Source organism: Myxine glutinosa, chromosome 10, assembly GCF_964187855.1.
Source record: "Myxine glutinosa chromosome 10, kmMyxGlut1.1, whole genome shotgun sequence".
NCBI lineage: Eukaryota > Metazoa > Chordata > Myxini > Myxiniformes > Myxinidae > Myxine > Myxine glutinosa.
In genome coordinates, this window is record NC_136270.1 from 55,766,804 (window position 1) to 56,029,565 (window position 262,762).

Consider the following 262,762-nt stretch of genomic DNA (forward strand, 5'->3'; position numbering starts at 1 on the left):
GTTCAGCACTTTCCATGGAAATGGCGGTGTCTATGGCATTTTGATGTCAGTCTTCTCTCAGCAAGCAGGCGTCTACGAGTGCGGTCATCGGACATGCCAACCACCAGCAAATCACGGAGAATGTCGTCAATCATGTCCCCAAACTCACACAGATGTGACAGTTTTTTTTAGGTGTGCAATGAAGTCTGCGATCGACTGACCTTGATGCTGTCTGTACATGTAAAAATTAAACCGACACAGGATGACTGAAGGAGATGGATTACAATGTTCCTTCAAAGCGGCCTTGAGCTCTGCATACGTGAGCTCCTGGATTGTCTGAGGACGAATCAGGTTTTTAACAAGTGTGAACGTCTCACCTCCGCAAACGGACAGGAAGACGGCCTTCATCAGGGTTTCGGACAGGAAGACGGCCTTCAACCGGGTTTCAGACAGGAAGACGGCCTTCATCAGGGCTTCCGTCGCGATGTCGTTCGCCTCGAAGTAGAAAGACAACCGCTCAGAATACGTGTCAAAATCTCCCTCATAAGGGTCGAATTCATCGATATGGCCGAAAGAAGTCATGGTCTATGTTGTGATTGGTACTACGTACAGCGTAGTGACGTCTGGGGGCGTGGCTTCAGTGGTTAATGGCGGCTCGTCATGATGGCCGTGTGCTATGTGAGAGCTTGGTATCGTCTTTAATGAACCACTTGATTAAAGGAGATTCCTGAACTTACTACATGGTGGCAGCGCGGGATCGTGAAGATCAACAAGCAGTTTGACGTTTGGTCTTGTTTTCTTTGCGGATTACCACGGCAGCACGTTCCGTGTTTTTTTCAACATGGCGAAGTTCCCGACAATGGACTGGTCCAGCTCGGACCTGGCGGAGACCTTCAAGTTATTCAAGCAACGAATGAACTTGGTGCTGTCGGACGAGGGCATCGATACTAAAGCCAGGCAGGCCATCAAGATTCAGATTGCTGTGGGAGACGAAGGACTGAGGCGGATCAATGCATCGACTCTGAGTGAGGATGATAAAAAGGATTCGGATAAATTATATAAATTATTCGAGGATCAGTTGGACATTCATGTAAACTTTCGGATTCACCGGCTGGAAATAATGAGATTTTGGCAGCAAGCAGGAGAGTCCATTGATGATTTCGTCAACCGATGCTGACGGAAGGGAAGGTTGTGCAATTTCTCCGAAGCAGAACTCTCGGAACGGATTATCGAGTTGATTGTTGCGAGCACCCCACATGATGATTTTCAAAAGCATCTGCTCGACCAGGAGGTCGGGTACGACATGGACCTGGTTTAAAGTGAGGGACGCAAGTACGAAGCAATGGTAATCAGAAAGCAGGCCATCCAGAAGAAGGAAGGGCCTTCATCGTCTGTGAATGCCATGACACATCGACAAAAGTGCAAAAGGTGTGGACTATCACATCCACCACGGAACTGCCCAGCATACAATGATTATTGTAAGTATTGTGGTGAACTGGGACACTGGGCCCGTTGTTGTGAAAATCCCAAATGAAGCACGAGATATGCTGATGGATACGAGTGGAGCCGCCGTCCTGCAATGGGTGGAAGAGGCCGTCGAGTCAGCAGAAGCAAGTTGAGAGGTATGCGTCGGGGAAGTAACAATAATGGGACCTCGGTGAATGAAGTGTCGGGGTATTGTACTGAAAGCGATGAAGACAGTTACGAAAGTGACACAGAGGCATATGAACACACCAAGCCGTTTCACGTGATCAAGGTATCCGCACTGTGTATGAAGGAGACGAGGGATGAAGTGTACACATTGTTGAACATTGTATGCCCTGACATGAAAGGTGTATACAAACTGCAGTTGAAAGTGGATACAGGTGCATCAGGGAATACTTTGCCAACGCGTATTGTGAAGGACATGTATGGAAAAAAAATGGATGTCAGAACTGACTCCGCCAAAACTGACTGATAAGGAAGACTTGAGCCAATTAATTGGACTGATGAGCTATCTGTCACCACATATTCCCCACTTTGCGGATAAAGTGGCACTCCTCCGAGATTTACTGAAGAATGGAGTGCCATTCATGTGGCAGGAAGACCATCAGTTTGCATTTGAGCAACTGAAACAGAGTGTTGATGCAGACACCTGTCTAACATACTATCATCATGACAAAGAGACAGTTTTGGAAGTAGATGCGTCACAGAAGGGACTGGGTGCATGCCTTTTGCAGGATGACGAGCCTGTTGCTTTTGCGTCACGTACTCTGACACCCACTCAGTCTGCATATTCAAATATTGAACGAGAAACCTTGGCCCTTGTTACTGGCATACAGAAGTTCCATACTTATGTGTTTGGGAAACGCTTCAAGGTATACACAGACCACAAACCATTGGTCATGATCATCAGCAATCCGCTTACAAGCGACCCTCCACGGCTCCAGCGCCTTCTTGTGAAAATCCAAGGCTACGATTTTGATCTGGAGTATAAGGCCGGCCGTGAGATGATGCTATCAGACACGCTGTCGAGGCTACCGAACCCAGAGAATAATCAGGAACTGCAGTTGGACACACGTGTAGATGGTATTGAGCTTGATGATGTGGATGATCATCATCGCTTTGACCTCATTGATTTCAGCTCAAGGAAACAGGACCAACTCGGAGAGTGTGGAAAGGCTGATAGAACCTTTCGAGCATTGCAGCAGGTTGTACATCGAGGGTGGCCTGCTAGGATTACAGAGCTGCCTGTGGACCTACGTCCGTACTGGCCATACCGTGATGAAATTGGTATTTGTGACGGTGTTCTCTTCAAAGGTCGACAGGTACTAATTCCAGAGCAGCTACGGAAGGATATCCTCGACCAGCTCCATGACGCACACATGGGGATCGAAAAGACAAAAGGTCTAGCACGCGAATGTGTTTACTGGCCAAGTATATATCTGGACATTGAGAGAGCTGTCAGAACATGTAAGGCATGTCAAGAGAACCAACCAGAACAAAGGCGTGAGGCTATGATAGCTCATGAGATACCAGCGGTACCATGGACAAAGGTAGCCAGTGATATGTGTGAGCTACACGGGCAGACCTACCTCTTGGTGATGGATTATTACACCAAGTACCCAGTTGTGAAGAGAATGGAATACACGACGAGCAGTGCAGTAGCCAAGGTCACATCTGAATGTTTCAGTATGTTCGGCCCACCTCTGGAGATCATATCAGACAATGGACCTCAATATGTGGGTAAGCCGTACCGTGATATGTGTACCAAATGGAATGTAAAACACACGACAACATCGCCGAGGTATCCACGCAGTAATGGATTGGTTGAGAGACAAGTTCAAACAGTGAAGAACATGATCAAAAAGTGTATTAGATCAGGGAGTGACATAGATATTGCACTACAACACCTGAGGTGCACACCTGTAGATTCCCACCTCCCAAGTCCAAGCGAAATGCTGTTGAACCGGCCCATACGCACCAACCTACCAAGTCGTCTGTTGGTTCCTGCACAACAAAGGCATCAGGAAATTCAGGAACGATTGAAGGAACGTGGAGACCGGATGGCGAAGCAATACAACAGAACGGCTGGGCCGGAGCTGCCTGAATTGGCTATTGGACATCGGGTTCGGATTCTGAACAAGGACACGCACCAATGGTACCCCGGGAAAGTTGTGGCTCGCTGTAATGAACCCCGCTCGTATAGAGTACAGACGCCTAACGGGACGCGTCTTCGAGGAACCAGGGCACACTTGCGTGAACTTCATCCACCCGATTGTGGCGCCAAGTGGAAGGACGAACCGACCCAACCAACACATCAAAGTCTACCGACTGCTCGACACGTACATTTCAACAACGACGCTTCAGCAATGGAAACTAATGGCGCGTCGCCATGTAAGGTATCTCGACAAACTACGATCGATTGTAGCACACGTTTATTGACTGCCGATGCGGGCCCGATGAACTGCAGCGCGATCCGAGCTGGGGCGTAGGGATACAATGCGGTCCCGGTGTAGGGATACAACGGTGAATATTTGCAGATTCATACATGACAACTCATTTCTTCCTCGATGTAAAACATATATTTTGGAGGTATATTCTGTACTCTATTATGAGCGAGGCTGGTTTCCACCTTTTATTTTGACATTTTGTATTATTATTATTATTATTATTATTATTGATTAATCTGTCGGCTTAAAGTTCCGTATCACGTTCTGTCGTACAGGTTTGTGTTTGTTTTCAGCGATTATTATCACTTTTCCTTCCAGTCAACATTATGAGTGCGTCGTATCGTCCCTTCCTGTCCGAATGGGGAAGTCGTCAAGTCGTGCTTACATGGACGAACGGACTGCGATGGTGGTGAAGTTACACGTGCCTCCGCTCGCAGAGTGTTTGTGAGCTTGTGACTTCATTTGTGGAGAATCTGTGCGAGTGGAGCACGATCGGTGACATTCTGACCGTGCACGTTTATCCACCATGATGTTCGGACGGGAGAGCACGGGTTCGCCCATTGGCATTACACCTTTACAACAGATCGTCGCTTCGTGCTCCGGAGCCTTGATCACTTCACTCTTCAGTACGATTTGGACCGGTTTACAGGGCGGCCTCACCTAGCCTTGATGATGTTACCTGCTATAACTCGTACATGCACTATGCCGCCTCACCTAGCCTTGATGTTACCTGCTATAACTCGTACATGCACTATGCCGCCTCACCTAGCCTTAATGATGTTCTCTGCTATAACTCGTACATGCACTATGCCGCCTCACCTAGCCTTGATGATGTTACCTGCTATAACTCGTACATGCACTATGCCGCCTCACCTAGCCTTGATGATGTTACCTGCTATAACTCGTACATGCACTATGCGGCCTCACCTAGCCTTGATGATGTTACCTGCTATAACGAGTACATGCACTTTGTGTCCTCCCCGAGCCTTGATAATGTTACCTGCTATAACTTGTACATGCACTATGCATCCTCACCTAGCCTTGATATTTAAATGTTACCTGCTATAAGATTACTATAACGCGTACATGCACTGTGGCCCCACCAAGCCTTGATAATGTTACCTGCTATAACTCGTACATGCACTATGTGGCCTCCCCCAGCCTTGATAATGTTACCTGATTTAACGAGTACATGCACTTTGTGTCCTCCCCGAGCCTTGATAATGTTACCTGCCATAACTCGTACATACACTATGCGGCCTCACCTAGCCTTGATAATGTTACCTGCTATAATTCGTACATGCACTATGCGGCCTCACCTAGCCTTGATAATGTTACCTGCTATAACTCGTACATGCACTATGCGGCCTCACCGAGCCTTGATAATGTTACCTGATATGACGCGTACATGCACTATGTGGCCTCCCATAGCCTTGATAATGTTACCTGCTATAACTCGTACATGCACTATGCGGCCTCACCTAGCCTTGATGATGTTACCTGATATAACGAGTACATGCACTTTGTGTCCTCCCCGAGCCTTGATAATGTTACCTGCTATAACTCGTACATGCACTATGCGGCCTCACCTAGCCTTGATAATGTTACCTGCTATAACTCGTACATGCACTATGCGGCCTCACCTAGCCTTGATAATGTTACCTGCTATAACTCGTACATGCACTATGCGGCCTCACCGAGCCTTGATAATGTTACCTGATATAACGCGTACATGCACTATGTGGCCTCCCATAGCCTTGATAATGTTACCTGCTATAACTCGTACATGCACTATGCGGCCTCACCTAGCCTTGATGATGTTACCTGATATAACGAGTACATGCACTTTGTGTCCTCCCCGAGCCTTGATAATGTTACCTGCTATAACTCGTACATGCACTATGCGGCCTCACCTAGCCTTGATGATGTTACCTGATATAACGAGTACATGCACTTTGTGTCCTCCCCGAGCCTTGATAATGTTACCTGCTATAAGTATAACTTGTACAAGCACTATGCGGCCTCTCCTCGCCTTGATAATGTTACCTGCTATAACGCGTTCATGCACTCTGCAGCCTCCCCTAGCCTTGATAATGTTACCTGCTATAAGTATAACTTGTACAAGCATTATGCGGCCTCTCCTCGCCTTGATAATGTTACCTGCTACTATGTGGTGTCCTCCGCGTTCATGCACTATGTGGCCTCATCTAGCCTTGATAATGTTACCTGCTATAACGCGTTCATGCACTATGTGGCCTCCCCAAGCCTTGATAATGTTACTTGCTATAACGCGTACATGCACTATGCGGCCTCTCCTAGCCTTGATAATGTTACCTGCTATAACTCGTACATGCACTATGCGGCCTCTCCTGGATAATGTTACCTGTTATAACTCGTACATGCACTATGCGGCCTCCCCTAGCCGAGATAATGTTACCTGCTATAACTCCTGCTATAACTCGTACATGCACTATGTGGTCTCCCCTAGCCTGCTATAACGTTACCTGCTATAACGCGTACATGCACTATGTGGCCTCTCCTCGCCTTGATAATGTAACCTGCTATAACTCGTACATGCACTATGTGGCCTCCCATCGCCTTGATGATGTTACCTGCTATAACTCGCACATGCACTATGCAGCCTCCCCTGGCCTTGATAATGTTACCTGCTACAACCCGTACATGCACTATGCGGCCTCACCTTGCCTTTATAATGTTACCTGCTATAACTCGTACATGCACTATGTGGCCTCCCATCGCCTTGATGATGTTACCTGCTATAACGCGTACATGCACTATGTGGCCTCCCCTAGCCTTGATAATGTTACCTGCTATAACTCGGACATGCACTATGCGGCCTCACCTAGCCTTGATGATGTTACCTGATATAACACGTACATGCACTATGTGGCCTCCCCTAGCCTTGATAATGTTACCTGCTATAACTCGTACATGCACTATGCGGCCTCAACTAGCCTTGATAATGTTACCTGCTATAACGCGTACATGCACTATGCAGCCTCACCTGGCCTTGATAATGTTACCTACTATAACTCTTCCTTACACTACGCGGCCTCCCCTCGCCTTGATTATGTTACCTGCTATAACTCGTACATGCACTACGCGGCCTCCCCTCGCCTTGATTATGTTACCTGCTATAACTCGTACATGCACTATGCGGCCTCCCCTAGCCTTGATAATGTTACCTGCTATAACTCGTACATGCACTATGCAGCCTCCCCTGGCCTTGATAATGTTACCTGCTACAACTCGTACATGCACTATGCGTCCTCCCCGAGCCTTGATAATGTTACCTGCTATAACGCGTTCATGCACTATGTGGCCTCATCTAGCCTTGATAATGTTACCTGCTATAACTCGCACATGCACTATGCAGCCTCCCCTGGCCTTGATAATGTTACCTGCTATAACTCGTACATGCCCGATGCGTCCTCCAGTTGGCACTATGCAGCCTCCCCTGGCCTTGATAATGTTACCTGCTACAACTCATACATGCACTATGCCTCCTCCCCGAGCCTTGATAATGTTACCTGCGACAACTCGTACGTGCATGCACGATGCGGCCTCACCTTGCCTTTATAATGTTACCTGCTATAACTCGGACATGCACTATGCGGCCTCCCCTAGCCTTGATAATGTTACCTGCTATAACGCGTTCATGCACTCTGCAGCCTCCCCTAGCCTTGATAAATGTTACCTGCTATAGCTTGTACATGCACTATGCGGCCTCTCCTCGCCTTGATAATGTTACCTGCTATGACGCGTTCATGCACTATGTGGCTTCATCTTGCCTTGATAATGTTACCTGCTATAACGCGTTCATGCACTATGTGGCCTCCCCGAGCCTTGATAATGTTACCTGCTATAACGCGTACATGCACTATGCGGCCTCTCCGAGCTTTGATAATGTTACCTGCTATAACTCGTACATGCACTATGCGGCCTCTCCTGGATAATGTTACCTGTTATAACTCGTACATGCACTATGCGGCCTCCCCTAGCCGAGATAATGTTACCTGCTATAACTCCTGCTATAACTCGTACATGCACTATGTGGTCTCCCCTAGCCTTGATAATGTTACCTGCTATAACGCGTACATGCACTATGTGGCCTCTCCTTGCCTTGATAATGTAACCTGCTATAACTCGTACATGCACTATGTGGCCTCCCATCGCCTTGATGATGTTACCTGCTATAACTCGCACATGCACTATGCAGCCTCCCCTGGCCTTGATAATGTTACCTGCTACAACTCGTACATGCACTATGCCTCCTCCCCGAGCCTTTATAATGTTACCTGCTATAACTCGTACATGCACTATGCGTCCTCACCTAGCCATGATAATGTTACCTGCTATAACTCGGACATGCACTATGCGGCCTCCCCTAGCCTTGATAATGTTACCTGCTACAACTCGTACATGCACTATGCGTCCTCACCTAGCCATTATAATGTTACCTGCTATAACTCGTACATGCACTATGCGGCCTCCCCTAGCCTTGATAATGTTACCTGCTATAACTCGTACATGCACTATGCGTCCTCCCCTAGCCTTGATAATGTTACCTGCTACAACCCGTACATGCACTATGCGGCCTCACCTTGCCTTTATAATGTTACCTGCTATAACTCGTGCATGCACTATGCGGCCTCTCCTGGATAATGTTACCTGCTATTACACGTACATGCACTATGCGGCCTCCCCGAGCCTTGATAATGTTGCCTGCTATAACTCGTACATGCACTACGTGGTCTCCCCAAGCCTTGATAATGTTACCTGCTATAACTCGTACATGCACTATGCGACCTCACCTTGATAATGGTACCTGCTATAACTTGTACATGCACGATGCGGCCTCCCCTAGCCTTGATAATGTTGCCTGCTATAACTCGTACATGCACTATGCATCCTCACCTAACCTTGATAATGTTACCTGCTATAACTCGTGCATGCACTCTGCGTCCTCACCGAGCCTTGATAATGTTACCTGCTATAACTCGTACATGCACGATGCGTCCTCCCCTCGCCTTGATAATGTTACCTGCTATAACTCGTACATACACTATGCGTCCTCACCTAGCCTTGATAATGTTACCTGCTATAACTCGTACATGCACCATGTGGCCTCCCCTAGCCTTGATAATGTTACCTGCTATAACTCGTACATGCACTATGCATCCTCACCTAGCCTTGATAATGTTACCTGCGATAACACGTACATGCACTATGCAGCCTCCCCTAGCCTTGATAATGTTACCTGCTATAACGTGTACATGCACTGTGGCCTCACCAAGCCTTGATAATGTTACCTGCTATAACTCGTACATGCACTATGTGGCCTCCCCCAGCCTTGATAATGTTACCTGCTATAACGCGTTCATGCACTATGTGGTCTCCTCGAGCCTTGATAATGTAACCTGCTATAATGCGTACATGCACGATGCGGCCTCTCCTAGCCTTGATAATGTTACCTGCTATAACTCGTACATGCACTATGCAGCCTCTTCTGGATAATGTTACCTGTTATAACTCGTACATGCACTATGCGGCCTCCCCTAGCCGAGATAATGTTACCTGCTATAACTCCTGCATGCACTATGTGGTCTCCCCTAGCCTTGATAATGTAACCTTCGATAACTCGTACATGCACTATGTGGCCTCCCATCGCCTTGATGATGTTACCTGCTATAACTCGCACATGCACTATGCAGCCTCCCCTGGCCTTGATAATGTTACCTGCTATAACTCGTACATGCACTATGCGTCCTCCAGTTGGCACTATGCAGCCTCCCCTGGCCTTGATAATGTTACCTGCTACAACTCGTACATGCACTATGCCTCCTCCCCGAGCCTTGATAATGTTACCTGCTATATATAACTCGTACATGCACTATGCGGCCTCTCCTGGATAATGTTACCTGCTATTACTCGTACATGCACTATGCGGCCTCCCCGAGCCTTGATAATGTTACCTGCTATAACTCGTACATGCACTACGTGGTCTCCCCAAGCCTTGATAATGTTACGTGCTATAACTCGTACATGCACTATGCGGCCTCACCTCACCTTGATAATGGTACCTGCTATAACTCGTACATGCACGATGCGGCCTCCCCGAGCCTTGATAATGTTACCTGCTATAACTTGTACATGCACGATGCGGCCTCCCCTAGCCTTGATAATGTTACCTGCTATAACTCGTACATGCACTATGCGTCCTCACCTAACCTTGATAATGTTACCTGGTATCAGTCGGACATGCACTATGCGTCCTCACCTCGCCTTGATTATGTTACCTGCTATAACTCGTACATGCACTATGTGGCCCTGCCTTGCCTTGATAATGTTACCTGCTTTCACTCGTACATGCACGATGTGGCCTCTCCTAGATAATGTTACCTGCTTTAATTCGTACATGCACTATGCGTCCTCACCTAGCCTTGATAATGTTACCTGCTATAACGCGTACATGCACTATGTGGCCTCTCCTAGCCTTGATAATGTTACCTGCTATAACTCGTACATGCACTATGTCACCTCTCCTCGATAATGTTACCTGCTATAACTCGTACATGCACTATGCGGCCTCACCTAACCTTGATAATGTTACCTGCTATAATTCGTACATGCACTATGTGGCCTCTCCTAGCCTTGATAATGTTACCTGCTATAACTCGTGCATGCACTATGCGTCCTCACCAAGCCTTGATAATGTTACCTGCTATAACGCATACATGCACTATGTGGCCTCTCCTAGCCTTGATAATGTTACCTGCTATAACTCGTGCATGCACTATGTGGCCTCTCCTAGCCTCGATAATGTTACCTGCTATAATTCGTGCATGCACTATGCGTCCTCACCAAGCCTTGATGATGTTACCTGCTATAACTCGTACATGCATTATGCGTCCTCACCTTGCCTTGATAATGTTACCTGCTCTAACTCGTGCATGCACTATGCGTCCTCACGAAGCCTTGATAATGTTACCTGCTATAACGCGTACATGCACTATGTGGCCTCTACTCGCCTTGATAATGTTACCTGGTATAACTCGTGCATGCACTATGTGGCCTCTCCTAGCCTTGATAATGTTACCTGCTATAACTCGTGCATGAACTATGCGTCCTCACCAAGCCTTGATGATGTTACCTGCTATAACGTGTACATGCACTATGTGGCCTCTCCTAGCCTTGATAATGTTACCTGCTATAACTCGTGCATGCACTATGCGTCCTCACCAAGCCTTGATAATGTTACCTGCTATAACTCGTGCATGCACTATGCGGCCTCACCTAGCCTTGATGATGTTACCTGATATAACGCGTACATGCACTATGTGGCCTCTCCTCGATAATGTTACCTGCTATAACTCGTAGATGCACTATGCGTTCTCACCACCCTTGATAATGTTACCTGCTATAACGCGTCCATGCACTATGTGGCCTCTCCTAGCCTTGATAATGTTACCTGCTATAACTCGTACATGCACTATGCGGCCTCACCTCTTATCATCATTTTCTGCAGTTTAAGTTTTGAAAATCTCTTCAGATTAAGAGTTTGTAGTGTGTATCGCATTTTAGTTTTTAAACGTTGTTCGGAAATGAAATAATGGTATTGGTAAATAATGGTAAATAATGGAAATGAAATAATGATATTGGTAAATTATAATGGTAAATAATGGAAATGAAATAATGGTATTGGTAAATAATGGTAAATAATGGAAATGAAATAATGGTATTGGTAAATAATGGTAAATAATGGAAATGAAATAATGGTATTGGTAAATTATAATGGTAAATAATGGAAATGAAATAATGGTATTGGTAAATAATGGTAAATAATGGTAATGAAATAATTGTATTGGTAAATAATGGTAAATAATGGAAATGAAATAATGGTATTGGTAAATAATGGTAAATAATGGAAATGAAATAATGGTATTGGTAAATTATAATGGTAAATAATGGAAATGAAATAATGGTATTGGTAAATAATGGTAATGAAATAATGGTATTGGTAAATTATAATGGTAAATAATGGAAATGAAATAATGGTATTGGTAAATAATGGTAAATAATGGAAATGAAATAATTGTATTGGTAAATAATGGTAAATAATGGAAATGAAATAATGGTATTGGTAAATAATGGTAAATAATGGTAATGAAATAATGGTATTGGTAAATAATGGTAAATAATGGAAATGAAATAATTGTATTGGTAAATAATGGTAAATAATGGAAATGAAATAATGGTATTGGTAAATAATGGTAAATAATGGAAATGAAATAATGGTATTGGTAAATAATGGAAATGAAATAATGGTATTGGTAAATAATGGAAATGAAATAATTAAATTAATGAACACCGCAATGTCGGGACTCTATGTCCAGGAACCCCACCCCCCCCCCCCCCCCCCCACCACTCCACCCCCACACAACTCTCCCTTAATCCCTCCTACCCTTCCCACTCCACCCTCATGCAACTCTCCGAACTTCATCTGGCGTTGTTCGTACCTTTATTTCATTTCCACACACGGTTATAATGGGCAGGATCTCCTGGTTTGCTATGCAGTGGAGTGACACCCTATCCCATGGAAGTATGAATTTAGTTTAAAATAATCATATTCAAAAAGGGTGTTATGACACACACCTAAACTTCCCCGGCCTCATGACTAATTAATTAAGAGCCCTCGCGAAGTGGCTTAAGCACTCCAGCAAGCACTCCAACGAAATGGGTGATAACGATAAGGAACGGCTGGCTTTGCAAGCGATAGCAAGCTGATTGCTTCTGGTTAAAATGGCCGAGAAATTTTAAAAACAGATCCCAGGTACAATGGAGTGACACCCTGTCCCATGGAAGTATGAATTAAGTTAAAAATTATTATTAAGTTAAATAAATAAATAAACTAACCTCAGAATGAGAATTACAGCCTCACTTAAATAAATGAATATATACACTCAGCTATGAAAATCGCTAGATATGGTAAATTTTGTCAGATTTCACTCTATATTTGAACATTATTTAGTCTGAAGTATCTAATCCTCATCTCCACATCCATATTTTGAGGATATGCTTGAGAATTATGTGATGATAAATCGATCGTGTTTCCAAGGCAACACACGATTGAATAAGCCAAAACAAAATGGCGGCTTAAGAACCCAGCAAGTGGCAGTGGGCTGATCAAGATTGTGGGCCGCCATATTGCTAACGCTTTTTCGGGTTTTTTATTTTGGGCACCTCGTTAATCATCTTCAAAAAGTTTGTTATGACGCACCCAAACACCCAGTTTTCATCCTTGCAATCTGTTAGAGATCCAGGTGTATGTATGCAAAGTTTGGGGCCGTTAGGTTTCATGGTATTGGAGTTATGGAGGAGACAGACGGACGGACACTCTTTTTATTTTATATCTATATACACATACTGCATGACCAAAAGTATGCAGTCACCCGAACATCACACATCTCATTCCAAAATCATGGTCATTAATATGGAGTTGGTCCCCCCTTTGTTGCTATAACAGCCTCCACTCTTCTGGGAAGGCTTTCCACGAGATGTTTCCACGAGACATTGCTGTGGGGATTTGCTTCCATTCAGCCACAAGAGCATTAGTGAGGTCGGGCACTGATGTTGGGCGATTAGGCCAGGCTCGCAGTCGGCGTTCCAACTCATCCCAAAGGTGTTCGATGGGGTTGAGGTCAGATCTCTGTGCAGGCCAGTCAAGTTCTTCCACACCGATCTAGACAAACCATTTCTGTATGGACCTCGCTTTGTGCATTGTCATTGTCATTGTCATATTTCTGTGTAGGCATTGTCATGCTAAAACAGGAAAGGGCCTTCCCCAAACTGTTGCCACAAAGTTGGAAGCACACAATCGTCTAGGATGTCATTGTATGCTGTAGCGTTAAGATTTACCTTCACTGAAACTAAGGGGCCTATCCCGAACCATGAAAAACAGCCCCAGACCATTATTCCTCCTCCACCAAACTTTACAGTTGGCACTGTGCATTAGGGCAGGTAGCGTTCTCCTGGCATCCGCCCAACTCAGTTTCGTCAGTCGGACTGCCAGATGGTGAAGCGTGATTCATCACTCCAGAGAACGCGTGACAGATCTCGTGCGAATATCTCGCGGGATATCCCATACGAGATGTTTCCGTTAGGTTTCATGGTTTTGTGGTATAAGACATTGATTTGCAGGATATCCCACCATTCACACTGTGAATAGCTTCGCGGGATATTCCAACAGCTACATAACACATCATCCCCGCATGTTACTGTACTGAAAGAAAACACTCCACACTCTTTTAGTGCAATTAGCTGTCTCCTTTTTTGTCCCCCATCGCTCAGCGGAGCGAAAGGGGGACTATGGCTTTCCCGTCCGTCCGTCCGTCCGTCCGTGCGTGCGTGGGTGCGTGCATGCGTGCGTAAGCGAAGGACCGCATTCGAATTTAGTGTGTGGGTGCAACCCACGTCAAAATCCAAGATGGCCGCCGCCATGTATGTCTGATGCCATGTATGTCAACCTTGTCAGCGGAATATCTTGAAAAATAAGCGAAGTACCAACTTCTAATTTGGCGTGTGGGTGTATCTCGGCATAAGGACGAACGCTATTGTAAATTGGGTCGCCACGTCAAAATCCAAGATGGCCGCCACCATATATATGTCTGAAACCTGTGAGCGAAATATCTCGAAAAATAAGCGAAGTGCCAACGTCTAATCTGGTGTGTGGGTGTATCTAGGCACAAGGAAGAACGCTGTTTAAAATCGGGTCACCATGTCAAAATCCAAGATGGCCGCCACCATATATATGTCTGACCCTTGTGAGCCAAATATCTTGAAAAATAAGCGAAGTACCAACTTCTAATCTGGTGTGTGTGTGTATCTAGGCATAAGGAAGGACGCTATTGAAAATTGGGTCGCCATGGCAAAATCAAGATGGCCGCCGCCATGTATGTCCGAACCTTGTGAGCAAAATATCTCGAAAAATAAGCGAAGTACCAACTTCTAATCTGGTGTGTGGGTGTATCTAGGCACACGGAAGAACGCTGTTTAAAATTGGGTCGCCACGTCAAAATCCAAGATGGTCGCTGCCATGTATGTCTGAATCTTGTGAGAAGAATATCTTGAAAGATAAGCGAAGTACCAACTTCTAATTTGGTGTGTGGGTGTATCTCGGCATAAGGAAGACCGCTATTGTAAAGTGGGTCGCCACGTCAAAATCCAGGATGGCCGCCACCATATATATGTCTGAACCTTGTGAGCGAAATATCTTGAAAAATAAGCGAAGTACCTTCTGGTGTGTGGGTGCATCTAGGCATAAGGAAGAACGCTATTGAAAATTGGGTCGCCACGTCAAAATCCAAGATGGCCGCCTCCATGTTTGTCTGACCCTTGTGAGCGAAATATCATATCATAGCATGTTTTCTGCGTGTTCCACTTTGTAAACTCACATCACTTCCCCGACGGGGGACCTAGGCGTAACGCTTGTCCCCATTGAAACAATGGCAGTTTTGCATTCGTGGATTTTCATCGACATTCATGGATTTTCGACGACGCTCGCGGGGTTGTCGTCGACACTCGCGGGGTTGTCGTCGACACTCGCGGGGTTGTCGTCGACACTCGCGGGGTTGTCGTCGACACTCGCGGGGTTGTCGTCGCCACTCGCGGGGTTGTCGTCGACACTCGCGGGGTTGTCGTCGACACTCGCGGGGTTGTCGTCGACACTCGCGGGGTTGTCGTCGACACTCGCGGGGTTGTCGTCGACACTCGCGGGGTTGTCGTCGACACTCGCGGGGTTGTCGTCGCCACTCGCGGGGTTGTCGTCGCCACTCGCGGGGTTGTCGTCGCCACTCGCGGGGTTGTCGTCGCCACTCGCGGGGTTGTCGTCGCCACTCGCGGGGTTGTCGTCGCCACTCGCGGGGTTGTCGTCGCCACTCGCGGGGTTGTCGTCGCCACTCGCGGGGTTGTCGTCGCCACTCGCGGGGTTGTCGTCGCCACTCGCGGGGTTGTCGTCGCCACTCGCGGGGTTGTCGTCGCCACTCGCGGGGTTGTCGTCGCCACTCGCGGGGTTGTCGTCGCCACTCGCGGGGTTGTCGTCGCCACTCGCGGGGTTGTCGTCGCCACTCGCGGGGTTGTCGTCGCCACTCGCGGGGTTGTCGTCGCCACTCGCGGGGTTGTCGTCGCCACTCGCGGGGTTGTCGTCGCCACTCGCGGGGTTGTCGTCGCCACTCGCGGGGTTGTCGTCGCCACTCGCGGGGTTGTCGTCGCCACTCGCGGGGTTGTCGTCGCCACTCGCGGGGTTGTCGTCGACACTCGCGGGGTTGTCGTCGACACTCGCGGATTTTTCTTCACTTGTGACGTCTTCTCATTTGCAGATTCATACAGACATACCCAAGAAGAATCAAAACTGTAATTGCTGCCAATGGCGCGTCTTCGAGGTATTTACTCGGGCTTGAATACTTATGTAAATTAAATATTTCTGCATTTCATTTTTAATTATTTTGTAAAAATTTCTAATATAAAGATTACACTTTGACATGTGATATTATGTGCAGATCACAGTGACAAACAACAAAGCAACCAGAGATTGCAAAGCCTCGCCAGTTCTCCAGGGTATTTTGGCTCTTGGGCCTTTTGCGTGGTTTTTTTTTTTTTTTTTTTTTTTTTTTTTTTTTGTATACTGAATCGAGGCTCATGAAAGAGCTGACATTTACTTCACAAACAAATCAACCAGACAAACAAAATATATAAAAAGAGGGAGCGGAAGACAAGAGAAGGGAAAGCACACAAACACTTGAGAGCACAACATTTAAGAGCAGGGAGATGTGTGGGAGGGAGAGGGCTTGGGGGGAGGTGGCGTGGGAAGGGGGGGGGGGGGGGGAGGAGAAGTCTAAAACACAAGGACACCAAGGACTTCCAGGACAGAAGTTGGTATTTCAAAAAAAGTGTAATTGGGGTGAAATTAGCGGGGATAGAAAAGATCAAGGTTTTGGATGGGGGAAGATAAGAGATGGTGGTGAACAGCTGTTTTAAAGACCTGGAGGGTGGAGTGGGATTGAAGAGAGTGAGGGAGTTTGTTCCAGAGGCGGGAGAAAAGAGGAATGAAGGAGTGAAGGTGAAAAGAGAGTCTTGATTTTGGCAGTTTGACCATAAGAGGGTTGCAGGCAGATCTTGTGCGACCTGTAGGAATATTTGCGGGACAGAGCACAGAGAGAGCTGGGGGGGCAAGGCCAGAGAGGAGTCGGTAGAAGACGGAAAGACCACCAACCTGCCTGCTGTGAGTGAGTGAGAGGCCCTTGGAGTTAGCTTCATCGTGGGAGATTCCAATGATTCTGAATGCTTTAGTTTCAACAGCGTGAAGACGAGCTAGGTGTGAGGCAGGAGCACCAGCCCAGAGGGGAGAGCAGTATTTCATTGAGCTGTGGATGAAAGCCTTGTATGTGGTGAGGAGCTCAGGTGTGCCAAGGAAGGGCTTCGCACGACGGAGGATGCCCAGTCGGCGACTGGCTTTGGAGGCCAGATTTGAAATGTGGTTTTCCCAGGAAAGATCATGGCAGATAGTGAGACCCAAAAGCTTGAATGACAGAACTTCTTGGAGAGGATTATTCAGAAAGTGGATGGGAGGGTTGTCCAGTCGGTCTTTTCGGAGAGACATCGTAAGAGTGTGAGATTTGTCAGGATTGAAAGACATGTTCCACTTGTTTGCCCAGTCTGTGATTTTGTCCAGGTCTGCAGAGAGTGAGGAGGCCGCAGACTGCCGATCTGAGGGATGAGGAATGGAGCGGCAGAGAGTGGAGTCATCAGCAAAGAGATAGAGAGAATTTTCCAGAGAGCCGGAGAGATCATTAATGAACATCAGAAAAAGCACAGGGCCCAGAACACTGCCTTGGGGAACTCCAGCCTGAACAGGAAGAGGAGATGAGAGAAACCCATTCAGGGCCACACGTTGACTACGACTCGAGAGGAAGTCCGCCAGCCATGCGTGGAGATTTCCACGGATACCAACAGAGGAGAGTTTGGTGAGCAGAGCGGGGTGCCAGACCGTATCGAAGGCACGTGATATGTCAAGGGAGACAGCTCTAATTTCCTGTTTGGCATTGAGGACCTCCATCCATTGTTGAGAAAGCAGAAGCAGCATGTCCAGAGTAGAGTGACCAGGTCTGAAACCAAATTGATGATCAGAGATCAAGCCATTGGAGAAGAGGAAAGATTTCATATCTGAAGCAATGATGGATTCCATGACTTTGCTGATAATTGGGAGAAGGCTGATTGGTCTGTAGTTGCTGGGATCTGTTTTTGCACCTTTTTTGTGCAAAGCAGTGATGTTGGCAGATTTCCAAGCAGATGGCAGATGACCTTGAGCAAAAGAGAGGGTGAAGAGAACAGAGAGAGGGAGTGAAAGACGGAAGAACAAGATTTTAGGACCCGCCGTGGGCTGATGCCGTCAGGTCCAGTTGCAGAATCAGAGTCGATGGTTGACAGAAACTTTTCCACCTTGTCAGGAGGAAAGGACACAGAGTCCAGGAGCAGCTGGGTACGACTGGGTACGGTGGGTACAGAGAGGGATGGGTTTGGGACACAAGATTTAGAGGCAAACACAGAGTTGAGGCATTCAGCTTTTTCACGTGCAAAGTCAGCCGTGTGGCCGTTTGAGGTGAGGGAGGGGATGGAGGGGGAACAAACACCAGAAACAGGGTTGACCAGACGCCACCAGGATTTGGAAGAGGGAGACAGATAAGAGAGTTCTGTCGTGAGAACGGAGAGATATTGTTTCCTGGCTCTCCTGAGGGTGGACACACACTTGTTTCGGGCTTTGTGAAAAGAAATGAGATTTCCTTCTGTTGGATTTGCTTTCCAGGAGACGAAAGCAAGTTGTTTCTGGGCAATAGCCTCACCACAAGATTCTGTGTACCATGGACGGGAGGAAGTGTATGACAACTGAAGACGAGATGGGATAAATCTGTGCATGAGAGAGAGAGCAATTTACTTTGGACGAATTCCCAGTATGAGTTGATGTCAGAGGCGGTAGAGATGGGAGACCAGTCCAGATGATGGATGGCTGCTTGAAGACCGTGCCAGTTGGCCTGAGTGAAATGCCAGACTCGTCGACGCTGAGGAGGCTCTCTGAGAATGGTCACAGAGATGTCAACTTTAACAAGCACATGATCAGATGAGCCGATTGGAGCAGAAGAAGAGCAGCAGACATTTTCAGGGAAGTTAGTCATAACCAAGTCCAGAAGAGAAGATGCTCCGTTGACTGAGATCCGGGTCGGCAAATTGACAGATTGTGTCAGTCCCAGTGAGTCACAGAAGTCCTTTGCTGAAGAGCCATGGCTGGTGAGAGAGGTACCCACACCCAGCCAACTGGCATGGTGACAATTGAAATCACCACATATGTGGAAGAGAGAGTTGGGATGGGTAGATAGAAGTTGGTCCATGTTATCAGACAGCGAGATGTCGATGGAGTCATCACTGTTTGCTGGACGGTACAACACACATTGAACAAAAGGTGGGAGCGAAGGGGAAGCCGTAGCCAAAGGTATTCCTGGGGGTGAGGTGGAGAGAGGGCAGTGCAGGGTGAGTGAGGAAGAGAGTTTTCTATAAAGATAGCAACCCCCCTTCCAGGACGAGGCTCAGGTCTATCATACCGGAGGAGGGACTAACCTGGGAGAGATACCAAGGAATCAGAGACATCATGAAGGAGGAAAGTTTCTGTTAAGCAGATCACGTCTGGTTTGTCATAAGCAACCTGTATGGAGAGATCAGTCAAGTTTGAGCAAAGGCCCCGGATGTTTGAGGTCCATACTGTTAAAGAAGAGGAAGGGGGAGCATCGGATACAGAACCGGGGGGGGGGGGGGGAGCGGTAGGGTAAGATGTGGAAGAGGAGGAAGAGGTAGGGAGAGCTGTTGAAGGTGTGTCAGAGATTTCAGAATAGCTTGGCGAAAGGGAAGAATGGGGCGGACAAAAGGTTTGATGGTGATTGGGTGAGGCGCAGTGAGGTGTTATTTGAGGAGGGGGAAGAGTGAGGCAGAAGGTTGAGGGAGATGAAGGTGAAAGTTGGAAGGGGGAAGAAGCGGGGAGGACGCTTTGAGGAGGAGGGGTTAGAGGGGAGTCTAGGAGGGGAGGAGTGAGGGAGGGTCTTGGAGGGGAGGGGTGTGGGGGGAGTTTAGGAGGGAAGGGGCAAGGGGGGAGATCTTAAAGGGATGGGTGATGGGGAAGATTTGGAGGGGAGGGCAAGGGGGAAGATTTGAAAGGGATGGGTGATGGGGAAGATTTGGAGGGGAGGGGCAAGGGGGTGGATTTGGAGGGGAGGGGTGATGGGCAAGTTTTGAAGGGGAGGGGTGATGGGGAAGTTTTTGAGGGATGGGGTGATGGGGAAGTTTTGGAGGGAAGGGGTGATGGGGATGATTTGGAGGGGAGGGGTGAGATTGGATTTTGAAAAATGTACGATTAATGGGAAACGAACATTTATTGCAAAATGAGTTGAGTCTTCAGGGCCTTTTGGGTCTCCAGGGCCTTTTGGTTTTTCTGTCTTTGTTGTATTTTAGGTCCTCTGAGTCTTTTGGGTCCTCTGGGTCTTTAAGGGTCCTTGGTGATCTTTTGGGTATTCAGGGTCTTTTGGGTCTTCAGAGTCTCTGAGGTCCTCTGGGTGTTTTGGGTCATCAGAGTATTTTGGGTCATCTGGGTCTTCGGGGTCTTTCTGGGTCATTGGAATCTTTTGGGTCCTCTGAGTCTTTTGGATCCTCTGAGTCTGTTGGATCCTCTGAGTCTGTTGGATCCTCTGAGTCTTTTGGATCCTCTGAGTCTTTTGGATCCTCTGAGTCTTTTGGATCCTCTGAGTCTTTTGGATCCTCTGAGTCTTTTGGATCCTCTGAGTCTGTTGGATCCTCTGAGTCTGTTGGACCCTCTGAGTCTGTTGGATACTCTGAGTCTGTTGGATCCTCTGAGTCTGTTGGATCCTCTGAGTCTGTTGGATCCTCTGAGTCTGTTGGATCCTCTGAGTCTGTTGGAGCCTCTGAGTCTGTTGGATCCTCTGAGTCTGTTGGATCCTCTGGGTCTTTTGGATGATCTGAGTCTTTTGGATGATCTGAGTCTTTTGGATCCTCTGAGTCTTTTGGATGATCTGAGTCTTTTGGATCCTCTGAGTCTTTTGGATCCTCTGAGTCTTTTGGATCCTCTGAGTCTTTTGGATCCTCTGAGTCTTTTGGATGATCTGAGTCTTTTGGATGATCTGAGTCTTTTGGATGATCTGAGTCTTTTGGATGATCTGAGTCTTTTGGATGATCTGAGTCTTTTGGATGATCTGAGTCTTTTGGATGATCTGAGTCTTTTGGATGATCTGAGTCTTTTGGATGATCTGAGTCTTTTGGATGATCTGAGTCTTTTGGATGATCTGAGTCTTTTGGATGATCTGAGTCTTTTGGATGATCTGAGTCTTTTGGATGATCTGAGTCTTTTGGATGATCTGAGTCTTTTGGATGATCTGAGTCTTTTGGATGATCTGAGTCTTTTGGATGATCTGAGTCTTTTGGATGATCTGGGTCTTTTGGGTCTTCAGTGTATTTAATGGACTTTGGGGGTATTTAAAGGACTTTGGTGTATTTTTAGGACTTCAGTCAGTGTCTTTTGTGTCTTCAGTGTATTTTGTTTTCTTCGGGGTATCTTTGGGTGTTTTGGATTTTTGGGGTATTTTTGGGTTGTTGTGGTATTAAGAACCCTGTGACCCTTTAAGGGTCTTATCTATCTATAATTCCAGCAATCTCTGTGTGTCTGTCTGTGTGTCTGTGTGTCTGTGTGTCTGTGTGTCTGTGTGTCTGTGTGTCTGTGTGTCTGTGACCGCTGTTTCTCGACAACCACGGGTCCGATATACTTGAAACTTGCCAGGTATATTGCTGGGGACCCGAGGATGTGCCTTTTCAAGGTTTCATATTAATCGGACAATTACTTACCGAGATATGTCCAAAAAACGCTTCAACCAATCAGAGAGCAGCGAGCTATCACGTGTGCCGAACGTGGCGATCAGACTCTGCCTCGGACGGCACATTTGACAGCGTATTCATTTATTTCACGTTGGAAAACTATGTTGCCGTTAAACTATGTTTTAAAACGAATTCAAACTGCGATTAAATTAAAACGATTCATCCTAACTGCGATTTGCGAACTTCCGGACAGTGACGACTGTCCGGCAGCACGCTTTCCGGCATCCAATCACAGAACGCTTTGTTGCGTAGGCGTGGCCGATGTGAGACGAGCGGAGCTGAGCGCGTTACGAGCTGACCGCCATTACGGTACGTAATTCGATTTCTTATGCGCATTATTTCTCCCAATTCATTCATCTCCCAATTTCTCCCAATTCAATTCGTATCACTAATAAAAACGAATTTGCGATTCATTCGCTTTCCTGCGCGTTTGTGCACGCGATGGCGATTGCTTTACCAAACTCCGGAAGCCGTTCGCTTTGGACCAAACCATTGCATGAGGGGGGGGTTCTGTGGTCGTTGCGAATGGACCAAACCATTCATGTAAATAGAGGGGGGGGATTGTCACTGTACTCGCAAGCCGTTCGCCGTTCGCTTTGGCGTTGCGAATGAACCAAACCATTTCATGTAAATAGAGGGGGGGGGGGGGATATAATTTTAGATAGATATATAGTACGGGCATATATATAGTACGGGCATGCCCTAGTGTAATTAATACACATACATTTTGTGTGGACAAACAAACAAACAAAAAAACAAGAAATATGTCGTACATAGCATGATACTTGCGAAATCCCTAAAATAAGTTGTTGCCTATGATGTCCTCAAAATAATTGGTTCTTGAATTCAGTGACCTGGTGCGCAAATCCTCTTAAAATTTCAAGTGACACTTTTGAATGACACCTTTGAGTCAATCAGATGAAAATTGAGGATTTTAGAAATTTGGCCTATGTTAATCTTTTGGCCTATGTTGACTTCAAAAATTGTTTTTGAATTGAGTGACCAGATATGCAAATCCTCTTAATATTTCGTAAATTGGATGAAAATTGAGTATTTTAGAAATTTGACAAAGTTGGTGACCTTTGTCCCATGTTGACCTATTGACCTTTTGACCCCAAAAACGATAGGCTTCTTGTTTATGTCCAACTCTACCATTTGGTGAAGTTTCATGAAGTTCGGTTGAAAATTGTGACCTGTAGGCAACTGACATAGACAGACAGATAGACAAAACAAGAAGACGTCATGCGGAGCACGATACTTGCAAAATCCACCCCCCCCCCCCCACCCCCCAAGAAAAAAATTCCATTGATACAGCAAATTGTCCATTTCATCAAGATTAAAACTGACAATCTTGATTAAAGCTCGGGTCAATAGGAAGAAAAATGATGATTTTGGAAGGTTGACCTTGAGTTGATCTTTGACCTTTTGACCTCAAAAATAGTTTGTTTCCCTATTTAGTGACTCAATATGCAAATGCTCTCAGAATTTCAAGTCAATTGGATGAAAACTGATGATTTTAGAAATTTGGCCTATATTGACCTTTTGGCCTCTGTTCACCTAAAATATAATTTGTTGTTGAATTCAGTTCCTGGTGTGTACCCCGGTTTAGAATAGGTACACCATATCCCTGCGTGTCGTAAGAGGCGACTAAAAGGGTTGGCGTCAGGAAGCGAAGGGCATCCGGCCATAAAAACATTGCCTCAAAAAGGGAACCATGACAATTACAACTACCTATGGGCAGGGTACAGCCCGAAGTACCCCGTGGGGGACCCCACTCCCTCTCGTCAAAACTCAAGGTGGGGAACCCGATCGAAGCAAGGGTGGAAATCACTCCATTTATGACGACGAAACGTCTGATGCCTGACGTGGAGATCGGTTTCTGAGGTTTGGGACATGGAATGTAGGGACAATGACAGGGAGATCAGGAGAAGTGGTGGAAGGAGACGAGATGGAAGGAAAGTGGTGTGAGAATGATGAAGGGTAGGCAGGGACAGAAATACAAGTTTGTGTGGCAAGGGTGCCCAGAAGGCATGCATGGTGTTGGTGTCCTGTTTTCTGAGGAGTTTGTAGACAGTGTGGTGAGTGTGACTAGAGTGAGTGAAAGGTTGATGATTGTGAAAATGATGATTGGAAAGCTCTTGGTGAATGTCATCTCGGGATATGCTCCGCAGCTTGGTCGGAGCGATGAAGAGAAGGACAAGTTCTGGTGTGCAATAGAGAAGCTGATGGAAAACGTGAAAGATGAGGAAGTTGTTGTGGTAGGAGGAGACCTAAATGGACATGTGAGAAGGAGTCGAGACGGTTTTAAGGGAGTTCATGGGGGTTACGGATATGGTGTGAGAAATGGAAATGGAGAAGGTGAAAGGATTTTGGAGTTTGCTGATGGAGCTGATTTGTTGATTTGCAATACTCAGTTCCAGAAAGAGGATAATAAGCTTGTTACATACACGTCAGGTGGGTCGATGACAACCGTTGACTACCTGATGGTGCGTAGGTGAGATAGGGGGCACCTCCGGGACACAAAGGTGATCCCGGGAGAGGAGGCTGTTTCACAGCACCATTTGGTTGTCTGCGACATGAGGGTGAAAGGTGCGAGGAGAGTTCGGCGGGTGAAGTACCAACCGAGAATGAAGGTGTGGAGGTTGAAAGAGGTGACAGTGAGGGAGGCATTAAAATAGAGGCTGAGTATGGTAGAGGATGATGTGGTTGAGCTTGAAAGTGGTTGGATGTCAATGAAAGATAGTCTGTTGGGAGCCGTTGGTGAGGTACGTGGATGGACAAAAGGACCACCGAGGCACTCGGAAACATGGTGGTGGGATGATGAAATTGGAAAGAGGATTGACGAGAAGAGGAAGAAGTTCAAGGAGTGGCAGAAGGCGAAGGGTATGGGGCAGAAAAGGCAGAGCATGAAAGGTATAAGGCAGCCAAGAGGGCTGCAAAGAAAGAGGTAGCAAAGGCGCAGGAGGCATGAAGGAAAATGTTCGGAGAACGCTTGGATTCAGAAGAGGGTCAGAGAGCAGTATTCAGGATTGCAAAGCAGATAGCGAAAGAGAGGTGCGATGTGATTGGGGTGAGTTGCTTGAAGGATGAAGTGGGACAAATCGTTGTGGACCCAGATGGAAATAAAGGAAGATGGAAGAGATATACGGAAATGCTGTTGAATACAGAGAATGAATGGGATGGAAACATAGAGAGTAACCCAGTTTTAGGACCGACAGAGAAGATGACTGAGAAGGAAGTTGAGGAAGCGATAAAAGCAATGAAGAGTAGAAAAGCAGGAGGGCCGACGACAGTTGTGGGAGATGTGTTGAAGGCAGCAGGAAGTTGGGGGTGTGAAGAGAATGACAGAGATCTGTAATCTGGTGGTGAAAGAAGGCCGCATTCCAGTGGATTGGGAACTGAGTACCCTCATCTATATATATAAACACTGTGTGTGTGTGTGTGTGTGTGTGTGTGTGTGTGTGTGTGTGTGTGTGTGTGTGTGTGTGTGTGTGTGTGTGTGTGTGTGTGTGTGTGTGTGTGTGTGTGTGTGTGTGTGTGTGTATGTGTGTGTGTGTGTGTGTGTGTGTGTGAGTGATGTTACCGATAGACTCCGAAACGGAGAGGCTCACGTGCTTGATATTTGGCATGAACATGGCCGAAACAATATTTGACGAGATCCATATTTTTTACTCATATTTACCTCAGCGCATTTCAGCGAAGTACCCGCTAATCTCAGCCAGTGCGAGCAGCTCGCTGATTCGCTCAGACCGATCACGAGATGTTCCATCCCGTCACACGTTTGCACGTAATTCAGGGCGAAAAGCCATTGCGTTTTTTCACCTTTATGCGACCGTGTTTTGTGTCGATTTTGTGCGATATGAATTAAATTTTAATTCATATTTCGTGTTTACGAATTCGAATACGAAGGATTTCCCCTTTCGATTTCGAATACGAATCGAATACGAGCTTGAGTCGAGAGGGCGAATGTATGGGTTGGGAATGTGTGGGTCTCCCTTCCCCCGCCCGGCAACGCTGGTACTTGGAGGACTTGGGTCACAGGATCGGTGAGTCTCTAAAAGCCGCTTCGTGCTCTTTCGAAGATGCAGGACGATGTCGCGATTGTTGTGCTGCTCTCCGACCATGAGAACTGCAACGTCATTGTTGACTGGCCCTCCCCCTCCCCCCTCCCCCTTCCCCCTCCCCCGTCCGTACTCCCCCTCCGTCCTCCCCCTCCCTCCCCCCTACCCCTTCTCCCCTCCCCTCACCCTCCCCCTCCCATCCCTCACCCTCCGCCTCCCATCCCTCACCCTCCCCCCTCCCATCCCATCCCTCCCCCTCCCCCTGTCCCCATCCCCCTCCCCCTGTCCCCATCCCCCTCCCCCCTCCCATCCCTCACCCCTCCCATCCCTCACCCCCCCTCCCATCCCTCACCCTCCCCCCTCCCATCCCCTCCCCCTCGCCCCTCCCCCTCCCCCTCTTCTCCCCTCCCCCTCCCCTCTTCTCCCCCTCCCCTCCCCCCTCCCCCTCACCTTCCCCCTCCCATCCCTCACCCCCTCCCATCCCTCACCCTCCCATCCCTCACCCTCCCCCCCTCCCCATCCCCCCTCTTCTCCCCTCCCCCCTCCCCCTCTTCTCCACCTCTCCTCCTCCCCCCCTCCCCCTCTTCTCCCCCTCCCCCCTCTTCTCCCCTCCCATCCCCCCTCTTCTCCCCTCCCCTCCCCCCTCTTATCCCCTCCCCTCCCCCCACCCCCCGCCCGCCCCCAGCCCCCCTCCGACCCCCTCACCCTCCCATCCCTCACCCTCCCATCCCTCACCCTCCCCTCCCTCACCCTCCCCTCCCCCGCCCTCCCTTCCCCTCCCCCTCCCATCCCTCACCCTCCCCCCCTCCCCCCTCCCATCCCTCACCCTCCCCCTCCCATCCCTCACCCTCCCTCCTCATCCCTCACCCTCCCCCCTCCCCCCTCCCATCCCTCACCCTCCCCCTCCCCCCATACCCTCCCCCCTCCCCCCTCCCCCCTCACCCCTCCCCCCTCACCCCTCCCCCCCCTCACCCCCTCCCTCCCATCCCTCCCCCTCCCCCTCCCCCATCCCCCCTCTTCTCCCCTCTCCCCCTCCCCCTCTTCTCCACCTCTCCCCTCCCCCTCTTCTCCCCTCCCCCCCTCTTCTCCCCTCCCCTCCCCTCCCCGCCCGGCAATGCCGGGTACTTCTGCAAGTCCCTCTATACAAGGGGAAAGGTGACCCTCTGGACTGTGGCTCGTATCAAGCGATAAAGTTATTGGGGCATGGAATGAAGGTATTGGAAAGGGTGTTGGAGAGGAGGATAAGGAAGAAAGTGAAGGTCGACGAAATGCAGTTTGGATTTATGCCAGGAAGAGGAACGACAGACGCGCTCTTTATTGTAAGGCAGTTGCAGGTGAAGTACATGGAGAAGAGGAAGCAGTTGTTTCTTGGGTTTGTTGATCTGGAGAAAGCATTCGACAGGGTTCCACGCAAAGTAGTGACATGGGCATTGAGGAAGTTAGGAGTGGAGGAATGGTTGATCAGAGTAGTGATGGCAATGTACGAAAGAGCACGCACAGCTATAAGGACGAAGGACGGGAACAGTGGTGAGTTTGAGGTGAAAGTGGGAGTGCATCAGGGGTCGGTACTAAGTCCACTACTATTTGTAGCTGTGATGGAGGTGCTGGCTCAGAACGTAAAGGAGGGTTTACCGTTGGAGTTGTTGTATGCAGATGATCTGGTGTTGATTGCAGAAAGTATGGATGGACTGAAGGAGAAGATGAACAAGACACCCTCCCCCCTCCCCATCCCCCCTCTTCTCCCCCTCTCCCCCTACCCCTCCCCCTCCCCCCTCCCCCGCTTTTCCTTTCACAAAGCCCGAAACAAGTGTGTGTCCACCCTCAGGAGAGCCAGGAAACAATATCTATCCGTTCTCAGGACAGAACTCTCTTATCTGTCTCCCTCTTCCAAATCCTGGTGGCATCTGGTAAAATCTGTTTCTGGTGTTTGTTCCCCCTCCATCCCCTCCCTCACCTCAAACGGCCACACGGCTGACTCCGCGTGTGAAAATCTGAATGCCTCAACTCTGTGTTTGCCTCTAAATCTTGTGTCCCAAACCCATCCCTCTCTGTACCCACCGTACCCAGTCGTACCCAGCTGCTCCTGGACTCTGTGTCCTTTCCTCCTGACAAGGTGGAAAAGTTTCTGTCAACCCTCGACTCTGATTCTGCAACTGGACCTGACGGCATCAGCCCACGGGTCCTAAAATCTTGTTCTTCCGCTCTTTCACTCCCTCTCTCTGTTCTCTTCACACTCTCTTTTGCTCAAGGTCATCTGCCATCTGCTTGGAAATCTGCCAACATCACCGCTTTGCACAAAAAAGGTGCAAAAACAGATCCTAGCAACTACAGACCAATCAGCCTTCTCTCAATTATCAGTAAAGTCATGGAATCCATCATTGCCTCAGATATGAAATCTTTCCTCTTCTCCAATGGCTTGATCTCTGATCATCAATTTGGTTTCAGACCTGGTCACTCTACTCTGGACATGCTGCTTCTGCTTTCTCAGCAATGGATGGAGGTCCTCAATGCCAAACAGGAAATTCGAGCTGTCTCCCTTGACATATCACGTGCCTTCGATACGGTCTGGCACCCCGCCCTGCTCACCAAACTCTCCTCTGTTGGTATCCATGGAAATCTCCACGCATGGCTGGCGGACTTCCTCTCTAGTCGTAGTCAACGTGTGGCGCTGAATGGGTTTCTCTCATCTCCTCTTCCTGTTCAGGCTGGAGTTCCCCAAGGCAGTGTTCTGGGCCCTGTGCTTTTTCTGGTCTTCATCAATGATCTCCCCGACTCTCTTGAAAATCCTCTCTATCTCTTTGCTGATGACTCTACTCTCTGTCGTTCCATTCTTCATCCCTCAGATCGACAGTCTGCAGCCTCCTCACTCTCTGCAGACCTGGACAAAATCACAGACTGGGCAAACAAGTGGAACATGTCTTTCAATCCTGACAAATCTCACACTCTTACAATGTCTCTCCGAAAAGACCGACTGGACAACCCTCCCATCTACTTTCTGAATAATCCTCTCCAAGAAGTTCTGTCACTCAAACTTTTGGGTCTCACTATCTGCCATGATCTTTCCTGGGAAAACCACATTTAAAATCTGGCCTCCAAAGCCAGTCGCCGACTGGGCATCCTCCGTCGTGCGAAGTCCTTCCTTGGCACGCCTGAGCTCCTCACCACGTACAAGGCTTTCATCCGCAGCTCAATGGAATACTGCTCTCCCCTCTGGGCTGGTGCTCCTGCCTCACACCTAGCTCGTCTTCACGCTGTTGAAAGCAAAGCATTCAGAATCATTGGAATCTCCCGCGATGAAGCTAACTCCAAGGGCCTTTCACTCACTCACCGCAGGCAGGTTGGTGGTCTTTCCGTCTTCTACCGACTCCTCTCTGGCCTTGCCCCCCCAGCTCTCTCTGGGCTCTGTCCCGCAAATATTCCTACAGGTCGCACAAGATCTGCCTGCAACCCTCTTATGGTTAAACTGCCAAAATCAAGACTCTCTGCTCACCTTTGCTCCTTCATTCCTCTTTTCTCCCGCCTCTGGAACAAACTCCCTCACTCTCCTCAATCCCACTCCACCCTCCAGGTCTTTAAAACAGCTGTTCACCACCATCTCTTATCTTCCCCCATCCAAAACCTTGATCTTTTCTATCCCCGATAATTTCACCCCAATTCCACTTTTTGAAATACCAACTTCTGACCTGGAAGTCCTTGGTGTCCTTGTGTTTTATACTTCTCCCACCCCCCACCCCCCCCACCCCTTCCCACGCCTCCTCCCCCCGAGCCCTCTCCCTCCCACACATCTCCCTGCTCTCAAATGTTGTGTGCTCTCAAGTGTTTGTGTGCTTCCCATTTTCTTGTCTTCCGCTCCCTCTTTTTATATATTTTGTTTGGCTGGTTGTTTTGTTTGTGAAGTAAATGTCAGCTCTTTCACGAGCCTCGATTCAGTATACAAAAAAAAAAAAAAAGTGGAAGAAATGTATGGAGACAAAAGGTCTGAAGGTGAATATCGGAAAAACGAAGGTGATGGCAAGTGGTAAAGCATGTGGTGAGGTGGAAAGAACTGGGAAGTGGCCGTGTGCTGTGTGCAGGAAGGGTGTCGGAGTGAACTACATTCAATGTACAATGTGCGCTGTGTGGGTTCATCAAAAATGTAGTGGTTTGAGAGAGTCATTAACCAATGTGGCAGCTACTTTCAAGTGTAAGGTGTGCACAGAGGGAGCTGCAGATGGAGGAAATGTTGAGTTTGATCTTGGAGACGGCGTGAAGCTGGAAGGTGTGAAAGCATTTTGCTACCTAGGAGACATGCTGAATAGAGAAGATGGATCAGACTCGGCAACGGTTGCTCGAGTGAGATGTGCATGGAAGAAGTTTCGGGAACTGAGTGGAGTGCTGACGAGGAGGGGAGTGTCGTTGCAGCTGAAGGGAAAGGTGTGTGCTGCATGTGTGAGAAGTGTTATGATTTATGGGAGCGAGACATGGCTAATGAACGTCGAGCAGCAACTAAGGCTGGAAAGGGTGGAAATGCGAATGGTTCTGTGGATGTGTGGAGTATCATTGAGAGAGAGGAAGACAAATGATGAATTGTGGAAGATGATGGGAATAGAGCCTGTGATTGATGCTGTGAAGAGGAACAGGTTGTGATGGTTTGGTCATGTGTTGAGGAAGGATGAAAGTGACTGGTTGAGAGGAGTGATGGAAATGAATGTGGAAGGAAGTAGAGGACGAGGAAGACCGAGAAAGACTTGGCTAAAGATGGTGGAAGAAGAAATGCGGGCACGGGGGTTAACGAGGGGAGATGCAGAAAATAGGGCAAAATGGAGAAGATTGTCATGGGGCCCGCAAGGCTAACCCCCGCTCTAGCAGGGAAAATGGCCTTAAAATGTCTGTTGTTTTTTTTGTTGTTGTTGAATTCAGTGACCAGAAATGCAAATGCTCTTCACATTTCCAGTCAATCGGATGAAAATTGAGGATTTTAGAAATTTGGCCGATGTTGACCTCAAAAATACTTAGTGGTAGAATTCAGTGACCAGATATGCAAGTCCTCTTTAGATTTCAAGTCAATCAGGTGAAAATTGTGGATTTTAGAAATTTGGCAAAGTTGGTGACCTTTGGCCTATGTTGACCTTTTGACCCCGAAAACAATAGGCTTCTTGCTTATGACCAACTCTACCATTTGGTGAAGTTTCGTGACGATCGGTTTAAAATTGTGACCTGTAGGCCGGTGACAAAAAGACAAACAGACAAACAGACAGAACCACAAACGCAACCGACCAATATACTTGAAAAATCTTTGATTTTTGCAAATAATAAACTGACGCAAATGCCATACCCTCTCCTCTGGCGAGGTTAACTCGTAAACTGTTCTGGAAAATAAGGTTTTTGAAGGTTTTCATTTTCAATCCAATATGGCTGCTGAACCACTTGACCACTGTAATTCTCCCATACAATTTTTGTGTACATCATGCTCAGGAAATTTCATACTGATCGAATCAAGCATTCTACTTGTCCAATTATGACTTGATGAAGGCACCGATGACCTCATGATGAATATGTTTTCCCCTTTCTCCACAAAACTCCCTCGCACTTCCTGAACATTCGGTGATGCAGCCGGAAGACTAGAACGGCACTCGGTAGAGAGCCAGGCTGAACAGCTTGTTAGCCGCGTCGCAGACGCTGCTCATAGAGTGCCCTCTGCTGTTGTTGTTGTTGTTCTTCTTCTTGTTCTTGCAGAGAAGACAAAACCTCAAAGCTCCACCCATTCTGGGAACCATAGCTCCACCCATTCTGGGAGAGCCTTCATATAAACAAATATCCACCATTTTATTAACTCGCATAGCTTTGAGGCCTATTTTGTAGGCCCGTGGTGTCTTCCTCTCACACAGTTTTATTTCAAATCAAATTCGATATATCATTTCATTTTTCACAGTCGCTAACATAGTTTTAGACTCGGTTGAAAAAAAACTGGAAGAAAATCAGATGAAAGTTGCCCTTTATGAGGGCAACTTTCATCAGACGAAATGAAATGAATGAATGAAATGAACAGACGAAATGAATTCTCAAAGGCCTGTAACTTCAAGTCCATTGAGATATATTTTTTTTAAATCGCGGCATGGTCAGTCATACACCGCCCGAAATAAGAGACGGGAAAATGCCGAGATATATTAAAAATTCGTCCATTTGATGACAATCGTCACGATGAAATATTTAATTTATACGTCGTCACAATAATGTGGAGAGGAGCATAGCTTCGTTCACGTGTCGCCACACACGGGAAATTGCCGAGATTTTTTTTTTTTAAATCGCGGCATGGTCAGTCATACACCGCCTGAAATAACAGACGGGAAAATGCCGAGATATATTAAAAATTCGTCGTCACACACGGGAAATTGCCGAGATATATTTTCACTTTGCACAAAAATAACATCAAGTAATCGAATCAATAGGAATGTCCTGTGCCTATAACATCGACGTTATAGGCACAGCTGCATATAGGCATTGTGTAACATCGACGCGGCTTTTGTTTTAATTAAAACTTTTTGTACTTGTTTTTATACCACTGATAGGCTGGATCTGGTTCACATCTGAACGACAATCTAATCAGCTTGTTCTTGTCGCCTATCCGTCCAACCCATTCACTTAGTTTTGTCATAACTCATCTACAACTTTTTGAAAAATCATGCAATATATCGTTTTTGACCCCATATTTTTGGTAAAGAATGACTTTTAAAAAATTCAATACTTCTCTAATCCGGATCCAAATTCGAATCTTCACCAAAATTGAATCGATTCTTCCTTGTCGCACACCCAACATGTCCACCAAGTTTCTTCCGAATCCATCCACAACTTTTTGAGATGGCGTGCTATATGTCGTTTTTATCCATATATCTCAATGATCAAGAATCACTTTTTAAAAATTCAATACTTCTCTGATCCGAACTTCACCAAAATCTAATAATTTCATCCATGTCACATACCCAATCTCTGTACCAAATTTCGTCTGAATCCGTCCACAACTTTTTGATATATCCTGTTCATAAACAGACGAACAAACACATAGCCAGACTGACAGACAACAAGGTGTCAGGTGGTGGCCTCGAGAAAATCGAGAGAACATTGACCTTTGAACATGGTCATGTTGAGGACATCTTTCCCATTATCCATTTGTAGGTCATGTTTTTCCCACTCATTTGTGTTAAGTTTGACATCACGTAAGGCAAAGACTTTTGGTCATATCTGTTTTATGCAAATGGTATTACTGTCACCTCGACCTTTGACAAGTGTTCGCGACTTATCGCACTCACAGACAAACATACAAAAAATGAGACACACCGACATATGGTTCTGTGGATGGGTGAAACAAACAGACATGACATGGGTGAAAACAAAACCTCCATGCACCTTTGGTGGTGGAGGTAATTCGGTGTAATGTAATGGAGCCGCTAATTGCTCAGGAAGTTGCTCGTGATATTTTTGTAAACAAAAAGAACGTTGGTCTAAGACCATCTGTAAAACGAGCTCCATTATGAGCCTTAGACCATCTGTAAAACGAGCTCCATTATGAGCCTTAGACCATCTGTTAAACGAGCTCCATTGTGAGCCTTAGACCATCTGTAAAACGAGCTCCATTGTGAGCCTTAGACCATCTGTAAAACGAGCTCCATTATGAGCCTTAGACCATCTGTAAAACGAGCTCCATTGTGAGCCTTAGACCATCTGTAAAACGAGCTCCATTGTGAGCCTTAGACCATCTGTAAAACGAGCTCCATTGTGAGCCTTAGACCATCTGTAAAACGAGCTCCATTGTGAGCCTTAGACCATCTGTAAAACGAGCTCCATTATGAGCCTTAGACCATCTGTAAAACGAGCTCCATTGTGAGCCTTAGACCATCTGTAAAACGAGCTCCATTATGAGCCTTAGACCATCTGTAAAACGAGCTCCATTATGAGCCTTAGACCATCTGTAAAACTAGCTCCATTATGAGCCTTAGACCATCTGTAAAACGAGCTCCATTATGAGCCTTAGACCATCTGTAAAACGAGCTCCATTGTGAGCCTTAGACCATCTGTAAAACTAGCTCCATTATGAGCCTTAGACCATCTGTAAAACGAGCTCCATTATGAGCCTTAGACCATCTGTAAAACGAGCTCCATTGTGAGCCTTAGACCATCTGTAAAACGAGCTCCATTATGAGCCTTAGACCATCTGTAAAACGAGCTCCATTGTGAGCCTTAGACCATCTGTAAAACGAGCTCCATTATGAGCCTTAGACCATCTGTAAAACTAGCTCCATTGTGAGCCTTAGACCATCTGTAAAACGAGCTCCATTATGAGCCTTAGACCATCTGTAAAACGAGCTCCATTATGAGCCTTAGACCATCTGTAAAACGAGCTCCATTGTGAGCCTTAGACCATCTGTTAAACGAGCTCCATTATGAGCCTTAGACCATCTGTAAAACGAGCTCCATTATGAGCCTTAGACCATCTGTAAAACGAGCTCCATTATGAGCCTTAGACCATCTGTTAAACGAGCTCCATTGTGAGCCTTAGACCATCTGTAAAACGAGCTCCATTATGAGCCTTAGACCATCTGTAAAACGAGCTCCATTGTGAGCCTTAGACCATCTGTAAAACGAGCTCCATTGTGAGCCTTAGACCATCTGTAAAACGAGCTCCATTATGAGCCTTAGACCATCTGTAAAACGAGCTCCATTGTGAGCCTTAGACCATCTGTAAAACGAGCTCCATTATGAGCCTTAGACCATCTGTAAAACTAGCTCCATTATGAGCCTTAGACCATCTGTAAAACGAGCTCCATTGTGAGCCTTAGACCATCTGTAAAACGAGCTCCATTATGAGCCTTAGACCATCTGTAAAACGAGCTCCATTGTGAGCCTTAGACCATCTGTAAAACGAGCTCCATTGTGAGCCTTAGACCATCTGTAAAACGAGCTCCATTATGAGCCTTAGACCATCTGTAAAACGAGCTCCATTGTGAGCCTTAGACCATCTGTAAAACGAGCTCCATTGTGAGCCTTAGACCATCTGTAAAACGAGCTCCATTATGAGCCTTAGACCATCTGTAAAACGAGCTCCATTATGAGCCTTAGACCATCTGTAAAACGAGCTCCATTGTGAGCCTTAGACCATCTGTAAAACGAGCTCCATTGTGAGCCTTAGACCATCTGTAAAACGAGCTCCATTGTGAGCCTTAGACCATCTGTAAAACGAGCTCCATTGTGAGCCTTAGACCATCTGTAAAACGAGCTCCATTGTGAGCCTTAGACCATCTGTAAAACGAGCTCCATTATGAGCCTTAGACCATCTGTAAAACTAGCTCCATTATGAGCCTGCGACCATCTGTAAAACGAGCTCCATTATGAGCCTTCCGAGGTCAGTAAAATGAGTACCAGATAACTGGTTAAAGAAATGAGTACCAGATAACTGGTTATAGAGATGAGTACCAGATAACTGGTTATAGAGATGAGTACCAGATAACTGGTTATAGAGATGAGTACCAGATAACTGGTTATAGAAATGAGTACCAGATAACTGGTTATAGAGATGAGTACCAGATAACTGGTTATAGAAATGAGTACCAGATAACTGGTTATAGAGATGAGTACCAGATAACTGGTTAAAGAAATGAGTACCAGATAACTGGTTATAGAGATGAGTACCAGATAACTGGTTATAGAAATGAGTACCAGATAACTGGTTATAGAGATGAGTACCAGATAACTGGTTATAGAAATGAGTACCAGATAACTGGTTATAGAGATGAGTACCAGATAACTGGTTAAAGAAATGAGTACCAGATAACTGGTTATAGAAATGAGTACCAGATAACTGGTTATAGAGATGAGTACCAGATAACTGGTTATAGAGATGAGTACCAGATAACTGGTTAAAGAAATGAGTACCAGATAACTGGTTAAAGAAATGAGTACCAGATAACTGGTTATAGAGATGAGTACCAGATAACTGGTTATAGAGATGAGTACCAGATAACTGGTTAAAGAAATGAGTACCAGATAACTGGTTATAGAGATGAGTACCAGATAACTGGTTATAGAAATGAGTACCAGATAACTGGTTATAGAGATGAGTACCAGATAACTGGTTATAGAGATGAGTACCAGATAACTGGTTATAGAAATGAGTACCAGATAACTGGTTATAGAGATGAGTACCAGATAACTGGTTATAGAGATGAGTACCAGATAACTGGTTATAGAAATGAGTACCAGATAACTGGTTATAGAGATGAGTACCAGATAACTGGTTATAGAGATGAGTACCAGATAACTGGTTAAAGAAATGAGTACCAGATAACTGGTTATAGAGATGAGTACCAGATAACTGGTTATAGAAATGAATACCAGATAACTGGTTATAGAAATGAATACCAGATAACTGGTTATAGAGATGAGTACCAGATAACTGGTTAAATAAATGAGTACCAGATAACTGGTTATAGAGATGAGTACCAGATAACTGGTTATAGAAATGAGTACCAGATAACTGGTTATAGAGATGAGTACCAGATAACTGGTTATAGAGATGAGTACCAGATAACTGGTTATAGAGATGAGTACCAGATAACTGGTTATAGAAATGAGTACCAGATAACTGGTTATAGAGATGAGTACCAGATAACTGGTTATAGAGATGAGTACCAGATAACTGGTTATAGAAATGAGTACCAGATAACTGGTTATAGAGATGAGTACCAGATAACTGGTTATAGAGATGAGTACCAGATAACTGGTTATAGAGATGAGTACCAGATAACTGGTTATAGAGATGAGTACCAGATAACTGGTTAAAGAAATGAGTACCAGATAACTGGTTATAGAGATGAGTACCAGATAACTGCTTATAGAAATGAGTACCAGATAACTGGTTAAAGAAATGAGTACCAGATAGCTGGTTATAGAGATGAGTACCAGATAACTGGTTATAGAAATGAGTACCAGATAACTGGTTAAAGAAATGAGTACCAGATAACTGCTTATAGAGATGAGTACCAGATAACTGGTTATAGAAATGAGTACCAGATAACTGGTTAAAGAAATGAGTACCAGATAACTGGTTAAAGAAATGAGTACCAGATAACTGGTTATAGAGATGAGTACCAGATAACTGGTTATAGAGATGAGTACCAGATAACTGGTTAAAGAAATGAGTACCAGATAACTGGTTAAAGAAATGAGTACCAGATAACTGGTTATAGAGATGAGTACTAGATAACTGGTTATAGAGATGAGTACCAGATAACTGGTTAAAGAAATGAGTACGAGATAACTGGTTATAGAAATGAGTACCAGATAACTGGTTATAGAGATGAGTACCAGATAACTGGTTATAGAGATGAGTACCAGATAACTGGTTATAGAGATGAGTACCAGATAACTGGTTATAGAGATGAGTACCAGATAACTGGTTAAAGAAATGAGTACCAGATAACTGGTTATAGAGATGAGTACCAGATAACTGGTTATAGAAATGAATACCAGATAACTGGTTATAGAAATGAATACCAGATAACTGGTTATAGAGATGAGTACCAGATAACTGGTTAAAGAAATGAGTACCAGATAACTGGTTATAGAGATGAGTACCAGATAACTGGTTATAGAGATGAGTACCAGATAACTGGTTAAAGAAATGAGTACCAGATAACTGGTTATAGAGATGAGTACCAGATAACTGGTTATAGAGATGAGTACCAGATAACTGGTTATAGAAATGAATACCAGATAACTGGTTATAGAGATGAGTACCAGATAACTGGTTATAGAAATGAGTACTAGATAACTGGTTATAGAGATGAGTACCAGATAACTGGTTATAGAGATGAGTACCAGATAACTGGTTAAAGAAATGAGTACCAGATAACTGGTTATAGAGATGAGTACCAGATAACTGGTTAAAGAAATGAGTACCAGATAACTGGTTATAGAGATGAGTACCAGATAACTGGTTATAGCGAGGCATTGCATCAGCGACAGATGCGCCCACAGAAAAATGATGCAACCAGCAGCCGAGTGTCTGCACACGAACCACCCATCCACTATCGCTTGTCCTTAATTCACCCTTTCCTCACCTTGTCTAAGCCTGTACATTTATTTATTTTTACTGATAGTTCTGGCAAACTGATTAATCATTGTCTGCAAAGCCTCTTCAGCATACTTGTATTTTGTCATTTTCCGCCTCCCTCGCAGTGACCCCGTTGGATGTAGTAAAGATTCGCCTGCAGGCTCAGAAAACTCCATTTGCTAAAGGTTGGTGTCTTTTCTTTATTATGATTACAAATATAAAAGCCCGTCAAAAATGCCAGGTTGGAGGTATTATGTTCAAAGTATTCAAGGAGACTGGAACATATGATGTTCCGTAGAAAGAAAGAAACGTTACTTTAAAGCATTTACAAATGTTTTGGGATCTTTTGGGTCTTCAGGACCTTTTTGGTCTATTTTGGTTTATATTTTGGGTTCAAATGGTCAAAATACTATGGTCATTGGTCATGCAGCCTCCAATTGAAAGTCTGTTACCAAGATAACATGTGAACCACAGATTATATTTCAACCAAACTTGGCACGAGTATGGACTGTAATACAAAGATGAATGGATTCAATTTTGGATTTAACAGTTTTTTTTGAAGGAGGGAAGGGCAATGGAGGGGAGAGGTCATGTGCCCTTTGAAAACCATTTTGCAGACCACATCTGATGTTTATTCTACTTTTCTCTCTTCTTTCTGCATCCTGTCATGTGACAAATTGCGAAAAAACGTAAGTGTGTTGATATCTACAGTTGGCAGAGACGTGTGTCTGAAGTGGGTGGACCTCTTTTGATGCATTCACGTCAAATTCTATGTTCTCGTTTTTATATCCCTCGATGAAACACGGTGTTTAGTATTCATATGAGGTGAACTGGAAAAGAAAGTCGTTTTTGTCCCCCGTCGCACCACGGAGCGAAAGGGGGACTATGGTTTTCCCGTGCGAACGTGTGTGCGTGCGTCCGTGCATGCGTAAGCGAAGGATCGAATTCTAATTTGGTGTGTGGGTGCAACCCACGCCAAAATCCAAGATGGCCACCGCCATGTATGTCTGATGCCATGTATGTCTGAACCTTGTCAGCGGAATATCTTGAAAAATAAGCGAAGTCCCAACTTCTAATCTGGTGTGTGGGTGTATCTAAGCATAAGGAAGAACGCTATTGAAAATTGGGTCGCCACGTCAAAATCCAATATGGCCGCCTTGCGTCTTCCACTTTGTCAACTCACATCACTTCACCGACGGGGGACCTCGGCGTAACGCTTGTTTAAGCTGTGTATTCATTCCTCTTTGAAAAAAGCCATTACTTTCCAGTACACGTAATACATGTGCCTCTTTCTATAATGTTTAGGTCATCTCATCTCAACCTCGAAGAGATGACCTTATAAAATGGGTCGGGATGTCCGAACGTCCATCCGTCCAGTCGTCTGTTAACTTTTTGCTACTCCTCCCTTATCTCCTGGATGATTGTTTTGAAACTTGACGCAAGCATACAAGACAGTAGCTCGAACAGTCACTCGTGTTTCGATTTATTCCATTTCGGATCATGGGGGATCCCAGGGAGTGGGGGATGGGGGTTACCCCCTGAAACTTCGGATCCCTACTCGTCCTTTATTTACCAACGGATTACTCTGAAACCTGATGGAGCCCTTCTGCTCGAGGGCCCGCACAATCACACGGTCTTAGATTTTTCGATTTCAGATTAGGGGGAAGATTTTCGATTCAGCAGATGTCTGAACTACAACCTCCATCAGCCCACTTGGGGCTATTGGTTCACGAGTTATCAAACAGAGTGACCACTATATTCGTCATGGGTGTGTGTTTGTCTGTCTGTCCGCAGCATAACTACCCGATGTCATCCAGTCTTGATGAAACTTGGGTGGGAGGTTGTTATCATGATCTAGTTGTGTCCTGCCTAGAGTGGGCGTATTGCGCCCATTGTGGGCGGAGCGACGCCCGAAAAAGATGTCTTTTTACGGGTAATCGAGTTCAAGCTACATCTTCTCCGAGGGAGTTGGTGGAATTTGACAGGGGTTTCGGTATTTGGTTAGGCCAATGTCATGTGTCCAGCCCCACGGAGCTCGATTTTTCATTTTCGCCCCAAGGTCAAGGTCACAAGGTCACGAAATTTAGAAAAGTCGATTTTTGATGGTTTTATTACATTGTTCGCTTCCTGATAGGGTGAAATATCGTACATGATCTTATATTATCACATACATCATGAATTACAAGTTTTCCAACAAATTTCAGAATCTTTGACCTTCGACCTTTGAAGGTCACAAAGTTCAAATTTGTCGGAATCGAACCGAATTTTCGGTATTGTTGAGCTAACTAACCTCATAACTGATTATACATTATTTTCTATCTCATTTCAAGGTCAGTAACCTTCGTTTTGACATTTCAAGGTCACAAAGGTCAAATTTTCAAAGTTGTCGGAATCTAACCGAATTTTCGGTATTGTGTAGCTAACTAGTCTCATAACAGATAATAACGCTCACTCGTGAACCATCATCGTCTTCTGACTTGTTAATTTATTTAGTATTTTGGGCTTCTGCATCACGTCCACAGAACTTGTTGAACACCCCTTGTATTTTTGAGGTGCTGTTTGCTTTGCAGATTGTGGAGCTTGAAAATCTAAAATAAAAAAACAACAAATCTGGCAGCACAACTTGACTACCATCCAAACAAACGATGTAACAATTGTAAATCTTCTTGTTATCCACCATCAAAATAAATTATATAACTATTGTAAATCTTCTTGTTATGCACCATCAAAATAAATTATATAACTATTGTAAATCTTCTTGTTATCCACCATCAAAATAAATTATATAACTATTGTAAATCTTGTTATCCACCATCAAAATAAATTATATAACTATTGTAAATCTGCTTCCAATCCACCATCAAAATAAATTATATAACTATTGTAAATCTTCTTGTTATCCACCATCAAAATAAATCATATAACTATTGTAAATGTTCTTGTTATCCACCATCAAAATAAATTATATAACTATTGTAAATCTTGTTATCCACCATCAAAATAAATTATATAACTATTGTAAATCTGCTTCTAATCCACCATCAAAATAAATTATATAACTATTGTAAATCTTCTTGTTATCCACCATCAAAATAAATTATATAACGATTGCAAATCTTCTTGTTATTCACCATCAAAATAAATTATATAACTATTGCAAATCTTCTTGTTATTCACCATCAAAATAAATTATATAACTATTGCAAATCTTCTTGTTATTCACCATCAAAATAAATTACATAACTATTGTAAATCTTCTTGTTATCCACCATCAAAATAAATTATATAACTATTGTAAATCTTCTTGTTATCCACCATCAAAATAAATTATATAACTATTGTAAATGTTCTTGTTATCCACCATCAAAATAAATTATATAACTATTGTAAATCTTGTTATCCACCATCAAAATAAATTATATAACTATTGTAAATCTGCTTCTAATCCACCATCAAAATAAATTATCTAACTATTGTAAATCTTCTTGTTATCCACCATCAAAATAAATTATATAACTATTGTAAATCTGCTTCTAATCCACCATCAAAATAAATTATATAACTATTGTAAATCTTCTTGTTATCCACCATGAAAATAAACTATATAGCTATTGTAAATCTTCTTGTTATCCACCATCAAAATAAATTATATAACTATTGTAAATCTTCTTGTTATCCACCATCAAAATAAATTATATAACTATTGTAAATCTTCTAATCCACCATCAAAATAAATTATATAACAATTGTAAATCTTCTTGTTATCCACCATCAAAATAAATAATATAACTATTGTAAATCTTCTTGTTATCCACCATCAAAATAAATTATATAACTATTGTAAATCTTGTTATCCACCATCAAAATAAATTGTATAACTATTGTAAATCTTCTTCTAATCCACCATCAAAATAAATTATATAACTATTGTAAATCTTCTTGTTATCCACCATCAAAATAAATTATATAACTATTGTAAATCTTCTAATCCACCATCAAAATAAATTATAGAACTATTGTAAATCTTCTTCTAATCCACCATCAAAATAAACTATATAACTATTGTAAATCTTCTTGTTATCCACCATCAAAATAAATTATATAACGATTGTAAATCTTCTAATCCACCATCAAAATAAATTATATAACTATTGTAAATCTTCTTGTTATCCACCATCAAAATAAATTATATAACGATTGTAGATCTTCTAATCCACCATCAAAATAAATTATATAACTATTGTAAATCTTCTTGTTATCCACCATCAAAATAAATTATATAACTATTGTAAATCTTCTTGTTATCCACCATCAAAATAAATTATATAACTATTGTAAATCTTCTTGTTATCCACCATCAAAATAAATTATATAACTATTGCAAATCTTCTTGTTATTCACCATCAAAATAAATTATATAACTATTGTAAATCTTCTTGTTATCCACCATCAAAATAAATTATATAACTATTGTAAATCTTCTAATCCACCATCAAAATAAATTATATAACTATTGTAAATCTTCTTGTTATTCACCATCAAAATAAATTATATAACTGTTGTAAATCTTCTTGTTATCCAACATCAAAATAAATTATATAACATTGTAAATCTTCTTGTTATCCACCATCAAAATAAATTATATAACTATTGTAAATCTTCTAATCCACCATCAAAATAAATTATATAACTATTGCAAATCTTCTTGTTATTCACCATCAAAATAAATTATATAACTATTGTAAATCTTCTTGTTATCCACCATCAAAATAAATTATATAACTATTGTAAATCTTCTAATCCACCATCAAAATAAATTATATAACTATTGTAAATCTTCTTGTTGTCCACCATCAAAATAAATTATATAACTATTGTAAATCTTCTAATCCACCATAAAAATAAATTATATAACTATTGTAAATCTTCTAATCCACCATCAAAATAAACTATATAACTATTGTAAATCTTCTTATAACTATTGTAAATTTTCTTCTAATCCACCATCAAAATAAACTATATAACTATTGTAAATCTTCTTGTTATCCACCATCAAAATAAACTATATAACTATTGTAAATCTTCTAATCCACCATCAAAATAAATTATATAACTATTGTAAATCTTCTTGTTATCCACCATCAAAATAAACTATATAACTATTGCAAATCTTCTTGTTATTCACCATCAGAATAAACTATATAACTATTGTAAATCTTCTTGTTATCCACCATCAAAATAAACTATATAACTATTGTAAATCTTCTTGTTATCCACCATCAAAATAAATTATATAACTATTGTAAATCTTCTTGTTATCCACCATCAAAATAAACTATATAACTATTGCAAATCTTCTTGTTATCCACCATCTATCTATAATTCCACTAATCTCTGTCTGTGTGTGTGTGTGTGTGTGTATGCGACCGCTGTTTCTCGACAACTACCGGTCCGATATACTTGAAACTTGCCAGGTATATTGCTGGGGACCCGAGGATGTGCCTTTTCAAGGTTTCATATTAATCGGACAATTACTTACCGAGCTATGTCCAAAAAACGATTCAACCAATCAGAGAGCAGCGAGCTATCGCGTGTGCCGAACGTGGCGAACACACTCTGCCTCGGATGGCACATTTGAGAGCGTATTCATTTATTTCCCGTCGGCAAACTATGTTGGCGCTATGTTGGCATTAAACTATGTTTTTAAACTAATTTGCGATTCATTCGCTTTCCTGCGCATTTGTGCACGCGATGGCGATTTCTTTACCAAACTCCGCGTCCGCAAGCCGTTAGCTTTGGACCAAACCATTTCATGTAAATAGAGGGGGGGGATTGTCACCGTACTCGCAAGCCGTTCGCTTTGGACCAAACCATTTCATGTAAATAGAGGGGGGGGGGGGGGGGGGATTGTCACCGTACTCGCAAGCCGTTCGCTTTGGACCAAACCATTTCATGTAAATAGAGGGGGGGGATTGTCACCGTACTCGCAAGCCGTTCGCTTTGGACCAAACCATTGCATGTAAATAGAGGGGGGGGGGATATACTTTTAGATATATATATAGTACGGGCATGCCCTAGTCAAAATAAATTATATAACTATTGTAAATCTGCTTCTAATCCACCATCAAAATAAATTATACAACTATTGTAAATCTTCTTGTTATCCACCATCAAAATAAATTATATAACTATTGCAAATCTTCTTGTTATCCACCATCAAAATAAATTATATAACTATTGTAAATCTTCTTGTTATCCACCATCAAAATAAACTATATAACTATTGTAAATCTGCTTCTAATCCACCATCAAAATAAATTATATAACTATTGTAAATCTTCTTGTTATCCACCATCAAAATAAATTATATAACTATTGCAAATCTTCTTGTTATCCACCATCAAAATAAACTATATAACTATTGTAAATCTTCTTGTTATCCACCATCAAAATAAATTATATAACTATTGCAAATCTTCTTGTTATTCACCATCAAAATAAATTATATAACTATTGTAAATCTTCTTGTTATCCACCATCAAAATAAATTATATAACTATTGTAAATCTTCTAATCCACCATCAAAATAAATTATATAACTATTGTAAATCTTCTTCTAATCCACCATCATAATAAACTATATAACTATTGTAAATCTTCTTGTTATCCACCATCAAAATAAATTATATAACTATTGTAAATCTTCTAATCCACCATCAAAATAAATTATATAACTATTGCAAATCTTCTTGTTATTCACCATCAAAATAAATTATATAACTATTGCAAATCTTCTTGTTATCCACCATCAAAATAAATTATATAACTATTGTAAATCTTCTTGTTATCCACCATCAAAATAAATTATATAACTATTGTAAATCTTCTAATCCACCATCAAAATAAATTATATAACTATTGTAAATCTTCTAATCCACCATCAAAATAAACTATATTTATATTGTAAATCTTCTTATAACTATTGTAAATTTTCTTCTAATCCACCATCAAAATAAACTATATAACTATTGCAAATCTTCTTGTTATCCACCATCAAAATAAACTATATAACTATTGTAAATCTTCTTGTTATCCACCATCAAAATAAATTATATAACTATTGCAAATCTTCTTGTTATCCACCATCAAAATAAGCTCTATAACTATTGCAAATCTTCTTGTTATTCACCATCAAAATAAATTATATAACTATTGTAAATCTTCTTGTTATCCACCATCAAAATAAATTATATAACTATTGTAAATCTTCTAATCCACCATCAAAATAAATTATATAACTATTGTAAATCTTCTTCTAATCCACCATCATAATAAACTATATAACTATTGTAAATCTTCTTGTTATCCACCATCAAAATAAATTATATAACTATTGTAAATCTTCTAATCCACCATCAAAATAAATTATATAACTATTGCAAATCTTCTTGTTATTCACCATCAAAATAAATTATATAACTATTACAAATCTTCTTGTTATCCACCATCAAAATAAATTATATAACTATTGTAAATCTTCTTGTTATCCACCATCAAAATAAACTATATAACTATTGTAAATCTGCTTCTAATCCACCATCAAAATAAATTATATAACTATTGTAAATCTTCTTGTTATCCACCATCAAAATAAATTATATAACTATTGCAAATCTTCTTGTTATCCACCATCAAAATAAACTATATAACTATTGTAAATCTTCTTGTTATCCACCATCAAAATAAATTATATAACTAATGCAAATCTTCTTGTTATTCACCATCAAAATAAATTATATAACTATTGTAAATCTTCTTGTTATCCACCATCAAAATAAATTATATAACTATTGTAAATCTTCTAATCCACCATCAAAATAAATTATATAACTATTGTAAATCTTCTTCTAATCCACCATCATAATAAACTATATAACTATTGTAAATCTTCTTGTTATCCACCATCAAAATAAATTATATAACTATTGTAAATCTTCTAATCCACCATCAAAATAAATTATATAACTATTGCAAATCTTCTTGTTATTCACCATCAAAATAAATTATATAACTATTGCAAATCTTCTTGTTATCCACCATCAAAATAAATTATATAACTATTGTAAATCTTCTTGTTATCCACCATCAAAATAAATTATACAACTATTGTAAATCTTCTAATCCACCATCAAAATAAATTATATAACTATTGTAAATCTTCTAATCCACCATCAAAATAAACTATATTTATATTGTAAATCTTCTTATAAATATTGTAAATTTTCTTCTAATCCACCATCAAAATAAACTATATAACTATTGCAAATCTTCTTGTTATCCACCATCAAAATAAACTATATAACTATTGTAAATCTTCTTGTTATCCACCATCAAAATAAATTATATAACTATTGCAAATCTTCTTGTTATCCACCATCAAAATAAGCTCTATAACTATTGCAAATCTTCTTGTTATTCACCATCAAAATAAATTATATAACTATTGTAAATCTTCTTGTTATCCACCATCAAAATAAATTATATAACTATTGTAAATCTTCTTATCCACCATCAAAATAAATTATATAACTATTGTAAATCTTCTTCTAATCCACCATCATAATAAACTATATAACTATTGTAAATCTTCTTGTTATCCACCATCAAAATAAATTATATAACTATTGTAAATCTTCTAATCCACCATCAAAATAAATTATATAACTATTGCAAATCTTCTTGTTATTCACCATCAAAATAAATTATATAACTATTGCAAATCTTCTTGTTATCCACCATCAAAATAAATTATATAACTATTGTAAATCTTCTTGTTATCCACCATCAAAATAAATTATATAACTATTGTAAATCTTCTAATCCACCATCAAAATAAATTATATAACTATTGCAAATCTTCTTGTTATTCACCATCAAAATAAATTATATAACTATTGCAAATCTTCTTGTTATCCACCATCAAAATAAATTATATAACTATTGTAAATCTTCTAATCCACCATCAAAATAAATTATATAACTATTGTAAATCTTCTAATCCACCATCAAAATAAACTATATAACTATTGTAAATCTTCTTATAACTATTGTAAATTTTCTTCTAATCCACCATCAAAATAAACTATATAACTATTGTAAATCTTCTTGTTATCCACCATCAAAATAAACTATATAACTATTGTAAATCTTCTTGTTATCCACCATCAAAATAAATTATATAACTATTGTAAATCTTCTAATCCACCATCAAAATAAACGATATAACTATTGTATATATTGTTATCCATCATCGAAACAAACGATATAACTATTGTATATATTGTTATCCATCATCAAAATAAACTATACAACTATTGTAAGTCTTGTTATACATCATCAAAATAAACGATATAACTATTGTATATATTGTTATCCATCATCGAAACAAACGATATAACTATTGTATATATTGTTATCCATCATCAAAATAAACTATATATCTATTGTATATCTTGTTATCCACCATTAAAATAAACGATATAACTATTGTATATCTTGTTATCCACCTTCAAAATAAACTATATAACTATTGTATATCTTGTTATCCACCTTCAAAATAAACGATATAACTATTATATATCTTGTTCTCCATCATCTAAACAAACTACATAACTATTGTATATATTGTTATCCACCATCAAAATAAATTATATAACTATTGTAAATCTTCTTCTAATCCACCATCAAAATAAATTATATAACTATTGTAAATCTTCTAATCCACCATCAAAATAAACTATATAACTATTGCAAATCTTCTTGTTATCCACCATCAAAATAAATTATATAACTATTGTAAATCTGCTTCTAATCCACCATCAAAATAAATTATACAACTATTGTAAATCTTCTTGTTATCCACCATCAAAATAAATTATATAACTATTGCAAATCTTCTTGTTATCCACCATCAAAATAAACTATATAACTATTGTAAATCTTCTTGTTATCCACCATCAAAATAAATTATATAACTATTGCAAATCTTCTTGTTATCCACCATCAAAATAAACTATATAACTATTGCAAATCTTCTTGTTATTCACCATCAAAATAAATTATATAACTATTGTAAATCTTCTTGTTATCCACCATCAAAATAAATTATATAACTATTGTAAATCTTCTAATCCACCATCAAAATAAATTATATAACTATTGTAAATCTTCTTCTAATCCACCATCATAATAAACTATATAACTATTGTAAATCTTCTTGTTATCCACCATCAAAATAAACTATATAACTATTGTAAATCTTCTAATCCACCATCAAAATAAATTATATAACTATTGCAAATCTTCTTGTTATCCACCATCAAAATAAATTATATAACTATTGTAAATCTTCTAATCCACCATCAAAATAAATTATATAACTATTCCAAATCTTCTTGTTATTCACCATCAAAATAAATTATATAACTATTGTAAATCTTCTTGTTATCCACCATCAAAATAAATTATATAACGATTGTAAATCTTCTAATCCACCATCAAAATAAATTATATAACTATTGTAAATCTTCTTGTTATCCACCATCAAAATAAATTATATAACTATTGTAAATCTTCTTGTTATCCACCATCAAAATAAATTATATAACTATTGTAAATCTTCTTGTTATCCACCATCAAAATAAATTATATAACTATTGCAAATCTTCTTGTTATTCACCATCAAAATAAATTATATAACTATTGTAAATCTTCTTGTTATCCACCATCAAAATAAATTATATAACTATTGTAAATCTTCTAATCCACCATCAAAATAAATTATATAACTATTGTAAATCTTCTTGTTATTCACCATCAAAATAAATTATATAACTGTTGTAAATCTTCTTGTTATCCAACATCAAAATAAATTATATAACATTGTAAATCTTCTTGTTATCCACCATCAAAATAAATTATATAACTATTGTAAATCTTCTAATCCACCATCAAAATAAATTATATAACTATTGCAAATCTTCTTGTTATTCACCATCAAAATAAATTATATAACTATTGTAAATCTTCTTGTTATCCACCATCAAAATAAATTATATAACTATTGTAAATCTTCTAATCCACCATCAAAATAAATTATATAACTATTGTAAATCTTCTTGTTGTCCACCATCAAAATAAATTATATAACTATTGTAAATCTTCTAATCCACCATAAAAATAAATTATATAACTATTGTAAATCTTCTAATCCACCATCAAAATAAACTATATAACTATTGTAAATCTTCTTATAACTATTGTAAATTTTCTTCTAATCCACCATCAAAATAAACTATGTAACTATTGTAAATCTTCTTGTTATCCACCATCAAAATAAACTATATAACTATTGTAAATCTTCTAATCCACCATCAAAATAAATTATATAACTATTGTAAATCTTCTTGTTATCCACCATCAAAATAAACTATATAACTATTGCAAATCTTCTTGTTATTCACCATCAGAATAAACTATATAACTATTGTAAATCTTCTTGTTATCCACCATCAAAATAAATTATATAACTATTGCAAATCTTCTTGTTATCCACCATCAAAATAAACTATATAACTATTGCAAATCTTCTTGTTATCCACCATCAAAATAAATTATATAACTATTGTAAATCTGCTTCTAATCCACCATCAAAATAAATTATACAACTATTGTAAATCTTCTTGTTATCCACCATCAAAATAAATTATATAACTATTGCAAATCTTCTTGTTATCCACCATCAAAATAAATTATATAACTATTGTAAATCTTCTTGTTATCCACCATCAAAATAAACTATATAACTATTGTAAATCTTCTTGTTATCCACCATCAAAATAAATTATATAACTATTGTAAATCTTCTTGTTATCCACCATCAAAATAAACTATATAACTATTGCAAATCTTTTTGTTATCCACCATCAAAATAAATTATATAACTATTGTAAATCTGCTTCTAATCCACCATCAAAATAAATTATACAACTATTGTAAATCTTCTTGTTATCCACCATCAAAATAAATTATATAACTATTGCAAATCTTCTTGTTATCCACCATCAAAATAAATTATATAACTATTGTAAATCTTCTTGTTATCCACCATCAAAATAAACTATATAACTATTGTAAATCTGCTTCTAATCCACCATCAAAATAAATTATATAACTATTGTAAATCTTCTTGTTATCCACCATCAAAATAAATTATATAACTATTGCAAATCTTCTTGTTATCCACCATCAAAATAAACTATATAACTATTGTAAATCTTCTTGTTATCCACCATCAAAATAAATTATATAACTATTGCAAATCTTCTTGTTATTCACCATCAAAATAAATTATATAACTATTGTAAATCTTCTTGTTATCCACCATCAAAATAAATTATATAACTATTGTAAATCTTCTAATCCACCATCAAAATAAATTATATAACTATTGTAAATCTTCTTCTAATCCACCATCATAATAAACTATATAACTATTGTAAATCTTCTTGTTATCCACCATCAAAATAAATTATATAACTATTGTAAATCTTCTAATCCACCATCAAAATAAATTATATAACTATTGCAAATCTTCTTGTTATTCACCATCAAAATAAATTATATAACTATTGCAAATCTTCTTGTTATCCACCATCAAAATAAATTATATAACTATTGTAAATCTTCTTGTTATCCACCATCAAAATAAATTATATAACTATTGTAAATCTTCTAATCCACCATCAAAATAAATTATATAACTATTGTAAATCTTCTAATCCACCATCAAAATAAACTATATTTATATTGTAAATCTTCTTATAACTATTGTAAATTTTCTTCTAATCCACCATCAAAATAAACTATATAACTATTGCAAATCTTCTTGTTATCCACCATCAAAATAAACTATATAACTATTGTAAATCTTCTTGTTATCCACCATCAAAATAAATTATATAACTATTGCAAATCTTCTTGTTATCCACCATCAAAATAAGCTCTATAACTATTGCAAATCTTCTTGTTATTCACCATCAAAATAAATTATATAACTATTGTAAATCTTCTTGTTATCCACCATCAAAATAAATTATATAACTATTGTAAATCTTCTAATCCACCATCAAAATAAATTATATAACTATTGTAAATCTTCTTCTAATCCACCATCATAATAAACTATATAACTATTGTAAATCTTCTTGTTATCCACCATCAAAATAAATTATATAACTATTGTAAATCTTCTAATCCACCATCAAAATAAATTATATAACTATTGCAAATCTTCTTGTTATTCACCATCAAAATAAATTATATAACTATTGCAAATCTTCTTGTTATCCACCATCAAAATAAATTATATAACTATTGTAAATCTTCTTGTTATCCACCATCAAAATAAATTATATAACTATTGTAAATCTTCTAATCCACCATCAAAATAAATTATATAACTATTGCAAATCTTCTTGTTATTCACCATCAAAATAAATTATATAACTATTGCAAATCTTCTTGTTATCCACCATCAAAATAAATTATATAACTATTGTAAATCTTCTTGTTATCCACCATCAAAATAAATTATATAACTATTGTAAATCTTCTAATCCACCATCAAAATAAATTATATAACTATTGTAAATCTTCTAATCCACCATCAAAATAAACTATATAGCTATTGTAAATCTTCTTATAACTATTGTAAATTTTCTTCTAATCCACCATCAAAATAAACTATATAACTATTGTAAATCTTCTTGTTATCCACCATCAAAATAAACTATATAACTATTGTAAATCTTCTTGTTATCCACCATCAAAATAAATTATATAACTATTGTAAATCTTCTAATCCACCATCAAAATAAACGATATAACTATTGTATATATTGTTATCCATCATCGAAACAAACGATATAACTATTGTATATATTGTTATCCATCATCAAAATAAACTATACAACTATTGTAAGTCTTGTTATCCATCATCAAAATAAACGATATAACTATTGTATATATTGTTATCCATCATCGAAACAAACGATATAACTATTGTATATATTGTTATCCATCATCAAAATAAACTATATATCTATTGTATATCTTGTTATCCACCATTAAAATAAACGATATAACTATTGTATATCTTGTTATCCACCTTCAAAATAAACTATATAACTATTGTATATCTTGTTATCCACCTTCAAAATAAACGATATAACTATTATATATCTTGTTCACCATCATCTAAACAAACTACATAACTATTGTATATATTGTTATCCACCATCAAAATAAATTATATAACTATTGTAAATCTTCTTCTAATCCACCATCAAAATAAATTATATAACTATTGTAAATCTTCTAATCCACCATCAAAATAAACTATATAACTATTGCAAATCTTCTTGTTATCCACCATCAAAATAAATTATATAACTATTGTAAATCTGCTTCTAATCCACCATCAAAATAAATTATACAACTATTGTAAATCTTCTTGTTATCCACCATCAAAATAAATTATATAACTATTGCAAATCTTCTTGTTATCCACCATCAAAATAAACTATATAACTATTGTAAATCTTCTAATCCACCATCAAAATAAACTATATTTATATTGTAAATCTTCTTATAACTATTGTAAATTTTCTTCTAATCCACCATCAAAATAAACTATATAACTATTGCAAATCTTCTTGTTATCCACCATCAAAATAAACTATATAACTATTGTAAATCTTCTTGTTATCCACCATCAAAATAAATTATATAACTATTGCAAATCTTCTTGTTATTCACCATCAAAATAAATTATATAACTATTGTAAATCTGCTTCCAATCCACCATCAAAATAAACTATATAACTATTGTAAATCTTCTTGTTATCCACCATCAAAATAAATTATATAACTATTGCAAATCTTCTTGTTATCCACCATCAAAATAAACGATATAACTATTGCAAATCTTCTTGTTATTCACCATCAAAATTAATTATATAACTATTGTAAATCTTCTTGTTATCCACCATCAAAATAAATTATATAACTATTGTAAATCTTCTAATCCACCATCAAAATAAATTATATAACTATTGCAAATCTTCTTGTTATCCACCATCAAAATAAATTATATAACTGTTGTAAATCTTCTAATCCACCATCAAAATAAATTATATAACTATTGCAAATCTTCTTGTTATTCACCATCAAAATAAATTATATAACTATTGCAAATCTTCTTGTTATCCACCATCAAAATAAATTATATAACTATTGCAAATCTTCTTGTTATTCACCATCAAAATAAATTATATAACTATTGTAAATCTGCTTCCAATCCACCATCAAAATAAATTATACAACTATTGTAAATCTTCTTGTTATCCACCATCAAAATAAATTATATAACTATTGCAAATCTTCTTGTTATCCACCATCAAAATAAACTATATAACTATTGTAAATCTTCTTGTTATCCACCATCAAAATAAATTATATAACTATTGCAAATCTTCTTGTTATCCACCATCAAAATAAACGATATAACTATTGCAAATCTTCTTGTTATTCACCATCAAAATTAATTATATAACTATTGTAAATCTTCTTGTTATCCACCATCAAAATAAATTATATAACTATTGTAAATCTTCTAATCCACCATCAAAATAAATTATATAACTATTGTAAATCTTCTTCTAATCCACCATCATAATAAACTATATAACTATTGTAAATCTTCTTGTTATCCCCCATCAAAATAAATTATATAACTATTGTAAATCTTCTAATCCACCATCAAAATAAATTATATAACTATTGCAAATCTTCTTGTTATTCACCATCAAAATAAATTATATAACTATTGTAATTCTTCTTGTTATCCACCATCAAAATAAATTATATAACTATTGTAAATCTTCTAATCCACCATCAAAATAAATTATATAACTATTGTAAATCTTCTAATCCACCATCAAAATAAACTATATAACTATTGTAAATCTTCTTATAACTATTGTAAATTTTCTTCTAATCCACCATTAAAATAAACTATATAACTATTGTAAATCTTCTTGTTATCCACCATCAAAATAAACTATATAACTATTGTAAATCTTCTTGTTATCCACCATCAAAATAAATTATATAACTATTGTAAATCTTCTAATCCACCATCAAAAGAAACGATATAACTATTGTATATATTGTTATCCATCATCGAAACAAACGATATAACTATTGTATATATTGTTATCCATCATCAAAATAAACTATACAACTATTGTAAGTCTTGTTATCCATCATCAAAATAAACGATATAACTATTGTATATATTGTTATCCATCATCAAAATAAACTATATATCTATTGTATATCTTGTTATCCACCATTAAAATAAACGATATAACTATTGTATATCTTGTTATCCACCTTCAAAATAAACGATATAACTATTATATATCTTGTTCTCCATCATCTAAACAAAGTACATAACTATTGTATATATTGTTATCCACCATCAAAATAAATTATATAACTATTGTAAATCTTCTTCTAATCCACCATCAAAATAAATTATATAACTATTGTAAATCTTCTAATCCACCATCAAAATAAACTATATAACTATTGTAAATATTCTTGTTATCCACCATCAAAATAAATTATATAACTATTGTAAATCTTCTAATCCACCATCAAAATAAACTATACAACTATTGTAAGTCTTGTTGTCCACCATCAAAATAAACTATATGACTATTGTATATCTTGTTATACATCATCTAAACAAACTACATAACTATTGTATATATTGTTATCCGCCATCAAAATAAACGATATAACTATTGTATATCTTGTTGTCCATCATCTAAACAAACTATATACAACAACAACAACATGCATTTTAAGGCCATTTTCCCTGCTAGAGCGGGGGTTAGCCTTGCGGTCTCCATGACAATCTTCTCCATTTTGCCCTATTTTCTGCATCTCTCCTTGTTAACCCCCTTGCCCGCATTTCTTCTTCCACCATCTTTAGCCAAGTCTTTCTCGGTCTTCCCCGTCCTCTACTTCCTTCTACATTCATTTCCATCACTCTTCTCAACCAGTCACTTTCATCCTTCCTCAACACATGACCAAACCATCTCAACCTGTTCCTCTTCACAGCATCAATCACAGGCTCTATTCCCATCATCTTTCGCAATTCATCATTTGTCTTCCTCTCTCTCTCTCAACGATACTCCGCACATCCATCGAACCATTCACATTTCCACCCTTTCCAGCCTTCGTTGCTGCTCTACGTTCATTACCCATGTCTCGCTCCCATAAATCACAACACTTCTCACACATGCAGCATACACCTTTCCCTTCAGCTGCAACGACACTCCCCTCCTCATCAGCACGCCACTCAGTTCCCAAAACTTCTTCCATGCACATCTCACTCTAGCAACCGTTGCCGAGTCTGATCCACCTTCTCCATTCAGCATGTCTCCTAGGTAGCAAAATGTTTTCACACCTTCCAGCTTCACGCCATCTCCAAGATCCAACTCAACATTTCCTCCATCTGCAGTTCCCTCTGTGCACACCTTACATTACTATATAACTAAATAACTATATGTAACAACTATATATATATATATATATATATATATATATATATATATATATATATATATATATTTATATATATATATATATATATATATATATATATATATATATATATATACATATATATATACACAAAGAATTAAGTTAAGCACCCCCCCCGTTTTTTTACAACCTCGCACATTACAAGTTTGTTGTCGTCAAAACAGTGTAATATACCCATGATATTGCTATATTTTCTGGAGAAGTGATATTATGGTCACATAAAAACATAACAATCATGCCGTTTTCAATATTTTATTCTGAATAATTTAAGGTGAAATTTTTTGGGAATTTTAGGCATATTTTCACCTCAATTTAAGTATGGAGCTATAGGTCCATCACGGACAGTGTGGATGACGTTTATGTTTTCTAACGTACAGTCATTGTTCTGAGAAGACCTCTAGCGATCTTTGCGTCAATAACGTGTGTAGGACCCACGTGATCGGATCACTGACTCAACCCTACGTCTCATAGACCCTGTAAGCCGTCGTATGCGTTGCTGTGGCAGGTTGTTCCATTCCCGATGTAATGCACGTTCCAATTCATCCAGATTGGCTATTGGAGGGACCATCTTCGCAATTTGTCGTCCCAACATGTCCCAAACGTGCTCGAGGGGGTTCAACCTGCCACAGCAACGCATACGACGGCTTACAGGGTCTATGAGACGTAGGGTTGAGTCAGTGATCCGATCACGTGGGTCCTACACACGTTATTGACGCAAAGATCGCTAGAGGTCTTCTCAGAACAATGACTGTACGTTAGAAAACATAAACGTCATCCACACTGTCCGTGATGGACCTATAGCTCCATACTTAAATTGAGGTGAAAATATGCCTAAAATTCCCAAAAAATTTCACCTTAAATTATTCAGAATAAAATATTGAAAACGGCATGATTGTTATGTTTTTATGTGACCATAATATCACTTCTCCAGAAAATATAGCAATATCATGGGTATATTACACTGTTTTGACGACAACAAACTTGTAATGTGCGAGGTTGTAAAAAAACGGGGGGGGGGTGCTTAACTTAATTCTTTGTGTATATATATAACACAAACTACATAACTATTGGAAATCTTCTTGTTATCCATCATCTAAACAAACTATATGACTATTGTCTCCACGCTTGTTTTTCACAAGCTCTTTCACGAGCCTCGATTCAGTATACAAAAAAAAAAAAAAAAAAGCTTGGCTTGCGGACTTCCTCTCTGGTCGCAGTCAACGTGGGGCCCTGAATGGGTTTCTCTCATCTCCTCTTCCTGTTCAGGCTGGAGTTCCCCAAGGCAGTGTTCTGGGCCCTGTGCTTTTTCTGATGTTCATTAATGATCTCTCCGGCTCTCTGGAACATCCTCTCTATCTCTTTGCTGATGACTCCACTCTCTGCCGCTCCGTTCCTCATCCCTCAGATCGGCAACAGCAGCCTCCTCACTCTCTGCAGACCTGGACAAAATCACAGACTGGTCAAACAAGTGGAACATGTCTTTCAATCATGACAAATCTCACACTCTTACTATGTCTCTCCGAATAGACCGACTGGACAACCCTCCCATCTACTTTCTGAACAATCCTCTCCAAGAAGTTCTGTCACTCAAGCTTTTGGGTCTGACTATCTGCCATGATCTTTCTTGGGAAAATCGCATTTCCAAGCTGGCCTCTAAAGCCAGTCGCCGACTGGGCATCCTCCGTCGTGCGATGTCCTTCCTTGGCACACCTGAGCTCCTCACCACATACGAAGCTTTCATCCGCAGCTTGATGGAATACTGCTCTCCCCTCTGGGCTGGTGCTCCTGCCTCACACCTAGCTCGTCTTCACGCTGTTGAAACCAAAGCTTTCAGGATCATTGGAATCTCCCGTGAAGAAGCTGATTCTGAGGGCCTTTCTCTCGCTCACCGCAGGCAGGTTGGTGGTCTTTCTGTCTTATACTGACTCCTCTCTGGCCTTGCTCCACCTGCTCTGTCTGTGCTCTGTTCCTCAAATATTGCTGCAGGACACACAAGATCTGCCAGCAACCCTCTTCTTGTGAAACTGCCAAAATCAAGACTCTCTGCTCACCTTCACTCTTTCATTCGTCTTTTTCCCACCTCTGGAACAAACTCACTCACTCTCTTCAATCCCACTCCTTCCTCCAGGTCTTTAAAACAGCTGTTCACCACCATCTCTTATCTTACCCCATCCAAAACCTTTATCTTTTCTACCCCCGTTAATACACCGCAAATCCACCTCTTTCAAATTCTCTCATTTCTTTCCTGAAATCCCCTGTCGTGTCCATCTTGTTTATCCCATGTATCCCACCCCAGCCCTCCCCCTTCTACAGATCTCCCGATGTCCCTGTTCTTTGCTGTTGATGTGCTTCTTTATCTCTCCCCCTCTTGTCTTCGCTCCCTTTATTACATGTTCAATGTGTTAGCTCTTTCACGAGCTTTGACGTAGTATACCAAAAATAAATATATATTCAATAAATATTAAGAATACAAAAGTAATCTGTGACTGTGTCACGACTCGCTCCTTCTGATATAACCAATTGGCCCGTCACTGGATTTTGTCACAGGTTGTGACCACAGTGCAGTCATTCTTGTTTTAAATTAACTCGTACCTGGCGTCCAGTTGGTGGATGCTGGGGAACTTGGGGGACACACTCTGCAGGTGTTGCGCTCATTTCTTTTTAATGTGGTAAGTGGCATTTTGGTACCCATTCTAAAATTAATTATTTGATCAATCAATTTCTGATATGGTGCTTGTCATTTTGATTTCATCATAAATTTTCCTGAAAGGCAGGTAAAAAGTACACAACAGTTAGAGACCTGAAATAGTTTTCTCTCACGTTGATTTGAACCCACGACCTGACTGAGCCACAGTTCATTTATCTTTGCTGCCATTGCATCAGCACGTCGATAGGTAAGAGCCCCTGTGGAATTGAACTACAGTATTTGGCGGGTTCATATGCAGCCTTTGTCTGCTTGGCTGCATCATTTTTTGGGGGTGCGGCTGTGCAGCTGATGCAATGCCCCCCATTCATTACCAGTCAGCTGGTACTCAGTTTTCCCACCTTGGAAGTATGACAGGCTGAGTCAACCCACCTGGTGTTGATTCAATGGCATGACAGGGGGTCAAACGCAGCGCCTAAGATCAAAAGCCATATTTCAGCTAAATACACTTTTATCTAACAATCTTAAAAATATATATTATATTTGTTTTGCAGGAAATTGCTTTGTCTACTGCAATGGGTTGATGGACCATCTGTGCGTATGTCTAAATGGCAACGGGAAGGCGTGGTACAAAAGATCCCCAGCAAACCTAACGGGCACCAGGGTAAGTTGTGTTGTTCTTTAGAACATGAAGTAATGACAATTGTTCGTTATGGAGCGGGATTGGGCATGATCTCGTTCCGAGTCCAAGTAGCCATAATGACATCAATCGTGTCACGATGGCCGCTGCACCAATGATGATTGTGAATAAATGAATTCGCTGGATAGGATAGCCGAGAGGTACGCACACTCGCTCCTGAAGCTGTCTAGCCTGGGTCTGTATCCAGGAATTACCTGGGCAGGATAGCCGAGAGGTACGCACACTCACCCCTGAGCTGTCTAGCCTGGGTCTGTATCCCGGAATTAGCTGGGCAGGATGGCCGAGAGCTACGCACACTCACGACTGCACTGTCTATCCTGGAATTAGCTGGGCAGGATGGCCAAGAGGTACGCACACTTACCCCTGAGCTGTCTAGTCTGGGCTCGTATCCAGGAATTAGCTGGGCAGGATGGCCGAGAGGTACGCACACTCACCCCTGAGCTGTCTAGTCTGGGTTCGATTCCAGGAATTGGCTGGGCAGGATGGCCGAGAGGTATGCACACTCACCCCCGAGCTGTCTAGTCTGGGTTCGATTCCAGGAATTGGCTGGGCAGGATGGCCGAGAGGTACGCACACTCACGTCTGAGCTGTCTAGCCTAGGTCCGTATCCAGGAATTGGCTGGGCAGGATGGCCGAGAGGTACGCACACTCACGTCTGAGCTGTCTAGCCTGGTTCTGTATCCCGGAATTAGCTGGGCAGGATGGCCGAGAGGTACGCACACTCACGTCTGAGCTGTCTAGCCTGGGTCCGTATCCCGACACATTTGTAAAATGTCATCTGGTGTTTCTCAGGCAGTGGTTTGTCAATGTGTGTGCTGTCCCTTGAATGGACGTTAAGCTGGATGTCCCATTTGCTGGTATTAGTTATCATTGATTATTATTAGTTAGTGGTTAGGGTGTTGGCTTAGCGGTTAGGGTGCCAGCTTAGGATCCTAGGATCCTGGGTTCGAATCCCGGTCGATCGCTGAATTAACGCCAGGGGGGTTGACTCGGCCTGTCATCCTTCCGAGGTCGGCTAATTGAGGACCAGTTCACTGGTAATTCCCTGTTTGTCATTAAAGGCGGAAAAAAGGGTTGGCGTCAGGAAGGGCATCCGGCCGTAAAACATTGCTTCAAAAAGGGGACCGAAAAACAACAACAACCACGGTTCCCGAAAAAGGCCAACCCCCGCTTGCGGGGAAAAATGGCCTCTAAAGGTGGTTATTTATTTTTATATATATTTATAAGAAGAGAGGCTGTGGTGTTGTACAATGATGATACAAGGTGTAAGATTCTTCAACTGAACAATATTAAACTTTAATTTGTAAAATGACTCAACTTGGCACCCTGTTTGAGCATATTCTGAAATGTGGAAGGGTGAAAATGTGTCACCAGGAAACTTCTCTCCTCCATCCTTTCCCATGTGTACAGCGTATGCTTCGTTACCCTCTAATCTCAGTTGTATTATTTGCAGGATGCGTTTATAAAAATCGTTCAACATGAAGGGGCAAAGTCATTGTGGAGTGGTCTTCCTCCAACTCTGTGAGTTTGTTCTCACGTACTGTGATCTGCCTTTTGAATACGACGAGTTCCCAAATCGGATTATAGATTGAAATTTTATCATGTTCTTTATGTGTTGAATGCCAATTGCAATTGTCATATCCTTGCTGGGCCAATCCCATACCCGATACGAGTATTATGGGTTTTGAAATATCACCAGCGCATTCTGATGATGATTTTGAATTCTTGTCAGGATCATGGCCGTCCCTACCACTGTGATTTACTTCACCACCTATGAATGGCTGAAAGATGGACTGATGTGGCAGCTCGATTCACGACACCCGTCGATTTGTATGTTGGCGGGGGCCATGGCGAGAGGTCTGTGTGTACAATGGCATATTTTGTCCTACACAATCTGATGTACACTGGTATTTTATTTTCCTCTTCTGTTCCCCGTGTTGTATTTAATGTAAAAGTTAAGAGGCATGAAGAGATTTAATTTTTATGCCAAAGTCGTTGGAGGCGTACGTTTTCGGGTTGTTCGTCCATGATAGGTTTTCGTTACCGCGATAACTTAAGAACAACTGAAGGGAACTAAGTCAAACTTGATGCAAGTATATATTATGATGAAAAGATGAACTGATTCGATTATGGGGTCAAGAGGTCAAAGGTCAGAAGTCAGAGGTTCTCGAAGTAAGAAATTCTGTTCCTGCGCTAACTTTTGAACCAGTGATGGTAATTTGACCAAACTTGGTATAAGTATATATTATGATGCAAAGATGAACTGATTAGATTTCAGCATCAAAGGTCAGAGGTCATACAACAACAACAACACAACATGCATTTTAAGGCCATTTTCCCTGCTAGAGCGGGGGTTAGCCTTGCGGTCCCCATGACGATCTTCTCCATCTTGCCCTATTTTCTGCATCTCTCCTTGTTAACCCCCTTGCCTGCATTTCGTCTTCCACCATCTTCAGCCAAGTCTTTCTCGGTCTTCCCCGTCCTCTACTTCCTTCTACATTCATTTCCATCACTCTTCTCAACCAGTCACTTTCATCCTTCCTCAACACATGACCAAACCATCTCAACCTGTTCCTCTTCACAGTATCAATCACAGGCTCTCTTCCCATCATTTTTCGCAATTCATCATTTGTCTTCCTCTCTCTCAACGATACTCCGCACATCCATTGAACCATTCGCATTTTCTTTTCACCCTTTCCAACCTTCGTTGCTGCTCTACGTTCATTACCTATGTCTCGCTCCCATAAATCATAACACTTCTCACACATGCAGCATACACCTTTCCCTTCAGCTTCAACGACCCTCCCCTCCTCATCAGCACGCCATTCAGTTCCCGAAACTTCTTCCATGCACATCTCACTCTAGCAACCGTTGCCGAGTCTGATCCACCTTCTCCATTCAGCATGTCTCCGAGGTAGCAAAAAAATTTCACACCTTCCAGCTTCACGCCGTCTCCAAGATCCAACTCAACATTTCCTCCATCTGCAGCTCCCTCTGTGCACACCTTACATTTGAATGTAGCTGCCACACTGGTTAATGACCCTCTCAGACCACGACATTTTTGATGAACCCACTCAGCGCACATTGTACATTGAATGGAGTTCACTCCGACACCCTTCCTGCACACAGCACATGGCCACTTCCTAGTTCTTTCCACCTCACCACATGCTTTACCACTTGCCATCACCTTCGTCTTTCCGATATTCACCTTCAGACCTTTTGTCTCCATACATTCCTTCCACTTGTTCATCTTTTCCTTCAGTCCATCCATACTTTCCGCAATCAACACCAGATCATCTGCATACAACAACGCCCACGGTAAACCCTCCTTTACGTTCTGAGCCAGCACCTCCATCACAGCTTCAAATAGTGGTGGACTTAGTACCGACCCCTGATGCACTCCCATCTTCACCTCAAACTCACCACTGTTCGCGTCCTTCATCCTTACAGCTGTGCGTGCTCTTTTGTACATTGCCATCACTACTCTGATCAACCTCCACTCCTAACTTCCTCATTGCCCATGTCAATACTTTGCGTGGAACCCTATCGAATGCTTTCTCTAGATCAACAAACCCAAGAAACAACTTCTTCCTCTTCTCCATGTACTTCTCCTGCAACTGCCTCGCAATGAAAAGCGCGTCTGTCGTTCCTCTTCCTGGCATAAATCCAAACTGCATTTCGTCGATCTTCACTTTCTTCCTTATCCTCCTCTCCAACACCCTTTCCAATACCTTCATTCCATGCTCCAATAACTTTATCGCTCGGTCCGAGCCACACTCCAGAGGGTCACCTTTCCCCTTGTATAGAGGGACGAGGGTACTCAGTTCCCAATCCACTGGAATGCGGCCTTCTTTCACCGCCAGATTACAGATCTCTGTCATCCTCTTCACACCCCAACTTCCTGCTGCCTTCAACATATCTCCCACAACTCCCGTCGGCCCTCCCGCTTTTCTACCCTTCATTGCTTTTATCACTTCCTCAACTTCCTTCTCAGTTATCTTCTCTGCCGGTCCTAAAACTGGGTTACTCTCTATGTTGCCATCCCATTCATTCTCTGTATTTAACAGCATTTCCATACATCTTTTCCATCTTCCTTTAATTCCATCTCAGTCCACAACGATTTGTCCCACTTCATCCTTCAAACAACTCACCCCCATCACATCACACCTCATCACACCTCTCTTTCGCTATCTGCTTTGCAATCCTGAATACTGCTCTCTGACCCTCTTCCGAATCCAAGCGTTCTCCGAACATTTTCCGACATGCCTCCTGTGCCTTTGCCACCTCTTTCTTTGCAGCCTTCTTGGCTGCCTTATAACTTTCATGCTCTGCTGTTTCTGCTCCTGTACCCTTCGCCTTCTGCCACTCCTTGAACTTCTTCCTCTTCTCGTCAATCTTCTTTCCAACTTCATCATCCCACCACCATGTTTCCGAGTGCCTCGGTGGTCCTTTTGTCCATCCACATACCTCACCAACGGCTCCCAACAGACTATCTTTCATTGACATCCAACCACTTTCAAGCTCAACCACATCATCCTCGACCCTGCTCAGCCTCTCTCTTAATGCCTCCCTTACTGTTTGGAATGATTATCAATTTTGTTTCACTGGCGGACAGTAAAAGTGTGATGTCACTCCCCTCTGCGACTTGTGCTCACCTTGACCGATCTTCCTGTGTGTAGTTGGCGCTGTGACTGTAATCTCTCCACTGGAGTTGATCCGCACAAAGATGCAGTCCCAGCAGCTCACGTACAAGCAGCTCGGTGCGTGCGTGAAGCAAGCGGTCGCCCAAGGAGGCTGGCGATCGTTTTGGCAAGGCTGGTCACCTACGATGTTCAGGGATGTGCCTTTCTCTGGTAAGCAATGAAGGTGTGTGTGTGTGTGTGTGTGTGTGTGTGTGTGTGTGTGTGTGTGTGTGTGTGTGTCGGTCGGACAGCTGACAGTGTTTCCGCTCCACAAGGTTGGTGTAATGACGGCATCTCTTGGCAATGTCCTGCCCATGGCTTTCGCCAATAATTATAAGCAAAGATTTGCGGTTGGGAGTAAATCCAAATGACTCCATGGTAAGATCTCCAACCTTTAATTGAACAATGACTCAATGTTTCGATTAACAACATGTGATAAAGCCACACGCCTCCGTTAATCTTCCTCAAGAGTGATAAAATCATCTCAACATCCCCTTATATGCAAAGTGGGCAGGTATATTTTTGCTTTAATATATTTACAGTTTTAATTTAATTTACAATTTAATTATTTACAAGTTTAACTTTTATTTAAATGTAATGATTGTTCCTGATTTTCTAAACACTTGAGTTATAATCCAGCATTGCTTACAGGATTATTTTGAGCCGTTAATATGCGGTTGATTTTTGAATTTGGTCAGTAACGTCTCCGTTCACGAAAGCGGTGTGATACGGTTTCATTGGCTGTCCAGCTTTGCCCACCGCACTTTGCATATACCCCGCCCACTTTGCATATAAGGGCATGTTGAGATGATTTTATCACTCTTGAGGAAGATTAACGGAGGCGTGTGGCTTTGTCACATGTTGTTAATGGAAATGTTGTCATTGTTTGTTCAATTAAAGGTTGGAGATCTTACCATGGAGTCATATAGTCAGGGGGCTGCAAAAGTAGGTATACAGTAATGAAAAACAAAACGTGCGCACAAAACGTATTTTATTGATTATACAAGCATATCAATAATAACATATCAATAATAAACATATCAATAATAAACATTAATCCCTCAAATGTTCAAACTGTTTGCCCCCGGCATTCACACACTCCACTAGTCGAGTGTGGACACCCATGCACACTCTGGCACAAAGGTCTTTATCAGCATCAATTTCCTGGCAAGCCTCCCATATGAACTGAATCATGGCATCAACAGAACGTGGCTTGCATGCGAAAACCCTGTCTTTTACACATCCCCAGAAAAAGAAGTCCATAGGGGTGAGATCCGGCGAACGTGGTGGCCAGTCAACGGCTCCCTGACGTCCAATCCACCTGTTGGGAAATTCTTTGTCAAGTAGCGCACGCACAGTGAGTGCGAAGTGCGGTGGCGCCCCATCCTGCTGAAAGTAGAAGTCGTCCTGCTGCTGTTGTTCGCGTACCTGTGGTATGATTGTATCCGTCAGCATGTTCAGATACACGTGTTGATCGACAGTCCTGTGCAGAATGATAGGTCCAACGACACCTTTGCAGGACAGGCCAGCCCACACTGTCACCCCAGGTTGATTGAGCTGTTGCTCAATCGTGACTTTAGGGTTTTCAGTTGCGTAGTACACACAATTGTGCCGATTAACGGCACCCGATAGCTTAAAGTTTGCTTCATCGGACCACACGATTTTGCGCAGAATGCTGTCACCCTCTCGTTCCTCGTTCAGGATGGCTTCGCAAAATTGTAAACGCCGATCCGAGTCATCCTCTAATAAACCATGTATCAATCGTGGCACGTACATTTTCAGTCCTGCACGGTGCATCAAACGACCCAACGACCCAACGATCTGCGTTCAATACCCAATTCAGATGACGCCCTGTTTTTCGATTTCTGAGGGCTCTGGGTAAATGCCAGGGCGACTTACATTGCATTCTCTGGCGTTGTCACGGTGACTGGTCGACCACTCTTCGGCGAGTTGTGGATAGACCCCGTCCTCTCAAATTTGTCACGTCTCCGGTAAATCGTGAGCCTCGTTGGTGGAGGCGATGCAAATGTTTCTCGCCACTGCTCTCGCACACGTTCACTGTTCTCTGTCTTCCAGTACTGTTTCAAAATCCATTTGCGCTCCTCGTCCATTGAATTACCAGCCATCGTTAAATTTCCACTTCACCTGCAAATAATAGATGTATTATAGAAAAAATTAGGAAAATAAAAATATTAAAAATGGTAAAAATGATTTTAATGAATTAAATGAATTCTAGTATTAAATGAATCCTAGCACCACTATTATAATACTGGTAATACTGCTATAATCCTTACTGTATACCTACTTTTGCAGCCCCCTATATATATATACAGTCAAGTGAAAAAGTAAGTACACCCTTGACTCTAATAGGTGGTATTGCCCCCTTTGGCAGAAACAACCTCAAGTCGGCGTTTCTTATAACTGTCTACCAGTCTCTGACATCGACTGGGAGAAAAATTTGCCCACTCCTCCATGCAGAATTCTTTCAGCTGTGCGATGTTTGAGGGGTTTCTTGCATCCACAGCTCGTTTCAAATCCCCCCACAACATCTCGATGGGATTTAGATCCGGGCTTTGACTTGGCCATTCCAGAACCGTCCATTTCTTTCTTTTCAGCCATTCCTTGGTGGATTTACTGGTATGTTTGGGGTCATTGTGATGTTGCAAGGTCCACCTTCGGTTGAGCTTCAACTTTCCGACAGATGGCCTCACATTATCCTCAAGCACCCTCTGGTACAATGAAGAATTCATAGTGGATTCTATGATGGTGAGCTGCCCAGGCCCTGATGCAGCAAAGCTGCCCCAAACCATAATATTTCCACCACCATGCTTTACAATTGGTATCAGGTTCTTGTGGTCAAATGCTGTCTTTGGTTTTCGCCAAACATGTCTTCTGGTACTGTGGCCAAATAGCTCTACCTTTGACTCATCTGTCCAGAGCACATTGTTCCAGAAGTGCTGGTCTTTGCCGAGGTGTTCATTGGCAAACTTTAGTCTTGCCCTGATGTTCTTTCTGGACAGCAAAGGTTTCCTCCTGGCACACCTCCCATGTAGATCAAATTTGTGCAGCCTCTTTCTCATGGTAGACTCGTGCACTTTGACATCAACAGTGGCAAGAGCTAACTGTAGGTCCCGTGATGACATTCTGGGGTTCTTAGAGACTTCTTTCAGCATCTTGCGGTCTGCTCTCGAACTGAACTAGCTGGGGCGGCCTGGCCTGAACAAGTTGGCAGTTGTTTGGAATCTTCTCCACTTGTAGATGATCTTCCGGACAGTCGAATGATTGATTTCAAATTGTTTGGAGATCTTTTTAAATCCCTTCCCAGACTCGTAGGCCTCATTAACCTTCTTTCTGAAGGCCTCAGAGAGCTCTTTTGATCTTGGCATGGTGATGCCGCACACTTCAACAACAAAGAGCAAAGCAAACGAAATGTCTGAGGTTTAAATAAGACAGGTTCCTCCAAGATCCTCTCTAACGATGTTCTAATCATTTGCACCTGAGCTGGTGCACCTGATTCTAATTTTTGGTATTTGAAGTAGTGATAAATGTCGGGGTGTACTTACTTTTTCCACATGCAAAATTTGCATTTATGTTTATTTAAATTATACAATGGACTACAAAATGTAAATGTTTCATGATATTTGTTATATTATATCACCTTTAACTATCAATATTGTTGAAATGAAGATCAAATAGCTGTATGTTGAAATATGTTGAAAAAGTCAAAACTTTACATGGGGTGTACTTACTTTTTCACGTGACTGTATATATATAAAAAATAAGTGGGGGGGTGGGGGGGGGGGGTGGGAGGGTGGGGGGGAAATCCGGACGGTTGAACTGGTTGAAGGGGGAAACAACAGAAAAAAAGTTGGGAACCACTGCACTAGTAGGCCTGTTAGGCCAAATTTATCATTGGTCTTCACGGCATTGTCGAAACTTCCGTATGGGTTGTTACAAAAATACGGAGTTCTGTGCTATACGGAGGGAGTTTCGTCCATGAATATTGGGCCGTCAAAAGTACATAACGCTGTTGGTTTAAGGAAGGCAGGTACCGAGGGCTTGACGTAAACCTTACGAATTATTTTTATTCGGCATATGATTCAATTTTTCGGGGTCCCTCATTTTGAGTAACACTCGACCCAAACGAAGCCAATGGAAATCCCTAATGCAACAAACCCGGGCGGTGTATTTTATCAGAGGCCGACAGGCCTGATCTGATGTCTTTGACCCACCAGAAAACCAAGATGGCGTCCATATTATTTGGTCTGGATGCCAAGGTGGGTGGAGTCGAGCAACAAATGTGGGTGGAGTCGAGCGACAAATGTGGGTGGTCGAGCGACAAATGTGGGTGGAGTCGAGCGACAAATGTGGGTGGAGTCGAGCGACAAATGTGGGTGGAGTCGAGCGACAAATGTGGGTGGAGTCGAGCGACAAATGTGGGTGGAGTCGAGCGACAAATGTGGGTGGAGTCGAGCGACAAATGTGGGTGGAGTCGAGCGACAAATGTGGGTGGGGTCGAGCGACAAATGTGGGTGGGGTCGAGCGACAAATGTGGGTGGGGTCGAGCGACAAATGTGGGTGGGGTCGAGCGACAAATGTGGGTGGGGTCGAGCGACAAATGTGGGTGGGGTCGAGCGACAAATGTGGGTGGGGTCGAGCGACAAATGTGGGTGGGGTCGAGCGACAAATGTGGGTGGGGTCGAGCGACAAATGTGGGTGGGGTCGAGCGACAAATGTGGGTGGGGTCGAGCGACAAATGTGGGTGGGGTCGAGCGACAAATGTGGGTGGGGTCGAGCGACAAATGTGGGTGGGGTCGAGCGACAAATGTGGGTGGGGCCTGGCACATTTCAAAAATCGACCCCCTAACAAGAACCATAACAACACTAGCAACAACAACAACCATGCGGAGCTCTTGTCACGCTGTGCCATGTCGCAGGTAAAAATGGTTCTGTTGGAAAGGTAATAATCGATTTCCTTGAAACAAAAATTAGTGTGTTTAATCACAAAGATCCTTGTTTGAATCAAAAGTCTCTTTCTGAGATTTAGGGAGAAGATATGGGAATGGGAGCTTCATGCTGCGGTTGCATTGGTAATATTTATTATTCTGTGACAGCGGAAACACTTTATAAGGACATGGAATGAGCTCACATACGACAACCACGGTAACGTCAACAACAACTATGTCTGTCTGGTCCTCTGTCTGTCCGTTAACTTTATGCTATTTTTTGCTACTCCTTCTTTTGTCCCAGCTGATTGTTCTGAAACTTTACACGTGAATACAAGACAATATCCCACACAATCGCTCGGGCTTCGATTTCGGACAGTGGGGGTTAACCCCCAATTTTGGATCCCTACTCTTCCCTTATTTACCAACCGATTGCTCTGAAGCTCGATACAGCCCTTCTACATGATGGCCTGCACGATCGCTCAGGCCGAGTTTTTTTTGGGGGGGATCATGGGGGCTCCCAAGGGGGGGGGGGGGGATTACCCCGTGAATCTTTAGATCCCTACTTGTCCTTTGTTTACCAATCGATTGCCCTAAAACCTGATGCAGCTCTTATCGATGGTCCACAAAATTGCTCAGTCTTAGATTTTTCGATTTCCAATCGGGGGGCTTCCAGGCAAGGTCCCCCCAAATCAGCAGAGGTCTGATCTACAACCTCGAGAGATCTACAACCTTCAGCCCATTCGGGGCTATTTGTTTTGTTATTGCAGTGAACCTTCGTTTTTGTGTGACCAGGTATTTACTGGATGAATCTCGAACTGATCAAGCGCTGGATTGTGAAGCATTACGCGGTGCGTGAACAAGCCTTCTTTGTCAATTTCACTGCTGGAGCCATTTCTGGAATGGTACGTAGTACATGGCTTTTCATGGATGGTTTACCTGGAGAGTACCTGGAGAGTTTAGTAAATACCATACCCCGCCCAGTTACTTCATACGGACGAGTCCCTGAACGTTGTTGATGGCACCGCCATGTTTTGTGCTATTTGGACACGTTGTGGAGGTTATTCGTTGTATGGTTGTGCCTGTTCTCAGCTTGCTGCGACTCTGACGCTTCCATTTGACGTGGTGAAAACACAAAGGCAGGTTGCGCTTGGAAAGGTGGTGATCGGAGCAGGTAATATACAAATCCACCTTTGAAGAAAGCACGACACGTTGCTATCATAATGTCGTTGCCTTTTTAATTACATTTTTATTTGCTCTTTAAAAATAACTGATTTGACATCATCAACATTGTGCTTCTTAATGTACCTTTGCTTGAGGATACTCCTCTTTTTTTTTGTCCAGCGACCCCCAATCATGAATCCACCTGGAGCGTAATGCGTGACATCTACAGACGTGCTGGTCCATCTGGTCTTTTTGCGGGTGGGTTAAAAAACAACAACAGCATCTTGCATCTCTTTGGGGTCTTTCTTTACCTCACCCCATTCCCACTTTAACCTCACCCCACCATCGCCTCACCTGCTCTACCCCACAATCCCCTCACCTCCTCTGCCCCACCATCACCTCACCTCCTCTGCCCCACCATCGCCTCACCTCCTCTGCCCCACCATCGCCTCACCTCCTCTGCCCCACCATCGCCTCACCTCGTCTGCCCCACCATCGCCTCACCTCGTCTGCCCCACCATCGCCTCACCTCCTCTGCCCCACCATCGCCTCACCTCCTCTGCCCCACCATCGCCTCACCTCCTCTGCCCCACCATCGCCTCACCTCCTCTTCCCCACCATCGCCTCACCTCCTCTGCCCCATCTCCTCACCTCCTCTGCCCCGCGATCTCATCTCCTCTGCCCCACCATCGCCTCACCTCCCCCCAACCCACCTGACTTCACCTCTCCCCACCACACCATCTCCTCACCTCCCCCCAACCCAGCTGACTTCACCTCCCCCCACCACACCATCTCCTCACCTCCCCCCAACCCACCATCTCCTCACCTCCCCCCAACCCACCTGACTTCACCTCTCCCCACCACACCATCTCCTCACCTCCCCCCAACCCACCTGACTTCACCTCTCCCCACCACACCATCTCCTCACCTCCCCCCAACCCACCTGACTTCACCTCCCCCTACCACACCATCTCCTCACCTCCCCCCAACCCAGCTGACTTCACCTCCCCCCACCACACCATCTCCTCACCTCCCCCCAACCCACCATCTCCTCACCTCCCCCCAACCCACCTGACTTCACCTCTCCCCACCACACCATCTCCTCACCTCCCCCCAACCCACCTGACTTCACCTCTCCCCACCACACCATCTCCTCACCTCCCCACAACCCACCTGACTTCACCTCTCCCCACCACACCATCTCCTCACCTCCCCCCAACCCACCTGACTTCACCTCCCCCCACCACACCATCTCCTCACCTCCCCCCAACCCACCTGACTTCACCTCTCCCCACCACACCATCTCCTCACCTCCCCCCACCACACCATCTCCTCACCTCCCCCCAACCCACCTGACTTCACCTCTCCCCACCACACCATCTCCTCACCTCCCCCCAACCCACCTGACTTCACCTCTCCCCACCACACCATCTCCTCACCTCCCCCCAACCCACCTCACTTCACCTCCCCCTACCACACCATCTCCTCACCTCCCCCCAACGCACCACACCATCGCCTCACCTCCCCCACCCACCCAACCCCCTCACCCCCCACCCCCCTCCCAACGCTTATCCTTTCCTCTCCCTGCAGGGTTTCTTCCCCGTGTGGCGAAAGTAGCTCCGGCCTGTGCTATCATGATCGGATGCTACGAATGTGTGAAGGATTTTTTTCGCCAGCTGAACCATCAGAAGATGCTCGCTCTTCCTCGAATGGATGGGTGAAAGGTTCAACCGTGGTCTGCGAGCGGCCGTACACCGACTACGAACGTTGATCCACCGCACTTCATGACGATGACGATGGCGGTCCGGTCCAGTCCTCCGCGGACGTTGGTTCTGAATACGAATCCATTCCGCTGCAGAACCGACCGTCAATGTTGATTTGGCACTTGGAAAATGCTCGGCCCCAAATGGGTCCGAATGGGTCCACTCGTGTCTCGCCGAATGGACCATTGTTGGCATCCAACCAGGAAGCTGCCATTTCGCAACTGTTGGTGCAAAGTACTTTATCACTTGTCATTTTGAAATCCTTTCTTTTTAAAACTGTTTTTTGTTATTGAAAAGTGAAATCTATTTTTTTCCAATTGTAGAAAACGTTGATTATAAGTTTTATGTTTTCCAATTGCAACAAAGCAGGAATGGTACAAATGGTGCAAGATAAGAACCGTACCGGCGTGTCATGTATGACATCATGAGCAGATTTGTCCAGACAAACCGGTATCCCATCGACTGCTAAATTCTGTCCCATGATCCGGTCTTGTACTCCAGACAAACCGGTATCCCATCGACCGCTGAATTCTGTCCCATGATCCGGTCTTGTACTCCAGACAAACCGGTATCCCATCGACCGCTAAATTCTGTCCCATGATCCAGTCTTGTACTCCAGACAAACCGGTATCCCAATGACTGCTAAATTATGTCCCATGATCTGTTCATGTACTCCAGACAAACCAGTATCCCATCGACCGCTAAATTCTGTCCCATGATCCAGTCTTGTACTCCAGACAAACCGGTATCCCATCGACCGCTAAATTCTGTCCCATGATCTGTTCATGTACTCCAGACAAACCAGTATCCCATCGACCGCTAAATTCTGTCCCATGATCAGGTCTTGTACTACAGACAAACCGGTATCCCATCGACCGCTAAATTCTGTCCCATGATCCGGTCTTGTACTCCAGACAAACCAGTATCCCATCGACCGCTAAATTCTGTCCCATGATCAGGTCTTGTACTACAGACAAACAGGTATCCCATCGACCGCTGAATTCTGTCCCATGATCCGGTCTTGTACTCCAGACAAACAGGTATCCCATCGACCGCTAAATTCTGTCCCATGATCCAGTCTTGTACTCCAGACAAACCGGTATCCCAATGACCGCTAAATTCTGTCCCATGATCCGGTCTTGTACTCCAGACAAACCGGTATCCCATCGACCGCTAAATTCTGTCCCATGATCCGTTCATGTACTCCAGACAAACTGCTCTCCCAATGACCACTAAATGCCGTCCTGTAGTCTGTGCTTGTACATGAGAATGAGATTCCTCTGAAATCCCATTAAATTTTATATGTGTATAAAACCATCAAGATTCCTTTTTCCATCCATTGCCCAAACTTGTTTTTGCTTCATTCTGTCCTACACCAACAAGCGCCATCCTTGGATCTTTCCCAAAATATTGATTCCCACAACTAATAAGCTCGCCCTTCACATCATGTCCTTATTCGTCACCAAAACGTTCATTTTGTTTATGGAGCAAAATTCTCTTTTTCCGCAGCGACGAACATCTCTCCTATAATTCTCTCCCATTGAAAATACATGAAACATTGACATGACCTCTCTGTCGACCCCTCCCCATGATCACATGACCTCACCTGTCACCTGTCTCACATCACCTCCACCTGACCCTCAGGTTGCTTATTGCCGCCTCCGTTGGTTCCCTAAGCGCATTCCCATGAAAATATTTTATTACCATTCCATTTAGACCAGTGGTTCTCAAACCTTTTTGGACTACCGCCCCCTTGTGCCCTCTTGGGCCGGCCCAACGCCCCCCTTGTCCTATCGTTCGTGGTCGGACACCCAGAATCTATGTAGATAGGAAGCCAAGCTTTTATTTTGCACGACCTACAATGTTTCAGCAGAACAGGTCCGGGTGAGGCAAACTGGGAATCTGTTATCACAGGCCCAAATACCGTTAGTGTGAAGGGTGGGCCTGGTGACTCGCTGCGGGATTACGAACGTCTGGCTCCATCTCGGTGAGGTAGAGACGCAGATCGCCCCTCTCGGTAATGTCGAGGCGGTTTCGATACTTGGTCGGCAGCACCGTCACGGCGCTGAACCTTCTTTCGACGAGGTATGATGTGGGGAACGCCATCGGCAGCGGTTCTGCCTCCGCACACATCGCGGGGTATTCGCCCCGCTCCAGAATCCAGAATTTGCCATATTCATGCTGCGAGAATCTTGCCTTCGCCTCATCGTCATCGTGGAGGTTGATAATTTCGTCCTGTAATTCGCGCTTCACATCTTGAACGTCACATTTGAATGGGTCGATCACCCATGCTGGTACCGACGGTTCTAGCATGTCTCGAAACGCTGTTCCATATCTCCACGAATCTTCTCGAGGTGATTGCAATAAACGAGCAGCTCATCAGAAACAGCAGTTTCCTTTGCCAACCGGGGAAAGTGGTGCTCGCTCAGTCGCGATGGTTTCATTGCTTCATCGGACAGCGTGATACCCCACCAGAAACACATCGGTAACTTTGTTCATCGGAGATGGAATGAATCCATACTTGATGATTTAAACGGAATACCGACGACACTTTTTCTTTGAGGCCGACATCTTGAAGCCGACCGGACGTGAAGCTTTTTTGAATAACGAAATCAACACGCCAAAATGCCGAAAGACTAACACCGGCGCTAACACCGACCGTTCGGTGTTCATACCTTGCCCGATGTCTGTGCTGGCAAGGCCAGGCTGTAAAGTTGAACCGGGCACGTCGAATAGTCCAGCAGGAATAGTGTATTATATCCCGCATAAAAAGATTCTTGCAAGCCGATTGGTTGAAATGGCACCACGTGACAAAAATTAGTGTTGTGCTATTGGCCGCCAATTTCGCCCTATCATGTTTGTTGCACGAGCATGTATGGACAAGAAAATACCTACACGACATCAGCGAATATGTGATCATAAAAACCATGCGAAGGGGGAAAGAAGGTGGTCGTCGATTGGATGGCCAATTTGCCGAATGGCGCCGGGTAACCTGCTCAGAATGCAGGAAACCCAATGAGCGCTCCAAATCGCCGCTGCTCCTCGAAATCGCCAGTGCCCCCCAAATCATTGCCAGCGCCCCCCTACCGCCCATGGACTCTCGAGCGCCCCCCTGAAAGTTCCCAGCGCCCACTGGGGGGCGGTAGGGACCACTTTGACGACCTATAATTTAAATTATAACTTTTGTTGTCATGGTCAATCCTCCGACTGTTGGCTATGAATTCCGAGGGTGTTATTGAAAAATATTTGTTTTCCAAAAAGATCTATTCTTTTTATAGTGCAATCATGGGACGTTTATGTGAGCGGAGATGCTATTATTATTCTCCAAAACAGGTAAATATATTCCAATGAAACAAAGTAGTCCATACATTCGTTTTTTTCCCCCACTGCTTTGAAGTTTCATGATTCTGACAGAAGATGTCCTGGCACTACGTTCTTCAACATGGCAGAACGACGTCATCGGTGCTGTGAAATTATTGGGTTGGGATGACTGACTGGAGATGAGGGTTGGGATGACTGACTGGAGATGAGGGTTGGGATGACTGACTGGAGATGAGGGGTGGGGAGACTTACTGGAGATGAGGTGTGGAATGACTGACCGGAGATGAGGGTTGGGATGGCTGACTGCAGATGAGGGGTGGGGTGACTTACTGGAGATGAGGGTTGGGATGACTTACTGGAGATGAGGATTGGGATGACTGGGGATGAGGGTTGGGATGACTGACTGGAGATGAGGGGTGGGGAGACTTACTGGAGATGAGGTGTGGAATGACTGACCGGAGATGAGGGTTGGGATGACTGACTGGAGATGAGGGGTGGGATGACTGACTGGAGATGAGGGTTGGGATGACTGACTGGAGATGAGGGTTGGGATGACTGACTGGAGATGAGGGGTGGGGAGACTTACTGGAGATGAGGTGTGGAATGACTGACCGGAGATGAGGGTTGGGATGGCTGACTGCAGATGAGGGGTGGGGTGACTTACTGGAGATGAGGGGTGGGATGACTGATTGGAGATGAGGATTGGGATGACTGACTGGAGATGAGGATTGGGATGACTGACTGGAGATGAGGATTGGGATGACTGACTGGAGATGAGGGGTGGGGAGACTTACTGGAGATGAGGGGTGGGATGACTGACTGGAGATGAGGGGTGGGATGACTGACTGGAGATGAGGGTTGGGATGACTGACTGGAGATGAGGGTTGGGATGACTGGAGATGAGGGGTGGGATGACTGACTGGAGATGAGGGTTGGGACGACTGACTGGAGATGAGGGTTGGGATGACTGGGGATGAGGGTGGGGATGAGAAGCCTGGGGATGAGGGTTGGGAGGACTGACTGGAGATGAGATGCCAGGAGATGAGGTATGCGTGCACCATTACAATCCTGAGAGTAAGATGGTCAACGGAGTACGGTCACAAGGGATCACCAGCCCTGATTTAACTCCGTCAGATTTTCATTTCTTCCCCAAACTTAAGGACCACCTTCGTGGAGAACATATTCCTTACGACGATGAGGTCCAATCCGCTTTGAGAAGCTGGTTAAGCTGGCAGGATGCACAGTTCTATCGTGACGTCATCACAAAACTACTTCGACGTTGGCAGAAATTGTGAGCGGAGTGATGATTATGTTGAGAAATAAATATGCACCTTGGTAGAATAAAGATCGATTTTAGCACCTGTGTTTGTTTTCATGGAAATATCTTTACTGCTTTTGGAGAAAAAGAAGAAGAGGGATTATTTTCAACGTGCACTCGCATATTTAGTTACCTACCAGGTGTTTTCCTATGATGGAGTCTGTTGATCAGTTCCCATCGATATTCCTCGTTGCTGGAAAACGGGAACCCAACTCGAGAGGAAGCTCACCTTGGAGACGACTCGTCTGGAATGTGATGGAATTAAAAACTGCCAACCTTCGGAGGCTTTTGTTAAACCACTCGTCGCTCACCACCTGTGTAAGGTAAATAGATTCTCCTATATTTTGCCATAAACGTTTGGCCCGTTACCTAATCATAATTACCTGCGCCACCAAAGGTGGGCTGAAGATATGTTTTCATCCGTTTGACCGTCTGTGAACAAGACATGACAAGGCTGTGGACGGATTCGGATGATATTTGGTGGAGATGGAGAGGTTGGATGTGTGACACGGAGGAGATGATTCGATTTTGGTGAAGATCCGGATCTGGTTCTGGATTCGAGAATATTTAAATTCATGTGCTTCTTCACCATTGAGTGATTGGGCCAAAACGATATAGCATGATATCTCAAACGGTGATGGACGGATTATGACAATAAATGGTGGATGAGTCGCTTTGGCGATTAGAAGAAGCCGATTCCATTTTGTTTCAGGTCCGAATCCAGATCCGGCCTAGCAGTGGACATATATATATATTTTGTATACTGGATCGAGGCTCGTGAAAGAACTAACATTGAACACAAAAAATCAAACACACACACAAAGTATATAATAAAGGGAGCGGCAGACAAGATGGGGAGAGAAGGGGAAGCACAAACACAACATTTGAGAGCAGGGACATCGGGAGATCTGTGGGAGGGAGAGGGCTTGGGGGAAGGATGCGTGGGAAGGGGGGTGGGGGGGGGGGAGAGGTATAAAACACAAGGACACCAAGGACTTCCAGGAAAGAAGTTGGTATCTCAAAAAAGTGGATCTGGGGTGAAATTAGCGGGGGTAGAAAAGATCAAGGTTTTGGATGGGGGAAGATAAGAGATGGTGGTGAACAGCTGTTTTAAAGACCTGGAGGGAGGAGTGGGATTGAAGAGAGTGTGGGAGTTTGTTCCAGAGGCGGGAGAAAAGAGGAATGAAGGAGTGAAGGTGAGCAGAGAGCCTAGATTTTGGCAGTTTAACCATAAGAGGGTTGCTGATAGATCTTGTGCGACCTGTAGGAATATTTGGGGGACAGAGCCCGGAGAGAGCTGGGGGGGCAAGGCCGGGAAGGAGTCGGTAGAAGACGGAAAGACCACCAACCTGCCTGCGGTGAGGGAGTGAAAGGCCCTCAGAATCAGCTTCATCGCGGGAGATTCCAATGATTCTGAACGCTTTGGTTTCAACATCGTGAAGCCGAGCTAGGTGTGAGGCAGGAGCACCAGCCCGGAGGGGAGAGCAGTAGTGTGGAGAGCAAACTCCCATCCACGGGGTCGCACGTGGCGGATAGCGACACGGCCTCCAGATATGGAGGTTAGCTGCGAATGGCGGATAGCGACACAGCCTCCAGATATGGAGGTTAGCTGCGAATACACAATAAGCAGTCCCCGACCAAACACGGGTTGCCCTTTGGCAAGGCATAGTACTCGGATGCCACCCGAACCAGGGTCACGGTGAAGACATTGGAGGCAGGATGGTGGATGAAGCAAATTCGAACAGTCTTGGTTCATTCCACTTCGTGGCAAGGCGATACGAACAGTTACTGCTGATTGTTTCGGTGAGGCACAAATGCCCTGAAATAGGGTGCTGCTCGCACTCGTATGGACTGGCGACCGCGAGTGTAAATACTAGCTACCGAAAGCAAAACATGACACGAACAATTTCAAAGCATTCATCCCGCATCGCTCGACGCGCAAACAAGGAGCGCGTCCTGCTAGTGAGGCTCAGGTTGCAGTCGAAAAATCAGCTACTGAGCTTTACACCACACTAAATACAAAAAACAAATCAAGACTGATGGAAGGAATGAAAGACGTATATATTGCTGCCTTAAATGTGCAAACACTTTTAAAAGTATCAAAAACACCAGAACTAATATCCTCAGCTGAAGCAACAAAACAAGACATCATCTGCCTACAAGAACATCGATTTATACATGATGATTGATGACATGCTGATAAAAGAAGAACATGTTGGCAAAAATTGGACACTAATAACCTCTTCTGCCTGGAAAAATAGCGTAAATGCATCTATTGGTGGAGTAGGTATGCTTGTTAGTCCCCACGCATACAAAGCTCTCAATAAAGTCGAAAAGATATCATCGAGAATTATGATAGCTACTTTTAATGGAAACCCTCAAACAACAGTAATTAGTTGTTATAGTCCCAGAAATGTACACGATGAAGAAGTTGAGAGATTCTATCAAGACCTATCATCAGTAACCAGACAGGTACCGAAACATCACATGTTAACTGTTGGAGGGGATTTTAATGCACAACTCGGATCATCAGAAGGCTTTAAATTTTCACATCATGTTCGCACTAACAGAAATGGCACAATGTTGAAAAACTTCTTAAAAGAGAATAACTTTTTATGCGCAAATACCACTTTCCAGAAGAGACCAGGACAGCTATGGACACATTCAGCACCAAATGGAACAAAAGCACAACTTGACTTCATTATTGTTAATCGGAAATGGAAAAACAGTGTCAGAAATTGCAGAGCGTTCAACTCTTTTATAAGCGTAGGATCAGACCATCGCATTGTATCTGCAAGGATCCGCTTGAGCCTTCGAGCAAATAAAATGAAATCAAAAAGTAAACCACTTTATGACTGGTCTTGTCTCAAAAAGAACACACAGATTAGTGTCGCCTTTTCACTTTGTTTGAAAAATAGATTTGCTGCTCTTCAAGAACAAAATACAACAAACTCGCCGAATAAAACATTTGCCAATTTTGAGACAGCCTGCAGAGAGTCTGCTTCTGGTACCATTCCTTTGGAACCAAAGAGGAAAAGTCGGATCCCATGGGAAACGGAGGAAATATGCCAGAAACGCAAAGAGCTACACAAAATGTCAGAAATTAAAAACTCTGCACCTTCAATGGAAAACATCAGGATTTACAACGAAGCACGAAGTGTACTTACCGATTCTTATGAGAGAGAACAGATTGACTATCTCCAGAGAAAAATTGATATGATAAATAATGCTACGAGTAACGAGCAATCTGCTGTGGCCTGGAAAACTGTAAACGAGATAAGCGGACGGAAATGCGGAAACAAATCCAAAGTAAAAGCATCCAGCCAAGAAGAACGATTGAAACTCTGGCAAGAGCATTCCCAAAGCTTATTAGGGAAGCCACCTACAATCAAGGATGAAGTAATAACTCCTGTGATTTCAGATGAACTCGACATCAAAAAAGGTCCCTTCACCATAGATGAAGTCCATAAAGCTCTTAAAAACATTCAAAACGGGAAAGCCTGTGGTCTAGATGACATTCCAGCCGAGATTTGGAAACTAGGTGAATTCGATGAGATTTTACTGAATTTATGTAATGCTGTATACCATCAAAATCCAATAGATAGATGGACAGAAGGATGTATATTGCCTTTCCAGAAAAAGGTGACCTAGGGCTTACAAAAACTATCGAGGAATCACTCTAACATCAATAGCGGCCAAAATATACAACCTGATGTTATTAAACAGAATCAGACCGCGTATAGAACCAGTTCTGCGAAAAAATCAAAATGGCTTTCGTACTAGTAGATCGACCTCCGGGCAAATCCTTACTATTAGACGTCTTCTTGAAGGCGTTAAAGCTAAAAAATCTTCCTGCTATTTGTTGATTTCTCGAAAGCTTTCGACTCCATCCATCGAGGTAAGATGAAGGAGATACTGCTAGCATTCGGGATACCTCAGGAGACAGTTAATGCCATCATGATGCTGTATAAGAACTCGCCTGCAATAGTCCGATCACCTGACGGCGATACAGACTGTTTTGACATCATGGCAGGAGTTTTACAGGGTGATACCCTCGCTCCCTACTTATTCATAATATGTCTCGAGTATGTGCTACGCAAAGCAATAGACACCAACAATGAAATTGGATTTACCCTAAGTAAACGGAAAAGTCGGCGATACCCATCCAAGATTACAGATGCAGATTATGCAGATGATGCAGATGATCTTGCGGTTCTAGCACACTATAACAAGGATGCAGCGACACTACTACACAAGATTGAAGAAGTAGCCAGCCAAATTGGTCTCTACATAAATGCCTCGAAGACAGAGTACATCAGTCTTAATCAAGATCAAGTTGTAGACATAAAATCACTCACTGGTGAAAACATCAAAAAGTTTGACGAATTCACATACCTGGGAAGCAACATCACCTGCACAAAAAGAGATGTCGACATCAGACTTGGAAAGGCTTGGGGAGCTTTAAACAGTCTAGGCAAGATTTGGAAATCTGCACTTCCAATAGAGCTGAAACGAAACTTCTTTAGAGCAGCTGTTGAATCAGTTCTTGTAAATGGGGCAATTACATGGACCTTGACATCATCACTAGAAAAGGCCCTGGATGGTGCATACACTCGCATGCTCAGAGCAGCCCTTAACATCTCATGGAAAGAGCACCCCACAAAATATGAATTGTATGCAAAAATCCCACCAATCAGTGTAACCATACGTCAACATAGATTAAGATTTGCTGGGCACTGCTGGAGAAACAAAGATGAGCTCACAAGCGATGTTTTACTTTGGTTACCAACTCACGGCAAACAGGCACCAGGGAGACCTGCGAAAACATATATCGATCAGCTTACAAATGATACTGAGTGTCTGGTTAACGAACTACCTAATGCCATGAGTGACAGAGATGAATGGAAGAAACGTGTCATGGAATGCCGAGCTAGCTCGACGCAGTAGTAGTAGTAGTAGTAAAAACCTAGCAAAAACAGCGAAGGAAGGAACAAACTTCGACGGGGGAAGCCTGAGGCAAGGCCGCACACGCGCGGCAAACAGAAACGATTAATTTATGAAAGATAAACACCGATAAACTTCCAAGGGGCACACTATAGGTTCCCACACCGAAAGATAAATACAGTTTCTACAAAATACAATTGTGAACAATGACAACTTTGAAAACGTGGAGACCGTGTAGAGCTTCGAAAATCCGTGACATCGTCTCCAAAATCTCGCGAGATCCGTGACGTCTTCCACATGGGTCTTTCATTCCCTTTCTAACAAATCTAATCTAAAAATGGGAGGTTATATTTCTTATCGGCAAAGAAACAATTTTCAGGATCAGGAGACAGCGGTCTGTTGCCTACACAACACATAGGTTCCTTCCCAGCCAGCATGTGCAGCTGGGGCCCAGCTGGGAAATAGGTGGTTTTGATAGGCTAAGGTGGGATTGGCTTCTGGGAGTGTTTTTTAACTGGATTCCACATGGGTCTCATCTGGGCTGCCGATGTCATTGTACAACTAGAACGACACTCTTTGACATCATATCCCACCTTACAAAGCTAGCTGGGCTCCACATAAGTAGTAGGAGAATGGGGGTTCTAAACATACCTCATTTGACATGTAAGTGAATGGGAAAAGTGCATTGGAACTTATGGACCACCCACCGAAAAACCCCAAAACATCCGTCTCTTTCTCCCTTTCCCATCTAAGCCATTAACAAAGGTTAAATCCTCAATAGACCCCCATATTTTCTTTGAACTCGTATAGAGAGCCAATGAATATTTGTTTATGTTTTATTTTGGGAAATCATTTAATTTTCTTGTAACACTCATCACCATCAAGAATATTAACAAACAATATGTTGGAACTTGGTTCTTGGTACACGTATCTTTGTTGAGCAGAGATGAAATGATAGACCTCTCTTCATGTCCTTGTTTGAGCACCTCCTGAGCCACATATCATATTAAGGTTGTAGTAAATTATTTTCCCATTGATTTCTTGGCAACCATCAAAATTTTCTGTCCATTCAAGGATGTTGACTCCTCTGGGAGGACCCTCAAACTTATTTGTACTTGAATGTATTCGCTTATTTGTTTTATTTACTTTTCTTTTGGTTATTTCTTCAATAAGACATATTTGATATTTTTCACATTCGTTATGGTTTCCATTTAAGTACCAAGGCTGCGTTTTTCTCCACTCTTTGGTTTGGTTATTGCTTGGTTCTATCATTTATATATCAGTAAAAAAGGCTTAATTTGTTTTCTCTCCAAGGAACATTTCTGTTTCAAGGTAGGACAGCCAGACACAGCATTAGCCGATCGAATGTTTCGGGCCTATAAGAATAAGTCGATGCGCAGTTAAAGTGGAATTGGATAATTTTCCCATTTTTCTTTCCTACATTCATAGATAAGTCGATTTAGAGTACAAGACAAAGCAAAATCAACTAGAGTAGTTAGCAAAACTATCAGTGAGAACACTGGAGGTGTTACTTCCTCCCCGACACACAACTCATCAATATCTGCACTACTTCCTGGGTCATGAATGATGAGCTGTTTTGTGCATATTATTTAACTTACTTTGTGGGACGACCAACAACAACAACAACAGCATGCATTTTAAGGCCATTTTCCCTGCTAGAGCGGGGGTTAGCCTTGCGGTCCCCATGACAATCTTCTCCATTTTGCCCTATTTTCTGCATCTCTCCTTGTTAACCCCCTTGCCCGCATTTCTTCTTCCACCATCTTTAGCCAAGTCTTTCTCGGTCTTCCCCGTCCTCTAATTCCTTCTACATTAATTTCTATCACTCTTCTCAACCAGTCACTTTCATTCTTCCTCAACACATGACCAAACCATCTCAACCTGTTCCTCTTCACAGCATCAATCACAGGCAATATTCCCATCATCTTTTGCAATTCATCATTTGTCTTCCTCTCTCTCAACGATACTCCGCACATCCATCGAACCATTCGCATTTCCACCCTTTCCAGCCTTCGTTGCTGCTCTACGTTCATTACCCATGTCTCGCTCCCATAAATCATAACACTTCTCAGACATGCAGCATACACCTTTCCCTTCAGCTTCAGCGACACTCTCCTCCTCATCAGCACGCCACTCAGTTCCTGAAACTTCTTCCATGCACATCTCACTCGAGCAACCGTTGCCGAGTCTGATCCACCTTCTCCATTCAGCATGTCTCCGAGATAGCAAAATGTTTTCACACCTTCCAGCTTCACTCCGTCTCCAAGATCCAACTCAACATTTCCTCCATCTGCAGCTTCCTCTGTGCACACCTTACATTTGAATGTAGCTGCCACACTGGTAAATGACCCTCTCAGACCACTACATTTTTGATGAACCCACTCAGAGCACATTGTACATTGAATGGAGTTCACTCCGACACCCTTCCTGCACACAGCACACGGCCACTTCCCAGTTCTTTCCACCTCACCACATGCTTTACCACTTGCCATCACCTTTGTCTTTCCGATATTCACCTTCAGACCTTTTGTCTCCATACATTCCTTCCACTTGTTCATCTTTTCCTTCAGTCCATCCATACTTTCCGCAATCAACACCAGATCATCTGCATACAACAACTCCCATGGTAAACCCTCCTTTACGTTCGGAGCCAGCACCTCCATCACAGCTACAAATAGTAGTGGACTTAGTACCGACCCCTGATGCACTCCCACCTTCACCTCAAACTCACCACTGTTCCCATCCTTCGTCCTTACAGCTGTGCGCACTCTTTTGTACATTGCCATCACTACTTTGATCAACCATTCCTCCACTCCTAACTTCCTCAATGTCCATGTCAATACTTTGCGTGGAACCATATCGAATGCTTTCTCCAGATCAACAAACCCAAAAAACAACTTCTTCCTCTTCTCCAGCAACTGCCTCACAATGAAAAGCGCATCTGTCGTTCCTCTTCCTGGCATAAATCCAAACTGCATTTCATCGATCTTCACTTTCTTCCTTATCCTCCTCTCCAACACCCTTTCCAATACCTTCATTCCATGCTCCAATAACTTTATCGCTCGGTACGAGCCACACTCCAGAGGGTCACCTTTCCCCTTGTATAGAGGGACGAGGGTACTCAGTTCCCAGTCGACTGGAATGCGGCCTTCTTTCACCACCAGATTACAGATCTCTGTCATTCTCTTCACACCCCAACTTCCTGCTGCCTTCAACATATCTCCCACAACTCCCGTCGGCCCTCCCGCTTTTCCACTCTTCATTGCTTTTCTCGCTTCCTCAACTTCCTTCTCAGTTATCGTCTCTGCCGGTCCTAAAACTGGGTTACTCTCTATGTTGCCATCCCATTCATTCTCTGTATTCAACAGCATTTCCATATATCTTTTCCATCTTCCTTTAATTCCCTCTGGGTCGACAATGATTTGTCCCACTTCATCCTTCAAGCAACTCACCCCCATCACATCACACCTCTCTTTCGCTATGTGCTTTGCAATCCTGAATACTGCTTTCTGACCCTCTTCCGAATCCAAGCGTTCTCCGAACATTTTCCTACATGCCTCCTGCGCCTTTGCTACCTCTTTCTTTGCAGCCTTCCAACTTTCATGCTCTGCTGTTTCTGCTCCTGTACCCTTCGCCTTCTGCCACTCCTTGAACTTCTTCCTCTTCTCGTCAATCCTCTTTCCAACTTCCTCATCCCACCACCATGTTTCCGAGTGCCTCGGTGGTCCTTTTGTCCATCCACATACCTCACCAACGGCTCCCAACAGACTAGCTTTCATTGACATCCAACCACTTTCAAGCTCAACCACATCATCCTCTACCCTACTCAGCCTCTCTTTTAATGCCTCCCTTACTGTCACCTCTTTCAACCTCCACACCTTCATTCTCGGTTGGTACTTCACCCGCCGAGCTCTCCTCGCACCTTTCACCCTTATGTCGCAGACAACCAAGTGGTGCTGTGAAACAGCCTCCTCCCCCGGGATCACCTTTGTGTCTCGGAGGTGCCCCCTATCTCGCCTACGCACCATCAGGTAGTCAACGGTTGTCGTCGACCCACCTGACGTGTATGTAACAAGCTTATTATCCTCTTTCTGGAACTGAGTATTACAAATCAACAAATTAGGTCCATCAGCAAACTACAAAATCCTTTCACCTTCTCCATTTCTCACACCATATCCGTAACACCCATGAACTCCCTCAAAACCATCCATACTCCTTCCCACATGTCCATTCAGGTCTCCTCCCACCACAACAACTTCCTCATCTTTCACGTTTTCCATCAGCTTCTCTATCGCACACCAGAACTTGTCCTTCTCTTCATCGCTCCAACCAACCTGCGGGGCATATCCCGAGATGACGTTCACCAAGAGCTTTCCAATCATCATTTTCACCATCATCAACCTATCACTCACTCTAGTCACACTCACCACACTGTCTACAAACTCCTCAGAAAACAGGACACCAACACCATTCACGCCCTCCGGGCACCCTTGCCACACAAACTTGTATTTCTGTCCCTGCCTACCCTCCACCATTCTCACACCACTTCCCTTCCATCTCGTCTCTTGCACACAACATATGTCCACTCTTCTTCTGACCAATACTTCCACCACTTCTCCTGATCTCCCTGTCATTGTCCCTACATTCCATGTCCCAAACCTCAGAAACCGATCTCCACTTCGGGCTGCACCCTGCCAATATGTAGTTGTAATTGTCATGGTTCTCTTTTTGAGGCAATGCTTTTTATGGGCGGATGCCCTTCCTGACGCCAACCCTCTTAGTCGTCTCTTACGACACGCAGGGATACGGCGTACCTATTCTGACCAGGGTACACACTGGGAAACGTTTAAAACATGGAAATTCGGGGGGGGGGGGGGGGGCGTCAGCATCACGGCTGCGGTTTAAACATATTCCAACAATATCCAAACAGAACCATGAAAACCATGAAAACCAATCTGGGAAAAGTCTCCAAGCGAGAACATGGATTTGAGAAAGAAGGAGCAAAGGCGGAAGAGAAATGAGATACAGGGGGCGGGGCACAAGCCGAGACGAGGAGGAGAGCGAACAAGCACGTGTCCGGGAGGAGAGAAAGAATCAATATAGAATTCTTTGTCTAGGGAGGTGAGGTGAGGGGGAGAAAATAAAATAAAAGAAACGAGCAATACAGCGAAGGAAAGAACCCAAATCGACAAAACACCGACGGGGGGAGGGAAGCCCCAAGTTACCAGGCCGCGCACGAGGTACGACCCAGAAAACGATTAATTACACACAAGTTTGTACGAATTACAAACCAATACCAACCAGAAACACACAATAACACGTACACAGCAAAATAACCAGTGGAAATTTGACAAAGACAAGAATGGGAAAACACTTAAACTTCGATGCCGTGGAGAGCTCGAAGTACGCTTCACTCGCCCGAGGAACCGGAAGTTTCCCTTCGTGGGCCATGGAACGACCATTCGGCTAAATTATGAATGTAAATGTGTTTGTTATCATATAGAGATGCAGTATTTAAAACAAGCTACAGAATCATTATCCGCACTGGCTCATGGTACATTTTATCACATTTCACTTCCTTAATAAACATGGACACCTGACACATCACAAGCACTCAATGTTTGTCCACATCGATTTGCCTTCATTTTCTCAACACATTTGTCTTCATACAAATACAGTATTCGTATCTCCCCGGTGCTCTGATCACACCATGTTTATATGACGACTTCTCCACTCCGGATTCGCACATCTCTCACCCCGACAAGTAATCTAGGCCCGACATTTTGTCTACCCGTTACTGTTCACTCAATCGTTCATTCACGTTCTTTGATTGGTTTATTTTTCTCTAATGATGTCGTTAAGTGAGGTTAAAGTTATTAGGGTAACCAAAAATGTGCCCTGGGACCACAGCCAGCCCCTCATTATAACATTATGTCCATGGAATACCTCGTCTGCTTGACGTCGTTGGGAATACCTCATCTGCTTAACGTCGTTGGTAATACCTCGTCTGCTTAACGTCGTTGGTAATACCTCGTCTGCTTAACGTCGTTGGGAATATCTCATCTGCTTAACGTCGTTGGGAATACCTCGTCTGCTTAACGTCGTTGGGAATATCTCATCTGCTTAACGTCGTTGGGAATACCTCGTCTGCTTAACGTCGTTGGGAATACCTCGTCTGCTTAACGTCGTTGGGAATATCTCGTCTGCTTAACGTCGTTGGGAATACCTCCTCTGCTTAACGTCGTTGGGAATATCTCGTCTGCTTAACGTCATTGGGAATACCTCCTCTGCTTAACGTTGTTGGGAATATCTCGTCTGCTTAATGTCGTTGGGAATACCTCGTCTGCTTAACGTCGTTGGGAATACCTCCTCTGCTTAACGTCGTTGGGAATACCTCCTCTGCTTAACGTCGTTGGGAATATCTCGTCTGCTTAACGTCGTTGGGAACACCTCGTCTGCTTAACGTCGTTGGGAACACCTCCTCTGCTTAACGTCGTTGGGAATACCTCCTCTGCTTAACGTCATTGGGAATACCTCCTCTGCTTAACGTCGTTGGGAATACCTCCTCTGCTTAACATCGTTGGGAATACCTCCTCTGCTTAACGTCGTTGGGAATACCTCCTCTGCTGAACGTCGTTGGGAATACCTCGTCTGCTTAACGTCGTTGGGAATATCTCGTCTGCTTTTACGTCATTGGGAATATCTCATCTGCTTAACATCGTTGGGAATACCTCGTCTGCTTGACGTCATTGGGAATATCTCATCTGCTTAATGTCATTGGGAATACCTCCTCTGCTTAACGTCGTTGGGAATACCTCGTCTGCTTTTACGTCGTTGGGAATATCTCGTCTGCTTAACGTCGTTGGGAATATCTCGTCTGCTTAACGTCGTTGGGAATACCTCGTCTGCTTAACGTCATTGGGAATACCTCGTCTGATTAACGTCGTTGGGAATACCTCCTCTGCTTAATGTCATTGGGAATATCTCATCTGCTTAACGTCATTGGGAATATCTCGTCTGCTTAACGTCGTTGGGAATATCTCATCTGCTTAACGTCATTGGGAATACCTCGTCTGATTAACGTCGTTGGGAATATCTTGGTGTTGTGTTTGAAATGAACAATTAGTTAAGAAAATAACAAACTTTGCAATTTTTTTAAATTTCTACAATTCATCGTCTTAAATCGAAGCATGGACTTCCTGGGAAAGAAAGTATCGACTTGTACACCAAAAAATACGGTACATCATGATAACACCTTTTATTTATCAAAATGTGCCAACATGACAATAAAAAAGTTCATTTTCCAGGTGGCCAGAGAGTCCTGCCCAGTACTGAATGTACAAGCATTTTCTGGATTAGCGGCACATGAACAAGTTTTGCACAAATTTGGGATGAATAAGAATTGCTGTTTGGTCACGTGTGATACTTGCTTCTCTCCTGCCCAGTGTGGGTTCCATTCCGACGGCTGGTCTTCGGTACTTGGCGAGCATGGTCTGTACGTCGAGTCGACTTGGGTTGACGGAGGCCTCCGTATCGCAGTGGACCACAATAGGGTAGTTTTTGGGGACGGCGGACTTGTGCTCTGAGTCAAGGTGCATCCATGATCATCCAACGAAATTGTTTTTAACCCCGAGTGTACTCTGTATGATCCCCAAGCGACACCCTGATCATGTGGAATTGTGCGGACATTGTGGCACTGCCCTCTTGTAGACAATGCGGACATGAAAGAGGAAACCAAATCTTGACCCCTAACATCCGCAGCAGAGTGAACCTTGATCCTGGTTCCGCGGCGCAGCGGGACACTCGACACATCCGGGTTTTGTTCATCCAAATACTCTGAACATCAGTCAATTTTGTCCAACACGCTCGGTAGGCAGACGAGGTTGATGTTTTTACCCATGTGGCAGGCGATGGTACTGTTGCCCACCACCAGAATCTGATGTACCAACTCGTACTCTTCTGCTCTACTCAGGTAAACCGTCTGGACGAGCCTCCCATAACTCATCTCCCAGAGGTTCAGGCAGCCGAGTCCGCAGGTGACCAGGAGCGAGTCCGACACGACCCCGAAGCTGGGGCTGCAGCCCGGTTCCTGTAGGCATGGAAACAAATTTCATGGACGTCACATAAAAGGTCACGCTGGAGTGTCATTTCAAATTTGCTGCACATCTAAAGTTTACTTATGGGATTTACATTTTAACAATTTACAGGAAAAATAAACAGAGACAGGATTTCCAAAACGTGCCGAACAAGACTCTTGGCACGTGTCACATGAAGTACATCTCAAACGGAGAGAGGGATCAACTGCAGTTTAAACTCAAATCGATGATTCACACGCATGAGCCTCGACTTTGTATACAAAAAAAAAAATAACAAAAGTGCAACATCATCGAGAACACTGTCCAGCATGGACATAAAGCTGGTTGTCCCCTCTGCGAGCATTTGTGGATGTTAAAGGGACACAATCATGGAAGCTTTTGAAGAGATATCATTTAGAGGACGATAACCCTGACACATCAGCACAAAAATAAAAAATAATTGGGAATTAATAAGCCGGATAATCGCGTTTTAAAATCGGACTATTTCACTTCCGTTATGCAAATGAGCTACTTCCGTCGATTCGCGTGACATCATGGCTGTGCCCCGGGGGGGGGGGGGTCGGCACCACTCATTGATGGACATGAACATCTACGTTTCATCATTAGTTAGCTTTTAATTATTGGAATCATCGAGAAATTTGCCCAAATAACTTAGAAATAGTTTTTCTGCATCCCTGAACCACTAAAAGATCGTCACTGATCGTGTGCTTTGTTGTTGAAAAACCAAATTCTACATCAAAATGTATCTGTTCAAAATGTCGTGTTGTTTGCGTAGATCACTTTGAGCCATCAGCGTTCGTATTTGACCAGGAGGCGATGACTACCTGGGAAACAAGCCTCGGAAATTGGTGAAACACGATGCCGTACCGACACGAGTTACCTGGTGATTTGAAGCCAGGTCCATGTGAGTCAAGCTCAGAGCTACTGCTCAAGTAGTTATCTATATTACTACAATACTAGCAGAGCCTACCTGTCGCTTCACTGATGCACCAATTAGTCGTCCTGTTCACCAAAATTGCTGTATTGGTTCACGGTGTCTGTATCGAGTCCGTAGATCACGATAAACTCGACCAGCATTTGGGATATTTAATCAGTTTGTTGAAGTGCCCTCAGGTCTATTTATTGGTCTGTTCATTGTGATCTGTTTGGCATATGCCTCGAGGGCACTTTGCATTTTCGAAACATAGCCGATCGATCTCGCAGAAATGAGACAGAGATCCTGCACCGCACAATCTTCTATAATGTTTTTGTTCTGCACAAACTGACCCGCAGCACGGACACAGCCAACGGATCCTGCAGGAGCACCCTGTGAACGCACCGCTGCGGCCTAGCCTCCAAGTCCAGCTGCTTCACAGCCTCAACTGATCGTTTTTTTGTTTGTTTTTTTTTTGTTGTTTTTTTTGCATACAAGATTGAGGCTCGTGAAAGAGCGAACATTAATCACACAGAAAGACAAACAGACACATACAACAAATAACATCGGGAGCGGTAGACAAGATGGGGAGAGAGGGGGAAGGACACAAACAAAACATTTGAGAGCAGGGACCGAGAGACATGGAGACATCGAGAGATCTGTGAGAGGGAGAGGGCTTTGGGGGGGAGGCATGTGAAGGGGGGGGGGGGGGGGGGTGGGTGGGAGAGGTATAAACATATAGACACTGCCAGGACTTCCAGGAAGGAAGTTGGAATTTCAAACAAGGAATTTCAAACAACTTCCTCCCGTCCATGGTACACGGAATCTTGTGGTGAGGCTGTTGCCCAGAAACAACTTGCCTTCGTCTCCTGGAAAGCAAATCCAACGGAAGGAAATCTCATTTCCTTTCACAAAGCCCGAAACAAGTGTGTGTCCACCCTCAGGAGAGCCAGGAAACAATATCTCTCCGTTCTCAAGACCGAACTCTCTTATCTGTCTCCCTCTTCCAAATCCTGGTGGCGTCTGGTCAAATCCGTTTCTGGTGTTTGTTCCCCCTCCATCCCCTCCCTTACCTCAAACGGCTACACAGCTGACTCCGCATGTGAAAAAGCTGAATGCCTCAACTCTGTGTTTGCCTCTAAATCTTGTGTCCCAAACCCATCCCTCTCTGTACCCACCATACCCAGTCGTACCCTGCTGCTCCTGGACTCCGTGTCCTTTCCTCCTGACAAGGTGGAAAAGTTTCTGTCAACCCTCGACTCTGATTCTGCAACTGGACCCGACGGCATCAGCCCACGGGTCCTAAAATCCTGCTCTGCTGCTCTATCTCACCCTCTCTCTGTTCTCTTCACCCTCTCTTTTGCTCAAGGTCAACTGCCATCTGCTTGGAAATCAGCCAACATCACCGCTTTGCACAAAAAAGGTGCAAAAACAGATCCTAGCAACTACAGACCAATCAGCCTTCTCCCAATTATCAGCAAAGTCATGGAATCCATCATTGCTTCTGATATGAAATCTTTCCTCTTCTCCAATGGCTTGATCTCTGATCATCAATTTGGTTTCAGACCAGGTCACTCTACTCTGGACATGCTGCTTCTGCTGTCTCAACAATGGATGGAGGTCCTCAATGCCAAACAGGAAATTAGAGCTGTCTCCCTCGACATATTACGTGCCTTCGACACGGTCTGGCACCCCGCTCTGCTCACCAAACTCTCCTCCTTTGGTATCCATGGAAATCTCCACGCATGGCTGGCGGACTTCCTCTCTAGTCGTCGTCAACGTGTGGCCCTGAATGGGTTTCTCTCATCTCCTCTTCCTGTTCAGGCTGGAGTTCCCCAAGGCAGTGTTCTGGGCCCCGTGCTTTTTCTGGTCTTCATCAATGATCTCTCTGACTCTCTCGAAAATCCTCTCTATCTCTTTGCTGATGACTCCACTCTCTGCCGCTCCATTCCTCTTCCCTCAGATCGGCAGTCTGCTGCCTCCTCACTCTCTGAAGACCTGGACAAAATCACAGACTGGTCAAACAAGTGGAACATGTCTTTCAATCCTGACAAATCTCACACTCTTACTATGTCTCTCTGAAAAGATCGACTGGACAACCCTCCCATCTACTTTCTCAACAATCCTCTCCAAGAAGTTCTGTCGCTCAAGATTTTGGGTCTCACTATCTGCCATGATCTTTCTTGGGAAAACCACATTTCCAAGCTGGCCTCCAAAGCCAGTCGCCGACTGGGCATCCTCCGTCGTGCGAAGTCCTTCCTCGGCACACCTGAGCTCCTCACCACATACAAGGCTTTCATCCGCAGTTCAATGGAATACTGTTCTCCCCTATGGGCCGGTGCTCCTGCCTCACACCTAGCTCGGCTTCACGCTGTTGAAACCAAAGCTTTCAGAATTATTGGAATCTCCCGCGATGAAGCTATCTCTGAGGGCCTTTCACTCACTCACCGCAGGCAGGTAGGTGGTCTTTCTGTCTTCTACCGACTCCTCTCCGGCCTTGCACCCCCAGCTCTCTCTGTGCTCTGTCCCCCAAATATTCCTACAGGTCGCACAAGATCTGCCAGCAACCCTCTGATGGTTAAACTGCCGAAATCTCGGCTCTCCGCTCACCTTCACTCTTTCATTCCTCTTTTCTCCCGCCTCTGGAACAAACTCCCTCACTCCCTTCAATCCCACTCCTCCCTCCAGGTCTTTAAAACAGCTGTTCACCACCATCTCTTATCTTCCCCCATCCAAAACCTTGATCTTTTCTACCCCCGCTAATTCACCCCAGATCCACCTTGTTTGAAATTCCAACTTCTTTCCTGGAAGTCCTGGCAGTGTCCATATGTTTTATACCTCTCCCACTGCCCCCTTCCCACGCCCCCCCCCCCCCCCCAAAGCCCTCGCCCTCTCTCAGATCTCTCGATGTCTCCATGTCTCTCGGTCCCTGCTCTCAAATGTTGTGTTTGTGTCCTTCCCCCTCTCTCCCCATCTTGTCTACCGCTCCCTATGTTATATGTTTTATGTGTCGGTTTGTCTTTCTGTGTGATTAATGTTCGCTCTTTCACGAGCCTCGATATTGTATACAACAACAACAACAACAAAAAAAAAAAAAAAAAAAAAAAAAAAAGGTGGATCTGGGGTGAATTAGTGGGGGTAGAAAAGATCAAGGTTTTGGATGGGGGAAGATAAGAGATGGTGGTGAACAGCTGTTTTAAAGATCTGGAGGGAGGAGTGGGATTGAAGGGAGTGTGGGAGTTTGTTCCAGAGGCGGGAGAAAAGAGGAATGAAAGAGTGAAGGTGAGCAGAGAGCCGAGATTTCGGCAGTTTAACCATCAGAGGGTTGCTGGCAGATCTTGTGCGACCTGTAGGAATATTTGGGGAGAGAGGAGAGAGCACAGAGATTTTTGGGGAGAGCACAGAGAGAGCTGGGGGAGCAAGGCCGGAGAGGAGTCGGTAGAAGACAGAAAGACCACCTACCTGCCTGCGGTGAGTGAGTGAAAGGCCCTCAGAGATAGCTTCATCGCGGGAGATTCCAATGATTTTGAAAGCTTTGGATTCAACAGCGTGAAGCCGAGCAAGGTGTGAGGCAGGAGCACCAGCCCATAGGGGAGAACAGTATTCCATTGAGCTGCGGATGAAAGCCTTGTATGTGGTGAGGAGCTCAGGTGTGCCGAGGAAGGACTTCGCACGACGGAGGATGCCCAGTCGGCGACTGGCTTTGGAAACCAGCTTGGAAATGTGGTTTTCCAAGAAAGATCATGGCAGATAGTGAGACCCAAAAGCTTGAGCGACAGAACTTCTTGGAGAGGATTGTTGAGAAAGTAGATGGGAGGGTTGTCCAGTCGATCTTTTCGGAGAGACATAGTAAGAGAGTGAGATTTGTCAGGATTGAAAGACATGTTCCACTTGTTTGACCAGTCTGTGATTTTGTCCAGGTCTTCAGAGAGTGAGGAGGCTGCAGACTGCCGATCTGAGGGAAGAGGAATGGAGCGGCAGAGAGTGGAGTCATCAGCAAAGAGATAGAGAGGATTTTCCAGAGAATCAGAGAGATCATTGATAAAGACCAGAAAAAGCACAGGGCCCAGAACACTGCCTTGGGGAACTCCAGCCCTGAACAGGAAGGGGAGATGAGAGAAATCCATTCAGGGCCACACGTTGACTACGACCAGAGAGGAAGTCCGCAAGCCATGCATGGAGATTTCCGTGGATACCATAGGAGGAGAGTTTGGTGAGCAGAGCTGGGTGCCAGACCGTATCGAAGGCATGTGATATGTCAAGGGAGACAGCTCTGATTTCCTGTTTGGCATTGAGGACCTCCATCCATTGTTGGGACAGCAGAAGCAGCATGTCCAGAGTAGAGTGACCTGGTCTGAAACCAAATTGATGATCAGAGATCAAGCCATTGGAGAAGAGGAAAGATTTCATATCCGAAGCAATGATGGATTCCATGACTTTGCTGATAATTGGGAGCAGGCTGATTGGTCTGTAGTTGCATGGATCTGTTTTTGCACCTTTTTTGTGTAAAGCGGTAATGTTAGCTGATTTCCAGGATGCTGGCAGATGACCTTGAGCAAAAGATAGGGTGAAAAGAACAGAGAGAGGGTGAGACAGAGCGGCAGCGCAGGATTTTAGGACCCGTGGGCTGATGCCGTCTGGTCCAGTTGCAGAATCAGAGTCGAGGTTTGACAAAAACTCCTCCACCTTGTCGGGAGAGAAGGACACAGAGTCCAGGAGCAGTTGGGTTCGACTGGGAAAGGTGGGAACAGAGAGAGATGGGTTTGGGACTAAGGATTTTGAGGCAAACACAGAGTTGAGGCATTCGGCTTTGTCACGTGCGATGTCAACTGTGTGGCCATTTGAGGTAAGGGAGGGGATGGAGGGGGAACAAACACCAGAAACGGATTTGACCAGACGCCACCAGGATTTGGAGGAAGGAGACAGGTTTGAGAGTTCAGTCTTGAGTGAGGAGAGATAGTGCTTCCTGGCACTCCTGAGGGTAGACACACACTTGTTCCGAGCTTGGTGGAAGGAACTGAGATTGCCTTCAGTTGGATTAGCCTTCCAAGAGGCAAAGGCAAGTTGTTTCAGGGCAACTGCCTCACCACAAGATTCAGTGTACCATGGACGGGAGGAAGGGTAAGACAACTGAAGGCGAGATGGGATAAATCTGTGCATGAGAGAGATCAGTTTGCTTTGGAAGAATTCCCAGGAAGAATTGATGTCAGAGGCAGTGGAGATGGGAGACCAATCCAGACGATTGATGGCTGCTTGAAGACCGTCCCAGTCGGCCTGAGTGAAATGCCAGACTCGTCGACGCTGAGGAGGCTCTCTGAGAATGGCCAGAGAGATGTCCACTTTGACAAGCACATGATCAGAAGAACCGATTGGAGCAGAAGAAGAGCAGCAGACATTAGCAGGGAAGTTTGTCATAACCAAGTCTAGAAGAGAAGATACTCCATTGGCTGAGATCCGGGTCGGGAAATTGACAGATTGTGTCAATCCCAGTGAGTCACAGAAGTCCTTTGCTGAGGTGCCATGACTGGTGAGAGAGGAACCCACACCCAACCAGGTGGCATGATGACAGTTGAAGTCACCACATATGAGGAAGAGAGAGTTGGGATGAGTGGATAGAAGTTGGTCCATGTTGTCAGACAGTGAAATGTTGATGGAGTCATCACTGTTTGGGGGACGGTACAGAACACATATGAACAAAAGGTGGGAGCGGAGAGGAAGCCGTAGCCAGAGGTACTCCTGGGGTGAGGAGGAAAGAGGGCAGTGCAAGGAGAGTGAGGAAGAGAGTTTTTGATAAAGATAGCCACCCCACCACCAGGCCGAGGCTCAGGTCTATCATACCGGAGGAGGGAGTAACCAGGAAGAGATATTAAGGAATCAGAGACATCTTGAAGGAGGAAAGTCTCTGTTAAGTAGATCAAGTCTGGATTGTCAGAAGCAACCTGTATGGAGAGATCAGTCAGGTTTGAGCGAAGGCCCCGGATGTTTGAGGTCCATACCGTTAATGAAGAGAGAGGGGGAGCATCGGGTACAGGACAGGGGAGGGGAGGAGTAGGGTAAGATGAAGGATGAGAGGGGGAGGTAGGGAGAGCAGTTGATAGTGTGTCAGATATTGCAGAAGAGTTCCAAGAAAGGGAAGGATGAGGAGGATGAAAGGTTTGATGGTGAAGGGATGAGGCACAGTGAGGGGTTGTTTGAGGGGGGGCAGAGGAAAGTAGAAGGTTTGGGGGGGTGGAGGTATGAGATAGAAGGGAGACGAAGTGGGGAGGAGGCAGCTTGGAGGAGGAGGGGGGAGGAGGGAGAATTGGAGAGGAATGGTATGGGGGGAGAATTGAATGGGAGGGGTTGGGGGGGAGTTTTGAAGGGGAGGAGTGAGGGGGGAGTTTAGGAGGGGAGGGGCAAGGGGGGAGTTTTGGAGGGAAGGGGCAAGGGGGAAGTTTAGAAGTGGAGGGGCAAGGGGGGAGTTTAGGAGTGTAGGGGCAAGGGGGGGGATTTGGAGGGGAGGGGCAAGGGGGGAGTTTATGAGGGGAAGGGCAAGGGGGGAGTTCAGGAGTGGAGGGGCAAGGGGGGGGATTTGGAGGGGAGGGGCAAGGGGGGAGTTTAGGAGGGGAAGGGCAAGGGGGGAGTTCAGGAGTTGAGGGGCAAGGGGGGAGTTTAAGAGTGGAGGGGCAAGGGGGGAGTTTAGGAGTGGAGGGGCAAGGGGGGGGATTTGGAGGGGAGGGGCAAGGGGGGAGTTTAGGAGGGGAAGGGCAAGGGGGGAGTTCAGGAGTTGAGGGGCAAGGGGGGAGTTTAAGAGTGGAGGGGCAAGGGGGGAGTTTAGGAGTGTAGGTGCAAGGGGGGGGATTTGGATGGGAGGGGCAAGAGGGGAGTTTAGAAAGTGGATGATTAATGAAAGACGAACATTGCTAACAAATTGGGTTTGTTGTGATTTTCAAGTTAGCAATCCGATTCAGAACGATGGAGGAGGGATGGAATGAATGTGAATTTAGACCATGTAGTGAGGGAGACGTATAAGATATTGAATTTCTTTTTTTTGAAGTGGAATGTGTTGGAGAGGAAATTGAGAAAAGCCTGTTAAATAGGAAGAACAACAGCGTGTTGTAATATACCACTGAGTAAAACACTGAAGGGGAAAGGTTAAACATATTTCAATAATATTTAAACAGAACTGTGAACAATCTTATATGCACAAAATACCAACGGGCGGAGAGCCGAGAGGGACCACCACGAGTCACGTGAACAGGGCAAACGGTGGATGGCAAGGAGATAATGGGGGCGGGGCGAACAGCACACCTGGACAGAAAATACAGGATGAGACAACAGTACACGTGGAGAAAGGAAAATAAATGTTTTTGGTTTTTTTTTTTGGATGTTTTTTTTTTTTGGGGGGGGGGGGGGGGGGTGGGGATTTAGAACGTTAGACAGAGTATTATGTTCGGGGTAGAAGGGAAAAACATAGAGCCAAGCAAAACACGCTTAAGTTAACAAAACACCGACGGGGGTACAACTACAAGGCCACACACGAGGAGCAGAACACGATTAATTAATTACGAGTTACAGGAAATTCAAACCAAAACTAACTATAATCAAACAATATCGCATGGACGATAAAATAACGAGTTGAAATTTGACAATCTATCTGGGGAAATGGGGGAGAAACACGTGGTCGAAGAACGAACGAACGAATAAGAATGAATAAACGAATGAGCACAGAGAAGGTAGTCTTTTTTTTTCTTTTTCTTTTTTTTGAGTTGAGATTTACATAAGGAAGTAGGCTATGGGGTGAAAAGACTGGGAAAACAGAGAACGAAAGTTATTGGATCACAAATGACAGACCGCTGAGAGAAAAACAAAGCCTCAAGGTTGTACAGTGTACACTGTACAAGGCCTCAAGACACGACACGAATTAACACGATTTTCAATACAGGTATGAAAGATTTGCACCGAAAATCTTCGTCGGGACAATATACGTACATACACCATAAAAGAAATACAGTTATAACGAAAATACAAATGGGAACAATTACTTAACTTCGATTTCGATGGAGAGCGTGTAGAGCTGCGAATAAACGAACCCTCGCCAGCAAGACCGGAAACGGAAGTCGTAGTTTATAGTTTATAGTCATTGTCTTATAGTTTAGATTTACACACCTAATTTTTACTACTTCACCACTGTGGTCCAGCTATTCGACCTGTTGCTCCGTGCAGGTTGTAACACATTTCTCATTTCGATTCCAATCCTGCCCATCGCTTCGCCCACCGCTGTGGTCCAACTATTCGACCTGTTGCTCCGTGCAGGTTGTAACACATTTCTCATTTCGATTCCAATCCTGCCCATTGCTTCGCCCACGGATTAAATCAAAAGAAACAGAGACATTGCTATTTCCCAACCCACCCTCCCACTACAACCCCTTCTCCACCCCCCACCACCCGTTCACCACAACCTGTTCACCACAATGCCCCGTCCACCACGACTCACCCCAACGCACCCTCCACCCCCCACCACCCGTTCGTTTTCTGACTTGGTAAAAGTTGTTGGCTTTTAGTTGTGGCACGAGAGAGCATCGGCCCATGCCACAAACCAGCAACCAGGTGTTATAGATGTAAGACATGAGAGAACATCGGCCCAAGCCACAAACCAGCAACCAGGTGTTGCAGATGTAAGACATGAGACAGCATCGGCCCAGGCTACAAACCAGCAACCAGGTGTTGCAGATGTAAGACACAAGACAGCATCGGCCCAAGCCACAAACCAGCAACCAGGTGTTACAGATGCAAGACATGAGACAGCATCGGCCCAAGCCACAAACCAGCAACCAGGTGTTGCAGATGTAAGACATGAGAGAGCATCAGCCCAAGCCACAAACCAGCAACCAGGTGTTACACATGCAAGAAATGAGACAACATTGGCCCAAGCCACAAACCAGCAACCAGGTGTTACAGATGTAAGACATGAGACAGCATCGGCCCATGCCACATACCAGCAACCAGGTGTTACAGATGTAAGACATGAGACAGCATCGGCCCAAGCCACAAACCAGCAACTAGGTGTTGCAGATATAAGACATGGGAGAGCATCGGCACAAGCCACAAACCAGCAACCAGGTGTTATAGAGATAAGACATGAGAGAGCATCGGCCCAAGCCACAAACCAGCATCCAGGTGTTACAGATGTAAGAAATGAGACAGCATCGGCCCAAGCCACAAACCAGCAACCAGGTGTTACAGATGCAAGACATGAGACAGCATCGGCCCATGCCACAAACCAGCAACCAGGTGTTACACATGTAAGACATGAGAGAGCATCGGCCCATGCCACAAACCAGCAACCAGGTGTTACAGATGTAAGACATGAGACAGCATCGGCCCAAGCCACAAACCAGCAACCAGGTGTTACACATGTAAGACATGAGAGAGCATCGGCCCATGCCACAAACCAGCAACCAGGTGTTACAGATGTAAGACATGAGACAGCATCGGCCCAAGCCACAAACCCGGCAACCAGGTGTTGCAGATGTAAGACATGAGAGAGCATTGGCCCAAGCCACAAACCAGCAACCAGGTGTTATAGATGTAAGACATGAGACAGCATCGGCCCATGCCACAAACCAGCAACCAGGTGTTACAGATGTAAGACATGAGACAGCATCGGCCCAAGCCACAAACCAGCAACCAGGTGTTACATATGTAAGACATGAGACAGCATCGGCCCAAGCCACAAACCAGCAACCAGGTGTTACAGATGTAAGACATGAGAGAGCATCGGCCCAAGCCACAAACCAGCAACCAGGTGTTGCAGATGTAAGACATGAGAGAACATCGGCCCAAGCCACAAACCAGCAACCAGGTGTTGCAGATGTAAGACATGAGACAGCATCGGCCCATGCCACAAACCAGCAACCAGGTGTTGCAGATGTAAGACATGAGACAGCATCGGCCCAAGCCACAAACCAGCAACCAGGTGTTGCAGATGTAAGACATGAGACAGCATCGGCCCATGCCACAAACCAGCAACCAGGTGTTGCAGATGTAAGACATGAGACAGCATCGGCCCATGACACAAACCAGCAACCAGGTGTTACAGATGTAAGACATGATACAGCATCGGCCCAAGCCACAAACCAGCAACCAGGTGTTACAGATGTAAGACATGAGACAGCATCGGCCCAGGCCACAAACCAGCAACCAGGTGTTACAGATGTAAGACATGAGACAGCATCAGCGCATGCCACAAACCAGCAACCAGGTGTTATAGATGTAAGACATGAGAGAGCATCGGCCCAAGCCACAAACCAGCAACCAGGTGTTACAGATGTAAGACATGTGTTACGGGGTCCTCCCCTATTTTCCTGGTCTCGGTGACCCCCGAACCTCGAGCGGAGCCCCGGCAGAAAAATATGTTATCCTTGGGTGAAACCAATCAGATCATTAAGGAGACCACACCAAGTGTTATGAACGAACAAGGATATTTTCACAATCACAAACACATCAAGGGTGAATACATCAATTCACGATTACAATCACAATATTTCAGATGGTCCCACCTTATATATCCCTCTAACCCAACTCACGGCACTTCCCCCAATGTCTCTGTACTCCCCCAAGGTGACGTCGAGTCGCTCCGGCGATCGTCGGATCAATGGCCGCTCAAAGTCAATTGAGGCTTGGTCGAGTGAAACAACCCCGAGATCACGTGATCCAGTTCCCGCATAATGGCGGTGGTATGGGTGCTTTCCAAAGACGCTCCAAACATGCACATACACCGTGCAGCCGAAAACCGCACTGTCTCCTTCAAAGGCCGCTGGCGCGCACACGCGTCCTCGGCAACCCACCGAGGAAGGCGAAACCAGCAGACGCGGCAACCTTGTTCTGCGAACGTCGCGTAACGCGCACGAGTCCCACTGGCGGCGGGCTTGTACTTGAGGCGAACTTATGCGACGAGGGTTCATCTGAATCCGACGTCGATCGGACACGCAGATGTGAACAGTCCCAGCGATCACAACGCTGAAGGCAGGACTTCCTTTCTAGGCTCAAAAGTTCCCTCGCGACGTTCCTTCGACAATGCTCGCTACGGAGCTTCAACCACCACGTCTCCTTACGATCTCCTCCCACCTCCTTTTCTTCGCTCCACCTCTTCCGGTCTCGATCCGGATTTCCGGCCACATTTTACCAAGAGCGCTTTTAAATCTTTTACTCACAACAACCCTTTCCCTTAAGTCACAATAAGCATAATATCTAGAATGCTTCGAACCAGCAACAATACTCATAACCACAATCATTAAGGCCGAGTCAGTAACACTTCCCCCCCTTCAGGAAAGAAAGTTTGACCACCGCGAAAACTTTCTTTGCAGGCCAACTTGTCAACAAACCACCTATTGCCTCCTGTTAGCACTTTTTCCCTGGGAGGCCGAGCTGAGTATTCCCTACATGGACGCCTTTAGGAACGTGAAGTTCACGGTTAGTCCGTGCAGGAACGTTTACTACATGGACGCCTTTAGGAACGTGGCATTCACGGTTAATCCGTGTAGGAAAGTTCACTACCTGGACGCCTTTAGGAACGTGGCGTTCACGGTTGATCCGTGTAGGAATTTTGGCTCGGCTGCTCCGCAGCATTCAGTGCTTCACCTCTTTCTAACTTCCCTAAGATTCATGGTTGGACCACCTGTCACTGTAGTCACGTGAATAACGGTCTCCTTCTTGGCCGCTACCCTGATAGTCGTCCTTTCGGGAGCTGCCGTAACTCTGGGAGCCTCCATAGCAATATTGGCTGCGGCCACCACCAACACAACCACCAAGTTGTCCTCTTATGTAGCCCCCTCGACGCTGCCGAAATGCCTTCCCTACTGTTATGGTCCGACCCTCCAACTCCTGGTTATTCAGATCCTTTTCTGCATTTCTGGCGTCCTTCGAGTTTTCAAATGTGACAAAGCCAAACCCTCTTGACTTTTGGTTCTCCCTGTCTTTTATCAGCAGCACTTCCAGAAGCGGTCCATATTGGTTGAAGGTAGACTCCAGAACCTCTTCCTTTGTTTTGAAGTTCAGTCCACCTACAAAAAGCTTGCCAACTTTGCCTCCATCCCTGACTGGTGTGGTGTTATTTCCCATATCGGACTTTTTCACAACCATCAGGTTACTAGAAACTTGACCCCCAGCCAAATCATTCCCAACCACAACTGATACTCCCTCTACAGGAAGAGTGGCTTGTAACCCCACGGTGACCGGTCCTGACACCAAATCAGACTCTAGATTGATGACATGAAGGTGAGCGCTAACCCAGCCACCGATCCCTTGTAACCGAACACTATCACCAGTTGCTGTACTCTCCGACAATGGCAAAATGCCTTCAAGCATTATAGTCCAAGCCATTTAGCCCAAATATGGGGCCAGATAGGAAAAAAACTGCAACACTACATATCAGTGCGAAATTGTATGCAGTAATATATACCAGATAACATATCAAAAGTCTAAAGCTCTAAAAATATGGGGTGTCTGTCAAAATCACTGGTACATGGACCCCCCTTTTCATCCTTTTGCGGTACGATTTGTTCACATTTTGCGATACATTCCAAGCACATGGTATATAATTATACTTTTAATATCAGGAATTACAGCATGTTACAGCCCCAGTACGCCCCGTACGGAACAAAAATGGTACCTGGTTCAAGTTTAGACCAGATAGCATCTCCGAGTATGGACTTCTGGGCTTCACGTAGCATCAGCTTTTCATCAAACAGCGCAGGTGGATGAGGGCATAACTCAAAGTGAAACATCTCTTCCTTATCTTCAGCAGATTTTGAGATGATGATGAGACGCTGGAATAGCAGTTCTGGGTCTATCTGTACCTGGTCTTTACCAACTCGCACAGATGATCTGGCCTTCAGAAATGTGGTGGTTTGGTCTTTGCGCTTGAACGTGTTGTGGACAACTGACTGATTTGTCATGGAGTGCATGATCTTGTCTCCAATGAGCTTGGCATTGTCGACATCAACCTTACTGCCAGCGTTGACACCAGTCATTATGTTCCTGAGGGATGGATGACACTTGAAAGGATTTCTGTCAACTAGAGCGACCTGTAGTGTACTTGTATCTTGTATGTCGCGATGCTGCCTGGTTTTGCCCATCTCTTTGTTCTGTTCACCTGTGCTGTACTTCACTCCAGTGAGCTCTTGCATCGATCTGTTCGTCTCCGAACAAGCCGGCATGGACAAAAGCCACGTTAACCGTTGTTGCTCTGTCATTCCTCTTCCTCTTGTTAACCCCCCGCTGGTCTTCATACTTCTCATGAGTGCTTGCTCAATCATCAGGTCTGAGGAAATTCCAGCCCAAGCTCTACTACTTCTTCGGGCGACATGGAAGCCCTGAGTAAACTTACGGTGCACATCTGGATAGTCCTGTTCTAAGCTGTGCATTATTTGCAGGTAAATCCTGGCAGACTTAGCATAGAGTGAATGACCTGAGGCTGCTACATATGGTAACATATCAGATACAGCTTCGAGGTGCAGGGACCAGTTTCCCATACGCTCGGCTTTGATGAATTTTCTTAAGATCTTCACCATATCCATATACTGTAACCACAGTTTCGCTGTTCGGTCTTTGGTCAATGATTCTGTCTGTGTTTGAAAGACTTTGCTGATCTTGTCAAGGATTGGATCACTTGCTACATCGTTGGAAGATCGTGTGCCTTTCATCAACGCATCATACAGGGTCCTTGCTTTACTCACATCTGGATGAATCACATCATCGGCCAAGCCACTCATTGCATCTTCATCCCGAACTGGCAAGTCTTCTGCAGTTCTGTATTGTGTTCCTCTAAGAGGATCAGACAGGAGGAGTGCATTCAGGACAGCATCCAGGAGGATGTGTGCCCGTACAGCCCTGGAAATTGCTTTTCCTGTTAGGATGTGATCCACTGCATTTGGTGCGTATATGAGTTCTAGCAGCTCCTTCAACCCAGAACCACCCATGAGGTGCCCTATGCTGCCAAGGAAGCTCATTTCCATATGAAAGGCACCTAGCCTTACCACAATACGTCGCATGGGGCTTCCATCTGGCTCCGAGAGAATGATCGACAATGCCTTCCACCATAGTGGCTGATCAAAGGTGATGATGGTAGGTACATCATGTTGTTTAGCATGTTGCGCAATGTAGTTGAGAGTGGAGTAGATGCATGTAGTGTCGCTCGAGCTCAAATCAATCATTGGGAGAAACAGGACAGACGATTTTGAATGCTGGACACCACGATGTAAGAGTTGCATCATCCCGGACCATGCAGGTCTTGGTATCTTGAACAGCAGTGACGTCTTCCACAGTACATCAAGGTTGGCTGTGGGATCATGGGCTCTCATGATAGGCACGCTCCCATAAGTCAAGGTTGCAAGTGCCTGGTCGTCAGCTCTATGGTACTGTATCTGGATTCTTCCAGTTGTTTCTATGTCGCTGGCAGTGACCTGAGCTCTAGGAATCGGATGTCCTTGTGTTGTTCCAGGGGTAATCATGGCTATTATCCCCATGCCAATGGAAGGTGTTGTGTCCGTTTAAGGTTCTAAATGTTGTGGTCGACATTGTCAGCTGCATATTGAACAAATTCTCCCTTGTGGTTGGGTATGTCCATACCCTGGTATACAGCTGCATTTTGGTTGAAACGTGTGACTTCCTTGTATGAGCTGCAGTACCCATGTGCATGCAGTGAATCAATAAGGAAACGAGAGGCGAAATGGTGCTGCAGCTGCACCCCTAGTGCAATTTGCAGTGGAGCAATCAGGACACGTGGTCGTGCAGCTTGCATTATAGCCTGACCAATTGAAGCTATCTTCAGCTCGACATCTTTTGCCTTCAAGATCTTTCCAAGAAAAATCTTCAGAGTATCAGGAAGAAAGTTGAGGCTGGCGTCTTTGAACTCAAAGTCTTCCGATGTTGGGTATGTTTCATTCCCTGTTTCCACTTGCTTTATGTCATCCAGTATGAATTTAGCGGCAGCTTCCAGGATTATTTTCTTCTGAATCATAGGATCCTTAGACTGGTTTGCATGAAACTCCAAAAGTACACTGTCAGCTGTTTGCCTCATCGTTGCAACATTCGATTTGCCATTAACTGTTGTGACAATGACTCTGTCGCCAAAGTGTTCAATCAGTCTGTCTTTCATATATCTTTGAGAATAGGACTCGGCATTTGAGTCAGCATGATACTCGGCCATTTTGTCCACCAGATCAGAGATTGTGTTTTGTTCGTCGTCATTTTCCTCAAGGAATTCAGTCACCTTTATAAATGCCTGACATCTGTCATCCAGAGCAGGACGACCGCCTTCGTGTGGTGATTTGTATCGTCTACCCAATTTCTGTTTCTTCTGTACTGTTTCATTATGTACAAAATTCAGAGGGATCAGTTTCCCTGTCCGGAAATTTGAACTGCATACCTGGTGATACACGGCATCTGCCGCTGGAAGGTCACACACAATGAGCAGTCGAGCCCGAACAGTATCGGCCCATGCATCGTTCCTTGTTGAGCACTTTTGCAGAAGACTATCTTTACATTCTGTAAATGTGATAGAGTGGACATCTCCTTGTTGTTTCCTGTTATCAAAGTTCACCTTTGTACCACAGAAGAGGCAATCTGCTTTGAAGTTGAAGGCTTCCTCTGCTGATCGGAGTGATACACTTGGGCCTGGTCTGTGTGTATCTCTGATACTCTGTGCTACCTTTATTGGATTGCAGTATACACGTCGGCATTCTTGATGAACAACTTGACCTGGAACATTCTGTATTGGGTCACTGCGCTGGTCACTAACAACATTAATAGTCCGACTTCCCTTTTCACGAAGTGTCACTACTGGATTATCGTTGTTGGTGGATTCATTGCAGAACACACACGAATTGGCCGCCATTCTTCAGGGTTGGATTACCTGCAAATATAGAAAAGTTGAATATACTATTACTGTATGTTATTGCCAATGGACCTAAACATACTAAATACATGTCATTGATGGGATTAAAAACTAAGATATATATGGTTCACAAACAAATAATGATGTACCGTCGCTTGCTGTGGAGTGAGCAGTCTTTGTAAAACGGGGTGTGGTTAAATAAGACACTAAAACAGTAAAAACTTCACTTATATATACAATATTGTACAGTATGATATCCTTCATTTATTATATCGTGCTAGTGATTAGGTCCAGTGTATAAAATAAGCAATAGAAGTTCAGAGAGCGACAATAATCATAGCATGCGGCATATGTACGTCTTTTAACATGGGGCTAAATGGAGAAAACTTGATTGCATTATTTGAGAGTCACCCCATATTTTTAGACCTTTATACTTTTAGTATGTTATAAAGGTACCTTGAGGGTAATCAATACTAATGAGATCGGTAGTGTTGCAGTTTTTTCCCCGTCAAATGCTAAATGGCTTGGACTATTAAGGATTGATGTGCTCCTGTGTCCCTCAATACCCTAACAGGTCTTGGGTTAGTCGAGTCTCCATCCAGTGAGACAAACCCCTCATAAATAAATGGTTGGTAACTCTTCTGCGGGCGATTTCTCACGTTTGCCATCGCATTCGGAGTTGTACTAGTCGGACTCCGCTCTTGATTTTCCTTTCCCAAAGCATGACAGTGGGACATCAAGTGTCCTGGTTTATGGCAAAAAGCGCAAGTAGGCCCGGAGGAGAACCTCGTGGTCTGCCTCGAGGCCCACAGAGGATACGTCTGCCTTGAAACCGTTGACGTCTGACCTCTAGAAGTCGTGATATCAGAGTGGTCTTCCTCTCGAGGCCGCCCCCATGAATTTTCGTTCTCCGCCCCTGCCGTACCATAGCTCCCCTGGCTAAGTCTAGGCGAGAAGTTGGGGTTGCGGGACCTCATCTTGTGGGTTAAGGCATAGTCATCTGCCATGGTCGCTGCCTCATACAACTTTGGTACTTTCCTTTCCTCCAGGTGTATTTTAATGTCCTCGTGGACACACTGTTGGAATTCCTCCACCAGGATCAATTGTCGCAATAGTTCGTAGTCTTTCCCAACTCCTTTCGAATCGCACCACCTATCAAACATGGTTTCTTTCAATCTGGCAAACTCCACGTGGGTCTCACTCTACCTCCTCCTGGCATTCCGGAATTTCTGCCGGTAAGCTTCCGGGACCAATTCATAGGCTTTGAGAAGGTGTTTCATCAATACCTCATAATCTGCACACTGGTCAATCGGTAAAGCCAAATAAATCTCTTGAGCTTTACCCACCAGAACACTTTGCACTAGTATGGACCAGTACTCCTCAGGCCAGTTTAACTGTCGAGCCACTTTCTCAAAGTGTGGGAAAAAACTTGGCTACCCCCTTCTCATTGAAGGGTGGGACCAGCCTCACATGTCTACCAACATCCCAGGTGTTCTAACTAGGTGTCGAACCAGTCAGCAGGGATGGTACCTCTCCCCGTTCTCTTATTAACTCCAGCTCCTTGATTTTAATTTCCTGCTGACGCGCCAATTCACGGTCCTTTAACTCCCTTTCGGCTCTTCTCTCCTCTGCTTCGAGTTCTCTTGCAGCTCTCCTTTCCTCTGTTTTTTTGTCTTCTAACCTTTACTGGAGTTCTCTTTCCTGTGCTTTTAACCTTTCCTGGAGTTCTCTTTCCTGTGCTTTTAACCTTTCCTGGAGTTCTCGTTCCTGTGCCTTTTCCCTTTCCTGGCTCCGTAATTGCATCTCCAGTTTCCGGAGCTCCACATTTTCTTGTTCTTCTGGTAACCAATCCCAGGCTACCTCTTCCCATGCTTTTAATCCCACCACAGATTGTATCACCACTATCTGCAACTCTGCCTTCTTCATATTAGTTCGGACCTCCAAGCTAAAATGTTTGGCCAATTTCCAGAGGTCCGATTTTACTAACGCTCTGAACTGTGCTTCAATCGGGGTCACCGTAAACTTCTCTGCGTCAAACGCCATAGTGACTACTGGTAACACCTGTTAACCTTCACACAAGAAATTTTTAACAAACAAAAACAAAAGTATTATTTTTATTTTTTTTGTCGTTGTTGGTTTTTGGAAAAAATCTGGGAATTTTGGAAAAAGTTCCAAACTTGGGAATTCCTTCCCGGACTAAATTTAGGAATTTTTTTAGATCCCGGACGCAGACCCAATTGGGAGTCCACGAATATCAATTGGACGAGCCCCCAATTTCTGTTACGGGGTCCTCCCCTATTTACCTGGTCTCGGTGACCCCCGAACCTCGAGAGGAGCCCCGGCAGAAAAATATGTTATCCTTGGGTGAAACCAATCAGATCATTAAGGAGACCACACCAAGGGTTATGAACGAACAAGGATATTTTCACAATCACAAACACATCAAGGGTGAATACATCAATTCACGATTACAATCACAATATTTAAGATGGTACCACCTGATATATCCCTCTAACCCAACTCACGGCACTTCCCCCCAATGTCTCTGTACTCCTCCAAGGCGACGTCGAGTCGCTCCGGCGATCGTCGGATCAATGGCTGCTCAGTCAATTGAGGCTTGGTCGAGTGGAACAACCCCGAGATCACGTGATCCAGTTCCCGCACAATGGCGGTGGTATGGGCGCTTTCCAAAGACGCTCCAAACATGCACGTACACCGTGTAGCCGCAAACCGCACCGTCTTCTTCAAAGGCTGCTGGCGCGCACATGCATCCTCGGCAACCCACCGAGGAAGGCGAAACCAGCAGACACGGCAACCTTATTCTGCAAACGTCGCGCAACGCGCACAAGTCCCAATGGCGGCGGGCTTGTACTTGAGGCGAACTTATGCGACGAGGGTTCATCCGAATCCGACGTCGATCGGACACGCAGATGTGAACAGTCCCAGCGATCACAACGCTGAAGGCAGGACTTCCTTTATAGGCTCAAAAGTTCCCTCGCGACGTTCCTTCGACAATGCTCGCTACGGAGCTTCAACCACCACGTCTCCTTACGATCTCCTCCCACCTCCTTTTCTTCGCTCCACCTCTTCCGGTCTCGATCCGGATTTCCGGCCACATTTTACCAAGAGCGCTTTTAAATCTTTTACTCACAACAACCCTTTCCCTTAAGTCACAATAAGCATAATATCTAGAATGCTTCGAACCAGCAACAATACTCAAAACCACAATCATTAAGGCCGAGTCCGTAACACATGATACAGCATCGGCCCAAGCCACAAACCAGCAACCAGGTGTTACAGATGTAAGACATGAGACAGCATCGGCCCAACCCACAAACCAGCAAACAGGTGTTGCAGATGTAAGACATGAGACAGCATCAGCCCATGCCACAAACCAGCAACCAGGTGTTACAGATGTAAGACATGAGAGAGCATCGGCCCAAGCCACAAGCCAGCAACCAGGTGTTACAGATGTAAGACATGAGACAGCATCGGCACAAGCCACAAACCAGCAACCAGGTGTTATAGAGATAAGACATGAGACAGCATCGGCCCAAGCCACAAACCAGCAACCAGACGTTACAGATTTAGGACATGAGAGAGCATCGGCCCAAGCCACAAACCAGCAACCAGGTGTTACAGATGTAAGACAGGAGAGAGCATCGGCCCAAGCCACAAACCAGCAACCAGGTGTTACAGATGTAAGACATGAGACAGCATCGGCCCAAGCCACAAACCACCAACCAGGTGTTACAGATGTAAGACATGAGACAGCATCAGCCCAAGCCACAAACCAGCAACCAGGTGTTACAGATGTAAGACATGAGACAGCATCGGCCCAAGCCACAAACCAGCAACCAGGTGTTACAGATGTAAGACATGAGAGAGCATCGGCCCAAGCCACAAACCAGCAACCAGGTGTTGCAGATGTAAGACATGAGAGAGCATCGGCCCAAGCCACAAACCAGCAACCAGGTGTTGCAGATGTAAGACATGAGACAGCATCGGCCCATGCCACAAACCAGCAACCAGGTGTTACAGATGTAAGACATGAGACAGCATCGGCCCATGACACAAACCAGCAACCAGGTGTTACAGATGTAAGACATGAGAGAGCATCGGCCCAAGCCACAAACCGGCAACCAGGTGTTACAGATGTAAGACATGAGAGAGCATCGGCCCATGCCACAAACCAGCAACCAGGTGTTATAGATGTAAGACATGGGAGAGCATCGTCACAAGCCACAAACCAGCAACCAGGTGTTATAGAGATAAGACATGAGAGAGCATCGGCCCAAGCCACAAACCAGCAACCAGGTGTTACAGATGTAAGACATGAGAGGGCATCGGCCCAAGCCACAAACCAGGAACCAGGTGTTCCAGATGTAAGACAGGAGAGAGCATCGGCCCAAGCCACAAACCAGCAACCAGGTGTTACAGATGTAAGACATGAGAGAGCATCGGCCCAAGCCACAAACCAGCAACCAGGTGTTGCAGATGTAAGACATGAGAGAGCATCGGCCCATGCCACAAACCAGCAACCAGGTGTTACAGATGTAAGACATGAGACAGCATCGGCCCAAGCCACAAGCCAGCAACCAGGTGTTGCAGATGTAAGACATGAGAGAGCATCGGCCCATGCCACAAACCAGCAACCAGGTGTTACAGATGTAAGACATGAGACAGCATCGGCCCAAGCCACAAACCAGCAACCAGGTGTTACAGATGTAAGACATGAGAGAGCATCGGCCCAAGCCACAAACCAGCAACCAGGTGTTACAGATGTAAGACATGAGAGAGCATCGGCCCAAGCCACAAGCCAGTAGCTATAATTAAATGGAAAGACACACCAGTGATGGCAGCCATTGCACGGATAGTGAAGTTTGCAAATTTCGGTCATTTTGGTTCTCAGAAGGTGAACAGGTAAATGGCATGCAAAATTAATTTATTAACTCTAGGTTGTGTAGATGCACGGCTTTACCTGAGGGATAGAATAGAGCAGGAGCGCTGTTTGCCTGTCCCAAATGCAGGTTTTGTAGTCTGTACCGGCACTCACAACGTAGTTCGGTGTGCAGGTGATGGATAGGATGGACGAATGATGGCCACGCATGTGGTTTACCTTGCTGCCCGTAAGAGCGTCCCATAGAAAGATTATTCCATCCCTCCCTCCACTGGCCAATGTCATGCTCTGAAAATGCATCACAAAAAGTTTGTCTGTCGTTAAAAAGGCTTTCATGACAACGCTCATCATGCCGAGCCACAATCATGACAACGCTCATCATGCCGAGCCACAATCATGACGCCAACTCATCATGCCGAGCCACAATCATGATACCAACTCATCATGCCGAGCCACAATCATGATACCAACTCATCATGCCGAGCCACAATCATGATACCAACTCATCATGCCAAGCCACAATCATGATACCAACTCATCATGCCGAGCCACAATCATGACACCAACTCATCATGCCGAGCCATAATCATGATACCAACTCATCATGCCGAGCCACAATCATGATACCAACTCATCATGCCGAGCCACAATCATGACAACGCTCATCATGCCGAGCCACAATCATGACGCCAACTCATCATGCCGAGCCACAATCATGACACCAACTCATCATGCCGAGCCACAATCATGATACCAACTCATCATGCCGAGCCACAATCATGATACCAACTCATCATGCCGAGCCACAATCATGATACCAACTCATCATGCCGAGCCACAATCATGATACCAACTCATCATACCGAGCCACAATCATGACACCAACTCATCATGCCGAGCCACAATCATGACACCAACTCATCATGCCGAGCCACAATCATGACACCAACTCATCATGCCGAGCCACAATCATGATACCAACTCATCATGCCGAGCCACAATCATGATACAAACTCATCATGCCGAGCCACAATCATGATACCAACTCATCATGCCGAGCCACAATCATGATACCAACTCATCATGCCGAGCCACAATCATGACAACGCTCATCATGCCGAGCCACAATCCTGACAACGCTCATCATGCCGAGCCACAATCCTGACAACGCTCATCATGCCGAGCCACAATCATGACAACGCTCATCATGCCAAGCCACAATCATGACAACGCTCATCATGCCGAGCCACAATCATGACAACGCTCATCATGCCGAGCCACAATCATGACGCCGCTCATCGTGCCGAGCCACAATCATGATACCAACAATCAAGCACACACATAATATATACGTATATATACGTATATATACATATATATATATATATTTATATATATATATATATATATATATATATATATATATATATATATATATATATATATATATATATATATATATATATATATGTATGTATATATATATATATGTACGCTGTTCACCTGGTGGAGGTGTGCTCTTTACCAAGTGCCGTTCTAGTTGGAGTGCTGTTGGCGACGATCATGGCCTGTGTCATTGTTCAACAATGTGCATTGTTTGTTCATACATGTCAGCATGTGAGTCAGCATGTGGACATGGTCAGTGATTGGATTCAAATGTATTACATTCTAGTTTATTTGTAAGGTTGATGTTTATTTGCCAAAATGGTGGAAAAATACCACATTTTCGTACCTCATACTGGAAATATTCAGCATTAAAAATATTCAGTTAAGACTCCTCTGTGTTTAAGACAAACATACCTGGTCCATGTACGCTGTAGTAACACCTGCTTGATGGCCACGCAGTGTGAAGAGACAGCATGAGTCCTCAAGCTTGAATATCTAGAGATAAAGAGAATAACTTGAGTGTTGACGTTTAAGTAAATGCTATAAAGTATGATGGAGGCTTGGTTTCGTGCTTTGGACCAACATATTGTCGTGTCCCCTGGTTTAAGACCCCAAGAGGACGAATGGCCAAAATGAGCTTTATTTCCGAGACATATACCCAACTTGGCGGTAGCGACATGCGCGGGAAGCTTTGAGGTCTTACCTGATCGGGAACACACGCAGGGGTTATCCGATCCCCACAGACACAGAGACGAGACATCACAATCCACAATACAAGGAAAGTAATATTCGACAAATAATTTGATTTAATGAAAATAAATGCAAGAGTAATACAAACGAAACAAGCATTCTGAGTATTGCACTGCAATACATGTCCCCTACCGGCAGTCTGTCGTCCGGAAAACTGTGTGAATTATATAATTACCAACTCACGGTCTAAGGTAACTCGGCTAAAAATGATCCGATTTGCACCAAATGAAGTTTATGAATGGTTGCACAGACCCCTATGTCTCACTTAAAGTGGAAACAGAATATAAATCGGAGTTAAAATAAGCCCGCAAGGTCGCTCCGTGGAACAGCCTGCACATATTGCACTGTGTGAATTATATAACTACCAACTCACGGTCTGAGGTAACTCGGCTAAAAATTATCCAATTTGCACCAAATAAAGTTTATGAATGGTTGCACAGACCCTTACTTCTCACTAAAAGTGGAAACAGAATGCAAATTTGAGTTAAAATAAGCCCGCCAGGTCACTCCTTGGAGCGGCCTGCACGTATTGCACTATGTGTGAATTATATAATTACCAACTCACGGTCTGAGGTAACTCAGCTAAAAATTATCCAATTTGCACCAAATAAAGTTTATGAATGGTTGCACAGACCCCTACTTCTCACTAAAAGTGGAAACAGAATGTAAATTGGAGTTAAAACAAGGAATATTAACAGCTTTGTCTTACCGCACTCCAAATTATAGTCCGGAAAACTGTTGGGGAAATTACCAAAGTTCAAAGTGCCATAACTTTGTCAAAAATGATCGAAACGTCGTGAAGTTCGAACTTGATCTGTAACTTATCATGAGGAAACCATGTACAAAGTTTGAAATCATTAGCATTAAGAGTTTAGAAAAAAGGTCCGGAAAACTGTGCTTTGCGTGACGGACTGACAGCCCGACAGACAGAAGGACGGAGTGCCAACCTATAGTCCCCTCCGGTGTACACCGGTAGGGGACTAATAAGAGAGAAACAGAATTGTGAGGAACAGAGATGAAAAAACGGGATGTGCCTGTGTGTGTGTGTGTGTGTGTGTGTGTGTGTGTGTGTGTGTATGCGTATGTGTGTGTGTGTATGTGTATATGTGTGTGTTTATGTGTATATGTGTGTGTGTGTGTGTGTGTGTGTATATTTAGATATGTGTGTGTGTGTGTGTGTGTATATGTGTATATGTGTGTGTGTATATTTATATATGTGTGTGCGTTTATATCTGTGTGTGTGTGTGTGTGTGTGCGTGCGTGTGTGTTTATATATGTGTGTGCGTGTGTGTATGCGTGTATGTCTGTGTTAATGTGTGTGTGCGTGTATATGTGTGTGTATGTGTGTCTGTAGTGTGTGTGTGTGTGTGTGTGTGTGTATGTGTGTGTGTGTGTGTGTGTGTGTGTGTGTGTGTGTATACTTATATATGTGTGTGTGTGTGTGTGTGTGTGTGTGTGTGTGTGTGTATATACGTGTGTATGTGTGTGTATATTTATATATGTGTGTGTGTGTGTGTGTGTGTGTGTGTGTGTGTGTGTGTGTGCGCCCATGCGCATGTGTTTAAAAAATGTGTGTGCGTGTGTGTATGCGTGTATGTCTGTGTTAATGTGTGTGTGCGTGTATATGTGTGTGTATGTGTGTCTGTAGTGTGTGTGTGTGTGTGTGTGTGTGTATATATATGTGTCTGTAGTGTGTGTGTGTGTGTGTGTGTGTGTGTGTGTTCGTCAGTGGCATGTATGTGTGTGTGTGTGTGTGTGTGTGTGTGTGTGTCTGTAGCGTGTGTGTGTGTGTGTGCATTGATTTGGGCTTGAAAAACAACAACCTTCAGCTTTAACGAGAAAAAAATCAGGTTAGTAAGGTAGAAATGTTTTACCTGTGAGCTCTAACGTTACCGCTAATGCTGCTGCTGGCACTTTAAATCGGCTGCTGTACTGCTGCTCCATTCTCAATTTGAAGAAATTAGTAACTTTTTGTGAACTATCATGTAATTTCTTCTGTGATTTAATCTTTTTTCGTTTTTCTACCCCAGTCGGATAATTTTGTTTCATTTCTTCTGGGTAACTTTGCCTTCAGTAAAAAAGACTCCATTGTGGCGGACACGATGGCTCGCTGGCGCAATGACATCATTCCGCGCACCAGGAGGGTGTCGGCCACGCCCGAGGGGTAGGCGTGGCCTCGGGATATACACGAGGCGCGCAGCCCCGAGCACGTCAGTGCTATAGTTTGATCCTTGGAATAAAGACGCTTTTGATTACATACGTTGTTGCTTCCTTTATTGGCAAGACAAGTCGTGCGCATAGCACCGCACTACATTGGTGACCTCCGACTAGTTCAGCCGACTCTGACCTACAGAACGCGCCATGACAAGCAGCAACGCGGTAGCGGTGAAACTCCCTGAGTTTTGGGAAGCTCAGGCGGAGATATGGTTCATGCAGGCCGAAGCCCAGTTTCAGCTTCGTGGCATAACGGCGGACGAGACGCGCTATTTCCACGTCATCGCCGCCCTCGGGCCCGGCACAGCCGCCCGAGTCGTGTCCGTCCTGCGGAACCCACCGGCCGACCACAGGTACGAGGCGCTCAAGCGTCGCCTCATCGCCACGTTCGGCCTCACAGAGGACGAACGGGCCGACCGTCTCCTGGACCTTCCCGACCTCGGCGACACGCGACCATCGGTCCGAATGGACCACATGCTGTCGCTACTGGGGGACAAAGCACTGGATTTTTTATTCCGGGCGCTCTTTTTACGCCAGCTACCGGCCCAGGTACGCCTCGCGTTGGCCGGTTCCAAGATAAAGGAACCCCGCGCGCTGGCCGTCGAGGCCGACAAGTTTTTCACGGCGTGTGACACGCGGGCGAGCTTCGGTGCGGCCGTCGCGGATCCCGGGGCTGACGCAGATGCTGATGCACCACACCTCGGGGTTCCCGAGGCTGATGCACACCGCGTGGCCGCCGCCACGCCCCGCCCACCACCACCGCGAAAACCGCGGCCTCCGCCTTCGCCGCAAACCTGGTGCCATTTCCACGCCAGGTTTGGCCACAAGGCGAGGAGTTGTCGCCCGCCGTGCTCGTTCGGCAAGTCGGGAAACTGCCAAGCTGGTGCTCGGTAGCGACCCTGAGCGTCGGCCATTCCGGCAGCCTTCTTTTTATAACGGACACCTTGTCCGGGCGCCGCTTCCTATGCGACGCAGGTGCACAGGTGAGCGTTATCCCTGCCTCTACGTCCGACAAGCGAAACGTGGGCCGCGGCCCCGCGTTGCTTGCAGCCAACGGAACACCCATACGCACGTTCGGTAAGCGCTACCTCTCCCTGCGGTTCGGAGGGCAACGCTTCAAGTGGTCGTTCGTAACCGCCGGAGTGCCCATGGCATTGCTCGGTGTGGACTTCCTCTGTGCAAACGGGTTGTTGGTAGACGTGAAGAACAGACGCCTCGTCCAGGCCGAAACGTTCAGCTCGCTTGCTTGCGCGCTGAGCAGCTCGTTGAGCGGCTCACTGAGCGGTACGGTCCCGGCGAGGTTGGTTTGTATGCTTCCGGCAGCGGACGAGTTCACCCGCCTCCTCGCCAGTTTCCCGGCCCTCACGCGGCCCACCTTCTCGGCGGTGGCCGTAAAGCACGGTGTGGAACATCACATACCCACCGTCGGGCCACCGGTCTACGCCCGGGCCCGCCGCGTCGAACCGACGAAGCTCGCGGTGGCGAGAGCGGAGTTCGCTACGCTGGAGCGGCTGGGCAACGTGCGGCGCTCCAAGAGTGCTTGGGCGTCGCCGCTACACATCGTGCCGAAGCCTGGCGGGGGATGGCGGCCGTGCGGGGACGACCGCCGCCTCAACGATGCCACCACCCCCGACCGTTACCCGGTCCCCCACACACAAAACTTTTCCGCCCGGTTGGCGAACATGTCCTGCTTCTCTAAGGTGGACCTCATACGCGGCTACCACCAGGTCCCCGTCAGGCTGGAGGACATCCGGAAGACGGCCGTCATTACGCCATTCGGCCTCTTTGAGTTCCTTCGGATGCCCTTCGGTTTGAAGAATGCGGCTCAGGCATTCCAACGTCTGATGGACAGCGTCTTGCGCGACCTGGATTTCGTCTATGTCTACCTGGACGACATCCTCGTCGCAAGCGCGTCCCGTGAAGAGCACCTCCGCCATCTCCGCATGCTCTTCGAACGCCTGGGCCAGCATGGCCTGATCGTGAACCCTGCCAAGTGCCGGTTCGGCGTCGCCGAGATCGACTTTTTGGGGCACCGCGTCACCAGGCACGGGGCCATCCCCTTACCAGCAAAGGTGGGGGCGGTCAAGTGGTTTCCGTGCCCCCGCACGATCAGGGGGCTCCAGGAGTTCCTGGGCATGGTGAACCTTTACCACCGTTTCCTGCCCCGCATCGCTCAGCTCCTGCACCCCCTGCACGAGGCCCTCCGGGGGAAGCCGGGCAAAGGTGACGTCGTTTGGACCGAGCAGATGGACGCGGCGTTCGCAGGCGCGAAGCTCGCCCTGGTTAACGCCACCATGCTCGCGCACCCGGCGCCCGATGCACCGATCGCCCTCACCACCGATGCGTCGGACTACGCGGTGGGCGCGGTGCATGAGCAATGGGTGCGTGGAGCTTGGCAACCACTGGCGTTTTTCAGCCGGAAGCTTTGCCCGCATGAACGCCGGTACAGTACCTTCGACCGCGAGTTGCTCAGGCTTCACCTGGCGGTCAGGCACTTTCGCCATCTGCTCGAGGGCCGTTCGTTCACGGCCTTCGTCGACCACAAGCCCCTGGTCTTCGCGATGGCCAAGGTCGCCGAGCCGTGGTCGGCCCGGCAGCAGCGTCACCTCTCGGCCATGTCCGAATACACAATGGACATCCGGCACGTCGCGGGGAAGGACAACCCAGTGGCGGATTGCCTTTCCCGGTCCGTCGCCCACGCGGTCCACCCCGGCATTGACTATGCCCGGATGGCGGCGGACCAGACCACCGACCCCGACGTCCAGGCCTTGCGGACCGCCGTCACGGGCCTCCGCATCACCGAGGTGCCGTTCGGCGGCGCGGGCACGGCCATCTTGTGCGACGTCTCCCTCGGGCGGCCTCGCCCCATCGTGCCCGCGGGCTGGCAGTGCCGGGTTTTTGACGCCATCCACGGCCTGTCCCACCCAGGCACGAAGGCCTCCCATAGGCTGGTCGCCGACAAGTTCGTCTGGCATGGCCTCCGGAAGGTCGTCCGTGATTGGACCAGGATGTGCCTCGCATGCCAGCGCGCGAAGGTGCACCGCCACACCCAGGCCCCGTTGGCCCCGTTTACGGTGCCCGAACGTCGGTTCGACCACGTTCACGTGGACTTGGTGGGACCCCTGCCCCCCTCGCGGGGTTTCACCCACGTCCTCACAATGGTGGACCGCACCACCCGGTGGCCGGAGGCCGTGCCTTTGGCGGCGACGACGGCGGCGGACGTCGCGCAGGCGTTCATCGCCACCTGGGTTGCCCAGTTCGGCGCCCCCTCGGACATCTCGTCCGACCGCGGCCCCCAGTTCACCTCAGAGCTCTGGGGGGCGGTCGCGCGGGGGCTCAGTGTCCAGCTGCACCGTACCACGGCCTATCATTCCCAGGCCAACGGCCTGTGCCAGCGTTTCCACCGCTCCTTAAAGGCCGCGCTCCGGGCCACCCTCCGCGACGGCGGCTGGGTCGACAGGCTCCACTGGGTCCTGCTGGGCCTCCGGACGGCGCCCAAGGACGACCTGCGCGCATCCGCGGCGTTGTTGGTCTTCGGACAACCGCTGCGGGTGCCGGGCGAGTTCCTCCCCGACTCCACGGCACTATGGTCCGCGGTGCAGCAGCGCTCCGCGCTGCAGGAGACCGCCCTGAGGTTCGCCCCGGTGCCGACGGCGCACCACGGGCGCCCGCCAATGCACGTCGCCCCGGAGCTTCACACGGCGGAGTACGTGTTCGTCCGACACGACGCCCACCAGACACCGCTGCGGCTGCCATACGACGGGCCCTTCCGCGTGCTGGAGACCGGGGCGAAGCACTTCACCCTGGACATCGGCGGTGCTCCTGACCGCGTGTCCGTGGACCGCCTCAAACCGGCCCACCTCGACGTGGACCACCCCCCGCCAGTGGCTCAGCCCCCTCGTCGGGGCCGCCCCCCGGCGGGCGGACCCCCGGCACCGCCCAACCCCGCCGGCACGCCACCCCCCGGTCCCGCAACCATCCCAGGGGCAGCCGGTGGCATCCCGGCATCCCAGATGCCACCAGCCGCCAGAGGGCGCTTCGGCCGGGTCATCCGTTTGCCCCGCAAACTGACCCTTCAGGTGCGCGGGAATTCTGGGGGGGGGGGGGGGGGGGGGCGCGTGTGGCGGACACGATGGCTCGCTGGCGCGATGACATCATTCCGCGCACCAGGAGGGTGTCGGCCATGCCCGAGGGGTAGGCGTGGCCTCGGGATATACACAGGGCTCACAGCCCCGAGCACGGCAGTGCTATAGTTTGATCCTTGGAGTAAAGACGCTTTTGATTACATACGTTGTTGCTTCCTTTATTGGCAAGACAAGTCGTGCGCATAGCACCGCACTACACCATCACCCATCACAGGATATGTACACACAGCAGTGGTGATCGACTGCAGTCATAACCAGTTGAAAGCACAAAATGTCACTACGAAAAGTGGATGCCTACAGAAGAAGAAGAAGAGGAAGCAGAAGAAGAAGAGGAAGAAGAAGAGGAAGAGTAAGAAAACGAAGACGAATAACTTTGCCATGGTAAGCCATTAAATAACGTCAGTTCGATTGATGACGTGTTTGCATCATTTTTGAAAAAAATTACGACCGACGAATATCGCTAGCTGGATCGATTACATGTGGACGTGCGGGCATCAATAAAAAAACACAACCTATGAACGCGAGTGCAATAGTTCATTTGTGAAGGGAAACCAAACACCTGGAATTAGTTGTTGGAATTATTTGCTATCAGAGAAAATATAACTACAGTGGATGAAAAGACGATCAGGTTGTTACACTATCGCTATGAGATACACTAGGTGATGTAATTGATGGATTCTTCAGTAGGTCATATTGTACAGTGAGAGCCCTCTACAAGTATTGGAATAGTGAAATCAAATTTGTTATTATTGCTTTGTAGGCCTACTCAAGAAATTTGGATTTGAGATCAAAAGATGAATTTGAGGCAAAAGAACAGAAGGTCAGCTTTTATTTCTTCGTATTTTTATGGAAACATGTTTTACTATTGTAGAACAATCGCACGTTTTATGTTCAGTTTCCCCCATTTTATGTAAACATATGTATTGGAACAGATTAACTTAAAATAAATTTAAGTTGTGTAATAGTTAGTATTTAGTTACATATGCCTTCCATGCAGTAACTGCATCGATCATGTGACCCGTTGACATCTCCAAACTCTTGGTATCTTCCTTTGAGACCATTTTCAGTTGTTGTTTGTTTTGGGGGTTTGTTTCTGACTTTAGTCTCCTCTTCAGGAAGTGAAATGCTCCATTGGATTTAAATCAGGAGATTGACTTGTCCAATATAAAACCTTCCATGTTTTTTCCCCAATGAACTCCTTGGTTGCGTTGGCAGTGTGTTTGGGTCACGGTCTTCCTGTATGGTGAAACACCGCCCAATGAGTTTGGAGACATTTTCTTGTACATAGGCAGACAAAATGTTTCTGTACACTTCTGAATTCATTCTGCTGCCATATTTAGTTACATCATCAATAAAGATGAGCGAGTCAGTTCCAGAGGCGGCCGTGCAAGCCCGAGCCATGACACGTCCTCCACCATGCTGCACAGATGAGGTAGTGTGCTTTGGATCATCGCAGTTCCTTCCTTTCTCCACACTTCCACCTTTCCATCACTTTAGTAAAGGTTTATCTTGGTCTTACCTGTCCATAAAACTTTGTTCCAGAACTTGACTAACTCACCTCTGTACTTCTTTGCAAATTCTAATCAGGCCTTTCTACTTTTGGTGCTGATGAGAGGTTTTCATCTTGCGGTGTAGCCTTTGTAATTCTGCTGTTGAAGTTTTCTGTGAACGGTAGATTGTGATACTTTCACACCTGCACTTTGGAGGTTGTTGATGATGTCACCGAGGTGTTTTAGGGTTTTTCTTCACAGCTCTGATGATTTTCCTGTCATCAACTGAAGTTGTTTCCCTTGGCCGACCTGGCCGTTTCTTTTTTTATTTTTATGTTGAAACATCCAGTCACATACCATATCGTTCTCATCGAGGCCAGGCCTTAAATAAAAGAGCTGATGAAAAGTGTATGATGTTTGTTTGCGAGAAAGAGAGATTGAAGCTCGCCCGGTAGCTCCAGTTTGATTGAGACAGAAAGTAAGACCAGCAATCCTGACACGGAGAGTGTAAGATGGTTCTGTGCACCAATTTGACATTCCTAAGTCAGAACGGTAGTACTACCCTGAGCGGTTGCTGCCTACAATCTACTAGTGACAAACCGGTCCAACCTGATGGGTGTTTTTTTAGGAGGCACCATCTCCTTACTGGATGGCCGTTGCCTCCAGAAGGGAGCTCACCTGCCCTTTAACAGGTATTGTTTTTAGTCCTGCAGGTGTCACAGTCACCCTCCCCACTGTCAAGCCAGAGAGGGTGGTCGGTTTAGTCACCGACTACCCGACCATGCGGCAGGCATCACTGGGTTACAAGTTACCAGTGGCAGTCAATAAAGAGACTGACCTGACTGAAAAGTATACAAGTATTGCTAAGTATATGAGTGGTTTCTTTTTATTTTTCAAGATATTCCAAAATCGTTGTAGTTCTCTGGTCTCTACTATCAAGTCTACCATCTTATGTTTATGTAAACAATAGTTTATAACAATAGTAAACAAACAATAGTAAACAATAGTAAACAAACAATAAGTAAATTAGTAACAATAAGTAAATAAGTAAATAGTAAACAATAGTAAACAAACAAACAATAGTAAACAAACAATAGTAAACAATAGTTTATGACTACTGACTCCAAAAACAACAACTCCCAAAGCATAAGCAAAGGCCTAAAAAAAGACTAGACATTCACAGCTCTTTTATGTGTGAATATAATCAATGCAACAAGAAACACCTGCCAGTCATCTGTTCCAATACAGTACCTTCAGAAAGGAATTCACACCGCTTGACTTTTTTCACATTATGTTGTTACAGTCTGAATTAAAAATGGATTAAATTGAGATTTTTTTGTCACTGATTTACACATAATACCCTGTAATGTCAAAGTATAATTTCTTTTAGAATTCTTCACAAACTAATTAAAAATAAAAAGCTGAAATGTCTCGAGTCAATAAGTATTCAACCCAATTCAGTATAATATGACACTCCAAATTGAGCTCAGGTGCATCAATTTCCTTTGATCATCCTTGAGATGTCTCTACAACATGACTGGAGTCGACCTGTGGTCAATTCAATTGATTAGACATGATGTAGAGAGAAACACCTTTCCATATAAGGTCCCACAGTACACAGTGCATGTCAGAGCAGAACCCCACCAGGAAGTCCAAGGAACTGTCCGTATAACTCTGAGATTGAATTGTGAGGTGGAAAAGATATTAAAATAATTTATAGAGTGTTGAAAGTTCCCACGAGCCCAGTGAGCTCCGTCTTTAGAAAATGGAAAGAACATGGAACAATACAGACTCTTCCTAGAGCTGGCCGTCCGACCAAACTAAGCAACCGGGCAAGAAGGACCTTGGTCAGAAAGGTGACGAAGAACCAAATGACCACTCAGAGAACTAAAGAGACCCTTGGCTGAGATGAGAGAACCTGCCGGAGGGACAATAGTCTCTGCAGCTCTTCACAAATCTAGGCTTTATGGGAGAGTGGCCAGACGGAAGCCACTCCTGAGAAAAAGGCATATGACAGCATGCCTGGAGTTTGCAAAATAGCACGTGAAAAACTCTGAGAGCATGAGGAAAAATATTCTGTGGTCTGATGAGATCTGAAAATTGAACTCTTTGGCCTGAATGCAAAGCGCTACGTTTGACAGAAACAGAGAACAGACAGAAACACACAACACCATCCCTATCGTGAAGCATGGTGGCAGCCGCATCATGATATGGGGATGCTTTTCAGCATCAGGGACTTGTAAGGATAGAAGGAACAACGAATGGAGCGAAATGCAGGCAAATCCTTGAGGAGAACTTGCTTCAGAGTGAAAAAGACCTTCGACTGCGGCGAAGATTTACGTTCCAACAGGACAATGACCCCACGCATACAGCCATTTCAGGTCAGGTCAGTCTCTTAACTGCCACTGGTAACATGTAACCGAATGCTACCTGCCACATAGTCGGGTAGTCGGTGACTAAACTGACTACCCTCACTGACTTGCCAGTGGGGAGGGTGACTGTGACACCCTGCAGGACTAGAAACAATACCTGACAAAGAGCGGCTTTTTTTTTTTTTTTTTTTTTTTTTATTTTTTTTTTTTATTTTTTTTTTTTTATTTTTTTTTTTTTTTTTTTTTTTTTGTATACAAGATCGAGGCTCGTGAAAGAGCGAACATTAATCACACGGAAAGACAAACAGACACATAAAACAAATAACATCGGGAGCGGTAGACAAGATGGGGAGAGAGGGGGAAGGACACAAACACAACATTTGAGAGACATGGAGACATCGAGAGATCTGTGGGAGGGAGAGGGCTTTGGGGGGGAGGCATGTGAAGGGGGGGAGGCATGTGAAGGGGGGGAGGGGATGAGCTCCCTTCGGGAGCCAAGGGCCATTCAGTCAGGAGATGGCGTCTCCTAAACACCCATTTGGTTGGACTGGTGTTTTAGGTAGTAGACAGCAACTGCCCAGGGTACCGTTCTGACTAAGGAGCGTTAAAGTGGAGACTGGAACCATCTTACACTCTCCGTGACAGAATTGCTGGTCTTACTTTCTGTCTCACTCAAACTGGAGCTACCGGGCTAGCTTCATCCTCTCTTTCTCGCAAACAAACATCATAAACATTTCTTCTCTTTTATTTAAGGCCTGGTCTCGATGAGGGCTATATAGTCCGTGCCTGGAGCCTTCAACATAAAAAAAAATCCAAAGCAACACTGGAATGTCTTCAGAACAAGAACGTGAAAGCCCTTGAGGGGCCCAGCCAAAGCCCAGACTTGAATCCCATTGATAATTTGTGGAAAAACTTGAAGATTGCTGTTCACCGACGCTCCCCATCCTACTTGATAGAGCTTGAGCTAATCTGCAAGGAAGAATTGGAGAAACTCCCCAAATCCAGATGTGCAAAGTTGATACAGAGATACCCAAGAAGACTCGAAGCTGTAATCGCTGCCAAAGGCACTTCTACAAAGAATTGACTCAGGGGTTTGAATACTTATGTAAATTCGATATTTCTGTATTTCTTTTTTTTTTATTTTGTAAAAGTTTCCAAAAAACAAATTCCACTTCGACATTATGGGGTATTATGTGTAGATCAGTGACAAAAATCTCAATTTAATCCATTTTAAATTCAGGCTGTAACAACAAAATGTGAAACAAGTCAAGGGGTTTGAAAACCTTCAGAAGGCATTGTACTTATGCTTACCTAAAATGGGGGGGACTGAACATACAAAGCGATATTTTTCTACAATAGTAAAACATATATTCATGGAAATACCAAAATATAAAAGCTGACCATCTGTACTCTTGCCTCAATTCAATCTTTTAATCTCAAATCTAAATTTCTTGAGTGAATAGCAATAATAACAGATTTGACTTCAGTGTTTCAATATTTATGGAGGGCACTGTATATCAACCACACCGGCCGTCAGGCCCTGGGCAATTGCCCAGGCTTGCCCCATAGGTAAGACCACCCCCGTACATACACAGGCGACTCCAAATACCCTTAATAGTTGTGGCTACACCCTGAACATATTACAAATTCCTGCCCTGATCTACAGTGGGCACAGTTGCACTCCCAGCAATGGTGCAACCAGCACCCACAGGCTGCATCCACAATGAATGAATGAATGAGCAGTGGAAACCTCACCAAACAATGTTGGCCTGTTTTGCATTCCCTTCTGAGCACGAGTTGAAATGCTGGGATCTCAGGTGCAAATTGCACGTACAGTATTTTACTCACTGTGTCGTAATGTCTTTGTATCAAGACTAGGGCATGCCCGTACGTGGGTGCCCGTTCCTTGCCAAAAAAAAAAAAAAACGCTACCCGTACGCTCTACCCCGCCCGTACGCCCGTAAACAAAAAAAACAACGCTCTTCGCTTCCGCCCTTCGCTCTGACTGAATTGGGAGAAATAATGCGCATAAGAAATCGAGAAATTATTATTTTCTCCGGAAGAAATCGAATTACGAACCGTAATGGCGCACGCGCTCGGCTCGCTCTCACATCGGCCACGCCTACGCAATAACGCGTTCTGTGATTGGCTGCCGGAAGTGCAGTCTTCACTGTCCGGAAGGTCGCAAATCGCAGTTACGATGAATCGCAAATTAGTTTTAATTAGTTTTAAAACATAGTTTAACGGCAACATAGTTTTCCAACGTGAAATAAATGAATACGCTCTCAAATGTGCCGTCCGAGGCAGAGTCTGTTCGCCACGTTCGGCACACGTGATAGCTCGCTGCTCTCTGATTGGTTGAATCGTTTTTTGGACATAGCTCGGTAACTACTTGTCCGATTAATATGAAACCTTGAAAAGGCACATCCTCGGGTCCCCAGCAATATACCTGGCAAGTTTCAAGTATATCGGACCCGTGGTTGTCGAGAAACAGCGGTCACAGACAAACACACAGACACACACACAGACACACAGACACACAGAGATTACTGGAATTATAGATAGATGAAAATACACTGATGTCTCTTAATACTGTCCTGCATGTGATGCACATGCACAAGCTCCTCCATGAGCCTTAAACATTATAGGGAAAAAGAGGAAGAAGATTCTAATATCGCACGTCGAGTGTTACTTTGAGAGTGTGATCTTCGCTTGCCGTAACGACACGGCCAGCAGCGACGCGCAGTGCAGTGATAGGCTTGCGATGAGCAGGGCACACAGAATGCATCAGACGGAGGGAAATATCAGTAGATGGACGAACGCTCCCCATATCTGCAGAACATGCAAGCCAATGAATGAATGATCAAGAGTGTTCCTCGTGCATGAGCCTCAACACCTGTATACAGAGGAGGAGTAAAAACGAGCGCACTAAAATAATCAACATCAAAACTGGCTTCCTTCGATTAAGCTTTTTAGACAAGGTTTTACATCATTTATTTGGCTTTTTCATCAAAGTACTTTCATGAAGATTAATTACTTAAAAGTGAGCCCTCAGAAATCGCAATTTCAAAAACAAAGTAAAAATCTAAGTCAGACTTAATCGACTCGGGTTTTCATGCTCGTTCCAATGGTGCAACTCTCCGTCCATACTCACCGCATTGCCGAGCTATCGAGGTTTCTCTGGAAGACTAAATCCTGGAAAAAGTCAACTTCCAGTCAAAGAGAGGGTGCACTGTGGTCACCTTCTCGTTGACTGGAAACAAGACACGTCATATTGGGGGAATTGTCAGTACCTTGGGAAGATAACACGCAGGAGGTGCACGAGAGGAAGAGAGGAAAGTACAGTGAGCTGGAGGCAGAGTGTCAGGAGAAGGGTTGGCGAGTTTCCTGTCAGCCATTTGAGGTGGGTGTAGACTGTAGAGGATATATTGGCAATTCCTTTTCTGCATTTCTTGCTCGGCTTGAAGTGTGTGCGACAGAAAGAAGGAGGATGTCAGAGAGAGCGTGGCCCAGGTTGCGTTGAAAGGCTCACTTTGGATTGGAGGAGGCTTATGGAGGCACGTCGAACGGTGTAGGTTGAGGTTGAATGCATGGTGGTTCTTTCAGCCCCAAAAGGGGTACGGCAGTGAGAATGGAAGAGCAATGGAGGTGTGTGCTTATGGCTGTTGTTTTGAGCAGTGTATGTTATGAGGTTAGTTGGATGGTTGTGTGTGTGTGTGTGTGTGTGTGTGTGTGTGTCTGTGTGTGTGTGTGTGTGTGTGTGTGTGTGTGTGTGTGTGTGTGTGTGTGTGTGTGTGTGTGTGTGTGTGTGTGCGCGCGCTGTTGGTTTTTATCTCCATTTCCGGGTTTCAGAAGGTGGAACAGTCCTCCCAGGACCCAAAGTATCCACTTCCACTACAGTAAGGGATAACGGTTCATGGACCAAGCTGTTCAACTTTTTCATTGTTTTGGTCCAAGTTCTCTTTTCAGGATCGTCACCAAACCCTGATTGCCTCCATTTGTAGTTCATTTGTGGTAATATTCCCAGGGATGGTTTTTAAAATCTGAGTGAGGTTTTTTTTCATCATTCCCATTGCTCCAATAATCACTGGCACAATTCCGATGCTCTTCAGCTTCCAATATATCTTAAACTCATTTTTGAGGTCCTGATATTTGGTCATTTTCTTGATTTCTGCGTTGTTTAGCCCAAAATCTCTGGGTACTGATATCTCAATCATCAATTCTGTCTTTTCATTTTTGTTCCCGAGTACAATGTCCGGACGCAATGCTTTGTTTTCTGTGTTCACGCTTGATGGAATCATCAGGTCGTACGTGAGCATGACGTCCTTATTTTCAATGATTGTCCTTGGTTTGTGTTTCCATAAGTTTCCTGGTTATGGCATGTTAAATTTTTTGCAGATATGCCAATGAATCACTTTGCATACTTCGTTTTACAGAGGTATTCTTTGGTGATTGTTTTGTGCATTTGTTTGTGACGTATTTGGTGGCCCAAATTTCGTTTGTCTTTCTCTTGTGGTGGCCCACGTTTGTCTTTCTCTCGATATCTGCTTTTCCCTCGATGTTCACTGCACTGGCATAGGCTTCGAAACCACCTGAGGTCCCGGTGGTCGTGCCGGTAATTTGGTTCGCCTCACAACTTTGCTCATAGGCCGCTAGCCAAGGCCGATTCATAGGCCGCAATTCATAGGCCGGAGACCGGTTTCAGCTCTGCGATCCCTCTCGGGCGCACGCTCCACGACTCGTGCTCGTGTTCGTACTCACGCATCCCCCCTCAACGATTCTCTCATCTGTCGCCACCACCGAACTCCACAGATATCCTTCAGAAGTTGTGCGTGGGGAAACCGACGAGAGAGCTGGTGAGGTAAGCTGCTCGCGTTTCGATGCCATCTTGTGTGTGTGTGTTTTGCATGTGTGTGTGTTTTGCATGTGTTTTGCTGTTGAGTGGTGTATGTTGTAAGGTTGAGTGGTTGGTTTGTTGTGTGGTTGGGTATGTGTGTGTGTGTGTGTGTGTGTGTGTTTTGTGTGTGATTGTGTGAGTGTGCATGTTCTTGTGTGTGATTGTGTGAGTGTGCATGTTCTTGTGTGTGTTTTGTTGTTGAGTGGTGAAGGTTATAAGGGTGGGTGGTTGGTTGGGTGCTCCATCATGTCTGCTTTTTTTCAGTGCTGTGGATTCTGGGAGTGGAAGCTGTTGTTTTGTTGCTGTAGTTTGTGTTCTCACTGATTGGTGGTGGGGGTATGTACGCATACAAGTGTAGTTGCTGCATGAGGAGGCATATGTGCCTCTGCTCCCTTGACGCGTCACCCTGCTTGACACGTCACGCTGATTGACGCGCCACCCTGCTTGACACGTCACGCTGATTGACGTGGCACGCTGCTTTGGTTCTGTACCACATAATGAACCATATTGTCGTTCATTGTTATTCTTGAATAAGTCATAGCAGAGAAGGCAAATAAATAAATAAAGGTAACCAAAAATAACAAAAAGAAAATCCGAAGAAAGCATACCTCCTCTCCAAGTTTGGTTCTGCAGGTTGCTATTTTCTAGGAGGAAGAAGTCCACCATCCCATCTATCCGAGCAGCCACGATGCTGGAATAGCAATAAAAAATATTTACTCAAGCTCTCAAATAAACCACAGTGTCATCAGAAATCATATTGACACCATTCGAGTCACATTTGTGTTGTACATGTGATATTGGAGTGAACATGTTATTTTACTCAACCGCGTGCCCCCTCTCATAGCCCCCATGCAATTATTTGGGTTGGAATAATGGGAAGGCAGAGGTGGGAGTGAGAGATGGGGGCCAAAATCACATTCCTGCTCCAACACAATTGTTTTTAAGTTTTAAAAAGGAGCAAAATGCCTGTTGTGCATTCAAGTTCACAAGGGGCGTCATACACGTGGTAAGCGTTCCGAGATGTACATGATAACACGTAAAGCAGGGTGACGCATCAAGCAGGGTGACGCATCAATCTTCGTGACGCGTCAAGCAGGGTGACGCGTCAAGCAGGGTGACGCGTCAAGCAGGGTGACGCGTCAAGCAGGGTGACGCGTCAAGCAGGGTGACGCGTCAAGCAGGGTGACGCGTCAAGCAGGGTGACGCGTCAAGCAGGGTGACGCGTCAAGTAGGGTGACGCGTCAAGCAGGGTGACGCGTCAAGCAGGGTGACGCGTAAAGCTACGTGACGCGTCAAGCAGCATGACGCGTCAAGTAGGGTGACCCGTCAAGCAGGGTGACGCGTCAATCAGCACGGCGTGTCAAGCAGGGCGGCGCGTCAAGCAGGGTGGTGTGTCAAGCAGGGCGGCGCATCAAGCAGGGTGATGCGTCAAGCAGGGCGGTGCGTCAATCAGCACGGCGCGTCAAGCAGGGCGGCGCGTCAAGCAGGGCGGCGCGTCAAGCAGGGCGGCGCGTCAAGCAGGGTGGCGCGTCAAGCAGGGCGGTGCGTCAATCAGCACGGCGTGTCAAGCAGGGTGACGCGTCAGGCAGGGTGGCACGTCAAGCAGTGCAGCGCATCAAGCAGGGTGATGCGTCAAGCAGGGCGGCGCATCAAGCAGGGTGATGCGTCAAGCAGGGCGGCGCATCAAGCAGGGTGATGCGTCAAGCAGGGCGGTGCGTCAATCAGCACGGCGTGTCAAGCAGGGCAGTGCGTCAATCAGCACGGCGTGTCAAGCAGGGTGACGCGTCAGGCAGGGTGGCACGTCAAGCAGGGTGGCGCGTCAATCAGCATGGCGTGTCAAGCAGGGCGGCGCGTCAAGCAGGGCGGCGCATCAAGCAGGGTGATGCGTCAAGCAGGGCGGTGCGTCAAGCAGGGCGGCGCATCAAGCAGGGCGGCGCGTCAAGTAGGGGGGCGCATCAAGCAGGGCGGCGCATCAAGCAGGGCGGCGCATCAAGCAGGGTGATGCGTCAAGCAGGGCGGTGCGTCAAGCAGGGCGGCGCATCAAGCAGGGTGATGCGTCAAGAAGGGCGGTGCGTCAAGCAGGGGGGCGCATAAAGCAGGGCGGCGCGTCAAGCAGGGCGGCGCGTCAAGCAGGGGGGCGCATAAAGCAGGGCGGCGCGTCAAGCAGGGGGGCACATAAAGCAGGGTCCGATTATTATTGTACCCAACTCTGCAGAACATTAGCACAAACAACCACCGAATATGTGTTAAAAAACAAACAAATAATTAGCTGGCACACAACTTTCCTTTCGAAAACCCCTGGGTATTACAAGGCCGCAGCCTTTCAAAAGCTGCAATTAAAACATGCAAATAGAAAGTGCAGGAACTTCACGAGAAAACGATTCAAAATTTTCAACCTCATGAAGAGTTGTTTGAGAGAAATCAAATGATATCACAATGAGTATTTATAGGCCCAAGACTCGAAGGAAGTACCTTTTCTGATGGCACACCAGGTGGATTATTCCCGCAGACGATTCCTGATGTTTGCAATGCAAACCATCGACTGCAGCGTCCCAAACCTACATAAAATGGAACGAAGGTATGTAACGAGAACATTTACCTCATCGGATACCTTTCGATCGCTGATAAGGCAGCAACACGATGCAGGTGAATTGACGAAATGTTGAAAACGAGAAAAAAATATTTTGCTTTTGGTGTTCATGCGAGATACCTCCAACTGTCCATTTCCACAGCCGAGTGCGATTATGTTTTCCTTCATGGCTAAGCACCATGCCACTCCGGCTTCAAATGCTTCCGTTCCCGAGGGGCTAGGTGAGCCTGGAACGGCCCTCGTCCCGAGGAAATTCAGCGAGTCACCAGACGGGGATCTGCACCGCCTCCGATGCGTGAGAGACGTCCTTTGCGAGGAAAAGCTGGCATCACTCAAATTATTTGCGGCGGCAGAAGCAAAGTTCTGATGCCGAAGGTCACCCACGGTCGTGCCAACGCTGAACGTGAAATTAAATGGTAAGTGTGGAGAAACATGTGGTGAATCGACGTTCAAAGGAGATTCCGCAAAATCAAAATCCGTGAGTATCTCGGTCTCTCCGTGGCAAAATTCTTGCACAGACTCCGATTCCACGGACTCCCTTTGACCTCTCTCCGTTGTGTCGCTCTCCGACAGCCATGTCGATTCTCCTGCCCGACAACTATAAAACAAAAACACATCACCCGGAAGTCCAGACCTGTCAATCTCAGAACGAAGACATTGTACCCGTTTCTTAGCTTTTGTGCCTTTTGTCATGATATTGGTTTTACTGTTGAAGTGAAGTAAGGCTCATAGACAAATGACCTTGTACACATCACACATGACAAAGACATGAGAGGACAATAGATAAAACAGTATATCGAGGATTTGAAGATAGGACCCCAGTGTAGCGAGCTCTGTCCTCAAAATACGAGACTTTTCAATTCCGGCGATCGCACTACTACTACTACTACTAGTAATACACCTACTACTACTACTACGACTACTAGTAATACACCTACTACTACTACCACTACTACTACTACTACATGTATTACGACTATAACTACTACTACTGCATGTACTACTACCATAACTACTATTACATGTACTACTAATATAACTACGACTAATATTACACCTACTACGACTATCACAACTAAAAAGCATAAATTAAGCAACTTTTGGGTCCCGTCAGTCACATGGCTTTTGGGTTGGACCAATGAAGATGACTTGCATTCACATATGATGGTCTCAGAAAAATGCACTGGAGGATGCGAGCTGTGTCTTAGCCCTCAACAATCTCTTTCTCCATTACAGTACAGCAATGTACAAATGGCGTTCACTCACGTCTGGCGAGGAAAAACCGAGAGGAGCTCTCCTGTAAGGGCATCCCAGAGCATTACACTCCCCGACAAGCAGCAGGTCACCAACATCGAACCATTGGCAGCAACACATTCAATGTCCTTCAGGAAAGGTGGTCCATCAACACAGAGAATTCATTATAATAACAATACATAATGCAAATAAACAATGCATACTCATACACCTTCTCTTTGGAATATGCAATATGCACAAATGATGATGTCATTCGTAGGATATTTTTCACTAACCAGAGGATGTCCGGACATAAGTACGATGGGTAGGGTTTCACTGATGGCTGGAGCAAAGCCATAATCATCGCATGGCAGCTCTGGTCGGAAACGGTGCAAATGACCTGCCTGCCCGTAATCCTTAGGACAAAGCAGCTTGTACAAAGCACAAGTGAGGCCAACGAGTACCGCTCCGAGGATAAAGCCAAGGCCTGCAGCCCTGTTAGAAATACACACGATATCAGAGAGTTTCATGTGCCACAACACACGGAACACCCAAATCAAACCCAAAATGCTTGTTCACAAAGGTATTGTGATGTGGAAGGGCTTTGGGGAGGAACCATAGCTAGATTGTGTTAACAATTGTATGGACCATGAGTTCAAGTAGCTTGGATTTATGCCTGGAACCGATTTATGCCTGAAATTTTCAGAGGTAAGTCGTATGTAATATGCGCACTGAGAAGGGGGTTACGTTGCAGCACGTACCGAGTGCATGCTCAGTAGCATTGGCAGCAGGAAGATACAAGTGGCGGCATGATCAGGTGCTGGCGGTGGTAGTGCAGATGGTGCAACAAGAGGCGCTGAGATCGAGAGAGAGAAGAGTGGAGAAGGAGACTGATGGGGGAGAGGTGTTGTTTGTCAAAGAGGGCCAAGTGGAAAGAAAAGAGGTGGAAAGAGGAGGAGGTGAAAAGCAAGAGGACAGTCAGATGGTTGTGATTGGCAGGTGGTGGCAGACCTAAAGCCACAATTGGTATTCCCAGAGGAGATCTGTGTGACAAGGTTGTGGCCTGACATTGTCATCTGGTCAGGTGCATCAAGACAGGTCATCTTAGGGGAATTGTCTGTAACTTGGGAAGAGAACATGGAGGAGGCACGAGAGGAAAGCACAGTGAGCTGGAGGCAGAGTGTCGGGAGAAGGGTTGGCGAGTTTATCAGCCATTTGAGGTGGGATGTAGAGGGTATATTGGCAATTCCTTTTCTGCATTTCTTGCTCGGCTTGGAGTGTGTGGTACAGAAAAAAGGAGTATGTGTGACAAAGTGGCCCAGGTTGCCTTGAAAGGCTCACTTTGGATATGGAGGAAGTTTATGGAGGCACGTCGAACGGTGTAGGTTGAGGTTGTGGGTGGTGGTTCATTTCAGCCGAAAGGGGTAGTGACTGAGCGTGGAATAGAAATGGAGATGTGTGAATGGTGTGTGTGAATGGTGTGTGTGTGTGTGTGTGTGTGTGTGTGTGTTTGTGTGTGTGTGTGTGTGTGTGTGTGTGTGTGTGTGTGTGTGTGTGTGTGTGTGTGTGTGTGCACACGTGTGTGTTGCAGGAGTGGGTGGGTGTGTTGTATGAATGTGTTTTGTTTGAGTGGTGCATGTTGTAAGGGTAGGTGGTCGGTTGGTTAAGTGGTTTTTTTGATGTGTGAGTGAGTGGGTGAGGGGCTGTGGATTCTGTGAGTGGAGGTGGTTTTGTTGTTGTAATCTGTGTTCTCACTGGCTGAGGTGGGGGTATGTACGCATCCAGGTGTAGCTGCTGCATGTGGAGGCGTATGTGCCCCTGCTGGCCCACCTTAGCTGACCATATCGTCAAGCAATTCGCGACCGTTCAGCTGACCTGACCGTTTTTTAATATTCATGGCTGTGTTCCGCGAAATCACGGGTTTTTTTTCCCCCTATTCACAGCCGTGTTCAATGAATTCAATTCCGTGTTCAATGAATTTGCGGTTTTTCAGGTGCGCAAAAGAAAATTCACGACCTGCAAGCTTGACACATTTATAAAACCCATCTTTCACCAGCCATGCATAAAACAAGTGGGCATACACAAAAAAAAACATCTTCTACGAGCCGCGAGCATGACCTGCTTCTTCTACATTCACTGCTGTGTGCTTTGCATTTTCATGGCTTTTGCGGCAGCGAATTTTAGCCACACTATAATCGAGCTTCGTTTGGATGTTCCAGCAGCTGCATAACACGTCATTCCCGCGAGTTACTGCACAGAATAAAAACACTCCACGTTATCTCTTAGTGCAATTGGCTGTCTCCCATTTCCCCATTGAAACTGGCATGGCATGCATTCACCGATATTCATCGACATTCACGGGATTTGCCTCGCCATTTCCGGGATTATCGCCGACATTCGCGGGATTTGCCTCGCCATTTCCGGGATTATCGCCGACATTCGTGGGATTTGCCTCGCCATTTCTGGGATTATCGACGACATTCGTGGGATTTACCTCGCCATATCTGGGATTATCGCCAACATTTGCGGGATTTGTCTCGCCATTTCCGGGATTATCGCCGACATTCGCGAGATTTGCCTCACCATTTCTGGGATTATCGCCGACATTTGTGGGATTTGCCTCGCCATTTCCGGGATTATCACCGACATTCGCGGGATTTACGTCGCCATTTCTGGGATTATCGCCAACATTTGCGGGATTTGCCTCGCCATTTCCGGGATTATCATCGACATTGATGGGATTTGCCTCGCCATTTCCGGGATTATCGCCGACATTCGCGGGATTTGTCTCGCCATGTCCGGGATTATCGCCGACATTCGTGGGATTTACCTCACTATTTCTGGGATTATCACCGACATTCGCGGGATTTGCCTCGCCATTTCTGGGATTATCGCCAACATTTGCGGGACTTGCGTAGCCATTTCCGGGATTATCGCCAACATTCGTGGGATTTACCTCACCATTTCCGGGATTATCGCCGACATTCATGGGATTTGCCTCGCCATTTCCAGGATTGTCGCCGACATTCGCGGATTACCGTCGACATTCTCGGGATTTGCCTCACCATTCGTGGATTTTCGCGATTCGGGAACCTATGCCCCCTTTTTCCATTGAAACAATGCCCCGCTATTCGCAGTTTCGCAATTCGTGGTGTTTTCCAGGAACGTATCCCCCGTGAATAGCGGGGTCCCACGGTGTGTGTATATATAATATATATATACGTACAGTGCATTCAGAAAGTATTCAGACCCCTTCACTTTTTTTACATTTTGTTATGTTGCAGCCTTATGCTGAAATCGTTTAAATTCATTTTTCCCTCATCAATCCACACTCAATACCCCATAATGACAAAGAGAAAACTGGATTTTAGAAAGTTTTGCAAATTTATTAAAAAGAAAAAACTGAAATATCACATTTACATAACTATTCAGACCCTTTGCTATGACACTTGAAATCCCATTTTTCTTGATCATCTTTGAGATGTTTCTACACCTTGATTGGAGTCCACCTGTGGTAAATTCAATTGATTGGACATGATTTGGAAAGGCATACACCTGTCTATATAAGGTCTCACAGCTGACAATGCATATCAGAGCAAAAACCAAGCCATGAGGTTGAAGGAATTGCCTGCAGAGCTCAGAGACAGGATTGTGTTGAGGCACAGATCTGGGGAAGTCCACAAAAAAAATTCTGCTGCATTGAAGGTTCCCAAGAGCACAGTGGCCTCCATAATTCTTAAATGGAAGAAGTTTGGAACAACCAGGACTCTTCCTCCAGCTGGCCGCCCGGCCAAACTGAGCAATCGGGGGAGAAGGGCCTTGGTAAGAGAGGTGACCAAGAACCCGATGGTCACTCTGGCTGAGCTCCAGAGATCCTGTGTGGAGATGGGAGAAACTTCCAGAAGGACAACCATCACTGCAAAACTCCACCGATCTGGGCTTTATGGCAGAGTGGCCAGACGGAAGCCTCTCCTCAGTGAAAGACACATGAAAGCCCGCTTGGAGTTTGCAAAAAAGCACATAATGGACTCTCAGACTGTGAGAAACAAGATTCTGTGGGCTTTCATGTGTGTTTCATGTTGAAAATGATCAAGAGAAATGGGAGGCACCTGAGCTAAATTTCAAGTGTCATAGCAAAGGGTCTGAATACTTATGTCAATGCGATATTTCAGTTTTTTCTTTTTAATAAATTTGCAAAACTTTCTAAAATCCTGTTTTCTCTTTGTCATTATGGGGTATTGAGTGTGGATTGAGGAGGGAAAAAATGAATTTAAACGATTTCAGCATAAGGCTGCAACATAACAAAATGTGAAAAAAGTGAAGGGGTCTGAATACTTTCTGAATGCACTGTGTATATAATTAAACCGTGAATACGCATGGCGTGAATATTGAAGCAGGTGACGTGTTATGAACCATGAATGTCGAGGTCCAACTTTAAATTATATATGTACATATACATAAATATATTTCAGGATAGAATAAAATCGATCACTGGGACGAAAGTTTTTAAAGTCGAACATTTCAAGCTTTCACTGGAGACCATCATCGGAGTCTGGATAAAAAAACACATGCAGATGCTATTTATAAACAACGTTGAGAGAGTGTTAGCACCCGGGTTAACATCACCTTACCAATTAACTAATTTGGGTTAACTCACGATTAACCCCCCTATTGCTTATTTGATGTGGAGCATTCTGCGAGGATGTTCGTGATGAACAATGTTCAGTGTGTTTGCAGGTATAATTTTGACAATACCATTATAATTCGGTTTGTTAAGATTGTTCCTTGATACACGCCGGCACTGCACCTGTAATGGCCATGGGTTGGCGGGTGCTGTGTTTTCCCACAAGCCGGCTCTGCCTCAGTGATGTTGCTCTGCTCATGCAAAATGCTCATCTTGTGCTGCTCAACTTCGTTCGGATGTTGCAGAGAGCGTGCAAAGTCTGCAGAGAGCGTCACTAACAAGGGAATCGATGGAAGAATGCTAATGTACCTGGAAACAAAAACAAGGAGGTTCATCACAATTTGTAACAAATCATTTCACCTTGTAAGCCCTGGGTGGGTGTCATTGGAAGGTGCGTCTGTGCTTACTTGCTTGCCAAGCTGACGTTGTAATAACTGAATAAAGTTGGCCAATGGCGGAAAGAGAGGCGTCTCCAAATTGCATCATCATTTTTATCCCACAAGATTTCCTTGGGAAGATCACGCTCGGCGTGCACTTTCAGACTCCCCCGAGAGCGCTTGGCACCGGATGCGGCGGTTATCTCCGCTCGTCTATCTGGACCTCGCATGTACGGAGAATCGGGCCTACTGCTGCCCGCGGCGTCCCTGCCAAACCCTTCCCAACGATCCCGAGTTTCAACCACATCTGGAAGTGGAGGAGTAAAATTATGAGCATCGTTTGATCTAACTATTTCTTGAGGGTTAATATCAGTATCCAGTTGGAAGATATTATTGGTGGTTGGGAATGCAGTCTCTTGCTTTACACCTGCGACATCAGTCTGTTCAGCATAGAAACCCGCCAGAGCCATGTTGGAGAAGTCACCATCCTCGATGTGACCTCGCTGAGAGACACGCTCCGCTATGTACGCTCTCAACCCTGTTGGGTCCGTGTACACCAGCAGGCCGATCCAAATGACTGTTCCAATCTACACAACAACAAGAAACGCAATGACAACAAATTTGCAAGAAATACATTTCCAGGACTTTTTAATGAAATTTTACGAATTTTATTAATGAAAACAAATTTTCATTATGAAAACGGTTTTTGGGGTTTTCAATGAAATAATATTATTATTAATTTTTTTTTTCTTAAAGAAATAAAGGTTTGGGGAAGCATTAACAAAGCAGAGCAGGTTTGATAATTAAAACTAAACAGCAGCTTTATGCATAAACATTCACTGGCATATTAATAATATACAAGTTATTATTGAAATATGTCCATTCATCTGAAAACCAGTGACTTTAAACCAAACTTAACAAACAAATCACACAAAGAGAGCCTCCGGTTCCGTCGATCTAATTCTCATTCCTGCCTACAACTAAGAAACTCCTTAAACCTGGACCCTCCCCATTGAAGAACCAAATGGTATAAAAACTCTACCATTCCCCAAACTAAGAAACTCCTCACAACTGGACCTTCCCTGCTGTAGAACACAAAGGTATAAAAACTCTACCATTCCCCAAACTAAAGAACTCCTCACAACTGGACCTTCCCTGCTGTAGAACACAACGGTATAAAAACTCTACCATTCCCCAAACTAAAGAACTCCTCACAACTGGACCTTCCCTGCTGTAGAACACAACGGTATAAAAACTCTACCATTCCCCAAACTAAGAAACTCCTCACAACTGGACCTTCCCTGCTGTAGAACACAACGGTATAATAACTCTACCATTCCCCAAACTAAGAAACTCCTCACAACTGGACCTTCCCTGCTGTAGAACACAACGGTATAATAACTCTACCATTCCCCCTCACAGCTTTGTTGAACTCATTTATCATCAGTACATGAATTTTTGTTCATCCTGCGTGTTTCGTCACTATTTTCCCAGCGCACATTTGCTGCTTTTTTATATCCTGGTTTTTTAAATCTGAAATGGTTATGTTATTATTGACTTAGTACAATCTTTTTTTATTATTATTGTTTTTGTTTTTATCTTGATACAATGCAGATGTAATTATTGTTATTCTATTGTTATTTTACGGTTATTTTATTGAACACTGTTATTTTTTATTTTACAAAGTAAACCACAGAAATTTCAGTCTTCCGACTGCCTTGTTTGGTGTTTTAATAATGCACCGAAGTAGTATTATTATTATAAAGAGTAAAATTAACCCAGTGTACACAGGACAGAAATACTTGCTAGATAAGAAAAAAAAAATTTCAACAATTTTGAACAAAACAGGACAAGCATAAACAAGAACGAGAATTGCTCTGCAATACCTGTCCCCCTACCAATGTGATATTTCCAAAAAAGAGCACGGCATTTTGAAAAAATGACTAAACGCCCTGGAACTCGAACTTGTTCTGTAACTTATCATAATAAAGTGATGTACCGAGTTTCAGTTTAATATGTTAGAGGGTATGGGAAAAAAGTGAAAAACGACAGGTGGTACGGACGGACAGATGGACAAACAGACAGACAGGTGGAGAACAAACCTGTAGTTCCCTCCAGTGAAACCGGTAGGGGACTAATGAGCAAAAACCTAGCAGCTTGAAGAAAGTCTTACCATTATGATCCTTTGCGCCAAACGCGTACGTGCGAGGAAATAGACGACACGGAGACGGCGAGGAAGGCGGAGGGTACGGAGAGAGGAAGAGGCCAGTGGGATGTTGCAAGGGAAGGTCATGAATCCATCACGGTTCCAAACGGACTTGCTTCGTGTACGTGTCCTCAATCCGTAAAGGTTTTCCGACGTTTCTCTTAAAGGGCGGCGAGCAAGATCAGACAACTGTCAACGGCAAACCAAAAATCAATGGGTTCCCTTACTAAAAGTCGAAGAAAAAAAATTCCCAAATTTTTACACCAGCAAGGATAATGGAAAAGCAAGATATACGTAACAACCAGTACAGCTCAAAAGCACCGTAACAACCAGTACAGCTCAAAAGCACCGTAACAACCTGTACAGCTCAAAAGCACCACTACTAAATATGGAATTGCGAAATTAAGGATAAATTAGAGGTTTAACCCCTTCCATGCCATAGGGGAGAAATTGAATCAAAAGTACATGTCAGACAAAAGTATCTATACAAAGTAAAAATATGAACCAAAGAAAAATTAGGCAGATTATCTGGAAAAACTTGTCATGGAATTGAGCAGGGCTGCCTAGCCTGAGTTTGAATCTCGGCCAGGTATGACACGTCAACCTGGTGTTTCACAGGTAGGGCGAGGCATCAATGTGTGTGTCGTCCTTCACATCGATGATAAACTGGGCGTCGTCCTGTCTGCTGGCATTAGTTGGTGAAGATTAAGCCCCAGTCACACCGGGTCTGCGACCAGGTTACGACCCAGCTGCGACCAAAAATTTTGTGAATCGCGGGCAAATCGTAGAAAGAGCGCGCGACTGGTCGCAGAGGTCGTGGGTGATCGCCAAAGCAAAATCAGTTGCAGCAAGGTCGATGGTCATGTTCAAAACTTCTGACCTGCGATTCCAAATCGTAAGAGGTTGCAGACAGGTCTTACATGGTCGTACCACCAGTCGCGCATGGACGCACCACCAGTCATGCATGATCGCGGGTCAAGTAGTCACACGATTGGTCGTGCTACTGGTCCTGCCACTTGACGATTGGTGGTGCCACCTGCCGTTCAACCTCACGATCGGTAGTGCGAGCGTTCGCAGGTCGCCACGATTGATTGTCCAAGCGGTCGCAAGTCGCCACGATTGACCGTACGATTGATCTTGCGATCGATCTTCTCCAATTGTTGCTGATCGCACAACCACGCGTACCACCAATCGTACGATGACCCCTAAGACCAATCGCTGTTTGCGATCGCAAATGGAGAGCGCAGCAAACATTGACGATTGGTCATACCTCGGCCAGATTGCCATCAATCGCACGATCCAGAAATCGTACGATCCAGTGTGACCGAGGCCTTATAAATCCCAGGTGAGTGATCGCAGGCACACCCTCAGGTAAAATTGGGCATTTTTACTTTTTACAATAAACAATAACTCCAAAAACATGGGTCAGTGTAACACCAATGAAGCTGCGCTTTTGAATCTTATCGAGTTCGAAATTTACTGCTTTCCTAAGTAACGATGAATTTTCCATACATGAGGTTTTAATGTTCGTTGATCAAATGTCTTTCAATGTCTTTCGCCTGTTTATGAGACAAATAGAAACACTTCACTGACATGAAAATGCATGACATCAAAATGTCTAGTTCAATGTCCAGCAATACAGTACATCACATTGACATGACAATGCATGACATCACAATGTCCAGTTCAATGTCCAGCAACACAGTAAGTCACATTGACATGACAATGCATGACATCACAATGTCCAGTTCAATGTCCAGCAATACAGTACGTCACATTGACATGACAATGCATGACATCACAATGTCCAGTTCAATGTCCAGCAATACAGTACATCACATTGACATGACAATGCATGACATCACAATGTCCAGTTCAATGTCCAGCAACACAGTAAGTCACATTGACATGACAATGCATGACATCACAATGTCCAGTTCAATTTCCAGCAATACAGTACGTCACATTGACATGACAATGCATGACATCACAATGTCCAGTTCAATGTCCAGCAATACAGTACGTCACATTGACATGACAATGCATGACATCACAATGTCCAGTTCAATGTCCAGCAATACAGTATGTCACATGACATTGCGTCAAGATGACATCAAGAGACGTTTAAATGTCCCAGCCTGAACACACTGGAGTCCTCGTGATGAGCCAATCAGTGCTCTCAACGACTCAGTCACGTCAAGTTGAACTTGACAAATCAAACCGCATACGGCCAAGCAGCACTCGGCTATTGGTTCATGTACTTCCCACTCTGCAATCGTCCCGACTTTCCTGCTCACCTGCATTGCGTTGTGATTTACAATTCCAGGCCGACAATCGTGTTATCCTGAGGTTCAGGAGACGTTTACCGATAGATTGGCAAGTTTTCTTTTTAAACAAATCCCCTTTCACCTATTTTACAAAGTGCAAGTCTATCCATAGTAACAACTAGAGAATGACACTTTCAAAAGCACCTGAACTTAACGATGTCAGGTAATTGAAGGAAAAACTTTTCGTTATAAAAAACAAGCTCACCTCCATTCGTCTGATGTCTACTGCGAGCACAGTTGTGAAAAAGAACATTTGCAGAAAGAAATCAGATACAATGCCAACCACAGCAAAAAGGCAAAATTCCTAGGAGAGGGTTAAAAGTCATTATTATTATTATTATTATATTACATTTTCCAACGAATCATCCAATCATATTGTTGCAAATTGAAACAAACATTTGCATTTCTTGGACGCCGGAGCATCGCGGTCCGAGAGCGTTGTCAATGCTCCTCGTTTTTATGTTTTCATGGAAACTAACAAGTTTTGTCGAGAACACAAATGATATGTTTTGTTTTGTTTGTATTTGTGTGTGTTTGTACGTTTATATGTTATTCTTTCACAGACGAACCATAGTACCTGTGGGCCCAAGGAGTTTGGGTGTAGGTACTTCAGAATCTAGGCTCGTACACATTGGCCTACTTGACCGTTTTGAGGCCGAACGCACTATAGAGTGTATATTGGGACGTGGGGTCAGGCAGTGCCGCCGCCAGGCCACAGGTAAAAAAGTAACCGACACAAGGCCAATAACTCCGTAGCTTTGCAATGTCCAACACATCCCGAAAAGATCACCGAGCGCTGGGTATCCCTGCTAGTAATTAAATAAAACAAATCACCAGCGACAGCGCTATATTTTCTTTTGAACAAAATAACAACCATAGCTGCCTTCTTAGACATCTAATTGGACAATCCCACATGTTTGAAGGCAGGTTTAGGGTTTACCTGGATAGCAGGTACCATGGTGAAATAACCAATCAGAACAATGACCAGCTCACTCGCCATGGTTTTAACAATGGACCAACTCTCGTTGCTGAGCCCTGGGGAAAATGGGGAGAAAAAACCCCCCACATTATTTATACATCTACATATTGAATACCTTTACGGGAATGGTGATAGGGAATAACAGGTGTAAAACAGACTATTTATGCCATGAATAAACGTTGAACATAAGTGTCTGGTTTATGTGTAACATAACAGGTTATACGTGAGGTCAGGAGCCGATAAACGTGACCCCTCCCTTCCGTAATATGTCTAAAAGGCTCCTACCGTCGCCAGCGCCCCCCCGCCCCCCGAATCAATCTCCCTTCATAATCTGTCTATGTGTTGCTTTGACAAATGGTTTTGCCAGTTCCACAAGCCACCGCACCCCCCCCCCCCCCCCATCTCACACCCCCCGCCCACATGAGAAAGGCGCAAAGAAAACCTTGAAACTGTACATAAGATAGGAGCCACACTGAGACGACCGTCTCAAGGACTCAAAGCCTTGGCAATCACTGGAAGTGCCGGGAATCATTGGAATCACTGGAAGCTGAGCAGTGAGCCAATGGGCATGTAGGGGCACAAGGTCACGGTTATCAAAGGCTGAGGGGGCTGAGAGAAACAGAGAGTTGACAATTGTGCCCAACGAGACAGTAGAGTTGAGAGGGTTGAATCATCAACCCACGAGCGAGCCAGTGGAGAGTTGGGTCAGGCTGAGAGCGGCATGAGATAGTTCTGTTTGCCAGCTCCACAGTACGAGTACGGTTCTGGTGCCATGACGTGAACAGAATGGTGGAGACTTTGGAAAACTACATTCCAAGCAATGGGCACGGAGAAGCCTGTGTAGTTCCAAGTGTTGGTTCCAAGCCACATGCACCTTAGCCAGCCAACCAGTCTCACTCTCTTTCTCTCTCTCGCTGAGACTACCACGCAAAATTTTATCATCCAACACAATCATCTCGGGGGGAGCAGGTTTTCAGTCTTGTGACCTCTCTCCATGTCTTACTCTTCATGGTGTGAGTAGTTAAGGTACTGCTTTAAGCAGGTGGGGTTCATTCACCTTGGTAAGCAGCTCATCTGGAAGGAAACTTTGAATCCAAAAACGTAACGACTCTTTTCACTACGAGACACGATGCTGCACCGGCTAATCCTGGGCGATGCCCATCAGCTGCCATTGTCATCACTGCGCTTCCTGAATTCGACCACTCACACGGTAAACATTGCTTTGCGGGATTTTCCATCATTCGCACGGTACACATTGCTTCACTTGATTTTCCATCATTCACACGGTACACATTCCTTCACGGGATTTTCCATCATTGCTTAAAGGGATTTTCCATCATTCACATGGTACACATTGCTTCACGGGATTTTCCATCATTGCTTAAAGGGATTTTCCATCATTCACACGGTACACATTGCTTCACGGGATTTTCCATCATTGCTTAAAGGGATTTTCCATCATTCACACGGTACACATTGCTTCACAGGATTTTCCATCATTGCTTAAAGGGATTTTCCATCATTCGCACGGTACACATTGCTTCACGGGATTTTCCATCATTGCTTAAAGGGATTTTCCATCATTCGCACGGTACACATTGCTTCACGGGATTTTCCATCATTGCTTCACGGAATTTTCCATCATTCACATGGTACGCATTGCTTAACGGGATTTTCCATCATTCACATGGTACACATTGCTTCACGGGATTTTCCATCATTCACATGGTACACATTGCTTAACGGGATTTTCCATCATTCACACGGTAAACATTGTTTCACGGGATTTTCCACCATTCACACGGTACACATTATTTCACGGGATTTTCCATCATTCACACGGTAAACATTGCTTCACGGGATTTTCCATCATTCACATGGTACACATTGCTTCACGGGATTTTCCATCATTCACATGGTACACATTGCTTCACGGGATTTTCCATCATTCACACGGTAAACATTGTTTCACGGGATTTTCCACCATTCACACGGTACACATTGCTTCACGGGATTTTCCACCATTCACACGGTAAACATTGCTTCACGGGATTTTCCATCATTCACATGGTACACATTGCTTCACAGGATTTTCCATCATTCACACGGTAAACATTGCTTCACGGGATTTTCCATCATTGCTTCACGGGATTTTCCATCATTCACACGGTAAACATTGCTTCACGGGATTTTCCATCATTGCTTCACATGATTTTCCATCATTCACACGGTACACATTGCTTCATGGGATTTTCCATCATTCACACGGTACACATTGCTTCACAGGATTTTCCACCATTCACACGGTACACATTGCTTCACGGGATTTTCCATCATTCACACGGTACACATTGCTTCACGGGATTTTCCACCATTCACACGGTACACATTGCTTGACGGGATTTTCCATCATTGCTTCACGGGATTTTCCGTCATTCACACGGTACACATTGCTTCACGGGATTTTCCATCATTCACACGGTACACATTGCTTAACGGGATTTTCCATCATTGCTTCACGGGATTTTCCATCATTCACACGGTACACATTGCTTCACGGGATTTTCCATCATTCACGCGGTACACATTGCTTAACGGGATGTTCCATCATTGCTTCACGGGATTTTCCATCATTCACACGGTAAACATTGCTTCACGGGATTTTCCATCATTGCTTAACGGGATTTTCCATCATTCACACGGTAAACATTGCTTCACGGGATTTTCCATCATTGCTTCAAGGGATTTTCTATCATTCACACGGTACACATTGCTTCACGGGATTTTCCATCATTCACAAGGTACACATTGCTTCACGGGATTTTCCATCATTGCTTCAAGGGATTTTCTATCATTCACACGGTACACATTGCTTCACGGGATTTTCCATCATTGCTTCAAGGGATTTTCCATCATTGCTTCAAGGAATTTTCCATCATTCACACGTTACACATTGCTTCACGGGATTTTCCATCATTGCTTCAAGGGATTTTCCATCATATACACGGTACACATTGCTTCACGGGATTTTCCATCATTCACATGGTACACATTGCTTCACGGGATTTTCCATCATTCACACGGTACACATTGCTTCACAGGATTTTCCATCATTCACACGGTACTCATTGCTTCACGGGATTTTCCATCATTCACACGGTACACATTGCTTCACGGGATTTTCCATCATTCACACGGTAAACATTGCTTCACGGGATTTTCCATCATTCACACGGTACACATTGCTTCAGGGGATTTGCCATCATTCACACGGTACACATTGCTTCACGGGATTTTCCATCATTCACACGGTACACATTGCTTAACGGGATTTTCCATCATTGCTTCACGGGATTTTCCATCATTCACATGGTACACATTGCTTCACGGGATTTTCCATCATTCACACGGTACACATTGCTTCACGGGATTTTCCATCATTCACGCGGTACACATTGCTTAACGGGATGTTGCATCATTGCTTCACGGGATTTTCCATCATTCACACGGTAAACATTGCTTCACGGGATTTTCCATCATTGCTTCACGGGATTTTCCATCATTCACACGGTACACATTGCTTCATGGGATTTTCCATCATTGCTTCAAGGGATTTTCCATCATTCCCATGGTGAACATTGCTTCACGGGATTTTCCATCTTTGCTTCACGGGATTTTCCATCATTGCTTCAAGGGATTTCCCATCATTCACACGGTACACATTGCTTCACGGGATTTTCCATCATTGCTTCAAGGGATTTTCTATCATTGACACGGTACACATTGCTTCACGGGATTTTCCATCATTCACACGGTACACATTGCTTCACAGGATTTTCCATCATTCACACGGTACACATTGCTTCACGGGATTTTCCATCATTCACACGGTACACATTGCTTCACGGGATTTTCCATCATTCACACGGTACACATTGCTTCACAGGATTTTCCATCATTCACACGGTACACATTGCTTCACGGGATTTTCCATCATTCACACGGTACACATTGCTTCACGGGATTTTCCATCATTCACACGGTAAACATTGTTAACGGGATTTTCCATCATTCACACGGTACACATTGCTTCACGGGATTTTCCATCATTCACATGGTACACATTGCTTCACGGGATTTTTCATCATTCACACGGTAAACATTGCTTAACGGGATTTTCCATCATTCACACGGGACACATTGCTTCACGGGATTTTCCATTATTCACACGGTACACATTGCTTCACGGGATTTTCCATCATTCACACGGTACACATTGCTTCACGGGATTTTCCATCATTGCTTCATGGGATTTTCCATCATTCACACGGTACACATTGCTTAACGGGATTTTCCATAATTGCTTCACGGGATTTTCCATCATTCACACGGTAAACATTGCTTGACGGGATTTTCCATCATTCACACGGTACACATTGCTTCAGGGGATTTTCCATCATTCACACGGTACACATTGCTTCATGGGATTTTCCATCATTCACACGGTACACATTGCTTAACGGGATTTTCCATCATTGCTTCACGGGATTTTCCACCATTCACATGGTACACATTGCTTCACGGGATTTTCCATCATTCACACGGTACACATTGCTTCACGGGATTTTCCATCATTCACACGTTAAACATTGCTTCACGGGATTTTCCATCATTGCTTCACGGGATTTTCCATCATTGCTTCACGGGATTTCCCATCATTCACACGGTACACATTGCTTCACGGGATTTTCCATCATTGCTTTGCGGGATTTTCCATCATTGCTTCACGGGATTTTCGATTATTCACACGGTACACATTGCTTCACAGGATTTTCCATCATTCACACGGTACACATTGCTTCATGGGATTTTCCACCAGCTGCATAACACGTCATCCCCCGTGTTACTGTACAGAATGGAAACACTCCACCGTATCTATTAGTTGCAATTAGCTGTCCTCCTTTTCCCCCACTGAAGCATTGCCCTGACATTTACGGATTTTCCTCAACATTCGAGAATTTTGCCTTTGAAGGAGCTGGGGCTCCCACGTCGATCGGAAGAATGGACGCGACAAAAAGCTGGAATTCATCCGAGTTGCTTTAATCAAACCAAACACTCAGGCACTCTGAAAAACCCGTTTATCGGGCAGCAATATATATACCTATTATCCCGGAGCGTTTGCCCAGGCCCGGCGAGAGGGGGCGTGGCCCAGCGTCCCGACCGAGGCCTGGCAAGTTGAGCGCGGGCCTGCCCGGGCGTCCTGGACGAGCCCGGCATGGTGATTGCTCCGCGTCCTTGATAGGTGCAAGGCGATTGTGAAAACCCAGCGGCAGCCGCTACACACGTCCCCCCAGAATCGACTTGCACCGGCAGGGTCAATTTGAGGGGGGTCCTGATGACCCGGCCGAAGCGACCCCTGGCGGGTCGTGGGAGGGGGTCCGGTGAGGTGGTGGGCGGTCGAGTGGGGGGCATCGTGGACGGGGGGCGGCCTCGCCGCGGAGGAAGGGCCACCCGTGGTGGGTGGTCGACGTCCACATGCGCCGGCTTGAGGCGGTCCACCGCAATCCGGTCCGACCTGCCGCCGATGTCGATGACGAACGACTTGTCGTCCCGTCGCAGCACCTGGAAGGGCCCGTCGTACGGCGGCTGGAGTGGCCACCGATGTGCGTCGTGACGCACAAAAACATACTCCGCTGTGCGAAGTGCTGGGGGGATGTAGGACTGGGGGTCACCGTGGTGGGATGTTGGCACGGGGGCAAACCGTCGGGCGGCTTCCTGGAGGTCCGAGCGCTGGTGAGCTGCGGACCAGGGACTGGTAGCGTCGGGCACGAATTCGCCCGGGACGCGTAGCGCCTGGCCATAGACAAGCTCGGCGGTGGATGCCTGGAGGTCCTCCTTGGGGGCCATGCGGAGGCCCAAAAGGACCCACGGCAGCCGGTCGGCCCAACCGCCGTCTTGAAGGCCGGCCATGAGCGCGGCCTTCATGGAGCGGTGGAATCGCTCGCACAACCCGTTTGCTTGGGGGTGGTAGGCCGTAGTACGGTGGAGCTTGACCCCCAGGTTGCGGGCGACCGCGCCCCACAGCTCGGAGGTGAACTGTGGTCCGCGGTCTGACGAGATGTCCGCCGGTGCGCCGAAGCGGGCGACCCAGGTGGCGATGAAAGCCTGCGCCATGTCGGCGGTGGTGGTGGAGACGAGGGGAACGGCCTCCGGCCACCTGGTGGTCCTGTCCACCATGGTGAGCAGGTGTGTGAACCCCCGTGACGGGGGGAGGGGGCCCACCAGATCCACGTTGACGTGGTCGAAACGTCGTTCGGGCACGGTGAAAGGTGCCAGCGGGGCCTGGGTGTGTCGGTGGACCTTGGCCCGTTGGCAGGTCGTGCAGGTGCTGGTCCAATCGCGGACGTCCCGACGAAGGCCGTGCCAGACGAATCGCGCCGACACCAGCTTCTGGGAAGCTTTCCGGCCCGGGTGGGAAAGGCCGTGGAGGGAGGCGAAGATGCGGCGTTGCCAGGTGACGGGCACGATGGGGCGAGGCTGGCCTTGGGAGACGTCGCAGAGCAAGAGTGTCCGCGCAGGGGATGTCGGCCAGGCGGAGGCCCGTGTCCGCCGCCCGGAGGGCTTGCACCGTGGTGTCGGTGGTTTGGTCCGCCGCCATAAGCGCAAAGTCCACGCCCAGGTGGACCGCGTTCGCGCTGGCCCGGGAAAGACAGTCGGCCACGGCGTTGTTTTTGCCGGCGACGTGCCGGATGTCCGTGGTAAACTCCGACACGGCGGAGAGGTGGCGCTGTTGGCGGGCCGACCACGGCTCCGTGACCTTGGCCATGGCGTAAACCAACGGCTTGTGGTCGACGAACGCCGTGAAAGGTCGGCCCTCCAGGAGGTGGCGGAAATGGCGGACGGCCAGGTGTAGACCGAGGAGCTCCCGGTCAAACGTGCTGTATTTGAGCTCGTTCGGCCGGAGCTGCCGGCTGAAAAAAGCGAGTGGCTGCCAAACCCCGTTCACCCATTGCTCATGTACGGCGCCCACTGCGTAGTCGGAGGCATCCGTGGTGAGGGCGATGGGAGCGTTGAGCACCGGGTGAGCGAGCAGTGTTGCGTCGGCGAGGGCCCTCTTTGAGCGTTGGAAGGCCGCATCCATTGCTGCGGACCAGGCGATGTCGTGCTTGGCCGGCTTGCCCCGGAGGGCTTCGTAGAGGGGCCGCATGAGTTGAGCAGCGCGGGGCACGAAGCGGTGATAAAAATTCACCATTCCCAGGAATTCCTGCAGGGCCTTTATGGTGCGGGGACGCGGGAACGTGGTGATGGCCTCGACCTTGGTTGGCAGCGGCACGGCCCCGTTCTTGGTGATGTGGTGGCCCAAAAAATCAACGGCCGTCGTGCCGAAGTGGCATTTGGCCGGGTTGACGATGAGGCCGTGCTCGCTGAGGCGCCCGAACAGTGTTCGGAGGTGGAGGAGGTGCTCGGCCCGGGACGTGCTGGCGACGAGGATGTCGTCCAGGTAAACGAAAAGGAACGGCAGGTCACGCAGCACGCCGTCCATCAAGCGCTGGAATGCCTGAGCCGCGTTCTTGAGACCAAACGGCATCCGCAAGAATTCGAATAAGCCGAACGGCGTGATGACTGCCGTTTTAGGGACGTCGGCCGCCCTGACAGGTACCTGGTGATATCCCCGTATGAGATCAATTTTCGAAAAAATGACCCGTCCCGCCAGACGGGCGGAGAAGTCTTGGATATGCGGGATCGGGTACCTGTCGGGGGTGGTAGCGTCATTGAGACGGCGGTAGTCGCCACACGGGCGCCATCCACCCCCCGGCTTTGGCACGATGTGCAGTGGCGAGGCCCACGCGCTATCGGAGCGCCGCACGATGCCGAGGTGCTCCAACGCGTCGAATTCGGCCTTCGCCACGGCGAGCTTGGCTGGGTCGAAGCGGCGGGCCCTGGCGTAGACCGGCGGGCCCGTGGTTGGTATGTGGTGCTCGATCCCATGCCGTACTGCGACGGCCGAAAACATCGGCCGCGTGAGGGCCGGGAACTCCGTGAGCAGGCGAGCAAACTCGTTCGCCGCCGGGACGGTGCATGCCAGCTCGGTCGGCGGGGAGCTGCTCAATGTGCATACCAGGGAGCTGAAGGTTTCGGCGTTGATTAAACGATGCCGTTGGACGTCCACCAGCAGTCCGTGTGCGCAGAGGAAGTCGGCGCCTAGCAGAGCCATGGGCACGTTTGCAGTTACAAACGTCCAAGCAAAGCGTTGGCCGCCGAAGCAGAGGGTGACGTTGCGCGGGCCGAAGGTGCGGATGGTCGATCCGTTGGCCGCAACCAAGGAGGGGCCGCAAACCGCGGATTGCCTGTCCTGGTCAGAGGCGGGTATGACGCTCAGTTGGGCGCCGGTGTCGCACAGGAAGCGCCGTCCGGACGCTTTATCCGTGATGAACAGTAAGTTGCCCGTGTGGCCGGCGCTCATGGCTGGTAATGAACGCCGGCCCGGCCGTTTCCCGGCCTGCCGAAGGTGCACGGGGGTCGGCATGTCCGGGCCTTCTGTCCGAACCTGGCATGATAGTAACACCACGCTTGGTCAGGTGGAGGCCCCGGTCGTCGTGCTGGAGGTGGTCGGCTCGGTGTAGCGGCCGCCAATGGCGTCGGCAGTTCGGTCGTCGACCGTGCCGGGTGCTCGGGCGCCATGGATGTTGCGTCGGACGGCGGTGGGTCCCATGTCGCCGCTGCGATGCGCTGTCCTGCGGCGGAGATCTTGTCGGCTTCTCTGGCAAGGGCCCGGGGATCTGTGATCGTCGTGCTTGCCAGGGCGAGGCGTACCGGGTTAGGCAGCTGACGGAGGAACAGCTCCCGGAACAGGAATGCCGGAGAGTGCTCGCCGAGCAGTGAAAGCATGTAGTCCATTCGCTCGGAAGGGCGCGTGTCGCCGAGCTCAGGCAGGTCGAGCAGGCGCCGTGCGCGTTCCGCCGATGGGAGGGCGAAAGCATCGAGGAGAAGCTTCTTAATCGCGCCGTATTTGTCAGCGGCTGGCGGGCTCTCGAGGAGGCTCAGGGCGCGGGGCGCGGTGGCCGAACCGAGCGCGGCTACCACATGGTGGAAGCGGGTGTCGTCGGCCGTGATGCCTCGCAGGGCGAACAGGGACTCCGCCTGTGCGAACCAAACCGCCGCGTGAGCCTCCCAGAAGGTAGGCAGTTTAAGGGCGACTGCCATGTCCATGTCAGTAGGTCACCAATGAAGGAGCTGGGGCTCCCACGTCGATCGGAAGAATGGACGTGACAAAAAGCTGGAATTCATCCGAGTTGCTTTAATCAAACCAAACACTCAGGCACTCTGAAAAACCCGTTTATCGGGCAGCAATATATATACCTATTATCCCGGAGCGTTTGCCCAGGCCCGGCGAGAGGGGGCGTGGCCCAGCGTCCTGGCTGCGGCCTGGCAAGTTGAGGGCGAGCCTGCCCGGGCGTCCTGGACGAGCCCGGCATGGTGATCGCTCCGCGTCCTTGATAGGTGCAAGGCGATTGTGAAAACCCAGCGGCAGCCGCTACACCTTGACATTTGTGGATTTTGAAAATCCGAGAACCTATTCCCCCTTTTTTACATTTAAACACATTTGCCCCCACATTTACAGTTGCAACTTTCACTGCATTTTCCAGGAACGTATCCACGATTAATGTCGGGGTCGAGGTGTATATATGCATGCACGCCGGGGCTGCCGGCCAAGCTGCTTTTTTCACATTTGGAGCCACAGGTGTGCAGTACATATTCCAGTTTACATTGATTACTCAGGTTACAGCAGCTAAAAACCCTCCATGTGGTTTACAACAATTATTATGAAACAATTCGTGGTTTAAGAAGTTTTGTTCTCAAAACCCCCCCCCCCCCCCCCCAAAAAAATTTCGGGTCAAATCACACGGTAAACATTACTAATCGAAATTAAGTAAAGTAAACGTTGCTTATAAACAAACAGTTATCAATTTTTTTTTTTTAATTTCTATATTTTTGCCTTTCATCTTCAAAAGCAAATATCCCAGGTAAGACAAAATAGATCAAATACATTTCATACATAAAAAGGAAGATGAGAAAGGCTTTTCTTTGAGTTGTTCTGTTTTGTTTTAAAGTTTTGAGTTGTTCTGTGTTTTGATTTAAAGTTTTGAGTTGTTCCGTGTCACAAAAAAGATTCTAATAAATATTTTACTGGAAGAAGAATACTTTTAAAGTTGTGCAATGCATTTTCAGGGTGTTGTCATGTTTTTTGACTGCTCAGTGCACATGTGATGCCTACATTGCTCTAATTTATGACTTGTACAGGTGGTGTAGGTCATGTTTTTGTGTTTCAATTTAGAAATGCTTCCAAAGAAAGAGAAGTTCCATGCTGGAGTTATTAAAAATCGAATTGCTCGGCTTCGTCAAGCGGGCGAGACTTATTCTGAAATCAACAAGCTCCTGAAGAAGAAGAACATCCCTATTTATCTGCATACCATAAACAGAATAGATGTACAGTTCCAGGAAACTGGTTTTACTGCAATGAAGAAGGGATCTGGCAGGCCTAGAGCCACTACAGGTAAAGATGACAGGTGACTGACATTCTTAGTTCTCCAGGAAAGAAAGAAAAGCCTGCGGAAACTGTCAGAGAAGTTCGGAACTGCTGAATACAAGCCTGCTTCCAGAAGGACCATCACAGGAAAGTTGACTGATGCCGATTTTGCCTCAAGAAGATGTGTTAAGAAAACTCTATTATCCAAGAAAAACATCCAGGACAGATTGCATTTTTTGGCCGAATATAGGAACTGTGACTCAGACTGGTTCCAGAGAGTTCTGGGAAGTGAGGAATCAAGATTTCAGATTTTCAGTGACGACCCAGAACGTTACCTTGACAGATCTATTTCAACACCTGTGAAGCATGGATGAGGTGGAATCATGGTCTGGGTGCATTTTCGTCTGCTGGTGTTGGTGAACTCATAAGGTGTGAACACTCAATTACTGCCGAGGAATACCAGAAAATATTAGAGAAAGGATTAATCAAGAAAGAATTAATTCGCCAGCAAAAACTGGTTGGAGGAAAAGTTCCTGAAATTTGTGTTCTGGCCTGGTCAAAGTCCCGATTTGAACACCATGTAGAATCTTTGGGCCTATATTCAGCAAAAACTTATTGGAAGGAAATTTGCAAATTCTGATCAACTTTGGGAAGCTGTCAAACATGAACGGGACAAAACTGACATTTCTTGGTGCAAGCAGCTTTGTGAAAGTTTGACCAAAATACTGGATTATTTCAAGAAAGTTAAGGGACAAGCTATTCCATACCGATTTGTACAGTTATTTCTGCACGTTCTGCTGTTTTTTTAATGTATGGTAAAATGGTTATGACAAAAAAATGATAAAAAATTGACTTGGCTCATGTTTTTTTTTTTTATGTTGAAGGCTCCAGTCACTGACTACATAGTCCTCATTGAGGCCAGGCCTTGGATACTTTGAAACCTGGGAGGGCTCCGTTTCACCATCTGAAACCCACCTCCGGAGATAATCAATGACACACACACCATTGGAATGTTAGATGAGACGACCATAGCCACCGAGCTTGGAAAGTGCCGTCACTTCCCAGGGCACTCTGGGTACCAGGGACAACAATGGCTCCACCTTTCTCACCGCGCTCAATGGGGCATTTCTTTTGGAGAGGTTTCCTCCTCCCCATGGATGCTAACATATGGGGACTGTCCATGGTCCTACCCATTCAAATGCTGGCGTCAAGCAAGGAAGCAGCATGTGCCATTTAAAAAAAGATAAAGATGCCCGTTTTTCCAGCATTAAAGAAGAAGAAAAGGCAGGATGAGAAGCTTAATGCAGTGGTTCCAACAGTAACATATCTATTGCTCTACGACAGCAAGAACCCTTTAAAACAACGCATGGCAGACGCAGAGGGTGCACACAACTTTATAGGGAGTAATACTTCATTGCAAAGCAATACAAACAATATGCAAAAGTGAATTAAAGGAGCAGACAAACAACAACCACAGCCACGAGTCCACAAAAAATCCACAAAAAGGTGCAAAAATTAAAAACCACCACAAATACAGGACGTTCCCTCCGATAAGCGCCCCTCCTCGGAGATGGTTAAAAAAAACAAAATAAACACCGAGGGCATTTATTGAAAGCAATATGGTACACACGTGCTCGCACACTGTAACCCAGAGTTTATACAAAAGAAACTTTTCAATGAAAAAAAAATACATTCATTTAGGGTACAATATGGCTGTGCTCACCTTGGGCAATGCGGATTTTAACATCCAAATCAACAGGTGTGGATACAACCGACTTTGTTAGTACCAATATGTTCTCAAGTCCTATAACCAGCACCAGATATGGGAAAATTTCACTGTCACAAACAAACACAAACAAACACAGCTGAGTATGGGAATGCAACAGATGTGCATCATGTAAGCTACATGCAGCGATTAACAGCCAGTCAAGCTCATCTGAACAGGTGCAAAGCAGGTAAGAAGACATTTTCAAAAGCATCCAAATAAAGCCAAACAACTGAAATTCTTAGATGTAAAATTTTCATTCATTTACAGGAGGACTGGCAGGAAGGCATAGGCTCTTAGAGGTAAACGCACTCGTCTCTAAACTGTCATCCTGGTGATTCATCAATGCGTGCATCATCCATCGGTTGGCCGGTAAACTGGGTGCTCGCTCTGCAATCATTAGTTGGTGGACGTAAAGATCCCACGATGTCCTTTGTGAAGACTGGGCGAGCTATCTCCGGCACCCTGAACAAACTCCAAATTCATGGCCTAACCTACGGACGGCACTGCATCAGCAGCACAGCCGCACCCTCAGCCAATGATGCTGCCCCACAGCCTTGTGTTGCATATAAAAATGGTTCTGGGCCCAATCTTGTTCCAAATCTTCATCATTGTTATTTTGACTCTAGAAAATCCTCTTTATCTATTTGATGATGACTCAATCCCTCTGCCATGATATTCCTCATCCTTCAGACAGGCAGGCTGCAGCCTCTTCCCTCTCTTCAGACCTTGAGAAAATAACAAGATGGTCAAAGACTTGGAATATGTCTTTCATTCCTGACAAGTCTCACTATCTCTCTCCGAAAGGACCGTGTGGCAAACCCTCCCATCCACTTTCTTAACAATCCTCTCAAATAAGTCACTCCGTCACTCAAGCTCCTGAATCTCACTGTCAGCCATGATCTTTATTGGGCAAACCACATATATAAGTTGGCCTCCAAACCGTCACCAACTGGGCATCCTGCATTGTACAAAGTCCTTCATTGGCACACCTGAACTCCTATCCATTGAGGCTTTCATCAGCAGCTTCATGGACTACCGCTCTTCTCTCTGGGATGGCGACCCTGCCTCGCACCGTGCTCACCTCGAAACCAAACCAGGGCCTTCAAGATTATTGTAATTTCCCACGATTAAACCGAGTCTATGGACCTATCACTTTTCCATCGCAGACAGGTCAGTGGTCTCTCTGCGTTCTACCACCACCTTTCTGGTCTCGCACCCTCTGGGTTGCACACAGTAATGACACAAGACTTACTGCTTGGAAACACCATCGGTTTAATCACAGCTTTTACAAGCAATCGCAGCACGGCCTTTACACCTCAAACTCCGTGTCTCAAACTCCGTGTCTCTCCGAGCACTTCCTACAACGACAATACTTCCTACAACGAGCACTACAATACTTCCTACAACTTCCTACAACGACAAAACCAACTGTTGTTTCCGTTCCTGATGGCGTCATTGCCGTTCTTCAAACAAGTGAATTCTAAACATAACATTCTGCTCTTTCTGTGCTCTGTTCCCCCACCCCACCCCCCCAGGTTTTTTTTCGGGCCCGTGCGGTCCAGCATAACCCCCCTTCTAGTGAAACTCCAAAATCCAGGATCACTGCTCACCTCCGCTCATTCGGTCCACTTATTTTCCCACCTGCGGAACCAACTTCCACATACTCTTCAATCTCATCCTTCCTTCCAGGTCTTCAAGAGAGCTGTTCACCACCATCTAAGATCATCCTCCATTGAAAACCACGATCTTTTCTATGCCTGCTAACACATCCGCCCCCCTCTCCACCCACCTCTTTCTTTTCCAGTTTTCCTTCCTGAGAGTTTGCTTCTATATCCATCTTGTCCAGCCAATTCCCAATCCACTACCCACGACCCCGATTCCTCCATACATCCATTATTTATGAATGTCTCCCTAGATTTGTGTGATGTTGGTGTTTCCTCCTTTCTCTGCTGTTCCTTTTGTTGTATTCAGCATCTTCATCTGTTCAGTGTTCTCTTGATCTCTTCTAGCTCTTTCATGAGCCTTGACTCTATTCACCAAAAAGAAAATAAAAAATGATTCATTCACAGATAAAAAAAAAGGAGAAGAGTAGATGGAAATAAGTAACATACACCTCATAATGCAGCAACGAAATAGTACGATGTGGGAAAATTGTATACTCACCCGCCATTCAGGGTTGGGGTTAGACCGAAAAGCGTGCAGAGGCCGACTGATATCAACAAAGAACTGACAACTGTTGCCACAGCTGCCAAAGCCAATCCCCATTTTGACTTCACCATATCAATTTTCCCTGAAAACAGGGTGTGCGGAGGGGGTGGGTAGAGAGGAGGAGGAGGAGGTGGGTAGAGAGGAGGTGGGGGCGGGGCAAGAGGAGATTGGTTTGAGCAAGATTTATTTCAACAAATAATTGGTCTTTTTATGACTAACTTCCCTGAAAATGTCTGCTGCTCTTCTTCTGCTCCAATCGGATCATCGAATCATGTGCTCGTTAAAGTGGACATCTCTCTGACCATTCTCAAGGAGCCTGCTCAGCGTCGACGAGTCTAGCATTTCACTCAGGCCAACTGGCACGGTCTTCAAGCAGCCATCAATCATCTGGACTGGTCTCCCATCTCTACCGCCTCTGACATCAACTCATCCTGGGAATTCTTCCAAAGTAAATTGCTCTCTCTCATGCACAGATTTATCCCATCTCGTCTTCAGTTGTCATACCCTTCCTCCCGTCCATGGTACACGGAATCTTGTGGTGAGGCTGTTGCCCAGAAACAACTTGCCTTCGTCTCCTGGAAAGCAAATCCAACGGAAGGAAATCTCATTTCCTTTCACAAAGCCCGAAACAAGTGTGTGTCCACCCTCAGGAGAGCCAGGAAACAATATCTCTCCGTTCTCAAGACCGAACTCTCTTATCTGTCTCCCTCTTCCAAATCCTGGTGGCGTCTGGTCAAATCCGTTTCTGGTGTTTGTTCCCCCTCCATCCTCTCCCTTACCTCAAATGGCTACACAGCTGACTCCGCACGTGACAAAGCCGAATGCCTCAACTCTGTGTTTGCCTCTAAATCTTGTGTCCCAAACCCATCTCTCTCTGTTCCCACCTTTCCCAGTCGAACCCAACTGCTCCTGGACTCTGTGTCCTTCTCTCCTGACAAGGTGGAGAAGTTTCTGTCAAACCTCGACTCTGATTCTGCAACTGGACCAGACGGCATCAGCCCACGGGTCCTAAAATCCTGCTCTGCCGCTCTATCTCACCCTCTCTCTGTTCTTTTCACCCTCTCTTTTGCTCAAGGTCATCTGCCAGCATCTTGGAAATCAGCAAACATTACCGCTTTACACAAAAAAGGTGCAAAAACAGATCCTTGCAACTACAGACCAATCAGCCTGCTTCCAATTATCAGCAAAGTCATGGCATCCATCATTGCTTTGGATATCAAATCCTTCCTCTTCTCCAATGGCTTGATCTCTGATCATCAATTTGGATTTAGACCAGGTCATTCTACTCTGGACATATTGCTTCTGCTGTCTCAACAATGGATGGAGGTCCTCAATGCCAAACAGGAAATCAGAGCTGTCTCACTTGACATATCACGTGCCTTCGATACGGTCTGGCATCCAGCTCTGCTCACCAAACTCTCCTCCTATGGTATCCATGGAAATCTCCACTCATGGATTGCGGACTTCCTCTCTGGTCGAAGGCAACGTGTGGCCCTGAATGGATTTCTCTCATCTCCCCTGCCTGTTCTGGCTGGAGTTCCCCAAGGTAGTGTTCTGGGCCCTGTGCTATTTCTGGTCTTCATCAATGATCTCTCCGACTCTCTGGAAAATCCTCTCTATCTCTTTGCTGATGACTCCACTATCTGCCGCTCCATTCCTCATCCCTCAGATCGGCAGTCTGCAGCCTCCTCACTCTCTGCAGACCTGGAAAAAATCACAGACTGGTCAAACAAGTGGAACATGTCTTTCAATCCTGACAAATCGCACACTCTTACAATGTCTCTCCGAAAGGACCGACTGGAAAACCCTCTCATCTACTTTCTCAACAATCCTCTCGAAGAAGTTCTGTCGCTCAAGCTTTTGGGTCTCACTGTCTGCCATGATCTTTCTTGGGAAAACCACATTTCCAAGCTGGCCTCCAAAGCCAGTCACCGACTGGGCATACTCCGTCTGGCGAAGTCCTTTCTTGGCACACCTGAGCTGCTCACCACATACAAGGCTTTCATCCGCAGCTCAATGGAATGCTGTTCCCCCCCTCTGGGCTGGTGCTCCTGCCTCACACCTAGCTCGGCTTCACGCTGTTGAAACCAAAGCTTTCAGAATCATTGGAATCTCCTGCGATGAAGTTAACTCCGAGGGCCTTTCACTCACTCACCACAGGCAGGTTTGGTGGTCTTTCTGTCTTCTACCGACTCCTCTCCGGCCTTGCTCCCCCAGCTCTCGCTGTGCTCTGTCCCCCCAATATTCCTTCAGGTCGCACAAGATCTGCGTGCAACCCTCTTATGGTTAAACTGCCAAAAACTAGGCTCTCTGCTCACCTTCACTCTTTCATTCCCCTTTTATCCCGTCTCTGGAACAAACTCCCCCACTCCCTTCAATCCCACTCCTCCCTCCAGGTCTTTAAAACAGCTGTTCACCACCATCTCTTATCTTCCCCCATCCAAAACCTTGATCTTTTCTACCCCCGCTAATTCACCCCAGATACAGTTTTTCGAAATTCCAACTTCTTTCCTGGAAGTCTTTGCAGTGTTCATATGTTTTATACCTCTCCCACCTCCCCCAAAGCCCTCCTCCTCCCACATTTCTCCCGTTGTCCCCGCTCTCAAATGTTGTGTTTGTGTCCTTCCCCCTCTCTCCCCATCTTGTCTGTCGCTCCCCTTATTTTTTGTTTGTGTGTCGGTTTGACCTTTTGTGTGATTGATGTTAGCTCTTTCACGAGCCTCGATCTTGTACACAAAACAAACAAAAAAAATCTGGTGGAGTTCTGCATTAAACGTGATAATAAAGGTGGGCCAGGTAACTAGTCCATTAGGATGGGTTCTTTGAAAGTCTAACAAATGCATAAAAGATCAAAATTTGGTTAAATATTCAATCTGTCAGTTGTATCAACACTGGGGCTTGACGATGCTGCTGATGCAATTCACCCAAATAAATTATGGCATAAAAGTGGAATTTGACAATTAAACGTAAATCTGGGTCCTCCGTTTCTGATAAGTCAAAACGTGAACTACACGGAGTTACCCTCAAAGTTTTGTCAAAAAGGCACGTTCCCAATTTAGCATTACAATGAACTAGAGTTACAAAGTACAATATGACGGTATCAAAAATCACACCTTCACAATTTGAATGTCAGGTAAAAGCTGGAAGAAAATTGTTAGGGGGGAAAGGGAGGGCAGGGGAAGAGAAGAATAGACATGTACTTGTGGAAAAGTAAATGTAGGCGAAGAGGATGACATAAGTCGTGACGAGAGGAACCAACTCGGCAATGCCAACCTCCTCTTGGAAATGAACATGCACCACGGAAGCCTCTCCACGAGACACACTGCTACCAGGATAAAGCATTTGCAGCTTCTTCCTGAGGCTTTGGACAAATCTGCATGCAAAAATGTACACATTGAGAAACTCCTAATCGATTAAATGAATTAAATCGTCACAAAATTATGAGCATCAATGAAAAAGGAGAGGTGGGTAGCAAGAAGCAAACTGCAAGACACCTTACTGTGAGTCATGGGCCTGGAGAATGATAGTGATGGCAAAAACAAGAACACGCTTTCGCTCCCTGACGTAGTATTGCGAGACACCGCCATACTTTGGTGGAACTCCGAACAGCAAATCTGAAAACAAGGTTTTTCACTACAAAATGTACAAAGAAAGCTGCAAGAAGAATGGGATACCTCCCCCCTCCCCAAATCACATGGCAATAAATTAATTTCCTCCAGAAACATATTGTGAGATTTTTTCCCCCATTTTATTTTATCTGTTGGAAAAACTTTGGGATTTTACGATTGCTTTGCCCAATCTTCATCTCTGCCCACAGCACGTAAACATCACAAAATACCATGTATTGCAAATGATGAGAGGCATTCAACAATCTATCTGAGATACTCACAACAGCCCAACAAACACCATCTTTCTTCTTTGTCAATATACAGTGGCATTAGTATTCACCCCCGACCAATAATGCCACGATTAGATGAATTACCAATTATGGAGAAACAGTTTTTCGAAATGAACTTTTGGATTCATACTTGCAGAGATCACACTAAACACCGTTGTATTTGAAGGACGTTACATATCAGGAATACCTGAAAAAAAACATGTACAAATCAAAATTTAGTGGTTGCAAAAGTATTCAGGCCTGAAGTCAATCCTTGGTGGAAGCACCTTTTGCAGCAATGACTGCAATGAGTCTATTTTGTGTAGGCCCCTACCAGCTTTGTACAGTGAGATGGTGAAATCTTTGCCCATTCTTCACGTGTGTAGGCCTCTACCAGCTTTGTACAGTGAGATGGTGAAATCTTTGCCCATTCTTCACGTGCGTAGGCCTCTACCAGCTTTGTACAGTGAGATGGTGAAATCTTTGCCCATTCTTCACATGTGTAGGCCTCTACCAGCTTTGTACAGTGAGATGGTGAAATCTTTGTCCATTCTTCACGTGTGTAGGCCTCTACCAGCTTTGTACAGTGAGATGGTGAAATCTTTGCCAATTCTTCACATGTGTAGGCCTCTACCAGCTTTGTACAGTGAGATGGTGAAATCTTTGTCCATTCTTCACGTGTGTAGGTAGGCGTGTGTAGGTAGGCCTCTACCAGCTTTGTACAGTGAGATGGTGAAATCTTTGTCCATTCTTCACGTGTGTAGGCCTCGATCAGCTTTGTACAGTGAGATGGTGAAATCTTTGTCCATTCTTCACGTGTGTAGGCCTCTACCAGCTTTGTACAGTGAGATGGTGAAATCTTTGCCCATTATTCACGTGTGTAGGCCTCTACCAGCTTTGTACAGTGAGATGGTGAAATCTTTGTCCATTCTTCACGTGTGTAGGCCTCTACCAGCTTTGTACAGTGAGATGGTGAAATCTTTGCCCATTATTCACGTGTGTAGGCCCCTACCACCTTTGTACAGTGAGATGGTGAAATCTTTGCCCATTCTTCACGTGTGTAGGCCTCTACCAGCTTTGTACAGCGAGATGGTGAAATCTTTGCCCATTATTCACGTGTGTAGGCCTCTACCAGCTTTGTACAGCGAGATGGTGAAATCTTTGTCCATTCTTCACGTGTGTAGGCCTCTACCAGTTTTGTACAGTGAGATGGTGAAATCTTTGTCCATTCTTCACGTGTACGCCTCTACCAGTTTTGTACAGTGAGATGGTGAAATCTTTGTCCATTCTTCACGTGTGTCGGCCTCTCCCAGCATTGTACAGTGAGATGGTGAAATATTTGCCCATTCTTCACATGTGTAGGCCTCCACCAGCTTTGTACAGTGAGATGGTGAAATCTTTGTCCATTCTTCACGTGTGTAGGCCTCTAACAGCTTTGTACAGTGAGATGGTGAAATCTTTGTCCATTCTTCACGTGTGTAGGCCTCGACCAGCTTTGTACAGTGAGATGGTGAAATCTTTGTCCATTCTTCACGTGTGTAGGCCTCTACCAGCTTTGTACAGTGAGATGGTGAAATCTTTGCCCATTATTCACGTGTGTAGGCCTCTACCAGCTTTGTACAGTGAGATGGTGAAATCTTTGTCCATTCTTCATGTGTGTAGGCCTCAACCAGCTTTGTACAGTGAGATGGTGAAATCTTTGTCCATTCTTCACGTGTGTAGGCCTCGACCAGCTTTGTACAGTGAGATGGTGAAATCTTTGTCCATTCTTCACGTGTGTAGGTCTCTACCAGCTTTGTACAGGGAGATGGTGAAATCTTTGCCCATTCTTCACGTGTGTAGGCCTCTACCAGTTTTGTACAGTGAGATGGTGAAATCTTTGCCCATTCTTCACGTGTGTAGGCCTCTACCAGCTTTGTACAGCGAGATGGTGAAATCTTTGCCCATTCTTCACGTGTGTAGGCCTCTACCAGTTTTGTACAGTGAGATGGTGAAATCTTTGCCCATTCTTCACGTGTGTAGGTCTCTACCAGCTTTGTACAGCGAGATGGTGAAATCTTTGTCCATTCTTCACGTGTGTAGGCCTCTACCAGTTTTGTACAGCGAGATGGTGAAATCTTTGCCCATTCTTCACGTGTGTAGGCCTCTACCAGCTTTGTACAGCGAGATGGTGAAATCTTTGCCCATTATTCACGTGTGTAGGCCTCTACCAGCTTTGTACAGCGAGATGGTGAAATCTTTGTCCATTCTTCACGTGTGTAGGCCTCTACCAGTTTTGTACAGTGAGATGGTGAAATCTTTGTCCATTCTTCACGTGTACGCCTCTACCAGTTTTGTACAGTGAGATGGTGAAATCTTTGTCCATTCTTCACGTGTGTCGGCCTCTCCCAGCATTGTACAGTGAGATGGTGAAATATTTGCCCATTCTTCACATGTGTAGGCCTCCACCAGCTTTGTACAGTGAGATGGTGAAATCTTTGTCCATTCTTCATGTGTGTAGGCCTCTACCAGCTTTGTACAGTGAGATGGTGAAATCTCTGTCCATTCTTCACGTGTGTAGGCCTCGACCAGCTTTGTACAGTGAAATGGTGAAATCTTTGTCCATTCTTCACGTGTGTCGGCCTCTACCAGCTTTGTACAGTGAGATGGTGAAATCTTTGCCCATTATTCACGTGTGTAGGCCTCTACCAGCTTTGTACAGTGAGATGGTGAAATCTTTGTCCATTCTTCATGTGTGTAGGCCTCGACCAGCTTTGTACAGTGAGATGGTGAAATCTTTGTCCATTCTTCACGTGTGTAGGCCTCTACCAGCTTTGTACAGTGAGATGGTGAAATCTTTGTCCATTCTTCACGTGTGTAGGTCTCTACCAGCTTTGTACAGGGAAATGGTGAAATCTTTGCCCATTCTTCACATGTGTCGGCCTCGACCAGCTTTGTACAGTGAGATGGTGAAATCTTTGCCAATTCTTCACATGTGTAGGCCTCTACCAGCTTTGTACAGTGAGATGGTGAAATCTTTGCCAATTCTTCACATGTGTAGGCCTCTACCAGCTTTGTACAGTGAGATGGTGAAATCTTTGCCCATTCTTCACGTGTGTAGGCCTCTACCAGCTTTGTACAGTGAGATGGTGAAATCTTGGCCCATTCTTCATGTGTGGAGGCCTCAACCAGCTTTGCACAGCAAGATGGTGAAATCTTTGCCCATTCTTCACGTGGGTAGGCCTCGACCAGCTTTGTGCAGCGAGATGGTGAAATCTTTGCCCATTCTTCACGTGTGTAGGCCTCTACCGGCTTTGTACAGTGAGATGGTGAAATCTTTGTCCATTCTTCACGTGTGTAGGCCTCCACCAGCTTTGTACAGCGAGATGGTGGAATCTTTGTCTATTCTTCATGTGGGTGGGCCTCTACCAGCTTTGTACAGTGAGATGGTGAAATCTTTGTCCATTCTTCATGTGGGTGGGCCTCTACCAGCTTTGTACAGTGAGATGGTGAAATCTTTGCCCATTCTTCATGTGGGTGGGCCTCTACCAGCTTTGTTCAGCAAGATAGTGAAATCTTTGCCCATTCTTCACATGTGTCAGCCTCTACCAGCTTTGTACATTGAGATGGTGGAATCTTTGCCCATTCTTCACATGTGTCGGCCTCTCCCAGCTTTGTACAGCGAGATGGTGGAATCTTTATCCATTCTTCATGTGTGTAGGCCTCGACCAGCTTTGTACAGTGAGGTGGTGAAATCTTTGCCCATTCTTCACATGGGTAGCCCTCGACCAGCTTTGTACAGCGAGATGGTGAAATCTTTGTCCATTCTTTACGTGGGTAGGCCTCGAACGGCTTTGTTCAGTGAGTTGGTGAAATCTTTGCCCATTCTTCATGTGAAAATTGCTCCAGTTTGCCAAGTTTAATGGGGATCGTCGATGGACTGCAATCTTCAAGTCTTCAAGTCAAATATCCAACTGGGTTCTAATCAGGACTTTGACTGGGCCCCTCAACAACATTTATTATTATCCTCTTGTTTAGACGCTCCAGTGTGGCTTCATCTTTGTGCTTCGGATCATTGTCCCACTGAAATGTGAATCTCCTACCCAGTTACTATTCCAGTTACCAATCTTACTTCCTCAAAAGCTCTGAGACTATTCTCTCTTTCTTCACGTTTTTATCAATGCAGCTCTTTTTTTTTCTTTTTTCTTTTTGTATACTGAATCGAGGCTCGTGAAAGAGCTAACATTTACTTCACAAACAAATCAACCAGACAAACAAAATATATAAAAAGAGGGAGCGGAAGACAAGATGGGGAGAGAAGGGGAAGCACACAAACACAACATTTGAGAGTAGGGAGATGTGTGGAAGGGAGAGGGCCTGGGGGGAGGAGGCGTGGGAAGAGGGGGAGGGGAGGGAGAAGTACAAAACACAAGGACACCAAGGACTTCCAGGACAGAAGTTGGTATTTCAAAAAAGTGGAATTGGGGTGAAATTAGCAGGGGTAGAAAAGATCAAGGTTTTGGATGGGGGAAGATAAGAGATGGTGGTGAACAGCTGTTTTAAAGACCTGGAGGGTGGAGTGGGATTGAAGAGAGTGAGGGAGTTTGTTCCAGAGGCGGGAGAAAAGAGGAATGAAGGAGTGAAGGTGAGCAGAGAGTCTTGATTTTGGCAGTTTAACCATAAGAGGGTTGCAGGCAGATCTTGTGCGACCTGCAGGAATATTTGCGGGACAGAGCCCAGAGAGAGCTGGGGGGAAAGGCCAGAGAGGAGTCGGTACAAGACGGAAAGACCACCAACCTGCCTGCGGTGAGTGAGTGAGAGGCCCTTGGAGTTAGCTTCATCGCGGGAGATTCCAATGATTCTGAATGCTTTGGTTTCAACAGCGTGAAGACGAGCTAGGTGTGAGGCAGGAGCACCAGCCCAGAGGGGAGAGCAGTATTCCATTGAGCTGTGGATGAAAGCCTTGTATGTGGTGAGGAGCTCAGGTGTGCCAAGGAAGGACTTCGCACGACGGAGGATGCCCAGTCGGCGACTGGCTTTGGAGGCCAGATTTGAAATGTGGTTTTCCCAGGAAAGATCATGGCAGATAGTGAGACCCAAAAGCTTGAGTGACAGAACTTATTGGAGAGGATTATTCAGAAAGTGGATGGGAGGGTTGTCCAGTCGGTCTTTTCGGAGAGACATCGTAAGAGTGTGAGATTTGTCAGGATTGAAAGACATGTTCCACTTGTTTGCCCAGTCTGTGATTTTGTCCAGGTCTGCAGAGAATGAGGAGGCTGCAGACTGCCGATCTGAGGGATGAAGAATGGAGCGACTGAGAGTAGAGTCATCAGCAAAGAGATAGAGAGGATTTTCAAGAGAGTCAGAGAGATCATTGATGAAGACCAGAAAAAGCACAGGGCCCAGAACACTGCCTTGGGGAACTCCAGCCTGAACAGGAAGAGGAGATGAGAGAAACCCATTCAGGGCCACACGTTGACTACGACTGGAGAGGAAGTCCGCCAGCCATGCGTGGAGATTTCCATGGATACCAAAAGAGGAGAGTTTGATGAGCAGAGCGGGGTGCCAGACCGCATCGAAGGCACGTGATATGTCAAGGGAGACAGCTCTAATTTCCTGTTTGGCATTGAGGACCTCCATCCATTGTTGAGAAAGCAGAAGCAGCATGTCCAGAGTAGAGTGACCAGGTCTGAAACCAAATTGATGATCAGAGATCAAGCCATTGGAGAAGAGGAAAGATTTCATATCTGAAGCAATGATGGATTCCATGACTTTGCTGATAATTGGGAGAAGGCTGATTGGTCTGTAGTTGCTGGAATCTGTTTTTGCACCTTTTTTGTGCAAAGCAGTGATGTTGGCAGATTTCCAAGCAGATGGCAGATGATCTTGAGCAAAAGAGAGGGTGAAGAGAACAGAGAGAGGGAGTGAAAGAGCGGAAGAACAGGATTTTAGGACCCGTGGGCTGATGCCGTCAGGTCCATTTGCAGAATCAGAGTCAAGGGTTGACAGAAACTTTTCCACCTTGTCAGGAGGAAAGGACACAGAGTCCAGGAGCAGCTGGGTACGACTGGGTACAGTGGGTACAGAGAGGGATGGGTTTGGTACACAAGATTTAGAGGCAAACGCAGAGTTGAGGCATTCAGCTTAAGTAGATGCTGGGGTCTGTTTTTGCACCTTTTTTGTGCAAAGCGGTGATGTTGGCAGATTTCCAAGCAGATGGAAGATGACCTTGAGCAAAAGAGAGGGTGAAGAGAACAGAGAGAGGGAGTGAAAGAGCGGAAGAACAGGATTTTAGGACCCGTGGGCTGATGCCATCAGGTCCAGTTGCAGAATCAGAGTCGAGGGTTGACAGAAACTTTTCCACCTTGTCAGGAGGAAAGGACACAGAGTTCAGGAGCAGCTGGGTATGACTGGGTACGGTGGGTACAGAGAGGGATGGGTTTGGGACACAAGATTTAGAGGCAAACACAGAGTTGAGGCATTCAGCTTTTTCACGTGCGGAGTCAGCCGTGTGGCTATTTGAGGTGAGGGAGGGGATGGAGGGGGAACAAACACCAGAAACAGATTTGACCAGACGCCACCAGGATTTGGAAGAGGGAGACAGATAAGAGAGTTCGGTCCTGAGAACGGAGAGATATTGTTTCCTGGCTCTCCTGAGGGTGGACACACACTTGTTTCGGGCTTTGTGAAAGGAAATGAGATTTCCTTCCGTTGGATTTGCTTTCCAGGAGACGAAAGCAAGTTGTTTCTGGGCAATAGCCTCACCACAAGATTCCGTGTCGCATGGGCGGGAGGAAGGGTATGACAACTGAAGACGAGATGGGATAAATCTGTGCATGAGAGAGAGCAATTTACTTTGGAAGAATTCCCAGGATGAGTTGATGTCAGAGGCAGTAGAGATGGGAGACCAGTCCAGTTGATTGATGGCTGGTTGAAGACCGTGCCAGTTGACCTGAGTGAAATGCCAGACTCATCGACGCTGAGGAGGCTCTCTGAGAATGGTCAGAGAGATGTCCACTTTAACAAGCAGTTAAGGCCTTTTATTGAAGGCCAGGCCTCGATGAGGTCTAAATAGTCCATGACTGGAGCCTTCAACAACAACAACAACAGGCATTTTAAGGCCATTTTCCCTGCAAGAGCGGGGGTTAGCCTTGCGGTCCCCATGTCAATCTTCTCCATTTTGCCCTATTTTCTGGAGCGATATACTGGAGCCTTCAACATTAAAAAAAATACAAAAAAAATTTCAGTCATGACTCACTCAAACAGGTTTTCATCAAAGTTTCTCCTGTACTTTGTGCACTGTCCATTGTCCCTTGTATCCTGACAAGCTTGCCAGCCACTGCTGATGAAAATCAGCCCCATAACATGATGCTGCCACCACCATGCTTGACAGTAGGGATGGTGTTGACTGGGTGATGTGTTCGGCCTGCGCCAGACGTATCACTTTGAATTTGGACCAAAAGGTTAAATTATTGTCTCGTATGACCACAGATTTTTCTCCACATGCCTGCAGTATCATGAAGATGCTATTTGTTTTATTTTTAATTTTTACAAACATTCCACTTGTGTGACCAGTTTGTGATTTTATCCAGCTCTGCAGAGTGAATAGGCATTGGAAGCGTGGATGTGAGAGCGGACACATTGCGGGCTATAAAAGTTTGGGTTCAAGTATGGAAAGCAGCTGCTTAGACGAGATGGGATAGGTCTGAAAGGTGTGCTGGGAGACAGAACTAGCTGGTGTCTGGAGAACGAGACCGTGTCTGGAAAACGTGCCGAAGTCTGGAGGGAAAGCCAGCGTGAGCAAATTCCAGTTTCAGGCAGAATGGTCAGTCCAGCGAGAGTTCCCAGGCGCGGTTATCAAACACACACTGACTCGCACAAACTGACTTCATTTTACTATCCCTACTCTACCTCATTCCCCTTAGATGCAAGAACAATCAACAAAAGCACCAACTGTCGTTTTCAGGGCTAACCGACTTTCACACCTCACAGCTTTCATCTGGCACGCTCGTATTCAACCCTCCACACCTCTCCCAGCACGATTACATTACACACCCTATCCCCACCTACTTGGACCCATGTGAGCCAGCCGGCTCATGGTGCGGGTGAGCAAGGATCACCAGCATACCCCATCTTCACTCCTCTTTCTTCTCTTCTTTCCCGGAAAGACTGTGCTGTGCGCCTGTTGGTTTCTGTGATAAGTGACTGGCTAAGAAGGTAAGGATTTCCAAGAAAGAAGGTAAGGCTTCTGTGCTTAAGGTAAGGATTTCTCTGTTGTGACATGCTTTTCCTTGTAAAGACGTGCCCTTTTCCTAAACATTATAAACCCTCTTTTCCAAAATGTCTGGATGTCTGCTTCCATTGGTTAGACAGTGTGTGGTAACAGGGAGTACTACCCCGCTGTTGATCTTGGAGCATAGCCAAGTTGTCCACCTATGGTAACACTCGGTCGTATCTTGATCTCGGTGGTGCGGAGGAGTACTCCCTGTTACCATAGGTGGACAACTGGAGTTGGAGCACGTGACATATCAGTTTTATAATTTTAGCCCGTCTCCTTCTCGGTGGTGCGTTGGAAGCACAGTCCCTATCTGAGGTGTTTAATTTGCCAGGGAAGTAAAGCAGGATATGGATGCTGGTCCTTACTAAAATAAAATGTCTCAGACAGCTTCTGTGGTTGCTTGGCAACCCGTCGCGCTACGGAGTTATCTGGGGTACATCGGCTTCAGGGTCATCGGCTGGGAAGTGGATCCGAAAACTCCCCTCACGACCTTTACTGAGGGCGAATCCGTAACAACATATACAATTAGAAAGCACACGCATGCACACCACTTAATTAATGGCTCCAATTGTGCCCACATCCTTGTGGGGTCTGACGGGGAACAAACGTGTGACTGAGGGCGAAAAACTTCGGAATTTGTTCAGGTCAATAAAACCTATTCTTCGTGAAGAACACCACGGGATCTTTATCATCGACCAACTAATGCTAGCAAACAGATCACGCCTTTTTAACGTCCATCTGAGGGACGCAGCACATAATGATGCATCACCCAGCTTGTGAAATACCAGGAAGACAATTTGTAGCGAGCTGGGTTGAGATTCAAACCCGGACTAAGCAGCCCAGAGGCGAGTGTACTTACCTCTAGGATTCTAGGTCATCCTACAAAAACAAAATGCCAAAAACAAAAACCACAACATCGCAACACCTATTTTGGCTAATCTTTGACAATGGCGAGCATCTCAATTGTAAAACGTTTTTTAACACATCTTGCATCACAACAAAGCACAGATTTAAATACCCTTAACTAGTTAGAAATTTACTTAACTAAGCCAGATGAACGAAACAACAATAATCAAAGTTTATAAGAACAAATAATCACAATATTGTCGTGTTCACCGAGATTAACACCCCTGGATGACGGATGGCCAACCGAGCTTTAACTCAGAGGCGTATACTCAACTATGGCGGTAGTCATACGCACGGGGGGGGGGGGGGTTGAGGTGTGGGTATTGGAGGGTAGCTAGAGCTTACCTATACGGCCGGGCGTGACGCTGGTTTTCCGAACCACAAACAAATAAACGGACAAGACAACGAATGTAAAATGTAACAAATAATGATTTTTTTTGTTTTTTTTTTTTGTTATTTTTTTGTTTTTTTTTATTTTGTTTTTTTTTGTTTTGTTTTGTTTTGTTTTGTTTTGTTTTGTATACTGAATCGAGGCTCGTGAAAGAGCTAACATTAACTCCACAAACAAATCGACCAGACAAACAAAATACACAAAAAGAGGGAGCGGAAGACAAGATGGGGAGAAAAGGGGAAGCACACACACACAACATCCGAGAGCAGGAAGATGTGTGGAAGGGAGAGGGCCCGGGGGGAGGAGGCGTGGGAAGGGGGGGGGGGGGATGGAGAAGTATAAAGCACAAGGACACCAAGGACTTCCAGGACAAAAGTTGGTATTTCAAAAAGTGGAATTGGGGTGAAATTAGCGGGGGTAGAAAAGATCAAGGTTTTGGATGGGGGAAGATAAGAGATGGTGGTGAACAGCTGTTTTAAAGACTTGGAGGGTGGAGTGGGATTGAAGAGAGTGAGGGAGTTTGTTCCAGAGGCGGGAGAAAAGAGGAATGAAGGAGTGAAGGTGAGCAGAGAGTCTTGATTTTGGCAGTTTAACCAAAAGAGGGTTGCAGGCAGATCTTGTGCGACCTGTAGGAATATTTGCGGGACAGAGCCCAGAGAGAGCTGGGGGGCAAGGCCAGAGAGGAGTCGGTAGAAGACGGAAAGACCACCAACCTGCCCTGAGTGAGTGAGAGGCCCTTGGAGTTAGCTTCATCGCGGGAGATTCCAATGATTCTGAATGCTTTGGTTTCAACAGCGTGAAGGCGAGCGAGGTGTGAGGAAGGAGCACCAGCCCAGAGGGGAGAGCAGTATTCCATTGAGCTGCGGATGAAAGCCTTGTATGTGGTGAGGAGCTCAGGTGTGCCAAGGAAGGACTTCGCACGACGGAGGATGCCCAGTCGGCGACTGGCTTTGGAGGCCAGATTTGAAATGTGGTTTTTCCAGGAAAGATCATGGCAGATAGTGAGACCCAAAAGCTTGAGTGACAGAACTTCTTGGAGAGGATTATTCAGAAAGTGGATGGGAGGGTTGTCCAGTCGGTCTTTTCGGAGAGACATCGTAAGAGTGTGAGATTTGTCAGGATTGAAAGACATGTTCCACTTGTTTGCCCAGTCTGTGATTTTGTCAAGGTCTGCAGAGAGTGAGGAGGCTGCAGACTGCCGATCTGAGGGATGAAGAATGGAGCAACAGAGAGTAGAGTCGTCAGCAAAGAGATAGAGAGGATTTTCAAGAGAGTCGGAGAGATCATTGATGAAGACCAGAAAAAGCACAGGGCCCAGAACACTGCCTTGGGGAACTCCAGCCTGAACAGGAAGAGGAGATGAGAGAAACCCATTCAGGGCCACATGTTGACTACGACTAGAGAGGAAGTCCGCCAGCCATGCGTGGAGATTTCCATGGATACCAAAAGAGGAGAGTTTGGTGAGCAGAGCGGGGTGCCAGACCGTATCGAAGGCACGTGATATGTCAAGGGAGACTGCTCTAATTTCCTGTTTGGCATTGAGGACCTCCATCCATTGTTGAGAAAGCAGAAGCAGCATGTCCAGAGTGGAGTATCCAGGTCTGAAACCAAATTGATGATCAGAGATCAAGCCATTGGAGAAGAGGAAAGATTTCATATCTGAAGCAATGATGGATTCCATGACTTTGCTGATAATTGGGAGAAGGCTGATTGGTCTGTAGTTGCTGGGATCTGTTTTTGCACATTTTTTGTGCAAAGCGGTGATGTTGGCAGATTTCCAAGCAGATGGAAGATGACCTTGAGCAAAAGAGAGGGTGAAGAGAACAGAGAGAGGGAGTGAAAGAGCGGAAGAACAGGATTTTAGGACCCGTGGGCTGATGCCGTCAGGTCCAGTTGCAGAATCAGAGTCAAGGGTTGACAGAAACTTTTCCACCTTGTCAGGAGGAAAGGACACAGAGTCCAGGAGCAGCTGGGTACGACTGGGTACGGTGGGTACAGAGAGGGATGGGTTTGGGACACAAGATTTAGAGGCAAACACAGAGTTGAGGCATTCAGCTTTTTCACGTGCGGAGTCAGCCGTGTGGCCATTTAAGGTGAGGGAGGGGATGGAGGGGGAACAAACACCAGAAACAGATTTCACCAGACGCCACCAGGATTTGGAAGAGGGAGACAGATAAGAGAGTTCGGTCCTGAGGACGGAGAGATATTGTTTCCTGGCTCTCCTGAGGGTGGACACACACTTGTTTCGGGCTTTGTGAAAGGAGTAATGCCAGGATTTCATGAAAGTAATGCCAGGATAACAAAGAATGTGTGGTGAAACTAAAATTCCTATATTGAGTATCCTCCATCAGACACAATTACACACAAGGGGATGATAAAATAACGAAATTAAAAATGCGTGTAATGTTAGCTGGGACTCAGCTCTGGTCTCCTTGACCGTCCGGGGTCGTCAAAGGTCCCGTGTCCCTGCGTGGGAAAACACGCGTTGGCGCAAAGTCGCATTCACTGCCAGCCATCGACGCGAAGTGAACAGGCCCGAGCTCCTCCCACGTCCTTTGTGCTCGGCTGCACCGAGCTTCGACCGTCCCGAACTTCCCAGGTGCACACGGCACGAAACGCAGCCGTCACGAGCCAACACCAAGGAGAGAAAATTGCGTCCGCCTTTCGCGCAGCCCGGAACAGAGAGAGAAGTGCGACTGCATGCAATGGAAGCCAAGACCAAGAGTGTGTCCGCTCGCAATCAAACCCAGCGCAAGAGAGTAAATGTGCGTCCGCTTGTTATGAAACCCCGAACCAAGAGAGGGAAAATGGCAGTACTCTGCCTTTTTGTTCCTTGTGCTGGAACGTTATCTCTGACGTCACACGTGCTCCAATCACGCCGCACCATCCTGATCAATCGTTCCTCTCGGGGCGGGGCCTCACGGCCTCTCTTGCTGCCCCTCGAGATGACTCGGCTGGGTGGCGTCGTAGTGGTCGAATGTCCGGATCCGGTCAGCGGTTATGTGGTTTATTTAATTGTAGGCGCTGTTTGCATGGCTGATGTTGCAAGTGTTATAAGAAATGAAGGGAAAAACCACAGAGGCAACTACACACAGGGAATCTACCCTTATACCCTAACTAATTAGCATAGCTCCACCCCTCGAGTGGAGACAAATACACTTACGCGACATCCGTCCCCACTGAGTTTCAGGAAGGTTTCTTCTTCTTCATGACATTCAGAGCACACGACCCTATACAATCCTACCTGGCATAAGGTATTCATTCCATTGCTACCACCACAAATGTAACAATATTATCTCAGAATACGGAAAAGCCATTTATTTTAATCACCGATACCTTTCAGAGATGTGGAGAATTGAAAGGGCCGAGTTTGGTGCTGATTCATTGTATGTACAATGTCAGGATCAGACCGAAAGCGACTGAGGTCATTCTGCCAGAAGTTTGCTGGGGACACAATCAAGCAGCTGTGCTCTGGGAGAAAGTTTTGCAACTTTCGTAAACCAGGAAGCAAACTGCTGACCTTTAAACAAAAATCTTCAATATTGACACTTCTTTCACTGAAAAACAAGGAGGCAGCACGTGACATATCAGTTTTATAATTTTATCCCGTCTCCTGCTTGTAATCACTTGTTTGTCTGTCTGTCTGTCTATCTGTGTCGGCGTATCTGTTCGGGAGATAACTTTTTCACCATTAGAATTTTGTCATCAAATTTTCACCAAAGCTTTATTATGATAATACAGAGAAGGCAAATTAATAATTTTGTCAAAAGGTCAATGGTCAGTGTCACATAAAATCCTCAATTTTCATCCAATTGACCTGAAATTTAAATTTATCATTTGGGTTTTGTCATCAAATTTTCAACAAAGCTTTATTATGACAATATGGAGAGGACAAACGAATAATTTTGTCAAAAGGTCAAAAGGTTAAAGGTCAGCGTCACGTGAAATCACCAATTTTCACGTGATTGACCTGAAATTTCAGGAATTTGCATATTGGGTAACTGAATTGGTTCACTAATCAAAAGGTAGGAGTCCATTGGATTTTTTTTAGATCAAAAGGTTAATGGTCAAGGTTGCATAAAATCGTCAATTGTGATCCAATAGACCTGAACTTTTAAGAATTCTCAGATTGGGTCACACAATTGGTTCACCAATCAAAAGCTACAAGCTGATTGCTTTTTAGATATAAAGCTCAAAGGTCAAAGCTGCATAAAATCATCAATTTTCATTTTGCATTTTTAAAAAATTGTTTTCACTATTTTGAGCATATGAAAGCAGCAGAAGAAGAAGAAGAAGCAGATTCCTCTCCTTACGATGTCTCTCCGAAAGGACCGACTGGACAACCCTCCCATCCACTTTCTGAATAATCCTCTCCAAGAAGTTCTGTCACTCAAGCCTTTGGGTCTCACTATCTGCCATGATCTTTCCTGGGAAAACCACATTTCAAATCTGGCCTCCAAAGCCAGTCGCCGACTGGGCATCCTCCGTCGTGCGAAGTCCTTCCTTGGCACACCTGAGCTCCTCACCACATACAAGGCTTTCATCCGCAGCTCAATGGAATACTGCTCTCCCCTCTGGGCTGGTGCTCCTGCCTCACACCTAGCTCGTCTTCACGCTGTTGAAACCAAAGCTTTCAGAATCATTGGAATCTCCCGCGATGAAGCTAACTCCAAGGGCCTTTCACTCACTCACCGCAGGCAGGTTGGTGGTCTTTCCGTCTTCTACCGATTCCTCTCTGGCCTTGCCCCCCCAGTCTCTCTGGGCTCTGTCCCGCAAATATTCCTACAGGTCGCACAAGATCTGCCTGCAACCCTCTTATGGTTAAACTGCCAAAATCAAGACTCTCTGCTCACCTTCACTCCTTCATTCCTCTTTTCTCTCGCCTCTGGAGCAAACTCCGTCACTCTCTTCAATCCCACTCCTCCCTCCAGGTCTTTAAAACAGCTGTTCACCACCATCTGTTATCTTCCCCCATCCAAAACCTTGATCTTTTCTATCCCTGCTAATTTCACCCCAAATCCACTTTTTTGAAATACCAACTTCTGTCCTGGAAGTCCTTGGTGTCCTTGTGTTTTATACTTCTCCCTCCCCCCACCCCCTTCCCACGCCTCCTCCCCCCAAGCCCTCTCCCTCCCACACATCTCCCGATGTCCCTGCTCTCAAATGTTGTGTTTGTGTGCTTCCCCAATCCCCTTCTCTCCCCATCTGGTCTACCGCTCACTCTTTTTATATATATTTTGTTTGTCTGTTTGATTTGTTTGTGAAATAAATGTTAGCTCTTTCACGAGCCTCGATTCTGTATACAAAAAAAAAGAAAAAAAGAAGAAGAAGAAGCAGACGTCTGAATATAAACGGACGCGGGCATTTGCATTTTCAGATGATTTCTAGTATGTTATTACATTTGTAAAAAGCATTCACTGCAAACAAGCAATGTTAATTTTGCTTTCACATTTCCTCCAAATTTTCTAATTTCAACCCAAGTGAAGTACACGAGGTATTTTACATATTGCACGAAATACCAAATATTACATCAATTTGCACTTATGTAGTCGCACACTACCACTCAACGAGCTATTTGAAAATAGCTGAAGAAAGCACACACCTTGTACGCTGCTGATGGTTCCGTATCTCATCGATGACTTCAAAAACTTTGGACAAAGGTGCACGAAAGGCATCTGCTGGGATAAGACTCTGTTCCCATGGAGACACCATAGCCTTGACTATGACTTGCTGTACATATGCCACGGGACTACCGACATACTGCAACAAGCACAAAATTAAAAACTGTTAATTGCTGTTCATGTATCAACAGCTCACTTTGAAGGCTTCAAAAGTAGTGAGTAACCCAAGGGGTGGCACGCCATTGGGACTCGTGAATCATGCAACGGAGATGCAACTTTACCCACGATGGAATCTGGGTGTAATCGGCCAGCTCAATGCCATCCAACAAAGCAGAATTTGCCTTCTCTGAAGATACAAATTCCAGCGGCCCAGTTCCAGGTAGTGGAAGCTTCAGCAAAGGATAGCTGTGATGGTCACAAAATAAACGCAAAGGTTTGCACTTGGGTATAAATACAAAATTCTAGTTGCACATATTAATGCTTACCTGCACTCCAGATCCAGATAACATGTGCAGAGCTTTCCAGCAATAAATCTTTCAAACATGAAACCCACCGCCACCCCCCAAAAACAAGAACAACATCCTTCCATCCTTCCCCCTCCCCAAACATCACCACTTAGTCAAACAAAACCATGGACACTTCAACTCGGCAAAGACCACCGAAGAGCAGAATTCAGGGGACTGGCAAAACTTTGGCTCATCTTGAACGATCATTGCATCTGTCATTACTTATTGGCTCTGTTCAAAATAAATAAATAAATACTTTACTCAACATACCAAAAAATGACGAAAATCATGGTCACAAGGGTCTGTTGTATTTATATATTTCAGATGAAGGTGTATCTGAGGTGTTCTTAGTACACCATCTAAAGTGCATAGGATCTATGGTAAGTAATAAATGGTGGTAAAAGGTGATGTCCCGTCATTGCTGGTTGATCGCACAATGCGCATTTGCCTCAGTTTAGCAGTTTGTGAAGAATACGAGGAAACACGCATGAACAACTCCACAACTGTTCGCAGTATCGTACAGTACCAACTCCACAACTGTTCGCAGTATCGTACAGGACCAACTCCACAACTGTTCGCAGTATCGTACAGTACCAACTCCTCGATTGTTCGAAGTATCGTACAGTACCAACTCCTCGACTGTTCGAAGTATCGTACAGTACCAACTCCTCGACTGTTCGCAGTATCGTACAGTACCAACTCCTCGACTGTTCGCAGTATCGTACAGTACCAACTCCTCGACTGTTCGCAGTATCGTACAGTACCAACTCCACAACTGTTTGCAGTATCGTACAGTACCAACTCCACAACTGTTTGCAGTATCGTACAGTACCAACTCCTCGACTGTTCGCAGTATCGTACAGTACCAACTCCTCAACTGTTCACAGTATCGTACAGTACCAACTCCTAAGTATAGGTACCAACTAAAGGTACAGGTACAGGTATAGGTACAGTACCAACTCCTATCGTACAGTACCAACTCCAACTCCCAACTCCTCGACTGTTCGCAGTATCATACAGTACCAACTCCTCAACTGTTCGCAGTATCATACAGTACCAACTCAACTGTTCACAGTATCGTAGAGTACCAACTCCTCAGTATCATACAGTACCAACTCCTCAACTGTTCGCAGTATCGTACAGTACCAACTCCTAAGTATCATGCAGTACCAACTCCTCGCCTGTTCGCAGTATCGAACAGTACCAACCCCTTGACTGTTCGCAGTATCGTACAGTACCAACTCCTCGACTGTTCGCAGTATCATACAGTACCAACTGCTCGACTGTTCGCAGTATTGTACAGTACCAACTCCTCAACTGTTCACAGTATCGTACAGTACCAACTCCGAAGTATCATACAGTACCAACTCCTAGACTGTTCGCAGTATCGTACAGTACCAACTCCTCAACTGTTTGCAGTATCATACAGTACCAACTGCCAGACTGTTCGCAGTATCGTACAGTACCAACTCCTCGACTGTTCGCAGTATCATACAGTACCAACTGCTCGACTGTTCGCAGTACCGTACAGTACCAACTCCTCAACTGTTCACAGTATCGTACAGTACCAACTCCGAAGTATCATACAGTACCAACTCCTCGACTGTTCGCAGTATCGTACAGTACCAACTCCTCAACTGTTCACAGTATCGTAGAGTACCAACTCCTAAGTATCATACAGTACCAACTCCTCACCTGTTCACAGTATCGTACAGTACCAACTCCTCGACTGTTCTCAGTATTGTACAGTACCAACTCCTCAGTATCATACAGTACCAACTCCACAACTGTTCGCAGTATCGTACAGTACCAACTCCTCGACTGTCTGCAGTATCGTACAGTACCAACCCCTCGACTGTTCGCAGTATTTTACAGAACCAACCCCTCGAATATTCGCAGTATCGTACAGTACCAACCCCTCGACTGTTCCCAGTATCGTACAGTACCAACTCCTCGACTGTTCGCAGTATCGTACAGTAGCAACTCCTCGAGTGTTCGCAGTATTGTACAGTACCAACTCCTCAGTATCATACAGTACTAACTCCACAACTGTTCGCAGTATTGTACAGTACCAACTCCTCGACTGTCCGCAGTATCGTACAGTACCAACTCCACAACTGTTTGCAGGATCGTACAGTACCAACTCCTCGACTGTTCACAGTATCGTACAGCACCAACTCCTCAACTGTTCGCAGTATTGTACAGTACCAACTCCTCGACTGTTCACAGTATCGTACAGTACCAAGTCCTTGACTGTTCGCAGTATTGTACAGTACCAAGGCCTCGACTGTTCGCAGTATCGTACAGCACCAACTCCTCGACTGTTCGCAGCATTGTACAGTACCAAGTCCTTGACTGTTCGCAGTATTGTACAGTACCAACTCCTCGACTGTTCGCAGTATTGTACAGTACCAACTCCTCGACTGTTCACAGTATAGTACAGTACCAACTCCTCGACTGTTCACAGTATCGTACAGTACCAACTCCTCAGCGATGTTCAGTGCCAACTCCTCAGCGATGTTCAGTGCCAACTCCTCGACTGTTCGCAGCATTGTACAGTACCAACTCCTCAGTATCGTGCAGTACCAACTCTTCGACTGTTCACAGTATCGTACAGTACCAACTCCACAGTATCGTACAGTACCAACTCCTCGACTATTCACAGTATCGTACAGTACCAACTCCTCGACTGTTCGCAATATCATACAGTACCAACTCCTCGACTGTTCACAGTATCGTACAGTACCAAATCCTCAACTGTTCGCAGTATCATACAGTACCAACTCCTCGACTGTTCGCAGTATCGTACAGTACCAACTCCTCGACTGTTCGCAGTATCATACAGTACCAACTCCTCAACTGTTCACAGTATCGTATAGTACCAACTCCTCAGCGGCATACAGTACCAACTCCTCACCTGTTCGTAGTATTGTACAGTACCAACTCAACTGTTCACAGTGTTGTACAGTACCAGCTCCTCAGTATCGTACAGTACCAACTCCTCGACTGTTCGCAATATCATACAGTACCAACTCCTCGACTGTTCACAGTATCGTACAGTACCAAATCCTCAACTGTTCGCCGTTTCGTACACTACCAACTCCTCAACTGTTCACAGTATCGTACAGTACCAACTCAACTATTCGCAGTATCATACAGTACCAACTCCTCGATTGTTCACAGTATCATACAGTACCAACTCCTCAGCGATGTACAGTACCAACTCCTCACCTGTCCGTAGTATTGTACAGTACGACCTCAACTGTTCGCAGTATCATACAGTACCAACTCCTCGACTGTTCGCAGTATCGTACAATACCAACTCCTCAACTGTTCACAGTATCGTACAGTACCAACTCCTAGGTATAGGTACCAACTAAAGGTACAGGTACAGGTATAGGTACAGTACCAACTCCTATCGTACAGTACCAACTCCAACTCCCAACTCCTCGCCTGTTCGCAGTATCGAACGTCCCAACCCCTCGACTGTTCGCAGTATCGTACAGTACCAACTCCTCAACTGTTCACAGTATCGTACAGTACCAACTCAACTGTTCACAGTACCATAGAGTACCAACTCCTCAGTATCATACAGTACCAACTCCTCAACTGTTCACAGTATCGTACAGTACCAACTCCTAAGTATCATACAGTACCAACTCCTCGCCTGTTCGCAGTATCGAACAGTACCAACCCCTTGACTGTTCGCAGTATCATACAGTACCAACTCCTCGACTGTTCGCAGTATCATACAGTACCAACTCCTCGACTGTTCGCAGTATCGTACAGTACCAACTCCTCAACTGTTCACAATATCGTACAGTACCAACTCCGAAGTATCATACAGTACCAACTCCTCGACTGTTCGCAGTATCGTACAGTACCAACTCCTCAACTGTTCACAGTATCGTAGAGTACCAACTCCTCGACTGTTCTCAGTATTGTACAGTACCAACTCCTCAGTATCATACAGTACCAACTCCACAACTGTTCGCAGTATCGTACAGTACCAACTCCTCGACTGTCTGCAGTATCGTACAGTACCAACTCCACAACTGTTTGCAGTATCGTACAGTACCAACTCCTCGACTGTTCGCAGTATTTTACAGTACCAACCCCTCGAGTATTCGCAGTATCATACAGTACCAACTCCTCGCCTGTTCGCAGTATCGAACAGTACCAACCCCTTGACTGTTCGCAGTATCGTACAGTACCAACTCCTCGACTGTTCGCAGTATCATACAGTACCAACTCCTCGACTGTTCGCAGTATCGTACAGTACCAACTCCTCAAGTGTTCGCAGTATCGTACAGTACCAACTCCTCAGTATCATACAGTACCAACTCCACAACTGTTCGCAGTATCGTACAGTACCAACTCCTCGACTGTCCGCAGTATCGTACAGTACCAACTCCTCGACTGTTCACAGTATTGTACAGTACCAAGTCCTCGACTGTTCGCAGTATCGTACATTACCAACTCCTCGACTGTTCGCAGTATTGTACAGTAGCAAGTCCTCGACTGTTCGCAGTATTGTACAGTACCAACTCCTCGACTGTTCGCAGTATTGTACAGTACCAACTCCTCGACTGTTCGCAGTATCGTACAGTACCAACTCCTCGACTGATCGCAGTATCGTACAGTACCAAGTCCTCGACTGTTCGCAGTATTGTACAGTACCAACTCCTCGACTGTTCACAGTATCGTACAGTACCAACTCCTCGACTGTTCGCAGTATCGTACAGTACCAACTCCTCGACTGTTCGCAGTATTATACAGTACCAAGTCCTCGACGTCAGACCTGCTGGAAGTTCGACGTCAGACCTGCTGGAAGTTCGACGTCAGACCTGCTGGAAGGTCGACGTCAGACCTGCTGGAAGTTCGACGTCAGACCTGCTGGAAGTTGGACGTCAGACCTACTGGAAGTTCGACGTCACACTTACTGGAAGTTTAACGTTAGACTTACTGGAAGTTTAACGTTAGACTTACTGGAAGTTTAACGTTAGACTTACTGGAAGTTTAACGTTTGTAATGATACAATGATCGATTTAACATCTCACTTCCCCTCCCTAACGCACCAATCACCCTCCCTGAGCTAACCTGTGCTCTTGCTGCAATGGATTCTGGGAAAGCTCTGGGTATCAACGGTCTACCTCCTGAATTCTTCCTTACCTTTAGGGACCTTGTAGGTGCCGAGTTGCTGAATGTTAGGGTTAGAAGACTGGTAAAATGGTGAGCTGAGTCTTAGAAGAGCTGCAGTATGCTTGCTCCCAAAAACTGGAGATCCCCAAGTTATGGCGAACAGGCGACCAATCTTATTGGTGATCTGGTATTACAAGAACAGAGTTACTGTGTTCCTGGAAGACCCACCTCCCCCCCCCCCCCCCCCCCGTTTTCATGTCTGAAAACTTTAAAATCAATGTTCTTTGCAACCGTTGGTCTGATAGGCACAAAATGTTCACCAAGTGATTGGCTAGACCTGCAGAATTTTTTTTACTGCTAATTATGACATCATAGGTCATGTGGTATGGACGCCATCTTGGAAAAAAACCATCAACTTTGCCCCTCTATATCTCCGAAACGGTTCAATGGAAGAAATTGAATCATGGCTCATTCTAAAGAGCTCTGCATTGGGACCAAATTTTTTGTTTATTTAGGATATTAAAAGTGCTAACATTACAAGGTTAGAATTCGACAAATAGAACCCTTGATGCCACGAATATGATAGTTTGTGCATGAACTAAGTGAAAAAAAATTCAGTACAAAAAATTTCGACGTCACAGGTCACATGGTTCAGCCGCCATATTGTTTTTCGTGAAAAACACTAAAACGCCTTTTTCTCAGAAATGGCTAAACAGATCGAGAAAGTGAGAAATGGCCTATGTGGATGCGGCCTACCTGCTTTGACGAAGCACTGTAAGCATCTTCTTGCTTATAATGTGTTTTACTGTTAATTTACTTTGATTCATTTCAGTTTTGACCTTGTCCGATTTGGCCAGAGGCGTTAAACTGCCGTCATGGCAAATACACGCGGCTTGGTATGAGGCATCCGATAATTTAACCCAGAAACACATGTTCATCATGTGTGTTCTGCCAGAAGGAGTCCTCACTAATGATGTCGTACTAGCAGTAGGGAGAATTTTGTTCACGACGTTATAAGTGCGGGTTTAACCACAGAGGGGTTTTCATGTTAGCGTCCCCTATGAATAATCCCATGATGAAAATTGTTGTATCAAATGTCCCACCTTTCATATATAACAATAAACTCATGTCAGTCCTGTCAAGAATGTCAATGATCCCCCTGAGGAACCGAGACGAGAGGATAAAACACACGTGATGAGTTTCCGTCGACAGGTATACATGGTACTTCTCGAACGTGGCGATGCACCAGGTTGAATATTTGATTCAAAGTAAAATCCTACGATCGCAGGTATCAAATGTAGGCCTCGTCGGTTTTGCTAACATGCTTTCTCTGTTGAGTCTTTGGTCACTTTAAACATTTCTGCTCCAAGATTTCATGTTTAAAGTGTGGTAAAAATGGTCACGTGGACACGGATTGGAAAAAAGATAATATTAATACTTCAGATGATCCAATGCCAAACAGGAAATCAGAGCTGTCTCCCTTGACATATCACGTGCCATCGATACGGTCTGGCACCCAGCTCTGCTCACCAAACTCTCCTCCTATGGTATCCATGGAAATCTCCATGCATGGCTTGCGGACTTCCTCTCTGGTCGTAGTCAACGTGTGGCCCTGAATGGATTTCTCTCATCTGCCCTTCCTGTTCAGGCTGGAGTTCCCCAAGGCAGTGTTCTGGGCCCTGTGCTTTTTCTGGTCTTCATCAATGATCTCTCTGACTCTCTGGAAAAACCTCTCTATCTCTTTGCTGATGACTCCACTCTCTGCCGCTCCATTCCTCTTCCCTCAGATCGGCAGTCTGCAGCCTCCTCACTCTCTGAAGACCTGGACAAAATCACAGACTGGTCAAACAAGTGGAACATGTCTTTCAATCCTGACAAATCTCACTCTCTTACTATGTCTCTCCGAAAAGATCGACTGGACAACCCTCCCATCTACTTTCTCAACAATCCTCTCCAAGAAGTTCTGTTGCTCAAGCTTTTGGGTCTCACTATCTGCCATGATCTTTCTTGGGAAAACCACATTTCCAAGCTGGCCTCCAAAGCCAGTCGCCGACTGGGCATCCTCCGTCATGCGAAGTCCTTCCTAGGCACACCTGAGCTCCTCACCACATACAAGGCTTTCATCCGCAGCTCAATGGAATACTGCTCTCCTTTCTGGGCTGGTGCTCCTGCCTCACACCGAGCTCGGCTTCATGCTGTTGAAACCAAAGCTTTCAGAATCATTGGAATCTCCCGCGATGAAGCTATCTCTGAGGGCCTTTCACTCACTCACCGCAGGCAGGGAGGTTGGTGGTCTTTCTGTCTTCTACCGACTCTTCTCCGGCCTTGCTCCCCAAGCTCTCTCTGTGCTCTGTCCCCCAAATATTCCTACAGGTCGCACAAGATCTGTCAGCAACCCTCTGATGGTTAAACTGCCGAAATCTCGGCTCTCTGCTAACCTTCACTCTTTCATTCCTCTTTTCTCCCGCCTCTGGAACAAGCTCCCACACTCCCTTCAATCCCTCTCCTCCCTCCAGGTCTTTAAAACAGCTGTTCACCACCATCTCTTATCTTCCCCCATCCAAAATCTTGATCTTTTCTTCCCCCTCTAATTCACCCCAGATCCACCTTGTTTGAAATTCCAACTTCTTTCCTGGAAGTCCTGGCAGTGTCCATATGTTTTATACCACTCCCACCCCCCCCCCTTCCCATGCCTCGCCCCCCCCCAAAGCCCTCTCTCTCCCACAGATCTCTCGATGTCTCCATGTCTCCATGTCTCTCGGTCCGTGCTCTCAAATGTTGTGTTTGTGTCCTTCCCCTCTCTCCCCATCTTGTCTACCGCTCCCGATGTTATATGTTTTATGTGTCGGTTTGTCTTTCTGTGTGATTAATGTTCGCTCTTTCACGAGCCTCGATCTTGTATACAAAACAAACAAAAAAAAAGATCCTATAAAACGGACAGAAGTTAATCGCGATAGTTTACCTGTTCGTGCTGTTCCTTCCTGCACTGAGATGAACAGTAATAATATCCCTGTTCCTAGTCTCAAAAATAAGACCATTGGTCCTGACGCTCACTTGAATCAGGAGCAAAAGTCAGTCAAACCCCCGACAGACCCCGAGATGTTTATGCCGTGAAAAAAAACTTTGGTACATCATGGGTGATAAAAGTTGTGGTCAAGTGTGTGTAGTTTCGGAGAAGAGCAAATAGCTATTTTGGGATCTCAACCCCGACCCCCGATGACTCCCTTAATGAGCGCAGATTTTGATGCAATCAAACCTCTGTTACCGTTAGGCATCAGAGATGAAGCTTGTGGGCAAGTTTCATCAAAATCATGTGTTTGGGTCAAGCAATAATGACAGAAGCGTTTAAACTCACTCACTCACTCACTGACTGACTGACTGACTTACCTATGGACACTGCTCGATCGCATAAACTCAGCGGACTAAAGTCGGGGTGAGCTAAAAACGATCGTACCTCACTTCCTGTTACAAAAACGAAGTAACCCCAAATTGTACAACCTTTGACACCGTTCCCTCATGTAGTGAAGCAATGGATGTGGATCCTATTATTATTTCTTAAAAACGAAGAGTATCGGTTGCTAGTTTTTCTATCAGTACTGTACTGCAAAGAAGGTAGTATTGGAGGACAGTGTAGCTGAAAATGCACCTCAATGTGTTCCTTAGGCTTCGATGGGTTTTGAAAAAAAATTAAAAAGACAGCATGTTGAATGCCTGGCAGAGCTTCTTGGTGTGCCAACAGGAAGACACCCCTGCCACCAAAAGGTTTGCTCAAGAGCCTTAGTTTTACAATCGTCTTTTTCCTAACATTCTCAAAAGTAGGGACTTCCGCAAGCATTTCATAGCCACCAGCATCACAAAGGTATTTCAGAATGTGGGTGAAGATCAGCTCGAGAAGTAGCTGACCTAACGGGAATTCGGTCTGAAAGAGTGACTGGAAAAGTCTTGAGGAAGGTCATACAAATAGGGTTCCAACTGGGATTATGTCGGACCCACGAGTTCAAACCATTGCACGATGAGTGGGGTTTCCCGGGTTATTAGTGCACTTCAATTCGGACGACCTATTAGCATGGGGTATTGGGGTAAAGCCCCTTTCAAGAGGCTAGCAGTAAAGATTTGTACAAATCATGTGGTAAGTTACTGCTGGGGGATACACACCAACAGGAAGAATGCTGCTTTTTACCATCGACAGAGAGGAAGCTCAGTGAAAAAAACCAAGCTATCCAAAGGTGAGGAACCAGGTTATTATAATAGGTAGGACATTAAAGTCACAGGGGAGAGGGGATAGTCATAGGAAGACCATGCTGTGCAAGTTGAAAATGGCAGTTCAAAACAAGGAGACTACATCTAGATATCTGTGATGCATACAACTTATATATGGCAAGAAAAGAAACAGAAGTTAAAGATGGTTGTGTGGCGGGCACAATGGTCAATAATTCCGCGCACCAGTGGGTGGCGCGAGCGTCCGGGCGTGGAACTGAGATACATGCCCCGCCTTTCGGCCGTTCGGCCACGCCCGGGGGCAAGGCGTGGCCTCGGGATATATATGCGGGCTCTAAGGTCGAGCCCGCCCAGTGCTGATGTGCAAGCTTGTATTAAAGTGCTTTCGTTTCTATCCGCGCGTTGTGGCCTACCTTTCTGGCAATCGAGTCGTGTGTGCACAGCACCACACTGTGAACCCCGACTGGTTCAGCCGTCGCTGACCCCCGAACGCGCCATGGCTATCAACGCCGTCGCCATCAAACTCCCGGAGTTCTGGGAAGCGCAAGCCGACGTTTGGTTTGTGCAGGCCGAAGCTCAATTCCAACTCCGGGGCATCACGGCGGACGAGACCAGGTACTACCACGTGGTCGCCGCCCTCGGGCCCGGCACTGCCGCCCGTGTCGTGTCCATCCTTCGGCACCCACCAGGCGACCACAAGTACGAGGCGCTCAAACGTCTCCTCCTCGCCACGTTCGGGCTCACGGAGGTCGAACGCGCCGACCGCCTCCTGGACCTTCCCGCCCTCGGCGATACACGACCATCCGTCCGGATGGATTTTATGCTGTCCCTGCTTGGAGACCAGCGCCCGGATTTCTTGTTCCGAGCACTTTTCCTCCGCCAGCTACCTGTACAGGTGCGCCTTGCGCTGGCCGGTTCCAAAATAACGGAACCCCATGCCCTGGCCGGAGAGGCTGACAAATTTTTTGCGGCCTGCGACAAGCGGTCGGTGTACGGTGCTGCCGTAGTGGATCCCGGTGCGGAGGCTCCAGCGCCCCCTGCTTCCCTCGTGGCCACTGCTACGCCCCGCCCACTACCGCCGCCGCCACCACCACCGCCGCTGGCACGGCCGACGCGGCCGCCGCCGCCGCCGCAAACCTGGTGCTACTACATGCCAGGTTCGGCCGCAAGGCTAGAACGTGCCGCCTGCCGTGTTCTTTTGACGGGTCGGGAAACGACCGGGCCGGCGCTCACTTGCGGCCATGAGCGTCGGCCATTCCGGCAGCCTCCTGTTCATCACGGACACCTCGTCTGGTCGTCGTTTTCTGTGCGACACGGGAGCGCAGGTAAGCGTCCTCCCTGCCTCCGCGTCCGACAAGCAAGCCGCGGGCTGGGGCCCCGCTTTGCTTGCCGCCAACGGAACACCCATCCGCACATTCGGGAAGCGCTGCCTCTCACTGCAGTTCAGAGGGCAGTGTTTCAAATGGTCGTTCGTCACCGCCAGCGTGCCAATGGACCTCCTCGGTGCGGACTTCCTTTGTGCGAATGGGCTGTTGGTGGACGTTAAGCGTCGACGTCTCATCCAGGCCGAAACCTTCAGCTCGCTCGCATGTTCGCTGAGCGGCTCGTTGAGCAGCTCACTGAGCGGCTCACCGAGCGGCTTGCCAAGCGGCTTGCTGAGTGGTTCCGTCCCGGCGAGATTAGTTTGTACGCTTCCGGCAGCGGACGAGTTTACCCGCCTCCTCGCCAGTTTCCCGGCACTCACGCGGCCCACCTTCTCGGCGGTGGCCGTCAAACATGGGGTGGAGCACCATATCCCCACCGTCGGCCCACCGGTCTACGCCCGGGCGCGCCGCCTCGACCCCACGAAGCTCGCCGTGGCGAAAGCGGAGTTCGCCAGCTGGAACGGCTGGGCATCGTACGGCGCTCCAACAGCGCTTGGGCCTCTCCTCTGCACATTGTGCCCAAGCCCGGCAGCGGATGGCGGCCGTGCGGTGACTACCGCCGGCTCAACGATGCCACCACCCCCGACCGCCACCCGGTCCCGCATATTCAAGACTTTTCCGCCCGGTTAGCAAACACGACCGTTTTCTCTAAGGTGGACCTCATCCAGGGCTACCACCAGGTCCCCGGAGAACCGGCCGATGTCCCAAAGACGGCCGTCATCACCCCTTTCGGCCTCTTTGAGTTCCTGCGGATGCCTTTTGGGTTGAAGAATGCGGCCCAGGCGTTCCAGCGGCTCATGGACAGCGTCTTGCGCGACTCACCTTTCATCGACGTCTACCTGGACGACATCCTAGTCGCGAGCGCGTCCCGGGAGGAGCACCTGCTCCACCGACGCACGCTCTTCGAACGCCTGGGCCAGCATGGCCTGATCATCAACCCCGCGAAGTGCCGTTTCGGCGTCACCGACATCGACTTCTTGGGGCACCGCATCACCAGGCACGGGGCCGTCCCTTTACTGGCCAAGGTGGAGGCCGTCAAGAGTTTCCCGCGCCCACGCACGATCAAGGGGCTCCAGTAATTCCTGGGCATGGTCAATTTTTACCACCGCTTCGTTCCACGCGTCGCCCAGCTCCTGCGCCCCCTGCACGAGGCCCTCCGGGGGAAGCCGGGCAAAGGTGACATCGCCTGGACGGAGCCGATGGACGTGGCATTTGCGGGCGCAAAGCTGGCCTTGGCCAACGCCACCATGCTCGGTGCACGAGCAGTGGGTGCGTGGTGCTTGGCAGACGCTGGCGTTTTTTAGCCGGCAGCTTCGCCCGCACAAACGTCGCTACAGCACCTTCGACCGCTAGCTGCTCGGACTCCACCTGGCGGTCCAGCACTTCCGCCATCTGCTCGAGGGCCGCCCGTTCACGGCTTTCGTCGATCACAAGCCCCTTGTGTTTGCGATGGCCAAGGTCGCCCCGGCAGCAGCGTCACCTCTCTGCCATGTCCGAGTATACGACGGACATCCGTCACGTCGCGGGTAAAGACAACCCGGTGGCGGATTGCCTTTCCCGGTCCGTCGCACACGCGGTCCACCTCGGGATCGACTATGCCCGGATGGCGGAGGACCAGACCGCCGACCCCGACGTCCAGGCCTTGCGGACCGCGTCACGGGCCTCCGCGTCACCGAGGTGCCGTTCGACATCGCGGGCACGACCCTCTTGTGCGACGTCTCCCTCGGCCGGCCTCGCCCCATCGTGCCCGCTGGCTGGCAGCGCCCGGTTTTCGACACCATTCACGGCCTGTCCCACCCGGGCACGAAGGCTTCCCAGAAGCTCGTCGCGGCGAAGTTCGTCTGGCATGGCCTCAGGAAGAACGTCCGCAACTGGGCCAGGACGAGCCTCGCGTGCCAGCGCGCAAAGGTCCACCGCCGCACCCAGGCCCCGTTGGCCATGTTTACGGTGCCCGAGCGTCGGTTCGACCACGTCCACGTCGACTTGGTGGGACCTCTGCCCCCCTCGCGGGGGTTCACCCACCTCCTCACCATGGTGGACCGCACCACCCGGTGGCCGGAGGCCATGCCATTGGCGGCGATGACTGCGGCTGACGTCGCGCAAGCCTTCTTCGCCACGTGGGTTGCCCGGTTCGGTGCCCCCTCAGAAATCTCGTCCGACCGCGGCCCCCAGTTCACCTTGGAGCTCTGGGGAGCGGTGGCGCAAGGGCTCGGCGTCAAATTGCACCGCACCACGGCCTACCACCCCCAGGCCAACGGCCTGTGCGAGCGCTTTCATCGCTCGATGAAGGCCGCGCTCCGGGCCAGCCTCCGCGACGGCAGCTGGGCCGACAGGCTCCCCTGGGTCCTGCTGGGCCTCAGCACAGCGCCCAAGGACGATCTGCGCGCGTCCTCGGCAGAGCTGGTCTTCGGACAACCGCTGCGGGTGCCGGGGGAATTTATCCCAGACTCCACGGTTCCTTGGTCCGCGGCGCAACAGCGCTCCACCCTGCAGGAGACCGCCAGGAGGTTCGCCCCGGTGCCGACGGCACACCACGGTTGCCCGTCCTCCCACGTCGCCCCGGAGCTTCGCACGGCGGAGTACGTTTTCGTCCGGCACGACGCCCACCGGGCACCGCTGCGGCCCCCGTACGACGGGCCCTTCCGCATGCTGGAGACCGGGGACAAACATTTCACTGTGGACATCGGCGGTGCCCCGGATCGTATCTCCGTGGACCGCCTCAAGCCGGCCCACCTCGATCTGGACCACCCCCCGCAAGCAGCTCTGCCTCCGCGTCGAGGCCGCCCCCGGCGGTCAAGCCCACGGCACCCCCAACCCCGCCATCCCACTACCCCCCAGCCCTGCACGCATCGCCAAGGGGCGTTTCGGCCGGGTCATCCGGCTTCCCCGCAAGCTCACCCTTCAGGTGCGCGGGAATTCTGGGGGGGGGGGGGGGCGCGTGTGGCGGGCACAATGGTCAATAATTCCGCGCACCAGTGGGTGGCGCGAGCGTCCGGGCGTGGAACTGAGATACATGCCCCGCCTTTCGGCCGTTCGGCCATGCCCGGGGGCAAGGCGTGGCCTCGGGATATATATGCGGGCTCTAAGGTCGAGCCCGCCCGGTGCTGATGTGCGAGCTTGTATTAAAGTGCTTTCGTTTGTATCCACGCGTTGTGGCCTACCTTTCTGGCAATCGAGTCATGAATGCACAGCACCACAGTAGAAACACAATTGGAAGTGGGCAAAACACATCATTTTACATGAGCACATTTGAGATGTATGGAGAACCCTGATGTTACCGTTCGAAAAACCTAAGACAGAACAAAGTGATTTGTAAACTGCAACTTACCAGCACACAAGCACACAAAGAGTCGTGAAGGAGATGATAGGCACGGGATAGGAGGCACACATCAAACCATGAGAGTAGAAAGCACGAGATATCTTGTCTTTCAGCATTGCAACAAAAGGCATCCTTACGCCCAAGAGGCAACGGCGAAGGTTGCACACCAGGAGCCGTATATTCAAATTGTGCGCCTAAAAAGACAAGTTATAAAACAAAATGGTATCTGAACATCCATTTTATAAAATATCCACACATTAACGTCATATTGAAAGTTTCAAGGTTGGTTACAACTGCCAACTTCGTGTGTACTTACAGCAAATTCAGTTGCTCAAAGATAAATAAAAAAAAAGTGCAACATCAAAGATGGCAGGGATATGTTGGGATCTGCAAGAGGCCTTGTTTTAACACCACCATCATCACCATATGATTGGTGATGTGCAGTGTTCGTTACCAGCTACATTTGAGCAAGGATACATCCTGTGTAGCAGTGCACTTTTACATTTTACATTAGTACTGCACTACGTCTTGCCATGGAATACCTTGCGCATTGGACTTCGACATTTCCGCACAAAATGAAGGGCACCATTTTGCTTTTGATCGTGAAAACAACAAACAGCAAAAGGGTCACACAAGGTCAAAGAGCCACTGCGATTGCAGACAAGCGCAACTATCATTGCGCAGGAGATCCACAAAGGGGAAAAGTTGACATTGTGTGTAAAAAGGACTCATTTTTAACATTCCTCCCTCCCCTACTCCACCATCCCATGTACGTCGAGTCCATTTCCCTTCTTCCTACCTCCTCACAACCTCTGACATTTTCTACCCTCCGCTTTTCTCCCTAAACCCAAGATGTATGTTCTTCCTTCCTCTTCTCATGTTTACCCACACAACAACACTTTAATGCCGATCCCGTGGTGATCAAACAGGTTTGTTTGCGAGTTAAAAGGGTGAAACGGCTTGTACTTCAGGAAAACTCACATTGTTATTACAAAAAGGGTGCTGCATTGGTGATTCCACCCATATAGTGCCCTCCGTCCCCCCGCCGCCCTATGGTGTGTGAAAATTGGTGTTTTTCAATATACTGTACTACAAAAATTAGCTCAGCATCCGAGCGCTGTCTCAGCCAGAGGTTAGAGAAGAGGTGCAGGATCGAGATGTTTGGAGAAATCTGATCATGAACGTCACCACAAGTCAGACATGACTTGACGGAACTAACGAGAGTTATTTATCTCTTTAGTTAAGTGTGATGTAATACGTGTGCACAGATATACGCTCCAGGACGAGAAAATAAAACTAACCACGCTGCTTTTTTCACATTTGGAGCCACAGGTGTGCAGTACATATTCCAGTTTACATTGACTACTCAGGTTACAGCAGATAAAAACCCTCCATGTAGTTTACAGCAATTTTTATGAAACAATTCGTGGTTTAAGAAGTTTTGTTCTCAAAAAAACGAAAATTTTGAAATTTCTATATTTTTGCCTTTCATCTTTAACCCTCTTTAACCCTTAACCCACGCCAAGGCCGTTCGCTTCACGCGGAAGGCCTACTTCGCGCCAAGGAGTGTGTTTCATGCGCAAAGACACCAGGGCCTCGGACGATCTTTGACGATTCCTGACGAGATACACCAGCCGATTTAAGACGAAGTGCCCACTAAATCACACCTCTTTGTTTTTCAGTTCGATTTCCCTTTGTCTGTATTTGGGTATGTTTGGGAGTGCTCCATTTGGCAATATAGTTTATTGATCGTTTTTTTCCGTGCACCAAGCATTTTCATTTTCATTTCATCAAGCATCAAGCATTTTCTTTCGTGCATCATCACCTTCGAAAGTGTTGTGTTTACATTATGTACGCCTGGTCATCTTAGCTACTTAACGTGCAGTGTAAACGAACCTTTTCTTTGTTATCAATGGTGATCTCAAGCTTGTGGAGGAGCTTGTATGTGTAATGTATTTGGGAGGACGACTCGGCCATCCTTGTGCTTTTAGTTTTACATGAAATGACTTGGACCGGTGTGTACGGCGTGTACCCTGGTTAGAATAGGTACACCGTATCCCTGCGTGTCATAAGAGGCGACTAAGAGGGTTGGCGTCAGCAAGGGCATCCGGCCATAAAAACATTGCCTCAAAAAGAGAACCATGACAATTACAACTACATATGGGCAGGGCACAGCCCGAAGTGGAGATCGGTTTCTGAGGTTTGGGACATGGAATGTAGGGACAATGACAGGGAGATCAGGAGAAGTGGTGGAAGTATTGGTCAGAAGAAGAGTGGACATATGTTGTGTGCAAGAGACGAGATGGAAGGGAAGTGGTGTGAGAATGGTGAAGGGTAGGCAGGGACAGAAATACACGTTTGTGTGGCAAGGGTGCCCCCCGGAGGGCGTGCATGGTGTTGGTGTCCTGTTTTCTGAGGAGTTTGAAGACAGTGTGGTGAATGTGACCAGAGTGAGTGATAGGTTGATGATGGTGAAAATGATTATTGGAAAGCTCTTGGTGAACGTCATCTCGGGATATGCTCCGCAGGTTGGTCGGAGCGATGAAGAGAAGGACAAGTTCTGGTGTGCGATAGAGAAGCTGATGGAAAACGTGAAAGATGAGGAAGTTGTTGTGGTAGGAGGAGACCTAAATGGACATGTGGGAAGGAGTATGGATGGTTTTGACGGAGTTCATGGGGGTTACGGATATGATGTGAGAAATGGAGAAGGTGAAAGGATTTTGGAGTTTGCTGATGGAGCTGATTTGCTGATTTGTAATACTCAGTTCCAGAATTGGATAATAAGCATGTTACATACACGTCAGGTGGGTCGACGACAACCGTTGACTACCTGATGGTGCGTAGGCGAGATAGGGGGCACCTCCGGGACACAAAGGTGATCCCCGGGGAGGAGGCTGTTTCACAGCACCACTTGGTTGTCTGCGACGTAAGGGTGAAAGGTGCGAGGAGACCTCGGTGGGTGAAGTACCAACCGAGAATGAAGGTGTGGAGGTTGAAAGAGGTGACAGTAAGGGAGGCATTAAAAGAGAGGCTGAGTCGGGTCGAGGATGATGTGGTTGAGCTTGAAAGTGGTTGGATGTCAATGAAAGCTAGTCTGTTGGGAGCCGTTGGTGAGGTATGTGGATGGACAAAAGGACCACCGAGGCACTCGGAAACATGGTGGTGGGATGATGAAGTTGGAAATAGGATTGACGAGAAGAGGAAGAAGTTCAAGGAGTGGCAGAAGGCGAAGGGTACGGGAGCAGAAAAAGCAGAGCATGAAAGTTATAAGGCAGCCAAGAAGGCTGCAAAGAAAGAGGTAGCAAAGGCGCAGGAGGCATGTAGGAAAATGTTCGGAGAACGCTTGGATTCGGAAGAGGGTCAGAGAGCGGTATTCAGGATTGCAAAGCAGATAGCGAAAGAGAGGTGTGATGTGATGGGGGTGAGTTGCTTGAAGGATGAAGTGGGACAAATCGTTGTGGACCCAAATGGAATTAAAGGAAGATGGAAAAGATATATGGAAATGCTGTTGAATACAGAGAACGAATGGGATGGCAACATAGAGTAACCCAGTTTTAGGACCGGCAGAGAAGATAACTGAGAAGGAAGTTGAGGAAGCGATAAAAGCAATGAAGAGTAGAAAAGTGGGAGGGCCGACGGGAGTTGTGGGAGATATGTTGAAGGCAGCGGGAAATTGGGGTGTGAAGAGAATGACAGAGATCTGTAATCTGGTGGTGAAAGAAGGCCGCATTCCAGTGGATTGGGAACTGAGTACCCTTGTCCCTCCATACAAGGGGAAAGGTGACCCTCTGGAGTGTGGCTCGTACCGAGCGATAAAGTTATTGGAGCATGGAATGAAGGTATTGGAAACGGTGTTGGAGAGGAGGATAAGGAAGAAGGTGAAGATCGACGAAATGCAGTTTGGATTTATGCCAGGAAGAGGACCGACAGACGCGCTCTTTATTGTGAGGCAGTTGCAGGAGAAGTACATGGAGAAGAGGAAGAAGTTGTTTCTTGGGTTTGTTGATCTGGAGAAAGCATTCGATAGGGTTCCACGCAAAGTATTGACATGGGCATTGAGGAAGTTAGAAGTGGAGGAATGGTTGATCAGAGTTGTGATGGCAATGTACAAAAGAGCACGCACAGCTGTAAGGACGAAGGACGGGAACAGTGGTGAGTTTGAGGTGTAGGTGGGAGTGCATCAGGGGTCGGTACTAAGTCCACTACTATTTGTAGCTGTGATGGAGGTGCTGGCTCAGACCGTAAAGGAGGGTTTACCGTGGGAGTTGTTGTATGCAGATGATCTGGTATTGATTGCAGAAAGAATGGATGGACTGAAGGAAAAGATGAACAAGTGGAAGGAAAGTATGGAGACAAAAGGTCTGAAGGTGAATATAGGAAAGACGAAGGTGATGGCAAGTGGTAAAGCATGTGGTGAGGTGGAAAGAACTGGGAAGTGGCCATGTGCTGTGTGCAGGGAGGGTGTCGGAGTGAACTCCATTCAATGTACAATGTGCGCCGAGTGGGTTCATCAAAAATGTAGTGGTCTGAGAGGGTCATTAACCAGTGTGGCAGCTACATTCAAATGTAAGGTGTGCACAGAGGGAGTTGCAGATGGAGGAAATGTTGAGTTGGATCTTGGAGACGGCGTGAAGCTGGAAGGTGTGAAAACATTTTGCTATCTCGGAGACATGCTGAATGGAGAAGGTGGATCAGACTCGGCAACGGTTGCTAGAGTGAGATGTGCATGGAAGAAGTTTCGGGAACTGAGTGGCGTGCTGATGAGGAGGGGAGTGTCGTTGAAGCTGAAGGGAAAGGTGTATGCTGCATGTGAGAAGTGTCATGATTTATGGGAGAGAGACATGGGTCATGAATGTAGAGCAGCAACGAAGGCTGGAAAGGGTGGAAATGCGAATGGTTCGGTGGATGTGCGGAGTGTCGCTGAGAGAGAGGAAGACAAATGATGAATTGCGAAAGATGATGGGAATACAGCCTGTGATTGACGCTGTAAAGAGGAACAGGTTGAGATGGTTAGGTCATGTGTTGAGGAAGGATGAAGGTGACTGGTTGAGAAGAGTGATGGAAATGAATGTAGAAGGAAGTAGAGGACGGGGAAGACCGAGAAAGACTTGGCTAAAGATGGTGGAAGAAGAAATGCAGGCAAGGGCGTTAACAAGGAGAGATGCAGAAAATAGGGCAAAATGGAGAAGATCGTCATGGGGACCGCAAGGCTAACCCCAGCTCTTGCAGGGGAAATGGCCTTAAAATGCATGTTTTGTTTGTTGTATCTTTAACCCTCTGGATTCTACAAGCCGATTCTATAGGCTTGTCTCTAATCTTGTCTCTAATGTCTCTAATAATGTCTCTAATCTTGTCTCTAATGTCTCTCATCAAATAATGTCTCTAATCTCAAATTTGAATGCGGTTAGAGCCAATAAATTTGGCTTGTAGACATTTCGGCACATGCGTGAAGCCGATAGAATCGGCTTGAAGACTCCAGAGTTATAAGCAAATATCCCAGGTAAGACGAAATAGATCAAATACATTTTATACATAAAAAGGAAGATGAGAAAGACTTTTCTTTGAGTTGTTCTGTGTTTTGATTTAAAGTTTTGAGTTGTTCCGTGTCACAAAAAAGATTCTAATAAATATTTTACTGTAAGAAGAATACTTTTAAAGTTGTGCAATGCATTTTCAGGGTGTTGTCATGTTTTTTGACTGCTTAGTGCACATGTGATGCCTACATTGCTCTAATTTATGACTTGTACAGGTGGTGTAGGTCATGTTTTTGTGTTTCAATTTAGAAATGCTTCCAAAGAAAGAGAAGTTCCATGCTGGAGTTATTAAAAATCGAATTGCTCGGCTTCGTCAAGCAGGCGAGACTTATTCTGAAATCAACAAGCTCCTGAAGAAGAAGAACATCCCTATTTATCTGCATACCATAAACAGAATAGATGTACAGTTCCAGGAAACTGGTTTTACTGCAATGAAGAAGGGATCTGGCAGGCCTAGAGCCACTACAGGTAAAGATGACAGGTGACTGACATTCTTAGTTCTCCAGGACAGAAAGAAAAGCCTGCGGAAACTGTCAGAGGAGTTTGGAACTGCTGAATACAAGCCTGCTTCCAGAAGGACCATCACAGGAAAGTTGACTGATGCCGATTTTGCCTCAAGAAGATGTGTTAAGAAAACTCTATTATCCAAGAAAAACATCCAGGACAGATTGCATTTTTGGCCGAATATAGGAACTGTGACTCAGACTGGTTCCAGAGAGTTCTGGGAAGTGAGGATTCAAGATATCAGATTTTCAGTGACGCCCTAGAACGTTACCTTCATCGATCTGGTGAGAGATTAAACCCTGAGTGAATTTCAACAGCTGTGAACCATGGAGGAGGTAGAATCATGGTCTGGGTGCATTTACGTCTGCTGGTGTTTGTGAACTCATAAGGTGTGAACACTCAATTACTGCCTAGGAATACCAGAAAATATTAGAGAAAGGATTACTTCCCAGCCTCGAAAAGTTATTTCCTGGATAGAAAAGCAAAGAAGCCATTTTTCAACACGATAATGCCCCCGCCCATACTGCAAAAGCCTCCAAAAACTGGTTGGAGGAAAAGTTCCTGAAATTTGTGTTCTGGCCTGGTCAAAGTCCCGATTTGAACACCATAGAGAATCTTTGGGCCTATATTCAGCACAAACTTATTGGAAGGAAATTTTGTTACGTGCCCCCCCCCCCAAACCCCCTGGTCACGGTGTACCTCTGAGCCCCGAGAGGAGTCACAGCAGAAAAATGTGTTATTCTGTATGTCAAAGATCAATGGTGAAGCCACACCAATTGTTACCAACAAACAAATATTGTATTAAGATCACACAAGAACAACAGTACAAAAACAATAGTAATCAATTGTACAACCAATATATATTTCCTATGATGGTACCATCAGGTTCGTACAATAAAACTCACTGTGCTCCAAGTGAGCGAAAAGAAGAACATTCCCAATGTCTCCATTCCCGCATCAAGCCAAAGTCGTATTCCGGCATCAAGCCAAAGTCGTATTCCGGCATCAAGCCAAAGTCGATCCGCTCCAGCGATCGTCAGAACGATGTCGAATTGAGACCAGAATCCCGTTGGGTTGGCAGTTACAGTCCTGCTGCCAAAGCTGCGTAAAGGCGCCCTCCAGGCGACCGGGAAATCACACCTTCGGGTATGGACGTTCAACGGCTCACAGTCGGCGAGCCGCAAATTAACCTTCAAAATCCACGTTACACACACACATACACCAGATAAACGTCTGAATGCGGTGAAAATGGTCGAAGCGAAGCGAAAAACCATTCACGATGCGCAAAGCGCGCGAGTCAAAATGGCCTACGGCCCGTTCTCGAGGCGTAACGGCACGATGACGATTCTCCTCGGAATCAACCGCCAAAACCTGACACGCAGGTTGATCTGTCACAGCGATAACAACTCTGTCGCAAGAATCCCTTTCCCGGGAAACCCAAAGTTCACTAGTGACCTCCGTTCGTCAACATTTGCTCCAGACCTCGAAGCAGCTAGGCTTCTTCCCCGACTCACTCGCTCCGCCTTCTCCTCCTCCTCTTCCTCTTCGTCGTCGTCCGGTTCCCGATCCGGTTTCCGGTTTCTTTTAACTCTAACTTTTTCACCTTTTGAAAACAGTTCATAAACAATAAACCTTTTGAAAACAATAATAGCACATGGAATCAAAAACGTTTACAGTGGATGAAAACCACAACAACAGAAGTGACGAATCCGTAACAATTTGCAAATTCTGATCAACTTTGGGAAGCTGTCAAACATGAACGGGACAAAATTGACATTTCTTGGTGCAAGAAGCTTTGTGAAAGTTTGACCAAAATACTGGATTATTTTAAGAAAGTTAAGGGACAAGCTATTCCATACCGATTTGTACAGTTATTTCTGCATGTTCTGCTGTTTTTTTTAATGTATGGTAAAATAGTTATGACAAACAAAAAATGTTTAAAAATTGACTTGGCTCATGTTTTTTTTTGCCCTGGTGTGTATGCGTTGCAAATGTATTAGATAGACGTTTGGGTGTTTTCATTTTTCATCTTCATTTTTCATCTACATTTTTCATCTTTATCTCTGTCCATCTGTGTCGCTTTTACAGGGCAGGACACTTTCACTTATTTGTTATCCCTTGCTGTCCTCAGTCACCTAAACCAGTTAGAAATGGGGTGAGTCACCCACTGCCACCTTCATAGCCCAATGAATCCCCTCCGGCCAGGAGCATGACGGGCAAGCAAGTCCTTTAAAATCGGGTTAAACCGGCCAAAACTCGCCAAGTCCGACATCACCAATCAAGCAAATGTTGTCAACATCTCACTGGTCATTCTCATAGAACAGTCTCAGCACAGGTAAGTCTGGGAGTCTCAGTCAAACTGTCAGAGACTGGAAACAGCCGTCACACTTCAGGACTGGTCTTGGAAACCGAGTCTACCATCCTTGACATTAATTTAACCTGGGAATTCTTCCACAGAAACCTCTCCATCTCTTATGCATGGATTCATCCCATCTCGTCGTCAGTTATCTTACCCATCATCCCACTCTTAGTACACCAAATCCTATCGTAAAGCAGTTGCTTTAAAACAACTTGCATTCTCCTCCTGGAAGAAATATTTAACCGAAAACAACCTCAGATCATTCCACAAACCCTTAACAATTGTGTGTTTGCTCTCAAGAGAGCCAGAAAACAACTTCCAATGTCAAGAATGAATTTTCAAACTTCACTCCCTCCTCTAAATCTGCTCAACACTACTGCACTGCTTCCCGATGTTCTGTAACACATGCCTCCCAACATGGTGTAACACAGAGTATGGTACATCAGATCTAGCCAAACAACCCTATTCTGCACTGACTTCCGACATGGTGTAACACAGAGTATGGTACCTCAGATATAGTCAAACAACCCTATTTTGCACTGACATCCGACATGGAGTAACACAGAGTATGGTACATCAGATCTACACAAACAACCCTATTCTGCACTGACTTCCGACATGGTGTAACACAGAGTATGGTACCTCAGATCTACACAAACAACCCTATCCTGCACTGACTTCCGACATGGTGTAACACAGAGTATGGTACCTCAGATCTACACAAACAACCCTATCCTGCACTGACTTCCGACATGGTGCAACACAGAGTATGGTACCTCAGATCGAGACAAACAACCCTATTCTGCACTGACTTCCGACATGGAGTAACACAGAGTATGGTACATCAGATCTACAAAAACAACCCTATCCTGCACTGACATCCGACATGGAGTAACACAGAGTATGGTACATCAGATCTACATAAACAACTCTATTCTGCACTGACTTCCGACATGGTGTAACACAGAGTATGGTACATCAGATCTACACAAACAACCCTATTCTGCACTGACTTCCGACATGGTGTAACACAGAGTATGGTACATCAGATCTACACAAACAACCCGATTCTGCACTGACTTCCGATGTGGAGTAACACAGAGTATGGTACCTCAGATCGAGACAAACAACCCTATTCTGCACTGACTTCCGATATGGAGTAATACAGAGTATGGTACCTCAGATCTACACAAACAACCCTATTCTTCACTGACTTCCGATATGGAGTAATACAGAGTATGGTACCTCAGATCTACACAAACAACCCTATTCTTCACTGACTTCCGATATGGAGTAATACAGAGTATGGTACCTCAGATCTACACAAACAACCCTATACTGCACTGACTTCCGATATGGAGTAATACAGAGTATGGTACATCAGATCGAGACAAACAACCCTATTCTGCACTGACTTCCGATATGGACTAACACAGAGTATGGTACCTCAGATCTACACAAACAACCCTATCCTGCACTGACTTCCGATATGGAGTAACACAGAGTATGGTACCTCAGATCTACACAAACAACCCTATCCTGCACTGACTTCCGATATGGAGTAATACAGAGTATGGTACATCAGATCGAGACAAACAACCCTATTCTGCACTGACTTCCGACATGGAGTAACACAGAGTATGGTACATCAGATCTACACAAACAACCCTATTCTGCACTGACTTCCGATATGGAGTAATACAGAGTATGGTACATCAGATCTACACAAACAACCATATTCTGCACTGACTTCCGATATGGAGTAACACAGAGTATGGTACATCAGATCTACACAAACAACCATATTCTGCACTGACTTCCGATATGGAGTAATACAGAGTATGGTACCTCAGATCTAGCCAAACAACCCTATTCTGCACTGACTTCCGATATGGAGTAATACAGAGTATGGTACATCAGATCGAGACAAACAACCCTATTCTGCACTGACTTCCGATATGGAGTAACACAGAGTATGGTACATCAGATCGAGACAAACAACCCTATTCTGCACTGACTTCCGACATTATTGTGTGTGTAGGGGGGATGTGTGTGTGTGGGGGGGTGGAGGGATGTATGTGTGTGTTTGTGTGTAGGTGGGGGGGGGGGGGGGGGTTGGTTGTGTGTGTGTGTGTGTGTTTGGGGGTAGGGGTGTGGGTGGGGTTAGGGGGGATGTGTGTATGTGTGTGTGCATGTGTGTGTGTGTGTGTGTGTGTGTGTGTGTGTGTGTGTGTGTGTGTGTGTGTGTGTGTGTGTGTGTGTGTGTGTGTGTGTGTGTGTAGGGGGGATGTGTGTGTGTGTGTGTGGGGGGGGAGGGATGTGTGTGTGTGTGTGTGGGGAGGGATGTGTGTGTGTGGGTGTGTGTGGAGTAACACAGAGTATGGTACATCGGATCTAGCCAAACAACCCTATTCTGCACTGACTTCCCAACGTTTTGATAATAATTCACCCCGTCTGCTCCGACCAAACCACTGAAGGATAACCAATATGAATCTGCATTCAGTAAAAGTTCAGGAAGTGCTTAAACTGTTGCTATGTTGAGGAAAAATTGAAATTAAACAATACGGACAAATCCTCCATTTATTTATCCCGCGAATGTTGAACCATCGCTCATTATAAAAATGCAAATGACGTGCGTGCATACCCACCGAGCTCTTGGGCCTATGCCATGACGTGAGCTCCTGTCCATCGGTACGTTTTACACACTGGTGGGTCCGCTTACATACTGGTGGGTCCGCTTACATACTGGTGGGTCCGCTCTTACATACTGGCGGGTCCGTTTACACACTGGTGGGTCCGTTTACACACTGGTGGGTCCGTTTACACACTGGTGGGTCCGTTTACACACTGGTGGGTCCGTTTACACACTGGTGGGTCCGCTTACACACTGGTGGGTCCGCTTACACACTGGTGGGCCCGCTCACACACTGGTGGGCCCGCTCACACAATGGTGGGCCCGCTCACACAATGGTGGGCCCACTCACACACTGGTGGGCCCGCTCACACACTGTTGGGCCCGCTCACACACTGGTGGGCCCGCTCACACACTGGTGGGTCCGTTTACACGCTGGTGGGCCCGCTTACACACTGGTGGGCCCACTTACACACTGGAGGGTCCGCTCTTTGATACTGGCAGGCCCGCTTACAAACTGGTGGGTCCGCTCTTACATACTGGCGGGTCCGTTTACACACTGGCGGGTCCGTTTACACACTGGCGGGTCCGTTTACACACTGGCGGGTCCGTTTACACACTGGTGGGTCCGTTTACACACTGGTGGGTCCGTTTACACACTGGTGGGTCCGTTTACACACTGGTGGGCCCACTTACAAACTGGTGGGTCCGCTTACAAACTGGTGGGTCCGCTCACATACTGGTGGGTCCGCTCACATACTGGTGGGTCCGCTTACACACTGGTGGGCCCACTTACATACTGGTGGGTCCGCTCACATACTGGTGGGTCCGCCTACATACTGGTGGGTCCGCTTACACACGCGCTTACATACTGGTGGGTCCACTTACACACTGGTGGGTCCGTTTACACACTGGTCGGTCTGCTTACACACTGCGCTTGCACAGTAGACACTCGCGGGCCCGTTTACACACTCGTGGGCCCGCTTACACATTCGGGGCCCGTACACATTCGGGGCCCGCTTACACACTCGTGGGTCCGTTTACACACTTGTGGGCCCACCTACACACTCGTGGATCCGCTTACACACTCGCGGGCCCCTTTACACACTCGCGGGCCACTTTACACACTCGTGGGCCACTTTACACACTCGCGGGCCCCTTTACACACTCGCGGGCAATTTACAAACTCGCGGGCAATTTACAAACTTGTGGGCCCATTTACACACTCGCGGGCCCCTTTACACACTCGCGGGCCCATTTACACACTCGTGGGCCATTTACACACTCGTGGGCCATTTACACAATCGTGGGCCATTTACACACTCGTGGGCCAGCTTACAAACTCGTGGGCCATTTACACACTCGGGGGCCCATTTTCACAAGCTGAAGCATACATACGTACTTCCAAACCAAATAGGACATAACAAAAGGCGAAAAGAATGGAACAGCAATGACAAAGGGCATCCAAAACAGACAATAAAAATCATGATATTCTTACTCCAAGTAAACAATGATTATTTAAACCTTGAATATAAAAAAACAAGAATCCGCACCACTCGGTCCCATTCACAAACAGCCGCCGCTGAGCACGGAACGCACGGTGCCGCATCTTCCTAGTTACGCCGCTTCTTCTTCTTTTCCTGCACCCAATCTTCTTCCTCTTCATGACAGTCAGGTCGATAACCCAGACTTCTTCCACTTCCTGTCACGACACTTTTTCTTCTTTAAAATGCCATTTTCTTCATCAGCATTGAATTTACTCTTCTTCCTCCATGTCTTCTTATTAAGAGATGTTTCCCCAAAAATGTTCATCGTTTTGTTCACTGGTTGGTTGTGGGTTCGCGTTGTGCATTCACCGAAGGTGTCAAAAATCTTTCACACATAGGAGTTGCCCCCCCCCCCCCCCCCCCAAAATAGTATTTGCTTTTTTATCAGAAACTACACGATTTCGATGAAACTTCACCACAACCTTCACCACTCGTGATGCACCAATGTTTGTTTCAGGCATTAGAACAATAGCGATGTTCACTGTTTATAAACAAACCCACCATATCCGCGCATGCGCAGCAGCCTGGTTGGCAAAAGCGCAGTGTTTTCGTTTTGCACAATGGCGTCGCTCGACACACATGTGATCGTTTCGGAGTATTGAAGGAGCTGTGCTCCAACGCGAGTCGAAAGGATTGACGCGACCAAAGACGGAAATTCGTCCGAGTTGCTTTATTGCACGTATCAAACTCGGGTACTCTGAAAAGCCCGTTTATCGGGCAGCAATATATTGTTGCGGATATGGGATTTGGGCTCCATCCATATCCGCTTGTAAATATTCCCCTATTTCCCCAATACTCCCCAACTATCCCCAATCCCCCATTCCCTAGTCCCATTGTCTGTAAACAACACTCTGTAGAACCGACACTCCCCTTTTTCCCCCATTAAATGTCGTGCCCAGGTTCACCGCATCTCACGTAGACAACTATAGGGCATCTCGCTAGTTATTCTTAGTCTATGTCAGTTAAGGACTCGTTTCCATTAATTCTGACTCTTCGTTGCACCAGAATGTGATTGTATGGCACCAGTAGTGAGTTTAGGACCTCCCCATACCTCCTCCCATCTTCCTCATGAAACTACAACAACAACAACTACAACAACAGCGCGCGGGGAGTGTGCGTCCTCACTCCGGCTTGGTTAGCCGCCATTGCCCATGTGCTCCGACGGGGTTACCACGAAGGGGCTGACTGTCAGCTCCTCGTCAAGGGCGGAGCCCGGTAACCCCCCCGCACCCAATAAGAAGCGGCGGGCCGATTCCATCTGGGGCGGAGCTAACGAGCCGAGGGCGTGTCACTCCCCGCTGGATATACGCAGCGACTTACCGGAGGTGACGTCAGATGCGCCCCCAGCTTGAAGAGAACCAGACGCCACCTCCAGCGCGACGATACCTCCCCGCATATCTGGACCGGACCGTGTGGATCCTGTCCCTGAGCCAAGGTGCACCTTGTGCTGTCCATCGACTACCTGCCCTTCCTTGCCATCAATCCCTGTGTGAGTCAGTCTTGTCCCGTTTATCTGTGGTCTGTCTGTCGGGAATAAGATAAGTGTGTCTAAGTGCCTACCTTCCTATGCTGTACCTCTTGTCCTTGTAATCTAAACGTTCCGCATACAAATATTATAACCTCCTCCGGAGGTCTTGAGAACTGTACCCCTGGTGTCGTGTCATCTAATCCCAGCCGTTGTGTCCTTTCCTTAATTGATTTAGCATAGCGCGATTTGGCCAACGTTCGAGTGGAATCGGGTAAACTGTGCAGACGCGGTCATACCAAACCGCTCGGTAAACTAACATCCAAAACCGCATCTGTAACAATATATACACATTTATGCCGGAGCGTTTGGCCGGGAAAAGCGAAACCGGGCATGCCCGGGTGTCAAGGGCGAGTCCTGGAAAGGCGAGTCTGGACCTGCCCGGGCATCCTGGGCGAGCCTTGGCAAGTCGAGGCTGGGCGTGCCCGGGCGCTCTGGGCGAGCCCTGGAAAGGCGAGAGCGGGCATGCCCGGACGCTCTGGGCGAGCCCTGGAAAGGCGAGAGCGGGCATGCCCGGGCGTTCTGGGCGAGCCCTGGAAAGGCGAGAGCGGGCATGCCCGGGAGGTTCGGGCGAGCCTAGGAACAGCGAGTCCGGGCATGCCCGGGAGAGGCGCGTCTGGGCCCGTCCGGACGAGCCCGGCATGGCGATTGCGCCCTGGCCGCGTCCTGGCAGGTGCAAGGCGATTGTGTACACCCAGCGGTAACCGCTACACATGCCCCTCCAGAATCGACCTGCACCGGCAGGGTCAATTTAAGGGGGGGGTCCGATGTGGTGGTGGGTGGTCGAGCGGGGGGAACTGTGGACGGGGGGCGGCCTCGCCGCGGAGGAAGGGCCAACCGTGGTGGTCGGTCGACTTCCACGTGCGCCGGCTTGAGGCGGTCCACAGAAATCCGGTCCGACCGGCCGCCGAAGTCGACGACGAATGACTTGTCGCCCCGTCGCAGGACCCGGAAGGGCCCGTCGTACGGCGGCCGGAGTGGCCCCCGGTGTGCGTCATGATGCACAAAGACGTACTCCGCTGTGCGAAGCGCCGGGGGGACGTAGGACTGGGGGCCACCGTGGCGGGACGTTGGCACGGGGGCAAATCGTCGGGCGGCCTCCTGGAGGTCCGAGCGCTGGCGTGCGGCGGACCAGGGACTGGTAGCGTCGGGCACGAACTCGCCCGGGACGCGGAGCGCCTGGCCATAGACAAGCTCGGCGGCGGACGCCCGGAGGTCCTCCTTGGGGGCCGTGCGGAGGCCCAAAAGGACCCACGGCAGCCGGTCGGCCCAACCGTCGTCCTGAAGGCCGGCCAAGAGTGCGGCCTTCATGGAGCGGTGAAACCGCTCGCACAACCCGTTGGCTTGGGGGTGGTAGGCCGTGGTGCGGTGCAGAGTGACTCCCAACGAGCGGGCGACCGCGCCCCAAAGTTCGGACGTGAACTGTGGGCCGCGGTCGGACGAGATGTCCGCCGGTGCACCGAAGCGCGCGACCCAGGTGGCGATGAACGCCTGCGCCACGTCGGCGGTGGTGGTGGAGGTGAGGGGCACGGCCTCCGGCCACCTGGTGGTCCTGTCCACCATGGTGAGCAGGTGGGTGAACCCCCGCGATGGGGGCAGGGGACCCACCAGGTACACGTGGACGTGGTCGAAACGCCGTTCAGGCACGGTGAAAGGTGCCAGCGGGGCCTGGGTGTGGCGGTGGACCTTGGCCCGCTGGCAGGCCGTGCAGGCGTTGGCCCAGTCGCGGACGTCCCGTCGAAGGCCGTGCCAGACGAAACGCGCCGACACCAGCTTCTGAGAAGCTTTCCGGCCCGGGTGAGAAAGGCCGTGGATGGAGGCGAAGATGCGGCGCTGCCAGGTAACGGGCACGATGGGGCGAGGCTGGCCCTGGGAGACGTCGCAGAGCAGGACAGTGTCCGCGAAGGGGATGTCGGCCAGGCGGAGGCCCGTGTCCGCCGCCCGGAGGGCCTGCACCGTGGTGTCGGTGGTCTGGTCAGCCGCCATGAGCGCGAAGTCCACGCCGAGGTGGACCGCGTTCGCGCTGGCCCGAGAAAGACAGTCGGCCACGGCGTTGTCTTTGCCGGCGACGTGTCGGATGTCCGTGGTAAATTCCGACACGGCGGAGAGGTGGCGCTGCTGGCGGGCCGACCACGGCTCCGTGACTTTGGCCATTGCGTAAACCAATGGCTTGTGGTCGACGAAAGCCGTGAATGGGCGGCCCTCCAGGAGGTGGCAGAAATGGCGAACGGCCAGGAATAGACCGAGCAGCGCGTGGTCGAACGTACTGTATTTTAACTCGTTCGGCCGGAGTTGCCGGCTGAAAAAAGCGAGTGGCTGCCAAACCCCGTCCACCCATTGTTCATGGACGGCGCCCACCGCGTAGTTGGAGGCGTCCGTAGTGAGGGCGATGGGCGCGTTGAGCACCGGGTGAGCCAGCAGCGTTGCGTCGGCGAGGGCCCGCTTTGCGCTCGCGAATGCCGCGTCCATGGCCGCGGACCAAACGATGTCATGCTTGGCCGGCTTGCCCCGGAGGGCCTCGTAAAGGAGCCGCATGAGCTGAGCAGCGCGGGGCACGAATCGGTGATAAAAATTCACCATGCCGAGGAACTCTTGGAGGGCCTTGATGGAGCGGGGACGCGGGAACGTGGTGATGGCCTCGACCTTGGTCGGCAGCGGCACGGCCCCGGTCTTGGTGATGCGGTGGCCCAAAAAGTCAACGGTCGCCGTGCCGAAGTGGCATTTGGCCGGGTTGACAATTAAGCCGTGCTCGCTGAGGCGACCGAACAGTGTTCGGAGGTGGAGGAGGTGCTCGGCCCGGGACGTGCTGGCGACGAGGATGTCGTCCAGGTAAACGAAAAGGAACGGCAGGTCACGCAGCACGCCGTCCATCAAGCGCTGGAATGCCTGAGCCGCGTTCTTGAGGCCAAACGGCATCCTCAAAAATTCGAACAGGCCGAACGGCGTGATGACGGCCGTCTTCGGGACGTCGGCCGGCCGGACAGGGACCTGGTGGTATCCCAGTATCAGGTCAATTTTTGAAAATATGACCCGTCCCGCCAAACGGGCGGAAAAGTCCTGGATGTGCGGGATCGGGTACCTGTCGGGGGTGGTAGCATCGTTGAGGCGGCGGTAGTCGCCACACGGGCGCCATCCGCCCCCCGGCTTTGGCACGATGTGCAGTGGTGAGGCCCACGCGCTACCGGAGCGCCGCACGATGCCGAGGCGCTCCAACGCGTCGAACTCGGCCTTTGCCACGGCGAGCTTGGCCGGGTCGAGGCGGCGGGCCCTGGCGTAGACCGGCGGGCCCGTAGTGGGTATGTGGTGCTCGATCCCATGTCGCACTGCGACGGCCGAAAACATCGGCCGCGTAAGGGCCGGGAATTCCGCGAGCAGGCGAGCGAACTCGTTCGCCATTGGGAGGGCGCATGCCAGTTCGGTCGGCGCGGAGCTGCTCATCGTACATGCCAGGGAGCTGAAGGTCTCGGCGTTGACAAGGCGACGTCGTTTGACGTTGACCAGCAGCCCGTGCGCGCAGAGGAAGTCGGCGCCCAGCAAAGCCATGGGGATGCTGGCGGTCACAAAGGTCCACTGAAAGCGCTGGCTGCTGAAGCAGAGGGTGACGTTGCGCGGGCCGAAAGTGTGTATGGCCGATCCATTAGCAGCGACCAAAGAGGGGCCGCAAACGGCGTTCCGCCTGTCCTGCTCGGAGGCGGGTATGACGCTCAGTTGGGCGCCGGTGTCACAAAGGAAACGCCGCCCGGACACTTTGTCCTTAATAAAAAGCAAGTTGCCCGAGTGGCCGGCGCTCATGGCTGGTAATGAACGCCGGCCCGGCCGTTTCCCGACTTGCCGAAAGTGCACGGGGGTCGGCATGTCCGAGCCTTGTGTCCGAACCTGGCGTGGTAATAACACCATGCCTGGTCAGGTGGAGGTCCCGGCCGTCGTGTTGGAAGTGGTCGGCGCGGCGTGGCGGCCGCCAGTTGCACCGGCAGTTCGGCCTCCAACCGCGCAGGGCGCTCGGGTGTCATGGGCGTCGCCTCGGACGGCGGCGAGCTCCAGGTAGCCACTCCGATGTGCTGGCCCGCCGAGGAGATCTTGTCGGCTTCCCTGGCGAGGGCGCGGGGATCCGTGATCAACGTGCCAGCCAGGGCGAGGCGTACCGGGTTAGGCAGCTGGCGAAGGAACAGCTCGCGGAACAGAAAATCCGGAGAGTGCTCACCGAGCAACGAGAGCATGTAGTCCATGCGCTCGGACGGGCGCGTGACGCCGAGCTCGGGCAGGTCGAGCAGGCGCCGTGCGCGTGCCGCCGGCGAGAGGGCGAAAGCGTCGAGGAGGAGCGTCTTAATCGCGTCATACTTGTCAGCAGCTGGCAGGCGCTCGAGGAGGCTCAGGGCGTGGGCCGCGGTGGCGGAGCCGAGCGCTGCCACGACATGGTGGAAGCGGGTGTCGTCGGCGGTGATGCCTCGCAGGGCGAACTGGGAGTCCGCCTGGGCGAACCAAACAGCCGCGTGAGCCTCCCAGAAGGTAGGCAGTTTAAGAGCCACTGCCGTGTCCATGTTCGGGGTCACCAATGAAGGAGCTGTGCTCCAACGCGAGTCGAAAGGATTGACGCGACCAAAGACGGAAATTCGTCCGAGTTGCTTTATTGCACGTATCAAACTCGGGTACTCTGAAAAGCCCGTTTATCGGGCAGCAATATATATACACATTTATGCCGGAGCGTTTGGCCGGGAAAAGCGAGACCGGGCCTGCCCGGGTGTCAAGGGCGAGTCCTGGAAAGGCGAGTCTGGACCTGCCCGGGCATCCTGGGCGAGCCTTGGAAAGGCGAGGCTGGGCGTGCCCTGACGCTCTGGGCGAGCCCTGGAAAGGCGAGAGCGGGCATGCCCAGGCGTTCTGGGCGAGCCCTGGAAAGGCAAGAGCGGGTATGCCCGGGAAAGACGAGACCGGGCGTGCCCGGGAGGTTCGGGCGAGCCCGGGAACAGCGAGTCCAGGCATGCCCGGGAGAGGCGCGTCTGGGCCCGTCCGGACGAGCCTGGCATGGCGATTGCGCCCTGGCCGCGTCCTGGCAGGTGCAAGGCGATTGTGTTCACCCAGCGGTAACCGCTACAGTATTTTAATAGTCTTGACACTGTTGCAAAATCTCGGTACAAATCCAAGTTGAGTTATAGGAATGGTGAGGATATTCTTCCGGATCCATTTGCATTGAAAGGATGGCAAAACAATCCATCTTGCTGGCCAGATTTGAACTACGGCGACGTGTACACGTACTTGATCGACACACCGGGAATCTACACAAGGGAGTCACTGAAAACATTCAGGTCACAAGAGGCATACAATTTTTTTTAAGTGGTCATGTGAAGCCACTGTGGTATCATGCGATCGGGAATGATGTTCCATTCTGCTTTATCAAAGGCAAAGTTATACCATCACAGCGTCTCAACAACAAACCTAGAACTGCCACTTTAAAACTGCTGGCAGTGATGACCGGTTTACTCGCACACACTTTTGATACAACCCCACTTTCATTGGACATGCTTTGACACAACCCCCTTGGATAAAACCCCGACACACACACACACACATCCCTCCCCCCCCCCCCCACACACACACACACATCCCTCCCCCCCCCCCCCACACACACACACACATCCCCCCTTACACATACACAAACACACACCTCACCTCCAACACACACGCACATATCCACACACACACACACAAACACCCCCACACCCCCCCCCACCCACACACACATCCACACACACACACATTCCCCCTCCCCCCACATGCACACCCCTCCACACATGCACACACACACACACACACCCCTCCACACATACACACACACGCACATCCGCACATACACACACACACACATCCAACCCCCCCCTCCTCCACACGCACACCCCAACCCCCCCCCCTCAACATACACACATATCCACCCCCCCCCCCCCCACACACACACACACATCCCCCCTTACACATACACACACACATACCCCACCCCCAACACACACACACACACACACATATCCACACACACAAACACCCCCCCCCCCCCCCCACACACACACACACATCCACACACACGCACATCCGCACATCCACACACACGCACATCCGCACATCCACACACATGCACATCCGTTTACCTGAAAGCCAAAGAAGCTCTGTTAGAAAACTAAACAAACAAAACAAACCAAAATGACATGCAACTTCTTTTCTTCCTAAAATCAACACAAAGTTAATAACAAAAAAAACTGTAAATTTCACAAACCTGACAAGAAACGTGTGCTACAAACACGAGTGTGCGCTGTTGGGTTCCATTGCTTTCTCCGAATGGCGTTTATCCAAGCCAATCGTTTGGGTTCTTTCTCTGGAATTCTCTAGAAACTTATTGCCGAGTTCTTTTCAAATCTATTTGTGCAATTAACAGCACAGCAGCTCACAGGCATTGTCCTTGAAATGGTGTCACGTCAATGATCGTAAAACTTCCCCACTCAGAGACGGCCGCATGGTTGGTGTTTTGCCAACGAAAACAAAGAGCGCGGTCACGTGATCGGGTACGTGACGTCACGGTAAACATCGCTATTGAAACTCTGAGAAGGTATACAGGGTGGTAGGAGGGGTTTGCTCCCCCCCCCCCCTCCAAATAGGTATTTTTTTCTTTATTTGTTTAAAGCCTTATGATTATGTTGGTATGGTTTTACATGCTGCCCTGTCTTCTAGCAACCACTGAAATTGGTTTAAAATACCTTTAGTCAGTGCAGTATACTGTTTATTCTACCAGGTGAGCGCCAGGTGTATTGCCCCTCTGTGTTTTTCATCTGTTGTCAGCTCGTTGTTTCCTAAATAACAACGTTGGTTTATTTTCGCCTTTCTCTTTTTCTACTTTGTGTGAGTATCAAAAGTTCCCCAAGGAAACAAAACGTTTATTACAAACAGTTACAGAGATTGTCAAATGGTATTTTAATATTTTCGAAAACGTTTCAATTTATGTATCATTCGTATAATCTAGTCCTGAGGACCCCTGTACCCCCCTGTTTTGTGTTTCCATGAGGATCTAGTCCTGAGGACCCCTGTACCCCCCTGTTTTGTGTTTCCATGAGGATCTAGTCCTGAGGACCCCTGTACCCCCCTGTTTTGTGTTTCCATGAGGGTCTAGTCCTGATTACCCCTGTTTTGTGTTTCCATGAGGATCTAGTCGAGGACCCCTGTTTTGTGTTTCCATGAGGATCTAGTCCTGAGGACCCCTGTACCCCCCTGTTTTGTGTTTCCATGAGGGTCTAGTCCTGATTACCCCTGTTTTGTGTTTCCATGAGGATCTAGTCGAGGACCCCTGTTTTGTGTTTCCATGAGGATCTAGTCCTGAGGATCCCTGTTTTGTGTTTCCATGAGGATCTAGTCCTGAGGACCCCTGTACCCCCCTGTTTTGTGTTTCCATGGGGATCTAGTCCTGAGGACCCCTGTAAACCCCTGTTTTGTGTTTCCATGGGGATCTAGTCCTGATTACCCCTGTTTTGTGTTTCCATGAGGATCTAGTCGAGGACCCCTGTTTTGTGTTTCCATGAGGATCTAGTCCTGAGGACCCCTGTTTTGTGTTTCCATGAGGATCTAGTCCTGAGGACCCCTGTTTTGTGTTTCCATGAGGATCTAGTCCTGAGGACCCCTGTAACCCCTGTTTTGTGTTTCCATGGGGATCTAGTACTGAGGACCCTGGTAACCCCTGTTTTGTTTCCATGTGGATCTAGTCCTAAGGACCCTTGTTTTGTGTTTCCATGAGGATCTAGTCCTGAGGACTCCTATTCCCCCTATTTTGTGTATTAGTGAGGATTTAGTCCTGAGGACTCCTATACCCCCTATTTTGTGTGTCAATGGGGATCGACAGGCCTGAGGACACTTATACCCCTGTTTTGTGTATTAATGAGGATCTAGTCCTGAGGACCCCTGTACCCCCCTGTTTTGTGTTTCCATGAGGATCTAGTCCTGAGGACCCCTGTACCCCCCCTGTTTTGTGTTTCCATGAGGGTCTAGTCCTGAGGACCCCTGTACCCCCCTGTTTTGTGTTTCCATGAGGATCTAGTCCTGAGGACCCCTGTAACCCCTGTGTTGTGTATTAATGGGATCTAGTCCTGAGGACCCCTGTACCCCCCTGTTTTGTGTTTCCATGAGGATCTAGTCCTGAGGACCCCTGTACCCCCCTGTTTTGTGTTTCCATGAGGGTCTAGTCCTGAGGACCCCTGTACCCCCCTGTTTTGTGTTTCCATGAGGATCTAGTCCTGAGGACCCCTGTACCCCCCCTGTTTTGTGTTTCCATGAGGATCTAGTCCTGAGGACCCCTGTACCCCCCCTGTTTTGTGTTTCCATGAGGATCTAGTCCTGAGGACCCCTGTTTTGTGTTTCCATGAGGATCTAGTCCTGAGGACCCCTGTACCCCCCCTGTTTTGTGTTTCCATGAGGATCTAGTCCTGAGGACCCCTGTAACCCCTGTGTTGTGTATTAATGGGATCTAGTCCTTAGGACCCCTGTACCCCCCCTGTTTTGTGTTTCCATGAGGATCTAGTCCTGAGGACCCCTGTACCCACCCTGTTTTGTGTTTCCATGAGGATCTAGTCCTGAGGACCCCTGTACCCCCCCCCCTGTTTTGTGTTTCCATGAGGATCTAGTCCTGAGGACCCCTGTAACCCCTGTTTTGTGTATTAATGGGATCTAGTCCTGAGGACCCCTGTACCCCCCCTGTTTTGTGTTTCCATGAGGATCTATTCCTGAGGACCCCTGTACCCCCCCTGTTTTGTGTTTCCATGAGGATCTAGTCCTGAGGACCCCTGTACCCCCCCCCCCTGTTTTGTGTTTCCATGGGGATCTAGTCCTGAGGACCCCTGTACCCCCCTGTTTTGTGTATTAATGGGATCTAGTCCTGAGGACCCCTGTAACCCCTGTTTTGTGTTTCCATGAGGATCTATGCCTAAGGATCCCTGTTTTGTGTTTCCATGAGGATCTAGTCCTGAGTACCCCTGTACCCCCCCTGCTTTCTGTTCCCATGAGGATCTAGTCCTGAGGACTCCTATACCCCCTATTTTGTGTTTCCATGGGGATCTAGTCCTGAGGACCCCTGTACCCCCCCCCTGCTTTCTGTTCCCATGAGAATCTAGTCCTGAGGACTCCTATACCCCCTATTTTGTGTTTCCATGGGGATCTAGTCCTGAGGACCCCTGTACCCCCCTGTTTTGTGTATTAATGGGGATCTCGTCCTGAGGACCCCTGTAACCCCTGTTTTGTGTTTCCATGAGGATCTAGTCCTAAGGATCCCTGTTTTGTGTTTCCATGAGGATCTAGTCCTGAGGACCCCTGTAAACCCTGTTTTGTGTTTCCATGAGGATCTAGTCCTGAGGACCCCTGTTTTGTGTTTCCATGGGGATCTAGTCCTGAGGACCCCTGTAAACCCCTGTTTTGTGTTTCCATGGGGATCTAGTCCTGATTACCCCTGTTTTGTGTTTCCATGAGGATCTAGTCGAGGACCCCTGTTTTGTGTTTCCATGAGGATCTAGTCCTGAGGACCCCTGTTTTGTGTTTCCATGAGGATCTAGTCCTGAGGACCCCTGTTTTGTGTTTCCATGAGGATCTAGTCCTGAGGACCCCTGTAACCCCTGTTTTGTGTTTCCATGAGGATCTAGTCCTAAGGACCCCTGTTTTGTGTTTCCATGAGGATCTAGTCCTGAGGACCCCTGTTTTGTGTTTCCATGAGGATCTAGTCCTGAGGACCCCTGTAACCCCTGTTTTGTGTTTCCATGGGGATCTAGTACTGAGGACCCTGGTAACCCCTGTTTTGTTTCCATGTGGATCTAGTCCTAAGGACCCTTGTTTTGTGTTTCCATGAAGATCTAGTCCTGAGGACCCCTGTACCCCCTGTTTTGTGTATTAATGGGATCTATTCCTGAGAACCCCTGTAACCCCTGTTTTGTGTTTCCATGAGGATCTAGTCCTAAGGACCCCTGTTTTGTGTTTCCATGAGGATCTAGTCCTGAGGACTCCTATTCCCCCTATTTTGTGTATCAATGGGGATCTAGTCCTGAGGACCCCTGTACCCGCTGTTTTGTGTATTAGTGAGGATTTAGTCCTGAGGACTCCTATACCCCCTATTTTGTGTGTCAATGGGGATCGACAGGCCTGAGGACACTTTTACCCCTGTTTTGTGTATTAATGAGGATCTAGTCCTGAGGACCCCTGTAACCCCTGTTTAGTGTTTCCATGGGGATCTATTCCTGAGGACCCCGGTAACCCCTGTTTTGTTTCCATGAGGATCTAGTCCTAAGGACCCCTGTTTTGTGTTTCCATGAGGATCTAGTCCTGAGGACTCCTATACCCCCTATTTTGTGTATCAATGGGGATCGAGTCCTGAGGACCCCTGTACCCCCTGTTTTGTGTCTCAATGGGGATCGACAGGCCCGAGGACACTTATACCCCTGTTTTGTGTATTAATGAGGATCTAGTTGCAAGTACCCCTATACCCCCTGTTTTGTGTATTAATGAGGATCTAGTTGCAAGTACCCCTATACCCCCTGTTTTGTGTATTGATGGAGATCTATAGTGCCGAGGATCCCTATACCCCCTGTTTTGTGTATTAATTGGGATCTAGGCCCGAGGACACTTATACCCCTGTTTTGTGTATTAATGGAGATCGATAGTCCCCAGGACACTCATACTCCCTGTTTTGTGTTTTAATGGGGATTATTTATTGTTATTACCTTCGCAAAAGCGGAAGGTTATGTTTTGATCGCTGTGTATTTATTTGTACTAGGGCATGCCCGTACTATATCTATATCTAAAATTATATCCCCCCCCTCTATTTACATAAAATGGTTTGGTCCAAAGCGAACGGCTTGCGAGTGGTGACAATCCCCCCCCTCTATTTACATGCAATGGTTTGGTCCAAAGCGAACGGCTTCCGGAGTTTGGTAAAGCAATCGCCATCGCGTGCACAAACGCGCAGGAAAGCGAATGAATCGCAAATTCGTTTTTATTAGTTTTAAAACTTTATTAAAACATAGTTTAACGCCAACATAGTTTGCAAACGTGAAATAAATGAATACGCTCTCAAATGTGCCATCCGAGGCAGAGTGTGTCCTCCACGTTCGGCACACGCGATCGTTCGCTGCTCTCTGATTGGTTGAATCGTTTTTTGGACATAGCTCGGTAAGTAATTGTCCGATTAATATGAAACCTTGAAAAGGCACATCCTCGGGTCCCCAGCAATATACCTGGCAAGTTAAAAGTATATCGGACCCGTGGTTGTCGAGAAACAGCGGTCACAGACAAACGTACAGACGTACAGACAGACAGACAGAGATTACTGGAATTATAGATAGACTAGGGCATGCCCGTACTATATATATGCCCGTACTATATATCTATCTAAAATTATATCCCCCCCCCTCTATTTACATGAAATGGTTTGGTTCATTCGCAACGCCAAAGCGAACGGCGAACGGCTTGCGAGTACAGTGACAATCCCCCCCCTCTATTTACATGAATGGTTTGGTCCATTCGCAACGACCACAGAACCCCCCCTCTATTTACATGCAATGGTTTGGTCCAAAGCGAACGGCTTCCGGAGTTTGGTAAAGCAATCGCCATCGCGTGCACAAACGCGCAGGAAAGCGAATGAATCGCAAATTCGTTTTTATTAGTTTTAAAACTTTATTAAAACATAGTTTAACGCCAACATAGTTTGCAAACGTGAAATAAATGAATACGCTCTCAAATGTGCCATCCGAGGCAGAGTGTGCCCGCCACGTTCGGCACAGGCGATCGTTCGCTGCTCTCTGATTGGTTGAATCGTTTTTTGGACATAGCTCGGTAAGTAATTGTCCGATTAATATGAAACCTTGAAAAGGCACATCCTCAGGTCCCCAGCAATATACCTGGCAAGTTAAAAGTATATCGGACCCGTGGTTGTCGAGAAACAGCGGTCACAGACAAACGTACAGACGTACAGACAGACAGACAGAGATTACTGGAATTATAGATAGATGTCTGTGTGTGTGTGTGTGTGTATGTTATTCGCATAACTCAAAAAGTATTCAACCGAATTGCATGAAATTTGGTGGGATGATTGGTTATTATACTGGACACATTTGATTAGATTTTGGGAGCAATCGGGTCAAAGGTCAAGGTCAAGGTCACGAAAAGGTCAAAATCGTATTTTAGTACAGTACAGAACAGTAGCTGCGGCGAAGGTATGCGCTCTACCGAGTGCCCGTTCTAGTTTATTATATTTATTGTTATTATTATTATTTATTATTTATTATTTATTTATTTATTTATATGTATTTATTATTTATTGATTATTTATTTCTTTTATTGGGCGGGAGATGCAGGAAGTACTGGGGGGGGGGGGGGGGGGTGGAAGGAGGCATTTGAGAAACATGGCATAAAAATGAGCTTGGAGAAGAAGGAGATGATGTGGGTTGGGCAGCAGATAAAACAAGCATTCTGAGTATTGCGCTGCAATACATGTCCCCTCCCGGAAGTCTGTCCTCCGGAAAACTGTTGGGGAAATTACCAAGGGTTATTTATCCACAGGTTAGCCTGGTGTTGGGCTAGCGGCTAGGGTGCCAGCTTAGGATCCGATCCTGGGTTCGAATCCCGGTCGATCGCTGAATTAACGCCAGGGGGGTTGACTCAGCCCGTCATCCCCTTCCGAGGTCGGCAAATTGAGTACCAGTTCACTGGTAATTCCCTGCTTGTCGTAAAAAGGCAGACAAAAAGGGTTGGCGGCAGGAAGGGCATCCAGCCGTAAAACATTGCTTCAAAAAAGGGGACCAACAAAAACAACAACCACGGTCCCCGAAAAAGGCAAACCCCCGCTTTGTGGGGAAAAATGGCTTCTAAAGGTGGTTTTTTTTTGGGGTTTTTTTTAATTCACAGGTTCTGAATCGTTCCCAATCGCTAATTACCTCAGGACGGGCTCACCTGTGATTCACACTCGGGACTTCGATTTATACACCTTGCAGACAGGTCAGCAGAAGCACGAGAAAATACGTTGTTGAAAAAGAACCTTTCGAGTTGCTAAATATCAGTAATTTATTATATTTTCCTGTTCACGATCAATGATCGATGTGTATATATATGTTGCTCGGCTTGGCTCCGCCCCTCCTGAAAGCGCGAGCTGTGTCACGCTTTTGATGTTCACAGACGAGGCTGAGGGCGCGTGGTGCAGCTTGAGGAGAACTCCAGAATAAACAAGAGATATCGATTTTTTAAGTATTTCCGTTTAATTAACAATATCTGCCAAACCACGTGCCCTATCGCAAATTCCAAAAGGACATTTTAGTAGACTGACATGCTGAACAGATCTTTGAAGTTTCCCCTCGATTGGAACACAAATGAGGGGGAGGCTCGGTTTTAAAGGTTCATGCTTAAAAACGTCATAACTCTGAAACCATATGACGCATGACGTCATGCTCGCTGACTTTTTTGTTCGTCATGGGTATGCGATTCTGCCTGAAAAGTTTGGTCTCGATCTGTTCAGCCGTTGCAGAGAAAAATGGGTTTTCGTGTTTTCACGAAAAACAATATGGCGGCCGAACCACGTGACCTGTGACGTCATAATTACCATTAAAATATTCTACAGTCCGAGTCCCTCATATGGTGAAAATTTGATCTCAATCGGTCCAATTATTGCAGAGAAAATCTTTTTTTAAAGGAAATTAAAACTTAAAATGGCACTGAGTTAAGGATCATCAGAATTATCAGAATTCCCAAAGTTCAAAGTGCCATAACTTTGTCAAAAATGATCGAAACGTCGTGAAGTTCGAACTCGATCTGTAACTTATCATGAGGAAACCATGTACCAAGTTTGAAATCATTGGCGTTCAGAGTTTAGAAAAAAAGTCCGGAAAACTGTTCTTTGCGTGACGGACTGACGGACTGACAGACTGACGGACGGAGGGACGGCGTGCAAACCTATAGTCCCCTCCGGTGTACACCGGTAGGGGACTAATAAATGAATATGAGGTTGGAAGGGAAAGAGATCAGACAAGGAAATAGGTTTGAGTATCTGGGGGGAACAGTGACCAGGGATGGTAAGTCAGAGGCAGACATGCGGTGGGGGATTCAGGTGGGTGTGAATGCATGGAGGAGGGTGGGGGGAGTAATGGCAGAGAGAAAATTTTAAGGAGATTGAAAGGGAAGGTTCTGGGGTCGTGTGTAACGCCGGCCTATTTTTACCATCCTGGAGACAGCACTGACAGAGAGACAACAACAGAGCCTGCAGGTTTGTGAGACCAACCGGGTCAGGAGGATTGAGGGAGTGAAGAGGGTGGATAGAAGGAGAATGGATGAACTGAGGGAGGAGATTAATGTACAGATGAGCTTGACGGGGAGATTGGTGAAATGCTGGTTGAGATGGGCTCGGCATTTGGTGCGGATGGGAGAACAAAGAATGGCAAAGAGAGCAGATAGTTTGAGGGAGCAACGTAGGAGGAAAAGAGGTAAACCACGGTTGAGATGCAAGGGTTGTGTGAAGAGGGGTTTCAGTAAGGTGGGGTTGGTTGGAGGGTGGAGAGAGTTGGCTGAGGACAGAGGGGAGAAGTAAAATGGTCAAGGCAGGGCAGGAGCATGGTGCCATCAGACCTCAACTCTTATAAAGTGAAGAGGAGGATAACAACAAAATTTAGCTGGAGGTTTTTAGTCCCCATTACACTTACAGTTCCTACAGAAAGTCTACATCCCCTTTTTAAATTTTCACCTTTTGTTACTGTACAGCCTGGAATAAAATTGCACTAAACCAGACTTTTTCCACCTTTATTTACACATCGTAACCCACAACATCCAAGGGAAAAGCAATTTCTATAAATTTCAGAAAATTAATTGAAAATACAAAATTAGAATATTTTGGTTGGATAAGTGTCTTGGTTGGATACATTTGTTTAATTTAATTTTGAACTTGTATGTACCTATACCCGATAATATGAATTGGGAATTTATTGGGAACGATCTCTGAAAAATACAGAAATAAAAACATGTCAAACTAGAACGGCACTCTTCGACATCGCAACGCCGATTGATATGCCTCCACCACATTATTTCATCACTAGCCGAAACCCGTGGAACATCCACGGAAGGGAGGATGTGGTGTATGGATAGAGTGTACCATTATGGATGGCATAGGGGATTTGCTTGTCCGAGTAAGAGTTAGGAAGAAAGATGAGAATGAAGAGTGCGTATATGAACAACGATCGCAGACACCGGCACAAATGCATGCTCTGGATTGTCCACTCAGTGGACCGCTTGCTTTCGCCTTCGCCTGTCCAATCAGCGGACGGCTTGCTTCGCCTTCGCCCAGCAGACGCCAATACGATGGCGTCGTAAGATGGCGTCGTATCGGCAGTTAATTGGATGCTTTTTGGCCCCAACGTCGGCTAATTCAGATTTTTCGAGTATGGCTGTACGTGATAAACAAAGAGCGCGGTTCGTAGATCGTAAATCCATTAGTGCCGTGGGCATCGGGTCACTGGGTGCGGCGTAAAAGGGATAACAAAGTCGAGTCCTTACGCTATTATTATATAGACTAGCCGAAACCCGTGGAACATCCACGGAAGGGAGGATGTGGTGTATGGATAGAGTGTACCATTATGGATGGCATAGGGGATTTGCTTGTCCGAGTAAGAGTTAGGAAGAAAGATGAGAATGAAGAGTGCGTATATGAACAACGATCGCCGACACCGGCACAAATGCATGCTCTGGATTGTCCACTCAGTGGACGGCTTGCTTTCGCCTTCGCCTGTCCAATCAGATGAGACAGTTGGCTTAACGTCCTCTGATGCGACGTCACACCTGCGAGGTATCAGGAGGTGGGAACTGAATCCAAAACAGAAGCTAAAGTAAAGACCATCGGAGATCTCCTGCGGCAGCATTTCTAACCGATGTGGTAAAGTACAGTACATACAGTAAAGGACATTCTCATTGATCCGTTGATTAACTATAACTGACCTGCGCCGCCCTGCTGTAGCTTGACATGTTAGCAGGTACTTTGACTTTTTTCACAACTTCAAATGGCGTTTCATAAAATCCTGCTGTGACTCGACATGCGCCGCACCATAATCATTGGCTCATAAAACCCTACACTGCTACAGAGGATTATACTACCACCGGAAGCCGGCACTTGGTTGTCCACAGAGGGAGGGAAGAAACACACCATGTAGAATGAAAAACAAAATGCTTTAAAATATTCAAGAAAGAAACATTTTTTTTCATTTAATATTCCGTAAGTATTTATTGTACGACTAACGATTGTCAAAATAAGAACCTGCTTTGGGCAATCGCACACTATACCGTCGAGGCCGCTTTTACAGTATAAGAAGGAAATAATTAAATTAATGCTTTCCTATTTACATCGTTGAGTCAATACGTCAAAAAATCATTTTTTAAACCTGTAATCACTGGTTGTAGGGAATGCAGATTTGACGATCAGCTGATTTATGTGTGTGTGTGGGTGTGTATTTTAGACTTGGACAATATAAGAAGGAAAATTGCTTTGCAATACATGCCCATTTGCAAGTTTCAGATCAATATCAGTAAGCACGGCCCATTATTTAATGACACCACTCGACTGTCCAATCAGTGGACGGCTCGCATCGCCGTCGCCCAGCAGACGCCAATACGATGGCGTCGTAAGATGGCGTCGCATCGGCCGTTAATCGGATGCTTTTGGGCCCCAAAGTCGACTAATTCAGATTTTTCGAGTCTGGCTGTATGTGATAAACAAAGAGCGCGGTTCGTAGATCGTAAATCCATTAGTGCCGTGGGCATCGGGTCACTGGGTGCGGCGTAAAAGGGATAACAAAGTCGAGTCCTTACGGTATTATTATATAGATTATACATACCTGTACCAAGTTTGATTCAGATCCCTTCAGCTGTTCTGAAGTATCACATTTTTACCTGACATGATAATAATAATAATAATAAATCTTTATTGTCCCATTTTCAGGGAAATTATTCTTTGGTGACACCGTAAGTTGACCATCATTAAAACATAAAACACAAAGGGAATAAGAAAACAATATAAAAAGATATAAAATATAAAATAAATATAAAATGTGGAAGATGGACTAAACAGCAAAATGTCTCGGAATTTGAATTTAGCATTTGAATTGCACATGGTACAAATGACCTTTTGAAAATGTTCTTCTTCATCCTCCTTGCACGAAAGCGTCTCCCTGATGGCAGTTTTTCAAAAAGTCCGTTCAAGAAATGACTTTCATCAGCGCACACCTGCACCGCCTTCCTTTTCAGTGCTCGCAGGTATAGATAACCCAGACTGGTTGAAGGCCCACCTACAGCTTTAAATGCCAGTGTAATGACCTTTCTCAATCGTGACTTTTCCGCACATTAAGATAACTGAACCAGGAAATCAAATTAAATGATAAAACACTGATCAGTAAGGAATTTGTTAACATCCGCATCACACGTGAGCTAACACCAAATGAATTCAATTTCCTGAGAAGATACAATCTTTGCATTGATTTCTTGTACACAGCATCAGTATTTCCATCAAAAGTTAACTTGTTATCAATAAAGGTGCCCAGGTATTTAAATTTGCTAACAATTTCCACCTTATCACCATTTACGGTTACAGGCTCATGATTGTGACCTTTCCGAAAGTCCAAAATCATCTCTTTTGTTTTGCACACATTCAGAGTCAGACAAAAGTCCCCCCACCACTTATTCAATGCGTCAATCTCGTCGAGGTGAAGATACAAAGGATGATTGATCGGAAAGACAGCCAACAATGGCGATATCGTCTGCATACTTAATAACGTTACAAACTTCTTTAAGAGCCACGCATCCATTGGTGTACAAACTGAACAGTAGAGGTGACAATGACTTGTGGAGCACCAGTATTCAAGATTGATAACTTTGATGAGCTACCATTCACCCTCACCTGCTGAGGACGGTCTCGTAAAAAAACTTTCCACCCAGAGTATGATATGGGGGTTCAGGCACAGGTCACTCAACACTTTCACAAGGGTAAATGGCTGCATGGTGTTAAAGGCTGACGAGAAATCAATAAATAACACACGGACATGGGTTCCATTCTGGTCAAGGTGACGTGTGATTAGATGAAGTAAACCGAGCCAGGTATCTTCAACACCTCGTCTTGCTTTGTATGCAAATTGTAAAGGATCCAGTTTAGGAGTTACATCTGATGCTATAAACTTCACCATCAATTTCTCCATACATTTACACAAGATGGAGGTGAGGGCAACAGGTCCATAATCATTGAGCTGCCTTGGGTGAACCTTTTTTGGCACGGGAATAATAATGGACTTTTTCCAACAAATAGGAACAGTGTGAGTCGCCAAAAGTAACTGAAACAATGGAGTAAAAACATTACTAAGTTCTAAACAGAACTCTTTCAGAATACCAGACGTAATGCCATCTGGACCACAAGCCTTCCTTGTACTCAACGCCCCAAAACACCTCACGACATCAGGTTCACAAATTGCAGGTATGGGACACGCTCGAGTATCTAGATCCTCACAGAGAGCTTCACATTTTACTCGGTTTCCTGGAACATCAAATCTCGTGTAAAAGTCACTCAATTCATCCACAAATTTGGAATCTGGAACATTAGTGGGCAATCTACCATCCTTGAGCCTCTCATTCATTCCCATCATATGCCGGAGTCTCCTCCAAGCGGTACGAGCATCACCATCGTGTAGTTGTTCTTCAATCTCATCCTTGTACGACCGTTTACACTTGCCAGTGACAGAGTGCAATTCTTTCTTCGCCACCCTGAGGGCCGAGTCATCCTTCTTCAGGAATGCATGCTTCTTCTTCAGGAATGCACGCTTCTGCTTCATCAAACAAGCCTTCACTTCAGCGGTAACCCAAGGTTTGTTATTGGGAAACATGCGAATGGTTCTCTCTGTGGTCACGAGGTCCTCACAGAACTTCACATAATCTGTGATCGTCTCAGTAAGTTCATCAGGGTCGTCACAAGAGTCGAAAAATACATCGCAGTCTGTGCATAGGAAACAGTCCTTCAAACGTTCGTTATCCTCTGCCGTTCTGGTTTTAACGTCTTGGAAGGAACTGGCATTCGTTTCACCTTTGGTCTGTACGTAGGTAAGAGATGGACCACCTTATGGTCTGATCGTCCGATCGCAGGAGCACATTTCACCACATAAGCATGTTCAATGTTACCGTAGCATTTGTCCAACGTCCTGTTACCACGGGTAGCAACATCCACATACTGATCGAGCTGAGGGAGTTCCTGATCGAGCTGAGGGAGTTCCTGATCGAGCTGAGGGAGTTCCTGATCGAGCTGAGAGAGTTCCTGATCGAGCTGAGAGAGTTCCTGATCGAGCTGAGAGTTCCTGATCGAGCTGAGAGAGTTCCTGATCGAGCTGAGAGAGTTCCTGATCGAGCTGAGGGAGTTCCTGATCGAGCTGAGAGAGTTCCTGATCGAGCTGAGAGAGTTCCTGATCGAGCTGAGAGTTCCTGATCGAGCTGAGAGAGTTCCTGATCGAGCTGAGAGAGTTCCTGATCGAGCTGAGAGAGTACCTGATCGAGCTGAGGGAGTTCCTGATCGAGCTGAGGGAGTTCCTGATCGAGCTGAGAGAGTTCCTGATCGAGCTGAGGGAGTTCCTGATCGAGCTGAGGGAGTTCCTGATCAAGCTGAGGGAGTTCCTGATCGAGCTGAGGGAGTTCCTGATCGAGCTGAGAGAGTTCCTGATCGAGGTAAGAGAGTTCCTGATCGAGCTGAGGGAGTTCCTCATCGAGCTGAGGGAGTTCCTGATCGAGCTGAGAGTTCCTGATCGAGCTGAGAGAGTTCCTGATCGAGCTGAGAGTTCCTGATCGAGCTGAGAGAGTTCCTGATCGAGCTGAGAGAGTACCTGATCGAGCTGAGGGAGTTCCTGATCGAGCTGAGGGAGTTCCTGATCGAGCTGAGAGAGTTCCTGATCGAGCTGAGGGAGTTCCTGATCGAGCTAAGAGAGTTCCTGATCGAGCTGAGGGAGTTCCTGATCGAGCTGAGGGAGTTCCTGATCGAGCTGATGGAGATCCTGATCGAGCTGAGGGAGTTCCTGATCGAGCTGAGGGAGTTCCTGATCGAGCTGAGGGAGTTCCTGATCGAGCTGAGGGAGTTCCTGATCGAGCTGAGGGAGTTCCTGATCGAGCTGAGGGAGTTCCTGATCGAGCTGAGGGAGTTCCTGATCGAGCTGAGGGAGTTCCTGATCGAGCTGAGGGAGTTCCTGATCGAGCTGAGGGAGTTCCTGATCGAGCTGAGAGAGTTCCTGATCGAGCTGAGAGAGTTCCTGATCGAGCTGAGAGAGTTCCTGATCGAGCTGAGAAAGTTCCTGATCGAGCTGAGAGAGTTCCTGATCGAGCTGAGAGAGTTCCTGATCGAGCTGAGAGAGTTCCTGATCGAGCTGAGAGAGTTCCTGATCGAGCTGAGAGAGTTCCTGATCGAGCTGAGGGAGTTCCTGATCGAGCTGAGGGAGTTCCTGATCGAGCTGAGGGAGATCCTGATCGAGCTGAGGGAAATCCTGATCGAGCTGAGGGAGTTCCTGATCGAGCTGAGGGAGATCCTGATCGAGCTGAGAGAGTTCCTGATCGAGCTGAGAGAGTTCCTGATCGAGCTGAGAGAGTTCCTGATCGAGCTGAGGGAGTTCCTGATCGAGCTGAGGGAGTTCCTGATCGAGCTGAGAGAGTTCCTGATCGAGCTGAGGGAGTTCCTGATCGAGCTGAGGGAGATCCTGATCGAGCTGAGGGAAATCCTGATCGAGCTGAGGGAGTTCCTGATCGAGCTGAGAGAGTTCCTGATCGAGCTGAGAGAGTTCCTGATCGAGCTGAGAGAGTTCCTGATCGAGCTGAGAGAGTTCCTGATCGAGCTGAGAGAGTTCCTGATCGAGCTGAGAGAGTTCCTGATCGAGCTGAGGGAGTTCCTGATCGAGCTGAGGGAGTTCCTGATCGAGCTGAGGGAGTTCCTGATCGAGCTGAGAGAGTTCCTGATCGAGCTGAGGGAGTTCCTGATCGAGCTGAGGGAGATCCTGATCGAGCTGAGGGAAATCCTGATCGAGCTGAGGGAGTTCCTGGTCGAGCTGAGGGAGATCCTGGTCGAGCTGAGGGAGATCCTGATCGAGCTGAGGGAGATCCTGATCGAGCTGAGGGAGTTCCTGATCGAGCTGAGGGAGTTCCTGATCGAGCTGAGGGAGTTCCTGATCGAGCTGAGGGAGTTCCTGATCGAGCTGAGGGAGTTCCTGATCGAGCTGAGGGAGTTCCTGATCGAGCTGAGGGAGTTCCTGATCGAGCTGAGGGAGTTCCTGAGCGAGCTGAGGGAGTTCCTGATCGAGCTGAGGGAGTTCCTGATCGAGCTGAGGGAGTTCCTGATCGAGCTGAGGGAGTTCCTGAGCGAGCTGAGGGAGTTCCTGATCGAGCTGAGGGAGTTCCTGATCGAGCTGAGGGAGTTCCTGAGCGAGCTGAGGGAGTTCCTGATCGAGCTGAGGGAGTTCCTGATCGAGCTGAGGGAGTTCCTGATCGAGCTGAGGGAGTTCCTGATCGAGCTGAGAGAGTTCCTGATCGAGCTGAGGGAGTTCCTGATCGAGCTGAGGGAGATCCTGATCGAGCCGAGGGAAATCCTGATCGAGCCGAGGGAGTTCCTGATCGAGCCGAGGGAGATCCTGATCGAGCCGAGGGAGATCCTGATCGAGCCGAGGGAGATCCTGATCGAGCTGAGGGAGTTCCTGATCGAGCTGAGGGAGTTCCTGATAGAGCTGAGAGAGTTCCTGATCGAGCTGAGAGAGTTCCTTATCGAGCTGAGGGAGTTCCTGATAGAGCTGAGAGAGTTCCTGATCGAGCTGAGGGAGTTCCTGATCGAGCTGAGAGAGTTCCTGATCGAGCTGAGAGAGTTCCTGATCGGGCTGAGGGAGTTCCTGATAGAGCTGAGAGAGTTCCTGATCGAGCTAAGAGAGTTCCTGATCGGGCTGAGGGAGTTCCTGATAGAGCTGAGGGAGTTCCTGATCGAGCTAAGAGAGTTCCTGATCGAGCTGAGAGAGTTCCTGATCGGGCTGAGGGAGTTCCTGATAGAGCTGAGAGAGTTCCTGATCGAGCTGAGGGAGTTCCTGATAGAGCTGAGAGTTCCTGATCGAGCTGCGGGAGTTCCTGCTCGAGCTGAGGGAGTTCCTGATCGAGCTGAGGGAGTTCCTGATAGAGCTGAGAGAGTTCCTGATCGAGCTGAGGGAGTTCCTGATCGAGCTGAGGGAGTTCCTGATCGAGCTGCGGGAGTTCCTGATCGAGCTGAGGGAGTTCCTGATCGAGCTGAGGGAGTTCCTGATCGAGCTGAGGGAGTTCCTGAGCGAGCTGAGGGAGTTCCTGATCGAGGTCACATCGATTGAAATCCCAAAGAATCAGGATCGATTGATCCACTGAACGGGCGTTCGCTCCATTGTAACTTTCTGCGATTCGTTCCGATGCGCATTTAAAGTCCGGCCCCGGTGCGTACACCAGAATAATAGTGCATTGACCAAATTCCCGTGGCGGGTAGTAGGGTTGGAAAGACAGTCAGTATCCCCACGTCCTTGGAACAGGATCGTTCACGTACCGTAAAATGTTTGGCCCAATTCAAATTCACCAACATACACAAACCGCCATCTTTGGCCTTGCCCGATGACGCGACTCTATCGGCCCTGATCATCTCGAATCCATCAAAGGACACGTCATCCCCTTCACCAAGCCATGTCTCGGTGAAACACACAACAGATGAGGTCCGATAGTACCAGTCGAACCTCAGGAGGGCACCAAGTTCATCAGTTTTGTTCTTTATCGAGCGAGAGTCAAAACAGGAAGCGGTCGGTACCTTGTGGTTTCTGCGTTTAAGCCGCTGACGAAAACCTCCACGAGAACCTCGTTTTTTATTTTCCTTAATTCTGAAAACACCATTCGATGCCAAGTTCCCAACTCTGCTTAGCACCACCAATACCATTGAAACACAGGTTCAGCAAAGCCTCGCGAGTATACGTGATGATGCCATCTTGTAAAGAACGTCCGCGAAATGAATAACAGACACCAGCCCAACATGTGCAGTAGCAGCAAAACCCCGAAGCCATTTCGACAGCTGCGGAGGCCGTGAATCTCCATCTTCCATTTACCAATAAAAATCCACTCATAGAAAGCAAAGTGGCGACGAAACAACAGAAGAGTAAACGGTGTCACGCAGGGTCAGCTATAGTGCAGCGCCCCCCTCTGGCCCGGAAAACCGGGAAAAAACCAGTATCCCGGGGGGGGAAAAAATTTGAGCTTTGATCTCTGACCTTTGACCTTTCATACCAAAATCGAATCGATTTTTTTTTTTTTTTTGAATACTGAATCGAGGCTCATGAAAGAGCTAACATTTATTTCACAAACAAATCAACCAGACAAACAAAATATACAAAAAGAGGGAGCGGAAGACAAGATGGGGAGAGAAGGGGAAGCACACAACCACAACATTTGAGAGCAGGGAGAAGTGTGGGAGGGAGAGGGCTTGGGGGCAGGAGGCGTGGGAAGGGGAGGGGGGGGGGGGAGGTATAAAACACAAGGGGACCGAAATTAGCGGGGGTAGAAAAGATCAAGGTTTTGGATGGGGGAGGATAAGAGATGGTGGTGAACAGCTGTTTTAAAGACCTGGAGGGTGGAGTGGGATTGAAGAGAGTGAGGGAGTTTGTTCCAGAGGCGGGAGAAAAGAGGAATGAAGGAGTGAAGGTGAGCAGAAAGTCTTGATTTTGGCAGTTTAACCATAAGAGGGTTGCAGGCAGATCTTGTGCGACCTGTAGGAATATTTGGGGGACAGAGCCCAGAGAGGGCTGGGGGGGGCAAGGCCAGAGAGGAGTCGGTAGAAGACAGAAAGACCACCAACCTGCCTGCGGTGAGTGAGTGAAAGGCCCTTGGAGTTAGCTTCATCGCGGGAGATTCCAATGATTCTGAACGCTTTGGTTTCAACAGCGTGAAGACGGGCTAGGTGTGAGGCAGGAGCACCAGACCAGAGGGGAGAGCAGTATTCCATAGAGCTGCGGATGAAAGCCTTGTATGTGGTGAGGAGCTCAGGTGTGCCAAGGAAGGACTTCGCCCGACGGAGAATGCCCAGTCGGTGACTGGCTTCGGAGGCCAGATTTGAAATGTGGTTTTCCCAGGAAAGATCATGGCAAATAGTGAGACCCAAAAGCTTGAGTGACAGAACTTCTTGGAGAGGATTATTCAGAAAGTGGATGGGAGGGTTTTCCAGTCGGTCTTTTCAGAGAGACATCGTAAGAGTGTGAGATTTATCAGGATTGAAAGACATGTTCCATTTGTTTGCCCAGTCTGTGATTTTGTCCAGGTCTGCAGAGAGTGAGGAGGCTGCAGACTGCCGATCTGAGGGATGAGGAATGGAGCGACAGAGAGTAGAGTCGTCAGCAAAGAGATAGAGAGGATTTTCAAGAGAGTCAGAGAGATCATTGATGAAGACCAGAAAAAGCACAGGGCCCAGAACACTACCTTGGGGAACTCCAGCCTGAACAGGAAGAGGAGATGAGAGAAACCCATTCAGGGCCACACGTTGACTACGACCAGAGAGGAAGTCCGCCAGCCATGCGTGGAGATTTCCATGGATACCAACGGAGGAGAGTTTGGTGAGCAGAGCAGGGTGCCAGACCGTATCGAAGGCACGTGAAATGTCAAGGGAGACAGCTCTAATTTCCTGTTTGGTGTTGAGGACCTCCATCCATTGTTGAGAAAGCAGAAGCAGCATGTCCAGAGTAGAGTGACCAGGTCTGAAACCAAATTGATGATCAGAGATCAAGCCATTGGAGAAGAGGAAAGATTTCATATCTGAAGCAATGATGGAATCCATGACTTTGCTGATAATTGGGAGAAGGCTGATTGGTTTGTAGTTGCTGGGATCTGTTTTTGCACCTTTTTTGTGCAAAGCGGTGATGTTGGCTGATTTCCAAGCAGATGGCAGATGACCTTGAGCAAAAGAGAGGGTGAAGAGAACAGAAAGAGGGAGTGAAAGAGCGGAAGCACATGATTTTAGGACCCGTGGGCTGATGCTGTCAGGACCAGTTGCAGAATCAGAGTCGAGGGTTGACAGAAACTTTTCGACCTTGTCAGGAGGAAAGGACACAGAGTCCAGGAGCAGCTGGGTACGACTGGGTACGGTGGGTACAGAGAGGGATGGGTTTGGGACACAAGATTTAGAGGCAAACACAGAGTTGAGGCATTCAGCTTTTCATCTTATCATCACAATACAGTTCCTTCAGAAAGTATTCACACCCCTTGATTCTTTGCACATTTTGCTGTGATACAGCCTGAATTTTAAATGGAATAAATTTATATTTTTGTCATTGGTCTGCATATAATACCCCATAAATAATGTGACAGTGGAATTTTAGAACTTTTTAGAACTTTTTACAAAATAATTTAAAACAAGAGTTACGCCGAGGTCCCCCGTCGGTGAAGTGATGTGAGTTGACAAAGTGAAAGACGCAAGGTGGCCATCTTGGATTTTGACGTGGCGACCCAATTTTCAATAGCTTTCTTCCTTATGCCGAGATACACCCACACACCAGATTAGAAGTTGGTACTTCTCTTATTTTTCAAGATATTCCGCTCACAAGGTTCAGACATACATGGCGGCGGCCATCTTGGATGTTGACGTGGCGACCCAATTTTCAATAACGTTCTTCCTTATGCGTAGATACACCGACACACCAGATTAGAAGTTGGTACTTCGCTTATTTTTCAAGATATTCTGCTCACAAGGTTCAGACATACATGGCGGCGGCCATCTTGGATTTTGACGTGGCGACCCAATTTTCAATAGCTTTCTTCCTTATGCCTAGATACACCCACACACCAGATTAGAAGTTGGTACTTCGCTTATTTTTCAAGATATTCTGCTCACAAAGTTCAGACATACATGGCGGTGGCCATCTTGGATGTTGACGTGGCGACCCAATTTTCAATAGCGTGCTTCCTTATGCCCAGATACACCCACACACCAGATTAGACGTGAGTAGTTCGTTTATATTTCACGATATTTCACTCACAATGTTCAGACATACATGGTGGTGGCCATCTTGGATTTTGACGTGGCGACCCAATTTTCAATAGCGTTCTTCCTTATGCCCAGATACACCCACACACCAGATTAGAAGTTGGTACTTCGCTTATTTTTCAAGATATTCCGCTCACAAGTTTCAGACATACATGGCGTCAGACGTACATGGCGGAGGCCATCTTTGATTTTGACGTGGGTTGCACCCACACACCAAATTCGAATGCGGTCCTTCGCTTACGCATGCACGCATGCACACACGCCCGCACGGACGGACGGACGGACACACGGACGGAGGGGAAAACCATAGTCCCCCTTTCGCTCCGCGGTGCGACGGGGGACAAAAAACCCCATGGGTCAATACTTCGTTGAAGCGTCTTTGGCAGCAATTACAGCTTCAAGTCTACCTGGGTAAGTCTGCATCAGCTTTGCATCTCTAAATTGATGGAGTTTCTCTCATTCTTCATTGCAGATTTGCTCAAGCTCTGTCAATTTGGATGGGGAGCATCGGTGAACAGCAATCTTCCAGTCTTTCCACAGATTAATCAATGGAATTAAAGTCTAGGCTTTGGCTGGGCCACTCAAGGACTTTCACGTTCTTGTTCTGAAGCATTTCTAGTGTTGCTTTGGCTGTATGTTTGGGGTCATTGTCCTTTTCGAACGTAAATCTTTGCCACAGTCTAAGGTCTTTTGCACTCTGAAGCAGGTTATTCTCAAGGATTTGCCTGTATTTGGTTCCATTCAGTTCCCTCTATCCTTACAAGGCTCCCAGTTCATGCGGCTGAAAAGCATCCCCATAACATGATGCTGCCACCCCCATGCTTCACAGTAGGGATGGTGTTAGATGGGCGGTGAACCTTGCTCTGTTTCCGCAAGACGTAGTGCTTTGCATTCAGGCCAAATAATTCAATTTTCATCTCATCAGACCACATCATATTTTGCCTCATCCCCTCAGATTATTCCATGTGCCTTTTTGAAAACTCCAGGTGTGCTGTCATCTGCCTTTTTCTCAGGATTGGCTTCTGTCTGGCCACTCTCTCATAAAGCCTACATTTGTGAAGTGATGCAGACAGACACTGTGGTCCTTCAGGCAGGTTCTCCCATCTCAACCAAGGAACTCTGTAGTTCTGTCAGAGTGGCCATTGGGTTCTTGGTCACCGCCCTGACCAAGGTCCTCCTTGTCCAGTTGCTCAGTTTGGTTGGACGTCCTGCTCTAGGAAGAGTCTGGGTAGTTCCATATTCCTTTCATTTCCTAATGATGGAGTTAATTGTGCTCTTGGAAACTTTCAACACTCTCAAAATTGTTTCACACCCTTCCCCAGATCTACACCTCCTCAGAATTATACTTCAGTGTTCTATGGGCAATTCCTTGGAGTTCATGGGCGAGTTTCTGCTCTGATATTTACTGTCAACTGTGCGACCTTATATCGAAAGGTGTGTTTCTTTCTAAATTATTTCCAATCAATTGAATTGGCCACAGGTGGACTCCGATCAAGTTGTAGAGATATATCAAGGATGATCAAAGGAAACTGATGCACCTGAGCTCAATTTGGAGTGTCATAGCAAAGGGGTTGAATACTTATTAACTCAAGACATTTCAGCTTTTCATTTTTAATTAATTTGTAACGATTTATAGGAAAACAAAATTCCCCTTTGACAATATGGGGTATTATGTGTATATCAGTAACAAAAATCTCAATTTAATCCATTTTTAATTCAGACTGTGACAACACAAAATGTGAAAGAGTCAAAGGGTGTGAAAACTTTCTGAAGGCACTGTATATACAGTCGGACACCGCTATCCGCGGGGGATACGGTCCTGTAAAGTGCCGCGAACTATGCCTATGTAATGCCTATGTATGTATGCCTATGTATGCCTACTATGTAAAGTGCCGCGAATAGCAAGGCATTGGTTCAATGGAAAAAGGGGGGATTGGTTCCCGAATCGCGAAAATCCATGAATGTCGAGGAAAAAAACCGCGAATGTCAAGGCAAATCCCGCGAATGTTGACAAAGGTCATGTGGTAGATACAATGGAGTGTTTTCATTCTGACAGTAACTCGTAAGGGATGCCGTATTGATCATCTGGTGAGAAAACCCATGAAGCTCGCTTATAGTGCGGCTAATATACAGTCACGTGAAAAAGTAAGTACACCCCATGTAAAGTTTTGACTTTTTCAACATATTTCAACATACAGCTATTTGATCTTCATTTCAACAATATTGATAGATAAAGGTGATATAATATAACAAATATCATGAAACATTTACATTTTGTAATCCATTGTATAATTTAAATAAACATAAATGCAAATTTCGCATGTGGAAAAAGTAAGTACACCCTTGGCTCTAATAGGTGGTATTGCCCCCTTTGGCAGAAACAACCTCAAGTAGGCGTTTCTTATAACTGTCTACCAATCTCTGACATCGACTGGGAGAAATTTTTGCCCACTCCTCCATGCAGAATTCTTTCAGCTGTGCGATGGTTGAGGGGTTTCTTGAATGCACAGCTTGTTTCAAATCCCCCCAAAACATCTTGATGGGATTTAGACCCGGGCTTTGACTTGGCCATTCCAGAACCCTCCATTTCTTTCCTTTCAGTCATTCCTTGGTGGATTTACTGGTATGTTTAGGGTCATTGTCATGTTGCAAGGTCCACCTTCGGTTGAGCTTCAACTTTCCGAGAGATGGCCTAACATTATCCTCAAGCACCCTCTGGTACAATGAAGAATTCATAGTGGATTATATGATGGTGAGCTGCCCAGGTCCTGATGCAGCAAATCTGCCCCAAACCATAATATTTCCACCACCATGCTTTACAGTTGGTATCAGGTTCTTGTGGTCAAATGCTGTCTTTGGTTTTTGCCAAACATGTCTTCTGGTACTGTGGCCAAAAAGCTCTACCTTTGACTCATCTGTCCAGAGCACATTGTTCCAGAAGTGCTGGTCTTTGCCTAGGTGTTCATTGGCAAACTTTAGTCTTGCCCTGATGTTCTTTCTGGACAGCAAAGGTTTCCTCCTGGCACACCTCCCATGCAGATCAAATTTGTGCAACCTGTTTTTAATGGTAGACTCGTGCACTTTGACATCAACAGTGGCAAAAGCTACCTGTAGGTCCCGTGATGACATTCTGGGGTTCTTCGAGACTTCTTTCAGCATCTTGCGGTCTGCTCTCGGGTTGAACTTGCTGGGGCGGCCTGGCCTGAACAAGTTGGCAGTTGTTTGGAATCTTATCCACTTGTAGATGATCTTCCAGACAGTCGAATGATTGATTTCAAATTGTTTGGAGATCTTTTAAATCCCTTCCCAGACTTGTAGGCATCTATAACCTTCTTTCTGAAGGCTTCAGATAGCTCTTTTGATCTAGGCCGTGATGCCGCACACTTCAACAACAAAGAGCAAACCAAACGAAATGTCTGAGGTTTAAATAAGAAAGGTTCCTCCAAGATCTTCTCTGACGATGTTCTAACCATTTGCACCTGAGGTGGTGCACCTGATTCTAATTTTAGGTATTTGAAGTAGTAATAAATGTAGGGGTGTACTTAGTTTTTCCACATGCGAAATTTGCATTTAGGTTTATTTAAAGTATACAATGGACTACAAAATGTAAATGTTTCATGATATTTGTTATATTGTTGTGGTTCTACGCCACCCTCCTTTACCCCTTACCAAGGGGGGATTAGGCCCCTTGGTCTTGCTGGGCTTGGTGGAACCGAGACTTGAAACGCCCTTCCCAGGCGAGCGCGAAGTAGGGTTTCGGGACCACTTCTCGCTCGTACCTGAGTACCCGCGCCGCCACGGAAATGAGGTAGCAAGCCTCGCATGAACCACGTGTGATGTGAGTACGACGAGCGGATTGCGTACACATGGTCCACGCAGTTACCGAGATGTTGGAACCCGATTTGAGCGATCCTATTCGTGCCATGCTTAGCCAATGAAGGAAACCACAGAAACGGTTGAATGGAAGAAAGGAAGAACAAGGGTTTAATTATTCCCACACGTATGTACAATGATCAGGGACGCAGAGACACAGAGCAACCTTAGAGTCTTAACTTATTACCCAGACAAGGACCCGTCTCACACTCACACAGGGAATTGCAGATGGGTAGATGTTCCCCAACGCGTCTATGTGGTCGTCCAGAGACGGTCCCCCGTCCGGCTCTCCATGGCCCCGGCACGTCCCGCGAAGATGGTGGCAGGCGAAGGCAGGGACCCGTAGCGCGTCTCCCGAACAAGGCAGATGATGGGGCAGAACGGCAAAGGGCGGGACTTTTAGCGTGGCTGGCGATTACTCAGCCGTTCTAACTCGTGCGTCTCAAATGCACTGTATAACGGTTCAAGCGCGTCTGGCTGCGCCTGCGTATCTGTACAGTTCTCCCACGTTGCCAACTCCTCTTTCTCGATCCTCTGAGCTGGATTAGTGCGCGCGAGTTCTCTCGGGTCTCCAGTGCTAGTCCTCATGCAAGTTCTTTATAACGATCCTCTTCCGCGCTAGTCCTCATGCAAGTCCCCCCGTGCAAGTCCTGTGCTTCAAGTCCTTTCGAGGGCTTTGCGCAGCGGATCTTATAGCTACGCCCCCGAACCTTCTGGAACACTCTTGATCCTTCTCACCATGCCCTGAGACGCCACGCCGCCGCCACCACCTCTGAGCTCTGATTGGCGGCTCGTGCTTACCGTCAGCGTTTCTGCCGCTCCGCCCCGGTCCTCCTGACCTTCCCAACCTGCCTCGTGTTAACTTGCCCAAAATGAACTAACGTTGGCGCAAAAGGGCATGAGGCTACAGACGTTGGATTGTCGGTGACAGTAGGGCCTATTCTCTTTGCTCTACTCAACGCAGAACTAACAATGGAAAAGGACTAAGCTTACAAATACTAAGACATAACTATACTATCGCGAGGCTACATGTTGCTTGTGTGACTAACTATGAGGGGCAAATTTTAACCTTTATTAGACTCACTGTACAACCTCAAAACCGCAACAATATTATATCACCTTTATCTATCAATATTGTTGAAATGAAGATCAAATAGCTGTATGTTGAAATATGTTGAAAAAGTCAAAACTTTACATGGGGTGTACTTACATTTTCACGTGACTGTATGTATTTTTATGCGGCCGTGAAAATGCGATGCGCACGGGCGTGAATGTCGCAGGTCATGTGGTGTGGCTTGTGAAAGATGGGTTTTATAACTGTGTTATGGTCGTGAAAATTTTTTTTTGCACCGCGAATTCAAGGGACATATGCCCGTGAATAGAGAAGCAGGTCGCAGTTTATCAACCGCAAATACACAGAACACACAAATAGCGGGACCACGAATAGCGGGACCGCGAATAGCGGGGTCCGACAGTACTTGTACTTAGTTTGGTCAAAATCCCATCACTGGTTCACAAGTTTGCACAGTAACAGAATTTTTATCTAACGGGTATTTTTACTTGTGCATGGACATTCACATAATATGTATTCACATGCTTTGTGAAGTAAGTAAATTGTGTCGATTACATCATTTCTCGATCTGATGAATTGCCAGTTCCCATTTTGGAAAACTATGTGCAGCATCTAACTCGAGATGTCCAAATGTCATACATGTCTATGGCCGTGGGTTTCTCACGGGTGCCCCACTTATAAATAAAATTAATTGGGCTGTCCGTCTGTTTTTTTTGTAAAAACCGCTGGGCCGATAACTACCAAATTTGGCACACAGAGCAAGTCTGTTCTGGGGATTGTCCTAAGGGTATTTTCATCCACCACCTCCACCTTTGCAGACCCCTAATAACGTTTTTTACATGCTTGAGAGATTAAACCCCTTAAGACTTTTGATGACCCACCCTTAAAACCCATGTAAGACCCTTTAGACCCCAAAGACCCTTTGGATCAATAAGAGCCTTAAGACCAAAGACCTCAACGACACTTCACACTCGTAAGACCCTTAAGACCCCTTTTATATTTACGACCGTTTCGACACCTTTATATGCCTTCACCCTTTCAACCTTTTATACCCTTGAGCCCCCTAGAACATGAAGACTTTACATCCCTTAAGTGACTTTCCACCCCTTAGACCTCCCCATCTTTCACCCTTCAGGCAGATTAGACAGCTTGCCCCGTTGACCATTTCGAGTTTTCGGCCACTAGGACCTTTATAGACCCTTTTATATTATAGTTTTACATGCTTGAGACATTAGACCCTTTACTGCCCTTTTGACACGGTTTATATTATTGGAATGTCACCTTTAAGCCATCGATAACCTTTTCAGCACACACCATACAAACATCTGTAGGTAGTCCTCTTGCAAAACACAGACGATACTTTTTCCAGCAAGTAATGCGACCACCCACAACTCGACCTACCCACGGGTGTGTACTCTGCTAGTACCGATACTACTGTATTTAATATATCTTCAATGATGATAACGAAAGTTCCATGACGGTGTTGTTCGTTCGATGACGGTGGCTGTGTAACAAAGCTGTTTATATTTCTTGTTTTGAAGGAATTTTTCATCTTTTATCTTTTTTTTTACCATATAGTTTGTGGATTTACCTTTTTCAACTCACTTCTGCATCATTGAATAAGAAATCGTAATTAATGCGGTGTCATAGGTGGTAAAAACCCTCTTGATTCGTAAATGTTATTAACTGATACAATAGTAGATAAAATTCACAAATCGTATTAAAACAGTGTCGTTTGTAATAAAATGTAACATATATAGATAAGTTATCTGACGAGATGAAATTTTTTCGGCGGATGAATACACCGTTCTGACTTCCCCGCCTTTTTTGTTCGCGCCTGCGGCCTGGTCGGACTTGTGTGTGGACAACTGTACCCACGTGTACAATCGGTTCGCCAGTCGCCCGGTGTGTACATGCCTTCTTGTGTACAAGCCTAATGCTTGCACGCACATCGGTTTGCCTTGTGTGCGTTTGGAGCTGCGTTCTTGTGTACTTGTGATGTGGATAATGAAGTCGAGGCCTATATTCAGGGTTTGCCAGCGTCAAATGGTCCTGTTTCCGCTTGTGGCCCACATGGAGGCCTTCTTCCTTCAAACGATTATTTTAATCCATACAAGGAAACGAGTGTTTGTGATTGAACGATTTATAGATCCGTGCTTGTGTCACCATACAAACATTGTGTGTGTACGTGTTTGTACGTGTTCCTCCTATTTCGTGTTCAAACATTTTCTATGAGCGGTATTTATTTATTTATTAAACCGTCATGGTGGATCCACGTATTTTCAAAGTCCGAATGCGTTTTTCCTTTCCTGGCTTCTCCATGGATGTTTTATTTAATGACAATGTTTCAGAGTTTGTTTGTCTTTTGCTTTGGAGACGATTACTTTCTACCGATAATTCGATGTGTGTGTTTTCGGCCATTTGTCTTGTCTGCACATTCATTCATCACAGGACACACGATCTCTAAATATTAATTATCATTGGATGTGTTTACAAACGGCTTTAATCGTTGGTGTTTCGGTGCAAAAAAATAATAGATTGCAACGTGTTTGTGTTTGTTTGTGCTTCTTACGGTGTATACTGTATGCTATGCATATCGGGTGTGTGCCCTCATGTCTCGGGGGGCGTGTGTGCGGCTCGGGGGGCGTGTGTGCGGCTCGGGGGGGCGTGTGTGCAGGCTTGGGGTGCGCGTGTGTGCAGGCTTGGGGTGCGCGTGTGTGCAGGCTTGGGGTGCGCGTGTGTGCAGGCTTGGGGTGCGCGTGTGTGCAGGCTTGGGGTGCGCGTGTGTGCAGGCTTGGGGTGCGCGTGTGTGCAGGCTTGGGGTGCGCGTGTGTGCAGGCTTGGGGTGCGCGTGTGTGCAGGCTTGGGGTGCGCGTGTGTGCAGGCTTGGGGTGCGCGCGTGTGCAGGCTTGGGGTGCGCGCGTGTGCAGGCTTGGGGTGCGCGCGTGTGCAGGCTTGGGGTGCGCGCGTGTGCAGGCTTGGGGTGCGCGCGTGTGCAGGCTTGGGGTGCGCGCGTGTGCAGGCTTGGGGTGCGTGCGTGTGCAGGCTTGGGGTGCGCGCGTGTGCAGGCCTGGGGTGCGCGTGTGCGGCCTGGGGTGTGCGTGTGCGGCCTGGGGTGCGCGTGTGCGGCTCGGGGTGTGTGTGTGTGTGTGTGTGTGTGTGTGTGTGTGTGTGTGTGTGTGTGTGTGTGTGTGTGTGTGTGTGTGTGTGTGTGTGTGTGTGTGTGTGTGTGTGTGTGTGTGTGTGTGTGTGTGTGTGTGTGTGTGTGTGTGTGTGAGAGTGAGTGAATGTTGTGTGCATGCGCGCACGGTTTGTTGAGTTTGTGCGCAGTCGGTGTCCACGTGCACATCTAGATATATTGCCATCTATGTACCTTGGCGAGGCTGTGTTTTAAATGCTTTGTTTCTACCTCCCCCACCAAAGGTGGACGATGGTTGTGTTTTCACCCATGTTTCTTTGTTTGTTTGTTTGTTTGTCTGTAAGCCGGATATCTCAAAGTTGTGGACAGATTCGGATGAAACTTGTTGGACTGGTTGGGTGTGATTCAGTGATTCTTCACAGTTGAGTTGTAAGGCTAAAAGCGATATTTCACATGATGTCTCAAAAAGTTGTGGATGACTTGTAACAATACTGGTAAATGTGTTTGTTAGGAGACTAGAACAAGCCAATTGGACTTTGGTTCAGGTCCGAATCCAGATATGACCTATTAGTGGGATACAAAACGTAAACTGTTCAGCCTGGCGGATGTATGCTCTATCGAGTGTCGTTCTAGTTTTACTCATGTGACGACCGGCATGCATGTGTTTTTATTGTTTACTAGCGGTGTGAGACGGGGTTTTCAAACACTTTTCGGGCCGTAACTTTTTCACCATTTGAGCGTTTGTCGTGAAAACTTTATTGTGAGAATATGGAGTAGACAAATTAATCATTTGGTCAAAAGAACAAGGTTGCATAAAATCCTCAATTTTCATCCGATTGAGCTGACATTTGAGCAGGGTTTCCATATCAGGTCAATGAAGCCTATGGCCTTGGAGATCAAAACGTCACGGTCGACTGAAATGATCAATGTTTTTTTAGCTGTTTGCATCATTTTTAGCGTGTGAATATGAAGAAGTCCGAATACAATACATTTATTTTATTTTATTCCATGTAACTGGTATCCATTGACCCATTGCTGTTCTTCCAAACTGCTTAATTTTAACCCTCCCCTTCCCAGGGATTATACAAGTTTTCACACATGTTTACAGAAGCATGTTACCAACGTAATCCCACATAACTGCAAGAATAAATCATTGCACAAATGCTTTTTTATGCGTTCACCGACAGTCGCCAGAGGCATTATGTTTTTGGGTTGCCCGTCCGGCTTTCCGTCCGTCCGTCATCGGATTTTCGTACCCGCGATAACTTGAGAACGGCCAAATCGATCCAAGTCAAACTTGGTACAGGAATGTGTTATGATGTAAAGATGAACTGATTCGATTTTGGCATCAGATGTCAGAGGTCATGTCAGGTAAAAATGTGATACTTGAGAACAGCTGAAGGGATTTATATCAAACTTGGTACAAGTATTTATAATGATGTTATAATGTGAGCGGAGGCATATCGGCCATGTCGCGACGTTGAAGTGCTGTTCTACTTTTATCTTTTTTTACTTTTGTGCAATTTTTGTGGTTTGCTCAAGCCTACACATCCAAATTGTGGGAAGCGAGTCAACTCGACTTTAGATTTATCCATGTCGTTTTCACTGGAAAAAATAATATCCTAAAATTCACAGATGACGTCATTCACATATGACGCTGTTGGCTAATACTAGCTCATCCACCTTTTGATGGCATTTGCTCCATCAAAGATTCCACTACCAGTCCCAGGCCACTTGAGTTACCACAATCTGGTCCAACTGGATCATGAGTGTTTTTTAGGATACACCCTCTCTTATCACTGGTACAATTTCGATGCTCGTCAGCTTCCATGATCTCTTGACCTCATTTTTGAGTTCCTGGTTTTGGTAATTTTCTTGATTTCTGCATTGTTTCAGCCAAAATCTCTGGGTACTGATATCTCAATCATCAATGCTGTCTTTTCCATTTTGTTCCTGAGTACAATGTTCGGACCCAATGCTTTGTTTTCTATGTTCACGCTCGATGGAATCATCAGGTCGTACGTGAGCATGACGTCTTCATTTTCAATGATTTCCCTTGGTTCGTGTTTCCATGAGTTTTCTGCTACTGGGATGTTGAAATTTTTGCAGATATGTCAATGAATCACTTTGCTTACTTTGTTGTATCATTGTGTGTAAAGTTGTTCATATAGTTTTTTGGATCCTGAGAGCAGGTGACTAGTACTTCCTGTTTCTGTCTTTCAAAATCTACACTTGTCCGTCTGACTCAGTCCCACCATCTTTTAAATCCATCGGTGTGGTGTCCTTGAATTTGGGCATTTATTATGATTCGTTCTCCGTCCCAGTTGAGCTGACTTCTTCTTCGCCATTCCAATGAGCCTTCTTTGTCTATCCCGACTCTGTCCAATTATTTTTTGTATTTACCTGCTCTTTTGTCATTCTCCCAGTTGTTGGTGTATATTTCCTGATATTTCTTTTTATATATTTCTTTTGTCGTTTTTGCAATTGTTGCGGCTGTATTTGTTGCTGTTTAATTTACCTGTGTAGTATCTTCTATTCACAAGCCTGGTGTTGGCTTAGCGGTTAAGGTGCCGGCTTGGGATCCTAGGATCCTGGGTTCGAATCCCGATCGATCGCTGAATTAACACCAGGGGGGTTGACTCAGCCTGTCATCCTTCCGAGGTCGGCAAATCGAGTACCAGCTTACTGGGATGAATGATCACGGTGTGTACCCCGATTTAGAATAGGTACACAGTATCCCTGCGCATCGTAAGAGGCGACCAAGGGTTGGCGTCAGGAAGGGCATCCGGCCATAAAAACATTGCCTCAAACAGGGAACCATGATTGTCATGGGGCCCGCAAGGCTAACTCCCACTCTAGTGGGGAAAATGGCCTTAAAACGATCATTCATTCATTCATATCTTCTATTCACACCTAGTTTTGGAAATTATTTGCAAGGTGAGTTGGGGATACTTTTTCAGGTTTGTTGTGTTCATGTTTGTTTACAAATTGCATCCCATAGTCTGTTGAGCATTTGACATCCTCAGCTAGTCCTGCACTCGTCGCTCTGCGTACCTGGTTGAGTTCCATCAGGCTGCTCCCTCCCTCTCGTCTCGGCAGGTACATTCTCAGGATACACTGGTTTTTGCAAAACATTTTGTGGATGGTAACGAGTTTTCTTGTTTTGATGTCTAACTTGTTGATTTCTGATTGGGCCCAGTTTATTATTCCACAGCTGTATTGGAACACTGGTACTGCGAGCTGGTTTATGGCTTTGATTTTGTTTCTTGGGGAAAGGTATGTTTTCAGGATCGGCTTCGTTCTACGTCGGTATTCTTTGGTGATTGTTTTGCGTATTTGTTTGTGGCATATTTGGGGTGGCCCTCTTCTACTTCGAGGTATTTTTATGATGCTTCATTTTCTGCATATCAAGGAAATGGGGATGGGCGAGATAACTGCCCAGAGGGAACTGCTGTATTGTTGTTTCAAGGTGAATTTTTCCGCTGTCTGTTTTTGTTGGTTTACCTTGAACAAATGTGCTTTTGGCACACTTGTCTCGTCCAAATTTCATTTGAATGTCTTCGGAAAAATGTTTCACTAGTTTTAGTTGTTTTGTCAATTCTTCCTCATTTCGTGTGAAAAGCTTTAAGTCATCCATGTAGTGTGTGTGTGTTTATGTAAGCGAGTGTAGTGTCTATTGAGTAATGCTTTGAAGCATTCAGTATAGCATATGAGAATGCAACCTGTAAATTATCAAACTTTGTGCAGATGCAATATGTAAATACGTTTTTCAAAATGAGAACTGTACTCGTGCGCATACCTCAGTCAAGCTGAACTGTTTACATTTTGGAGCCCACTGATGGGCAGGATGTCCACCAGACGTGGAGGTGTCGTTCATCAGATTGTGGTCTCTTCGGGGTGTTAGAATGTTCTCATTCTGAGAGGATGATCACATCACCTGTCTCTGTTGTCCAAATGCTGGAGCTCAGATGTGAGAGAGAGAGAGAGAGAGAGAGATAGAGATAGAGATAGAGTTTTTGATTTTTGTTCCTCTTTATTGAAAGGTATCATTCAATGTGATTCCAGACAATTATTTCCAAACAAAAGGGTTATGGCTTACTTCAAAGAAAAATACATGCAACACATGCAGAGGAAGAGCATGGTGGATGGGGTAACATAGAAGCAAAGATTCCAGATTATAAATTAATTACTAAAACGCCATTGACCAAGCTACATAAAGATTGTTTGGCGCACCATCGTTTTTCAAAGACAGCAAAATCATGGGTTTCAAACTCAAAATGGACACGAGATGTAACCGACGCTTTAAAAATCCTTAAAAGGTCATCAGCTAAAATATCAATGTTCTGCAATTTCTGTTTTCTTGAAAGATAAATGGCAAGCTTTGCTTCAGAGCACAAGAAGTTCCCTAAAAAACATTCATTTTTACTTAAATGAGAAATATTAAAACCATATATAAAAACACAATGTGTGAAAATCAAACCGAGCCCCTGAGTCACATGTAATAAAATATTAAAAAGGGAGGACAGTCTCGAACACTCAATGAAGGCATGAAAAATGGTTTCAGGGGCATCGCAGAAGGGGCACAATTCTGAATTTTCAGAACATATGCGATGGGACAGAACATTGCAAGGCAAGATGTAGTGCGCCAGCCGCCATTGTAAATCCCCAGAGCGCTTGACGATTGGCTCCTTATACATCACGTGCCATTTGATTGTTGCGGAATGGCCAGCTTGAAGCAACGCTTTCCAATGAGCTCGTGGCTCTGCAGGTCTGTCAGGAATGAGAGTGTTAACACTTAGACTATACACCGAGGATTTCTCCATCGAGTTAAAGGAGATAAAACCCCGAAATGAAATTAAAAGACGAGGAAAAGGACATTGGGACAGAGGGAGGGCAGCCTCAATCTCTGGATCCCACTTTAGCCCGGTTAGTTTAAAAGCTCGTGAAATCACAGAGAAAATCCTTCCAATAACTCTGATGGATCTCACACCAGTTGCCACGGCAACATTAGCAGCTGGCTTCCATCTATATGTAAAGGGATTCCTAAGGTGCTTGACCCTGGTAAAGTTGACATCAATGAACTTTTGCACAAAGGAACGGTCACTACAGACCCCTTTAAAAAAGGGATTAAAGAAAATTGGTTCATTTAAAAACATTTGGAGAGTATAGGCACTGGTGTCGCGGCAAAACGCGACTGTCTGCCATGCTTCCAGCATACTTCTGTAAAACAAGGGGATCGATGTTATGTCCACCCTCGCTGCGTCAAGAAGAAAGATTTCGTCACCGAAGCCAAGTCGCCCTGCTTGCCTGAGCAAGCAGTGAGCAAAGGCTTTCCATGGTACATCGGAATACAGCAGCCTTCGTAATGCAAGGAGGCGAAAAGCCATCACTTTACTTGTTACGTCTATCAATCCCTGTCCACCTTCAGCAATGGGCAGACTTATTACGCCGGGCCGGAGCCAGTGCTTCCCATCCCAAAAGAAATTGATAAAAATACTTTGGAGCTTTTTAAGAATAGAACCTGGGGCCTGTAGTGCCATAAACCTATGCCACAGCATCGATGCCGCAAGATTATTGATGACCAGAGTACGACCCCGATAGGAAAGCTGTCTCAATAGTCCCCTCCATTTTTGCAGCCGCTGCTCAGTCTTGGTAATCAGCGATTCCCAGTTTTTAGAAAAGAAATCCTGAGTGCCGAGAAAGACCCCGAGGTAGCATATCCCATCATGTGCCCACTCAAGCTGCATTGGCAGGGTCGGAGGGGGGATACCATTCTGGGGACCTAAGTAAAGAGCTTTGGACTTCTGCCAGTTGACCTTTACGGAGCTAGCCAAGGTAAACTCATTGGTGGACTCGACCAGGGCACAAATATCTTCATCCGAATTAACAAACGCGCATAGGTCATCCGCATAAGCGACGGTCTTTACTGGGTTGGCCAATGGCAGAGGACAGAAACCACGAAGCCGTGTGCGCAACCGATTCAGAAGAGGCTCAACGGAGAGGGAATAAAGAAGGCCGGACAAAGGGCACCCTTGGCGAATACCCCGAGTCACAGAAAAAGGCTGACTTAAAATATTATTCACCTTAAGCAGGCTAAAAATATTATTATACAATAATTTGACGTGACCGATGAAAGTTTCACCAAAACCAAACCCCCGTAAAACAGCAAAGAGATAAAAATGATCGATGGCATCAAAAGCCTTTTCTTGATCTAAAAACACTAGACCAACATTTCTTTGTTCCGCGGTACAAATATCAATCGCGTCACGCACAATAAAAATACAATCATGTATTGTTCTTTTTGGGATACAATATGATTGATCGGGGTGTACAATATCCCCGATGACAGGCTTGAGGCGGTTTGCGAGAGTTTTTGAAATAATTTTATAGTCAGTGCAGAGGAGGGAAATTGGACGCCTATTCCGAAGTTGTTGTAGGTCTCCCTTCTTGGGTATAAGGGCAAGTACAGCCCTACGGCAACTGAGTGGTAATAAGCCTGAATGCAGGCCCTCAATTAAGAGGCCGAGCAGTTCGGGTCCCAGTTGGTCCCAGAAGGCCTTATAGAGCTCCGCAGGGATTCCATCCAGCCCGAAGCCTTGCCGGTGGGCAAAGTTTGCAAAGCGGCAAAGAGTTCCCCTAGGGTAACTTCTTCGTCCAGTTGCTGCCGTGCAGACTCAGACAGGGTTGGCAGAGAAGCAGTCATTGAAAGAATCACATTCTTCTTTGTGTTCCTAGCACAATACAAATCTGAAAAATATTCTTTGGCCAAATTTCTGATCTCGTTTTGGTCCTGAGTCGTTCGACCTCCTTGCGTGCACAGTGAAGTTATTTGCTGGTTTCTCTTCGCTCGCAGTTCCAAACCGAAGAAGAATTTCGAAGAGGTATCAATGAAACGCAGGTTCTCCATTCGTAATCGTATTAGAGCCCCTCGAGCCTGCTTTGCGCAGAGCTTAGCAAGGAGGGCTTTCTTCTTCACAATTAAAGAACAAGTCCTTTCAGCGCTCTGGGCCGGAAGGTTTGATTGCAGACACAAGATCTCTTTGGCGATGAGAGTTTGCATCGCTGTTTCATTCTTCGTACAAAAGGAGTTATATTGTTGGCAAAATGACCTAATCTGGGCCTTTGCGTTATCCCACCATTGCCCAAGGCAAGAGAAGGAAGGCTTTCGCAACTTTATAACTTCCCAAAAGGCCCGGAAAGCATCAAGAAACGCTTCATTTTGCAAGAGGCTGACGTTGAAAGTCCAGTAAGCAGCACCGCGATTCCGGGCCGGAGAAAGGACATGAAGAATGGCCATATGGTGGTCCGAAAAACCGCTCGGGGCTACAACAGCGTGGCCCACAACATTTAAGGAGTCACTGTTGACATATATTCTGTCCAGCCTCGCAAGAGACAGCCGGCCATTTGCACAGCGGCACCATGTATATTGACGTGCGGATGGATTCTGAAGCCTCCACACATCCACAAAGGAAAACTTGGACAATGCTCCCCTTAGAGGCACCAAGCTTGCTGGATGGGGCTCTGCTCCATTGCGATCAAGAGTGGGGTCCATTGTGCAGTTGAAATCCCCACTCAGACAAACAATACCATCAAAGTCAAGGTGCGTGAGAGTAAAATCCAACTGTGTAAAAAAATTAAATCTTTCTGTGCTATTACTCGGTGAATATACATTTAGGATCGTGTGCTTATAACCATTAAAAAAGAAATTCACTGAGACTAAATGCCCTTTAATAATTTCTTTAAAAGCGACACCCTGTGCACAGAAAGAATGATGCAAATAGACAGCAACTCCAGCACGAGAGCAGGCCAAGCTGCTAAAGAACCACTGTCCTTTCATCATTCTGTTCCATTCACTAACGCAAGAAGGGCTACACCTCGTCTCTTGCAAAAGAACAATATCAAAGCGTTTATGCTGGACAAGCGACTTTACCTGGGCCTTACGCAGGGGGGAGCACCCCCCATTAATATTTAAGGTTACAATAGAAAAGGTCATCTTGTAAATTTAAAGATGAATAATTAAGTGGGGAAGAAGTCAGACTGTGCCTGCAACTCCTTCCTGGCTTTGAGCACACATTTCCTAAGGCGAAACACTTGTGACTCTGTCACACCAAGCTGTTCTGCCTTGAGGAGGAGATGTTTGGAGGAAGTTATGAAAGCAGACAAATCTGGGAAAAAATTATCGATTTTGATTTGTTTCTTTCGAAACGTGTCTTGAAGAAACTTTAAGATCTTGGTGGGTGACACTTCAGCGCCTCCCTCGGAACCTTGAGCCAAACCTGGATCATTCCAGGCTTCAATACTAGCACCGGAGGCAAGCGACGAGGCACCGTCTGAGTCATCATCAGAGTAGTTTCTATTAACATTAACACACTCTGATGTGAGTGTTTCCACAGCGGAAAATTCGCCCTTTTCCAGAGGCAGGACCGGTGTTTCCGTAATGGGGGTTTTAAAATCCAGGTGAGAAACTGAGGTTTCTGCAACGGAGGCTTCGCACTCTACCGGAGAAGAGGTCGTTACATTTTCCGCCTCCATGGTTTCCGACATTTCACACTCAACAGGGAGTGGGGGTGCATCAGGCACCTCATTAGAGGTCACCTTGCCAGTAGTCATGGAGGTGTTTACGATCGGTTCTGGGGTCGTTGTGCGCGGCTCGCAACAATCAGGTGCGGAAACGTCTTCTTCTTCTTCTTCTTCTTCTTCGCCTAAAACACTGAATCTGTTTTGCAAAGCAAAACCAGCCGTGGACGAATCCGTTTCTGAAACAGGAACGTTAAGCTCCTTTGCCGACGCCATTTTTTTCGGACGGCTCGATTGCACGTCCTCACCAACCCCGCCACGTTTTTGCCTCTTCTTGGAGGTCACAGTGATGAAAACCCCGTCTTCCGTCGGGGGTTCCTCAGTTTCAAGCCTCGGAAGTGAAGGCTGATCCAGCGTCCTGGATGTGCCACATGAGGCAGCGTTTGGCTCGGTCCGTGTCGATGTGCCACTTGAGGCAGCGTTTGGCTCCGTCCGTGTCGATGTGCCACCGGACATGGACGTCGGACAAGCACCTTTCAAATGTCCGTGCTCCCCGCAGGTGAAACACGTCATCGTCTCCGGTGCGATGTACATCGTGTAGTTTCGCTTATCAGCAACCAGCGTTGCCGACGCATTGAGCGACTGGGCGTTGTTCTTTAGCACGATGTAGCAATGCCGTCGGAACGACATTATGTGACGAACCGTTGAATCGGATCGCAAACGAAGAGGAATCATGGAGACTCGTGACACCACGGTCCCAAACTGTTTTAAAACGGACACAATATCTCCGCTTTTCACGCACGGCGGAATATTCGACAAAATCACTTTCACCGCCGGCGTGTCCATCGGACTCACATTAACAAAAATGTCCGGCGGTACCGACAAACCCGTTTCGACCGCCTGGGCTACGTAGCGCTCCTCTGAAAGAAAAACCACAACTCGTTGGTTCATCTTCGAAGCCGCTAAAACGTTCTCGATCCCAACGAGCTCTCCCAAGCCCAACACAATGTCCTCGACCCGAACTCCGTCGGACGGACTCACGATGACTCCATTCTTTCGAGTCAGCGACTCATAAATACTATTCTGCAAACGACCGCTTGCCATAGCGATAAATGAACCAAAACTAAGGAAAAATTTGAAAAAACAAAACAAAATAGAACCTATCGCAAGCAAAGCCTGCAGGCGAAGGTAAAATGAAAAGAAATAGAATAAGGGAGCCGATAAACGACGATAATGAAGAACACGGCAAGCAGAGCACAGGCCCGAAGAACACAAGGTTCTTTAGGACTCGCACCAAACTCACCATGCGCGCTCTCTTTCTCTCTCTTGTCTCAACAAAGAAGGAAAAACACGGGGAAAACTTCACAAACACGTACAAGGACACAGAGGGAGTGAAAAGGGGGATGGGAAAGGCAACAACACAACACAGTACTCACAGCTCCTCACACACAGCAGCCATGATTGCCACACCCACGCACGACTCACCAACGAGAGAGAGAGAGAGAGAGAGACAGACGACAGACAGACAGACAGACAGACAGACAGACAGACAGACAGACACAGAGAGACAGAGACAGACTTTTGACTTTTCTTCCCCTTTATTACAAGGAAAACAAGTTTTACATGGTGAAGGATGTTTGTACAGGCATCAAAAGAAATAACCAGGAAGGAAAGGGGTAACAGAGAAGCAATACTTTAGATTTATAAATTGATTGTTAAAACACCACCAACCATACCACATAAGGATTGTTTCACACACCACCGATTTTTAAATAAAGCAGGATCTTGAGTTTCAAACTCAAAAAGAACACGCGATGTAACCAATGCTTTAAAAACAGTTAAAACATCATCAGCTAAAACGTCAAGTGTTCTGCAGTTTTCGTTTCCTCGATAAATAAATGGCAAGTTTTGCCTCAGAACACAGAAAGTTTGCTAAAAGACATTCATTTTTACATTGATACAAAACATTAAAACCAAATATGAAAACACAATGTGTAAAAGTCAAACCGAGCCCCCGGATCACACGTGACAGGATTTTAAAAAACGAGGCCAACCTTGAACATTCAATGAAAATGTGAAAAATGGTCTCTGGGGTGGCGCAAAAGGGGCACAATTCCGAGTTTTCAGGACATATACGGTGGGACAGGATGTTGCAAGGCAGGATATGGTGCGCTAACCGCCATTGTAGATCACCCGAGCGCTTGACAGTAGGTTCTTTGTACATCACCTGCCAGTTTATTGTTGTGAAACGGTTAGCTTGAAGCAGCGCTCGCCAATGAGCTTGTGGCTCTGCAGGTTTGCCAGGAAAAAGAGTGAGAACACATAGATTGTACACTGAGGATTTCTCCATCTGGTTAAAGAGCCTAAAACTTTGAAATAAAATTAAAAGATTTGGGAAAGGACATTGGGATCGATGGAGGGCATCTTCTATGTCTGGGTCCCATTTTAACCCGGTTTGCTTAAAGGTCCGTAAAATCACAGAGAAAATTCTGCCAATGACTCTGATGGACCTCACACTGGTGGCCACGGCAATGTCAGCAGCTGGCTTCCATCTATGTACAAGGGGGTTCCTGAGGTGTTTTACTCTGGTAACGCCGACATCAATAAACTTTTGCATGAAAGATCTGTCACTACAGACCCCATCAAAAAAAGAATTTAAAAATATTGGTTCATTTAAAAACATCTGAAGGGAGTAAGCACTGGTGTCGCGGCGAAAAGAAACAGCCTGCCACGCTTCCAGCATGCTTCGGTAGAACAACGGGACCGATGTCATATCCACGCGCTTCGCGTCGAGAAGAAAAAGCTCGTCACCATAGCCAAGTTTCCCAGCTTGCCTAAGCAAACAATGGGCAAAGGCTTTCCATGGGACGTCGGAGTATAGAAGCCTTCGTACTGAAAGGAGGCGAAAAGCCATCACTTTGCTCGTCACATCTATTAGCCCCTGTCCACCTTCTGCAGTCGGCAGGCTTAGTATTCCTGGCCGGAGCCAGTGCTTCCCCCCCCCAGAAAAAAATCTACAAAAGAGCTTTGAAGTTTTTAAAGGATAAAACCTGGGGCCTGCAGTGCTTTAAAAACATGCCAGAGCATTGATGCCGCGAGATTATTAATGACCAGAGTACGACCCCGGAAGGAAAGCTGCCTCAATAGTCCCCTCCATTTTATCAACCGCTGCTCGGTTTTGGTAATCAGCGACTGCCAGTTTTTTGAAATAAAATCTTGAGTTCCAAGAAAGACACCGAGGTAGTGTATTCCTTCATTGGTCCATACAAGGTGCCCTGGTAGGGTTGGAGGGGGAGTTTCATTCCGTGGACCTAAGTAAAAAGCTTTGCTCTTTTCCCAATTAACTTTAGTCGAGCTTGCCAGGCTAAATTCCTCGACAGACTCAACCAGAGCGCGAACATCGTCATCGGAGTACACAATTGCACAGAGGTCATCCGCATAAGCAATGGTCTTTACGGGATTTTCTAACGGCAGAGGATAAAACCCTTGTAGCCGTGTGCGTAAACGATGTAGTAAAGGTTCAATTGATAGGGAGTATAGAAGGCCAGACAGGGGGCACCCTTGACGAATACCCCTGGTAACAGGGAAAGGCTGACTTAAGATGTTATTAACTTTGAGCAAGCTAAAAATATTATTATACAATATTTTGATATAACAAATAAAATTTTCCTTAAAACCAAACCCCCGTAAAACAGCAAAGAGATAAGAGTGATCAATCGTGTCGAAAGCTTTTTCTTGGTCTAGTCTAAAAACACCAGACCAACATTTCTATGTTCAGCAATACAAATGTCAATCATGTCACGTACAATAAAAATGCTATCGTGTATTGTCCTTTTAGGGATGCAATAGGATTGATCGGGGTGTACAATCTCCCCAATCAGAGGTTTGAGGTGGTTGGCAAGAACTTTTGAAAAAATCTTGTAGTCCGTGCAGAGGAGCGAAATGGGACGCCAATTTTTAAGCTGCTGGAGGTCTCCTTTCTTAGGTATGAGAGCAAGTATAGCCCTGCGACAGCTGATTGGTAACAAGCCTGTTCGTAGGCTATCAACTAAGAGGTCAAGCAACTCAGGTCCCAACAAATCCCAGAAGGTTTTGTAGAACTCTGCAGGGATTCCATCAAGTCCAGAAGCTTTACCTGTGGGCAAAGTTTGCAATGCAGTAAAGAGTTCGTCAAGAGTCACTTCCTTGTCAAGTTGTTGACATGCAGGTTCGGACAAGGTGGGCAAAGAAGTGGTTAAGGAACGAATCATGTCTTCTTTAGTGTTTCTGGCGCAATACAAGTCAGAGAAGTATTGTTTTGTCAAGCTTCTAATGTCTTTTGGATCGTGTGTTGTTCGGCCTCCTGGTGCCTGCAGCGAAGTTATTTGCTGGTTTCTCTTTTTTCGTGCTTCCAAAGCAAAGAAAAACTTGGAAGGAGTATCAATAAAGCTGTAGTTCTCCATTCGTAGCCTTATTAGAGCCCCTCTGGCTTGTTTTGCACAGAGTTGAGCAAGGAGTGCTTTCTTCGTTGCTATTAAAGAACTAGTCCTTTCGGCACTGGGAGCTGGGAGGCTTGACTGGAGAGACAATATTTCTTTGGCAATTAGAGATTGCAGCGCAGATTCGTTCTTTGTACAAAAGGAGCTATATTGCTGGCAAAAGGTCCTAATATGGGTTTTCGCATTGTCCCACCATTGTATGAGGCAGGAGTAGGAAGGCTTCCGTAGTAGTAAAGCTTCCCAAAAGGCTCGGAAGGCGACAGGAAAAGCGTCATCTTGCAGAAGACTCACATTGAAGGTCCAATGGGCAGTGCCACGATTTCGAGCCGGGGAGAGTATATGAAGAACAACCATGTGATGGTCCGAAAAACCACTTGGGGTGGCGTCAACATGGTCTATCACGTTTAGAGAGTCATTATTGATGTAAAATCTGTCTAGCCTTGCAAGAGATAGCCGGCCATTTGCACATCGGCACCACGTGTATTGCCGTGCAGATGGGTTCTGGAGTCTCCATACATCCATGAGGGAGAATTTGGACAATGCTCTCTTTAAGGGTGTTGTACTTGATGGGTGGGGCTCTTCTCCATTACGATCAAGGGTGGGATACAGTGTGCAATTAAAGTCCCCACACAGACAAACAAGACCATCAAAATCAAGGTGTGTGAGGGACATTTCTAACTGTGTGAAAAAAGCTAATCTTTCTGTGCTCGTGCTGGGTGAATATACATTTATTAAAGTGTGTTTGTAACCATTATAAAAGAAATTAACTGAGACTAAATGCCCTTTAGTAATCTCCTTAAAAGTGACATTTTCAGGACAGAAAGAAGGATTTAAATAAATAGACACTCCAGCACTAGGACAGGTCAAGCTACTAAAGAACCACTGTCCTTTCATGATGCGAGTCCATTCGCTCATGCACGAAGAGCTACATCTTGTCTCTTGCAAAAGAACAACATCGAAATGTTTTTGCTCGACAAGCAGCTTTACCTGAGCTTTACGCAGGGGTGAACGTCCCCCATTTATATTTAAAGTTACAACAGAGAAGGTCATGGTGTAGGTAGGGAAGATTTATCATGTACAGGGAAGTTAGGGTGTGCTTGTAGCTCTTTCCGAGCTTTCAATACACACTTTCTCAGGCGAAAAACTTGTGACTCAGTCACACCAAGTTGTTCAGCCTTAAGGAGGAGACGTCTTGAGGAGTTTATAAAGCCAGACAGGTTCGGGAAGAAGGTTGTAATTTTAACCTTTTTCTTTCGAAAGGTGTCCTGAAGAAACTTTAGAATTTCCATGGGTGATAAATCATCATCACCCTCCAGTTCCTTGGCTATTGCTGGGTCATTCCAGACCTCGCTACTAGCACTAGAGGCGAGCGACGAGGCCCCATCTGAGTCGTAATCCGAAAGGTCTTCATTTTTTTCCCCACACACCGAAACCGATGCTCTCATAACGGGAATATCGTCTTCTACTAAAGGTGCAGCTGTTTCCACAGCGGGAGTTTTAAAAACCGTAACAGGGATTAACGTTTTTATATCAGAGGCTTTGCACTCTCCTTCTGGAGCTGCTACTTCTTCTGCCTCCATTACTTCAAACACTTCATCGTCAGCAGGGCGCGGGACAAGAGCAGGTTTGTGGTTCTTGACTTTAGTTTCAGTAACCGGGGGGGTTACCACAACATCTTGGGGCATTGCGCTTGGTCCTTGTTCATGAGAGGAATGAACGGAAACGTCTTCTTCCATTTCAGCAAACACACTGAACCTATTCTGCAGCAGAAGACCAGCTGCAGGGGCTTCTGTTTCTAAAAAAGAAACATTACGTTCGTTCGACGGCGCTATCTTTTTCGAAACGCTCGCCTGTATGTCCTCATTACCGCTTCCTCTTTTATAACTCCTCCTGGAGGACACGGTAGTAAAACCCGCGTCATCAGCCGGTGAATTATCGATTTCCGCGCTCGAATGTGAAGGCTGATCTGCCGTCCCAGACGCGCCATTGTCATTGCGAAGATCGACATTTGGTTCTGTCCGTCTAGATGTGCCACTAGGATCGGCATTTGCTCCTGACTGTCTAGATGTGCCACCGGATACACACTTCGGACAAGCACCTTTTAAATGTCCGAAGGCACCACACGTGAAACACGTCATTGTCTCTGTTGCGATGTACATTCGATAATTTCGATTTTCAACGACCAACGTAGCTGAAGCATTGAGCGATTGAGCATTGTTTTTTAACACCATGTAACAGTGCCGCCGGAAAGACATGATATGGCGGACTGTAGAATCCGAACGCAAACGGAAGGGAATCATGGAGATTTTTGACACCACGGTGCCAAACTGTGTTAAAACGGACAAAATCTGTTCGTTTTTTAACAAAAGGCGGTAAATTAGATAAAGTGATTTTCACCGCCGGTGAGTCCAACATACTAACGTTAACGAAAATATCTGGCGGTAAGGACAAACCAGTTTCAACCGCCTGAGCGACATAGCGCTCCTCGGAAAGAAAAACAACAACTCGTTGGTTCATCTTTGAAGCTGCTAACACATTTTCAAAACCAACGAGTTCACCCAAGCCCATCACGACGTCATCGACCCGAACTCCGTCGGGTGGGCTAACTATTACCCCATTTTTACGAGTAAGTGACTCGTAAATGCTGTTCTGCAAACGACTGTTTGCCATAGCGATAGAATGAACCAAAACTAAGGAAATATTTGAAAAAACAAAACAAAATAGAACCTATCGCAAGCAAAGCCTGCAGGCGAAGGTAAAATGAAAAGAAATAGAATAAGGGAGCCGATAAACGACGATAGTGAAGAACACGGCAAGCAGAGCACAGGCCCGAAGAACACAAGGTTCTTTAGGACTCGCACCAAACTCACCATGCGCGCTCTCTTTCTCTCTCCTGTCTCAACAAAGAAGGAAAAACACGGGGAAAACTTCACAAACACGTACAAGGACACAGAGGGAGTGAAAAGGGGGACGGGAAAGGCAACAACACAACACAGTACTCACAGCTCCTCACACACAGCAGCCATGATTGCCACACCCACGCACGACTCACCAACGACCAGCAGGGGGCGCGAGAGAGAGAGAGAGAGAGAGAGAGAGAGAGAGACTTTTGTATCTTTTTATTATAAAAGTATAAAACCATTCCACAAAGCAGTTTTAAACCAAGCAACGAGTTCAAAGAAACATTGTATAAGGATCATAAACACACCAAAAAAGAACAAAGGATATTCAAAAGAAATCAGCAAGTATAAAAATTTTACCAACCAAAGGTGAGGACACAAACAGAAACCACAAACAATTTTAAAGGAAATGCTCACACAAGAACTATGAACACATCAAGAGCAAATTAAGCGTTTGATTAAATAAAGTGAAAAATTGAGAAAGGGAAAGAGAGGGGGGGGAGAGAGAAGGGGAGAGAGAAGGGGAGAGAGAGAGAGAGAGAGAGAGAGAGAGAGAGACAGAGACAGAGACAGAGACAGAGACAGAGACAGAGACAGAGACAGAGACAGAGACAGAGAGAGACAGACTTTTTTTTTCTTCTTTTTTTTTTTATTTTATTTTATTGGTGATCCCAATGCGATCCAAATGGACAGACCAGGAGACAAACCTCGCACAACCAGTAGCCGGGAGCGACAGAGCATCCGTGTCTTTCCCAGCCGTGTTCCTTTCTGAATGCACCATGTAACACGTCACCATGTTCACTGCTGGAGGAATGTTTGTGAACGCATTATATCATAACACTTTTCAGATATGTTTTCCTTGATGAACTTGGGGACTTGTGAGCCACTCCAGAGGTGTTGAAAAAAGGCCGATCGTAATGGGCAGGTGCTCCATCTTGGAGGTGCTCCATCTTGGAGGTGCGCCATCTTGCAGGCACGCAATGTTGCAGGTTATTCATCTTGCAGGTCATCCATCTTGCAGGTGCCCCATCTTGTAGGTTCTCCATCTTACAGATGCTCCATTTGTATGAAGCTTTGGAGTTGCAAGCTTTCTGGGGCTACAGCGGTGATCAGTTCACTCATTTACCCCCGGGTCGAGCTGTAACCCCCCCCCCCCCACAAATTTGGAGAGAGAGAGGGGGAGAGAGAGAGAGAGAGAGAGAGTGGGAGAGGGAGAGAGAGGGAGAGAGAGAGAGAGAGAGAGAGAGAGAGAGAAACATTCGACATTTGTCCCCGTTTGTTGCCAGGAAAACATTGTTCACAGTGAAAACCCAAAAAAACAATTCAAGGCGATGGCTGTACAAGTTTAAAATGGGAGACAAGATAAATCATAAATTCATTGCAAGAGAACCATCAGCCAGTTGACATAAGGATGCCTTGACACACCACCGTTGTGAGAACACTGTGCAATCATTCGATTGAAACTCAAGATTTACATGCGATGTGACGAAGGCTTTAAAGAGGTGAACAGCATCATCAGCAGAATTACAGGCATTTTGCATCCTGTGTTTTCTCGACAAGTATATGGCAAGTTTTGCTTCAGAAGACAAATAGTTGGCTAAAAGGCACTCATCTTTACACAGGCGGGAAGTGGTGAAACCGAAGATAAAAACACAATGCGTAAAAATTAGGCCAAGCCCCCGGACCACACGCGATAAAACTGTAAAAAGGGGTGCCAACCGAGGACAATCAACAAAAATGTGAGAAATGGTTTCCGTCGCACCGCAAAACGGACATAATTCCGTGTTATCGGAACATATGCGATGCGATAAAACATTTGATGGTAAAATGTAGTGCGCCAGCCGCCATTGTAAGTCTCCGGAGCGCTTGGCGATGGGGGCCTTGTACATAGTAAGCCAATTGATGGTGGTGAAAGGAGTGGTCCGGAACATTCTCCCCCAGTGCGCTTGCGGTTCTGCGGGTCTATCATGAACAAGGGTTAAAACACACAAAGCATAAACACAAGATTTCTCCATCAAATGAAAAGAGGTGAAGCCCTGAAAATGAAGTAGAAGTCTAGGAAAGAGAAATTCGGATAAAGAAGGGCTAGCTTCCGCCTGTGGGGCCCATTTTAGCCCTGTTCCCTTGAAAAAACGCAGGATCACAGAAAAGATCCTTCCTATGACTCGAATGGATCGAACTCCGGTGGCTACAGCAATGTCAGCAGCTGGCTTCCATTTGTAAGGAAAAGGGGTTCTGAGATGTTTAACCTTGATGCATCCAACGTCGATAAACTTTTGCATAAAAGCACGGTTACTGCAGACCCCTTCAAATATGGGGTTTAGAAAGATGGGCTCGTTTAAAAACAGCTCAAGAGAATAGTTCCTGTTGTCACGGCGAACAGGAACCGCTTGCCATGCCTTCAGCATACTCCTATAGAATAGAGGAACTGGTGTTACATCAACTTTCGTGGTGTCTATAAGGAACAGTTCTTGGTCGTAGTTGAGTTTCCCTGCTTGCTGAAGCAGGCAGTGAGCCGACGCTTTCCACGAGACGTCGGTGTACAGCAGCCTACGAAGTGAAAGGAGGCGAAAAGCCATCACTTTGCTAGAAACAGCAATCAGTCCATGTCCTCCTTGAGCAGCAGGCAGGCTGAGCACACCAGGTCGAAGCCAGTGCTTACCTCCCCCAAAAAAGTCGATAAAAGTAGCTTGTAGCTTTTTGAGAACGAGATCTGGGGGCTGCAGTGCCATTAAAACATGCCAAAGCATTGATGCCGCAAGATTATTTATAACAAGGGTTCGGCCTCGATAAGAAAGTTGACAAAGTAAACCCCTCCATTTCAGCAACCGTCTCTCAGTTTTGATTATAAGAGACTCCCAGTTTTTTAAAATGAAGTTTCCAGGGCCAAGAAAAACACCGAGATAAAGGATTCCATCTCTTGTCCATTCAAGTTGTTCGGGCAGAGTTGGAGGAATGGCTCCATTTTGTGGACCAAGGTAAAGAGCACTGCTCTTCTTCCAATTGACCTTTGCAGAGCTTGCCAAACTAAATTCATGGACACATTGGACCAAGGCTGAGACATCTTCATCCGAATGAACGATTACGCAAAGATCGTCCGCATAAGCGATCACCTTAACTGGGTGCGCCGTTGGTTGCGGAAGGAAACCGAGAAGACGTGCACGCAAGCGAACAAGCAAAGGTTCAAGTGCGAGGGAGTACAGGAGGCCAGACAAAGGACATCCTTGGCGAATGCCTCTACTGGCCGGGAAAGGTGGACATAAAATATTGTTAACCTTGAGTAGACTAAAGATATTATTATACAGTAACTGTACGTGAGAGATAAAATTTTCTGGAAACCCAAACCCACGTAAAACCGAAAAAAGATAAAAGTGATCAATGGTGTCAAAGGCCTTTTCTTGGTCTAAAAAAACCAAACCAACATTTCTTTGTTTAAGATCACAGATATCAATTAAATCACGCACGATAAAAATACTGTCATGTATTGTCCTTTTCGGAACACAGTAGCATTGATCGGGGTGTATGATGTCGCCAATCACGGGCCTGAGCCGGTTGGTAAGAGCCTTGGAGAAAACTTTGTAATCCGTACAAAGCAGTGAGATGGGACGCCAATTTTGCGGTTGCTGGAGGTCTCCTTTCTTTGGGACCAGGGCGAGTACCGCCCTACGACGGCTTAGCGGCAGTAAGCCTAATCGTAGGCTGTCAACCAAAACTTCGAGTAACTCTGGTCCCAGGAGGTCCCAGAAAGCTTTGTAAAATTCTGCAGGTATCCCATCCAAGCCAGAGGCCTTACCTGAAGGTAAGGTTTGTAAAGCAGCATGGAGTTCTTCCATGGTTAGCTCCTTGTTCAGTTGCAGGCACGCAGACTCCGACAAGGTGGGTAAGGAGGAAGTCAAGGATCCCGTGATCTCGTTATCGATTCCCTTAGCGCGATACAGGTCAGAGAAGTAGTTCTTGAGGGAATACCTGATGTCTTTTTGATCGTGCGTTATTCTTCCTTCCTTCGTCCTTACTGAAGTTATCTGCTGACCTCTCTTAGTTCGGACTTCCAGTGCAAAAAAGAACTTGGAGGAGGTATCCAAATGACGCAGGTTCTCCATTCGGAGACGAATCAGCGCTCCTCTAGCTTGCTTTGCACATAGATCAGCAAGAAGAGCTTTTTTCTTCGCCAGCAGAGAGTTCGTTCTCTCAGTACTAGAAGCCAAGAGGTTGGATTGCAAGGATAATATTTCCTTGGCAATCAGGGATTGAAGGGCAGAGTTGTGTTGAGTACGATAAGCTCCATATTGTTGGCAAAACAATCTCATCTGTACTTTGGCATTGTCCCACCACTGCCCAAAGCGGGGGAAGGATGGTTTACGTTGGAGCAAGGCCCTCCAGAATGCATGAAATGCATCAACAAACATTTTTTCTTCCAAAAGGCTCACATTAAAGGTCCAGTAGGCAGCACCACGATTCCGAACTGGTAGGCAAGCACAAAGCGTAACCATGTGATGATCTGAGAAGCCACTCGGGACAATGTCCGCGCCACTCACGATATTCAGAAAAATACTGTTAATATAGAACCGGTCCAATCTTGCGAGCGAGAGGCGACTCTTTGTGCACCGACACCACGTATATTGGCGGACAGAAAGATTGCGGATTCTCCACACGTCAACAAGGGAGAACTTGGACAAGGATCTTAACAGAGGCACTGCGCTTGCTGGGTGAGGCTCCTCTCCATTACGATCAAGGGCAGGGTCCACGGTACAGTTAAAATCTCCACCCAAACAGACAAGTCCATTAAAATCAATGTGCATGAGAGATGTTTCCAACTTAGTATAAAAGGCAAGTCTTTCTGTGCTATCACTAGGTGAGTAAATGTTCAGTACCGTGTGTTTAAAACCATTGTGTGTAAAAGTGACTGAAATTAAATACCCTTTGATTATGTCATTAAAAACTATATGAGAGCTACAGAAGGAAGGCTGTAAATAGACAGCTACCCCAGCCCTTGGGTGTTCCAGACTACTAAAAAACCATTTTCCTTTCATTATCCTTTGCCACTCCCCCATACAAGAGGAACTACATCTTGTCTCTTGTAGAAGTAGAATATCGATGCGATTTTCCTTAACAAACTGTTTAACTTCAATTTTCCTTAGGGAAGAACGTCCCCCATTAATATTCAAACTGGCGAAGGAGAAAGCCATGATATAAGGGTGTATATAAACGTGTCAAACAGCTTGGCTGGGCTACATCTGCAGCTCCTTCGCTTTCAGGATACATTTCCGGAGACGATAGACCTGTGATTCGGTCACGCCAAGCTGTCCGGCTTTAACAAGCAGTCGCTTCGCAGAGACCACAAAGCCGATTAGGTCAGGGAAAAAATCTTTAATTTTTACCCGTTTCTTCCGAAAAGTGTCCTGGAGAAATTTTATGATCTCGGAGGGTGGAACACTGGTCTCACCCTCCAAATCTTGGGGAAAACCCGGGTCATTCCAGGCTTCGACACTCCCGGCAGAGGCGAGCGACGAGGTCCCGTCCGAATCACATTCCGAGTGTCGGTCCATGTCCATGACATCAGTTTCATGCTCCTGATATGGAGCTAGTGGCTTCACAAGGGAAACGTCACATTCCGCACCCAAAGCAGAAGGAAGAGGAGTATGTGGGGGAGGAGGAGGAGGGGGGGCGGGAGGAGAAAGAAGGGGGATGGGAGGAGGAAGAGGAGTGGGAGGAGGAAGGAGAGTGGGAGGAGGAAGGAGAGTGGGAGGAGGAGGGGGGGTGGAAGAGGGGGAGGAGCGGGAGGAGGAAGAGGGAGAGGAAGAGATGTACTATCAGGAGAAGTTTCACATTCTGCTGGGGGCAAACCCGGCACGTCATCAGCTGATGCCTTACACTCTGATTCACCTGGGCTCGAGGTTGTCTGCAACTCAGGAACGTCACACACCTCACCCCCAGCAGGAAGAGGGACAAGAGTGGACTCGGCGTTCACATACACGGTGCCTGTGACCATGGGAGTGGTCACATGCGCTTCCTGTTGCACCACACCAACTTCCTGTTCGAGTTCACCAACTCCACAAGCAGAAGCATTATCATCCTCCAGAGCAAGAACGTCGAACCGATTTTTGGTTTTAAAAACCTCAGATATTGCTGCTTCCAAACGGGACTCGTCATGTTCGTCAGCCGGTGCCATCTTTTTTGGACAGCTCGCTGCCACATCCTGACTGTTATCAGTTAAATGTTTTAATTTATGTTTCCTTTTATAAGGAACAACGGTAAACCCCTCACCATCTGCCTGGGGTTGAGCCACCCCCGCCGCCGACGGCTCAGGTAAATTACTCGTGTTTGAGGCATCACGAGGGTCCCCGACTCTAGATGGACCACTTTTTGTGTTAATGGTCTTCACCGGTATCGATGCATCACCGGCGGTATTCTTGGGGCAAACGTTTTTTAAATGCCCCGATTCACCACAATTAAAGCAAGTTATAGTTTCCGTTGCAATATAGATTTGATAATTGCGGTTTTTATATTTCAACGTCATAACTGCATTGAGTGATTGAGCGTTATCTTTTAAAATGATATAACAATGACGTCGGAACGACATAACATGCCGAACCGAGGCGTCAGTGCGAAGACGAAGCGGAACCATCGAGACCCGCGACACAACTGTGCCAAAAACACTTAGTGCAGAGACGATCTCTTCACTAGTGAAAAAAGGAGGAATATTGGACAGAGTTAACCGAACGGCCATTGTGTCCAAAGGATTAACGTTAACAAAAATATCCGGCGGGACGGTTAAACCGATTTCAACCGCCTGGGCCACGTGTCGCACGTCCGACAGGAAAACCACGATGCGATGATTCATTTTTGAAGCTGCAAGAACATTCTCGATTCCAACAAGGTCTCCTAAACCAATCACCACATTCTCAACACTAACTCCATCAGGTGGAGTAATTATCACTCCCTCCTTACGAGTGAGCGACTCGTACACACTATTGGACAAACGTCCGTTTGCCATAGCTGAAAAAAATATATAAGGGAAGTTTAAATTTAAACAAAAAGAAACCTGTCACAAGCAACCAGCAAGTGAAGGTAAAGGAAAAAAGATAAGGAAAAAACAATATATAAATGAGGAATCGAAACCACCGACGAGCAGTTCGACCAGAAAAACAAGGCAAATGAAACGCAGGCCCAGAAACCGAAGGTTTCAACAACAACCTGCGAAAACACTTACCGTGCGCTCTCCCGCTCTCTCTCAAGTCCTCAACACACACAGGAAACAAGGGGAAAACTTTACAATCAGAAACAGGGACACAATGGAGTGAATAAGGGAAATAGGAAACAGCCAACACAGAGCACTCACGACACGAAGCGAGCAGACGCCATACCACCGCACCCAACGCACTGACAGCCAGCAGATGGCGAGAGAGAGAGAGAGAGAGAGAGAGAGAGAGAGAGAGAGAGAGAGAGAGAGAGAGAGAGAGAGAGAGAGGAGAGAGAGAGGAGAGAGAGAGAGAGAGAGAGAGAGGAGAGAGAGAGAGAGAGAAGAGAGAGGAGAGAGAAGAGAGAGAGAGAGGAGAGAGAGAGAGAGAGAGAGAGAGAGAGAGAGAGAGAGAGAGAGAGAGAGAGAGAGAGAGAGAGAGAGAGAGAGAGAGAGATAGATAGATAGATAGATAGATAGATAGATAGATATTTTCATTCCTTTTTTGAAGGAAAAACCTTTTCCACCATGCAGGCAGGTAAAACA

At 46.1% G+C, this 262,762-nt stretch overlaps 3 protein-coding genes across 31 annotated transcripts in view; 2 read left to right on the top strand and 1 right to left on the bottom strand.

The window, feature by feature from the left end:
- Positions 1-3,488: 3,488 nt before the first annotated feature.
- LOC137434580 (mitochondrial glutathione transporter SLC25A40-like) lies at positions 3,489-73,012 on the top strand. Of its 4 annotated transcripts, XR_013624734.1 has the most exons (12): positions 3,489-4,053; positions 4,230-4,537; positions 38,186-38,245; positions 58,995-59,104; positions 60,594-60,661; positions 60,873-60,997; positions 63,820-63,993; positions 69,564-69,673; positions 69,861-69,942; positions 70,113-70,190; positions 71,523-72,322; positions 72,736-73,012. XR_013624734.1 is itself a non-coding variant. In XM_068127748.2 (11 exons), the coding sequence occupies exons 2-11, from the start codon at positions 4,438-4,440 to the stop codon at positions 71,651-71,653; spliced, it is 1,038 nt and encodes a 345-aa protein (XP_067983849.1). In that variant the 5' UTR covers positions 3,691-3,987; positions 4,230-4,437; the 3' UTR covers positions 71,654-73,012. The 4 variants fall into 4 exon arrangements, 2 of the variants coding, with proteins under 2 accessions (XP_067983849.1, XP_067983850.1); XM_068127748.2 differs by having other exon boundaries at positions 3,691-3,987; positions 71,523-73,012; XR_013624735.1 differs by lacking the exons at positions 3,489-4,053; positions 4,230-4,537 and adding an exon at positions 16,310-16,372.
- A 15,521-nt stretch (positions 73,013-88,533) lies between these two features.
- Positions 88,534-211,503, bottom strand: SCAP (SREBF chaperone). Of its 17 annotated transcripts, none has more exons than XM_078785691.1 (24): positions 211,261-211,503; positions 190,910-191,094; positions 176,577-176,696; positions 176,273-176,430; positions 174,007-174,227; positions 160,739-160,853; positions 160,440-160,612; positions 157,195-157,321; positions 154,987-155,099; positions 142,697-142,791; positions 141,962-142,060; positions 139,397-139,618; positions 137,651-137,810; positions 137,254-137,530; positions 136,970-137,155; positions 132,459-132,657; positions 132,196-132,311; positions 131,050-131,527; positions 130,812-130,897; positions 128,948-129,030; positions 126,135-126,274; positions 112,886-112,966; positions 111,167-111,373; positions 88,534-89,388 (listed from the first exon to the last, which is right to left on the bottom strand). In XM_078785691.1, the coding sequence occupies exons 4-24, from the start codon at positions 176,380-176,382 to the stop codon at positions 89,143-89,145; spliced, it is 3,534 nt and encodes a 1,177-aa protein (XP_078641817.1). In that variant the 5' UTR covers positions 176,383-176,430; positions 176,577-176,696; positions 190,910-191,094; positions 211,261-211,503; the 3' UTR covers positions 88,534-89,142. The 17 variants fall into 17 exon arrangements, with proteins under 17 accessions (XP_078641817.1, XP_078641814.1, XP_078641813.1 ...); XM_078785688.1 differs by having other exon boundaries at positions 176,573-176,696; positions 211,261-211,491; XM_078785687.1 differs by lacking the exon at positions 211,261-211,503 and adding an exon at positions 203,483-203,605 and having other exon boundaries at positions 176,573-176,696.
- Positions 211,504-237,757: 26,254 nt separating this feature from the next.
- The window catches only part of LOC137434585 (poly(rC)-binding protein 3), a 226,208-nt gene continuing 201,203 nt past the window's right edge, over positions 237,758-262,762 (top strand). For 5 of the 10 annotated variants that reach the window (XM_068127760.1, XM_068127762.1, XM_068127765.1 and 2 more), the window contains exon 1: positions 237,788-237,910. The gene's annotated coding sequence lies outside the window, so the exon portion shown is untranslated. Of the gene's footprint in view, positions 237,911-238,043; positions 238,132-242,145; positions 242,244-262,762 lie in introns of those variants that run through there. The other 5 variants (XM_068127761.2, XM_078785694.1, XM_078785695.1 and 2 more) reach the window with 5 other exon arrangements.

Coding starts and splice junctions, on each gene's coding strand:
- LOC137434580 (XM_068127748.2), top strand. CDS start 4,438: ATGATGTTCGGACGGGAGAGCACGGGTTCGCCCATTGGCATTACACCT. Junction 60,998..63,819: donor GGCGGGGGCCATGGCGAGAG/GTCTGTGTGTAC, acceptor TCCTGTGTGTAG/TTGGCGCTGTGACTGTAATC. Junction 63,994..69,563: donor CAGGGATGTGCCTTTCTCTG/GTAAGCAATGAA, acceptor TTGTGTGACCAG/GTATTTACTGGATGAATCTC.
- SCAP (XM_068127750.2), bottom strand. CDS start 197,888: ATGGAGACATTGGGAATGTTCTTCTTTTCGCTCACTTGGAGCACAGTG. Junction 174,228..176,272: donor AACCATCAGCAGCGTACAAG/GTGTGTGCTTTC, acceptor CTTGTTTTTCAG/TGAAAGAAGTGTCAATATTG. Junction 132,658..136,969: donor CCAACCCATGGCCATTACAG/GTGCAGTGCCGG, acceptor TATTTCTAACAG/GGCTGCAGGCCTTGGCTTTA.